The sequence below is a fragment of the Tenrec ecaudatus genome, chromosome 13 (assembly GCF_050624435.1).
Source record: "Tenrec ecaudatus isolate mTenEca1 chromosome 13, mTenEca1.hap1, whole genome shotgun sequence".
Taxonomy (NCBI): Eukaryota; Metazoa; Chordata; class Mammalia; order Afrosoricida; family Tenrecidae; genus Tenrec; species Tenrec ecaudatus.
In genome coordinates, this window is record NC_134542.1 from 79,572,810 (window position 1) to 79,861,167 (window position 288,358).

General features: G+C 44.2%; 2 protein-coding genes and 1 pseudogene across 2 annotated transcripts in view; all 3 read left to right on the plus strand.

The window, feature by feature from the left end:
* The first annotated feature begins 27,501 nt into the window (after positions 1-27,501).
* On the plus strand, positions 27,502-32,659 carry LOC142424017 (CDK2-associated and cullin domain-containing protein 1 pseudogene; annotated as a pseudogene).
* PLA2R1 (phospholipase A2 receptor 1) lies at positions 32,612-150,060 on the plus strand. The gene is made up of 30 exons (XM_075529664.1): positions 32,612-32,788; positions 59,269-59,652; positions 61,084-61,257; positions 66,200-66,373; positions 72,901-73,014; positions 74,252-74,395; positions 79,831-80,028; positions 85,294-85,451; positions 92,927-93,025; positions 95,011-95,123; positions 100,414-100,583; positions 112,421-112,623; positions 114,191-114,336; positions 117,484-117,568; positions 119,767-119,899; positions 120,636-120,671; positions 121,544-121,701; positions 126,508-126,572; positions 126,848-126,951; positions 129,113-129,252; positions 136,531-136,648; positions 137,700-137,830; positions 138,158-138,305; positions 140,043-140,281; positions 142,123-142,291; positions 144,338-144,478; positions 144,982-145,098; positions 146,956-147,132; positions 149,151-149,183; positions 149,278-150,060. The coding sequence occupies exons 1-30, from the start codon at positions 32,662-32,664 to the stop codon at positions 149,493-149,495; spliced, it is 4,416 nt and encodes a 1,471-aa protein (XP_075385779.1). The 5' UTR covers positions 32,612-32,661; the 3' UTR covers positions 149,496-150,060.
* A 65,966-nt stretch (positions 150,061-216,026) lies between these two features.
* Positions 216,027-288,358, plus strand: part of LY75 (lymphocyte antigen 75) — a 114,848-nt gene continuing 42,516 nt past the window's right edge. The window contains exons 1-16 of the mRNA XM_075529667.1: positions 216,027-216,120; positions 221,167-221,538; positions 224,113-224,277; positions 228,457-228,621; positions 238,846-238,956; positions 241,276-241,416; positions 246,414-246,605; positions 247,985-248,142; positions 250,260-250,370; positions 250,902-250,990; positions 251,139-251,308; positions 257,954-258,153; positions 260,802-260,944; positions 276,452-276,533; positions 279,124-279,192; positions 282,363-282,477. Coding sequence (XP_075385782.1) covers positions 216,027-216,120; positions 221,167-221,538; positions 224,113-224,277; positions 228,457-228,621; positions 238,846-238,956; positions 241,276-241,416; positions 246,414-246,605; positions 247,985-248,142; positions 250,260-250,370; positions 250,902-250,990; positions 251,139-251,308; positions 257,954-258,153; positions 260,802-260,944; positions 276,452-276,533; positions 279,124-279,192; positions 282,363-282,477 — 2,377 coding nt within the window. The remainder of the gene's footprint in view (positions 216,121-221,166; positions 221,539-224,112; positions 224,278-228,456; positions 228,622-238,845; positions 238,957-241,275; positions 241,417-246,413; positions 246,606-247,984; positions 248,143-250,259; positions 250,371-250,901; positions 250,991-251,138; positions 251,309-257,953; positions 258,154-260,801; positions 260,945-276,451; positions 276,534-279,123; positions 279,193-282,362; positions 282,478-288,358) is intronic.

Consider the following 288,358-nt stretch of genomic DNA (forward strand, 5'->3'; position numbering starts at 1 on the left):
AAATGTTTTTAAAAATTTCAAAACAAAAAAACACTAGCAGTCTGCTTCTACAAAGGTATGAGGTCATGGAAGCCCTACGTTGCAGTTCCCTCTGTCTTGAAGGGTCACTCTGCATTGGACCCCACACAATGGCAGTGGGTTGGGTTGGGTTTTGTATGGGGAATGGGAGGCTGATAGTAAATATTCCAGTGTTTTGTTGGGCATAGTGTTTTTTATCGTATTTTATTGTGTTCTGAGTTAAAGTGACTAGAGCCGTTTGGGTTCCATTTGACAACTTGTTCAGTGTATTAGACAAGGTTCTCTACAGAAACAAAACCAGGACACTTATGCTTATAGATATAGAGATAGAAATAAATATATACAGCACAAAGGAATAGAATGCCTAATTAGTCCACACAGCATACAGAGGGCTCAGTTCAACTCACTTCCATGGAACAGTTAATATACTGGAAGCCCTTCAATTCTCAAGGGCTGCTGGGTCTAAGGTCAAGGAAGCAAACAGCTGAGTCTTCTGTAGGGAAATGCAGGCAGTCTATGCACAGGCAGCAAATAGCAGGATAGGTCACCAACAGTCAGCAGCTCAGGAGCTTAGCAAAGCAGGCCCAGATGGGATATCAAACTCAAGCAATGCAAGACAACAGGCTCTGCCATCCTCAAACTCAAGCCATGGATACACCAGCAGTGTGGGGAAGCAAGCCTTGAAGCAAAGGTCTAGCAACCAGTTCCACGGGTTGGCTGTCCCACAGATAGTGTAGTTCACCAGTTGAGGCAGAGAACTATCTAAGGCAGCTGCATGCTGGTCCAATCATCAGAGAGCAAGAGAGAGAGAGAGGCCTTGCCAAGCTATTTATCTCTTTGCCTTCCAATCAAACTGTGACTTTATTAATCCCACATGTTCCTATTGGCCAGGTTGGCATAATAAACCTACCTATCATAGCCCACCCCTTGCCAACTTGGCAACTGGAAACAATTCTTCAGCCATATATAATTTTAATGAAATCACACATACACCTAACATCATACATGAACAAAGGAAAGATATTCAATAAAATATATATAAAGAAGATAAACTAACCATCAAAAACCTCGATTTTGCAATTGATCACATGGTCATAGCTGATTAGTAGCACTACCTTCTTCTATTACCCAATTGTATTAATTACCTTTGCCCTCGGCCAGCACCTAGTGGTGTGAATCAGACCTTCATTCCTGAGGGTTCTGTGTTAGTCTGGGTAGACTAGAGAAACAAATTCATGGACACTTACATGTATATAGGAAAGAGCTTTATATACAAGAGCAGTTGAATATTGAGAAAACATCCTAGCCCAATACAGATCAAGTCCATAAGTCTGATATTAGCCCATATGTCTGGTACCAATTTATAAAGTCCTCTTTAGATTCATGAAACACATGCAATGGTGCCAAATACAGAATGATCACAAACCAGCGGAGGTAAAGTATTGTGAATCCAGTGGTGGTAGAAGCATCTCAGCACTGGCAGGTGTCTCCACATGGCTCCTCCTCTTCCCAGGGCACAGGGCCTATCAATATAGTGCCATGTGTCTTCTCAATAGAAGATCTCTCAGGGAGTGAGCAGAGAGAAGAAAGTGTCTCCCACCTCCAAGGAGGAAATTCAGGAATTCTCAGAATCCTCATGGGAAAACCAGGCAGAGACCACACAGAGGCCTCACTGGCTATGACCCAATTGACAGACTAGACTCCACCCCTTCACTCTTAATCCTCTCAAGTCCAAAATTGACACCAGATTACCTTCTTCTATTACTCATTCTTTATTAACTTTGCCCTCAGCTGGCTGTGGTTCTTTGCCTGGTGAGATGGCCCAGACCTTCAGGGCCATTCCTGAGAGGTCTGGGTCATTAGATGTCCTGTGAGGATTTGGGTGCTGTAGTTTACCATTTACTTTAATCACAAGTCATGGTAGTACTAAGAAACAGCCTAGGGCAGTGGTTCTCAGCCTTCCTAATGCCGGGACCCCTTAATACAGTTCCTCATATTGTGATGACCCCCCCCAACCATAAAATTATTTTCATTGCTGATTCATAACTGTAAGTTTGTTGCTGTTATGAATTGGGTGACCCCTGTGAAAGGGTTGTTCAGTCTCCAAAGGCGTTGCAACCCACAGGTTGAGAACCGCTGCCCTAGAGGATCTCCTGGATTCCAGATATATTCTTCTTTATCTCTACTATGCAGCACCAGTTCAATTTCTGCTTGTTAATCAGGATCAATCACACCACTCAGTACAGGGGCACCTTTCCCTTGATACAAAGACATGAGAAGCCCAAAGTGGCCAGGAGGCATTCTCAGCTGCCACTTCAGGGGACTCTGTGCTGTGTTTCCCAGTGGGAGAGTTCCTTCCTTCAGGACCAGGACCTCCAGGTCTGAAGTGCATAGGGTTGCAGGAACAGGAAGCAAAAATGCTGCAAGTGGATCACTAGGAGTAATAGTGAGTGGTGCCACTCCAGCTTCCGCCTCTTGGTTCCTGGACCCATGAATCCTGGCTATTGGAGACACAGCACCATATATTGGCTGCTGGTTTAGACCGTTTAGAATGCTCCTGGAGAACATTGCACCAGCCCCTCAAGTTGTTGCCACCGTAATTGTGTCTTTAGGAGCCCATTTCATCATTCTATCAGGCCAGCAGCTTCAGGATAATGAGGAACATGATATGACCAGAGGATTCCATGGGAATAGGCCCATTGCCACACTGCATTTGCTGTGAAGTGAGTTCCTTGATTTGAAGCAATGCTCTGTGGGATGCCATGCCGGTGGATGAGGCAGTCTGTAAGTCCACAAATGGTAGTTTTGGCAGAAGCATTGTGTTCAGGGAAGGCAAATCCATATCCAGAGCAAGTGTCTATTCCAGCAAGAACAAAACGCTGCCCCGTCCATGACGGAAGTGGTCCTATGTAATCACACTGCCACCAGGTCATATGCAAGGCTAAGTTGAATTGTACAGAAAAGAACTGAGCCAATGAGAAGGGAAGGAAACCAAGATGGGTGTACAGGCCTACTTGGGAGGCAAGCTGGGGGAGAAGAAGACAAGTCTTTGAGTAGCAGCAGTCTGTGGAAATATTGAGAACAAGACAGGTGAGGGAAGAAGTATCTGTTCATGGGAGAAATCTAATCTGATTCAGGTTTCCCATTTAAGACCCTGCATACCAGATACACCCGGGATCTGAAATCCTCCCATGAACTCAACAATAGTGAGTCTCGTCTTGGTTTTCTGAGTCCTCCCACCTTGTAAGTCCAATGACGCAGTAGACTGCAGCGATGCACATTCTGTAGGAAGCTTCTCCTCAACATCGCCAGTCCTGAGGGAAAAGTTTAGGTGTTTTTAAAGGTAGGGGTCTCAGCGTGTCAAGGAATCTATTCTCGGCAGCAAAGATTTTCACTGTCCCGCACTGGCATTTTCTGGAACTTCTCCTGGTTTGTGCTCAAACGGGTGGGATTGAGTGTCTAACAGAAGGATGTACCCTGCTAATTTTCCTTGCTGGGTCCACACTGCCGCCCTAGTGACTCCCGTTTCTTTCCTGGACTCTTAACTGTGGAAGGAGCACTTAAATACCTCTGGGCTTTCATCAAAGAGAAAGCTCCAAGGGGGGTCATGGTGGGGGGAGATGGACAATGTGAAATCCAAGAACACTCCCTTTGACTAGCTGTTGAATTAGAAAGGAGAGGCAGGGGGAGGGCAGAGATTGGAAGGATGGTGGCAACCACAAACAGGGAAAGATAAAGATGCCCTGGTCTTTACAATCCACTGTGGGTAATTCAGACACCCTGGTCTTTACAATCCACTGTGGGAAATTCAGACGCCCTGGTCTTTACAATCCTCTCTATCCCTCACCCCCCCTACCCCACTAAATAAGCCATTGGAGATAAAAGTTTTGATTAGTCTTTTTAAAATGGAAACTAATTCAACAAAGCCCACATGGAAGAAGCACACCAGCCTGTGTGATCATCAGGTGTTGATGGGATCAGGTGTCAGGCATCTAAGACCCAGAACAAAATCATACTCAATGTGAATGGGGTGGGGTGGGGGTGGGGTAGAGGGTGGAGAATGGAGTGGAAATGCAATGCCCATCTGTAGACAATTGGACATCCCCTCACAGAGGGGTCACAGGGAAGAGATGATACAGTCATGGTGCAGTATAACACCGGTGAAACACACAACTTTCCTCTAGTTCTTTGGTGCTTCCTTCCCCCCACTATCATGACCTCAATTCTACCTTACAAATCAGATTAGACCAGAACATGCACACTGCTACAGATAAGAGCCAGAAACACAGGGAATACAGGATAGCTAAACCCCTCAGAGCCAACAATGAGAGGAGCAATACCAGGAGGATTAGGGGAGGGTGGGGGAAGAAAGGGGGAATCGATCACAAGGATCAAGCTTAACCCTCTCCCAGGGGGACGAACAAGGGAAAAGTGGGTGAGAGGTGACAGAGGACAATGTAAAATATGAAAATAATAATCTATAACTTATCAAGGGTTCCTGAGGGAGGACTGGTGGGGGAAGGAGGGGGAAGAAATGGGGAGCTGACATCAGGGACTCAAGTGGAAAGAGAATGCTTTGAAAATGATGATGGCGGCATATGTGCAAATGTGCTTGACACATTGTAGGAATGTATGGATTGTGATAAGAGATGTAAGAGTGCCCCAAAAAAGTATTTAAAAAATGTTTTAATAAAATGGAAGCTAATTACCATTTCCTAGTTTCTTTGAAAAGTCCCTTGTAGGCTGTGTTATGTAAAGTGTCCTAAATGCCAGTTGTAATTGCCTTTATGCAATGTGTTACCCAAACACAATACAATGCCATGGATAAACATAGTGCTTTTTTCATAATTTTATATCTCTGATTAATAACTATTTGGCCTCATGCATTCTCTTATAAATAAAAAAGTACGTGTCCTTTGTTTATTCATTTCCCTCACAAATAAGTAACTGGATTCCAGAACTTTCTCTGCAGAATACAATCTGTTTTATAAACACTGCAGTGGGACAATGAAAACCTAAATTAAGTAGACTATTAAAAGTATTTTGCTTACTTTTTGAATATGCAAATTTCTCCTGAATTGATTTAAAGACGAGCGTCCTATTTTAGAACTTTTTTATTACAAAAATATAATGACACAGGGAAGATGTAAATTAAAGAAGATTAAAAACACAGCACAATAAAAGATAGGAATTTGTCATAAAAGCACAGAAAAAAGCACACACATTTTTTCTCTGAGGCTCTCTTGGTTTCAGCCACATCACGTTTAGTTGTTATTTGATTTAAATCAAATCTAATGCTCATGTCGAGATAACCAATTCATGCTTTAATAAACTTCTATGACTTACTCAAAACCCTGAAAATGACTTTCATTCCAAATCAACACAAGAAAGCACCTATTACATTTTTTTATGCTGTAGTCGCGAAACAACTGTCTCGGCTGCATGCTTGGCATTTAATATGCTAGGTTTAGCTATGGTCGGCAGCAAGGTGTGAATACTTCCTTGTGTCTTAACTTGGTGTCCTGGAGTACACACAGGGATGCCATTACCCTGCACCTGGTTCTGTGTTGCATCATACGGTTATACTTACTTCACGGGGTTCTTGTGAGAAGTCAATGAAATAATATATGAACTATCTGACATATTGCCTCAATAAGCATTCAATACAGATTACTGCTGCCATGAAGGACTTTGAGTCCACTAGACTCACAGTGGACAATAGCTCACCAACCTCGCAGTCAGAGCTGCTCCCAAATGACAAAGGAAAGGTGAGCTCTTTGGGTCAGAAGGCAGACCATGGTGGCATGTGGTGGGGTGTCAGCAGGGGAGAGCAGGTGACCGGCCACGCTGCAGGCTGGTTCAAAGCTTGGGGTGGGCCGCAGCAGGCCCCTGTGTGGTGGGTCTGAGTCAACAGCAACGAAGAACGGGGAATGCACTGGGGCAGGTGACCTAGGTGGTAAGATGGAAATAAACGCCCAGCAGGAGCTGAGCAGGGTGGATCAAGTGTGAACAGTATGGGTTTGGATGTGCCTCCACAGCGCCCTAAATGTGAACCAGCAAGTCGCCATGGGGACACACAAGGCACCTCCTCCTGAGGATCTCAGGCACTCCAGCTGAAGGGGAGCCTTGGACAGGGTCCTACTGGCCTTGCAGGCAACACGGAGATGACTCCAGCCAATGGACTGCAGGTCTAAACATTAGAAAGGCTTTACTCATACCCACTGGTACCGACATTTAGAAAGGGTTGGCACCCAACAGACAGACAAACGATTCAAAGCCATTATTTCTCAAATGAGCACTGCAGAGCTGTAAAGGCTATTGCTCAATTCTGAGAGTAATTTCCCAATAATGTATCTCACTCAGTCCTTTCCCTAGCCGGCCCTCCCGGAGAGGCAGTCTGTTAAGAAATCATAGGTTTTTCTAAGAAAAAATGGCAGTGGGAAAGTGGGGGTGGGGGGGCGGTGGAAAGGAGTGGACGAATCATGTAGGCTGTGAGGGCCTCCGGGCAAAATGACTCCCTACAATGGAAGTCACAACGTTATCACCACCTATCGTAAGTAACAAACACAAGGGACCCACCTCAGATTTCATTTTTGTTGGGTTGGGTTTGAGACTTGGGCCAACAAGTCAGGACCGGTTCGGGATTGGGTTTAGCCTTTCTTCAGAATACTTGCTCCTACTAACAAACAGCAATCTGCCTGACTAGAGCACACAAGTCACAACACAGAAAGCCTCAGTGAAAGAGGTGCAGGTTCACAAGGGCGAGTCACGGCGTTCCCTGGAGGGATGCATTTAATGGCAGAGGACCCGGTGGGGGGAGATGCAGAAAGCAGAGCGCATGGGCTGGTGCAGCAGGTGTCGCCCCGGGAGCAGTGGGCCGCTTTTAGCATGGCACCTCTGGCCAGTCCACCGAGGGGAAGTGTGCACAGCCTGAGAGGGGAAACTAGTGAAAATCAGAGCAGACGCAGGCCAGCAACCCCCATGGAAATAGCCCAAGAAACTGCGTGACTCCGCGATTCAGGGAGCTGTGGAAATTCACCCACAGAATTGCCCTGGCGGCTCCAACAGGCCTGCCCTGTGATTTATGGCGGAAAGCCGCAGGCCCCTTGCTGAGAGGCTCTCCTGTTGGGCCTGCAAAAGACAGAGCTGGTGGACGGCAAAGGGCCTGCAGGGACGCGCCCACCCTTTAGGACAGGCAAACAAGCCGGGGACAGAGTTTTCCCTGCACTGCTGTGCGTGAAAGGGCCGATCGCAGACCTCCAGGGCCCTGACCTCTACAGCCTCAGCCATAACTCGGCTGCCTCCCTCTAACGTCTGCTCTGTTACCACAAGGCCGTTTCCCCTGGGTTTTCGCCTTTCTCTTCTGTTTTTATACAGACATGAGTCATGTAGGATTGAGATCCCCTTTGTATCAGATCAGATCTCCTTGCATAGTGGTTATGCATGTAACCCCAAATCACCAACAGTTCAAATCAACCAGTGCCTCTCGGGAGAGAGACAGACCTTTCCCTACTCTGGTCAAGAGTTACAGTCTCAGAAACTCACTGGGGCAGTCCTACCCTGCCTGCTCTATAGCATCCCTGTGGCAGGGAATTTGGGTTTTTGTTATTTGATTACACTGGTATGCGCTTGTGTTAACTAATCACATGCAGAAAGACCATTTCCCAAAAAGCCACATTCAGAGGTACAGAGGGTAGGATTTCACCATACATTGAAAGAAGGTGGGCAATCCCACTCCTTATTCTCAGGTTTCTCAATAGGAATGCCGAGTGCAGCCCCCTGTCCTACAAATGTAATTTCTGTGGGATGTGTTTAGAAACGAGGTGCTAGTTATTTGTAGGCATCGACCTAAGTGTTGTCCTGTAAATAAGATGCAAACATATTAGCCCAATACTTTAGTACTATGATTCTGTGGTAGTTACATAATCTGTTGTCAATTTGAGATTTAGGAGTGAAGGGGTGGGGTTTAGACTGTCAATCAAGTCACAGCTTGACCTCATTTGGAGGTGCTAAGGAGATAAATAACTCCTTAAAAGCAGGACACAAGCTCACTCCCAGGGAGACATACCTGCAGACAAGACACATGGAGCTGCGTTACAGTCCTGGAGCCAGAGGTGCCACGTGGAGACCCCTGCCAGCACACTGAGATGCTGACACCGCCACTGGATTCGCAAGACCTCCCACCCACTGGCCTGTGATCTTCCTGCATTCAGTGTCATTGCATGTGTTTCATGAGTCTGAAGGGGACTTTATAGCTTGGTATCCGACAAATAGGTTACTATCAGACTTATGGACTTGATCTGGACTGGGCTGGGATGTTTTCTTAATGTACAATTGCTCTGTATATAAAGTTCTTTCTTATACACATGAGTGTCTATGAATTTGTTTCTCTAGTCTACTCAGACTAACACAGATTCTATGACTTTACATCTACTTTAGCTGTTCAAAGGCTTTGTGTTGTATTTTATTATATTTTCTACCTGTGGTTGTTGAAACACCTCCTAAAGAACATGCAACTCATTCATGTACTTAGCCACATATACCCGTGCACACACATAAACTCTCCTTGGGAGAAACCAGGGACAGCCATACACCATAGGGAGAAAAATGTTGTAGCACCCCTGCCAGGACAGTGAATTATTTCATTTGGCTCTTCTTGCCCAAGTCTCTAACTCCCACCAAATGACCTTATCTTGCTAGGTAAGAAGGTGGAGGAAGATCCTGATAGGCTTCACCTGTGAGTAACTGAATCAGATCCCTTGGCGTGCCATCCTGCTGTGTATAAAATGAGTCCTCTGAGAAGCAGGAGAGAGAGTCTCTTTACCAAGAAGAGCCAGGAGTAGAGCATGTCCTCTGGACACTGAAGGTCCTGCTCAGTGAGCCACCTGGATCCAGAAACACCTGCGCCATCCGAGGAGCCTCAGTAGAAGCAGGAAACTAAACATGAAACAGTGGTGGGCTTCTTCCCAGCCCACAAAACAAATAAAACTAAGTGTTTGGGGCCAGGAGGCTGGCTCGGGGAGTGTGGTGCCTCTGGGCACTTGATTGGCGAGCTGGGCTTACTGATGCATGATGTGCACCTGGGTGCCTTCAAGTTACGGCTGACTGAAGTGGAGGGACGCTGGGCACTTTATTCAGGCACCTGGGTCTGATGGCCCACAGAATTTGAGCTGAATGCTTTCGGGTTGAGGCTTACAGTGGAGTGGCATGCCCTAAAAGAACTTCGTCACATGTCCTGAAGAACAACTGTATCCTGAACACTTCTCCCTTGCCTTATAACCTGTTAGCCTCCTTAATAAACCCTTTAATCATGAATATTGTTTGTAGATTCTTTTTAGTCATTGCCTAGTTATAAAAATAAAGAATGCTGGCTAGACAACAGAACACCAGCTATTTGTGCATCCTCTTTTGCCTCATGTAAAGGAAATTGTAGATGTGAAGGGAAATAACATACTTTTTTAAAAAGACAAAACTTCTGTTTTTAAACGAGATGAACTACAAAATCATAGCAAAATATAAAATCACAACATTAAGAAGAACTACAAAAGACAAATAAGATGAATGAAACAATGGCTTTCAAGACACTGGGTATGAGACACTGAAGGTCGGAGATTCCTGTAAGACGGGCAGCGGAGGAGCTAAACCCGTGGTAGTTATGGTCACCTCACTGGCATTTAGGGGACCTGTCACTCAGCAACAGCAGATGACATGCTCTTTAAATCACATGGGATCCAGTCACCCAAACAGACCACACTGAGATGTGGAGCCGTCAGGCTGTGAGAGCTGTTGCCCCACAAATTGCCAGGGTTGGTTCAGTTGATTTCACCGGCTAGTTTCCTTTCTCCCTCACCAGTCCATGGGCATCCCTCCCAAAGTGGCATACTTGGTGGAAGGGAATGACCTTCTCCAATAGATGAGCACTGTCATTTGGTCAAGGACAGATAGGATATATTAGCTGCACATCCTGTTAGAACTTCCAAACAAGCTCTCGGTACTGACCTTACTCCATGGCATAAAAAAAAATTTTTTTTAAGCTCAAGGAATTTCAAAGGCCCTGTGTCATGCCAAATATATTCTTTGACTATAATAAAAATAAATCAATAAGCAACAGCAATCTAGCAGAGAGGAATTACTAAGGGATGGAAGGAGGGAAAGTGTGACGGAAGCATAGGAGGAAGGTGAAAGGAAACAGAGGGACGATCTAAGAAGCAAAGATATGGATGGAGGTAGAAGCATAATGTTTATACACTAATTCATAAAAATAGCAGTATTGGCCTATGTATATATATTTATATGGAAATACACTGAGGTTGTGGATGGACTTTGGGCCTCTGCTCATGCCCTTCCTCAATGCAAGAACACTTTGTTCTAACAACCTGGCATTCTGTGATGCTCACCCTCCTGGCACAATTGCTGAAGACCAAATGGGTGCATAAGCAAATATGGTGAAGAAAGCTGATGGTTCCCGGCTATCAAAAGATACAGTGTCTGGGGTCTTAAAGGCTTGAAGTTAAACTAGTGGACATCTAGCAGAGAAGCAGCAAGCCCACATGGAAGAAGCATACTAACAGGCATCAGAAGACCTCAAACAAACAAAAAACACACACAAAAAACCCATATTGTTGACAACGAGGGGGTCAGAGCACAGACCCAAATCCCATCTTTGGGACATCCCCTCACAGAGAGGTCACAAGAAAGGGATGAGTCAATCAGAGTGCAGTATAGCACCAATGAAACACACAATACCCTTCTAGTTCCTTGAGGCTTCCTCACCCCCCACTATCATGACCCCAGTGTTGCCTTTCACTGCAGGCTAGACTGAAGCATGTGCACAGGTACAGATAAGAGATAAAAGCTCACGACACATGGAATCCAGGAACAGGAATGGGAGTAGAAATACCAGGAGACCAGGGGCAAGGTGGGGAGCAGAGGAGAGGAATGGGGAACTGATCGAGATGATCAACTCATAACTGCACCAGTCCCCCCAGGGAGATGAACAACAGTAACCATGGGGTAAGGGAGACAGCAGTTGGTATAAGATATGCAAATAACAATCATTTATCAAGGGGCCACAAGTGGGGACGGGGAGAGGAGCTGACACCAAGGGCTCAATAGAAAATAAATGTCTACAAAATAAAGATGGCAACATATGTACAAATGTTCTTGATGCAATTGATGTATGGATTGTTACCAGAGCCATAAGAGCCCTCAATAAAATTTTGAAAATAATAATAATCAAACAACAGATACACAGACTAGGTTATTTAAGTCTTTGTGTCAACTTGACAGCCAGAATTCTCAGTGGTTTGGCTATATGAGTATATCAATCCCACATGATGATAGCAAACCTAATGTAATCCTGTGAGTGTGGCCTGCTTCCAATATAAATGGATGCTATCGAAAAGCTTGCTTGCTTTTTTGCTGTGTCTGGATTCTGTGATGTGTTCTTTGGATTTAGCCAATAGCTTTTGATCCTGCCTGCTGATCCCAAGATTCAGCCGTAGCCTGCCAACCTTGGAGCCACTTGCCTCTACAAGAAGCCTGCCCTCAGACATGCTGACCAGCCCCTGAAGTTATGTGAGTCAGAAGAAGCCTCCAGCCTGATAGCCGACTAATTGACTTAGTATTTGCCCATCTCTACAACAGTGTGGGCCATTTTCTTTATAGAAACCTCTTGGTATATACACCTTAATAAGCTTCACGGGTTTTTCCTCTCTGAAGAATTCAGTGGAAGACACAGAAAATCCTCCAAATTTTGGAAAATAAATGACACATTTTAAAATACATGCAATATGGTTAGGATGCTAATTCTCCTCAGATTGATTTATGGAGTTGATGAATTCTAAACAAAACTACAGAAGAATATATTTTTCTTGTAGAAAAACAAACTAGCTCTGGAATTCATATGGGTATAGAAAGGACCTAGGGGATCAAAGCAATTTTTAAAAAAAGAACAAAGATGAAGGGCTAACACTCCTGATTTCAAACAAATGTCAATCAAAACACTGTGGTAGTGCTGAACAGATAAATTGTTCAATAAAGCAGACAAGATAGTTTAGACATAGACATATGTAGACAACTCATATTTGATCAAGGTACACAAGAAGTTCAAGGATCAGAGGATAGTCTGTCCAACAAATGGTACTGGAAGAACTGGATATGCAAATGGAAAGCATGAACTGCCTATCACATAAAAGTTAGCTCAAAATGAACCAAAAACATAAAAATAAAATCAAAGATATAGGGCATTTTGAATAAAGTATATATAGGAGAATATCTCCTAATCTTGGGTTAGGAAAATATTTCCTCGATTTCAAAAGAATGCTTCATAAAAACATTTATACACTGGCAAATTCATCAAAAAATGAAAACTTCTGCTCTTCTAGAGACATAATTGATATAACAATAAAAAGACAAGCAACATCATTTACATCATACTTTAAAACTGAGCAAAGAGTTAGATAAACATTTCGCCAGAGAAGACACACAAATAGTCCAACAAACATATGAAAACATGCTCAATGTCTTCAGGGAAATGCAAACCAAACAACACTTGCATACCGACGCCTTTGCTCCACTAGAAAGACTTTTACTTTTTCAAAGGAAGACAAGTAACTCGTGGTGAGGACCCAGAGAAATTAGAACCTCCATTAATTGCTGGTCAGACTGTAAAATGATACAGTTTCTGTGGAAAACATTTTTGAAGTTCCTCAAGAAATTTAAACATAGAATCACCTATGTCACTCATAGGTATGTCCCCAATAGACTCAAAAGCAGGACTCAAGCAGAGACTTATACGTATACACCAATAATCACTGCAGCAGTATTCACCAGAGCCCAACGTTAAATCAACGCCGTACTGGTGTAAATAGTGGACATCAAGAGTGAGATGGGTGCATACATACAGCGGAATGTTACTTAGCCATGAAGAGAAATGAAGACCTGACAGCAGGTGTGTGGCATCTGCATATCACAGGTTGTTACTGGTGCTCATAGCACATTCTTCTTCATATAGTTAGTCCAGCTTCTCGGATGATTTTTCAACATACAGATTAAGTAAGTATGGTGAAGAGATACAACCCAGATGCACACCTTTCTTGCTTTTGAGCCACACATCATTCCCTTGTTCTGTTTGAATGACTGCCTCTTGGTCTATGTACAGACTCTGAACGAGCGCAAACAAGTATGCTCTGGTCTGGCCACATCACACTGGGGTGAGGCACTGAGGACACGCAGCTGAGCAGCAGGGGGAGCAGAGTGATGAACCCCCCTGGGAATACCAAAAATAGACTTGGGAGACAGAGTGTGGCACCCCATCGGACTTGGCTGGAAAACACTGGTAAAGGCCAACAAACAGACCTTGAACTATTTATAGGCTTTTCCATTTTTGTCAGTGGCTTTCTTTTTCTTACTGTTATTTTGTTCTTGCTTTCTGCTGTTGATGTTATTGTTTTGACTTCCTTTGTTGTTTTATTTGGTTTTGCCTGGTTTTTGCACTTATTAAATGTATCTGCATGTCTATCTAGATAAGATTGGTGGGATAAATAATTGAAAGATTACCTACCCAGGAACAAGGGAACAACAAATGAACTAAAATCAATGGAAGGAAGGTCTTAGGATTCCTAGATCAATCAAGGACAATGTAGCAGTGAGGAATTACTAAAACTTGAATGAAGGTCAAACATGATGGTGGGACAAGAGGGGAGTAAAAAGGAAATAGAGGAAAGAACCAGGAGACAAAGAACATTTATAGAGGCTTAAATACAAGCATGTATATATATATATATATATATATGTATATGTATATATATATATGTATGTATATATATATATATGTATATATATATATGAATAGAATTGTGTACTCATATCTTTATGATAAGAATCAAGGTTGTAAAGAAAAAAGAATTAAAAAAACGAATCAAGGTTGCAGATGGACATTGGGCCTCAACTCAAGTACTCCCTTAACACAAGAACACATTGTTCTAACATCAGGCATTCTGTGATGCTCACCTCCCTGATAGGATCACTGAAGACAAATGGGTGCATAAGCAAATGTGGTGAAGAAACCTAATGGTGCCCAGCTATAAGAAGACATAGTGTCTGGGATCTTAAAGGCTTGAAGATTAACAAGCGGCCATCCAGCTGAGAAGCAACAAAGACCACATGGAAGAAGCACACCAGCCTGTGTGATCATGAGGTGTTGATGGGATCAGGTGTCAGGCATATAAGGCCCAGAACAAAACCACACCCAATGTGAATGGGAGGTGGTGGTGGCCTGGAGTGGATACCCAATGCCCATCTGCAGAGAATTGGACATCCTCTCAGAGAGGAGTCGCAGGGAAGAGATGAGCCAGTCAGGGTGCAGTATAGCACCGATGATACACACAACTTTTCTCTAGTTCTTTGGTGCTTCCTTCCCCTCACTATCATGACCTCAATTCTACCTTACAAATTGGATTAGACCAGAGCATGCACACTGCTACAGATAAGAGCTGGAAACACAGGGAATCCAGGATAGATAACCCACTCAGGGTCAACAATAAGAGGAGTAATATCAGGAGGATTAGGGAAGGGTGGACAGAGAAAAGGGGAATCGACCACAAGGATCAACCTAGAACCCCCTGCCAGGGGGACGAACAACAGAAAAGTGGGTGAGGGGCGATGGAGGACAATGTAAGATATGGAAAAAATAATCTATAATTTATCAAGGGTTCATGAATGAGGACGGGTAGGGGAGGAAAGGGGAAGAAATAGGGAGCTGATATCTGGGGCTCAAGTGAGAAGAGAATGCTTTGAAAATGATGATGGCAGCATATGTGCAAATGTGCTTGACACATTGGAGGAATGTATGGATTGTGATAAGAGCTGTGAGAGCCCCCAATAAAAGTATTTAAAATAAATGAATAAATAAAAATAAGTGTGCCAAAATTCCCAGCCTTCACATGTTATCAATAGTTTTACCCACACCATCCACAGTCTTTGATAGTTAATAAAGCACAGGTAAACAGCGTCCTGGCATTTTTGGCTTTCAGTCAAGATCCAGCTAGCAGCGGCGACGTATTCCGGGTTGCATGTGCTCTTCTGAGCCTGGCTTGGGTTTTTGGAACCACCCCCTGTTGATGGACTGCACAATTGTGTTCTCATTATTTTCTGCAAAATCTTCCTTTTGTGTGAGATTGATTGTTTGATAACTTTTACATCCTGTTGGATCACCTTGCTTTGGAATGGGCGCAAATATTGATCCAGTTGGTTAGTCAACTGGTAGCTATCTTCCAAATTTCTTGACATAAACTAGTGTTGCTTACATCCTTGAATGCATGTATTGAAACATTTCAACTGGTATTCCATCAATCCCTAGAGCCAGATTGTTGCCAATGCCTTCAGTGCAGCTTCTTTATTTCATACCAAGAGTTCTTGCTATATGCTACTAAACGGCTGCGTGTTGATCAGTGCTTTCCAGTACAGTGGCTCCGTGCAGTCCTTCAATCTTGCGATGCTTCCTACATCCTTCAGCATGCTTGCCTATGGAATCCTTTAGTCTTGCAAATCAAGGCTCAAAGTTGTTTCTCAGTTCTTTCATCTTAACACATGTCGGAGGACATGTTCATGGAAGCTAAGCACATGGAATGGTTTTCAATATCATTAAGCACGTGCCAATTTAAACCACCATGAGATATATCACCATATAGCTATTGGAATGGCTAGACATGAAGAGGCACTAATAAGAATGTGGTGGAGTTGGAATTCTACATACGCCCCCACCAATGGGAAAGTAAAATGCTATGATCACTAGTTCTTGAAAAACTTACATGCTAAATAATGGAATTCTATATATGAGAATGTTTCTCAGCAAAAAACGAAGTGAACTATTGATACATGCAACGATATGGTTGTATCTCAAAATACTTATTCTGATTGAAAGAAGCAAAACCCCAAACTGTCCAAACATCATTGCATATGCATCAAGTTTTGGAAAATGTAGATTCATTTATGGTGACAGAAAACATCTCAGTAGTTGGGAGCTGAGGTAGACAACTGAGAGGGTTTAGCAAGGACTACAAGGAAATTCACAGGGATGACAGATGTTGGTAATGGTTTCAGGGGTAATAAGTATGTCCAAAAATTCTGAAATTGTGCGCCTTACACTTGTGCAGTTTATCCATTATATCTCACTAATGCCCCATGACAAAGGGTTTATGCAATTTAAAAATACATTGAAATTCATAATTTTGCTCGAGGAATTTATTTAAAATTATATTTAACCTCTCCTTCCTGGATTACGGGGCTGAGATTTCTAGTCCTACATTAAGAAATGGCTTTTCTCCAGTGACAAAATATAAACGAATCATTATAAGGTAGCAACATTATATCTTGATTAAAAAAGCAATGCAAGCAAAAAGTAAGCTCCCTCCATGGATTCCTGCTCAGTTAACCATCCACCCTTCCCTTTATACAAAAATCCATATATTTGACAGCACTGTGATTTCTGCTTCACTCCATATTAAAAAAAAGGTTAGGCTATGGAAAATCTAAGGCATATGCCTCAAACGATTCCTTGGAGAATAGCAATATCAAGCAGGCTTGCCTACGTCTCAGGCCTTTCACTATTCACTGAGCTTTGCAGGCCCTCCTTACAGAAAGCTATCCTGAACTTTAATATTTAACTAGTTTAACCCGAGAAGGATAGAGGCTGACCTTTGTCTACACGGTCCTTCGCACGGTCCTCTATCTCATCTCTAATCCCCATTATCTCCTCTACCCTGAGCTTTAGCATTTCGAATTGGTTTAGAAATAAAACTGGACAAAGTGTTTAACCCTTGGAGCCAGCAAGATAAGGCACACAGGAACACCGGACAGGTCCTTTGTCCCTGCTCCGTTAGCATTGCTCTCTGCCCCTCGGAATGGCTGTGGTTGGCACTGCCCGGGCGTCTCTGCTTATGCCTGGCGTTGTGCACACCTATTTCTCATCTTATGGTAGCCTTACCTGGCAGGTTTTTATTGTCCCTTACATAGAGGAGGAAACTCAACAAGATTAATCACTTTGACCAAGGTAACACAGCTAAGAAATCATGAAAGAAGGATTTTTAACCCACGAGTTCTACTGCAGGAGCCCTGGGGCACAGTAGCTATGTGCTGGGCGGGACCCTCAAGCGCAGCAGTTCAAGCACCACTCGCTCCTGGAAAGAAAGGAGACCGAGCAGTTCCAGGGTCAGGAACTCACAGCAGCCGGTCTACTGTCCTATAAGGTCACCATGTTTCGGCATCGGCTTGATGGCAGTGAATTTTTTGTTTTGTTTTGTGTTTTTAATTCCACTGTTCTCTCTGTTCAGGAAATTAGAACGTGTCTTCTTCCCTAAACCGTTCAAGATACAAACATATCCACAGACTCACCCTCAATTCACAGGCATACACTGAAATCAAAGTTGCCGGCCCCTTTAAATAATAAAATTAAATGGAAGAGAATTTGATAACCAAAAATCCAACACAGGATGTACTTTAAAAAAAAAGAGAGACATATTTTTCTAAAAGATGTGTTTAATAGAAAATCCTATAAAGGTAGTGTTTTAAATATCCTTATTAACTATAAGGAGAATGTAAAACCTTTCCAATTGTACTACATTGATTTGACCTCTCTTATTTACCTTACTCCTTCATAAATCAATTTAATGGGGTTTTTAAAATAATATTCATTTTGAGAACAGACTAGTGAGTTTAACTTTTTTATTGTCTCAGATTTGGAATAGCATAAATAATATTCTGCTGCTAATAAGATAACCCTATTAGGATGGCTTTTTATTATACTTTCTGTTTATTAGAAAGCACCGTAATCAACACGACTTATAACTTTTCTTATTTTGCTTCTTTCTTGTGAATTGGTTCATTATTTTTCAAAGAATAATATTTCAGTATAAGAGCTACCTGCATGAGTTCTTGATTGTATCATTTAAGATATCATTGGCCTTGTGTAACTAAATAAATGTACTTCTATTAGAAAAATGTCATATCATTTAGTCAAGAGGTATGCATAGAACAAGAAAAAAGAAGTCAAGATTTTTTTATTTTTGCATTTTAGCCAGAATTTAATATTTGTAGATTGTTTCCATGATCAATAAAGACATCTGATTTTTTTAATGACCACCGAGGGTATCTTTATTCATAGGAAATAATTTGTTCCGAGAAAGAAAAAGGTGCGAGTCCCTGTATTTTGTTAATGATTTTATAGGAGCATTGGGGATTATGAAAATGGTCACACACTTTTCTAAAAATTAAATGGAATACCATATCTAAAGTAAGAGAAAATAATTGTAATAGATGCTCAATACCAGCTAGTCTTCTTCCTAGCCTTTCCTCACTAAATTCTAGGCAAGTTACAGACCGGCGGGATGAGCACCGAGATCCGGAGCTGGAGAAGACCCCTCAGTAGTGCTGGTTCTCCCACGGGCGCAAGCAGCCTTCGTCCACCCCAGCCACACATCGGCCGTGACACACACACACACACACACACACACACACACACACACATACACACATACACACATACACACACACGGCCCTCCCATGCCATCCAGCCCTAACACGAGTTCTGAGAACAGACTCCGCAGTTCTCCACCTCGCTGTACTTGAGAACCACCTTGGGAGCTTTAGAAACATATCCACGCCCCGCTGGGACCCCAGACCAGCTGACTCAGAATCGCTGGGGATGGCAACCTGGGGACTGATCGATCCTTGTCACAAGCTCTCCAATGGACTTGAACCAAGCGAGGGCGGAACACTACGGAGCTGGCAATGCATTTCCAGAAATGTCCGCCACGGCAGACATTCTTTCCAGAGGGCTCACCTCCTTGTTTCATGAGTGCGTGCTCCTTTGCCTGCTTCGGCGCACCTCCTCAAAGAGGTGACACGTGCTGGAAACTGAGAGCAGAACGTGAAGGCGTGAGCAGGCAGCAGTGACGTGCGGCTGACTGACAGGGGCAGACTGAGAAGACGTCCTGGCCAGAGACAGTCAAGACAGGCTCCACGAAAGCCCCCAGGGTAACAGGGCTTGCTTTCTGGTTAGCGACCACGCATGGGGAAAGCCATTAGTTTAATTAAATCGATATAAATTACATCCTGGACGAAGGGGGAAACCTGGTTTCATTAGTTTGCTTCTGCTGCTGGCCCTTAATCCAATGAATTTTCGCTTCTTTTCACCCCATAGTCCTCCAGCCACTGCGGGTGCTATTAGTTAAAATATCATGATGCTGCTAGATCACAACATAAGACAATATTTTGAATACATCCAGAAGTGCTTAGCAAGTGGCTGGGGGAAAGCTGCTGATGATGCATGTTTCATAGGTTAGGAAATTCATGCTTGATATAAACCAGAATTCTCCGTTATCTGCGGTACTGTTCTCGCATAATGAGAAAGCTTATTACATGAAGTTAATGGGTAGTTCAGGACAGGCGTTTAGCAATAAGTCACTTAACCTCTCTCCGTGGCCTTATCAGTCTACAATGGCTATAATAATACCTAGCTCGTGGTGGTACACATTTTAGGGAGTAGCTAATAATTGTAGTTAGATTTCCTCTGCACTCCCAATATTCCAGTGATCGGTGCTTTCCACATACTGCGTCCCGGGAAGATCCTCTTATTGCCCCATTTCACAGAAAGGAAACTGAGGTTAGGCAAGAAATAATGACTAGGTAGGGGACAAAGAGCAGATTCCCACACATGCCATCTTACCTCTTTGCCAAGAGACTCTGAATGCTACACACACACACACACACACACACACACACACACACACCATTGTTCTTGTTGCTAAGTGCCATTGAGTTGGTTCTGACCCATAGTAACCTTATGCACAACTGCCCAGTCCTCACGATTGGTGTCATCCTCATGCTGGTTCTTATACAGCCACTGTGTCAATCCATCTCCTTGAAGACCTACCTCTCCTTCGCTGCCCTTCTTTGTTCACTGCAACTCTAAGATCGCCACACTGCATCATAGTAGATATTTACTGAGTAAGTGAAACCATCAGGAGAAAGAAAGCAATAAATCAAAATAAGGCAAAATTAGTCTAGTTCATGTATCCTGTGATGATTCAATGTTTCCTTATTCTAATAATGTACTAATGTCTTTGGAAATAGCTTTGTGTCCTCCAAATCACTTAAGCAGTGACCTACTTAAAGATAGATAAGTGAATAAAGGTTTTCTTACATCTCAGAAACCCTACGAAGCAGTTCTACTCTGTCCTATAAGGTTGCTATGTGTTGGCATCAACTAGGTATCAGTGAGTTCTATTTTTGGATGAGTTCAAGTCTTTTCAATGGCTTGAAAACGGTGTGCGCAGCAATATAAGGTGATTGTGATGGAGAATGTGTTGCAAGGAGGGGTTGGTTCAATCATTTTCAAATCCACATACCATTAAAGGACAAATAGGTGCTGTCTGTTAGTTGAAGCTTCATAACGTGGCAACTGTCTGAATGTCCGATTCCTTTGCTTTAGTCCTTGCCTGTAACAGCCCACACTTGGTGTTTGAAGTTGGGTTCTCTCGAGAAGCAAAACCAGTGACAATCAAGAAAATGGCTCATCCAGTTGCAGAAGTAGGTGAGCCAGTCCAGTTTCAAGGCAATGGGTTGTGATGTTAAGCTGGAGGCTTCTCTTAACTTAAGTAGCTCCAGGGGCTGATGGACCCCCAGATCAGCCAGAACACCACACACAGGCTGCAGACCAAGATCAGCTGATCAGATGGCTTGCCATTGATCATTCCTGGGGGCTGTCAGGCAATACGGTAGGTCACAGGCTCAAATCCAGGGCAGCAGAGATGTTGGATCTAGACCCAGCCCCAAACACACAAGCTTGCCCACAATGTCCTTATATAGGAAATCAACCACACCCCTGAGAAAACATTTTTTAAAAGTTTATCAAAAAGATGAATTTATTAAATATTGCATCAGGGCAGTGCCTTGAGTAGGAGGATTGAACTCCACCCTAATCTTCTCACAACTGCTTGACTGCTCACAGCAGATCTGATTATGGAGTTGATTGCATTGGGCAGTGGCCTGATTCATAACAGTAGCAAAATTACAGTTATGAAGTAGCAACGAAAATAATTTTATGGTTGGGAGTTCACCACAACATGAGGAGCTGTATTAAAGGGTCACAGCATTAGGACGTTTGAGAACCACTGTGTTAGGTCATAATGTGAGATTACTAGAGCTCAACTGCCAAGCCACTGAGAGTTCTGGCCCAGCCAAAAGCTAACATCACACTTGATATGGCTTATTTTTAAAATTTTATCTTTTCTTATATACACGGAGTGACATTCCCTTGTGGTTGAAATTTGCCTATCTTTAATGTTGAATGAGAGGTTCCTAGGTGGTGCAGTTTGTACTTGACTCTGAACCCAAAGGATGGCAGTCTGAATCTACTCAGCAACATCATGGCAGAATGGGCTGGCCGTCTGCTTCCATAAGGATTTCCACCAAGGAACCCCTGTGGAGCAGTTCTATGCTCTAACACAGGAGTTCACAAAGACTCAGAATAGATTTGAAATCATAGGTTTGGTTTTCATTTTAATGACTGATGGTGTTCCAAATCTTTTCATGAATGTATTTGTTATATGAATATCTTCTTGATAGGAGTCCTGGTGGTATCATAGTTAAATTGCTCAGTGACTAACTAAAAGGTTGGTGGTTTGACATCCAGCCCTCCGTGAGACAATGATTGTCTAGAAACTAGTTTCCATAGAGATTATAGCCTTAGAATAATTAAAGCTACAATCATGGGGCTCGTGGGGCAGATCTACTGTGTTTTATAGAGTTGTTAGGAGTTGACCTTGATTTAATGGTAATGGAATATGCCTTATCTTCTTTGGAGAAATGACTGTCAAGTTTTTAGCCCATTTTGAAATATTGAACTATTTGCTTCTTCATTACTGAGTTTGAGAGTTCTTCATCAGATACATGAACTGTAGTGAGGGTGGCCCAGTTGGTAGCTAGGTGGTTTCTATTTTTTATTGATAGCTTTAAAAGTCAGCTAAATGTTCAAGGTGGCCGTCTGAAGGTCCTTTTTTGAAAACCTTCTCTCAGCCTCAAGCCCTGCTAAGTAATCCTGGGACTTCACGTCTACCTCTATATCATAAAATGCCTTGCACCCCATTACTATCAAGTGTTTGTTTCCCCCACTACCCACTAGACTCTGATCACAGGCAAGTGTTCATTCTGCCTTGCTGTTTGTCCAACCCTCACCAGTACAAAGATTGCGATGAATGTCCAGGTCCACTCCCTACACATCTCCACCACACTCTGTGCTGGGAGAAGCTGGTTTCTGCAGACTCCCTTGCAGCGGCATTACTCGGCAGTGTGCTGGACATAGGTCAAACCAGGTGACACTGTCAGAGGTAGCGACACCCTAAAGGACTCTTGATGCAATTTCTGTGTAGTGTTTCAACAGAAATGAATCATCTTCCAATGAAAATATCCTTGCAGTTAGTGATAACAACAAAACTTTTTGATAAGCCCAGTTTATACATGTCAATATACCCACAAGGCTAAACCTTGATGTGAATTTACTCTTTGAAGTCTTCTAATGCACTCTGCTCAGACCTGCCATTATGACCCAGTAACAACGATGCTTCCAATCAAGTGTTCTCTTCTACAGGCACTGCCAGCATGTGCTATATCCATGGCTACATTTTTTTAGATCTCATTTTGTTTAGTCTTTTTTTTAAACATTTTATTGGGAGTTTTTACAAGTATTATTACAATCCATAGTTCCGTTAGACGCGGCATAATTGTACAATTGTTGGCATCATAATTTACAACCAATTTTATTTTTTCTTGAACTTCTTAATATCAGCTCCCCTTTATCCCTTCTCTCTCCCACCTAACCACCCCCCTGAACTCTTAATAAATTGTAAAATATTATTATTGCTATTGTGGGGTTTTTTGCCATAACTTACACCATCCAATGAATCCATTAATCTAAAATTCTGATGTCATTTCTCCTTGAGTGGGGTTATACAGTCATCGTTGCTATCAGTTCTCCCCCCACCAACCCCTTCTACAAGGAATCATTACTCCTATTACTGTTTCTGATGGGTTTGTCTATCTTGGATTTCAAGAATGGAAAGATCTTACTAGTATCAATGTACATATGCAGGTCTAGGAAGATTAGTGAGGTAAAACTACTCTCTGACACTCCCTGGGAGACATAGCATCTGACAAGACATGGACCCAACCTCATGCAGAGACCCCTGCCAGTGCTGAGATGTTTCCAGTGCAGAGACCCCTGCCAGCACTGAGATGTTTCCAACGTCACTGGAACCAAAGACTTTCTACCCACAGGCCTGTGATCTTCTACATTCGGCATCATTGCATGTGTTTCATGAGGCTGAAGAGGACTTTATATATTGGTATCAGACAAATGGGCTAATATCGGATTTATGGACTTGATCTGGACTGGGCTGGGATGTTTTCTCAACGTTCAATTGCTCTTGTCTATAAATCTCTTTCTTATGCACACGTGTGTGTTCATGGATTTGCTTCTCTAGTCCACCCAGACTAACACAAGGTCCTCGCGAGTGAGTGCTGCTATCACAGAAACAGTACAAGTGAATGGCTTTAACAAGCGGAGATTTACTTTCTCCCACTTTAGGAAGGGGAGCTAGAAGCCCTCACTCAGGGCGTAGCTCGAAGGGAAGCCACATGTTCTCCGTGCTGGCTCCGGAGGACAGTCTTGTCACCTAGTTTCTCTTGCTGGGACATCAGCTTCCAAGGATGCCCTCCATTTCCAGCACTTCTTTCTGGGTCATAGGAAGTTCCTCTCGCGGTGCTGCCTTCTCTTATCTTTTATGTCTTGTAAGATCGAAGGTTTTGCAGGTTACACCCCCATGGAAATGTCCCTCAATAGGCTCAGGGTGTGTGGCATCTTACCCTCCAGCACATGTCTGTTAGTTTGTTCTACTGCTGTGTTTGTTTGGTACTGTGATTCTGGAGGACATGCCATTAGTATTTCAAATATCAGTCAGGCCACCCAACGTGAATAGGTTTCATGAGAGCTAAGAACAAACTACAAAAAAGAATAGGCTTTATTCTTCGAAGTAATACTGAAGACCTTCTGAACGGCAGCAGAACATTTTCAGATACTGTAAATGTAAATGGAGTAAAGCATTAGGGACTTTCATTTGTTGATAGCTCATGACTCAAAATGAGAATAAACTACTGAAAATATTACTAATTGGAACTTTGAATGTACGAAATATGAATCTAGGAAAATTGGAAATAGTCAAAAATGAAATAGAACATATAAAGATTGATATCCTAGGAACTAGTGAGCTGAAATGGACCGGTATAGGCCACTTTGAATCAGACAACCATGCAGACAAATTCAAGAAGAACAGTATCACATTCATCATCAAAAAGGACATTCAAGATTTATCTAAGTACAATGCTCTCTATAATTAGATAATATCTATCCATATACTAGAAAATCTAGTCAGTAAAATTATTATTCAAATGTATGCACCAACTATTAAAACAAATAATGAAGATTTTTTTACATTTTATTAGGGGCTCATACAACTCTTATCACAAACCATACATATACATACATCAATTGTGTAAAGCACATCCATACATTCTTTGCCCTAATCATTTTCAAAGCATTTGCTCTCCACTTACGCCCTTTGCATCAGGTCCTCTTTTTTTCCCCCTTCCTCCCTCCCCGCTCCCCCCTCCCTCATGAGCCCTTGATAATTTATAGATTGTTATTTTGTCATATCTTGCCCTATCCGGAGTCTCTCTTCCCCCCCTTCTCTGCTGTCCATCTCCCAGGGAGGAGGTCACATGTGGATCCTTGTAATCGGCTCCCCCTTTCCAACCCACTCACCCTCTACTCTCCCAGTATCACCCCTCACACCCCTGGTCCTGAAGGTATCATCCACCCTGGATTCCCTGTGCCTCCAGCTCCCATATGCACCAGTGTACAACCTCTGCCCTATCCAGTCCTGCAAGGTAGAATTCGGATCATGGTAGTTGTGGGGAGGAAGCATCCAGGATCTGGGGGAAAGTGGAGTTCTTCATTGGTACTACATCGCACCCTGACTGACCCATCTCCTCTCCTAAACCACTCTGTGAGGGGATCTCCAGTGGCCAACAAATGGGCTTTGGGTCTCCACTCTGCACTTCCCCCTTCATTCACTATGGTATATATATTTGCATGATGCCTTACACCTGGTCTCTTTAGCACCTCGTGATCGCACAGGCTGGTGTGCTTCTTCCATGTTGGCTTTGTTGCTTCTGAGATAGATGGTCGCTTGTTCACCTTCAAGCCTTTAAGACCCCAGACACTATCTCTTTTGATAGCTGGGCACCATCAGCTTTTTTCGCCACATTACCAAGGTCTTCACTTGGAAACCGATCAAACATGCAACCAAGATACAGTAATCATAACTGGCATTTAGAATCAAAAGTTGGAAACAAAGAGGAAGGAACAATAGTTAGAAAATATGATCTGGTGATAGGAAAGACATAGGGGTTAGAATGATAGAACTTTGGAAGACCAACAATTTTATCATGAATACCTTTTATCAACAACAAAAAAGGCAACTGTATACCTGAACTTATCCAGAAGAGAATACACAAAAATCAAATTGACTACACTTGTGGAAAGAGATGATGGTAAGCTCAATATCAGTAGCTAAAACAAGGTGAGAACTTGTAAGCTAAAGAAATGTAAGCTAAAGAAAGTTTTAAAGTCCATGAGACTCAAAATACAACCTTGAGTATTTTGAATACCCACATCTGAATTTCAAGAACAGATTTGCTGCATTGGTTGAATATTAATGACAGAAGACCCGGTGAGCTGTAATGATCAATGCATAACACTCACACGCACACTCGCTGAGGGGAACAAACAACAAAAATGTGGGTGAAGGGAGACAGCAGATGGTGTAAGATATGAAAATAATAATAATTTATAACTTATCAAGGGGTCATGAGGGTGGGATGGTGGTAGTGGGGGGAGGGAGGGAAAAAAGAGGAACTGATACCAAAGGCTCAAGTAGAAAGAAATGTTTTGAAATTATGATGAGATCATACATACAAATATGATTGATACCATTGATGTATGGATTGTTATAAGAGCTTCAAGATCCCCCTATAAAATTATTTTTAAAGGATATCATACATGAGGAAAGCAAAAGATCACTAAAAAGACAGAAGAAAAAGAAAAGATTAAAATGAATGTCAAAAGGGACTCTGAAACTTGCTCTTAATCCTGAAGTAGCTAAGGCAAATGGAAGAAAGGATGGTCATTATTCATTTTAATCACAGACTGATAGGATAAATAGTTATAAAGTACTGAAATGCTATACGAGGGGTTACCCCCCCAAAACAGAATTTTTTTTCTCAAAGATATGCACTAAACATTTTTTACAAAGCAAACTTATCACTTTCAAAGCACTCTCCCTTACACTTACTACATTTGTCAAATCTGTGTTTCCATTCTTGGAAACATTTTTCAAACTCTTCTCTTTGGATGGCTGACAGCACCTCCCTCGTTTTTTTTCTTCACCTCTTCCATGTCATCAAAGTGCTGTCCTTTCATGTCCCTCTGCATTCTCAGAAACAAAAAGAAATCACAAGGAGTGAAATCAGGTGAGTAAAGTGTGTGGGGCAAGAGAGGCATGCTAAAAACTTGTGCACTGAGATGGCTGTGTGAGCAGGACATGGTGGTGGTGGAAAAACCAGTCCCGTCTGCCACAAATCAGACCTTCTTTGTCACACACTGTTGCGCAGTCTTTTCAGAGCCTCTAACTAGAAAGCTTGATTAAAAGTCTGACCTGATGGAATGAATTCCAAATGCACGACAGGTCAACATTATCTTCCTTTTGGGCAATTGACGGACGTCCATAATAAGATTTGTCATCAACCAACATTTCACCTTTTTTGAAATGAGAAAACCACTCATACACTTGAGTTGTTGGTTTTTTTTTTCCCCGTAGCACTGTCTTTGTAAGTTGTGTTCAACATCACAACAGTTTCTGCGGCATTTTTCCTGAGCAGGAACCAAAATTTCACAGTCACACGCTGTTCTCTTAAATGGGCCATCACAAAGAATACCAGTCAAGTGAAACAGCTTTTATAAAAAAAATTCACTGTGACCAGAGGGGACCTCCCACGCAATGCCACGGAGTGCACTAACTCAGAGTGAGTGTTGGATGCTTGCCTGGTGTGAAAAGTGCACTCTGCCCAGGGCAATTCCGTTTGCAGGGGTGGGGGGTACTCCTCGTACTTCTTAGATCAACTGAGTAATGACAAGAATGTTTTGTGGAGATTTTCTACAATAAGTAACATTATTGGTCATGCCACAGAGAGTGAGACCCTGCGCGCCCCTGCCCTTCCCCAGCCCCCAGCAATGTGGGCATGGGAGTCTGCAGTGGCCCCTGGCCCGGGGTTGAGCTGGGCAGCAAATGTCTGCGAGGGACAGGCAGGATGGAAGAGGAAGAGGGGGTCAGCTATTAAGTGATGATGGACAATCAGAACCACAACTGTGAGGCTTCCAGAGTCAAGCCCCACCCCCCACCGGCCATCCATCGCCGCCCCTCTGCAAGCCCCAGGGAGGGTAGCTGCTGGCGGTGCCCACTGTGTCCGTGGACAGAAAAGGTCGCAAGGAGAAACTGTCGATGGGGCCGCTGCCACTGCCAGAGTCGATCATGATGTTGAAGAGCTGCTACTGGCCTGCCACGGTGACCAAGGAGGCCCCGCCCCCACCCCCAGCTCCACCATCAACATCAACACCTCCCCCTCTAAGTTCTTAAGGAATGTTATAACTGTTGATGATTATAGGAGCACATACTGACCAAAATTGGGTGGTGCCATAAAACAACTCTATCCCCAACCTTATGAACAGATATCCGGTTGCACCGATAAGTATGCGTGCCCGCAGCTCTTAGAGCAGATGTACAGGGGTCTGATTAAAAAGGGAACCAATCATCTAGAGAGAGTCTCAAAGGAGCTGCAGGCCAGCCCTCCTGATCTCTACACTGAAAGACTGACTGCGCTCTCGGACAGTATAGGGGAACATATGCAGGGCACCGTGTCTCTTTTCCTATAGATGAATACATTTTACATAGACACTAAGCGGAACAGAGGCTTAAAGGACGGCCTTATGAAACTGTTTACAGAACGCGCTGCAGGGAAAGCGCATCTACAGCCTGATGCCTTTGACGTAGTCACCACCTTTCCAGGTCACTCCTTCAAAGATACGAATGTCGCAAAAGGCCTGCATACCCTGACACCAGAATGGGTTCAGATGGCTCCAACTCTGTTTTCTAGTCTATATTTTTCTAGAATTTATTCCAAACATTCTCCCTCTGGCGGTGGAATTGTGGCAGTGGAAGCAGAGCTTTCTAATATGCTGCTCAAGGTTAGAAACTTCGAAGAGAATTTACAAAAAATGTTTTGTTTTTGTTTTTTTGACAGGAGACCCATTACGGAAGAGAGCGGGGACTTACAGCAACCCCTTGGCACGCCCGAGGTCCAGAGGCTACAGACAGTGACTGCCATGGCTGCACTTGGGCTTCTGCAAAGAGGGTGAGATGGACTGCAGAGACTCCGCCCTGTCCCCCACCCCCAGAGCACATGGGGCATGGGGGGCAAGGGGGGACACTGGTGGGGTGAGGTGGGGCTCTCTCAAAGCACTGCTGTTGGGAGAAGATGTTGGGCTCTGACTTTGTTTTGTATTTTCTTTTTAATTAAAAATAACAACAACAAAACAAACAAACACCCTAACAAACCGAAAAGAAGGGAATGACCCTGGAGTCAGTTGCTGCTAGACTTTGGGGATGATTTGGAAATGGGACAATCTCTTACTGAGCTCATTCTTGGCTACCGCCAAGAACAAGCATCCTGAGAAGTGGCCTTTGCAAAGCGAAAACCAGCAGCTTCATCCAAAGCTGGAAGAGCAGCAGGACCCTGCCTCCTTAAAGCCCCCACTGTTCCTTTGAGACCTGGCCCCCTCGTGTTGGTCTCACATAGCAAGGTCCATGTGGCTCTGAAAACAGTACAGTATTGTTTGCCCACCACATAGATAGATAGATAGATAGATAGATAGATAGATAGATAGATAGATAGATAGATAGATAACTTTGGTAGTAACGGAGCCGGGCGCCTTATATATTTCTTCTCCTTCTTGGTGGCACTGTGGGTTAGGCACTGAGCTGCTAACCTCAAGGTCATTAGTTCAAACCCATCAGCCACTCCTGGGGAGAAAGATAAGGGTACCCGTTTTCATAACAAACTGACTGCCATCAAGTAGAAGTCAACTCATAGCAACTCTACAGGACGGGGTAGAACTGCCCCTGTGAGTTTCCAAGGATATAACTCTTTTTAAAAAAAATCATTTTATTGGGGGCTCATAAAACTCTTATCACAATCCATACATCCATCCATTGTGTCAAGCACATTTGTACATTTGTTGCCATCATCATTCTCAAAACATTTGCTTTTTACTTGAGCCCCTGGTATCAGTTCCTCATTCTAAAAACCTCCCACCATATGCTGGCAAATAGCTTCTAATGTTTGCCATGTTTTGGGGGGAGACAAAGCTGGGGAGGTCTCTTTATAATCCCACAGGTTGACATTTTCACTTTTAAATTTTATTTTATCGGGGTCTCTTACAGCTCTTATCACAATCCATCCATATATCCATTGTGTCAAACGTATGTTGTCATCACCTTTTTCAAAATATTTTCTTTCTACTTGAGTCCCTGGCATCAGCTCCTCATTTTTACCTCTCCCTCCCCCATATCCCCTTAATAATTTATAAATCATTCTTTTCTTTTTTTAATCATGTCTTACACCAATGGCTGTCTCATTTTACCCACTTTTCTGTTGTCTGTTATTATCTCCGGCTTTTAAAGAAGGAAACGGAGGCTAAGGAAAGCTAAGTGACCGCACTACCTCTTTTCACCATTGTATTACCCTTCTTCATGGTTCTGTGATGACACACATGGAGCTGCCACGAGCCAGAATCTATTCTTCCAGGGTAACGCTGGTTCTGACTGGACCTGGTCTCATAAGTCTGACATACAAGCAAGACCATGACATATATAGTGATCAGCTTCTCAATGGCTCCAAAGCTCTTTAGCACAGATTCCCACCTCAAAGCAGCAGAGCTCCAGGCAGCGAGTAAACACTGGCTCTTTCCTGAATCCTGTAATTGCCGAATAGAGAATGTGGTCTTCATTACACCGACTGCTCAGAAAATGAAATGGAACTTCTCCTGCCCCTCTTTGTTCTACTTAGAGTAATAGCTCTATGGCCACAGAATATTATTTACTATTCGTCAAGGAAGGCTTTACATTGATCACATTCATTATATACAGCAGGCTTTCCCGAAGGGGGTGCCATTGCCCCCTGAAGGGCCACTAGAATGACCCAGGGGAAGCGCTGCAAAAGCAGATACCTATCTTTCATCTTGGGTTATGGGCTATGGTACAACAATTTTTAATTGCCGCCGTTTGGGGGGAGGGGCGGTATTGCTGAGTAATTTGCTTTCTGAGAAGAGGGCGGTAGGGAACCTGGGAGATAGAGGATAAGATGGAGTCTGTAACAGGTGAATAGCTCACCGTGTTCTCCTGCTAGTGGGAGGTTGGCCTGTCTCCACTGACCTCATTTGCTGGATGCTATCCATTAGCTGCCTTTTGCTCCAGGCAGGCACCTCTCCTCTGTCTCCCACACAAGCATTGCACACTCCGCATATTATTTTCTTACAATGTCTTTCTATTCTAGGACTGTCCCCCCAGTTCCACTACCCTTTCTGAACACAGCCATGTTTCCCTGAGACTCCTCCTCTCTCCCCTTCGCACAGCACTGCACCTCGCTAGCAATTAACAACACGGTCACACTTTACAACCTAACTATGCTGCGTAGACTGTGCTTGCCTCCCGCAATAGACATCAACCCACTGAATCGTCTACTTTGGGGATATCCCCATAGCCCACACTTTAATTTTGAAGATGGAGGAAGGAAGTGATCAATACTTTGTGGTCGAAGTGTATGTGCTCTGAAGCACTTAAAAGCATCCTTTCCCTGCATCTTTTCAGAGAGGAATGCAGACAAATAGTGTAGTGTTACAGATTCACTTCATGCTCTGTCACCTTTGTGCACACTGCATTGTCTCTCTGCCGCACTCAAGTCACCTCTCTGGCAGCCAGCTCTGCCTGACAGGCTTCCCGGAATCCCTTCAGAGAAATCCCAAGGACTTCACCTCTGGCTGGAGAGGCCATGCCTTGCTGAAAGCTTACCACCGCATCAGATGCGGGCAGAGGTGTTAATAAACTTAGCATCACCTTTTCCAACAGGGAATGGAGCCTTTGGATACATGTTCTCCTCCTTTCCTCCCCGAGACACTTCGGAGGCCTTCGGAGGCTCCTGCCAGGACTGAACACCTGTTGGCACTACATTGACCAAAACCATGGAGTTTCCTCCTTCTCGCTTTCATTTCATTCTTGCTCCAGGCCTGAGATTACCTCTCAGGCTCTGCTTCAGGATGAGAACCCGTTTTAATTGTTCTGGAATCTAGAATTCTGGGTCCATGAGACTGTGTTAACCTATCCAGGTAATCATTGTCTTTACTTGTCCTTTTGAACTTGGAGCGTTGAGAAACTGGTTTCCGAATGTCACCTTTAACGATAAGTAGTTTGGTAAAATCATTTTGCCTTAGGCAATGTGCTTTTTGAAAGAATTCAGTCCGTTTCCGGAAACAGATATTTCAGGGTTGGACGGGAGACCAGGTTGTAGGGTCATTTGCTCTGTAAATGCTGCTCCAGGGACGTGGTGTGTGGCAAGGCTGATAAAATGGGATCTAGGAATTCTTTAACGTTTTCTCATCTGCAAAACATTCTGGCTTTGCTTAATCAAAATATTGCCCTGTTTTTGCAAATCGTATCTTCGGTAAACTTTAATCTATTTACATGGCCAGGCCTTCCGAGTTACTCCGGAGGAGAGAGGGTGGAGACCAGGGCGCTGTGCTCCGGGCTCCGGGGCTCCGGAGCGAGCATTCCAGGGGAGGGGAGGTCCCCAGGCAAGTAGAAGCTCCAAGGAGCTCGGTTAACTTTAAGCGACCTCCTGCCAAACCCGCAGTGTTTACCAGAATCCGGGTGATTTGCAAATCCAGATGTCAGACTTCCTGTCCAAGGGAGTCTCATTTCGCTCCCCCCCGCCCCCCAATTCCTCTTCAGCCTCCCCAAGGAAGAAAAGGGGCGGGACGGGAGGCGGAGGCGAGGCTCCCGCCAGCTCCCTCACTCCTTTCCCTCCTCCAGCTCGCAGGCAGGAATTTTTGGGATGGGCAGATGGTCTACCCCCTCCATCCCCTCATCCTCCTCCTTCCCCAAGTCCGGGGGCGCAGGGCGGGGAAAACTTCCCCGACTTTCCAGTTCCCCACCCCAGAGCCCCCGGAGTGTCCGGACACAGTGACGACCGAGGTGGGGGAGTGGGCGTCCGGGGCGCAGGGGTGGCCAAGACCCCGGACGGGGCGGAGCTTGGCGAGCTCTGCGGGCCCGCCCCCCGCAGCGCGGGCGGGGCGCTGGGGGCGCGAGGCTGGTCCTCGCGGGTGCGCTGCGGGGCGCGCTGCGAGTCCAGTGGTTAGCGATGCCGCGGCCGCAGCTGCTGCCGCTCCTGCCGCTCCTGCCGCTGCTGCTGCTGCTGCGGGCGCCCCCCGGCTGCGGCGAGGACACGGCGGCGGCGCTCACCCCTGAGCGCTTGCCCGAGTGGCAAGGTGAGTGTCCCCCGGGCGGGCGGCGGGCCCGCTCGGCACGTCCAGGCTGGGGGCAGGGAGCGTGTAAGGCTGGAGATGGGCGAGGGGCCAGACCGGCCGGGTTTGTGTCCAGGCCACGTTCCTGCAATCCCGGGGAAGGTTTGGGGGTGGGACAGTACTTTAGTGGAGGGGCCTCGCGTCCCCCTCTCTGGGCCTCATCCTTCCCTCCACTGCGAAAACCGAATGAATAATAATAACTTCCCCAAGGGCCGCGTGGGGCGCGGCTGGGGCTCGCACGCAGTTTCCACTGAGCTCTGGCCTCGGCTATGGAGACATATCTACACGCAAACGTCCCAAGTGCTGCTAACTTGGGCGGCCCATCTCTCCGATACATGATGTCAAAAAAGATGCCCCCGTTGTTTGCCCTTTCTAAACAAGCGCTCGAGTGTGCGCCACCACCTGTGGAGTGGCACCAACCCAGGCGCCTCCCTCCCCTTCACCTGCGTGACCGACCTGTGATCCTCAATCCCACTATTCGGAAAAATGGGGCCCACGAGGCCCATGGGAGCACAAAGACTCAAATGAGATGGTCTCTAAAGACACGTGACACACCCGATTCCTTCAGTTACCTCCTCCAACACACACACACACACACACACACACACACACACACCATCAGTTCAGCAAGCACTCATTGAACACCTACTACACATAACATGTAAGGAGAGAAGTGGAGAGGTTTCTGTCCTCCAAGGTCCACGTTGGTGAATAAGTGTATATGCCACCCCTCAGGAACCAGGTTTGGGTCCAAATTTGGAAGCCCCTCGGTAGAGGGAAGAGGAAGGTGCTGTTAGTCGCTAGGGGCAGCCTTTCCTACTCACCTCAACCCCCTGGAGGCGGGGCAGGGGAGGTAGTTGGAATGTACCCAGAGGTGCCTTGAAGACAAGCCTGGCAATATGACTTCTGAAGGGACACAACTTTGAAACTCCCATAGACCGGGCCAACTTTGCACACGTGGGGTATCTGTGAGGAGGACCCCAAATCAAAGCAAACCCATTGCCAGCCAGCTGATTCTCACTCCGAGTGCCATCTTCGGTGGGTGGGGGTGGGGGTGGGAGTGGCGGGGGTGGGGGTGGTGGGGGTGGTGGAGGTGGTGTGTGTGTTTTGGAGGTAACTTTAAAGGAATCTTCAAAATGGCTAACGCACCGGCCTGTCACATGCTTTTAGAGACATTCTCATTTAATTAGCCACTTTGCGTATTCAAGGTGGTAAATCATTTTTAATAGTAATTTATATCCTACAATGAAATAGTCTAGTCATATTAAGAAGGATTGTTCAGTCATCACCACAATCAGTGTTAGAACATTTTCTTTCTTGTTCCCATTGCTGATGACTCCCCATTTTCCCCTAACCCCCCTTCCATGACTTGAGGGCATTATCAATCCAGTTACTGTCTCTCCAGAATTCACCCATCCTGGATTCCCTATAAAGAAACACACACACACACACACACACACACAAAAGGGGTCTTGCCACAATCACCAAAGTTTCAGAACTCAATGGAAAAGAAAGCCAAAAATATTTAAAAGCTGGAAAAGAACGAATTGTTCTTGTATTAGGGCTCCGATCAAGTGAGAGCTCAAAATCCATTTGCTTTTCTTTGGTTTACATCCATCCTGGTTCATTTTAGAGACATAATTATTTTATTAGTGTAGATCATAAATTATCCCCATGGGGCCTAAAGTAATTCTATTGATAGCATGACTACTTTAGCCAATGAATTTAAAACACTGTTGAGAAAAGGAATTTATACATGTGTAGGCCATCTTGTTAGACCGTGATACATGAGTTGTTGACCTGTACAGATTTGAAACTTAGGTGACTGAACCCTAATCACACAAACCATGAAGGTTGCAGACGTGGCTACATTTTCAGTAACACTCATTTACAAAAGCAGAACCATGCCTGCTAGACTGATACATGTAATCAAAAAAATACCGAGAGAGCATGAAAGCAGCAAATATGTTCATTGGGCACCCTCAGCACAATAGATCCAACCCAAATAAAGCCCGACCGCCAAGTCTGTAACCTTGGCACGGTGATCATCTGCTTCTTCTCCCGCTAGGGCATTTCCGCTTTATTTCAGCTCCTTAGATGTGCTCCAAGTGAGCTTAAAGTACAGTCCAGTTCACTAGGCGGGGTTTTCAATGGGAGTCCTTCTGGTGTGGTCCGTGAGAGGTCTTGTGCACTTTGAAAGAACAGAGTCTAAAGTCCCAGTTGTCTATAGCACACTGTCTGGGTCACCAAGGACTGACTGAATAGAAACTAGGTCAAAAGTGCCCAATTAGGAATCTAAAATGGGGTATATTTCCCCTTGGGGGTCGTCATCAGTAATGTTTTACCCAATGGCAAGTTGCCCCACTTGGTTTGCCCACCATCAGAAGTGTAATCAACATCTTTTTATTGGGGCTCATAAGGCTCTTATCACAATCCACACATACATCAATTGAGCAAAGCACCCTTATACATTCGTTGCACTCGTCATTCTCATAATTCACCTTCCACTTGGGTTCCTGGAATCAGCTCGGTTTCCCATTTTTCCCCCATCCCCCTCCCTCCCCGATCCCACCCCTGGTCCCTTGATAGTTTATAAATAATTATTATATCTTATCTTACACTCCCCGGCGTCTCCCCTCACCCGCCTCCCCATTGCCCATCTCCCAGAGAGGAGGTTACACATAGATCTCTGAGATTGGTTCTCCCTTTCTACACCCCCTTCCCTCCTGGTGTCGCCACTCCCACTGCTGGTGTTGAGGGGTTCGTCTGTCCTAGATTCCCTGTGCCTCCAGATCCCCACTGCACCGCTGTACATCCTCTGGTATAACCAGGTCCGCAAGGCAAGGTAGAATTCGGGTCATGATGATTGGGAGGGGAGGAAGCGTTCAGGAACTAGAGGAAGGTTTTGAGTTTCATTGTTGCTACACTGAACCCTGAGTGGCCCATCTCCTCCACACTAGCCCTCTGGAAGGGATGTCCAGCTATCTACAGATGGGCATTGGGTCCCCATCACGCACTCCCCCTCTTTCACGGTGATGTGATTCTCACCACCACCCCACCTTTGTTGTTGGAGACCTGGTCTCCTCTGCCCTTCACGGTCACCTATGTTTGTGTGCTGCTTCCGTGTGGGCTTGGTTGGTTCTGGGCTAGATGGCCGCTTGTTTGCTTTCAAGCCTTTAAGTCCCCAGACGCTATATCTCTCAGTAGCCGGGCACCATCAGCCTTCTTCACCACACTTGCTTATGCACACTTTCGTCTTCAGTGATTATGTGAGGAAGGTGATCACACAATGATTGTTTTTGTTCCTTTGTGTCTGCTACATGGTCCATTCAACACCTTGTGTTCGCTTAGGCCGTGTGCTTCTTCTCTGTGGGCTTTGTTGCTTCTGAGCTAGATGGCCACTTATTTGCCTTCAATCCTTTAAGACCCCAGATGCTATATCTTTTTGATAGCCGGGCACCATCAGCTTTCTTCACCACGTTTGCTTACACACACGTCTGTCTTCAGTGATCATGTCGAGAAGATGGGTATCCTGCAATGGCTGCTTAGCAGGGCGAGGTGCTCCCTTCCCCAATTCTTGATCAGAGTTCTCAGTAAGGATCACCAATTCCTCTTGTAGGAGTGTTTGTTGATTTGGGATGACTGTAGAACAAACACTGCTATATGGAACAACTGATTGATCTCCCTTTCCCCGTAAAATCAGAGACTGACACATCTGGCGTGAGGCCACCTCTCTTGAAGTGGTTTTTAAGAAGTTCAAATCAGAGTTATATGGTTCATGGGCAGTAGGTGGGCACACTACCTCATTGCTGGAGGAAACAGATTAGAAGACTACATGATCTAAGAAGACTCTTGGTCTTGGTTTTTGTCTGTGTAGTAGTGAACTCATACAATATTTGTCGTTTTTTGTGTGTGATTAATTAATTTCACTCATCGTAATGGTTTCCAGGTTCATCAATATCATGCATGAGGTGATTCCTGGTTTCATGGTTTTCCGCCATACTATTCATTCCATGGTGTGTATGAACCAGTGTCTATCATTCTTCTATTGATGGGCATTTAGGTTGTTTCCAGCTACTTGCGATTGTGAATGGTGCTGCAATGAACATGGGAAAGCATGTATCTGTGCGTGTGCCATCTCTTACTTCTCTGGGGTACGTGCCCAACACAGGCATTGCTGGGTTGTATGGCATTCTTTGCCCAGTTGTTTTAAGAAGTGCCATATTGCTCTCCCCAATGGTTATACATGGTTCCACACAGGCGGTGAATCTTTACAAGCGCAGAGAGTCTCTTCTTTCCCACCACAGAGCCGCTGGTGGATTCCAACCGCTGACTGTGTGATCAGTAAGTGGATATTAAGCACACTGCACCCCAGGGTTCTTTCCAGGAGGGAGAAGGCAGAGGAAAGCCCTGGGAAGTTAAATAAACAGGAAGGAGGAGCCTTCAGCCAGTCTGCTCCCCACCATTGGGTGTTGCTTTGGAGAGTAGGGATTTGCCGGGGGGTCTGAGTATCTGAGTATAACTTTTCCTCCTCTGTAGGCCATTTAATACGTCTTTGAGGTAATACTTACTGGATGCTCACTAGATCCGATTCTCTAGTACTCCTAGGAGACCTTATCAGGGACAGGTTGAGCAACTAGGCTATTCTTATGCTAAGTGGCCAAAGGTCACAGGCTCCTGGTCCCCTGTCACTCAGGTAACTAAATAGCTCCTGTGGATGCACCTGATAAACCTGACACGGGGTGGTGGGGCCCTTTCCCAGGAGCAGTTTTACTACATGGTGGAGATTCTCCTACAGTCCACAATGTGCGTTTTGCCTAAGCTCTAGGTATCTAGGACAGAGGCTGGGACTGGGCCACTCACACAGTGATCTTCTGAGGCAGGCTTCACCCTGACCAGCTGATCCTGGTCTATAGAGAGCAGACCCAAAACCAAGCCGGGGTAATCAGTGCCTTTTCTGAGTGAGCCAGTAATGAAAGGAGAACATCTGCTACCTCCTGTCTCCTCCAGGTGACAGTTTACACATCTGAAGGGGTTTGACATCACCAAGGCTCCAGCCAATGTTCATATGCAATCACCTACTTTCTTCAAGCACCCCAGGTACTGGAAGAGCAGGGCTGAAGATGAAAGAGTTGGGGTATCTTGGTGAGAGGTGGGTGTAGTCTGTGTGGTGGATGCTAAAAGAAATGAAAGGACTTGCACATAGTATTGAGGATCAGAATTATAAGTGGCCCCATCCAACATGGTGGGAGCGTTTCCTCCTTGGGGTCAAAATTGGTGCTTTGAGTGCCCAGTGCCTAGGGGAAATGATGGTGAGGTCCGAGTGTTAACTATGGAGTCCAATCAGAAGAGAAGTGGATCCAGGAGCATTTTGGTCATCTGATGAGAAGATGAAGGGTGAGGAGAGGGACTAAGGGCTCTCTGTCTGTTGAGTACTGTCTGCTTTATCATCCTGTCTCGGTGTGTTCACCCCAAAGCAGTCCCAGAGACATGTAGTTGGATGCAAGTAGATTATATAAATCACTGTGGCATCTGGGGCTCAACTTCACAAGAGAGGCTCTGAGGAACTGTGTAGAACATACCTCACCAGGGTCAGACACTTGGGATCTCTGCCCACCTACCCTGCCCTGTGTGGATTGAGGCTTGCTCCGGGAGCACTCACCCTTGGTGCATGTACTCTTGGAACACTCAGGCAGGGGTATTTGAAGACAGGTGGAGTACCTGGGAACTGTCTGCAGGTGAGTGATCTCCAGGTGAGGGAAGGATACCGGTTGGAAACCAGCAGAATCTGCTACACCACCATCCTCATCACCACCACTGTGGCAGTTACATCATCTCCTGTCAACTTGAGGAAGGGGAGAAGTCTAGCTTGTCAATCATGTCACAGCTTGCTGTTCTCATTTGGAGACACAATGGAGATAAATAGCTCATTGGAGGCTACTCTCTGCTGTGATCTTCCTGATGACTCGACACATGGAGCGATGCTGATGGAGCCAGAACCTTGGACCTGGAGGAGCCATGTGGAGACCACAGTCAGCGCTGAGATGCTTCCACCACCACTGGATCCACAAGACTTTCCATCCACAGTCCTGTGATCTTCCTGCATTCAGCATCATTGCATGGCTGCGTGAATCTAAAGAGGAATTTATAGATGTATCAGACATATGGGTGAATATCGGACTTATGGACTTGATCTGGGCTAGGATATTTACTTAACATACAATTTCTCTTTGATATAAAGCTCTTTCTTATACACATATGAGTGTGTCTGGATTTGTTTCTCTGGTCAACCTGGACTGACACAACCACTGTAATGCAAATGGGAGATAAAAATGTTAATAAGAAGCTGAGAATCCAGTGAAATATAGAGAAGCATAAACAATTACAAAACAGTGTGGTAAGTGTTATGATAACAAGGAATGAGCCAAGAGCTACTGGGTTGCAGGGACTGGCCAGGGGAGTTGGAGACTCACAACAGTTCATTTGAGCTGTCCTCAAGGACTTTTGGATGGCGCAGGCAACTAAATATTCAACCACTAGTTGAAAGGTCGGCAGTTCAAAGCAACCCAGAGACACTTCGGAAGACCGACCTGGAGATGTGCTGCCAAAAGGTTAGTCTTGAAACTTCTCCAAAGCCATTCTCCTCTGCCACATGGGGTTGCCTTGAGACTTCGACTCAACTCAATGGCCGCTGACAACCAAGGATCAGCAGATATTTACCATATGGGAAAATGAGCTAGAACATTCCAAGGTTCTCTGGATTTCCTCCCCTTAGACTATGTGTTGTCAATCCTGACCTCCACACTGGTGGCTATAATCCCATTAGGGAATGGGTTGACTTTATGCAAATGAGCCGGGATTAGTGGAGGGTGAGTTTTAAAGTCCAGTTTACCAGGTTCTCATGGTGACCCAATGACAAGTTGTTTTGGAAACAACCTCATCAAGCCACTGAATCTGCCCGGCTGCTGAGAAGGACCTCATTGACCTTGATAGGGTCTCTAACACAGGGGAGCCAGCTCATACTTAGAAGTGCAGGGATACTTGCCTGGCTGTGGGAGGGGAAGGAGGCCATCTGCTAGTCTAAAGCAGTAGCCTAGGAAGAAAGATACTGGTGTACTGAAGACAGTCGGCCCCAGTATGAGCGGAAAGTTTAAGATACGGATTCCAATAGACGAAAACTAAAAGCAACAGGCTTCGTAGGAGTTAGAAGCTGGGAGAGATGGGGAGGTGGGAGGACTAGGGATTCTACAGTGGAAATGTCAAATTTGGGAGGTGGAGTCACTCTCAGTAATGACACAATCCAAGATGCTAGTGCAGGTGTGGTCACAGGTGTGGTTGTTAACTGAAAGAGCCGCTGGCCCTCAGAGGCCAAGGAAAGAGTGCAGAGCGCAGCGTGGGGGCTCAGGCCGTTGAGCTGGTTTACATCACAGTCCAGTATAAATAGGAACCCCCGTGGGCATCTCGATAACTGAGACACAAAGTGAAAAACCCTCACTTAGTAGAAGGCGCAGGGAGCCCTGGGAGCCCAGCGGATTGCGTTGGGAAGCAACCTCACGGACAGCAGTTAGCAAGCATGCAGAGAGGGCTGCCCTTCTCTGCCTCTGACAAGATTGACAGCCTGGCGGCCCACAGCTGCGGGGCTCCTCCGTCCTAGGAAGAGTCGCTAGGAGTTGGAGTCCACTCGGTTTCAGTGAGATTCTCGTGGAATAGTGTTTGCTATTTTCCATTGTGTGTGTGTGTGTGTGTGTGTGTCTCCGCATGACACAGCGAATTGATTTCATGACCCATTAGTGGTTGACAGGCTGCAGCCCAGGAGCCCTGGGGCAGAGTTGGGTCATCTGTGTGGGAGTTAAAGGTTTGGGGTTGGGATTACATCGGGGAGCCTGCTGGTATCACAGCTCCAGGACTCGGGGGAAGAGAGGTTTGTAGCAGGGAAGGAAGGGGGCCACGTGGGAGGGGGTTTCTGAAGGAGGGTGACAAGGTCCACCCCAAGTTCGCAGCATCGGGGAGGAACCTGAGATTTCCCCCTAAGCTTCCATTTTCGAATACGGGCAAAAACGTTCCCTCTGCTGCTCGTGATGGCATCTAATATTTATGCCGTGCTTGCCGGGTGCCCTGTCTCCTACCACCTTGCATCTATAGACATGGCGGTGGCGGCCATGGGCTCACACAGGGCTGCAGGAGTGAGCATGGCACAGTGAGCATGGCATGCTGTGAGCTGCAGCTGACTTGATGGCACCTAACAACAACCACACCACAACTGGCTGAGGTGGATGAAGTACATTCATATGTAAGTGTGTGTGTGTGTGTGTGTGTGTCCCTCTTTTACGGGAGAAGGATTAGGTAACCTGCACATCCAGGTCGAGTGGGTGAGGATTTAAGGCATGTGCTCAGACACTAGGGCAGGTGATCCGCCCATAGCCTCAGGATCCCATAGAACAGCTCATTCTGATCTGATTTCGTAATGGGCGACACAGGGGCCAGTCTCTTGCTCTCTGCCACTCTCCCTTTTCCAAACCCTCATACAGCCACATGTGGAAGTGAATGTTTTCACAGAGTAGAAATGGGCAAAGCTCGTATTGATTGATTGATTATTCTAAACAATTGCTACACCCTTGGGCGCCAAGCCATTCCCTTCATCTCAGAATTTGGAGTTTAAGTGAAAGTATGATCCCATACCGGTTCAGTGGTCCTTCCGGGCCATAAATCACTCCAGCCATCTGGACTCCATTTCTCTCCTTTCCACCCATCATCCCTTAGCGGCTCTTCCGCTTTGTACTCACTCTTCTCATTCCAGCGTCCCCGACTGGCTCCTTCCTTCCCCACAAGCCTTTGCAAGTCAATGTGGACTTCCAGGTTTTCTTGTGCACACGTGTGTGTGTGTGTATGTGTGTTCTCATTAAGCTTCTCAGCTCTTCTGTTGTTGGTTGTTTCAGTAACTGATGGTATAGAACACAAGTCCCAGACTGGTGACCAAAAAGGTTGAACCACACAGAGCTTGGCTGTCCCCTTGCTTGCCCCCCAGCCTGGCAATTTGCTTAATTAAACCAGGGTTTCTTCAAAACAATAACAACTTTGTTGTGCCTTTTCTGAACTCATTGTTATGCAACAAATTATCATTTCATCTATCAGAGTAATATGTTTGAGACATTCATAAACCCTTTCCTCTGTTTTCTTTCAAACATTATCCTTGAAAGTGTTTTAGGAGAGACTCCAGTACGTGATTAAAGAATACAAATTAATAGGTGGACTTGGCCAAAGTTCAAAGAAATGCTATAGTTCATAAAAGAAACAAGTAAAAGAGAACCTTATAACTTGATTAAGTTGTTTAAGGAAAATTATTTTATAAAGCCACTTTAGGAAAATTGAATATTATAAGGCTTTCTATACACTGGCTTCTGAGATAACAGAGCTGAACAGAACAGACCAGGGTTCCTGCTTTCCTACCTGACCACATACATTTTTAATTTAGAATGCTTCCCAAACGGCTGCAGTTCTTAAGAAACAGGCTAATACAAAGTTTTTGCTGTATCTGGCTTTGGGTGCTTGGCTCTTAGAGAAATTTGCTTTTTAATTATGAAACTCTAAAACATCTAAAGTGATGATTGAACTGTAAACATGGCTGTCTTTTTCTGCTACTATTTTGTGCCATCCCTATCAATGAGAAGACTGGCTTTTCCTCATTAACATTTATCAGGTGACCATACCATTAAAATATATTTTTTTAACCTGTGTCTGGTTCTCAGCTCAATGACCCCCTTGGCAGGTTCCTTCTTTATTAAAAAAAATCATTGTATCACAATCCATTGTGTCAAGCACATTTGTACATTTGTTGCCATCATCATTTCAAACCATTTTCTTTCTGCTTGAACCCTTGGTATCAGCTCCTCATTTTAACCCCTCACTCACCCACCCTCCCTTCCTCATGAACCCTTGATAATCTATCAATTTTTTTTCATGTCTTACGCCAACCGCTGTCTTCCTTCACCCACTCTTCTCTTGTCTGCCCCCTTGGGAGGGGGTCATATGTAGATCCTTGTGATTGGTTCCCCTTTCTCTCCCACCTTCCCCTTACCCTCCTGGTATCGCTACTCATTATTGGTCCTGAGGGGTTTATCTGTCCTGGATTCCCTGTGTTTCCAGCTCTTATCTGTACCAATGGATATGCTCTGGTCTAGCCAGATTTGTAAGGTAGAATTGAGGTCATGATAGATAGTAGGGGTTGGGGGAGGAAGCATTAAAGAACTAGAGGAAAGTTGTATGTTTCATTGGTGCTATACTGCACCCTGACTGGCTCATCTCTTCCTTGTGACCCTTCTGTGAGGGGATGTCCACTGTCTACAGATGGGTTTTGGGTCTCCACTCCACCCTCCCCCTCATTCACATTGATATGGTTTTTTTGTTCTTGGTCTTTGATGCCTGATCCCATCAGGACACCTCAAGATCATGCAGGCTGGTGTGCTTCCATGTGGGCTTTGTTGCTTCTGAGCTAGATGACCGCTTGTTTATCTTCAAGCCATTAAGACTCCAGACGCTATATCTTTTGATAGTGGGGCACCATCAACTTTCTTCACCATATTTGCTTATGCACCTGCTCTGTCTTCAGCGATTGTGTTGGGAAGGTGAGCATCATGTAATGACCAGTAAATAGAACAAAGTGTTCTTGCATTGAGGGAATACTTGAGTGGAGGCCCAGTGTCCATCTGCTACCTTAATACTAAGTATATATCCATAGATCTATTACCCCATCGTCAGATATAAATATATTTTACATGCCTGTATTTAGACCTCTATAAATGCCCTTTGCCTCCTAGTTCTTTCCTCTATTTCCTTTTACTTTCCTCTTGTCCCACTAACATGCTCAGCCTTCATTTGGGTTTCAGGAATTCCTCTTGGTTACATTGCCCTTGATCAAACCCTACCAGGCCTCCTACACCTTCCTCACCATTGATCTTGGATCACTGTTGTTCCCTTGTCCCTGGGTTTGTTAACAACCCCATACTCAAATGTGGAAACCAGTGCAGATATTCTTCTAGCTTCAGGCAGGTCTAAAGTCTCATTGGCAATCACCAAAGTCTTCTTTCCATAGTGTTGTCTATGGTTTTAGCCCGTTCAAATAGTGCAGGGTCAGATTCATGGGCATGTTAGCAGGGACCCATACTTAGAAGAGCTCCACGCCTGCAGCCTGTGGTCTTGGTGTTCTTAATAATTGGATCCTTGAATGTGTGCTTTCTTTGGGAAGTCCCGTGGGACAGTGAAGCTGGAGCCAGGGCCATGGAGCCTGAGCTTGAGCATGAGGCTCCCTATTGTCACCTCCCTCTCTCTTCCAGGACTATTAGCTGCTCTTCTGCACTCCTGTCTCACCATAGCTGTCGCTCCAATTGGGTTTGGGGATTAGAAACTCATGACTTCTCCAAGGGGGGGTCAGCACTGCAGCCATGCCCCACTGAGCTGGCAGCACCCCTACAACTTCCTTAAGGATTCAGCAGAGGACTGATCAACTAGCTCCAGTCCAGGTACCAACCACAGCCTAGTGTCTTGCAATCTCTTGGGAGGTCACTAGTCCACCATGGGCTAGGCAATGGGTCAGTGAGCAGGACAGCTTTGATTCCATCTGCATGGCCAGGGACACACATTTTCACTTTTTTCTGGGCCCCACAGCCCTAAAGAGGAACTAATCATATATCTACCCTTAAATTTATTTTTGACATTTGTATCTACACCTTAAATGCATTTTTTTAAAGGCATATTCTCAAAGCAGTTGAGACAAGTTGACCAGGGTAAACAATGTCACATCAGTACCAGAGCTGAACAATGTCACATCAGTACCAGAGCAGTTGTGGTTGTTGGTGAAGTTGTTTCCTGCCTCTGTTTCATCTGGTGACCTAACCTTTGAATCATTTCCCCTGGAGCTTTAGCATGCAAGGCGTGGTGAGGGAATATAACAATGTTATGAACCTGTCGATATGTCTTATTATCGCTTATTGTAACTTGCTCTTTGCATCAAGATTCCTCGGTGACTGAGATGGTATATTTTCAACAGCTTCTGTTCAATAACAGAGCTGCTGTGAGCAATGAGCATTATAGAAACAATGTTGGGCTCCTTCACGTTCAAGAAAGGCAAATTGTGCAAGCAGACTATAAGCTGACAAGAAGAAAAATGTTGTCGACTCGGTGTAAGGTCACCAGGGAAATGCAGAGGTACAGCAAAACGCCTAGAAGAGTTTCTTGCCCACCTCTAAGCATGTGATTTTGTACAGGGCTCCAGAGTCAAAAGCAAACCAGTTGCTTTCCTGGACACCTGAGATTGAAGTGAAGCACTGGCCTCCGTTGGCTGTAACCATCCTGGAGCAAATGGCCAGGTCTTTCTTCTGAGGCACTGCGTGGTAGGTTCAAACCATCAACTTCTCAGTTAGTAGCAGTTCACCATTTGCCACAACCAGGGAGTTCTTTGTAAGAGCCAAACACAACCTGCTGCCGTGAAGGCAATTCCAACACGGAGCGACCCCAGGGATGGAGTAGACTGCTGCCTTGGGTTTCCGGGGCTGCGGATCTTTGTGGGAGGAGATTGCCTCATCTTTCTCCCAAGGAGTGACTGGTGGGTTTGAACTGTCAACCTTGGTGGTTGGCCCAATGCCTAACCCACAGCCCCACCAGCCACTGCTCAATGAGAGCAGAGAACAAAGGGTAGAGGAAGGGGCAAGAATGGATCAAGAGTGGCAAATATCGCCCGCCAGGGTGAACTCCCTTTGGGCAGGGGTTGGTAACAGGCCATTTGAATTCTCACAAAAAGGGAGTCTGGTGGAGCTGAGTGAGCTGGGTTTCATTTTTCACACGTGAGAAAGAGTGTATTGTGTGCCTCTTGGAACTGGGAGCAGTGATTTGAGGAGATTAAAGAAAAGGGAGTCTAAACAAAGAGAAGAGAACATGTGAAAAGATTTAGCAAGAGGCCCGTGGAGGTGATGATTATCGAGGTTCGGAAGCTGCGGGAGAACAAAGGTGGTGCAGCGTGAAGGACAGGGAAGGAGGGCACGGGAAGGGGGGCCTTCGGAGACCGAAGACTTTCAAGATGTAGGTAACTCTTTTGTTGGCTAGAACACAACTGACAGGAAGCCACAGGCTTCGTTAGGTGTTGCTAGTCAGCATAGACTACCTATCAGATGTTGGGGGACAGAATGCCAGTGTCCACACAGAGAGGGTAGGAGGGCAGGCACGCCTTTCACTTTGTTCGGTGGATTTGTCCTCTCAAGTACTCCACACATGCTGCTTGCTGCAAGCTTGGGCGATGCCTTGCTTACTGCTTTGGAAAGTCATATTGAGCACCCAGATTTTCTGTGCTATTCTGCCATGAACAGAATTTGATTCAACAGCTTACAACATCCCTTCCTGCTGCTAAGGAATACAGCCAGCTCTAAATCCGTTATTCCCTGGACAGGAAAGACGAGACAAACCCAACTGCATGTAGCTGGAAAGGCTGATACATCTCAGGAGAGAAGTCCAATGAGAAGCCACACCCCATCGGACTTTGTTGCAGGGGAGAGATGGGGTGACCTCCCAAAACCCTTTCCTGCCACAGTGGAAATACTATCAGAATGACAAAGAAGAGGATGTAGGTTTAATGGCTAATGCAGAGCAAGAAGTGTGTGAACTTAGATCTGGCTGTGTGGGTGGGTGGAGTGAAGAGGCTTCCAACCCAGGGACTTCGGGAGGAGATTGAAACAGAATTGCATCTGACAAGCTGTGGCGTTCTGATAGCATGTCTGAAACCTTGCGTGAAGAGCTCGATTGAACATTTCTTTCCAGTTTCCTTAACTGCCCTGGGTGCTATCTTGAAAGACCTTTGCTCGCCTAAAATGTCATCCTAAGGGAAATAAATGGTCCATGTGGAGAGAGGGGGAGGGGAAGGAGGACAAAGGGAAAGGGAACAGGAGGGTGAGGACCAGAGAGGATGGGAAGCCCACCAGAGGCCAAGGGAGGGGAGTCCAAGAGAACTCTCTATTGCTAACCCAGACCTATATACCTCTGGGGGGCATGCAAGCCCCCCAACTACAGGTAAAGACAAACGTCACAGGAAGGGTTTTCACTCTAGGTAATACAGCAACGAGAGGGGGACAATCTAGGGATACACACACAATAGGAAGAGGAGAGATTGGGGGTCTACTTGTGACAAGATGGGCAGATCCTAGATTCAGGATGGCACCTTAACTTTGGCAGTCACTGAGCGGGTTTGACCTGTTCTCTGAATCTCCTGTGTTACACAGGGTTCTCTAGAGAGACAAAACCAGATTCCTGATAATTTTATATATATATTTATAAAGATAGATAGATAATACAAGAAATGAACAGTTAAATTATAAAGCAGTACAAATGGCTCGGTGCAACTCACTCCCGTGAGAGAGTTGTGAGACACTGGCAGTCCTTCAAGTCTTGAGGGCTTCCGGGTAGTCCTCTGCAGAGATCCAGGCTGTCCCAGCACTGGCAGCAAGCAACAAGGCAGGTCACCAACCATCAGCCAGGTCACCAACAGTCAGTCCCCTACTCCAAAGATGTGCATTCCAATTCTCTGGCGAGGCAGGTCTTAAAGGGGCTTCAAATTACAGCAACATAGTCCATAGGTTAGGTGTCCCACAGGTAGTTTAGCTTGCAAATTGAGGTGCAGAACAAGCAGGGCAGCCACACACTGGTGGGATGATCAAGGAGAGACAAGAAAGGCGAGGTTCACCAAGCCATTTATCTCTCCGCCCTTCAATTAATCCCACATGTGTTTATAGGCCAGGCTGGCACAATTAACTACCTCATCTCCATAGAAACTATTATCAGTAGGCTGTAAACTCTGCCTACAAGGACCAAGCTAATGGTCGCAAGCCTTCAGGGAGAAGTAGCCCATTGTCTAGAACAGCAGGGAGCGGCCCTACCTGTCAGGCAACTGACTACCTTCAGGGAGGATGTCTCTAAGCATCTGACCTCCCCCCATATGCTAGCTAAAAGCACCTAAAGTTTGGCATGTCTCTGGGGAAGACAGAGCTGGGGAAAAGTCTCTTTATAATCCTTAATATATATATTAAGGAGTGAACTTTTTTGTGTTGTTTTACCCACGATTAATTCTTTTACGCAAAAAGGGCACAAATGATGAGATACAGAGGGGGATGTCTGGGAGGCACCCAATACAAAGCTTCCACATCTCCAGAAATGGGCGCCCTACCCTCTCACATGCTCTGAACTCTTTCACCAGCCAGGAAGCCCATGGAACACCCATGTTCAGAGCCTTTGGTGGAATTTCATGATAGGAACATAGTGGCTTAAATCAGGTCCCCCTTCCTTGAAGTCAGCTGATAGCATTTGCAGGGGTCCTTTTGGCCTGGCCAGCCCCTGGCTAATAGGATAGTCTATAAGATAGGTGTGCCCTTATAAATCATAAAGATACAGGGCCTTCAAAAAATTCATGGAGCAATGGAATTAAAAGATAATGTAATGTTTCCACAATTTCTTTTGAAGACCTCGCATGTATTTCAGGCACCTGGCAAACAGTAAGATTTAGAATGTTCTCCCTCAGGAGCCAGGAACAGATACCAAATTCTTTCGATAAGGTTACCTGTCAAATCCACAGGCCCCCACCAGTCCTTGGTCATAGTTGTTTTTATTTGTCTGAAACAACAAAGGGATTTCCCCCTCTCATCTAGATCCAGTTGTTGGTCAAAAAGCAAACAAATAAACCCAAACCCGCTACAATTGAGTTGAGGCTGACTCAGGCTAGTCGTTCTACGTTCTGAGGATCAGTCATTGCCAGTGTCATCATCAATATTAATATTATAGTCCTGTCAATCACACCAGTGTTATACCACATCACAGATTGATAGACGTAACATGAAAAATAAAACAAGAATCCAGAGATCCTGGTCTATTACTGAAATCCAATCACTCATCGCCAGGAGTCCATCCCTTCTCTATAGCGTATGAGCATCTCCCAGGATGAGGCCGCTCTGGTATGCGCAGGTGCCCGTCCATCCAATCCACTTCCAAAAGCAGGAGTGCTTGCTCTTTGGAGCATGTAGCATAATTGACCTCATAAACAATTTCATCTCTTTTCCTTGTCTTTTCCCTTTCTGCTTTCCCCCAGGGATTTCAACAAGATCATCTCTTGCTCTTCTCGAGCCCTTAATGTCATTTTGCATTTTTCTCATTCCGAGCCCGTTTATTCCCACAGCAGGAATTGCTTTGTTATTTATTTCAAGTTGTTCTTTTCTGTTGGGTTGTGTTTTTAAGTGCAGAAACCACTTCAGGCCTATCTTACAGTAGTCCCTTCAGCCAGCTCACACTGCTTGTCCTTGGGCTGAGGGCATTTAGCTATATAACCCACTGCCATTGAGTCGATTCCGACTGTATTGTTTTGGTCAAGTACCACAGAGTTGATTCCCTCCTAGTGACCCACGTACAGCAGAACAAAATACTGCCCTGCACCGGCCGTACCATCGTTAGGTTTCAGCTTCTTGTTTCGGGTGACTTCTTTGAGGGTCTTCTTGGTGGCGGATCCTCTGTCAAGCATGCTGTCCTTCTCTAGGGACTGACCTCTCCAGATAACATGTCCAAAGTTTGTGAGAGGCCGTCTCACCATCCTGGCTTCCATAGTGCATCCGGGCTGCTCTTCTTTCAACACATACTTGGTTGTCGGGCTGGCAGGCCATGGTCTATTCCTTATGCGGTTGCTGTCAAGTGCCTTCGAGTCGACGTCCCCTGTGCACAACAGAATGAAACACGACAAGGGCCAGCAGAAATATGCCCAGAGGATGTCAGACAAAGTCTTACACCCCTTATTTCCTTATACCATGATCCAGATATTACCACTTCCACTCTGGTTTCCTTATTTGCATTCATTGTCCAGTTGTCATATGCGTAAGAGGTGACTGACAGTACCATGTTGTCAGGTGGAATGACTCGGTATTTTATCCACAGTCTTTGTAACTTCCATTAAATGACTACATGCCAATACCATTTAAAGGACTCTCAGGAGGGGATTGGTCAGTTTTGACAGTCCCCTGGGTATGAGAGCTACTTCAGAAGCAGGAAGAGGACTCCTACAACAAACGATGGAGGGAGGAGAGCTACTAGTGGGCTGTATTTGAAATCCCTGCCTGACCTGGCAGAGGCAACAGAGGCCACAGCATCAAGACGCTGAGTTGGAACCGTAGGTTTCCTGGCCCTGGGAATGAGTGGAGCTGAGTGCATTCCAGCAGGAGGCTGGCTCGCAGAGTGGGGTGCCCTTGGGCATTCATCAGTGCTAAAGGGACATGCTAATGCTTACCCGAGCATGGCAGGGCCACATGGAGGGAGACTCAAGACAATAGAGACGTGTCAGAGAAGAGGTGCTACAGACAAAAGGAAACTATCTCCTCCACATTTTGTAGTGTGCTAATTTCCCTAATAAACCCAATAATCTTGACTACTCCCTGTGAGTTCTGGGTGGCATTGCAACAAATTTTTGGAAACCAGCAGAGAAATAAAAGGCCAAGGGAGGCATGGTTGGTACCAGAATGGGATAAAGACAGACGATGACCCCTGGCCTCACAGAATCATCCTTGGAAAGATGTGGAGTTGGGGGCCCCTTCGCCCTTGCTTTGGTGGAGGTCAGATGTGTCCCCGCTGCTGTTTCCTCACATGGGTTGGGTCAGGCATGCCTGAGTCCCCAAAATGACCCTTTCACTCTTTAACACTTCAAGAGGACATGCAGCAGATGTGCCCAGTGCAATGTGTTGTTGATTCCTTGACTGCTGCTTCCATCAGTGTTGGCTGTGGATCCAAGTAAAATAAATTCCTTGACAATTCAGTCTTCTCTGTTTATCATGGTGTTGTCTGTTGGTCCATTTGTGAGGATTCTGCATTGAGTTTCGACCCATACTTAAGGCTCCAGTCTCTAATCTTCATCAGCAAGTGCTTCAAATCCCCCTTGCTTTCTGCCAGTAAGGCTGGGTCATCTGTAAATTGTAGGCTATTAATAATCCTTACTCCAGTCCTAATGTCATTCTGTGTGTTGTCCATCTTCTTGGACTGCATGGTGACTCAATGGCAGTGGAGTTGTTTGGGGTTATGTTAAGGAGGCCATAGCTGTGTAGGCTGTGAATTAAGACAATCATTTTGAGATAGAAAAGCAACAGATGCAACCAAGCTCAAGCAGAAGATGGAGCTCAAGCAGAGAGCTCCTAGGAATGCCAAGAAGAATGCCAGAGAAGCCAAGCTACGATGCTCAGCAGTGCAGAGCCAGTGTTGTGAATGTGGATTTCTTGACTCCTAAGGAGGAGCCCGGGTGGCGTGCCGGTTACAAGTTGGGCTGCTAGCTGAAAGATCAGCAGTTTGAAACCACCAGTCGCTCCTCAGGAGAAAGATGGGTCTTTCCACTGCCCCAAAGAGTTACAGTCTCTGTGCACACCCAATTGGTAGAAGCGTATATAGGGCAGTGGGAGCCCCAACCCCATCTGCAGAGTAACTGGATAGATTAAGCCGTTAGCAGACCCCACTAGCCACAGGCAACATAGGCTTACTATCAGAGATCAATGTAATCTTGATTATGCTGGATCAAACTTGATATTTGGTCAGTTGACCTCCCTACTGACCCAAGCTGAAGTTGTTCTAGGTGCAAGTATCTCTTGCATTTGCCATAACAAAAATATCTTCCCTGGATTTTTAAATATTGAGGGTGGTCTTTTCTTTCTTACTCATCATTTGTATTTTTATCTTTATATTATTTTTACTTTATCCTTAAAAAACAAAAGCATTACAGTCTTGAAACTCACAGGGGCAGTTCTACCATGGCTCATAGGGTCTTGAATCGGCATCAACCTGGCGTCAGCGAGAGACCCTTAAACTGAGAGTAAACAAGTTGCTGCTTGTTAAAGCCACTTATTCTTGGTATTTCTGTTTTAGTAGCATGAAAAACCCAAGACACATCTGAAGAATAAAATACACTTTAAATGAGATCCACGTATCTCTATAAAATGATCCCAAACCACCTCTTTCCAACTTCGTAGTATGCCATCCCAAAGTACTTATGTAGTTGAATTCTTGTGACCCAGAACATATTTTTATCCCTCTGAACTTGGTAACATTCTCTCGGTTGGGAATGCCACCTTGTCTGACACTTTGTCTCTCCTTCTGTGGATTGAGATGCCCTCCCCAGCATTTCTGACCCGCTGTCATGAGAACAATTATGTAGGCCAAATACCAGCTTCTTACCACGTGTTTGTTAAATGAGAGCGAGTGAGAGAATGCTTGAGAGCCTGGCTTCTCTGCTCTTTCTTTATAAGCCAAATGGATCTCTACCAGGCCATTGGGATGAGACCTTTTATGTCAAATATATTTGGGGCACTGCGCTATAGATATTTCCACGCATGTCAATGTCTCTAGGACTAGTCAGCTACTTGAGGGCGAGCGTTATGGCATGCATCTACTTGTATTCAGAGACTGTCTGACAGGTGTTAGAAATATTATTAAGTTCTGCAAGTTGACTCCAACATATAATGACTCCACATGGCAAAGAAGAGTTGCCTCCAGAGTGTGTTAGGCTGTAATCCTTATGGGACCAAGTCCTCAGGTGGTGGGTTCGAACTACTAACTTTTGGTTAGCATTCAAGACCTTCACCGTTGTGCTAGCAGGACTTGGGAGTAAACTTAGGCCCAAACCTAATATGGCCCTCGCTGAATCTATGGATATAAAGTTTGTATCCTAAGACAAAGTTTGTTTGGAAAAGAAGGCAACTGCTTGGTTCAATGGGACCATCTTTAGCGCTGCAGTTCATGGCTCGAATTTGTGGATTAAGTATAAATTCATCTTTCTCTCAAAGAGCAGTGTGGTTTTGAACTCTGGGTCTTGATGTTAGCAGCTAAACACTTACCTGACAGCATCACGGGCACTCCTTTAATTTCTTCTGCCTCCCCTGTATCTGTGTCCCATAGTGCCTGGGAAATGAGCAGAGAGGTCCATGAATACATGGACACCTACTCTTCTGAAAAGGTGCTCCCTGCCCTTCTGAAAGTTCGATGACGCTGAAGGGTCCTGTCCATCTCACACACAGCATCTATTGAGGATTCTGCCTGGTGTGTGTGTGTGTGTGTGTGTGTGTGTGTGTGTTTAATAGACTTATTTGAAGTGCAACTATAATATTTTCTTTGGAACAGATGGAGCTCTCTTACTTTGGTTAGCTAAGCAAATTCCCATGATTCAAGCTTTAAATGATCTAGTTTCAAGGGACAAATATTCAAGCAAATAATCCTTCTCTGTATCTAGCACCCTGCACTGTGCCTAGCACATAGCTGGCCCCCAACGGGCGATTGTTGAATGGATGGACAAAGAAAGTAGCATCCCATGTGCAATAATGAAAGGATAACTCTAAAAGGAAGATCAACAATTGATCAGGAACCATTTTCCTCCCACTCGCCAGAGAAGTCCATGTCACTCTCTGGGCCGGAGGGTGAATCCAAAGGACGTACTTCCTAGAAAGAACTCTGTGGAAAATATCATCACTATCTCCCATGGGATAAAAGATGGGGAAATAAAAAATGGAAATTAGTTTATAAGTTACTTCTTGTAAATCAATCCTTTTCCTCCTCCCAAATTTATTCTTATGAAGGGAATTATAATAACATTTCCTTGCAAAAGGATTGAGTAATCCTGGCAGTACTTCATTAATCACATAATCACTGTTCAAGCAGAACTGATGTCCTTGACATATATAATCAATCTTGATTTCTCCCACATTTGATTTTCACTCTTTTTCAAATCTGGTGACTGCAGACACTTAGGTTTGGTGGCTTTTTTTTAAGTATATTTTTGTTACAGACAATTCAGATATGCGCGTAATACCAATCAAAAGACCTATATGGATTTTTCTGGTAGTCTTTTTGAATGCAGTTGTTTTCTCTTTGGTAAATTTATGGTAATTAATGATGCCAGGACCAGATTCTATTATAAAGTAATGGAGAAAAAGGGCCGGGTCATTTTTTCAGCTTAATGTAATATAGTAGTTTGGGGGATGTGGAATGTTTGTTGTTGTTGGTAATCTGTAGCTACTTGATGATAATTTTTCCATTTTCCAAAACTGCATTCTGAAGTCAACTGTGATGGGAATGTAAGAGCAGCCCAGGGTTTAACAACATGAGACTAAGTTTAAGTTTAATATCTTCTCTTTTGGAAGGGAACTTTTATGATCCCTGGTTCAGCTGCAGAAGTTCTCATTCTATCTCTTTGATCACTTAATAAGTTGGACGTGTAAAAGTATTCATCTCCCCTGCTCAATTTTGGTGGTGTACAATTTCCATATCCACTTCTTCTCAGATCACTCACTCACCATTTACTGCTTTTCAATATTGTGTATTTTATCTTTACTAAATACAACAGCAGTATGGACTTTACAGGTCAATAATACAAGAAGATCAACAGATGAAGTCTCTCAATCGTAACTGCACATGTAATTAACAAATGAGACAATGATTTTGGTGGTATTTGGGGAGTATTTTTCCTCCAAGAAAGGTGGTAACATGCACTTTCAAGATGGTACACAACTAAGCGATCTGCACCCACTATGTGCTGTGGAAGCTAAAGTAAAGCTAAAGTAAAACAGGAAGCTTTTGCTAATGGTGGAAGAAGCGAAGTGTTTGGGAATGCTGATTTACACCCTGTAGGGATGCACCAGGTCTGCATCTGCAAATCACAAATCAAAGAGAATAGATACCAGCAACTCCTATTTCTGGTGGTCTTCCCATGCCAAGGAATCCCTCTGTGGTGCAATGGTAAGCTTGCTCAGCTGCGAATCAAAAGGTTGGAAGTGTACGTCCACTCAGAGACACCTCGGAACAAGTCCCGAGCAATCTCCTTCCAATAAAGCAGCCAGTGAAAACCCAAAGGAACACAGTTCTGCACTGACACCCATGGGACCCCCTAAATCAAAACTAACTTGATGGCAACTGGTTTTCCCGTGCTGAAGTTCTGGGCTAGGTTTGCATGGTTATTTAATTTCATGCCCAACATCCCTAGGACGTCACTGCCATGCACATCTTCCATTCCTACATGGAAGTGGAGGCACACAGACATCACGCAGTCGCTCAAAGCTACACAGTCAATCTCAGTGATTGGGAATTACATTCCAAAAAGGTATATGTTGGGCTGCTAACTGCACTGTCAGCAGTTCAAAACCAGCAACCACTCAGTGGGAGAAAGATGAGGCTTTCTTCTCCTATAGAGATGCACAGTACAGAAACGCTCAGGGGCAGTTCTGCTCTGTCTTACAGGGTGGCTATGAGTTGGGACTTACAGAAGGCCTAGCCAATTCCACAACTTGTCTGTCAGTGTGGAACACTGTGGTGGCGTGTGTGTGCTGTGATGCTGGAAGCTATGTCATTAGTATTTCAAATACCAGCAGGGTCACCCAAAGGGGACAGATGTCAGCAGAGTTTCCAGACTAGGAACAGACTACAAGAAAGAAGAGCCTGTCTACTTAGTAGTAATACCCACGGAAAACCTTAAGGATAGCATTGGAATGAAGCAGAACATTGTCAGAGATTGGGCCAGTAGTTGAGCACCTCAGGTCAGAAGCCACTGACAATATAATGGAAGAAGAGCTGCCTTCTCAGAGTAGAGTTGACCCTAATGAAGTGAAAGGAGTAAAGGCCATGGGAATAAAGCCTACAGGACCTTCCATTCCTGATAGGGCACAGCTCAAAATGGGAAGAAAGAGCTGCAAAAATCTAATCATCAGGATGTGAAATGTGCAAAGGGTGATTCGAAGAAAATTGGACGTCATCAACAATGAAATGGAATGCACAAAGATAGATATCCTAGACATCCGTGTGCTCACATAGACTGTTATTGGCTATTTTGAATCAGAAAATCATATGGGTAAAAAAGGGAAAAAAGAAAAAAAAAGAAAATCATATGGTTTACTATGCTGGGAATAACACAAGCAAGAGGGGTAGTCTTTCTTGAAAGTCAATGCTGTCTGTTAAATCCAGTCAATACAACTATTATTGAAATTTATGCACCAACCACTACAGCTAGTGATGAAGAAATTGAAGAATTCTACCAATGTCTTGCTTTGAAAATCATCACACATGCAGTCACGGAGCATTGATGCTTGTTGGCATGTGGAATGCAAAGGTTGAAAACAGTGAGGAAGGAGCAGTAGTTAGAAAATATGATCTCGGTGATAGACATGAAGCTGGAGGTTGCATGATAGAATTTTGCAAGCTCGACATCTTGTTCACAGCAAATGCCTTTTCTCAACAACACAAATGCCAGCTATTCACATGGATTCTCCAGATGGAATACACAGAAATCAACGTGACTGAATCTGTGAGAAAAAAACATTGGGGAAGTCCAACAGCAGCAGCTAAAATGAGGCCAGAGGCTGACCGTGGAACCGTCCGCAAATTGCTCCTATGTAAGTTCAGGTTGCAATGGAAGAAAATGAAGATAAGGCACGACAGGCCAACATGACTGAGTGAATCTCACGTGAATTTCGAGAACATCTCCAGTACGGACTTGGTACACAGAACACGAATGACAGAAAGGCTGACGGGCTATGGAAAGACATCGAGATCATCATTCATGAAGGAAGCAAAAGGTCATCAAAAAGACAGGAAAGAAAGGAAAAACCAAAATGGATGTCAGAAGAGACTCTGAAATTTGCTCCTAATTGTAGTGTCGCTAAAGCAAGTGGAAGACGGGATGAAACCTGAGAGCTGAACTGAAAATTTCAAAGGGCAGCTACAGAGCATAAAGTAAAATGTCCCTGGAAATGGACATCTTGCATGATCAAGTAGAGAGGCAGGGTAAAGAGGAAGGCCTTTACCGAGACTGAATGACATAGTAGCTGCCACATGGACTCACATGTCACAAGCACAGTGAGGAGGGCCAAGGACGGGGCAGAGTGCATCCTGTTGTACAGGGGGTCCTGTGAGACCAAATGTCACCTAACAGCCACCACCAGGCAATTCCAGACCTCGTAGCCACGAGGCACATCCCTGTCAACCTGCCTGCCTCACGGGCACAAGCCACGGCCCAGAGGTCTGAAGCATGTCAGAAAGTTGCAGGGCACCGTTGTATATCTGAACACACAGATTAGGTAGAAGCTGAGCTGCAGAACCATCATGTAAAATAATTACCCTTTAGTGAAAAATTAATGGAACGCTGGCTAGCTGGAAAGTAATTACCAGGTTACTCTAGGAATGAAGGTTAACATTCTACCCAGGCATGAAAAGGTGAAAAGGAGAGTTAGAGAGAAGCTTAATTAATCAGGGCCCACAATCGCAGCAGCAAGAGGTGAATTTGATTTTGAATATTACTAATAATCATATAGACACGGTCTTCATTAGGAAAGCAAATTTCCTGATCTCAGTGAAATCTCCCCCAAGCCATTTACTCTCTTCCTCCCACATTCTCTTAGCTTTTTGTCTGATACATGGCGATCAAAGCAGTTTTCTGACATCTAATTGAACTTTTCCAAATGCATAGCTTCTATATGTAAATGTTTCAGTTCTTCAGTGTGGTATACCTTTCTTTTCTTCAGCACAGGCATTGACAGTATTTTTTTTTAAGTCTTAAGCCATGGTGGTTGCTGTAAATCAGTTCCCCACCGACTGATTCACGTGGGAGAAGCGGAAAGAACTTTTACCCAAATGGGTTGTTCCCATGCACTGGTTGTGAGCCGTTCGGTTCTGCACTCTTTCAGTTCTCCTGGTCCCTGATTTCCAGCCACGCCTCTGTCTCATGAGCCCCCCTCAGCATCAGCCACTTTAAAGGAACCTGACAATTCCCCTTTGTTGTTAGGTACCATCAGGTTGCTTCAGATTCACAGCGACCTTACTTTAAAAAGGAAGGAAACACTGATAGGCCCTCCTCCATCGTCACCATCGTCACCATCGTTGTTAGGTTTGAGCCCATTGCTGCAGCCACTGGGTCAGTATTCCTCCAGATTTTCAAATCGGACGGGAAGAGCAGAGAAGAAATTAAATGTAAGAAGGGAGAGCCTGAAAGAGCAGTGAGAAATAAGGTCTCTAGAGCTGTCCAAAGAAACCCTGGCGGCATCATGGGTTATGCTTTGGGCTGATAATCACAAGATCAGCAGTTCAAAACCACCAGGAGAAAGATGAGGCTTTCTACTCCTGTTCCCTGGTGGTGGGGTGGTTACTTACATCTTAGCTGCAATCTACAGGGTCCGCAGTTTGAAACCACCAGCAGCTTCCTGGGAGAAAGACTGGACTTTCTTCTCCCGAGAACAGTTATAGTCTCGGGAATCCACAGGGGTCCCGAGGAGTCAGCATTGACTTGATTCAATGGCAGTGAGTTTGCTTTTCGGAAAGAGTTACAGTCTCAGAAACCCACAGGGGCAGTTTTCTTCTGCTCGCAGGGTCGCTATGAGTCCGAGTCGACCGTACGGCAGTGAGCTTGCCATACCTGCTCAGAGAGCCTGAGCTGACATAACTCGGCAACCAACAGTCTGTAGCAGTAGCTGCCAACAGGGAATTAAATCAACATGAAACATTTACGGCACCTCTCTGATGCTCACCTTTAAATAGACAAAAGGCACGAGACATACGTTCCACCTTAAAAAAAAAACTTAACAGGGAACATAGGTGTACAGTAGGTAACTTCTAACCCAACAACTTGAGGTAAGTCTAGAAGGGGACAGTTAGTTGTCACGTATTCCTTGCGTGGGACCACAGGAATCTCACTCAAATCCCTTCTGAGGCGCGGAGGTAGAGGAGCAGGAACATGTCAACAGGTGTCACTGGGGTGCCTGAGCTCTTCTCACAGATCCAGGTGCAAGGGCTGCCAGAGTTCGGGGCATTCACCTGCTGCTGCTGGCCCCGCCCACAAGGCTACTCCTGCCAGAGTCCACCCCCCTAGCATACGAACCGCCCATTCTGATGATGATCTAGCACAGAACAAGTATGCATGCCCACCCCCACAAGGATTACATCTCTATCAGTATTCAAAGAAGCGCTCTATTCTATCCTTTCAGTTCCTTTAAGAATATTAGTAACTGATGATTTCTCCCTTTTAATGGTTCTTGATTTCAGCCATCCTCTTCCTACGTCCCTGGCACTCGCCTGAAGCAAACCAGAGTGTCCACATACATCTGACACCCAGCGTGCATCCCTTCCTCCCTGAATAGTGTGATCAGCCACTCGTCTCTGGCCAGGGATGGGTTCTTCTCTGCCAGAACCCTCACTGAGCAAACTCCTTTCTTCCTACATGGTCCCGAGGCCCTGAGATTAGAGGTCTCCCTGGAGCGCCAACAAGTAAACTTCTTTCCCAAGAAATGGCTTGGTTTGTGCCAACAAAGCCATGTGGGGCCTGGTTTTTATTCCAGATCTTCTGCCATGGCTGGCGGCCGATGGCGGCACGACTTAGTTAGATCTAAAATGTTAACATCGTCTCTTTTCTTTTTCTCTTTTAGATCAAGGGATTTTCGTTATCCAAAGCGAGAGTCTTAAGACGTGTATTCGAGCAGGCAAATCTGGACTCACTCTAGAGAACTGCAAACAACCCAACAAGAACATGCTGTGGAAATGGGTTTCCAAGCAGCGCCTCTTTAACATAGGAGGCAGTGGCTGCCTAGGTCTTAACTTATCAAACCCGGAGCAGCCGTTGAACATATATGAATGCGATTCTACCCACGTTTCCCTGCAGTGGCACTGTAACAGGAAGATGATCATGGGTCCGCTCCGGTACATGGTGCAGGTGAAGCACAACCACTCCATCGTGGCCTCGTGGAAGTATCTTCATAAGTGGATCTCCTATATGTCAGGGGGTGGAGGCATTTGCGAATATCCACATAAAGGTAAATAGATAATTTACTTGAATGTACTCATGGGATGGTAAGATTTCCAGTTGTAAAGAGTCACTTCACGTGCAGAACAGTGCCAAGGGGGGAAGCAGGCAAAGAGGGAGTGACTAGCTGAGGTAGCAGTCCAGAGAAGCAGTGATGATGCAGAAGTGGACCCCCAGTGCTTTCTCCGTGTCTTGTAATGGTCGGTTACCTTTGGCCTGAAGCAGGAAACAAAAGATTTTCATGGCTCAATTGAACTTTTTATGGTGCGGGCAATCAGGACCACTCTCCATCAAACCATTAGGTCCTGCGATGAAAGGACCAGCTGTGGAGATTCCTACACTTTTCCACCTTGGACGAGAGTGCTGGTGGGATAGCCTTTAGCTGCTAACCACAAGATCAGCAGTTTGAAACCACCGCTGGCTCCGACATAGAAAGACAGGGCTTTCTACTCCCACAAAGAACTGCAGTCTTGAAAACCCTGTCCTTAAGGGTCAGTTCTACCCTGTCCTTAAGGGTTTCTACGAGTCAGCCTCAACTAGATGGCAGTGAGTTTGGTTTTTGTTGTGTTTTCCCCACATCGGTAGAGGCAATTTCCCCACAATTGCCATGTCACCAGCCCTCATGTTTAGGGAGGTACTTGCTGAGGAGCAGTAGATATTTCAGGGCACATCATAAAATGTTTCATATATATATATACACACACACACACACACACACACACACACACACACATGCACATATGACTGTAGCAGGTTAAAAAGATCTAAACTTTTAACCAACACCTCCTCTGAACCTAGCGCTCAGCCTAGAATTTTACATACAGTAGACAGTTAGTACCTAGAGGGTTGATCTTGGAGTAACAAGAATCTTGTTCACAGTAAGTAGCCTGGATGACATAGTGGTCCGATTGGCCTGTCAACTGCAAGGTCAGCAGTTGGAACCCAGCCACTGCTCCTCAGCAGAGAGTCTTTCCACTCCTGGAGAAAGTTCGTCTCAGAAACCCACACTGGGCCGTTCTACCCTGCCCTACAAGGTCGCTGTGAGTCGGAACTGACTTGATGCAGGGAGAGTGAGCCTTCCTCGTGGGGTTTGGTCCCCAAACCAGCATGAAATGTCTATCTGCCTTCAGCCTTGTTCTTCTTCAAAGCTTTATCTACGTGGAACCAAGTTGACAATGGCTCATCAAAAGGTTAAATGAGACGCTTAGGGGGCAGTGACTTTTCTTTAGTAGTGGTGGAACGATCTGGGAAAGGATGTAACGTGCAGAATGTAAGCAGTGCCACTGAACTGTGCATGTAGCATCTTTTCCAAACAGTGTAACCTTTGTTGTGCGTATTTTCACAAAAATAGACGTCTAAAAATAGCATTGAACTCTTGAACAGTTTTCAGAGATAAGGTTAGCATGACGCTTGCTCCCGGGTGTAATTTTCTTTCTCTTAGATTTGTACACGATTAAAGGGAACGCCCATGGGATGCCGTGCATGTTTCCATTCCTGTATCATCGGCGGTGGCATCATGAGTGCACGCGGGAAGGCCGGGATGATGATTTGCTGTGGTGTGCCACAACAAGCCACTACGAACGAGACGAGAAGTGGGGATTCTGCCCCGATCCCAGTAAGACTAAAATTAGACTTCTCTGCAGGTCATGAATGAGTCAAGGATGATGATAAGTTATCTGTGACTGAAGAAGAGCACCCAGATTGGTATATTAAAGTCCAAATAGGCACTCTGATTTCATTAATACAGATTTTGATTTTACGTGTCTGTGCCTTGAAAAGACAGTGCTGATGTATAGTTCTTTTTTCCTTAGGTTTTAAAGATGTTAATTAGCCATTCTTCATTAACCTCAGTACATAAGGATGCTTTAACGGGAATCAAGTGATAATACTCTGTGATCTCATTAATCCCTCTTTCCCAACAGAATACTTCAAAATAAACTTGAATGCAAATAAAACCCAGTTATCCTTTCAACTACTTGCTCTTATGAGCTGCCTTCTCCACACCCAGACTACTTCTCTTGCCCATTGACACAGTCAGGTACTGCCTGGGGTCTGGGCCCTTCATCATCTTTCCTAAATCATCGTTGATTTCATTATTTCAACACAGTGCCTCCATTATCTCGATTCCCATCCCTTAGCACTTGTTTTCTGCATATATCCTCAAAATATTTTTCTTCTCTTAATTTTCTAGGCAGAATCTGGGAGGGTTTTCCACATGATATCCCAACTCTACCTTTCCACATGCTTCAATGTCTTAAAACCAGGAAGCCCCTGGGGCATCCAGGACCAAAGCTTTCCCTGGGGACTCATGACTGAAGCATGATTGATGAGGTATCAGCTCACCTCCCTTGAGGTCGCCTCACATGATCTTTCTGACCCGGCCAATCCCTCACCTGATTCATCACATTACCATTAAAGTCTTCAAGCCTCTCTCTGGGCCTGTCTTTCCTACCTCCTTCTCGGGGTTCCTCCTTTGACCTAGGGAGGAGCTCCCCTTCTGGCGAGCCCATCCTCTCTGACCTTCTCTATGCTATATCTCAATTGTTCTTAAAGATATGTGTTCCCATCCAGCAGCATTTTGTGTTCCCTGTGAATCTGATAAGAATGCAAATTGTCACTTACACCTCAGACAACTACACTAGGAGGGTTTTTTGGGTTTTTTGTTGTTGTTGTTGTTTTTTAGGATGAGCTACTCAGGACCATCTTTGGATGTATCTGGAAATGTTCTTAACAGAGAGGTTCAGGTTAAGGGAAGCTGAGAAAACAGAAGGAAGTAGGATTCAGGTCCGAGATCAACAGACTGGCTTCCTAGAGTTGAAAAACAAGTTCTCTGTAAGAAAGAAGGAGAGCGCTGTCTTAATTATCCAGTGCGATATTACAGAAGTATTGCCATTTCCAATTGTTAAAGCCATCCAGGCTGTTACAAGTAGAGATGTAGTCTCTTGTGGTTCATGAAGACAGAAGTCCAAATCAGGGTGGCAGCTCTGGAGAAGACTTTTTCTTTTTGTTGGCTCTTGGGGCAGGTCCTTGATTCCCTTTCACCTCTGTGGGCCCAGCATCTCTTGGAGCTCCCTGCTTCTCATGGCACCAATCTTTCCTTCAGTCTAGGAGATCCTCAGCTCAGGACCTTGGGTCCAAAGGATATGCTTTCTTGGCGAGCAATGTGGGGATACTCTTCTTTCTTTGTGATAATCAAGACCCTCCCTATCTGCTCATTTTCTCTTCTTTTATCTCTTATAGAGGCTGATTCAGGCCATACTGCAGAAAATGCCTTACAGTGGCTTTGCTCAGAGTAGGTGTTACATCTCACCCTAATCCCCTTACAACTGCTAGTCTGATCATATCAGACCTCATTATGGGAAATGATTACAACTGCCAATTTACTCATTGCACAACTCCCGAACCACTGAGTCCCAGTCCAGAGTTTTGAGGGACAATATTCAGCCCAAGACAGGAGTGGATACTCCTCATACGAGAAGGTTAATGGAGTCAGGTGGCTGGGAAGACCTTATGGAGAGAGGGAAGGAGAACAGCAGAGGCATTAAGCAGGGGCCATAGGTACTGGGGAATCAAGTTTGCTAGAGATAACCAGTTGTCTTTCCTGGAATTTTTTGGGATGGTTGGGATGCTAGTTGGGATCCCAACTATGGATGGGTACAGACACACAGAAGGTAGGTGGTTGGGTTCCTCGGAGTTCCATAAATTTCTAGTGTACTAAATCTCTGCACACTGATGTCCTAAACATACTGGAAAGATTCGGCAATGTGCGGCACCACCAACTCTGTCTCCTTCCTTGGGCTTCTGTACACTATATCTTCTAATGATTCTCTTTCCTTGGTGGCAATCGTTTATCCACTTCTTTTGTTAGCTTACCCTGCTGTACACAGTAACCTGAAAATGCTCTGGGCAAGTCTGAGGAGTAGCAGTAAAGGAGATGAGCGCCATACCTCCTTCCTTGACACATTCTCAAGAGAAACAACCAACAATTACATACAGTTATGACCGAGGCTACCAAGGAGAGTGTAAGCACTAAGATTCTCTGTGCAGAGATCCTGCCTTGGTGTCACATCCCCTTTTACATGAGATTTGCTAGCACAGCGCTTTGCAGAGAACAAATATTCAGTGACTATTTACTGAGTATGTAAAAGAGAATAGAAAAATTTCAGCTTGCAGTTCAATATGAACTCAGTTAGTATAAGTGCATTAAAAAAAATTCAACCATTGGAAGAGGTGGTAAGAAACAGTATACTGAGACAACTACAAAGCTGTATCAAGAAAGAAAAACCACATTAATAGGGAAGGAGAATGGCTAGATCTGTCATAATTCCTCATCGAATCAGTGCTGCTGTGCTTATAGCTGTTAATCAAAGCAGATGCTGTCAGGGGGGGAGGGAACAATGCTTATTTATAGTAACATGCAAAAATAGGTAGCAAGTTATGAAAGATGAGCAGACTATCCAGATGGAATTGTTTTAACTCCTGTGTATTCCATCTGTGAAGGTTTACATGTCATCTCGTTATGCTGTTGAAGAGAAATTTTTGCAGTGAAATCCTTGGACTTGCAGAATTCTGTCATTTGGTCTCTAGCTCGGTTTCTGTCCCTAAGCTAAGATGTTCAACTGTATATATCCTCTTTGTTTAAGTTCTCACATTCCAATCACCAGTAATTGTCAACACTCTTTGTTTTCATATTTGATCAATGTCCATCTGAAGAAGTTGGTAGAACTCTTCAACTTCTTCCTCACTGGCGTTAGTGGCTGGTGCATAAATTTGAATAATAGTTGGGTTAACTGGGCTTGTGGGCCGATAGATATTATCCTCTCACAGACGGGCTAGTTCAAGATATATCTTGAAATGTCCTTTTTAACAGTGAATGAGATCCCATTCCTCTGGAGTCTGACAGTCTGGGCATGGTAAGTCATGATCATTAGTTTCACAATGGCTGATACAAGCCATTTCAGCTCACGACCCATTAGATACTGATCTTTATGCATTCAATTTTATTTTCGGTGACTCCTTATTTTCCTAGATCCTCACTTTGTACATTCTAATTCTAATCAGGGATGTTTGCAGGTGTTTCTTCTCTTTTTGAGTCTTGCCCCTTCAACAAGTTTTTCTTTCCTTCATATTTTTCTTGGTCTCATCTTCTGCCCTCCTTCAATTCAGAATCATTCCATAAATGCATGCGTCAGTCAGTAAGCTAGAGACAATCCTGCAATCGAACAAGTTTGGGTTAATTCATTCTGGAGAGCACACGTTATAACTAGACCTGAAAATAAACTGGGCACACTTGCTGTAGGAATGATGCAATATAGTACTGTGAGAAAAAGAAAACAAGAAAGATTTAACTATCAAATACATTTGAAATATACGGAATTAAAAGGAAGCATGTTTCCTTTAAACCACTGGCCTGATATATTCTTTCAACTGCAAACTAGTCCTCCCCTGAAGGTCTCTGCTAACCAAACTATAGCTTAACCAGGAGAAAGTGTCCACCTGCCCCTTCTGGTCCTTTAAGAGCAACCTGAAAGAACAAACAGGAACAGTGGGAGGCCATGGCTTGACGGAAGGGGCTGGACTGAGTTGGGAAAGAAGGATCAGAATGGGTGCATGACTAAGGGTGTGGGCCTTCCTTGGGGAAATCTGTTTGAGATTTTCACAGGTTGTCCAGCAGTTACACTCATACTACCATGTGATTTCTGTGTTCTGTGTCCTACAATTCTTTGGCTGACTTTGATTTCAGGTAGAGACTTTGGCTGCTTAGTTCACCTCGGGTTTCAATTTATAATTTTAGCAAAAGCACTCAACCTCAGTCTTCACTTCATTTCAATAAACTTCATCTTTCAAATGTACATTCCAGACTGTATCAAATTTACTTAAAAGCCTACCAAGCAATCCTTGGCTAACACCTTACAAGTGGGATTTGCTTCTCTTTCACTTGGCTGAAAGACTGTTCTTCATAAACTAACTGGGAATGTTCCTGTTCTTGGTGTTTATTTGAAAACTTGTGTTCATTGTAGATTCATATTTCTGTTTTATCCCTCTTGTTGCATCTAGAATTTGGCCATTGAAAAATAGCCTTTCTGGAAAAAAATAGCTTTTCTAAATTAGCATCTGCAGCTGGTCACAACTCAAAAAAGCATTTAAATTTCACAGAGTTTAATGTATAAATTTCTGTTTTTAAAAAACTTAGATGTAATTCTCATAAATGCTTCTAGTCCTTCGAGTAAAACATCAATTTCTATTAATTAACCATAGTAATTAGAGGTTCTTTGTGGGATTCTTTAGTAAGTCTTGTAAGGGTTTAACCATAGGTGTCAACAAGGAAACATCATAAAGACTTAAAAACATATATGAATTGTTCGACGAAGAACTGGTTTCCTCTGAACCTTTGCCCAATTCAAACTATAAAGTTTTTCAAAAACTCGAGAGTAGATCATGTGCTGAAGTGGTCGAGGCTGCAAGGTGGGATCACTGCATTCAAATGTGCCTTAGACACAATATTTTCTGGATAAAACCGGACGGCCGTGAAAATGTTCAATGCACTTTATTTCCAGCTTCTACAGAGGTAGGCTGCGATGCTGTCTGGGAGAAGGACTTCAATGCGCACATTTGCTACCAGTTCAACGTGCTTTCCTCGCTCTCTTGGAGGGAGGCACATGCTTCATGCCAGCTGCAAGGAGGTGCTCTGCTAAGCATTGAGGATGACACTGAAGAAAATTTTATAAGGAGTGAGTAGTTGAATGATGCACATTGTTTGTTTGTTTGCTTGTTTTCTTTTCCAAAACCACTTTACTGGCCGCTAATAGATAGCATATTGTTCCGCAGTTCAGTCACATCGAGCAGTGTTGTACAATGGCTACCAGAGTCAGTTTCAAAAATACCCTCTTCCTTCTTGAACTCCTTGACATCAGCTCCCTTTTGCCCTTCCCCCCACCTCACATCACACTTTACCTCCTAGAAGCCCCTTTTCTACTTGCTGTCCCAGTGGGTCCATCAATCCTGGGGTCCCGATACTGAAAAGCATGTATCAAAAATTCAAAAGGGTTACGTCCAATGACAAAATACATCTCAGGCAAACCCGAATGTGAACAACAAAATACAGAAAATGTTGAATGGCCTAACATGCGTCAGGGCGGGGATCGACTGGCCAAGTTTTAACCGTTCAAATCAGGTTTGTCATTTTGATCTCCTATAGTTATCTTCTCAATGTATTCTGTTTGGCCACCAGTTTCTTCCCATCCCCCAATTATGGATAGAGGGAGATCACTGGAGGTTTTTTTCCTGTGCAGATCTCACAAATATGTCTTGGGCTATCACTGTCATCTCAGCCTTCTGCAAACTGGATTCTCACAATTTAGCCTCTGATACTGTCCCCTCCTTGGGCTTCAGATTATATAATTTACAATCCTTTGGTCACTTATGGCAGTGTGTGTGGTAGATATATAATCATTTGTCAATTTGAGGATTAAGAATGTAGGGGTAGAGTCTAGCTTGTCAATCAGATCATAGCCAATGAAGCTTCTGTGTGGGCGTAGCCTTTCCCTAAGGATTCTGGGAATTCCTGTGTTTCCTCCTTGGAGGTGGGAGACTCTCTGCTCACACTCTGGGAGACATTGCACCTGACAAGACACATGGAGCCATCCTAGTGTCCTAAGTTGGAGAAGCCACATGGACCTACCCTGATGCAACCAGACCTTTGAAGCCCGAGAAGCCATGTAGAGACCCCTGCCAGTGCTGAGATGCTTACAATGCCACTGGATCCAAAGACTTTCTACCCACTGGCCTGTGATCATCCTGCATTTGGCAGAATTGTAACAAATGCATGAACAGCATGTATGTGCCCTTTCTCTAACACCATGAGAAAATGGGAAATTATCCTTGAGACTGATTGAAGTGAGTCATAGTATAGGAAAACCAATTTTGAAAATTACTATGAACCTTTAATGGCTTTTATATAAAATTTTGTATACAATCTATGAATTAAAATGATCTATGTTCACTGCCCCACCACTCATCTCTCAACTTGTCATACTCTGGTGGCTTTGCTTCTCTTGGGACGCTGAAAGCTATGCCACCTGTATTTCAAACAGGAGCGGTGTCATCCTGGGTGAGCAGCTTTCAGCAGAGCCTCCAGAATAAGGCCCGAGTCAGAGGAAGGAAGAGCCGGTCCACTTCTGAGGCATTCACCACTGAGAATCTAATGAATCGTAGAGGAACCCTGTCTGATATAATGCAGGAAGATCAGCTCCTCTGCTGGAAGGCACTCAAAAGACAGCTCTTCAAACTAGAGGGAAACGTAAGGATGGGAGTGGAACAAACCTGCAGAGCTACGCTTGTTGATGGGTCATGCCTCAAAATGAGTGAAAATGGCTGCAAACATCCATGAGTTATCAGAACCTAGCATGTGCGAAGTATGAATCTAGGAAACTGGAAATAGCCAAAAATGAAATGGAAAGATTCATAAAGATTGACATCCTTGGCACTAGTGAGCTGAACTTGACTGATATTGGCCATGTTGAATCAGACAATCTTATGGTTTACTATCCTGGGAATTTCAGATTCAAGAGGAATGGAATCACATTCATCGTCAAAAAGAACATTTCAAGATCTATCTGCAAATACCATGCTATCTGTGATTGGATAATATCTGTATGCCTACAAGGAAGACCAACTAATAACAACTTACTCAATGTAATACACGGACCATTAAAGCTAATGATAAAAATGAATAATTCTACCTATTTCTTTACTCTAAAATTGATCAAATGTACAATCAAGATGCATCATTACTGGTGATTGAAATGTAAATATTGGAAACAGAAAGGATCAGTAGTTGGGGTAAAATTGACTTTGGTGATAGAAACAAAACGGAAGATTGTATGATGGAATTTTTCAAGATCAATGATTTGTTTATTGCAAACACCCTTTTATAAATATATACATGGAACTCACCAAATGGGATACACAGGAATCAAATTGACTACATCCATAGGGGGAAACTATGGAGAACCTCAATATTATCAACCAAAACAAGACAAGGCTACAGCTGTGGAACAAACCATCATCAGTTTCTCCTATGCTTCAGGTTGAAGCTGAAGAAAAGTAAGTGAAGTTCAAGATCACCAAAATATGACTTCAGATAGATCCCATCTGAATTTAGAGACCATCTCAAGAACATACTTGATACATGCAACACTAATGACCAAGACCAGATGAGCTGTGGAATGACAGCAAGAATGCCACACAGGCAAATGCAAAAGGTTGTTTAAAAGATAGGAAAGAAAGAAAAGAGTACAGTAGATGTCAGAAGAAACTATGAAACTTTCTCTTGAATGTAGGGTATCTAAAAAAAAAATGAAAGCAATGAAGTGGGAGAACCGGAAAGGAAATTTTATAAATCAGCTCTGGGAGCAAAGTCAAGCTTCTTAATGAAATGTATGAAGACCTGGAGTTAGAAAACCAACAGGAAGAACATGTTCAATGTATGTCAGTGTGAAAGAACTGAAGAGAAAAATCATTCCTCGTGTTTCAGTTTGAGATATTTCATGGGCAAAATATCAAAAGATGTAGGAAACGCCAAAAGAAGATGGAAAGAATACACACAGTCCCTGTAGCAAAAAGGATTGGCCAACATTCTTCCATTGATCAAGAGCTGATGGTAGTGGAGGAAGAAGTCCTAGGTGCGAAGGCATTAGTGAAAAACAAGGTTCCAAGAATTGACACAATGCCAAGCAAAATGTCTCAACAAACTGATGGTGTAGTATTGGAAGCACTTACTAGTTTATATAAAAAATTTGGACGATAATACTTGGCCGACCACCAAGAAGAAATCCATATGTGTGTGCCCACACTAAAGAAATGTTCTGACACAAGAGAAGGCAAAAATTATCAAACAATATCACTAATATCAAATGCAAGCAAAATTTTGCTGAAGATAATTCCAAAATATATGTAGCAGTATATGAACAGAAGCTGTGAGCAATTCCAGCTGGGTTCAGAAAAGGATGTGAATGAGGAGTATCGTGTTGTTAATATCAGGTAGCTCTGAGCCAAAAGCAGAGAATATTAAAAAGACTTGTCTATTATCAACTATACAAAAGCAGTCTATGTGTGGATTATGACAAACTGCATATCATTGAGAAGATTGGGAATTTCAAAACACTGAATTGTGCTCATGTGCAACCTGCACACAGCTTAAGAGGCCGTCATTTGAAACGTTAAAATGCCTAGTTAAAATCAAGAAAGGTGTGCATCAGAGTTGCATCCTTTTACCATGCTTATTCAAACTGTGTGCTGAGAAAATAATCCAAGAAGTTGGACTAAATCAAGAACGCGACATCAAGAAAGGAGGAGGACTCGTTAACAATACACACATAGCACAGTTTTCCTTGCTGAAAGCAACAAAGACAGATGAAGAGCAAAGACTATAGCCTTCAGTATGGGTGTCATGCTTTGTCAAGAAAACAAAATTCCTCGCAGCTGCGCCAACAGACACCGTCATGATAAGCAGAGAAAAAATTGAAGTTGTCAAAGATTTCATTTTACTTGGATCCACAATCAATGCTCATGAAAGAAGCAGCCCAAAAACACAGGATGTCTTACGTTGGATAAATCGGCTGCACAAAACCTCCTGAAAATGTCAAAGAGCAAAGGTGTCGCTCCCAGGGTTAAAATGCACCGGGCCTGCTCAATGCTATTTTCAATCCCCTCGTACGCATGTGACCGCGAGACAAGGAATGAAGAAGAGTGGAAAAGAATGATTGTGGTTTGAATTCCGGTGGTGGTGAAAAAATGGAAAAGTACCACGGACTCCTACAAGAACAAACAAGCCTGTCTGGGAGGGGCTGCATCCAGAATCCTCCGTAGAAGCAAGGATGGCTCCACCTGGGACTTGTTATCAAGCGAGACCAGTCCCTGGAGAAGGACATCATGCTTGGCAGACAGTCACAAAAAAGTCAGGAAAGGAACACACTGGATGGATTGGACTGGCCCAGCGGCTGCCCCGCTGCGCTCCTGCAGCAGAACACGGGGGAGGACGCTGCAGGCCCGGCGGTGTTTTATTCTGCACAGGGCCCTGTGAGTCAGAGCCAACTCCCCGACACCCAAGAGCAGCCTCAACTGACAGGCTTTCTAAGAACAATTTGGACTTCTGTATCAAATTTACATAATCATTTTTAAATCTGAGACATGTCAGAGACTTTTTAAATACTTCAATTTTATAATTAGACTTTGGGGATTGCTTAGGAAAACAAGAATCTAGTCATCAAGAAGGGAGCCTGTCCTAAGGCAGATTTTTATTTTTAAATGAAGAAAATAGCTTAAGGTGTCTTGCTAATTGATTTTTCTACTGGTTTAAATTTTAAATTTTACCCTGATAGGAAGAAGACTGGGGAACATTAACTACGGCATAAGGAAATATGCCAAGCTGTCAGGAATGCTCACAAATAGTCAAAGGAACTTAGGTTGGAGCCTGTTAATGGCAATCACTAAGAATCGGCCCCCTGGAAGGCGCTTTGGTGACATGGTGGCTGCACGTGAGGCTGCGAACCGCACGAATCCATCGCCATGTCGGGCTGGCTGGACTGCTCTTGTCGCATGAGACACAGATAACAAACTCCACAGTGATACTATTTTCTGTGTGTCACTGAAGTAATAGCACAATGGCTATTCAAAATAAGTTCAGAATCACTCATATTCTAATTAGAGTCTAAGAAACTGTGCCTGGTCACTCATGCTGATAGTAGACATGTCCTCCTCATCACCCCTGACGCGTGATTTGATGAAGTGGTATATTTCTCAAGAAATACCAGAGACTTCCTTTTAATGCCATAAAAACTTCATAGGTAGGGCCCATGCCTATTTTTGCTGGGATGGGTGGCCATCAGCATCGCCCAGGGGTTCCTCTGGCAGAAGGGATTGATGGTCACCAATTGAAAACCCTCGTCGGGCAGGGTCTCCGTCTCAGAATGGCCCCCTCGGCATCTGGCTCAAACTAAATTGGGTTCCAAAGTAGATGAACTAGAGGAGGAAAATGTTCTCCTTGATAGCCTAAGAGGTTACGTGAAAACATCTGAAATGTCACAAAATTTGTCACTTTCATTAAAGTTTCCGATGCTGATTTTCCCTCTCAATTTTATTGTACAAGTAAATCAATAAGCCAGTGCCAAAAAGTCCATTTCAATTGCATGTGCATCAGAGCGGACTGTTCTCCATCAGGTTTTCAGCGGCTCATGTTTTTGGAAGCAGATTACCAGACTTCTCTTGCAACATGCCTCGAAGTGGACTAAATCCCCACCCCTGTGGTCAGCAACCCAGAGCGCTAACCAGGGGCACCACGCAGGAACTCAACTGCACAAGTAGTACCTTTAGTCCAGAGCAATTTTAAAAAATTCAAATACACAGAAAGAGAAACTAAAGGAAAATGGCCCAGAGTTCCACCCCTTTTGATAATTATATTTTTCTGCACCGGTGTATCAGTTCTTAGTATCTACATAGCAAATAAGTATTGAATTCAAACAGCAAGAGCTGTGGGGCAGTGCTAGGAACAGGGACCACAGGGCCAGCCTGCTGTAAAATCTTCTCCCAAGCAATAGTGAAGAAATGGCCCTGGATTCGCTTCCTATTAAACCCACTTCCTTAAAGTTATTTGTTTGACTACTTTTTCTTCTACACATTCTGGTCCCTGGAAGTATGCTCCTCTGAGCGATACAGCTTCCACTGGCCCTCACAGTACACACGCCTTTCTTGCTGTGCTGCGTAACTTCTTCGCCTCCTTCCACCCACACTTTCCCCTTTCTCTAAAGATTTCTAAAAAATAAGCACTTTCAATTTTTTTAACTGCAAAAAAAAAAAACCCTTCTGAAAACATGGAAAAGTGCACAAATGATACTGAAATATGTTCCCATTCTACAGCGGTAACAGCATTCCTGCTGTTCTCCTTACGCAGAGCCTGAGGCGGCCTGAGCACTGGAGACCAGATCGCGTAAACTGAGGCCCCAGGAAGGCGGTGCTTCCTGAGCACTTGGCCGGGAAAGAACCTCTCCATCAGGGAGACTTTGAGAAAAGCCTGTGCTACTCAAGACCACTGGAGCTGCTGCGGTTACTCTGAAACATGGGCTCCTAGTGGCAGCACCTCCACTTTCCCGTCACTGTCTGCGATTAATGTGACACCGTGTCCTAGGAACAGGAAACAACAGCAAAACCAAAAACACTCGTGGTGGTTTGCTTTCTTATCTCTGTGATTCTGTCATTTCAGAGCGCCTAAACAGTGAGGCCGTGGAAGTGTGGATGGGTCTGAATCAGCTGGATGAAAACGCTGGCTGGCAGTGGTCGGATGGGACGCCCCTCCGCTATCTGAACTGGAGTCCAGGTATCCTGAGCCATCTGTGTACCTGAGCAAGGTAGCAATGCCCTGCAGTCTGAAACAGGGACATTTTCCATGTCTATACAAACATGCGATTCTCTAAGTGGCTTATCAATGCTTCCTAAGCCCCACTAAGTAACTATAAGGCCAACTTTCCCAGACAGGACATTGCAAGCTAAGAGCTAGTTAGCCAGTGTTGTGGGATGATTTGAATGAGGCACGATTCTAGTCGACTGTGTAAATGAGATAGCAAGAACTTGAAAAGACCTTTCTACAAAATAAAACCGTCTCTTGGAGGTCTTTGAGGAAAGAGCTTAATTGTCATGCCAGGACTTTGACTCTGACTATATGAAGATGAGTCAAAAAAGATTGCTACAAAATCCTAAAAACCTTAATGAAACAAAAATCTCAAACCAGGAAGCTCTTGTTTATTGACATAGCCTCCGTCTCTAGGGCTGCTATTAGTCAGAATTGACTCCATGGCTGTGGCCTCGGTTTGCAAAGGACACAAATTGTGTTCCTTTCAAATGTACTTTGAGTTTGGGAAACAGAGAGAAGTCCGGAGGGGCGTGATCATAGCTAGGAGGGGGACGGGGTAAGGCTCCCCCAAGAAATTCATAAAGGGCAGTTCTGGCTTCCCTCAAGGAGGGACAGGTGCATCAGCACAGCTTTCTGGCATTTTTCTCACGAATGTGCCGCTTTCATTGTCTTAAAACTTCTTCCTAAGAAGCTTTCATGGTCATTGTCGGCCTTTTCAGAAAATTCGTTAATATTACCCCCTGGGAATCCTAAAAAAGAGTGGAAGCAACCTTCTGACCTGAGTTAACTGGTAGAATCTCCTGGGCTCAGCCTAGATCCTTAGAAGGCATCGTTTTGATTGGGCCTTGATATAAAGGCGCCCTAAGGAGACTCAGGAGCCCAGGAGCTTTTTGGGCACCCATGGGGCTATGGCAGCAGTTGCGTTTACTCTGTCCTGCAGGAGGGCTAGGAGTAGAAGCCACTCGATGGCAGTGAGCTTAGTTTGGTTGACAAAGCCTGATACTGAGTGCGTTGTCTGCTCTCATTCACTGGTCACAGAGACGTGTTCAAACACACGCAGGTGTAAACCGGAATTCTAGTAGCATTGTTTATTATTTACTCTTCTCGTGGAGCAGAGATGGATTCTTCTTCTGCTCCCCCGATGCTAAAGCTCTATCGCAAGATATATTAAACCAGTTGTATTGTCATCACATTGTATTTTCAGACATAAACTTTGAGCCATTTGTTGAATATCACTGCGGGACATTTAACTCATTCATGTCTAATGCCTGGAAGAGTCGGGACTGTGAGTCTGCCTTGCCTTATATCTGTAAAAAGTACTTAAATCATACTGGTCATGAAGTTTTGGGTAAGTGGTTTTATTTTAAGTTGTCTTATGCATTGCTTAATTGCCCTCTGCACATCTTCAAATGCCTTTATTTCTTTACATTTTTGCTAACAATCATTTCAACTTAGATACAGCTAGTTTTAAGGAACCCCGGTGGCTCTGTCTGCGAGGTGTTTCAGGGCTAACCTCCAGATCAGAGGTTCAAACCCACCACTCGCTCTTGTGTGGAAACAATGAGGCTTTCTGCTCTTGTGAAGATGTGCAGTCTTAGAAAGTCTGCGTAGGGCAGGGCCACTGTAAGTTGGAATCCCCTTGATGGTAAGAGGGTTGAGTCTCTTTATAAGCCTCGTTTATATTTCTATGAATGCAAATATTAGGTATTGAATAGACTAGGTATTGAATACACATACCTAATAACACCTGATATTCTAAAAGTACTGTTAGTTCCAAAACTACAATTAGATTTTTACCAAGAACTAATTTTTTTTCTAAAATCTTTAACCAATCGTGGAGATGGTGCAAGATGGAGCACATTGTCCTGATTCAGTGGCCATGAGCAGATAACAAGAAACCAAAATAACCTGACCATAGAAGACATTTTATTACTCTCTTTTAAAAAACATTCGCATTCTTAGTTATCTTGCAGAGAAAAACAGCACATGTGGCTTTTCCTATTCTGGTTGTGAGTTTGATTTCTGGTTCCCTTGGAAGGTAAATGAATCAGAAAATAATTTTATGAAGTTCTCTGCTTCCTTGAATTTAAACAATTCTCTACATATCTTATTAATTATACCCCCCATAATATACAAAATATTTAGGTATACTTAAGACTTAATCACAATCTAGTACCTGTAGTCCAATTATTTCTGCTTAGAAGGTCTATTGTTTCTTTCTAGTTTCTGTAGGAATTAATACCCTAACTCAGGAATTAGAGCTGAAAACTGAGCCATTTTCAAAGGAAGCATAATTTAGAATTTAAAGGGAGACATCAGTCACTGTAAGACATAAAATAATAATTTATCAATTATCAAGGGTACGTGATTGAGGGAGGGTGAGAAAAAATGAGGAGCTGATACCAAGGGCTCAAGTAGAAAGCAAATGTTTTCAAAATGATGATGGCAACATATGTACAAATGTGCTTGATACAATGGATGGATGGATGGATTGTGCTAAGAGTGGTTCGAGCCCCCAGTAAAATGATTTTTTTAAAGAAGAATTTAAAGGAAACCAGTTTAGAGTTAAAATAATAAGCCAAATTATTATTATTATGTTGTAATTGTTCCTATCAAAGAGCAAGATCAGGTTTCTAAAACTTTAAGCTAACAGATTTACTGAAAAATATTACAACTGAAGTTAGGTAGCAGTTTGCAAAATTGCAGAAGGTTCCAAAGTACAGAGAATATGAAGGGTTTTTGGATAATAGAAGTTTATGGAAATAGTAACTATTACATCAGATATCCTGCCCTGGAGCTAGCGTACACAAGCCTTTTGCAGAAGAAGAATATACCTATCTTTCAAGGGTAGGGACAGCTTGTACAAACACATCCATCCTGGGAGTAGCCATGGTGATCTTTCCTATACCCACCCCGTCAGGGTGGGTTACCCATTACTGCTGGCTTGGCTGGCGTTCCTCCTGTTTTTCAGGTCTGTTAGTAACATACAAAATGGAACTCAGTCTGTAGCCTGGGCAAAGGCCTCTGCTGTGCCAAGCACCTAGAGTTTGGTGGATCACATGAAATCCCTCCTTTTGATCAAGAATTTCTATGCAAATTCACTAAGAATGCTTTCTTCTGAATGGACTTATTTTCCTATGTCTTTGGATGACTGCCTATTTGGGAGAGAAACTTTTAAGACTCCAGACACTATGCATGAACGGTGGCTTGAAGCTTGGCTTTCACGTACCATAGCAGTAGTGATCTTTTAAAGCAAGGGTGTATCCGAGAAGGACCAAATTCATAGGACTACCTGGCAGGCAGGGCCATTAACCAAGGTGAGCAAGCAAACTATTTTCTAAGGAAAGCAGCTTCTTTGCAGTACATGATGTTTACCATAGCAAACAGCATTACATGGTGAACACAGCCCTGTCTGAGAAAACATTCCATTAACTCGGTGACAGTTACTGTCATGGTTACCAGAATCAAGGAATAGGCACATGTTATAGACATGGTGTCTACCATTTTTTGAGATATCGGGTACAAGGATTCCGTTTAAAACAGGAAGTGGTAAAGGGTCTGAATTTTCATGTCCAAGTGGAGAAAGAGGATGACATGTTTAACATTCAGTTCAATGATGTGCAGTCCCTCTTCACTGGACAAAGTTAGCAAATGTATTTCCCCTCTAAGCATTAGTAGGAATTATTTCAGAGAGCAGTATAAAACCTTAACAGTCTTATGCTGGAAGAAACTGTGAAGGAAGACGTCAACAATAACAAAGCGCGGTTAATAACACAGGATACAATAGCTGCAACTACAAAGCAAGTCCAAACTTGTGAGCAGCTGCATGGCGTTTAGGGCCAGCTGTCTGCGTCAGATGTCGTCTGCTTCTGACCATTAAAGTGTTTAAAGGTGTCTCTGTGTTTCTGCTGTCTTTCCAAGGTACTAGAGTGTAGAAATTTATATAAAAGAGATATCTAAGAGAACAATATGGCATCCAGAGTCCATATTGTTTGAATTCATTTCTCTAAAGTTGTACAATTAAAAATAGTACAGCTTATAATTTGTTTATTTTGGGCAGATAGAAAGGGACAATGCAGTGGAATGCTTTACACATAGGATCTCATTTCTCTGGCTGTTACGTTGCCTCTAGTAATTCCATTGCTCGGGCTTATTTTGAGTTGGATATCATGCATCAGAAGAAGCTGCTGTAACAAAGTGAATGTTACTGGCTTTGAAGTCAAATCTTAGACATTTCTTCCATCTTCTGTTGCATAATCTGAGATCTAATTTTGTATATTATTAAATTGTTTAGTCTTCAGTCATCCTTAGGTTTGTGGGCTACTCTGTTGTCCTCTGACTGACTTTAATATTTTCACAGCCCTATTCTTAATTCTTCGTTTTACGCTTTAGCTCTTTTATTTTAGTTGTATTTCGTTTTTATTTGCTTCCCCTTCCCCGTAACAGACATTCCTTTCTTCACTTACTCAGCGTTCTCTCTAGGCGTCTGGTCCTCAGCTGCTTCCAGAGTGCTTCCTTTTCTTTGTGCTTTGTGTTTCATTTATTCTATTAAGGTTTGATGTTCATTTTCCTTCAGCTCTCTATGACTTACTACATACCCTTAGGTTTTGTTTTTATCTGGCAGAAATAGACATTCTATTTTAAGATGAAACTACTTTTCCCCCAAAAAACGTATCTTGTTACCAGTCATTTTGTCTTTTCTCTTGCTTGTCAGGACATTGCTAAAACTTTCAACTGAGTACTTTAAAGTGCTTTCAATGGATAAAGTGGAACTTATCTATGAATGGTATTTAAAAATGTCTGTGGTTAACATATAATAATAATTCTTAAAGTGAAAGATTTGATGGGAGCTATACAATTAAATACAAAACTAAATAAATTCTGTTTTTAAAAACCCTTAGATAAAATATCTATAAGCATAATGATTAACATTATTTTCAAAAAGCTTTAGATATAGCAGTAATCTCGAGCTATAAAGAAAGTTAGCATGAACTCAGAGACAGAACAAATGGAGCCCTGGGGGTATAGTGGGATACACCCTGGACTGTGGCCTGCAAGGTCCCCAGTTTAAAACCACCAACTGCTCCGCAGGAGAAAGGAGAGGCTGCCCAGGCTGTGAAAGTGCACAGCCTGAGAAACCCAAAGAGGCAGTTCTACTCACTTTGATCAGATCACTGAATAACTGCAAGCTTGGTTTGGGTTTTGCAGATTACATAGACTAAACACTCAACTAAGGAAGCAAAACTATCGAGATTTAGCATGTTGGTACGATTTTAACAAGCTCTAGCTTTTCAGACTCTGGAATATGTTCTGTTGAACTCTTACCTTTGAAGGAGATGGCACAAAGAATCAAATTAACTCTGTCTTCGTAATTACAGAAAATTGTGTTTTCTGCATGTGACACCCAGTTACTTGTTTTTGATATTAAAGATCCCCCCACACCTCTATAAATTAACCATAAAGAATGTTAATACCAGGCTGGTGACAAGTTCCCACACAAGGAGAACCAAGAGTTGCCGTGCACACCATCCCCTCCCCTCCAGTGCCCGCAGCATCAGGGATTGTGTTCCTCGGTGGAGAGTGAGAGGCCCAAGCCCCCAAAGGATAGTCAAGATGAGGTCACTTCTAGAGGAAGTGACCGGCGCGCCCAGCGCTTTTCCGTTAAATACAAATACCTACAATTCTGTTTTAATGACTCCCTTCTACTGGCGGTGCAGAGGTTCAGACCGTGCCTCCTAACCCGAAAGCCATTGGTTGGAACGCCTTAGCCACTGGGCAGAAGAAAGACGTGGCCGCCTGCTTCCTAAAGATTGCAGTCTCCTCTGTCCGTTGGGTTGCTGTGATTGAAGCGGGCTCACACGCCATGGGTTGGGAAACTGTGGACTGGAGCAGCAGTAGCTAGCACAAGTGTGTGGTGGTGACAGGAATTTATTCCTCGCCATGCTGGAGGCTAAAAGTCCAAAACAGGGTTTCAGCTCTGTCGCTTCCTTCCCAGCCTCAGGCATTCTGTGACAACCGCCCCGGAAAAGCTGTCTTTCCCTGTGTGTACGTGTCTCGCCATCTAAGTTTTTCAGAAGAAATGTAGAACCCGACCCCATTACCAATGAATGACTGAAACAAAGAAACCCTCTTCGCATACAGGATCACATCCACAGGCATGGGGGTCAGGCTCCAGGATAAATGTCGGAGCGCACAATTTAATGGGCAGCACTCTCTACGGTCTGTATATAAAATCCTCGCAATTTTATTTTAATGTGGTCTCATAGAGTATGGAACACCTTAGAACTATCTGAGATGGAAAGGGCAGCATTGACCTCAGGACCACGTTTGGCACGGCTAGGAGAGACGGACGGGTGGGAAGGGGATCACCATGAGGATGCTACACTGTAGAGCAGGAGCGCAACCCACGAGATGCGCACAGTCTGTACCAGCTGTTGAGTAGACAACTGATCAGCCCTGTAAACCGGCACCCTTTCACAATAACAAGTTAAAAAGAAGAAAATTGGACAGCTCGCTCTAATTCTTCAAGTTCATATCTTGCCCTGACTACTTCGGTTGCATGATTTCTGGCAAGGGCCCTTTGATAAATGAAGCATTGAGATTATATTAAATTCTTTTCGAGTCTGCAGATGTAAAACGCTGTGATTTCTGCCTTCTGCATGTTTTGCTTTTCATCAGAACTGTGATTTTTAAAGTAATCATTCTGACAGCATTTCTTGTTTATGATGAATCACGAAGAAGGCTGAAAGGATTATGACAATGACCTTGTGCTCTTGGTTGAAGGAGAAGAGGAGGCTTGGAAATATTACGCTACACACTGTGAGCCCGGCTGGCATTCATATCATCGGAACTGCTACAAGCTTCAGAAAGCAGAGAAGACCTGGAACGAGGCTTTGCGTGCTTGTCAGTCAGAGAGCAGCACGTTAATAAGCATCGTTTCATTAGCAGAGCTGGAATATCTCGTAGCTTTCCTTAGCAATGGTAAGTGTCAGCTTCCTTGGAGTAAGTATTTTCATTAGGGACATTGAAAAGAAAGTTAAGCTATTTAAAAGTGATTATTTGTGGCATGTATACCCAAAGTTTCTAGATATTTTTCCAGGAGTGAAAAATACATTGAAATGTTTACAAAATACAGATTAGAAACCTCGTTCCATATTCTATGCAGTTTGTGGTCTTTCTCTTTCGGGGGGGTGGGGGGGTGCGCGGTCAGAGACATAATACAAAGCCTGGATCGAGTGTTGTGACCATTTGTTTACAGTAGTGTTGTCGTGTCATCAAAATAACGTGAATTTGAATATGTTTAAGCAGTGAAATGTGTTTGGTGCCCTTGTTTCAAGCTGTGTCTAGTGTTCAGGCATTCTCAGCTCCGGGGCGGGGCCCTTACCCAGTTTTAGTCCATGAGAATGCTTCTGCTCCTACCTGTTTACCTGCGCCCTATGGAATTCTGCTGGAAAGCAGAAAGCACTGGTGTCTCGGTCCTCCAGCGCTGCTCTGACAGAATCACAAAGGACGACTTTGACAAACAGACGCATGTTCCCTCGAGAAGTCTGAATCCAGAACCCTTAATCTGAGGGGCCGATTTCCTCTCTCACTCTGCCTGCTCAGGAAAGACGGCCTGGCAGAATCTGCTCCCTGGTTCCTTGGAGATCTCTCTGTGTGTCTTGACATCAGTGTTCTCTTTCTCTCTTTTCACTTGTTTATTCTCTTTTTATTTCTCAGAAGAGGTTGATTCTTGATACTAATCCTGCCTCACTAATAGAACAAAGACAACCCCTCCCCCAAATGGATTATAACCATATGTGTGTTATTTAGAGGTGACATCTAACCTGATCTGACTCAAAGAGCCCTCCCCCCCTCCCCGCCCTGTAGAATAGACTGCCTTGTCCTGCATCATCGGCACAGCTGTTCCTATGTTTGAGCCTATTGCTCCAGTTACTGTGTCCATTCATCCCGTTGGGTGTGTCATTCTGTTTCTCAATCACCCTCTTGTTTACCAAGTCTGATCCCTTCTTCAGGGACTGGTACATCTTGATAGCCTGTCCAGAGTACATGAGTCCGTGTCTTGCCATCCTTACTTCTAAGGATTCTGGTTGTACATTTACCAACACACATTTGTCTGTCCTGGCAGTCCACAGTTATTTCAATATTCTTCAGCGACACATAGAGGTTAAGATGTTCAACACGTTTTTTGAGGAACATGATCCAGTCCATAACATTCCTCCCTTTAAACACACTCACTGCTACCAAGTCAATTCTGACTCATAATGACCTTGTAGGATGGAGTACAACTTCCCGTTTGGGCTTCCAATGCTATAAATCTTTTTGGGAGCAGAAAGCCTCGTCTTTCTCCCGGGGAACAGATGGTGACTTTGAACTGCTGACCTTGAAGTTAGTTAGCTACTCATTGGATAATCCACTGTGGCATCAAAGCCCCTCCAAAATTCATGGCCCGACCACATGCTGTACACACTTATCCTAACACATCATCCCCAAGCTCTCAATCCGAAACTGAATATTCTGGATCATCTAGATCAAATATGGATGAAACATTAGGCATGTCCATCCTGTGGGGGAATTCCTCTTTAGCTACAAACCTGTGAAATCTAGTGCAAAGTAGCTATTTCCAAAGCATAATGGTGGAACAGGCACGAGACAGGTCTTTCCATTGCAAACAGCAACAAGGAATAGCAGGCACCTAGCAAGTCCAAAACCCAGATAAATAATTTGCCATATTTTCCACATATAACACACCCACTGAAATAACACACATTCACAGACTGTGTATAATGTGCACGAGAAACTTACATGAAAGGGGAGTGGTTGTTTGAAGGGAAAAAAAAAAGTAAAACCAAATATGGCACGTTCGCCCTCGGGCTTGAGAGTAACCTCCCTTCCCTGACACTGTCCAGGCAGTGACCCCCATCTCCAAACTCTGAGTGTTGACCACGTTGCCCGGATCCTGCGTGGCTCTGGGCTGTAATCCCCCCTTCTAAGACCACTGGGAACTAGTGGACGGTGGTTCTTCTCGCTCATCTTTAAATGGTCCTGCCTTCCCGCCTCTCTGAATGGTGAGCATGCCTGTTTTGTCTCAGCAGGCCCCATTCTTCTGTGCCTTGGGCATGACAGCCCCACCTTCTCCGCTTTAAGCCTTGCCCCCCCCCCAGGAGGCATGCCTTAGCCCTACACTGTGGAACCAAGTTGGTGCAGATCTCAGACTCCTCTGAGATCCAGGAGAGTACGTCCTCATCTTTTGAAACTGAGAAGGGCCTGCCTCCCCTGCTCATTCCAGACATTGTACTGGTCTCCAAGCTGCTCCAAAGTCGGTCTCTTTCCTTAGTGGCAGATAGTAGCTCCAACTCCATTGGCCTGTTTCCTACCTATAGAATTCCAAGAGACAGCATTTCTTTTCTTTTGCAGTTAGGTTTTCTGCTAGTCAATTAGATCCATCAGTCACACGCTTAATCTCTCTCTTTTTTACATTTAACTTTTTAAAAAAATTTTACAAAATTTATGTAAGTAAAAGGAACCCTGGAGGCAGAGTGGGTTACACTTTGCACTGCCAACCTCAAGGTCAACAATTCATCCCCAACAGTTGCTCGCTGGGACGAAGGTGAGACTGGTCCTGTAAAGACTGATGGCCCCAGAAATGTAGGGAGCTCTTTTACTTTGCCTTAGAGAGTCGCTGTAAATCAGAATCAACTGGGTGGCGGTGGATGTTCATTATACCATCGTTGCTTTGGTTGTGTGTGTTTTTGTGAGAGTGTGTGTGTTTTGTTTTGGTATACCATTCTTTTTTGTTTGTCTTTGATCTTGGTTTGAGTGAAAGATTATGTTTCCCATTCAACAGTTTATACACGTTTGACTTTGTACCGTTGATTATAATCCCACAGTGTAATAGCACTCCCCTCCCTGCCCCCCTCTGCTTACTATTTCCTTTCACCTGGCCCTTCCCTTCCTGCCTCTTGAGCTTTGTCCCTGTGATACGCCACCCTCTGATCTCCTAGGATTGATTATTTTCATGAGTAGATACCTTGCTGGGGTTGTTGTTCACCTTACAGGCCTGTCATTCGGCTAGGCTGCATCTCTTTAGATGTTTATGTCGTCACGTCCATGGTGAACATTCTAGGATGCAGAATTCAAATCTTTAATTGCGATTTTCATGTTGCTCAGTTCATTTTTAAGTCCATGTGTTTCCCCTTGCATTTTACGATTAGACACAAAACCACAGAGAACCTTTAAGATCATGCTTATCGTCTCCTCAGCCATGCTCATTGTTTGCAAATTCTATCCTCCACTAAACGTTTGGAAATAACTCAGACATGTTCTTCCCCACTGCATAAAAAGTATTGTCCTTCCTCCCAGTCCTAGTTTTCTTTTAAAATCTGTTCAATAGCACCTTAAAAGTCCAATTTCTAGCAGCATTTCTGTTGCTGGTGCCATATGTAGTCTCTCAGGACCCTTTCACAGGGTTGCCCAGTTCATAACAGTAGCAAAATGACAATTATGAAGTAACAATGGAGATAATTTTATGGTTGGGGGTCGCCACAACATGAGGAACTGTATGAAAGGGCCGCAGCATTAGGAAGGTTGAGAACCACTGCTCTAAGGCAATACAGACTTTCTCTAGATCCATATCTCACTTCCTTCTGAACTCTCACCTTAAATGCCTTTGACTTCCAGGATGGACTCTTATCAACAGTCTCATCAAGGCAATACAGGCTTATACTCCCAGGACTCTTCTGTACTGAGTCTGAGAGCCACTGTCCTTTCCTCATTTCTAGAACTGTTTCTACAGCTGTAAGTTTCTGTTGGAGCAGCATTCTGTCCCCAGGATCATTAGCAGAAATGCCCAGGGGGTGGCTTTGACACACACAGGTAGGGATGGGGATTCCGACAGAGGCTGCTGGAGAAGGCATGCTTTCTATCAGCTCAGCTCTTCAGCTTCCTAGTTCCTTGGAAATCTCCGCACAGTTGCCCGATGATGTGTGTTTATATCTCAGAGATTGATTCATAAAAAAGCACACATCCTGCCTCATTAACATACCAAAGGCAACCCATTCCCAAATAAAACTTAAGATTTACAGCACATCTGGGGTTTGGGGTGGGGGGACATAATTCATAACAACTGACTGAAAGCAAACTTTTTAAAATGAAAAAATAAAATCCCTAGTTTGTACTTCGATAATTTCTAACGTCAAGTTTTAGTTTGGAGTGGGGAACAAAATCCCTCTCTCTAATTTTCCCTCACCCTTTTCATTCTGATTTGAGCTTTTGAGGGTGTTTGCCGTGTTTGTTTGGCTTCATGGGCTGGGGTGGAGAGGGGGCTCATAGGCTTGCCTGTGCCATTGAGTTGATTTTGACAGGTCTTTCTCTCAAGGAACATGGGGACAGACTACTGCTGGCCTTTCAGTTAGCACCATGTGTTTCCCCAGGGCACTCCTCCCCTCTCCCTCAGTGGGGAGACTTTCATGTCTCTCAGCTTCCTAGACTAGTCTTTTCTCTGAATTGACTGGCAAGCTTGGTTTACTTTCCTCCCTATCCCCTTGCTCCTATTTCCATGAGACAGAATTGAGCTTAGTTTTTTGGTTTGAGGTGAGTTTAGTTCTTTGGTGTGAAGAGCTTTTGCTTCATTTTCCCATGGGGGTGGGAAGAGGAAAAACAAAGAAAGCATATATCTTAACACTAAGCTATCATTAAGAGCTTTGCTTTATTTTTTTTTAAGTACTTTTGCTAGTCCAGTGGGGTTAGTTTTCCTTCAGGCTATTCCAATATGCTTGACATACACAGCTGGTGTGGAGTTGTCTGGGAGCCATGTAGGACAGAGTAGAACTGCCCCATCGCATTTCTTTACAGAAGCAGACTGCCTCATCTTTCTCCCATGGAGGGGCTCATGGGCTCGAACTGCCAACTGTTCAGACAGCAGCCCAATGCTTAACCCACTGTGCCACCAGGGTTCTATTACATGCAGTGGTAGGAACTAATTAGAGTCCCAGGGATTTGACATCCTTAAGCTTTGTCCTTGCTTTGGCTCAGCGCCTAGCCTGCCTTACTTAGAAAGCCTATGTCACAGGGATGAGAAGATTATCAAAGGGGGCAAGATTTTAAACACGTAATTTCAACCAGGTCTTAGACAGGTTTCATCATAAGAAATTATACTCAAAATGGTTATATTGGTCATAGTCCCAGTGCGTATCCCCTTTTCAGACAATAGGATTCCTGAACATAATTTACATTTGTCTCCTACAGAAAGTGCATCAGAGACATGGATTGGTTTGAGCAGCAAAAGAATTCCAGTGTCTTTTGAATGGTCTAATGGCTCCTCAGTCACCTTCACTCATTGGCACACACTTGAGCCCCAGCTTTTACCAAATAGAAGCCAACTATGTGTCTCAGCAGAGCACTCTGTAAGTCCATGCATGCTTTTTAATGCTCGTTTTGCTGGGCTGGTACTGAGGAGGTGGGGCTTGGGTTGGGGTAGGGACCAAGACAGACATGACCATCCCTGCTCCTCACTGGGCTACATGCAAGCTAGTTCCAGTGATTAACAGAAAAGAGAAAAGAAAATGTAGTAAACAATAGTAGTTGTGATGGTTGGTCAAGGCAACATGGGACGTGAGGATGATGATGGGCAGCTACTTTAGACAGAAGAGTCATGGAAGTCTGTCCTTAGGGTTGAAATTTAAGGTAGGACATAAAAGAATGGGAATTCCCCAACCTCTGGATGAGCATTCGGGGGAGAAGAGTGCAGACAGGTGGGTAGAAAGTGCAAAGAACCGAAGTCCGGCTGTATCTGTCAACACAAAGGAGACCAAGATGGCCTGAGGGTGGGCATGATGAGGTAGGAGATGTGGCAGGAGGAATGCGAAGCCACCAGGCTTGCCAGCCTTGGCAGAGGATCCATGTATGAGTTTTATGAGATAATTGGTGGTGCCGTGGTAGAATTCTCACCTTCCATTCCAGTGGAGGCTTGTGGGGTGCTATGAGCCGGAACAGGTGACCCTTGCAGACCAGATAGAGTAGCAGGGCAAAGGCCTGGCAATCTACTTCTGAAAAGAATTGAGTGAAAACCCGATGCAGATCAATGTGTGCCAGCAGCCAGCATGAATCGGATGCTGACTCTGTGACAGCTACCAGCAAAGCAGATGGTTGGTATGACCTGGTTTCTGTTTTAGAGAATAACTGTGTGTGTGTGTGTGCGTGTGTGCGTATGTGTGTGTGTGTGTGTGTGTGTAAGAGACAGAGAGAGAGAGAGAGAGAGAGAGAGAGAGAAAGAGAGAGAGAAATGAACGTGACTGCTAATGAAGAATGGATTATTGACGATGGGTTAAATAGAAGCAGAGAGACCAATTGGGTGACTGTTCCACTGGTTGAAGTAAGGTCATGAAGATGGAGAAACATGGAGGACAGGACTTGCAGCTACATCCGATATGGGGATGAGAGAGGTAGCCTGCGTGCTGAGCATGTGCACGCATGGCGGTGCCATGAATAACCGAGGTGGAGACAGAAGGAAGAAGTGGGGCTTGGCAGAGTAGACTGGAGAGGGATGGTTTTTAAGTTCTCTTCCCTGATTTGCCTAAAAACATTTCAACAGTGTGCATAACCTCTTTGAAAATGGTGAATCAATGGGAAACTTTTATTCATTTCTTCACGTGGATGTGGCCTCTATGTCACCATTATCCCTTTGTCCTAGTCATTCATGTACCTAAAACATCGATAATAAAAACATACTTAAATCTTAACCTTATAAAGGGGCTACTGTATGTTTTATAACAGTTTCATTGATATGGGATGATATTCACATCCCATACCACTCGATGATTTACATATATTAAAAAGAATTGTGCAGCAGCACCTCCATCAGTATTAGAGCATTTTCTTCATTGCTACTAGCTCCTCTTCCACCGCCCCCACCCCAGCTATCCCTGGCAGAATTCCAAGAAGCTATTCATCTAGTTACCTTGTCTGTAGAGTTCCCTATCTTGGATTTTGTAGAAAGAAAATAACATAACACCAAAAACCGCCACCATCACAAACAATACAGAAAAATGCCAACCCCAAAGAAAACAGAAAATAATAAAGATGAGAATAAATTTAAAATTGGTCAAAAGGGAAGACCAATGATAAGGTATTAAATTTTAACCAAACTACATCTGCATTCGTCCACTTTACAATACACTCTGTCTGATAGCAAGTCTGTTCACATCCTTGGTCCGTGTTTAGAGGGGATTCATCTGATACTTAATCCACCTGGGAACTCCGTGCATTGATTTGGGGCTTTTAGTATCACCCATGGCCTTCAGCAAACTAGATGCTCAGAATCTAAGCTTTAATCGAATATTCTCCTCTGATCTTGGATTTTATTATTAAAAATCCTTGGATCAATGGACTCGGGCGCTTCTTTCCTGTGGACTTAGCCAACACCTCACTTAGATGGTGCTTGTTTTAAAACAAGGAGCTTGTTTTAAAGACCCAAGATGCTATTCTTTCTGATAGCCAGATACCAGCTGGCTGTCACCAGATTTCTTCAGTGTATTTTCCCACAGCACCCATTTCGTCAAAGATCTTCTCATGAAGGCACGTTTGGAGCAGGATCACGTCATAAGAACTAATTGTTCTTAAGTTAGGCCTTAGAGTTAAGTTTGAGTTCAAAATCCATTCATATCTCATATCCCTGTTGTATTTTCATGGGAGTATCTTCAGCTTTTTGAGAGATGATATAAGTCACCTCCATGGGGCCTTTTCTAACTCTAATAATAGTTTCATTAAACTAGCCAATGGTAGAAAATGTCTTACACTGCCTGATGTCTCCCGTCACACACTTTACTGTTGTCTATCCCCCAGGGAGGAGGTTATATGTAGATCCTTGTAATCTGTTCCCCCTTTCTACTTCACCTTCCCTCCACCCTCCCGGTAATCCCTCTCTCAGCACTGGTCCTGATGAAGGGATCTTCTGTCCTGGATTCCCTGTGTGCCAGTTCCTATCTGTACCAGTGTACATCATCTAGTCTAGCCAGATTTGTAAGGCAGAATTGGGATCATGATAGTGGGGAGGGAGGAAGAATTTAAGAGCTAGAGGAAAATGGTGTGTTTCATCAATGCTACACTGCACCCTAAGTGACTCGTCTCCTCCCTGCTACCATATTAAGCTAAGAAAATATCTCTTAAGAAGTCTCAGTCTCTTGGATCACAGAACGACTTCATTGTAAGGAACTTGCTGAGATTAGTAGGCATTCATAGGCTGCCTCTTGAGCCACCAGGCTACCGTAATGAGGCTTATTAAATGTTAGCTAAGTAGCTTGACCAAGTGTGTCCACGAATCGTTCAAGAGCCTCAAAGCACTCATTTTTTATAGCACATTTCATTGTTTTATGTTTTTGGCTGGTACATGGATATGTAACTTCAAAGCTGAAAATGAAGGCAGCGTGAGGGAGCCCTGGAGGCACAGTGGTTACAAGTTGGGTGCTAATTGCAAAGTCTGCAGTTCAAAACCATCAGCTGCTCCATGGGAGAAAGATGAGGCTTTGTACTTCCATCAAAGTTACAGTCTCAGAAATCCGCAGGGCCAATTCTACCCTCTCCTCCAGGATCACTGTGGATTGGAACTGACTCGAGGGCAGAGAATTGAGTCAGAAGCCAGAGTGTGTCAGTCATATTTGAGAAGGGAGAAATAGTGACTGCTCCAGATGTCTGAATTACATCAACTAATTGTCCTTGAGTCATTCTGACTCATGCGGCCCCATGTGTTCAGGGTAAAACTGTGCTCCAAAGAGTTGTCAATGTCTGTGACCTTATAGAAATCTATCACCAGGCTTGCCCGCCCCCGGAAAGCAACTCTGGATAAATGTGAACCATCAACCTTTTGGTTAGTAGGCAAGCACTTAACCATTTGTATGACCCTGAACTCCATCTTGGATCAAGAGCAGCTACAATACACAACAGTTTATTCTACAGTACTTTATGGAGCCCTAGGGGCACTGCCAGATAAGCACTGAACTGGTAACCCAAAGATCAATGGTTCAAATCTGTGAGCCACACCCTGGGAGAAAAATGAGGCTGTTTGTTCATCTGTATAAGTGAATATCCCATGTGTTTGAGTGTTTACCTTGACAGCCTCAGAAACCCTATCTAAGCATCGTTGTGAGTTGGAATTGACTGGATGACAATGGGAATGGCTTTTATTTGATGCCTTAATCTTCATTGGTCTTGATATCACTACGATTACCTGGATTTCCCAGGGCCATTCTGTTTTCATTTGACCACTTCAACCCAAGCTCACTGCCATTGAGTCGATGGCGCCAACTCGGAGCATCTCCATCCAGGGTTCCCTCGAGCTGGTGGGTTTGAATCGCCCACTTTGTGGTTAGCGGCCCGACACCTAACTCAGCGCCAGCAGGGCTCCTTTTACTACTTGACCCACAGGAGGGTTCATTCAGTACAGTCAGTTATTGGATAACTGAGAAGTACGTATTTTTAAAAGTGTTTTTATTGGCACTTAATCCACACATCAAGAAAGAGTTCTACAATCATCACCACAATCGGTGTTAGGACACACCCCTACCCCGCATTGTTAAATCATTTTTTAAATGACTTGTGTAATCACTATCAGTTCTAGAGAGTGCCCTCTCCCCACTCCCACATGAATTGTTTGCTCCCCAAGCCCCCTCATCCTCCCTCCCTCCCCCCCACCTCCCCATAAAGCCTTGCATCAGTTCTTATCTGCATATCTCTTCCCCTTCTGTGCTTTGCAAACTGGAAAACCCAACAATTTTACTGGGTGTGTCAGACGGCATTGTTTTTGGTGTGACGTGTTGTGGTGCTTTTGTTTATGGTTTTGGTTTTGGTAGCTCATAGCACCTTAAGTAGAAAATGCTTAACAATTCACATTTATTTCCATGAAGTAGAACTCAATAAGAATATAATAATTATAATTAGCAAATTCCCTAATCCTGTCTAATGAGGAAATTTCAATGTGAGAGCCTAGGAAACTGCATTTATTTATTCATCCAACCATCCATCCAGGTGTCTTATAAATTGCGTGGTTTTCTGGGAGACTCCATGGGGGAGGGATGCAGGACTCTGCTTACCCAGGAAAGCATCATCCCTGTATCACATGCTTCTAAGGCTGACGGACTCTGTAGTCCCCTAAAGCCTGGAATGCCTGAGATACCAACTCTGCTTTCCACTGTGTGCTTTCAGCCTAAGGTTCCGATTGTTTAAAATTAAAAATCCTCTAGGAGAATAACATTTTCATCTGCTCACCGTGGCTGTACCTCATTATTAATGAAGGCTTGGCAAGCCGCCATCAGCGGAACCAGATGACATTGAGGTGTCTGCCTGTCGTGGAAGGGGGAAATGAAGAGAGGGTGAAGAACTGGTGGTGAAGAAGGACGTCAGGGGTGAACATGAGTTGCAGCTGTGGGGATGCTATCTGGGGTGATTCATGGCAGCTCCAGGCATCCCCCTGCATCAAGTTTATAGAAATAAGTAGCAAACCATTCACTTCAGCACTTAGCAGAGGCTGAAGAGAGAGGCAGTATTCTCCCTGGTCAGGGGGATGTGGCTTCGTCCAACGTTCTGAGTGTAGCCGGCAGAGCAGCAATACGTGTGGCACCTCCACACTGGTTAGAAATGCAAATCCTTGGTTCCCACCAGACCTAGGAAAGGACAAACTCTGGTCCTGGGGTGTAGGCATCTGTGTTTCAGTAATCAGTCCAGCTGGCTTTGATACACACTCAAGACTGAGAATCACTGCTCTGTCCATCTGTGTGTGTGTGTGTGTGTGTGTGTGTGAGAGAGAGAGAGATACATATGAAAGGGTACCCCCCCCCCAACACAAGCTCTGCTGGGCAGAGCTTTTATAATATGCATTTTTTTTCCAGCTAGGAGCGCATCCAACAACTCGCTCTGAGTTAGTGCACCCAGTGGCATTGCCTGGGAAGGTTCTCTGCGGTCACAGTGAATTTTTTTGTGAAGAGAACAGTGTGCGGCTGTGACATTCTGTTTCCTGCTGGGGAACAATGCCTCAGAAACTGTTGTGATGTTCAACACAGCTTACAAAGACAGTGCTATGGGAAAAACTCACGTGGACAAATGGTTTTCTCATTTCAAAATGGGTGAAATGTTGATTGATGACAAGCCTTGTTCTGGACTTCCATCAACTTCCCAAAAGGATGAAAATGTCAATTTGTAGTACATTTGGAGTTTGTACCACCAGCTCAGACTGTTAATCACGCTTTCTAAATAGAGGCTCTGAAAAGATACAGTGTGTGACAAAAAAGGCCTAGTTTTTGGCAGATAGGGGAACTGGTTTTCCCACCATGACAATGCACCTACTCACACAGCCATCTCAGTGTGCCAGTTTTGGGCAAAAAACAGCATGCCTCTCTTGCCCCACACACCTTACTCATCTGACCTCATTCCGTGCCACTTTCTTTTGTTTCCTCAAATGAAGAGGAACATGAAATGACAGTGATTTGATGTAGTGGAGGTGAAGAAAAAAATGAGGGAGGTGCTGTCAGCCATCCAAACAGATGAGTTGAAAAATGTTTCCAAGAATAGAATCACAGATTTGCCAAGTATATTAAGTGTAATGGAGAGCATTTTGAAGGTGATAAGGTTGTTTTGTAAAAAAAAAAAAATTAAATACATAGCTTTGAAAGGAGTATATATATATGTATATATACTGGGCTTGGGGGTACCCCCTCATATATTGAGAGTAGCTTAATGTAAAGCTGACTTGGTATCATCCTAGCTCCAAATTTTCATGACACTATCGCCTGGTGCAAAGCATTAACCCTAACCGTTAAAATGAGAGTAATGAAGAGGTCTCTGGGTAGCATGAACACTTCAGCACTCAGCTACTAGCCAAAAAGTTGGCAGTTCAAACCCATCCTCAACCACCTTGGAAGAAAGGCCTGGTGATCTACTTTGAAGAAGCAGCTTCTTTCCATGGAGCAGTTCCACCCTGCAATCAACTGGAAGGCAACTGAGAACAACAACCCGGACCTCACAGGGACATTAAAAACAATATGTGAAAATCACCTGGCAGTAAACTGAGCATGTGGCAGACAAGCCAGCAGCACCAGTTGCCCCTCCCCTCTGGCCCATCTAACCCGATTTGGCGTACCTTGACATTACCTGTCCTCTGGCCCCGGCAAATGACCTCCCTCCCAAACAGAGTATCAGCCCTTCCCTTTGACATTGCAAGAGCCTCAAAGAGTACCCCTTTCAGAAGTTGGTTTTTGTTTACTTGCATTAAGGTGAAATTCACCAAACGGACAATAAACTGTTTTAAAGTTGGTCCATTCCAATGTGTGACCACCACTTCACTCTGGTTTCAAAACTGTGTTTTGCTCCCAGTAGAACACCTGGTACCCATGAAGTCGTCACTCCCCACCTCCAAGGGAGATCGTTCTGTCTGTACGGATTTGCCTATGAGGGATATTCCATCTGAAGGGAGCCGTGCAGTATACGGCCTTTCAATGATGTCTGGCTTCTTTCATCTTGCATACCGTGTCTCAGGGTCATCCAAGTGGTAGCGTGTGTCCATACTTCAGTCCTGGGGCATAGCTCGGGAACGAGCCCTGTGCGCATACACTGTCAGTTGTGCGTGTGTCCGTCCATCCTCTGTTGGGCATTGAGGTTCCTTTCGCCTTTGGGTTCTAAGTAATGCAGTTGTGAAAACAGTTTCTCTCTAGACATGCGTTTTGCTTCCTCTTTGGTGCATACCGAGGTGTATTGTTGGGTCACATGGCCATCAGATGTTTTTGTCTTTGGGGAAAGACTGACCGTTGGTCAGGGTCTTACTCAGAATAACTGGCACTGCCCAGGGTCTCTATCAAGGAGTGTGTTAATTCCTCTTGCAACCGTTCCCGTCTAGGAGGGCCACTGGCGAGTGAAAGATTGCGAAGAAAGGCTCGTTTACATCTGTAAAAAGCCGGGCCGCGTCCTTGCCGATGCCGAATCAGGCTGTCAGAAGGTAAGTACTTTCAACCTAGCAGTGTATTATCTTCAGGAATTTTTCATAACTAGAATCAGTTATCCACCATCAACTCCAAGAGCTCCTTCCTCCTCTTCTCTTCCCTCCTCTCCCACCCCTTCTTCCTCTCCTCCTTCTTTCTTCTCTCCCTCCTCCTCGCTTTCATCCCTGCTGCCTGCCTCGGTTGGTTTGTTTCTGCGTAAGTGAGGGCTATTTTTCACAAACCAGCCATCAGCAGCTAGAAGCATTTGGGCGATTTACAGCGCCGGGAAGTTACTTTTATGGATCATTTTCTTACAAGCTATTTCGACCTAAAACTACTTTTCTTTTGAAATTAAAAAAAATTAAATTATCCTGTTATACCATCTGTACAAACAATGACAGTCACATGATGTTGTGTCTCGCACCTGGTTTTCATCATTTTGAAGTGGGATGTCAGAGTGAAAAATCATGCATTCCTTTCAGTCAGCAAGTGAACTGCACCAAGTGCATATTTAAATAAGAGTCTACGTCACAATGCAGAGGAGTTCATGTTTTGCCATATATTTATTATCTGGGAAAGGGATAATAAAATATTATTTCTTTAAATTTTTAAGAACTTCACCTGGTTAAAACATGACTTCATATGTTACATTTAAACTTCAAAGGTAAAACATCTATTTTAAATTTCCTAAAATATGTCCAATATTCTGTAGTGAAGCAAAAAGTCTGGATGTCCTCAGCAACACACTTTCTCTCTCTCTCTCTCTCTCTCTCTCTCTCTCACACACACACACACAAATTTGGTAGTAAATATTAGGATTTTTTTTAATACTGTATGGATCTGAAAATCTTTTGAAACTTCATGTTTATGCAACTCTGTGTTCAATATTTTCCCTTGTAATTCAATTATTTCTGCTCCAAAATCTGTATTTTATTCCATTATCCATAACTCGACAATACACATTCCATGACTGATAAGCCATCAAATATCTAATGATTACAATTTTTGGATTGGTTATAGGTGATCCCTTATCTAATCTCTGTCTGGTTGCAGATTTCAATTGATTGTATGTATGTGTGTATTATGGTAGCTCTCAAAAAAATATAATGCGTTAGTTTTGTAAAAAGAGCAATTAACTTTTTACACAGCAGAAGCAGAACTGGTGGTCTGTTCAGAGGTAGGTCGCTCTTTCTGTAGGTCTCTGGTGGTGTGGTGGTTACACATTGGGCTGCTAACCTCAAGGTCAGCAGTTCGAAACTACTAGCCATTCTAAAGGGGAAAGATTAGGCTTTCCACTCCTGTAAAGAGTGACGGTCTGGGAAAAGCACCTAGGCAGCTGAACCCTGCCCTGCCAGGTCACTATGAGTTGGTGTTGGCTTGATGGCAGTGAGGTTGGGTTTCCAGTTTCCCTCTGGACAGCATTTAGAGAGTCTAAGGCCAGAGACGACTCTCTAGCTCTGTGTAAATAGCCATCAATTTCAGCAGATATCCATCTGTAAACACAGTTTGAACTTGTTCTGTCCTTTCAGCCATTTGCTTCCGTGTGATTTTCTAAACAGCGTGCACATGCAAAATCCGTGTATTATCATGATCATTTCAGAGGGAAAAGATACAAAAACACATTCCCCCCTCCCTCTGAGATGTTAGTTTTTGGACTGGGCAAGATGAGCAATTGTTCCGAATTCTCCTTACTATATTTCTCGTCATTTCATTTATTTTATATTTATTTTGTTTGAGGTGTTGGTTAGCTAACCACAAGGTCACCAGTTCAAACTCACCAGTTGCACCACGGAAGAAAGATGAGGCTTTCTGCTCCTATAGTCTCAGAAACCCACCGCCGGTGATAGGAGTCAGCACTGACTCTGCCGCCGGGAGAAGCGTGGTCCAAAGCTATCAAAGAGTCTGAGCACGGTGGAGAAGTTATGCAAATGATCAGTAAGTGTGTATACACAAAAAGGTGTTTGCTATTTCAAATTCTTAATTCGCTTTTCCCTTTTGTAAGGGATGGGAGCGGCACGGTGGATTCTGTTACAAAGCCGACACAGTCCTCAGAAGTTTTGAGCACGCTTCCAGTGGCTATTACTGCCCGCCTGCCCTCCTTACCATTGCCAACAGGTAAGATGGCCTGCCAACTGACCGTGACTGCGCTCCGACAGGGGCTCTGGGATTGATAAAAGCCAGCGACAGCCAATAACTTGCCAAAATCAAAAGCTTGTCTTACATGCGAGTGTTAAATTATTTATTGAGTTAAACCCAAATCCTACAAGGGCCTTCCTAAATTGATCTTTTTGTGGAACGAATAATGGAATTTCAGATTAGATTTACATTCCACAGAGATGTGGTCATTTTCTAGCACTGCTATGCATTCTCTTGTATTTAGATTTTTCTCTTACACCACTTTGCCAAGAAAATACATGCTTCAATGAACAATTAACTAGGTGTTTTTTAACGTGATGTGTACAAGGATTTTATTTGTTGGTGGGCTTTCTGGTCATTTGTTTTCTTTAAGAAGAAAGGGATGCGTAACTAAGATGTGGAGGGGGTGGTTCAGGTGCCTCGTCATTGCTTCTTCCAGGACATACACTACCTTTGCAGTATTTCAAAGACAATTTGGTGGGGACCTAGTAGGTTAAGCACTGGGTTGCTAACTATTAAGTCAGTGGTTCAAACCCACCAGCTGATCCATGGGAGAAAGATGAGGCTTTCTGCTCCCATAAAGATTTTTAGACTCAGACACCCCAAGGAGCAGGTTTCCTCAGTTCAATAAGGTTGCTAACAGTCAGAATCGACAAGAGTGATGAGTTTTTGCTCCTTTCAGCCTTGTTTTGAGTTCTGCTTGATTCATACTGGGCACAAGTATCAGACTGAAGTAAGCCTTTCTCTATTCTGCCTAGTAACTCACCCAAAAGGCTTCCAAGAGCACCCAGTTGTAAGTGGCCCAGTCAACCTTGGACTTTATTGAAAAGCCTGAGCAATGAAACTGTGTTTTATTGTTCACTGTAAATTAATTATGTTTTTTCCCTAAAGAACATAAGCCTAATTGTTTCACCTGTTTTTCATGCCCTATTATTTCTTGGGGGGGGGGTGGCGGTTAATATTATTTGAATGCCATTCACATACCCAATACCTACTCTTCCTATCTTCTCAGATGACACAAAAAGTAAGAGTCCAGAGTTTATTGGCAAATTGTCAAATGGCTGCTTTTATGAGAAGCACCTCCTAAATGTAGATATGATGTGCAAAAGGGAAAAAGAAGGCATGTTGGCATTGTTTAGTGCCATTTATCATTGAACAGTGGAGGAGAGTGAGCACACACCCAGGAAACACGGGGAGAAGGCTGACTGATGACGCAATGAATGGATAGACCCAGTGGAGCATTGGTGGCAGTCCATGGGGCAAAGTGACCCACAGTGAGGCAGCAACCTATTACATGCTTCACGCATCCTCTAAGACCTTTCATTGAGATCATACAAATGACAGAAAGTGTTTCCTGCCCCTCTCCCAAAATGAAACCACATTCTATTTTCTCCAAACTGTGTAGAAGAGCACCTTGTGACTACTTTAAATTTCTTTTTCGATCAACCGTATTCAATAGCGAAGAGCCCCTGGATGGCGTAGACGGCTCATGAGCTGCTTGCTAGTCGACTCCCCGGGCAGCAGCCCACGCGTGTTCTGTAGAGCTGTGCTCCTCCTCGTGGCGCTCAGAGGCTGCTGAGGCTTCAAGAGGACCTTGCCAGGCCTTGCTTCCACGATGCCTCTATAGACTCAGACTGCCAGCTAGCATCCAAGTGCGTGGCCCATGTTTGCCAGCCAGGGATACACACACACTCTCCTGCAAACATGTCTACACACTCTCCTGCAAGCATGCCCACGTCCACATCGGTGACTCTTCCACAGGGATTAGGAGTTGAGGGAAGAGGTAGGGTCCCCGGCTCCTGCTTCCTATTAATTCAGACTTCAGCAAGTGGGAAACCAGGGCCACCCTCCATGGCTCTTTGGCAGGAAACATGTAAGAGCAGACGGTCCAACGTTGTCCAGCAGCATCTTCTGTCTTAGAAGGTTGGGCAGTAGATAGAAAGTCTTCTCAGGCCCCAAGGGCCCACTAGCAATGTGGGCCATTGTTTTCTTCCGCAGCTGATGTCCTGCTTTGGCTCAAGCACTCTGCCCCTCACCAGTACCCAAGCTTAGTTGCTAATTGGTTTTCCACTCTTCGGCACAATTGAATGGCAGGTTTGAGGGGCACAATTAGGACCACCTGCTACAAATCACTTACCGTATTTCGCACGTCAAGTGTGCCCACAGAGACCACCTGTGTACACATGGAGGAAACCAAAGCATGAAGAGGGAGCCCACTTGCTGACGTGTTACCGTGCGTGCTGGATTTGTGTAACGGGGCAGGATTTCCTTGGCTATCCTGTGACCACTTCTTGGTCTAGAACTTTAACACCTTGTGGAATAAAAGGGAAGGAAAACCAGACCCATATTTCTGAATCACAGACGTCTACTTCCTTGCTCTCTCATATAATATTTTTTAGACCTGGTACCATTTTTTCCCAGACAAAACATGAATGCGCAATTTGAATCCCCAGGGTTCCATGGATAATAGTTCAAGTGCAGGTCTAGCAATATCTTGAATCAGTTGGTCATGGCATATTTGGGACAAATAACCCAGATGGCATTCAGTTGTTTGAATTTTGCCACCCTCGCCCCCAAAAGCAGAGGAATGCTACAATGTCTCATTTTCTCTTAGGTTTAAGTGCATTATTTTCCAGCAATTTTACAGCTCTGCCGCCTCTGAAACTACCATCTCCACCACAGATTTTCAGTTAACTGATTTTATAAAATCATATTTCAGTCATTCCTTTTAAAATCACACGCCATTTCCAGTGGCACAAAGTCCAGCAAGCGAGACGAATAGTGAAAATTCAAAGTGCCCACATCACCATTCCCTCCCGCCAGCCCCCCAAACTCTTCTCTCCTCACTAAAGGTACCCCCTGCTGACGGTTTTGAATTTGCTCTTCCGGGTTTATTTTTGTGTGTCTACGAAGAGGCTTCAAAAAGCTCGTGGAAAAATAGGATTTAAAATAATAGAGCTTTTCATGAACTTTTTGAAGCCGTGAATCTTCTCAGGGGAGAGGGGAGAATCGGTCCTCTGTTAAGATCTCAGGAGCCAGTGGAAGCAGAAGGAAACTTAACAAGGGCCACCAGGCAGTATTTAGTCGCACCTGCCTTCTTCCTGAAGTGGATTTACCTCAGGGGTTGCCACGGTGGGAGCACGTCTCCTCTCAACTGTGCGCTCCCTAAATGGCTGACAGCACGGCTCAGTGAGGAGGCAGGGCGGACATTCAGATGCTCTGCGGAGCTGAGCCTCAGGGTCAGATCACTGAATGCTGAGACCCACAGGCAGTTCAAACGCCCGCCTGCCCTTTGGTTCTTTTCCCTCTGGCCCCTACTCCCTCTAAAGCACCAGTCTTCTTAACTGATCCAGGGTTTTCTTTCCTTATTAAGTCTTCATGCTAATATGGCGGGGGAGGGGTGGAGCAACTTTGAATTTTAAAGTCTCACTGACTTTCTTTTCAGATTCTCTGGGCAATTTCTGCAGGCGTTTTTTCCCCTGTTGTCTCTGCAGCTCGGCCCAGAGTCATCATTGTTGGGAATTTATTTCTTCCAAACCTTAAAATTACAACAACAAAAAATAGTTTCAAATTGACTTTAAAACCTCATTACTAAAGGCGGTTGTTTTTATATGCCCTCTGGTCTCAAGACTGTGGCCACAGGGACATCAAGGTCACCAAGAATAATTTGGAGGTTTCCAAGGACTTGTTTAAAAGTGCTTGCAAGTCTGACCGAGAACTCTGACATTTAGAAATAATACAGAAATATGAGTGCTTAAAATCATGTTTTCTTTTCAGAAAACAAATAATCAAACCTCAATACTAGTTAGGAAGTCATAGATTCCTATTAAGCAGGCAAAAGGAACCAGACACACAAGTGTTCAAGCTCTTGCCTTTGATGTGTCCGCTGGGGCAGGGGCAGTGGCCCTGATTATTGAACACAGACTCCTTCGGCTGCTTGGGAAATGTATTCCAAGCATCCTTCCTCGGGTTCGTTGCTAAGAGTTTAAACTTATCTGCAGTCAAAAGGGACATTGAACCTCGTTTAAATAAGCCCAGAAGACCCTGTGTCTGGGAACACACGGCTGTGGGAGGCATTGCTTTCTCACGAGGCATGTGTGGAGAGTGAGCGAATGTCAGTGCTACGTTCAGAGTCAACACACACACACAACCCAAACTCACTGCCCGGCCCAGAGCAACCCTCCAGGACAGAGTGGACATGCCCATGGGGATCCCACGGCAGCAAATCTTTACTGGAGCAGAAAGCTTCATGTTTTTCCCAAGGAGCAGGGTTCAAACTTCTGACCTTGAGGATTGTAGCCCAACTCCTACGTAACCCACTATGTCACCAGGGGTCCATCTATATTCCACTCTACACCACCACCACCACCACCCCAAAACGAAAACGCTGGAGCCCCGGTGATGCAGTAGTTCCGTGTCGGGCTGCAATCTGCATGGTCGGTAGTTCGACGCCACCTGTAGTTCCTCCGGAGGAACCCTGTAAAACCCACAGGGCGTGGCGATGAGTCGGCATTGACCGGATGGATGGCGGCGAGTCTGGTTTGTTCCAGAGCAGAACTGCCGCTCCACAGGACTGCTTGACTCTAGCACCTTCACCAAAAAAAGCGCCAGGCCTACCCTGGGTGACACCGGCGAGCGTGTCTGAACTGTCCGCCTTTGGGTTCTGAGTCCCGCACAAACTGCTGGCGCGGCCCAGAAACTGCGGCTCTCTCTGCTCTTACTACAAACCTCACCTGGGGCTTCCTCCGCTGCTGGTGTCCCTGGGAGGCTTCATTTCACAGAAAGGTGTCAACCGCTCTCTACTCTGCCCCTAGACCCGGGACCAAAAAGCGGAGTGGCCTGCTGAAGCCACTGAGCTACTAAGGGTCAGAAATGCAGCCCCAGGCTCCTCAACTAATTTCCTTTTAAAGCAATAGCCTCCCTTCTTTCTCCCCCCTGCCGCCCCACACCCTCACCCTGTGGTGGTGCCTGTGGCCTGATTCCCAAACAGAGCACATGATCTTCAAGGGGGAAATTGCTGACTCTTCCTTGAAAGAATGCAGCCCCATCTGTCACGTCCCCCTCACGCGTGCGCGTCTGGGAATCCCGCGGATGGACTGTTAGCATCTATACGGAGCGCGCAAGGTCATCAAGCATTTTTCTGTTCGATGCTTCAAAGAATCAACAAGAAATGCGTATGGGGGTGCCATTCTGTGCACCTCATTCTGTTTTAATGACATGTTTCATTAGCCAGCAACTTAATAAACCATTTCCTGTTTCTCTTCTTAAGGTTTGAACAAGCTTTTATTACCAGTCTGATCAGCAGGGTGGTAAAAACGAAGGATAGTTACTTTTGGATCGCGCTTCAAGACCAAAACGACACGGGCGAATACACCTGGAAGGCCGCGGGGGAGACGCCTGAGCCAGTGCGGTACACGTACTGGAATGCCCATCAGCCACGTGAGTAAAGTGGATTGGACCATCGACTCTGTCGGTTCCGGCTGTCGCCTGGCCTCTCCTTTGGTGCTTCCTGAAGTGTTTCCTTCGTGTCTTGATGGCTTACAGACATCATCATCTCTTTGCAAGGAGTGCCATCTGTTTGGCCGTTTTTTAAAGGCATAACCGAGTGTAGCCAGTGGGCGTGTTCAGAGTATCAATCCATCGCCCTAAGAGCCATCCCTGCCTTCCTTAGCAGGAAGTCCTGTTTCTCCTTCCCAAGTCTGTTCTCACCGAGTCTCAGGTGCTTCCTCGGGGAGAGTGCCTGCGCACATGCTTGCTGCCTCTCTTAGCAATGGCGCTGGGTCAACACTGTCCCAGTAGACTAGCGTAGGGGGCCTCCCAAATCGATAGCAAGAAGACTGGGGGTCGGAGGGTCTCAGCACACTTTCTCCCACAAGGCTTTTGTCTGCTCCGTCCTCAAAACTTTCCGCACTGTGATAAAGATTGGGCTAAGACACGTTTTGTTCCAGTCTCCGATTTTCACTCTCTTTGTGTCCTGATACTTAAAGCCTCTCTTATAAACAGCATGTAGCTGAATTGTAGAAGCCCTATTCCTGCACGCTTTGCCTTGGGGCTATAGAATTTGGTGGGCTTACAGCCACTGTGCTGGCGGGTTAATTGGCTAGACTGCTGCCATGTTAGTATGCCCTCTGTTTCTCCTCTAGGATGTTGTTTCATCTTTCCCTCTTCGGGGTTGCTGCTTGCTGGTTTCTTCGTTCATTCTTTTCCCTCATTACTCAATTGGAAGTTTTATTTTCCAAGTCCCTTAGAGGAGTGGCCACACTAGCAACTTTAACGTGCATTCTTCTCTTCAAATCAAGTATTCATCCATCTCTTTTATGCTCATCTTTACAAGTATCCCGCCTTATATTTTACTATTGTCGTGGTATTTTCAATGGCCTCACCTGCACGTGAGAGTTGCATATTGAAGACAGAAGAATAGTGGACGCTTCTGAGTGGTGATGCTGGCGAAGAATACTGAAAGCACCGCGGACTACTCACGGAACACACACATCTGTCTGGGAAGAGATACAGCCAGAGGTGCTCCTCAGAGACAAGGATGGCGAGACTTCATCTGACATGCTTTGGACAGGTTGCCAGGAGGAAGGCTCGTGCCTGGAGAAGGACATCGTGCTTGGTGTACAGTGAGGGGCAGTGAACAAGGGGAAGGCCCTCAGTGAGATGGACTGGCACAGTGGCCGCAACAAGGGACACGAGCATAGGCACAATTGTGAGGATGGCAAAGGACCGAGCAGGATTTCGTTCTGTTGTGCACAGGGTGACTATGGGTCAGGACACCTTACAACAATGGCAGCATTGCTCTGTACTGTTTCAACCTCTTTCATTTCTATTAGACGTTGCTGTCATTGTTTATACAGTAAATGTTTGTTGAGATAGATTCGCATACTTTGCAGTGAGGATTCCGTCCCGTGAACTCTAATGAACGGAGCCAACAGAACTCTGAACAGCTTGGAGGAGCTGTAGGAGTTCTGTGCAACTGGAGCATAGGGTCTGTGGCGGGTGCTGCTGCCTTGGCTGCCTGCAGTTCAGCTCACAACTCCGGGCAGCCTTGGGCACAACACAACAAAATGCTGCCTGGTTCACTGCGAGCCCTGGATGAGACCACTGTGATCCATCGAGTTTTCAGTGCTGGGATCGCAGTAGATCGCGGGACCTTTGTTGCCCTGGCCTGTCTTAGTCTGGAGGCTTCATGGAAGCCTGCACGACAGCAGAACAAGCAAGCCTCCCCTGGCACGTGGGTGGTGGCTGTGCTGGAGGTGCATTGGCCGAGACCTAAACCCAGTTCTCCTGCATGCATCCCCCCCAACCAAACCTGCTGCGTCAAGTCTGTTTCAACGCATCGCTCCCCGACAGAGGGTGTCTGCGACTGGAAATCATTTTTGGAGCAGTCAGCCTCAACTTTCTCCCATGGAGTGACTCCTGGGTTTGAACTGCTTATCCAACAGCCTTTGGGGCTCCTTGGTCTCCTACATCAAAAGGGGGAAAAAGGAATCCACTGCCATCAAGTGGATTCCAACTCACCACGACCCTACAGGACAGAGCAGGACCTCCCCCGTCGTTTTGCAAGGCTGTACTCTTTACAGGAGTAAAGAGCCCGTCTTTCTCCTGTAAAGTGGCAAGTGGTTTTGATCGACTGACCCTGAAACCTAAGTCCAATGTGTGACCTTCTATGCCACAGGGCTCGTTGGTCTCCTACACGGAGGACAAAATAATCCACCACTGAGCCACCGAAGTTCCCGTATGAATAATAGACTAAAAAAAAAAAACCCCACTCCCATGGAGTTGATTCCGATGCACAGTGAGTGACCCTATCTATTGAGGGCCCCTGAAGCTGTAATCTTCATAGGGCCCGGCAGCTCTGTTTCTCTCTTGCAGAGCAACTGGTGTAGTAGAACTGGGGGCCTCGCAGCATGACCCACTGTGTCCCGAGGGGTCCGTATATGGAGAGTAGAGGATATGAATGCCAAGGCTAGAGTGGCTATGCTGAAACTGTATCTTAATATTACAAACTAAAGCGTTTTCAACTACGCTCTGGACATTAGGAAAGGATTCAAGGCTTGGAATCCGGAAAACACTCAGATCCGAGCTGTGCTTCCCTGAGGGTGGGAAGTGGGCTGAGTCACCAGTGAGGGTGCACAGCGACAGCACAGCCGTAGACACCAGGTGGGCACAGATCTCCCACCACCAATTCAGACTCCTCTAGCTGTGCAATATTAGGAAAATCACTTTACCCCTCCCCGTCTCTTTTCCTCATCTTTCTACCTCAAAAAGAAATATTGTGGGGATTAAATTAATTATTATGCATTTCCTGCTATGCTGTGAATGTTCAATAAATCCTTGTTCTTCTTACTAAAGAGCATGAATTTGCGGGATTTTGCCTAAATCAACAGAGCACCACTGTTTGTTTATCTTATATACCCAAGTATAAGCTGAATTTTTCAGCACATTTTTAATGGTAAATTAGGTGCCTCAGCCAATATTGGGGTTGGCTTATACTCTAGTATATATGGGTATTTGGATTCCTCCTCAGTACGTTCTGAAGTTTGAACTCACTGTTCAGTGGTGGAATTCTTGCCCTCCATGCAAAAGACCCAAGTTGGCTACCTGTCCGATGTTCCTCAGCATCGCCCTTACTCTTCTGTCCCAGGGGACTTGTATTGACTGTGAAGCCTGAGAGCAGATTCTTCCAGACAAGGCCCTGCTAGCTGCTTCGCTGTCGCCTCAGACTGGAGTGGGTGAAATTTTTCCTTTAGGGAGAACTGGTAGTATAATGGGTACACATTGGGCTGCTAACTGAAAGGTGGACTGTTCAAAACCACCAGCTGCTCTAAGGGAGAAAGATGAGGCTTTCTATTCTTGTCAAGAGGTACAATCTCAGAAACTCACAGGGGCAGGGCTACCCTCTCCTGTAAGGTCACTATGAGTCCGCGTTGAATTGATGGCAGTGAGTTTGGTAGTGTTTGTAGGTTGGCTTGTTTGGTTTGGTTGTGTGTACCTTAGTGGTAGACCACATGGCTTGCATGGATAAGGCCCCAGGTTCCATCACTGGCACCAGCCACTCCTCAGGACAAAGATGAGGCTTTCTACTCCCATAAAGAGTTCCAGTCTCAGAAACCCATAGGGGGCAGTTCTACCCTGTCCTACAGGGTCATCATGAGTCGGAATGGACTGGAGGGCAGTGAGTTTTGTTTTGGGTTTAGTGTGTGAGTGGCCAGCCATCAACGTGAGCGTCTCAGAAAATGAGAGAGTTCTCAAGAATGGTCTGATTGGGACCCCTCGATTGTAACCCTTAGAAGCCAGCCATAAATGTGAAGGACAGAGAGAGAGAGAAGAGCTAAGCATCCTCTCAGTTGAATGTTGTTGGTATTGTGAAGTTGGCCTTCCAGTCCTGGTACCCTGCTGTGCTGCAAAGCAGCAAACTGCCCACGGGGTTGCCTTGGCTGTAATTTGCTGGTGGTTCCACTCTGTAGGATGAGAGTCACTATGAAACAGAATTAAGCTGACGGCACCCAACAACCATATTTACAGGAGCCGATCACCAGGTCTTTTCTCTTGCAGAGCTGCCGGATGGCTTTGAATACTGACCTTAGGGTCATCAGTCACACATTCCACCATGGTGCTGCCACGGGCTCCTTTCTGAATGGAATGTGGTCGAAAATGTATACTTTTAAAAAATAATAATTTTTTGGAGGCTCATACAACTCATTACAAACCATACATTCATCAATTGTGTAAAGCACATTTGTACATTCGTTACCCTCATCATTCTCAAAACATTTGCTCTCCACTTAAGCCCCTGGCATCAGCTCCTCATTTTTATCCCTTCCCTCCCCGGTCCCTCCTCCCTCATGAAACCTTGATAATTTATAAATTGTTATTTTGTCCTATCTTACACTGTCTGACATATCTCTCCACCCACTTTTCTGTTGTCCTTCCCCCATAGAGGAGGTTATATGCAGGTCCCTGTAATCGGTCCTCCTTTCTACCCCAAATGGGTACATAAGCAAATGTGGTGAAGTAAGCTGATGGTGCCTGGCTATCAAAAGATATAGTGTCTGGGGTCTTAAAGGCTTGAAGATAAATAAACAGCCATCTAGATCAGAAGCAACAAAGCCCACATGGAAGAAACACTCCAGCCTGTGTGACCACAAGGTGTTGAAGGGATGAGGTATCAGGCATCAAAGAACAAAAAAATCATATCATTGTGAATGAGGGGTGTGCGGAGTGGGGACCCAAAGCCCATCTGTAGGCAACTGGACATCCCCTTACAGAAGGGTCACATGGAGGAGACGAACCAGGCAGGGTGCAGTGTAGCAAGGATGAAACAAACAACTTTCTTCTAGTTCCTAAATGCTTCCTCCCCACTCCATTGTCATGATCCCAATCCTACCTTACAAATCTGGCTAGACCAGAGGATGTACACTGGTACAGATAGCAACTGGAAACACAGGGAATCCAGGACGAATGATTCCTTCAGGACCAGTGGTGAGCATGGCAATACCAAGAGGGCGGAGGGAGGGTGGGGTAGAAAGGTAGGTGTATGCTCTTTTAAAGGTTGTTGCTGGGCGAAATTAAAATGCATTAGACTGAAGCAGTCTGAGGACCTTGTGTAGAAAGTGGTACTGGCATAGCGTTCAACAACCACCATCCCCGTCCACTCGGTAGAAGAACCCTATGACTATTGGGAAAGTGCAGAGTAGCGAATTTCCATGTCACACTCTGGCTTTCAAAACTGAAAGCTCAGGAATCCTTTTGAATCTACTTTTGAATTTTGTGAGGAATGTCTCTACCTGTCGAAATAAATTAATACATTTTGAGTAGACAAACTCCTTAGTTTTTCATGTTGCCATCCCGGGGCATGTTTGGATGTATAAATGTAGCAGTGGAGCAGAGCGCCTTGCGGTTCAGAAGTTGGGGCTGTCACTTATTTGAGTGGCACTATGCTTTTTCTCTTCTCCCTGAAGCAAAACAACAGCAAAAATGATGATATTTACTTGGGCTCCTCCTGCTGATTGACACCGAGTAAATTGTCTCTGAATGAGATGAAAATGTAAATCTTTTTTGAAGAAAATAGCAATATAAAAACCCCAGTGTTTCCTTTTTTCACGTAAATTGCAGCTTGCAGAAACACCACCCTAAATCACGTTTTCTTCCCCACCTGTCACAAAAGAAGCCATTAGCTTGGACCTCATGTCAGAATCTTAATCCAGCCCAGACTGGCTAAATAAATTGACCAGTGAACGGGAAGCCTGTAGCTTTTTATAATCCCCACCAAGGCTCTATCCTTAAAGTCTTACCTGCCCTATATTCAATCTGAGAAGAAATCATGGTGTGTCATTTTTTCAACTTAATATGATGCTGACAGGATCGTATCATGAACCACCGGGAACTCACCTCCCAGCCTCATCAATTATGAACTTGTGAACAATCTTGTTCCATATATTCCCCCATCTATTTGGCCCAATTTCCATATTTCTTTCAATAGCAAATCCCAGACACCGTACTGTGTCATCCATAAATACTTCAGCATGGATCTCTAAAGGTAAGCACACTCCTTTTTCAAAAAGCAAAACTATAGTACAGTTATCACACGTAATATAATTTAATTAAAATTCTGTGTCACCAAATCATCAGTGAATGCTCAGATTTCTAAAGGGCTCATAAATAATACTGGTGTTTTTATAGTCTGTGTGAATCAGGATACAAATAAGGATGTACAGGCTTGCCGCTAGGTCTCAGAACGTCAGTGTTAAGGTCTAGGGCATCTCCTCACCCCTCGGGCCCCAGCTCCTCTACTTTCTCTCAGAATGCACTTATTGATGTCAATGAAGAGTGTCCTGTGGTGTCTCCTACCGTCTGGGCCTTATTGATTGTATCCTCTTCACATTGTTCAATATGTTACTCCATATAGTCGACATTTTAATTATTTTAAGGTTAGAACTAGACGTCTGATATCATTCGGATTTAATTGTTTTGTTCTTTGGAAACGTAGTTCATAGATAGGGCTGGTTTTAGCCTGTAGGCACATAGAATCCGGTCTCCTCTCTTTTTGTCCTGTTAGCAGCCATCGATGATGAATGCTTGGACTCATCGATTCAGTAGGGACTTTGTCCTGTGTAAATTGGCATATTTCTGTAGACAGAGAGTCTCCCTCCATCAAGTGTTTGGGGTGCCCTATGGGACAGTTTTTATAGGGATAGCCCAATGGTTATGCATCCTTGCTTCTAGGCGTCCTGTGCTTCCTTCAAGAAAGATAGACTGGGTACTTTCAGTAGTCTTCACCAACATTATAACATTCACATGTATCGATTTTTCTGAAGTCTTCCTTATCCGCCGCCCCATTTTCACATGTATGTGAAGCAATTGAAAATACCGTGGCTGGGTCGGGTGCGCTGTAGTCTTCAAAGTAACATCTGTGCTTTTGTGCTTCCAAGTGGTCTTGTACAGCAGATCCTCCCAAAGTCAGGCATCACTTGATTCTCTTGACTGCTTCTTCCATGAGTGCTGCTTATGAGCCAGATGAAATGAACTTCTTGACAACGTCAGTCTCTTCTCTGTTTGTCTTGGCTGTTTTTCCAGTGTGAGGGCTTTAGTTTGCTTTACACTGCATGACAATCCACCCGGAGGGCTGCAGGCTTTGCACCAGGAAGTGCTTCAAGTTCTGCTTGATTTCTAGCAAGCAAAGTTGCCCCATCCGCATGTGTTGTTAATAAGCCTTCCTCCAATCCTGATGCTGCGTGCTTCCCACATTGTTATTAGTCTAGTGTCTCACGTTATTGGCTCAGCATACAGATCGAACAAATATAATAAAATGTTACAGCCCTGACATACATCTTTATATTTTAAACCAGACAATAGCCCCTTGGTCAGCTTTCAAATGACTGCTTCATGGTCTATGTGCGATACCATGAGCACAATGAAGTCTTCCTGAATTCCCATCCCTCACACTGCTATCCATCACTGGGGATGACCCACACTGGCAAATGCCTTGCAGAGTCTGGTCAGTGTCCTTCTAGTAGTCTCTGCTTTCCGCCAAGATTCATCTGATATCGGCAGTGATATTGTTTCACATCCTCTTCTGAATCCAGCTTGAATTCCTGGCAATTCTTTGTCCCTGGACTGCAGCAACCAATGTTTAATTGCTTTCAGCAAAATTTTCCTGTGTGATGTTAATGATATTATTGGATAATTTCTGCATTCCTTTGGGTCACATTTCTTTGCAATAAACACAGATAGATATGCATCCCTCCCAGTCAATAGGCCATGGACCGGTCTTCTAAATTTCTTGGCCTCAACAAGTGAGAACCTTCAGCATTGCATCCATTGGTTGAAACATCTCCATCGGTGTCCTGTCCATTCTAGAGCCTTCTATTTCACCAGTGCCGTCAAGGGCAGCTTGGACTTCTTTCAGTACCATTGGTCCTTAATCACATGCAGTCCCTTGAAATGACTGAGTGTCGGCCAGTTCTATTTGATGCATTGACTCTGTGTATTCCCCCCTTTCTTTTGATGCTTCTATGTTGTGTGCTCAACATTTTCCCTAGAATCCTTGAATTGTGTCAACGGAGAGCTGAATTATCCCTTCGGCTCTTTCAGCTTGAGAAGTGCTGAGTATGTTCTTCCCTTTAGCTTTTTTAACTCCATGCCTTCGCGTATTTCTTTGTAACACTTGGTCTTCTCTTGGCGCCTTTTGAACTGTGTTATGTTTAGCTCTTTTACTGCATCCCCTGTTTGCTTTGACTAGTCTATGTTCCATTGCAAGTTTCCGTCTCTTTGGGCATCTATTGGGTCCTTTCTCTCTTTATTGTCTTTTTAATGAAATTTTGCTTTTTCGTGTGCATGATGAGATGGTGTCATTCACAGCTCATCAAACATGCTCTTGAAATGGTCTCTGAATTCAGATAGATTATTATTCTGAAGGTCACATTTCCATCTTGTTGGCCTATTTCAAGCTCTTCAGTTTTAACTTAAACTTGCATATGAGCAATTGCTGGTCTGGTCTGCATTCAGCCGCTGACCTTACTCTGACTAATTAATGACATTGAGCTTGCCCATCAGCTCTTTTCACCAGCATAGTCAGTCAGTTTTTCCCCTAGGAACTTCATTCAGTAAAGTCCTTGTTTAGAGTTACCAGTTGTATTGTTTAAAAGGGTATTTACATTGACTAATCGTTGGTCTTTCCAAATTCTGTCATTCGATCTACTGTTTTGTTTCTGTTGCCAAGGCCATCTTCCTTCTTCTTTGTTTCCTGTTGTGTAATTATCAGTGCATCCTTTTGCATGTTTGATCAATGGTTAAGTAGCTTTATTGAAAGGAAGAGAGAGAATCATGAATTTAAATGTGTTCGTTGACTGAAAGTTTCCCCGTTGGTTAGAAAAATCAGTATGAACGTGAGAGTCACCAGTAAGAAATACAAGGACAGTGGTTCTTCTCCACTGGGAAAGCAGTTACCAAATAGGAGAAGAATTTTTCTGGGAGTTGAAAAAAAAGAAGGCTTTACTCTTGTCCTACCCTTCTTCTTCGGTTTTGCAAATATCCCCATGATCTAGGAAGATTTTCAATTCCGTTTCTGTGGCCCAGAAGCCAGCCTCCTGTTATTGCACCACTTTACCGCTTCTCTGGGGCCGAGCGTCTGAAATGTGGGTCGAACGTCCATTAGGTTCACCACGCTAGCATTCCATTAACGCTCGCAGCACTTTGCATCTTCATGGCAGTTTATAAACATCCTCCTGCACTAATGAAGATGAGTCGAATATCTGTAGTGTCTCAAACCAACGCTATTTAATCACTGTCTGTTGTGAGAAAGTGAGACAAAATGCAAGACCAACAAAAAAGAGTATATTACATTTTAAAATTGCTGATTTGAACTTTTAAAAAAAGTTCTTTGACCAGGCAGGCAGAACGCGTGCCACATAATTTCACCTTCTCTAATGAAAATACAAACATTCATTCTTTGAGTCCAGTAGTCTCTCTCCTCTTTCTTTGAACTTTCTCTGTTCCTTCAGGGGAAGCTCTTTGTCTTCTGCCTTCTTGGTTCTGGCTCCCACTCTTCGCTTCCTCCCTCCGTAAATGCCCGTGACCATGAAACAGGCAAAGTATGATAGATCAGAATGATGCTAGTTGCCCTGAATCTTGAAAAGCCATTGGTTCTGAAGAGAAATTAAACATGATAAGTATCTAGTACCAAGTGTCTACATTTTTCAAAGTGCCTTCAGGCCCAGAATTACTGCGAATCTTCAGATGTCTCATCTATAAGCATTTGCTTTTTACAAACACATTTCTCGTTTGCACCCTTCAAAACTTACCTCAAACATCACCTGCTGCAAACCTTTCAACATCCCCAGGCAGACGTCATCACCCTGCTGAAGGCTCCCCACACAACTCTGAATACACCTGCACTGCAGCACTGAAACCCCCAAACCAAACTCAGTGCCATCGAGTCAATGCTGATGCATAGTGACCCCGTGGGTTTCCGAGACTGTAACTGTTTACAGCAGGACACTCTGTTAACAGAGTCCAGCCTCTTTCCTAGAGCTGCTGGGGGTTTCAAGCTGCCAACCATTCAGGCCGACCCTGACCCACTACATCGGCAGGACTCATCTGCTTATTGCCAAGCACTATGTCCGCGACTCCTGAAGCAGGAGCTGTTTTTGTTTGATTTGTGAGCTTTATTTGTCCTTCTGCCTCTCGCAGCGAACACACAGCCTCACCTGGCACATGGTAGATGCACGATTTTGTGGTTGTTCAATGTTGATGATTCCGTTTATTGAGTGGTCATGATAAAGCCAAGGAAAAAAGCAAAATTCTTTATTCAATTTTGTTTTCCTAGTAGCATAGCGGTTATGTGTTGGGTGGCTAACTGCAAGGACAACCGTTCAGAACCACCAACAGCACCTAGGGAGAAAGACAGGACTTTCTACTCCGGTAAACAGTTACCTTCTTGGAAACCCACTGGACAGTTCTGCCCTGTCCTGTAGAGTCATTTTGAGTAGGCATCGACTTGGTGGCAATGAGATTTTGTTTTGTTTTTTTCCACTTTTTTCATTGAAATTGTGTCTTTCTAAAATGTTTTATGAGTTTTATAGATTTTGCTGGCAACCTTTAAGATCTAAATTCAACTGAGAATTGTTTCTATGGGAAAATATGTTTTATGTTCCAAAATGTTGTTCAAATATAAAATAATGTGAAGTGATAAGGTGCGTCCCCCCCCCTTTCTAGACAGTCTATCCCTTGTCGCAATCTTTCCCACAAACTGTGAAGGTGAGGAGAAACATCTCTGTATTTCTGCTCTTCCTGTAATGGCCTCTTCCACTCACTCTCTCTCTCTCCCCTGATTTCTGCCCCTCGCCTTATCCCCGCCTTACCCACCGCCATTAGAAGAGCTTACATCTCCATTTCCTGATGCGTGCCCGGCAGTCTCTCTGGACTCCATTATTTACATCAGTGATTCCCCCGTTGAATTTGGTTCTCAAAGAGTAACCTCTCTGCTTTCTTCATTATTGCTTCCCACAATGGGTTTGAAAGCCCAGCTTACATAGTGAAACCGAACCAAACCAAACCCACTGTCATAAGTCAATTCTGGCCCATAGTGACCCCACGGAACAGAGTAGAATGCCCTTCTGTGTTTTCTAGGCTCTAATGAGCAGACAGCCTCGTCTTTCTCCCTTGGAATGGCTGGTGGATTATAAGGCCCACTACGCCTCCCAAGCTCCCTTGCATACAGAATAGGTGCTCAGTAAACAGTGAGTCAAGTTCTTTAAACACTTACAAAGTGCAATGACTCGGAGTAGAAGAAAGTTGACCTTTGATGAGATTTAGAGTGTATTTCTGTTCCAAGTGGGAACAATTTCGAGTCCCCTGTGACTGTTAACTGAGCGCAGAGCAGGAGCGCCGGTGGCATAGTGGGATACACAGGGAGCTGCGAGATCATCCGGAAGATGAGGGCGCCAGCTCACGTCAAGATGTGAAGCCTTGGGAACCCAAAGGGTTGGTTCTGCTGTGTTCTGCAGGTTGGCCGTGAGTTAGAATGACTGGTTGGCAGGGAGTAGGCAGGGGTTGATTTGAACTCAAAGCAGACAGACAATGCCCACATTTCAGGTTGGATAAAATCCAGTCATGGCAGTCAGGTGTTTCCGTATAAAGCATGCTTTTCATCTTTATGGTTCTTGTCTGGGTGCCTCATTATGCTTCAGTTATCCAACACTCGAAAGCGTTGTCTTCCGGGCGTGAAACGGTTGAGTCACCTGGTACTAAAAGTGCTTCTTTTCTCCTTTCAGGCTACAGTGGTGGCTGTGTTGTCGTGCGAGGCCGGAGTCCGCCTGGTCGCTGGGAAGTGAGGGACTGCAAGCACTTTAAGGCAATGTCCCTGTGCAAGCAGCCAGTTGAACTTCGGGACAAAAACGACCATGAAGAGAGTTGGCCCTTTCACCCCTGCTCTCTGAGCTGGGAGTCCGAGCCTGGGCTGGCCAGTTGCTTCAAGGTGATGCCAAGATTGCATGGCCACTCTCAGCCGAAACGGCGTTCTTTACATGGGATCTGGGTGTCCCAAACCCCTTTGCTCCAGCACATAAAACAATGCCTGGCCCACAGCAGGTGTTTAATCCATATTGGTTAGTTGACGCTGTTCTTTCAGGTATTCTCACAAATAATTTTTACTCCAAAAAGTGACCTGTCCCCCACGTTATTGAAGGCCTGCTCACAAGAACCGATTGCTAGGCCAAGTCAGCATGTCCTCGTTGCCAAACATACACCAAAACGCGTGAGGCGGGCACTCATGGGGTGCTAAAATGGTGTCTCCATATTGTTTGTAAATAAATCCATAAGGTCCTTGTTATAGAGCAATGCCATTCTGTGGCTAAAAGCAGACTGTAAGTGTTGTCTAACATTTGAAGGTCAAACAAGTCCATGCAAACAGTTTATTTACACACACGCACGGAGGACTGGTGGTGCAATGGTTAGTACTCAGCTGCTAGCCAGAAGGCTGCTGGTTCAAATGCACTCCACAACTCTCAGGGAAAACTCTGGCTTTCATGAAGATTGTAGATTAGAAAGCCCTGTGGCGCAGTCCTCTGCTGTCTCCAGCCATCACTATCAGTTGGAATCCACTTGATGGACACATCTGAATTTTCTACGAAGAAATGTTTATTTGCAGATTATCCTCAGAATCCGAGTTGTAAATCGATTCCTATAATCTTGCCAGAGTCCATTGTTCCGGAAATATAATAGTTTCCTTTTGGGGGCTTTGCCTTAGTCCCTTTTGTAACTAGAGCGTCCCCAACACCTGGGAGAAATTCCTTTGTGGGGTGGGGGTGGGGGGCAGCACTTCTCCCCATCTCTGGTGTTGCAGGAGCCGCCTCGCAGAGGGCCACCTCAGGAAGCGCGTGGCAGACACGCAATCTAAGTGTGCATAGGCGTATCTGACACCAAGTCCACAGAAAATTGGCCCCAGCAGTGACCTCCCAGAGCAATAACTTAAGCCTCCGGCATGAGTAAACTGAGGCCAGTGAAAATGAGGTGGTTTACCGAAGATCACGTCTGTGGGACAAACTGGAAAGAAATCTCTGGTCTTGGGAGACCCACTCCAGTGCTTTCCCTCCCACATCGGCCGGGCATGTCAACAAAGGGATGGCGCATTTGATGGGCATGGGTAGTGGGGTTTATGAATTTAGAGCGACTTGAGAAGAGACTCCCAGAGGAGGTGAGTTCTGACACATAATTTAGAAGATGAAAAGGCTCTGCTGTGGTCCACAGGGTTCAGGAAGCTGTTCATTCTGCTCTCAGCCAATCAGAGCCCAGGAAGCCTGGCCGCAGAATACCTGTGTGGCACCTGAGGCTGGGGCCCGCTGTCCAGCAGTTAAAAATGAGGGTGCGCAGGCTCTTCAGGCCCTCGGGCCTGTTTTTCATAAAGCCCCAGACACTACATTCAACTGACTTCATGCTACGGGAGGGACAGCTGAGAAGCAGAAGAGAGGACTGAGGTTCAGGTGAGCCGGTGGTGTCTGCCAGTTCTCCTGTGGCAGTGTGAACTCTTGTCCGTTTCTCTGTAGGTATTTCATAGTGAAAAAATCCTGGTGAAAAGAACGTGGAGAGAAGCAGAAACGTTTTGTGAAGCATTCGGAGCTCACCTTGCAAGCTTTGGCCACATCGAGGAAGAGAATTTTGTGAACGAGCTCTTACATTCAAAATTCAATAGGTAACCAACCTTCTTACTAGTGAATGAAGGTAGTCAAAGTTCCAGTCTCTTGGCTCTGAATGACTTCCTAGGAGTGGGTATGCCAAATACTGATTGAAAATCCTAAGTATCTGTTCGCAGCTGAAAACCAGCTAGCCACTAATTCTGAAAGGAAAAAAATATGTACAAATAGTTATAAGTTCTCATTGTTTTTAAATGACAAAGAACACAGTGGCAGTTGTTTTTGATATTTCAGACCTTTTCTGTGTGCCTTAAAGCATATTTGCAGAAGTTCTCTGCCAACCTTAGCAATTATCCAGCGCGGTGGTTTCTAGCGTGCCTACTGAGGTCCCCTTGAATCGCAAGAGCAGGAGGAGTCCGCTGGGCTCCAAGCCAGCCAGGTCACCTTCTAGTTAATCTCCAGATAATGGGTTTCCAGGGCAGATTTTGCTTGACAGAAAGTCCTACAGAGGATATTTTCAGAAATCCAGCCCAAGCCCTGAGTTTTATCCTTGAGGGGATAGGAGTGCTCTTCTCTGGCTCCGTCTTGCAAGTTTATAGAATCTTTTGTGCCATGGGGTTTCAAAAGCAAATCAATTTAAATTGGAAGGAAACAAAATGGTGTTGTGCAGCCTCCCACCCAGTGCTGGGAGGAATGCCTGTCACCAAATTCCCAGGGTCACCTGCTGGCTACATGTTCCTTCAGCATTCAGAGCCCTCCTGACTTGGGAGAAGGCTCATTCCGTTGTTGGGAGGATTGACTTTCTATTACGCCAGAAGTCTGCTTCTCTCGCTTTGGAGCCAGAACGAGGCAGGTCAGCTGTACTCGATTATCATACGCTCAAAGACAACCATCTATCATGTCTCTACATAGTGAATTCCTTCCCCTTGGCCTCTTACTGCAGGATATTCTTTCTATCAGCACACATATTGGGAATATCCTCTCTGGAAAGGCCACAAGTAGACGGAGATTTCAAAAGACCTAACGAGCCAAATTCTGCTCCCGGGCAAGTGGTAATCTAAGAAAGGCCTCCCTCTATAATGCCACCTTTTCTTTCTTTCTTTTTTTTTAACATAAAAGCAATAGAAATATCATCATGTATTCACCTCCAAATTATGGAAATCTGGAGTCCTGATGAAGCACTTGCCTAAATCCTGGGACAAAACTGTTTCTGGAGGAAAATGCAGGCCTGCCCCCTAGGTTTCATTGCAGGATACCTCATACGCAGGTTAACCATCTGTTGTTGATGCCCAGCCGGTATGAGCTTTTGACAGGCCCACGTATATGAGGAAGCCATCCTGGTGGGGAGTAGTTCAGTGCTGGGTCACCCCCTGGAAGGTAGCGGTGTGAGCTTATCAGCCACTCCACAAAGCCTTCGAAGCCTGTTTGAACAGTTCAACTCTGACCACTAGACTGGTCTCTGTTGGAGTCAAACCAACAGCAGGGCCTGTGTGGTTGGTTGTTCTTAGTGTAGCTGTAGCTATGAACAGCATCAGAAGGTCATGGGAAATTCTATTCTTTCTGAATTCCAACTTGCCACAAATTTTTGAAGAGCCCTTCAGAAATACGATGTCTAGATTTAGGCATATACGCACGCAAACGTACGTGTGTGTTGAGTTCCTTTAAAATTTATATCTCATTGCTCTCGAGTCGTTGCTGACTCAGAGTGAGTCTCAGGACAGGGTAGATCTGCCGCTGTGGGTTTCCAAGACTGTGACTCTCTCTGAAAGTAGAAAGCTCCATCCTGCTCCCCCAGAACAGCTAGTGTTTTTGAACTATTGACCATGCATAATCCCAATACAGCCCAATGCATAATCCCTTGCCACCAGGTGCCTAAAACTTATTTTAGGTGATAGGTGAGGGAAGAAGGGGAAAAAAGCCAATCCATGCGGGTATGCAGAAGAGAAGAAAAAAAATGCAGAACTCAAAATCAGTGAGGAAGGAATAGAAAGGACTTGGCAGCAGATTCAGAATGACCTGGGTTTCCAACCTGTACCATTGATGCTACTAATGTGCCGTGTGGCAAGCTTGTGAGGTGTGGGGTGCTGTCCCCGCAGGGATGCCCGTGCACCAGTGACATCTCTGGTTTCCTGAGTTGCGTTTTACTTTCATTTTGACCTTTCAGGCAGAGCACCTCCAGTCTCTGAGAACGGTACTTCAGAATGGGCTTGCTCTGTCGGGCTGCAGAGAATAACATGTCTGTCATGATTCCGGAAGCTTTTAAATCTTAAATTCTTCAAAAGTATTCTCAGAAAGTTATCTAGGTGAGATGGTTCATCGTATGGTTAGGCTTTGTTGCGTGATTTATTGAGTACCGTGTAGCTTGACGTATTTGAATTCTGACTTATAGAAAGGAAGGTGATTCTCCACACTGCGTCTTGCCAAGTCCAAGGCAGCAGCCTCTGCTGACGTTAATCTCCCATGGTTCCCGGCTGACTCACTGAGGAATTGTTTGTTAGGAGAACCAATTTTACTTTGTTAGGAATTTTAACTTTTTAACTTTTAGGAAGCATGTCTGGCAATTCGCTTCTGGTGAAGGCCTGAACATTTGACAAAATAGCATGGAATCAGAGCTAGATCAAGTAGTTAATTTTTTTTCCCTAAGAAAGAAGCATTCTTTTTTTTCAAGACAAAATTTCCTTTATTTTTTATTAGAAATAAATATTTCACAATACATAATTATATATTATTTTTGTGATGAATCACTGTGCTTTAATGATCAATTTGTGACAATGAAAATACATCCTGCCTATCAGATATTTACATGACAATTCATAACAGTCGCAAAATTATAGTTATGAAGTTTCAAGGAAAATAATTTTGTGGTTGGGAGATCACCATCTTGCTCTCCCATTCTCTTGTCCTGATTAAGAAGGGACTGCCACCCCTAATGAGAGACCAATTGGTTGCCTCTATGGGCTGGTTTCCCCATAAGTACATGACACAAACTAAGAGAAATAGGCCGTGAGGCCCACATCACCCACCAGTTTATTTCACATTACCAGGTGTTGCACGCAGGAAATGTGGAACAGATGTTGACTGGGGCGCTCACACCTTTACCATCCGCAGTTCCCTCTGTACATCGACTTTTTCAAGTGCTTTGAGTCTTTTGCCCAGTGTTGTGGAGTCAGTGGGGGAAACAAAGCTTTTGTTTCTTCCCTCTGCAGGACAGAAGAAAGACAGTTCTGGATTGGATTGAACAAAAGAAACACACTGAATGCTGACTCCTGGGAGTGGTCTGACGGAACTCCGGTAAGTCCTTCCAAACTAGAGACTAGCAGCCGACCCTGAAGCCACTTGGAGATGCCCCTCCCCCAGTGGAGTACTGTGGATGAACACCCAGAAAACCCAGAGCTACGGAGTCGGCTCCGACTCCTGGCCGCCCCTGGGGGTCGGTGGAGAACAGCACCCCATGGAGGTTTTCAGTGACAGCTTTGGTTAGAAGTAGATGCTCAGGGCCTTCTTGAAACCAGGAGTTAAATCAGCCTTTACCTGCCAGACAGCTCTGAGGTCAGTGATTGATTATCGACCCCAAAACAAATCCGAATCACTGTAAAGCCCCCAAACCAGGCAGAGCAGGGAGGAGTCTTTAAAATCATCCTGGTGGCTTCCTTTGTTTGCCTGGCCTCAAAGGAAACCTGGTGCCGCCCTTAGAAGCACAGGCTCCTGTTCAGCACAGAAAGTCCACAAGGGAAAAAGGCTGGCTTTTCATCTGGGCCTCATACATACCAAACCTCTCTGCAAAGGGGAGAGAGAACTTTTTATTTTTAATTTGCCATGAGGCCGTCTCACATTTTCCTCAAGATTGCCGGGGAAAGCAGAAACGGTGTCTGTCCTACAGCACATGCGACATCAGGCTATTCTGTCTCAGCTGGGAAGCAGGGGGATGTGCCAGCTGTCAGCTGCAGGACCCTCTGGGTTCCCAGTGCGGCCCACGGGCTCCTCTGCATCGGCTCCGCTCGCTCGTGGGGTAGTAAGAGGATGATAAATGGCTTGCTGAAAATAGTCTGCGCGAGAGACGGGATTTGCCTGGTTCTAAGACCACAATGGTGTAGCGTCTCCCGGTGGGCGAAATAGCAGCAACAGCCAAGGTTTGAAATAGATGAAGATCAGTCGAAAGAAGGGATCTTTAGACCAGCTGCATGCTCAAGTTTGTGGTGAAGAAGGGTGATTTTTTTAGGGGGGTGGGGGGGTAGGAGGGAGGCTCTCTGCCTATAAGGGGAGTGAAAACAATGATAATGGGATGCTAATCTCAAAAATTATAGGGTCCCCCAATTAAAAGATTTATTAAAATATTAAATTAAAAATTATTATTTTAAATAATTTTTTAAAAAACAACTATAGGCTCACCAGGAGTCGGGATCCACTCCCTGGCAGTGAGTGAGAATTTAAAAGAGGTTTGTTTTGGTTTGGTTTGGTTTGTAACTTAGGTGTCAAGCCCATTCCTGCTTCTTTGTAAAGGGGATCAGAAATCTCAGGGTGATGAGGCACCTTGGAGATCACGCAGGCCCCGAGCCTATGTTACTAATAGGGAAACTGAGGCCCAGAGTGCTGACGCGGCGCAGCAGGTTGGCCTGCCGCTGCAGGGCACAGTGGAGGTGACATCGTATGACACTTGAGGAATGACATGTGACAGGAGACGTTGCTAACACCTCTGTTGGTGTTAGTTAGATGTACTGATAGGAGAACAGTAGGCAAATGGTTCACAATCATTAAAATCAAACCAGGAGCAGAATTCCTCACCACTTCCAGCAAAACAAAATGGATTTGGAACTCATGGCGTTCTCTGAATCAGAGGTCACCTGTTTCATGTAGGTGAACTGTCAACTGATTGTATCCATGCCCGAGATGCATAAATAGTTTTGAAATATCCTGTGTTTTACAAATGTTTACCCTCATGCTAGCTGTTGACAGTCAGGCAGATGCTATGTGGTCACTGATGTCCAGTGGTGATGCCTTCCATCTTAAAGCTAGCTGTAGGGTGAACTTTTACATTAGAGACTGAAAAGTTAATGCTGATGCAAAGACTCTGCTTCCCAGTTGGCGCCTGCCAAGTCTGACACATCGCTGAGCCTCCGAGACATTTTTCCAGCACCCAGGTCTAGACTAATCCTGCCACTTAGAAACTAGTACAAGACTGAAGTGATGTTCCTTTAACCGACTCCTTCAACAGAATTGAGCAGAGGGTCTATTGTTAAGAAAAAAGAACATCAAAGGTGGATTCGCACGTCCTCCATAGAAGTGGAAGAATGTTGACATTGACTCGTCTGTAGGCACTTCTGATGTCCCCTCCCGGAACTGTAGAAATGTGGTGGGTGATGCACTGGACTGCCAACTGCAAGGCCAGCAGCCCTCTCCTGATGAGTTATATAAAACTAAACTTTATGGATCTTTTGAAACTTTTTGTGGGGGAATCATCATTAAGGAATAATGAACTTCATCTGCTGCAGGTTGTTTCTTCATTTTTAGACAATACTTATTTTGGAGAAGATGCAAGAAACTGCGCCGTGTACAAGGCAAACAAAACGTTGCTGCCCTTGTATTGTGCATCCAAACGGGAATGGATATGCAAAATTCCAAGAGGTGAGAGGTCTTCCCCACGTGTGCGCTTTCTAATGCTCTGTGGCACTGTCTCCAGCAAAGATCTGCAGAGGTCTAAAGCTTGTGCACGCTGACCCAGAGGAGCCGCGTCTGCATGTGCGGTGGGGCGCGGGGGGGGGGGGTGATAAATAGACAAGTATATGTAACAAAGCATCTGCCACTTCAATGTTCTTCACAGAGACACTCTGGTCCCAATAATTATGTGCACCATGTGGTTCATCCGTCGCCCTGATCTGTTCCCAATTTTTTCATCATCCTTAATGGAAGCTCACTGTCTCTACACATCAAGTCTTCTCTCTCCCGTCCACCACTTTGTCCGCTGACTCTTTTCTAACAGAATGTATCTAGGGGAATGAATTAAAGAAACACCAACGTAGAGTGCTCACGTGTTTACCTAGAATGCGGGTGTTCTGTTAATGTCGCAGAATCTCTCCTTCTGAAAGAAGTGCCAGCTTGATGTTAAAAGCAGACAGAATGACTTCTAAAAATAATGAGCAGATGCAAAAGCCTAGCACCATGTCGGACACACAGTAGGCCCTCAAAAATGTATTCGTTTTCTTCCTTCTCTTGATGTTTCCCAAAGTATCAAACTGACCCAGGTAGCCCAGGCATCGCCAGGTTTCTGTTTTTCAAACTCTTTTTTAAAAGTGAAGTACAAAAGGTTGTGTTATTCCATCAGAGATCGTGTCTCAAGCAGGGGCTTGCTTTCTCTTTGCAGATGTGAAACCCAAGGTTCCGCAGTGGTACAGGCACGGTAAGAAAGACTCCTGGGCCACTCCTAACTGTCTGTATGTATTATTTACATAACAGTACTGTATTATTAAATTCCTCCAGCTGAGCCTGTCTTATGTGACTCTAGAGCTAATTGATTCAAATTAATAATACATAAGTCAACTAATAGAATTAAATCTGATTAAGGAAAGCTTAACTCCATTATCATGAAGCGTGTTTGTAAAGTATGGATCTACTCTTGACCTTTGAGCACTAGAGAAGCTTTGATGTATGCGATAGACCAACCCACACACAAATATACACGCGGAGACCTCAAAAAGGTCCTGGAAAAAGTTCCATTCTCTTTTCATTGCACTTCTTATCAAACTTTTAGAAGCATGTGTGTGTGTGTATCCATGGCAGTGCATTGGTTAAAGTACTTGCCAGCTAAGCAAAAGATTGACAGTTCAAACCCGTCATCCATTCTGTAGCAGAAAGATGTAGCAGTCTGTTTCCATAAAGATTTGCATTCTTGGAAACCCTGTGGAGCCATTCTATTCAGTCCTAGAGGATTGCTTTGAATCAGGATACAATCAGCAACAGTGGGATTATCTGAGGGGGCTTCAAAACACTGGAATTAAAAGATAGTGATGTTTCCAATCCCCCTCCTATGTGGGTGTATGTGTATCTATCTATAATAAATGTCTGTGTGGCTAGTGAGCCCACATTTACAATTGTATCACTCAGCATTTTAAAAATATGTATGTGTATGCACGAACCAAAACACACATGCACGTATTTTTCATGTTGAGTGTTCCGATTACAAATAACAGGCCAATGGTAGCATGGTTCTCTCAATGCCACTGCCTTTCTCAGTGGGTTTTGCCTCATCGACAGTGCTTTCTCTCCTTGCAGATGAACCTTGGCTGTTTCACCAGGACACAGAGTACCTCTTCCACCCCTACGCCTCAGAGTGGGCCTCCTTTGAGTTCGTCTGTAGCTGGCTGCGTGGTGACGTTCTCACCATTCACTCTGCACAGGAGCAAGCATTTATCCACAGCAGAATTAAAGCGGTACCTGCACCCCGCAAATGTAGAGCTTAGCTCTGACTTCCGGCCTGTGTGGGCCGAGTTTTACCATCTGACTGGAGACCTTTATTTAAGTTTCATTTAAAATCCGAGCTTGTTGAGATATGTTTTTCTTCCGATACCAGAGAGATTAGGAAAGAATCGCGGAAGCCCTTCTCCCTTAGTCTCTGTAATAGGAAGGTTTGTGGTGTGCGTCTGGCATTTCGCGTCTCTTCGTTCTGTGTTAGCAGCAGTGGTAAGTAGTCTTATTGGTTTCGCAAGGTGTGTTTCACCGCTCATCAGACCTATTTCTTCAGAGCCTTCTCTTTGAGGCACAGGGACGCCATCGGCGAATAAAACAGATCAAAATTCCTACCCTCGTGGAGCTCATTTAGAGTCTAAGGTAGAGTCGGGGGAAGGAATGATAATCAATATAAGTAAATAGAATAGCCTGGCTGTTTTAGAAGTGAATAATGGGTAAATTCCAGAGGCAGAAATATGGTGAAGGGCCAGGAGTGCCTGGGGAGCTGCATAAAAGCTTTAAAGTTCCACTTTTTATTTACAAAAGCACAATATTTTTAAGTTTGTAAAGATTCGATATCCAGGAAATTGGTACGGGTTTATTCGCTCTCTTTCCAGGAAAGATTTTAAAAGTTAATTAAGGAACTAGGCTAATTAGAAAATAGAAGGCAGGGGCAGCACTGGGATGTTTCCTTGATGTGCACTTACCCTTTATATAAAACTCTCTCATAAATTAAAAAAAAAAGAAAGAAAGTAAATAGAAGGCACGACCTGCCAAACAATGAACTTGATGGCTGACAGAGTCCAGCTCCGGGAGGGCTGAACGGGGTGCCTAAATGAGGTGTGGAGTCGGCGAACACAGACGAGACAGACACGAGAGATGTGCTGGTGGAAGCAATCTCTGCTGAGTTCTTCTAAACAACTTTATGTATCCCATAAAGTTCTGCAGACCACTACATCACAACAGTGCTTTATGATTAACTCCAAAATCACCCTTATTGTTTCCACTAAAACCTGATAAAAGACCAATATAAGGTCTCTACCTTTTTCTATCACTTTCTGTCTTCTCCCTGGTTCTTTCCCCCTCTACCGTTTGCCCTATACGTCACATACTATTCTTGATTGAGGTGTTCAGAAAATTTGGTTAGACTCATATCCTACTCACTGCCCTATTTTTGCTCACAATGTTTCTTTCCTGGTTTACTAACTTAACATAATGAAACTACCTCATGTGCTACTTCAAAGCCTAATATCGACGAGCAGAGTTAAATGCTTCTCAGAGTTAAATATTTTCCTTTACAAACTCTCCCATGGTAACGGTTCCATTGTCTACCTATGTCTCTTTTAGCTTTTATACTCCTGAGGCACCATGGGGAGCCAAACCATCTGATTCTTTGCCAAAGACTTAATGTTTCCCCTTTTACGAGTTTTCTATTAATGTTAACCATTCTCTCTCCTTCTATGTAAGGCCCTGCCCAAGGTAAAGGGGCGTCAGTTGGAGGAGGCAGTCTATAAGGTCCTCTCTATTGGGGAGGCCAAAAGAGTCCCCTACTACCTAATCTGAATGGAATCCAGGGTTTTTCGGTGGGTTTCATTTTCTCCTCCGTCCTCAACTTCGGGATTTCTTCCTTACTCAATTACCACATATCCTTCTCAGAATTCTCAAAGATGTCTCTCTGTCTAAGCCTCTCCAATGCCTTTCCTTAAGGAAAGCCCCGTCATATTGAAGCAAGTTTTAGATCTGGTTCCATTCGTGCTTCTCAAGACTGCCCTCACATCCGCTCCAGGTGCGGTGAACATGACAATGCACGAAATTCTCAAGAATGGATTTGACAACAGCAAAGATTTGAGGGATGTTGGAAACCCTCTCTGGGAAGCTCTGCTCTGCAGAAGCTCCTTCCACCAGGCTGGAGCTTTGCTAGACGGCATGGCTGGGATGGCTCCCAACAGATGGCCAAGGAATAGTGCTCATAGGCGTTTTTGGAGTCTTGGGTATGCGCCAGGCACTATGATATTTGTTCAGGACACAGATGTGCATGTGATGCAGTCTCTTTTCCCAAAGCTCAGAACAGAGTTGGGGACAATGCCATCAGCAGAAGGGGGAAAGTGTGGACAAGGTGCCCGACAGGAGTTCACGGAAGTAACACCTCACGCTCAGCTTTCTCTGGGAAACATGAAAGATTTTTCCTTTTTCTGTAATTTGACCATATTTCATGATATCCGGGAGTTCTTTCCAGCTCCATCATCTTTTCATATTTTTGCATGTTGACTGTGAACATGAAGCTCTGTATGAAGCACACTAGACTTGTAAGGTCTTCCCTCACCGCCCTTGGGGCGTTGCCAGGCTGCAGTTCTGTTCAGTACACGCACACCTGAGAGGCTCAGGCAGATCAGGACCACTGCTTACTATGATAGACAAGTGGAGAAGCAGAAGTGGGCAGTGACAACCCCAGTCCCAGAGAGACTGGGCAGTCTGCCAACCATTAGTACCTAGATTGCCCCTCCCCTCTCCTGCAAACAGAACACTGGACCTAACAGTAACACTAAATAGCAACAAATGGCCTATTATGATGTCAGGAAATGTTTGTTTCTTCACTTTGACACTGAACTTGTAGCCCCACAAGAGATCAGGTGGGGATGGTGGTATTTATGGTGACCAATGACCTGTCCTCTGTAAGAAGTCCTTCATGTGAGAAAACCATATTGATATGGTTCCACACAGGAGATGATATATAATTTTAGCATGCAGAACTAAATACACAGAGGTCTAGAGTCAGAGAAAAATAGAAATGAGATTTAGAGAAGCTATTTTTGAGCCATCCTGATAATTGGATTGGGGCCTAAAATGTAACAGGCCCCACATTCCTTAGGAGCGGTGTGACATGAATGGCTGGCTAACTATCACTAGTCATTTGACTAATATTTTTAGACTGTTCAGTGTTCTTATTTGGAAATCATGATTTGCTATGACTTTACAGTTTTTATTTCTCTGTAGTTCAAATCAAAATCTATTCAACTTCCTCCAGGCCTTCATGTTTTAAACCCTTCCAATAAGCTGCTATTTTTGATGGGAAGATTTTAAAATCGGACAGATTGTTTTTCTTTTTATTGTTTAATAGATTAGTCTGCTGGCTGTTACTTACTGGGTTGCATTGCTCTTCAGCAGTTGTGTTTCCCATCAGCCGCCGGCGTTCTGTGCTGTTTGCATGTAACATAAGATAGTGGCTCTTCTTAAGATCCACACCCGCATCACGCTTCTCCAGAGCGAGGCCTACCACAAAGCCTCTCTCGCTGTGGGTTTATAGCTGAACAGAAACGTAAAGCATCATCCGTTTTGCCCAGGGGCTTTTTCTGCTGTGTTATCTTTGACGTTGTCAGGCAGTGTTCTTCTCCATCCCACAACAGGTTGTGGTACGCCACACGGAAGATGACCGTCTTATAATTGAGGTGGTAATAAATGTGCCACTTAAGATGCAGAAGTTACAATTCTCTTCAGAGGCCCTTAATTGGGGCAGCGAACAATCGGGCCATGCTTCCCACTGTCGTCGCACACGAGACCTCGTTAGATTGAATGACATCGTGGCGACTCCCCCACTGCGCACACCTCCATCTCAATAGACCGATTCCAAAGTCTGACAATGGGACCCTAAATTCAGCTTGTCAGAACACGCCCATGAAACAGCACCTCAGGGATCCGGACGTGCAGTGGCTCCATCTTGCATTATTCTAAAATCGCTGACATCGCAGGCGGCCTCACTGGTTAAGGAGCACAAAACACCTGTTTCTAAATTAGAATGTTAGAGAGCTGCTGGGTTCTGGGATGACCTGAAATTCAGGTCAAAAAATTTTATCTCCACATATCGCCCCCCTCCCACCAAGTCTTTGCAAAACAAATGAGAGGGCAAAGTTAAATATATTATGGATACAAATTAATATGTTTTAGGCATCTTAAGCTTAATTTACATCTCAACACACATATACCCTCTCGCACCCCCAGCTCTCACCAAAAGTGTACTGAGCTAGGAGGTTTAGAGAAGTCCTGACTGTCTCTTCCTTTTTTGTAATTAAAAAGGGAATTTCAATTTCCTGCATCATAAACCCAGCATTATAAATATTCTATTGTGTGTGTTTGTTGTTTCAGTTTTATACAGTATTCACATATGTCCATGTGCTTAATCAGAGTGTCAATTTAATATGTATAAATAATATTCTACCAGCTGTCTAACACTGAAAATTAGTAATATTCATTTGTTCTATATTAATTTTAGTGAGGATGGGCATATAAGTTAGTTTAAAATTTTAGCACTCAGAGTAATGCCGAGAGTTCAGAATCTTAATTCTACTGATATCTTGTTGCCTTGAGTTATTTTTCAAATAGATATGATAGATTCATTAGACTTCTAGGCAAACCACTGTTTTTTTAGTGAAGAAGAAGGAATCCATTTTCTTTTACTTTCCCTTCACAATATTTCCTTTTAAGTTCCTAGTGGAGAGTTAGAAATTTTACTTTCAAATACATATGGAAAGTTGTGAGAAGACATTGCATGTGGGATGAAACCAAGACTATGTTCTATGGTGATCCCGATTTTCCTTCCTAATAAGAAGGGATATCGTAGAATAATGAAATTTCAGGTTTGCTCAAGATGCTTGGCTTTCTCATACTCCCTTAGATAACTGGGTAAAACACTGAAGAATAGAAAGCTATTAACAGCAACCCCATTAATCTTAATACTGAAAGGGAGAAGCAAGTAGCCCAAGTGCTGAGGTTTCTTTGTTGCTGTTTTTAACTAGCTATCAAAGCACGGTGTAAGCTGGTGGATTGGACTTCAAGAAGAAGGAGCCAGTGGTGAATTTCGGTATGAACTCCAATTAATTTGCATTTAATTTTGTTTGACAGGTTTTATTTTCAGAATGATTGGACTAAATCTTAGTGATCAATTGATGAACTAGCCTTCAAACATTATCTTACTGCATAATTTTTCACTTCCTTCACAAAGACACAAGTATCTTTTTTAAAAGCGAGTATATTTTAAAATTGGAGAAAAGATTCTACTACTGCTTCACAGCCCAGAATGGTGTTGGAAGTTGAACCTCAGAATGGGAGACTGTACAGTGTTTCCTTTCCCTACAGCTGGAGAGATGGATCCCCGTTAATATACCAGAATTGGGACAAAGAAAGAGAGAGAGACGTGAATAATCAGAGTCGGAGATGTGGCTTCATTTCATCCATAACAGGTCATTTTATTTCTCTTTGGGACTTTTAATAAAACGGATTGTTTTCGGGAGTTGTAAAGACCCCTTTGAATTAATTCAGCAAGAAAAGCTTGGTTTGGTTTCCTTGTCAGCTGACAATGTTCGTCTTCCTCCGTGCTGGGCTTCACTGCCACCGATCTTTGTATTTCATCAACCAGCACCAAAACTAAGCCATTGAAGCGCTTTAAAAACTATTATTGAAAAGCCTTATACTCTACATAGTTTCAACATGCCCCCCTTTCTGTTTATCTGTTGATAGTGTCTAGATTATAATTGGACAGAACCTTAACATCGGTGAGATTTACTTCCGTGTTTGCATTTAATAAAAATTTGTATTTAACTCAACATTAAAAATTTGTATTTAACTCAACATTATTTTTTAATTTGTTCCAAATAAAGCAAAAAGAAGAACAAAACTTCCCTTCCGTCGAGTCCTTTTGGGCTCAGAGCAGCCCTGTGGGCAGGGCAAAACTGCCTCTTGGGTTTCTGAGGCTTTAAGTAGTTAAGGAAGCAGAAAGACTCATCTTTCCCTTGGAGTGGCTGGTGGGTTTGAACTATCAACCTCGTGGTTAGCAGCCCAATATGTAGCCCACTTGTGTTAAATGCGCTTTGCCTTAGAAGAGCCACTGTGTCTCCAAGTTGGATATAGAAGTGCATTTGTGTTGAGGACATTATTTTTTAATTCTGTTTGTCTGGGCACTATTGTCCATCCTTCAATTTCTAACTAATCAAAGGTCGTGGACATGCACCTGCAGTCTAGGGACCGTGCTGTGAAGGCCTCCGCAGAGAAGGCGGGGAAGGGGAAGGCGCTCACTTTAGCCAGCAGGTGTCACAACAGCCTGCAGAAAGGCTGCTTGGTGCGTTGGCGAGAACACTCGTCTGCACTGGAAATGGCCTTCAGCCACCATTTCGGCTGTCTTCCCCAAACTGAGAAACCCAAGCCCACCCTTTTAGTTTGCACGCGTCCTTGCCCATTTTTGGACTGTGTAACCTGAGTGCGAATGAGAAATGCATTTCATAGGACTTAGTCTGAAAATAAAGCTGTTCTAAGAAATGTTTTTAATGTATTTTTTTCTGGGAGTGTGGATTTCAGGGTAGATTTTACTGTGCGTGCGTTTTATTGAAGCGTCAGTGTTGAGGAATACTCATAAGGAGTCCTTAAACAGGCATTTCTAAGTTACATTTTTGGAAGAAGTGTAAAGTGAAAAGTATCTTCTTTTGAATCTTCTCTTTACAGTGATGACGGATATTTTAAAACAGAGTATTTCTTTTGCTGAGTCAACTGTTCTTAAAACTCTCATCAATTGAATGACTTTTCATGGCAGTATTTACTTAGACTTTTTTTATGTGTGAAATTTCTACGTTCTTTGTATTAGAATTATTGATTGAGCACATTGCCCGGTTTAAATGTTACACTAAGGAATTCTGTGATCTGCGATTGAATCTAGTTCCATCGTTGTTGCTATTATTTGCCATCAAGCTGATTGTAACACACAGTGACCCTCTGTGACAGAGTGGAGCTGCTCCAGAGAGTTTGCCAGGCTGTGATCGGCACAGGAAATCACCAGGCCTTTCTTCCTGTGGAGCCGCTATGTGGTTTCATCTGCCAACGTTCCAGTTAGCAACAAAGTGCTGAGCGATTTGCCCCACGGAGGACCCCGCAGTTCCATTTCTAGAGCTTCCAAACATGAGACCAAATGCAGAATTCAGTGCACTTGACAAGGGTACTGCCAGAGAATATGGACAGTCCCAGGGACTGCCTAAAGAACAAACCGATCGGCCTGGGAAGAGCTACAGCCAGAGTGCTCCTTAGAGGCAAGGATGGCAAGACTTGGTCTTCCGCACTTAGACACGTTATCAGTAGAGAACGGTCCCTGGAGGACCTCACGCTTGGTGAAGCAGCAGTAGCCGGGGAGCAAAACACAGGAAGGGCCGCCAGGAGAGGGAGCAACCGCAGGCTCACGCCTGAGAACAAGTGAGAGGATGGTGCCCGGTGCAGTGTTCTCAGTGTGTGGCACCCAGCCTCGCTGAGTCAACAGCACCCAGTAACAACATTGGAATTACAAAGCCAGTGATCAATAGAGGATGGCTACAATGTGTCACTGTTGTTGCCACGCTTTCTCAACTGTATTTTCTCCTGCAGGACTCTGGAGTAGTGAAGAATGCTCCGCTTTTAAGCCAAGTATTTGTAAGCGAAAGACGTTTGGGGTCATAGAGAAAGAGAAAGATACACCAAAACAACGTGGAGGGTGTCCTAAGGGCTGGCTCTATTTTAACTACAAGGTAAATTTGTTTGCAAGAAGTTGCTTTTATTCATCTGTGAAGTGAGGAGAGTGGAGGCCAAGGATGGAACCAGCATGTGGCTCTTAGGAGGGTTATTCATTCAACAAGCATTTTCTGAGCACGGACTCTTTGCCACTTGGTATTCTGTGTTCTGATGTGGCAAGAGGTAGACAATCAGCAAATAACAAGAAAAAATGTATTTTTAAAAATTGCCTTTGTGCTTTGTGCATGCTAATTTGGAAAGAGTTTTTATAAAAGCGGAAGTACCGTTCTAGAACAATGAGTGGTCTAAAGGACCAGGAATAATAGTTATGATTATTATTAGTGTGGTCATAGCTCACAAGAGATTTGAGGAGTTTTTGATTTAGGAACAAACTTCTTAAGATAAAAGGTTTTGGCAGAAAGAGACTCAACACTATTCCTCGGCCTTTGTGTAATGTTTTCTTTCTTAGTACAAGCATTCATTCATTCCATTTCATGACATTGTTATTGTATTAGGTGGTGTGTGTGTGTGTGTGTGTGTGTGTGTGTGTGTGTGTGTGTGTGTGTGTGTGTCTCAGACCTGTTCCAAATAAGCTGGAACCTTCATGGATCCCAGACTCGGGCATCTTCTCTTTTGTATCTTCCTTGCCTGGAGCTGCTGAAGAAAGAGTTCAGCCCTCAGTGGGAATTGACCCCATCAATACCGTGACTCGGTGTCACCTTTGTTCCGTTCATCTCCTTCCTTTCATGACTTCTCTTTTCTCCTTTAAAAGCTGTTCATGGTGATTGAGGGAGGTTTCCTGAGAACATTGGCCATCCACTCAACTTTCCTACATGTTTGCTTCCTGATGTGGTTTGTGGTATCCTCCAAGACACAACACTCTTGCCATCTTCATTCCTCCTCGTTCCTTCTCCATGCCCACCTCCTGAGGTTTATACCAGGACAGATGCTGCCCTGTGGGCTTCCTGTGGTTCCCTATTCCAAGGCTCTATTACTTCCCTGGTGTTACCGTTTGCTTTGGAGGCCTGTCTGTTGTTGGGCCATAAGTTGAGCCAGGGGGTGAATTCCGTTCCAGGCCTGAAGAGAGACAAATGGCCATAGTCTCCAGGGACACACTCCAGTCTCCAGGGAATCACTCCAGTCTCAGATCAATCAGCCTAATTGCTATTTTTCCCCCCTGATTTTGAGTTTCTTTCCACATGTTTCTTCTCCTCAATCCAGGATCCTCCATGTGATCCCTTCAGAGCAGCCTACGGTGGCAGCTGAGCACCATCTAGTTCTGGTCTCAGGGTGGTGGCACTGAGGTTTGCGTGATTCGCTAGCCCTCTGAACCAATTGTTTCCACGTATCTTTAATTTTCCTCACTCTTCTTTGCTCCAGAGAGAGAACAACAGTAACATGTTAGATGGCTAACTTTTAAGACCCCCATCACTATTCACCAAGACAGAATGTGGAGCACTGTCTTTGTGAGCCATGTTATGTCTCTTGACCTATGTGCCTCAAACGACAGCCCCAAATCTCCAAACCCTCATTCCCTCCAGGTATTTGCCCATGGTTACAAATTTCACATACCTTTGTACCTTGTTTGCCCTTTTGTATGTGTACAGCACATACAAATATATTTATAGAAATAGTGTCTCCCAAACCCACGTATGTTCTTGAGTACAGTCCTGTTGCCGACTCATCCCTGTTCCCCTTGCCTGCTGGCCTCCATGTCCACTTCTAGTCTGTTGTTTCTGATAATGCAGCATTGGGTGTGTGATAGTATTTCTCTGCATAGCTTACAACTCTGGTGCCCCTCTCTAAGGCCTCCTTTCCATTAGTGATACTGTATTGGTCTCAGATGATGTCATCTTGTGCCTCATAAACCTGCTCCTTCCATGTAGAATTGAATATTAAAAAAAATTGCCAGTGGGGATATTGTAAACCAGATTTATTATTTCAGATACTGCCTTCAATTAAAGGCGAGACTTTCTCTCCCTTTCCTGTGTTTTTTAATACAATAACTTTATAGACCTTCGGAGGAGTCAATTGGAATGCATCCCTATTAAAACTGTTTGACTCTTTATCCCTTTGATAATTTTAAAAAATACAAAATGTGTCATAATTTGGCATGTTAATATGAACTTCTAGTGGACAACCAATTTTCCAAGCTCCATGTTTGGTTATGTGGGGAGGAAACCCTCTCGCTTTTTTTTTTTTTTTTTTGCTATCATGAGTAAAATACTAATCTTTATTATTTTCTTTTACTCAGTTGTTACCACTTTGGGATTTTTTATTAAACACTTTTATTGGGGGCTCTTACATGCTCCATCACAATCCATACATTCATCCAGTGTGTCAAGCACATTTACACATATGCTGCCATCATTATTTCGAAGCATTTTCTTTCTACTTGAGCCCTTGATATCAGCTCCTTATTTTTTCCTCCTCCTTTCCCCCACCCTCCCTCACGAACCCTTGATAAGTTATATATTATTATTTTCATATCTTACATCATCCTCTTTCACCCACTTTTATGTTGTTCATCCCCTGGGAGGGGGTTATATGCTGATCCTTGTGATCAATTCTCCCTTTCTCCCCCTGACCCTCCCCTAATCCTCCTGGTATCTGTATTCTCATTGTTGGCCCTGAGGAGTTTATCTGTGTTGCAGGCTCTTATCTGTAGCAGTGTGCATGTTCTGGTCTAATCCGATGTGTAAGGTAGAATTGAGGTCATGATAGTGGGGGGAAGGAAGCATTAAAGAACTAGAGGAAAATTGTGTGTTTTACTGGTGCTATACTGCACTCTGACTGACTCATCTCTTCCTTGTGACCCTTCTGTGAGGGGATGTCCAATTGTCTACAGATGGGGCTTTGGGTCTCCACTCCATGCCCCCTCCCCCACTTCACATTGGGTATGATTTTGTTCTGGGTCTTAGATGCCTGATACCTGATCCCATCGACACCTCATGATCTCACAGGCTGGTGTGCTTCTTCCATGTGGGCTTTGTTGCTTCTCAGCTAGATGGCCACTTGTTTATCTTGATGCCTCTATGACCCCAGATGCTGTATCTTCTAATAGCCGGGCACCATCAGCTTTCTTCACCACATTTGCTTATGCACCCATTTTGTCTTCAGCAATTGTGTCGAGAAGGTGAGCATCACAGAATGCCAGATAGTTAGAACAAAGTGTTCTTGTGTTGAGGGAGTACTTGAGTAGAGGCCCAATGTCCATCTGCAACTTTAATTCTTAACATATAGATCTAAGTATATAGATCTATTCCCCTCTTGTTATATATAAATATATTTACATATGTACATGCCTCTATTTAGACCTCTATAAATATTCTTTGCCTCCTGGTTCTTTCCTCTATTTCTTCTGTGCCACCATCATGTTCGGCCTCCATTCGGGTTTAGTAATTCCTTGCTGCTACATTGTCCTTGATGAAGCCCCACTAGGCATGCTATGCCTCATTCTCTGCATTGATTTTAGTTCACTTGTAGGCTCTTTGTCCATGGTTTGGTCCCGCTGCCCTTCCTTTCTCCCACCTCCCCTTCTACCATATCCCCCCTGGAACCGCCAGTCCGTTCTTTTTCATCTCCAAATTGTTTATCCCGCCTATCTTATCTAGATAGACATGCAAAGACATTAATAAGTGCAAAAAACAGGCAAAGTCAAACAAAGCAACGAAAGAAGTCAAAACCAACAAAACAATAACAACAAAAAGAAAGTCACTGACAAAAATTGAAAAGCCTATAAATAGTTCAAAGTCTGTTTGTTGGCCTTTACGAGTGTTTTCCAGTTGTGTTTGATGGGGTGCCACTCTGTCTCCAAAGCCTATTTTGGTATCCCCGGCGATTTCATCACTTTGCTCTCTTTGCTGCTCCGTTGCACGCCCTTAGTGTTTTACCCCAGTGTGATGGGCTCAGATTGGGCACAGTTCCCACACTGTGTCTCCAGTGTTGTCCCCCATAGTGCTATGGTTCAGTGAGGGATGTCATGTCTCATGGTGGGGCCAGCCCTATAGTCCTCTGTGCACTGTCTGCTCTGAGCAGAAATATCGTCCTCAGGGCTTGGTGGGCCAGGATGTGTTCCCCTCCCTCTCCATCCCTCTTCATTTCTCCTGTGTGCTCCTCACCCCAGGAATGTATGTATACAGTAGCTTTTCCCATATGCCCCATGTTTTAAGCTTACCTCAGTGGACTCATGTTGTAGTTGTCCTTTTATGCTAACTTTACTTTGCTTAGCATGATTTTCTCCATTTCTTCCAATGCGGCGATGTGCTTCATGTGTTCATCGGTGCTTTTTAGGGGTTCGTACATATGCCACAGTTTTTTGATCCATTCATTCATTGATGGAAATTTGGGTTGCTTCCAGCTCCTTGCAATTGTGAACTGTGCTGCAATGAACATTGGAGCGCAGATGTCTGGCCATGGTTTGTTTCTTGCCTCTTCTGGGTATATGGCCAGTAGGGGATTGCTGGGTCGTGTGGTAGCTCCATTTCCATCTGTTTTAGAAATCGCCAAACCATTTTCCATAGTGGCCGTACATCCTTACAGGCCCACCAGCAGTGGATGAGAGTTCCTTCTCACCACGGCCCCCCAGCACTTGTTACTTGTACTCTTGTATCAATTTTTGCCACAATTAAAATAATAATCACATAAATAACGACACGTACAAAGAAGGAAGTGTTCTGGACTTGATTGTGGCAATGATTGTACAACTCTTCTTGATATTATTGAATTGTATGGCGTGTAGACGAAGTGTCAATAAAACTGTTAAAGAAAAAGCAAAAAGAATTGTAGGTTCAGAAACCCACACGGGCGGTTCTGTCATGCCCGGCAGGGTCGCTATGAGCTGGCATCCACTCTGGCAGTGAGTGAGTTTCACTGAGGTAGGGGAGCGGCATGTGCCGAGGTCCATCCGCGAAAGAGGCTGGAGCGCCTCTAGGAGACAAAAGGAAGCACGGAGAGCTAAAATGTTGAAACGAGATAAGCAAGGACCACGTCATGTTCGCGTTGGGGGTTTTAACCTAAGAGCTGCGGCAGACCCCTGAAGGATCGGAACCAGAGCAGCATTGTCAGGGCTGGGTTTTGGCAAGGCCCACTCAGAGTGCAGCCGCAAGAGTACCCAGGAGAGGGCCGGCTAAGAAGAGCCGGGGAAGCTACTGGAATCGTCCCGGCAGGGCCTGTACCTGAAGCCACATGGGTGGTGGCCCCGGGACAGCGGCAGGGGCGGGGGAGGAGGGGCGGAGATTTGAGAAATGAAGTGTTCCACTGATAGAGCGACCGCAGTGATAGAAGGGGAGGGTGATGTTGACCCTCCAAGTTTCTCACTCTATGAACACTGGTGACAGTGCCATGGCTTGTCAGGTGATGGGTGAGGGCAGGAGGGAAGCGCGAGTCCCATCTGCTAAAGTTGAACTGGAAATGACTCTGAGATCAGGAAGAATCTTAGTCTCTTACCTTCAAAAGCCATTTGAGATATCACGGAAATCAGAGGAAATCTCTTCCTACTTTGCAAATTAGTAAGTAAATAAACAGTTTAAAATTGAGGGTGCTCTATTTCATCTTGCTTTGCTTTAATTATTAATGACATCATTTGGGAGAGTGGGAGTAAATATGTTGTGTATTTTTTATATGTTGTGTTTTAAGGAATAATGAAGTCTGGCTAATGGAAGGCCACACTCCCATGGTCAAGTTAGCAAATTTAGGCCGAGGTGAACGTGTGTGTGTGTGTGTGTGTGTGTGTGTAGGGGCAAGAGGCTGTTTTCCTGGAGAGCTTTACAGAGCTGCCTGAACCAAGGAAGGCCCTCGGTGTTTTTGAATGATTCATTAGTGGGACTATCTGAACACAGGGTGAATTCGCATTAAATGATAAGACCTCCTAATAATTAGTATGTGCCACTCGTTGGAATTTGTAATTAGAAGACAGAGGCAAAAAGAAAAGAAATAGATAAAGGGGGAAATTATTAAAAAGTCACATTCCTTTAAACTCAATTCCATTTCTCTCGGAAGCATCCGAGGTAAGGGAACCAAAGAATGCATTTGCTCCGCGTGGGAAACGCAACTTCAGGGCAGGTCAGGGAACTGCCGAGGGGCTTTAAGGTGAAGAGCGGCGTCACCAGGCTGAGGAGCACCCCTGGGTGCTGTTGGCAAGTTGGGCCACGTGATGCGTTGTGGTGAGAGCTGCCCTGCACTTTGTGGGATGCTCAGTAACACCCCTCGCTTTGACCTGCTGGGTGCCAACAGCTGCCCACTCCCCTGTTTGAACCAGCAGAACGTGTCTAGATGGTGTCAAATTCCATCGTACTTTACTGATCCCTGGAGCCTTGCCTGATCCAGGCTCTTCCTCTCGTCTCGGGCTCTCCTGCCAACGAGTTCACAGGTCACTGATCCTTTAAGCTACTTGTCATTGGACACACACCCCATGTGGGTCCCAGTAGAACTGTGTCCCATAGGGTTTTCTGTTGCTAATTTTCTGGAAGTAAATCACCAGGCCTTTCTTCCGAGACATCTCTGGGTGGAGCCAAGTCTCCGGTCTTTCAGCTAGCCCTGAGTACGCTGTTTGCACCCCAGGGGCTCCTCATTGAACATGAACGGGTGAAGTCATCATTCCATTTCTCAGTCTGTGCCAAGAAACCCTTGCCAGGCAGCTAACCACCCACTGCCCGGTCTCCCGGCCTGTTCGGGTCTTTCTTCCTTGAGGTTGTTGGCGGACACCTCCCTCCCCTTGTTTCTTCTTCCGGGCTCCCTGGTCTTGCCCTGGCCTGATTTTCCTCCCACCTGCCTTATCCTTTCCTTTCCCGGCTCTTGCTGATTGGGTTACTGACTGTTCGATTCCAAGTACTGGATGAATGTAAACACCTGGATGTAGTTTCATTCTTCAGCATCCATCTTTCCTTCAAAGTGAGGTCATGTGTTTGTAAATCTAATGGAAATAAACTGCTCATTTTCACCCCCAGAACATGTTTTTTAGATGATCTTGGCCTTTTCAATCAGACTGGCTTCATTTGGGGTGAGAATTCTAGACTTAGTTAAGCAGAATCCGTGATTCTAAAATCCTGTCCACACACACGTCTTGTATCTCTTCCTGCCACCGGCAAACGCAGCCGTCACTGACTCACCTGGAAAGGGGTTGCTCTGTGCTTTGGTACAGGTGAAGGGCGCAGGGTGGGCGGGTTGGTTGTTATTTCTGTCCAAGAAAATTTCGGAGAATTTTCAAGGGTCATCCTCAGAGTGTCTTGGGGACATTTGGATTCTCTTTAGAAAAAATGTAAAACTGAAGTCTTGGTTTTGGCATGTTTTGATAGTGCCTTTTGTTGAAGACCCCCAAAGACCCAAGTCACCAGAAGAACTGGACAATGGCTCAGAAGTTCTGTGTTGAAGAGGGGGGCACGCTGGCCTCCATCGAAAGTGAGGTGGAGCAAGGTAGAGTACTCATTCATTGTTCAACCAGGCCAAATACCAAAAGGACCTTTTCTAGTCAAGCAGTATAGATAGAGATATGCACATATTCCAAAAAATCTTCACATTTCCAAAGCAACACTTAAAGTGTCTTATTGCTGAGGTATAGAATTTTTACATTTACTCAAAAAGTTATTTGTTTGTTTGTTTTTTAATGACATCTATAAAAACTAGGATCCTGCATTGCTGCATTGCTAATAAGCTGCTGGCTTCCGGAGTCTTTTGTCTCACCAGTAATAATGGAGCAAATAGAGATGGCCATTATCTGTATGTTTAAATGACTCAAATAATCGAAGCTAGAGTCATTTCTAATTGTATAGTGTAAATGCTTACATTTTTTTTAATTTACCAGTAGGCTTTAATTTATATTTAAATTAAATCCCAGCTTCCAGACACCCACTCCTCACTTATCGACATAGTTCGTTGCTTACAGTGACCAGGTCACTATATGAAAGTTGGCATTATGCAAAAATGGAAGATTTTCATGTCAAAGGACAAAACAGAAGATGAATACATTATTACGCTGAGAATCGTGGCCCAGCCAAGTTGGCACGTGACGGTAGCTGTCACAGCCAGCATGCCTCGCACCCAGACCGTGGGGTCTGTGGCCCCAGATGGACATTGTCAGTGCACAAAGTAGTCAAAGAATATGACTCTTGTCATCAGTGTGAAATGTCGGATCGTGAGATACCCAATAATGAGACGCTCAATAAGTGAAAAGCAGGTGTACAGTGTGTAAATCATTTCATGTAGAAAAGTGATGAATGAACACTGGAAATTGTTTTGTTAATGATATAATGAAATCCCAGGCTTAGTGAGCTAGTTCCTGTCAATTTAAGTGAAGTGAAAGTGAAAGAGACAGTATTACCTTAACAGAACAAAATAACAGATTGCTACAATTGATTTGTAATTAATGTTTGCTGTCAGTTAAATATAATCATAGTTATAAACGGAGTTCCGTGCCTCCCCAAAGGTATATGGTATTAAACATGGTAATGTGTTCCTGTTTTTTCAGCTTTCATTACTATGAATCTTTTGGGCGAGACCACTAACTTGTGGATTGGGCTACAGAACGATGATCATGGAACATGGCGAAGTGGAAAGCCTGTAGCATTCACTAACTGGTCGCCATTTGTGGTAACAAATGTAAGTCGCAAGGTTTACTTTCTACAAGATGGCTTTGGCATGAGAGTCTATTCAAAACGTGTTTACTAATGTTTTCATAAATGTGTACAGCTGTTAATGTATGTATTCATTTTAATGTTTTTATTTCATATAATTCTCCCATGTTCCAGAAATGTAATTCCTTTACCCATCACAATAATTACTTGCTTTGTAAGTTATGAAATGAATTGTGAACAGGCTTATTTAATGCTAAATAAATGAATAGTAATTGGCCTTTAATCAGAAAATTACATTCTGAATAAAGATTTCAAAGACCTATTTTGGGGAATGGTTGTCTTCTTTTTCAAGACTCCACATCGTGACACCTCCGGAGTTCCAGTCAACCGTCCTCTCTGTGCCTTGCTGTCGAGTAATCCTAATTTTCATTTCACTGGAAAATGGTATTTTGAAGACTGTGGAAAAGAAGGTTATGGGTTCGTTTGTGAAAAAATTCAGGGTAAGAAATATTTATTTTTTTACTACTTTTTATGTCCATGGTTCATTTGTCTCTTCCATGTCTGTTTTACACGGCTCTATAGCACACTTTCAGATCTAAGAGTACGGGGCACTTATCTATGTATTTACTTATTTATTTATTTGGCTTTACAAATATTCAGTCATTTAATCCTCCACTATCCCGTGACCGTGCCCTAGAGTGGGACTTGGGCCGCTGGGATGGTGAGCAAGGTTGTACATTCATATTAGTCATTCTAAAGGCTGTGTTGCATTTAATTAGCCTCAGAGTAGGTGTCTGATCCGGTAATTTTTTTTTAATTGAAAAAACTATTGAAGAGAGTCAGAGAAATCAACTAATTCATGCTACTTCTTTCTTGCAACCTTATCAATGGTTTCCGTAGCTAAACGTGGCATGCGGCCATGTTTCCAGATCCGATGGCTTAACCTACAAGGACATCTGGTGTGAAATGCCACCAACATCATACTGCTGTAAACCCCAAAGCCGACCCACAGCCCTCTACTCCTTCCCACCCAGAGCGACCCGAGGGTTTCCAAGACTGCCGAGCAGAGCAGGAAGCCTCCTCTTTCTCTCAGGGAGCAGTTTGTGAGTTTGAGCCCACCTTGTAGAGCCTGGGTGGTGTAGTGGTTAGCCCTTAGATCGCTAACCCCAGGCCAGCGGTTTATGGGAGGCTCTTTGCTCCCATAAAGAGGTACAGTCTCAGGAATTCCCAAGACAGTTCTACCCATAAGGTGGCTAGGAGTCTGAACTGACCACGGGCAGTGAGTCCGGTTTTTAGAGTGCTGTGGTTAGCAGTTCAATGCCAACTCCACAAGACTACTGGGGCTACTATGACAAAGTGTAACCATGGCGGAGGAAAATAAAAACAATAGGTAGTATCTGTTTCACTCGTATTGGGTGCTAGGCTACCTAAATCATGTTACCTGCAGGGTCACAGCTTGTGGCTGGAGCTTTGTGGAACTTTGAGCGGCCTAACATATCAGGGAATCTTCCCAAAGTCTGTGGGGAAATGGAACGAAAGGATAGTGGGATTTTCCCTTGAACTCTTAGAAGTTCCCCTCACACATATGCTGACTTGGAATATGAGTTGAATTTCTTAGTGTCACATGCAAGTGAAATCTTTAAGACACTCAGCACCAACCCACAACCCTAGGGAAGAATTGACACGGGCAAAACTTTGGGTCTGGTAGTGACTGTCAGACGGACTCAGAAGTTTCCTGAAGTCCCATATCTGAGAACGTCCGCTCGCAAAATAGTGGTTGCAATGCAGTCTGCTCCCCCATAAGCCTTGAGAGTTTTTTATGAGCAAGCTCTAAGTTCTGCTCACACAGACTGGTGGAGCGAACCCTGCCTGAGGGATCTCTAACAGCTACACCAAAAAGTGGCCTCTTGGCCAGGAATCCTCAAAAACGGGAAAGCTTCCGGAAGTGCATTGGTATGCAGGTGTCGTTTGGAAGAACCCCGTCACTCCATTCCCCAAGTGTTCCAATTCTTGAACACTACGTACAATTTCAGGTCATGTCCACATTTTGAAATAGGGCATTCTTGGCAGAGAAATTCCCTGGCATTAACAACCAGGTGCTGTTGAGCCAATGGCCCCACTAGAAGAGCCCCAGGTGTGTGAGCCTGGATCAGGGTGGACAGAGGTGGTAAGGTTGACCTCCCCGGTCTCCTTGAGATGCTACAAATGGTCTTTGTCCTTGTTCTACTGTGTTCCAGATCCCTCTGGGCACGGTGAAAATAGGTCTGCTGTGTACCCCATTCCCAATACGTTAGACTATGGAAACCGGACATATAAAATAATTCATGCAAATATGACCTGGCACACAGCGATGAAAACCTGCCTGCTGCACGGGGCGGAACTGGTCAGCATTACTGACCAGTATCATCAGTCCTTCCTCACTGTTATCCTCAACCGGCTGGCTCGTGCCCACTGGATCGGCCTGTACACCGCAGATGTAAGTGACCAAAGTCCCTTGGAAGATCCTTGCAAAACTAAGTTTCACATTTACCCCTAAATGATCAGAACATTGTGTTTAGCACAGTAAAAGATGCTCCCGGGAATAACAGTAAATGGGGTGTTAATCATTAGTTTTCTGAGTAACTATTTGTCAACCTTATGAGCAGCCTATGACTATAAAATAAAGGGGTACTCTTTTTTTTTAGGGTAAACACCAACTTGACTCACTTCTAATCATATCCCTCCAGGGTTCTCTGAGAAGCTTTGAACTTCTCAGAGGACACTGACTAATGGGAGCACATCTTAAACTGAAGCATCTCTACTTTGGTCACTTGTCATATTTGAAGCATCCCCAAAGAAAAATGAATCACACGTCCTACCAAGGAAGTTGGTTACTAATTGACTCCATAGTCCTTGAAATTAACCTACTGTATATACACGAGTAGAAGCCGACCCGAATATCCTACGAGGCACCTAATTTTACCACAAAAACTGCATTAAAATGTACTGAAAAACTCGGCTTATACACAAGTTTATACGGAAGGTTGTTTGGGATCCCTCCCCCAGCCCTTCACCCAGCCACTCCCGGGGATGTGCTTGGAAAAGTAAGATTTCTTTTTCAGTGAAATAAAATAAATTCTAAGCTGATACCTCATTTTATTTCACAAAGTCAACTACTGGTATGCCTTCGTGTGGTCATCTAGAACGTTTTCCCCATGTCTACATGTAAGGTGTGTCTGCATACATCATTTCTAAACACAAATGAGATCACTCGACATTTCCAAGTGTCTTGAAACTTGATTTTTTTTTTCATTTAAAATACCAATTACAGCTTTCCATATCAGCACATAAAACTGTAACTCATTCCTGGTAGCAGGGGCCTATAAAGATATACCACAATTTGTGAAACCATTCCCCTACGAAAGGTAATTTGATTCTCCTCAGTTTCCACAATTACGAATAACAAAGAACAACAAAATATCTTTGTGCAATTACGATAAAGTCCCAGAAGTGAAATTGCTGAGCATGCTTTAAATGTTAACAAGCAGTGCCAAATTGCCCGCCAAAAATGTGCACCAGTTTATATGCCAATAACAGTGTGGTGTCCCTGCATCTTTGCCTGTCTTATCAAAACGTTAATCCCTGCCAATGAAATAGCCAAAGTATCAATGTCTCCTGGTTGTTTTAGCATGATTCTTTCATTACAGGGGTGATTGGAGGGCCTTTACGTGCTCTTGAACTTTGTCTTTATTTTTTACTGTGACCTTGCATTTTTTGTCAATGATCTGTGTGTGTGTGTGTGTGTGTGTGTGTGTGTGTGTGTGTGTTCTATTGATCTGTGAGAGTTCTTTAAGTAACTCGAAGTAAATTACTAAAAACAAGAGCTATTTTCCCAGGTCGGATTTTCTTGATTTATTGTATTCTTGTGCCAAAGAATATTTTAACTTTAAATAGCCAGTTTTGCTTTATGGCCTTGGGTTTTATAGCAGAGCTGGAAAGATTTTCCTGATACCAAGAGAGAGTATTAAAAACTGTAGTCAAGTTGTCTCTGCAACTTCTATGTTTTCCCTTTAAATCTCAGCACGAGCTGAAATGTAGTTTGGTGGAAGGAGCAAGGTGATGTGTGCACTTCAATCATCTTGCTGGCGGGGAAAGGATGGCAGCGGAAGATCAAGGCTTCCACCGAACTTTGAACACTTTGATTTGTGGTGGGTCGTTCGCTTTGTTAGGAGGCGTGGAAATACAAATCTGTGTCTGTAGTCTGGGACACACAGAGAGCCTTAGGTGATGTCACCCGCGGAGTTGACAACGAAATGACAGCTCAGTTTCCCTCCACAGAACGGTCTCCATTTTGACTGGTCTGATGGCACCAAGTCCTCTTTCACGCACTGGAAAGACGAGGAGGCGGCCTTCCTTGGCGACTGTGTTTTTGCCGACACCACTGGACGCTGGAGCAGCGCCGCCTGCGGGTCACTTCTGCAAGGGGCCATTTGCCACGTGCCCACGGGTGGGTTCATGACTATTCACCTGAGAAACCCTGTCGGCTCACTCAAGCACAGCACTGAACAGGTGACAGGAAGATGTGTAGGAAGGGCTGCCTCTGACTCTCTCAGTGATGTTAAAACAAAGAAGTAAAAGGAGTAGCAATCCAGGGAGAGCGGCCCACTGTTAGGAGAGGTAGCAAGGGCTATGGAGGTTCAAGGGGGTGGGGAACCCATCCCGGCGACTTGGAGAGCATAGAAAGACTTTCTGAAGCACCTGGTGGTGGAGAAAGGGCGTGGGAAACTGCGTGGGATGCCCACCAGCAGTCCTGGGCAGTCAGAGGCACCCTGCGCAGATCAATGCGGGCAAAGACGTGGCAGGAAAAGCAAGCTGGGCCGGGGACGAAAGCCAGCGCTGGAACTTGGCTGCATTACTGGGAAGAGAGCGGGGGTGGGGAATGAGCCCAGAACATGTATTTGAAGGTCTTAGAGAGCAAGTTTAGAATGATATGCAACGCTGAACTGGGCTCTAGAGACTAACAATCACAATGGCGATAGCTGATGGTGTTCGGCTGTTTGCCAGGTGATGGCCCTTCACTGTGCATAGTGTATTTGCAGTTAAAGTGCACCTGGTCAACCCCTTCATTTTAAACATGAAACTTAACTTCAAAACCTTATCAAGCTTCCCCAGGCTCTCACGGCTGTCCGTCGGCGGTGCCCCCTCTCCCCATCGCCGACGCACCTGTTGATCCCATGACACCGGCTGGCCTCTCCCGTGATTAATACTGCGATGCCCTCAGATTCCGGGAACACTGTGCGGCCTACTGCATTTTGTTCACCTGCAAGTAGGGAGTCCTGGCTGCAAGGCTCAGACCGGCCCCTCGCCCTGCAGGAGAAAAGGGAGACTGGATGCTCCCGTAAAGATGTCCAGTCTGGGGAACCTCACGGGCAGTTCTCCTCCTCCAGCGTCGCCGGGAGTCAAAATCGAGTCAACGGGACCTGAAGGGTCCTTCGTATAAGTTGATCTTCTTTTTGAAGTCTCTCATTTAGTAATTTTGAGGCATATATTTATATTCTGGAGTTTATAAACCCAATGGCATACATAGGCAAATTTTGATCAAAGCAACCCACGTCAAAACTCTTAAGTGGTGGCCTTCTAGCTTGGCAAAGCATGAGTCCGCTTCAGAAACACTGGGAAGTGGGCCTTCTCTTTTTAATAATAATGTAGTTAATTAGTACTTCATGAGTGTCAGGCGGCAACTCGTTTAAGCTTTTTAACAACTCGTAAGAAAACTGTGGCTGTAAGCTCCCATTCTGAGTTGATGTTGTGCGCAGTCAAGTTGATTCTCGCTCATAAAGACCCTAGGCTGGCCTCTTGTACAAGAGGAGACCACCAGGTCTTGTCTCCTGAGGCACAGTCAGCAGGCTTGAACCACCCGCCTTTCGGTTAGCAGCCAGCTGCTTGCAGAGAGACCAGAGCAGCCAAAGTGTTAGCAAACAGCAGAGGCAGGATCTTGACATGGCTGAGTCTGACTTCATGGGCTTTCTGAAATAGAACACTCCCCCCACAAAAGTCTCCCTGATCTTATGCTATAATACCTGGGCCTCATGCAGTCTGGACCTCTCATGGGTTGATTACCAGGTAAGGATTTCTAAACCCTCTGATTCTCAGCGCGACATGAAACGCCTCTGGTTCGACTGGAAGTCTCTTTTGTCAGCATCATTCAGCCGCCACTGTTTCTGTGAATCACATCGCCCCAGTCGTTCCAACTTCTAGGACACTAATTGGAAACTTAAAAGACAGCCGCGGTCACCCCAGCAGCAGCCAAACTAAGCCTATGAGGGTGTGCATGAAGGTGCCCCGTTATGTATAGGTACAGATTATTCCTACCAGACATGCTGTCAACCAGGCTTGGTTTTGTAATCATTTGCATTAAACGTAATCTTTCTGAGGATTACTGCGAAAATCTCATTATATATATTTGTCTTGGTCTTTCCTATGATATTACGCAATGACTATCTCAACAAATGAACTCAGCCAGCACCCTGAAATCATCCTGTTTTGTTCATAGAGGCAAGACCATCTGAACACCCAGCGCTGTGCTCAGAAACATCTATTCCCTGGACAAAATTTAAAAGCAATTGCTACAGTTTTTCCACCGTTCTGGACAGTACGAGTTTTGAGGCGGCTCGTGAATTTTGCAGAAAGGAAGGTAATTCTTTTGTGATGGTAAACTTCTCTCCATGTGCTCTTTCTTGACATTTCAGCAAAGACGTCAGTTTTCTTCATTTGTCTGATTTTTTTTTTTTAGTCCCTTTAGGAACAACAAAAAGTATTGCCAAAAATAAACCCTATTGCATTTGCTTGTTTGGGGCCAATGAATGTATGAGACCTGCGGTTCAAAATAGCATTTGAAAACCCAATCTCAGAAACCTGCATTTCCCCAAGACTGTGCTCCTCTTAAAGACATTTGCATTAGGAATGTCTAATGTTCCCTTAAAATTCATCATCTATTTTTTTAACTTCTTAAGTACAGACTTGTGTCTTTCAATAAATATGGCCTTTCTGAAAATTTTTAAAGGAAAAAAATTATTATTGGAAGTTTCCATTTTCAAAGGCTGGGCTTTCTAGATTACGGAATGAGGGGGCATGTTTTGAGCCGTGCTTCGGCCTAACCGTGATTCCTCGTTCCTTTGCTGTGTGTCTCTCCCACAGGGGCCAATCTCTTAACCATCAAGGATGAGGCTGAAAACGCATTTCTCCTAGAAGAGCTCTTTGCTTTGGGCTCTTCTGTGCAGATGGTCTGGCTGAATGCTCAGTTCGATGCTAACAGTAAGTGGCGTGGGTAGGAAGGAGGATGGGGCAGAAGTAATGCACAGTTGTTCAGGTTGCTGCTGCAGATGAGTCTGAACCAGGGAGCTCTGCCTACATCAATATTTGCTGTGAAAGAGCAGTACTAGCATCACCAGCTCTTTCCTTCCTTCCTTCCTTCCTTCCTTCCTTCCTTCCTTCCTTCCTTCCTTCCTTCCTTTCTTTTTGCTTAAAACAAGTTTGTGTTTCAAAAGAAAGGGAAGGAATGAGGAGCTGATAGCACTGATGACTGCTCCCCCCCCACCCCACCCCCACCTCAAGGGAAGCAAACAATAGAATTGTAAGTGAATGGATTAGATAGTGTAAGATACAGCAGTTTTATATAGATAGATAGATACATAGATAGATACATAGATAGATAGTCTAGAAAGAAGGGATAAAGTAAAGGGAGCAGATATCAAGGAGGTCAAGAAGAAGGAGAATGTTTGAAACTGATTGTGGTATCAAGTGCACAATACTACTCGATGTGACCAAACTATGGGATGTTAGGATATCTGTAAGGGCTCCCAATAAAAGGATAATAAAAAATAATCATTTAAGTCAGTTTCCATTTTCTTTTACCTCCTTTGGAACCACTCAGACCAATGTTTAGGTCTGAAGAATCTGGAGTCTGGAAGGTTTTGAAAACCGTGTATGATTATTATTCTCTCTCTTTCTCTCTCTGTCTTATGCTAACCCTTCTCTGTGTCCTCTGGCCCTCACCATATCTCCCAAATAAAAAACAGACAAAATAGCAGCATTAGGTTTCTTTTCTGTTTCCTTTCCCTTTCTTTCTGTGGCAATGGTGCATGACCTGGGGACTTGCATTCAGAAATCTTCTGATTGCCTGAAAGTCAAAAAAAAAAAAAAAGCATATTTCTTGAAAATACACCAAGTTCCTAAAGGCACGATAGGACTAAAATAAATGTTTCAGGGATAAAATGCAGTATTCAACATATTATTTACTGGTCCTATATACCAGAATTGGTAACAAATTGAGAACATGGTGTTCTTTTCTTTGTTTAATTGATGGTTATTAAAAAGAACTTGCAAAGAAAATTGTGGTAATTGGCGTGGAGCGCTCAGTAAGTGAAGTTCCGAGATGGGAGGAATGGCTGTCCCCCAGTTTAGAAGTGGGGAAGGAAAGGAGGTGTTGTTGTTAAGTATGATCGAGTCAGTTCCAACTCATAGAATGTTGCGACAGCTGTAAGAGCTCCCAAGTAAAGGATTTAAAAAAAAAAAGATTTTAAGTCAGTTTCAATTTTACTTTCCATCCTTTGTAACCACCCTGTATGCCAATCCATCTCATCAAGGACCGTCCTTTCTTTGGGGTTGCCCCTCCTCTTTACCACGCACATCCTTTCCCAGGGACTGATCTAGCCCGGTAATATGTCCAAAGCATGTGAGATGAAGTCTCATCATAGCCTTCCCCTGAGGAGCACTCTGGCTGGGCTTCTTCCAAGACAGATGTGTTTGTCCATTGGCCAGTCGGTGGGACTTCACCGGTCTTCCCAACACCTGCACTCCAAGGCCTCCACCCCGGATGGCAGGCTATCGCAGACAAGGCTGCCTGAGTTATTTCACCAAGGACATTTGCAAATAGATGCTCATTAGGGTTTCCGAGGTCAACTCTTCTGGGAGCAGACAGCCTCATCTCCCTCCCTCGGAGCGGCTGATGGGTTTGAACTGGCATCCTTCTGTACCCCACTCCCTAGCCCCCAGCACCACCACACTCCTTTTATGGATAGCTATTCACGGTTCAATATGGAGAGCGTCTCCCGAAACGCTCCTTGTACGGCTCAGCACTCTAAGCATGCTAAGTACGCGCTTTTCCCACAGATGAAACCACGAAGTGGTTTGATGGGACTCCCACAGACCAGTCCAACTGGGGAGAGTGGGAGCCAGAGACAGACCTCGTCCACCCCCACCTGTGTGTTGCCCTGAAGATCCCAGAAGGACTGTGGCAGTGGTCCCCCTGTCAAGAAAAAAAAGGCTTTATATGCAAAATGGAGGCAGGTAAGTCGAGGCAGGGCCAAGTGTTCATTCTGATTCTATCCCGACCCCTACTGTCCCTCCTCTTGAGCAGTGAAAGGTTTTCAAATACAAGTACTCAGGGAATGTTCAGACAGGTTCTGAGGTTCGGGTCTTGTTCCGCAGCGAACCATTCAGAGATCACTGCCGTGCCTCCTCTCTCTGGGAAATCATTGTAAAGCCACTCAAGGGCTGTATGGCTCCTGTGTGTCCCCGCCGCTGCTTACCTGATGCGCACAAGCAGTTTACCTCCAGCAAAGAAAGCTAGGAACACAAATCACCATGATTTGCCTGATGACTAGTACTGGGAATTTTTAAGGTTCCTCTTTGGTTCTAAGAAATATTAAAAAACAAAAACCCTCACACTCAAGCTCCATGCCATCCAGTCAGTGCTGACGCAGAGCAACCCCCTGGGGATCTCTGAGACTGTAGCCGTTTGCAGGAGTGGGAGCTGCTGGTGGCTTCGAACTGCCAACCCTGCAGGTCGCGTAGCCACTGCACCTCTAAGGTACCTTGGCCAGGAAATACAAGGGACGTTCAAAAAGCTTGTGGAGAAATTGAATGAAAGGACCCTAGGAGTTACCCACAAACCTTTTGGAACCTCCTCTGACCTGCATCTCTTTGTTGGAAAGGAAAAAAAAAAAGCCCGCTGGCATCGAGTGGATCAACTGCTCTGCTGTAGACAGTCGTCCCGATGGAAAGAGAGATGGTGGTCACTCGAGTGCTAGAACCCAGGGAGGTGGGTAGGGGGGTGGGGGGAAGGCTGGGAGGAATGGGAGCAACGTTCTGAAAAGACAGCAAGAAGCTTTGACGGCTGGTTAGATGGTGTTTGATGGAGGAGGGAACCACAGTCGATGGGAGCCCCACGTTTGAAAGCTCAGTATGGCAAATCTCGGCTCTGTGGAGAACATGCCTCGGCCCAACACATCGCCTGTCCAGAATGGTATTTAGGCACCCGGAGCAAATCAGGAATCCCTCGTGCTAGCACAGTTCCCCAGATTATTTTTAGTTGTGAAAATAAACTCTTTAAAGCAATGTGGTGATGCTATTTCCATTCCTTTTCGGCTTATGAAAGGGGGAAAGGGCACACGTTGTGTGCCCAGAGGTGCATTCATTGATCCACGAGATCACTCCACATCTCCATCCAAGAATCTTCACCTTGGTCAAGACAATGGAAGAAGTCACGTTACCGTAACGTCCACTCCAACTCTCAGTGACCTGTGTGTGTCAGGGCCCGGTGTTCAGCGACTGTAATCTGAGGAATACCGGGCCTTTCTTTCCAGGCACCTTGGAGTGGACTTGAACTCCCCACCTTTCCATGAGTAGCCAGATGACAGACCATTTTACACCACCCAGGCACCTTAGCCCAAACCAACCTCCCGCCTTCAATCCAATCCCATCACAGGGACCTGGGTGTCCCCAGATGTAGAAGTAGATTCTACAAGAAAGGGACACAGGTCTGCAGTAGAAACCGCCTCAAGCAGGAGCCCTCTTTTTGGACAGAGGAGCTGATCCTTGAGCTGACAGAGTGAGAAGATGCTCATAGAACAGCCCCTGCAGGGGAGCAGGGCGACATCATGGCTGGGCAGGCTCCCTTGAGATCCCAGCAGAACTGTGGCCTCCTCGTGTTGCCCATCAACATCCTCAGCACAGTGCTGACCCTGGACAGGAGCTCTTTGACTTGGAAAAAAAGCAGTGTGGTTTTTATGTTTGTGGGTGCTAATGACGGTCCTTGTCAGTCGGGTCGCAAGCTTTCCTTATTAAGGGCTCAATAGGAAGTGGATTAGGTGTGGGGGTTGGGGGGCAGATGGTCTCTGTCACAACTCTTCCTCAGTGCCCTCAGAACGCAGCAGCAGCAGCAGCAGCAGTGTAGACCGTTCGTCGAAGTGAGTGGTACAAGTAAAGACAGGCAGCCAAGGCTGACCCCGCCTGCAAATAATGACGTCCTTTTACCACAGGATCATCCTCAACATACTGTTTGTGTGTGTGTGTTTTTATTTTAGATGCCCACGTTCTAACAGAGCATCCGAAAGAAGGTAAGTTTGGGGCAGGAGATGGGAAAATAAGGGGTACCCTGGGGCCGCCTCGCTGCCCTGTCATGACGTTTTCCTCTCTCTCGTCTCCCTCCAGGACCAAGTCACAGCATCGTGCCTCTCGCGGTCACGCTCACCCTGCTAGCCAGTCTGGTCGCTTCCACCGTTGCCTTCTACGTCTACAAGCAGAACAACGGTTTCTTCGGGAGACTCACAGCATTGAGGAACCCTTACTATCCGACAAGCAACTTCAGTACGGTGCACTTAGAAGAGAATATTCTCATCTCTGATCTTGACAAGAATGATCAGCTTTAATGAAAGGGACCTCTGGGGAACCTTCTCTACGTTTCTCTCCGCGGGCCCAGTGCTGTTGCCATGCAAATTGTGTCACTATTTTCAATGACTCCGGGCGTGATGTACTGACTGGTTTTGAACTGTGACCGCGTTAGCTGGGGTTTGCCGTGCTCGTTTTGCCAAGCTGCAAAGGGAGCGAGCCCCGTGGTGATTCAGGAAGACGAGCCCTAAGAAGCAGCGCCCTATGCCAGAACTCGCAAACCACGGTGAATAATAGTTTGGGCGGTCGTACGTTGCGAGAATTTTAAAACCGATCTTGTCCTTTTGAGACACTTCCTTACACTCATGCCCTCAAAAGTGAAAGAGGAAGCTAACTAATCTTACAGACCCACACTTGGACATGAGAGGAAAAACCGGCCACAGACAGGTTTCTGGTTTTGTTTTTGCTTCACTTTTCTCACCATTAATAGGTCGGGGAAATACTGATTCCTAAGTTCAAGAGTCATAGGTTGTGGGCTGTAAAGTACTATTTAGGGTGACATCAAGTCAATTAAGCCTGATTTCTAGCGAAGCAAGCAAAGTGGGGGTGGGGGTGGGGGGCGGGGGGGGGTGGGGGCGGGGGCTGGGAATCAACTTTCTTTCCATCGTGAAGTTAGCAAGCCACTCTCATCAGCAGTACTTGGAACGAATTAAAATGTGGCCTAAAACCTTCATACTTGTCTTTCTCTCGTGAAGCTTTTAAATAAGATTAAGTCCTTTGAAAGGTAAGCAGCTTAGGCAAGATTACATCATAAAATGGACTGTGTGGGCACAGAGCTGGCTTTTCAATGGCACGAAGAAGCACCGTTCCCATTGCTGGCTGCCACCACGTGGAGTCCCACTCGCAGGGCCTCCCGATGGTGTTTCTGAGGCTGTCGATCCTGATGGGAACCCACAGTCTCGCATTTGCTCTCCAACAGGGACTGGTGGGTGTGAACCACCAACCTTGCCGTTAGGACGCCAACTCTTAACCAGCGACACCACTGGCCCCTTTGCTATATGTACCTGTATGAATGTTTGATAATGTGATGGATGAAACTTTGAATCCATTCTACTCAACAAGTCTAAAGGATTGCTGAATATTGTAATGACTAAGTATTGACTCCGTTTGAGATTTTTCTTACAGATAACACTGAAAGGACGTTATTGAGATTTTAAAACTGTTGGCTTTAATAGCCGAAAAAAGAACCATAAGCTTTATTACCAACTAAAAGGAATAAAATAACATTAAGACTGCTAACAGCTAAAGGATATAAAACATAAAGCTTCAATTCAAAGGGGAACTATCTGAATTATGGCTTCACTAGAGCAGGAGGAGTAGAGTGGCTTCATCGAGATTTCTTTTGCTATCAAAATGAGTTATATGTGGTGTTCTATGTCATAAACTACAAGGAGCCCTGGTGGTGTAGTGGTTATACATTGGGCTGCTAACTGCAAGGTTGGCAGTTCGAAACCACCAGCCACTCTTCGGGAGAAAGATGAGGCTTTCTACTTCCACAGAGGGTTACAATCCCAGAAACCCACAGGAGCAGTTTCAACTTGCCTTCTAGGATTGCTGTGAGTCAGAATCAACCCAGTGGCAGTTAAAATGAGAGAGAGATGGATTTCGCTAAGTCCCTAGATGGCACAAAAAGTGCTGCGGAAAAAAGGCCTGGTGATCTGCTTTCATGAAAACAACAGCCTAGGAAACCCTGTGAGCTCCAGTTCTTCTCTGTAACACATGCTGGAATGACTCTCTGCATTGGGGTGTTAGGTCTTATGTAGCCAACGTTGGTTTCTTGAAGCCAGCTCCTTTTGTTTGGCACCAGTTGACCAGTGAGTGGCAACTAGTAGAGCCTGGTTAAAAGCATAGGCCTCTGTGTAAGGAGTCCCTAACCCCCTGGGTGATTCAAAATATTAATGCGCTCAACTGCTAACCAGCCAAAGGCTAGAGGTTCCAATCCAGCCAGTGGTGCCTGGCAGTCTTCCGCTGAAAACACAGTGAACCCTATGACACACAAGTCTACCGTCACAAACATGGGAACCCACTCAACAAGAGGCTTTTTTGAATCCTGTGTAAATTTAAAAGCACACATTTCATCTTTATTCATCGAGTCCTTATAAAGAAAATGGGTTCACAATCAATACTCAAGACTTTATTCATTACATAAATGTTGAGTGTCTGTTACTAACTCCCTCACTGCCATTGAGACCTGTCTCTGAGCGACCCTCTAGGACAAGAGAACTATCCCTGTGGGTTTCTGAGGCTGCACATCTTTATGGGAGCAGAAGTGTCCCCCTTCCCCCTGCCCCAGGAGAACCTGGAGGGTTTGAACTGGTGACCTTACGATTAGCAGCCCAATGTTTAACCCTGGGCTCCTTAAGATCCAGGAGCAAGCAATTCTAAGAACTGGGTTCCCTGTTCTCCTGACACTTATATCCTAGTGAGGAAAAACTGATAGTGCACCAGCAGAGACGTGCAGAAGAAGAAAAAACAGCAAGTGGTGGTGAAAGTCCAGTGATGGGGAGAAACTGGGGTGGGGTGGGGTGTTCTCTCAGAATCTCCCTGAGGGTAATTTTAATTATTACAACAAACAGCCTCAGACTGGAGGCCACAAGGGGGAAAGTATGAGTCAATGGGAAGAGGCCCATCAATAGAAATACCCTTTGAAGAGGAGGCCCATGGAATAGAAAGGGTTAAAACAGCTTCCAAACGTAGCTCACTACCGCTGCTGCAGTTTCCAGAGTGGGGTGATTTACTTCCATAAATGTTTTTCCTGCCTGCAGAGCTCATTTTTTAAAGATCCTATAGTAGTTGGCAATTGTGTATTTATCACTCCAAAGAATAATTGGCTTAAACTAACCAGGTGATATAAAAGCCCCATTTAACAACCTGTCAAGTGAAATTAGGCTTCTGTACTTTGGGATGGACTGGTTAGAAATGAGTAGCCTATTAGTCTCCAGTAGACTTGACAATCTGACAACGCGTGACTTCAGGGAAGTGGCTCTGCGGGAAGAAACTGCATGGCATGTCCTGCCTCCCTTTGACATTCACACCGGAGCCATAGCTCCTGGGACTCTGTCCTCCTGGGTAGGCTGTGTGGGAGGTCTCTTTCCTGTTCCTAAAGGTTGAGGAATAAAAACGACAGATGTCACAAGTCCAGTTCCAGACAATCTCAATACAGTGACTATCACAATAGAGTGGGTCTCACCAACTCTCTGGTTTCCAGGTGCAAGTAAGATTTACGTGTGCACTGCACTGGTGCCCAACGCACAATCATATTGTGAAGAGTTGTGAAATATTGTGAGAATTCTCCAGAATGTGACACAGAGATGAGAAGTAAGCACATGCTGTTTAAAAAGAAGGGGGAAAAAAAAACCTCCCACCATCGATAGACTTGGTGGACGCAGGATCATCCCAAGGCTCCAATTGTAAAAAGTTCAATCTCTGAGAAGTGCAGTAAAATGAAGGCCAAGAAAACGGGTATGCTCATATGGAGATAGTCTACTTTAGATGTGCGAGTCAAAGGGTTTTCCACACTAGGCTCCCTTGTCTAGAGAAACAAAACCAGTGACACTTATGTATGTATAAGAAGGAACTTTTTATCAAAAAGAAAGTTAATATCAAGAAAGCATCCCAGCCTAGTCCAAGACAAGTCCATGGGTCCGATGTTGGCCAGAGCCCTCATCAGACTCTGGAACCCAAAGCCTATGGCCCAGAAAGTTGAAGCAGAATGCAGGGAGATGACAGGCCGGTGGATGCAGAATCACGTGGGTCTGAGGTCCGTGAAAACAGGAAACATGGCAGGGCACCTACAGCTCTCAAGGTCGGATGAGGGGGAGGGGGGGTGCGATGGCGGGGCACAGAGTCTCAGCAAGCAGACAGGGAGGGAAAGTCCCCAAAGTCTCTCTTATAAAAGCCCCCAAACCAGGTGACACTTCTTCAGTATATTCTAAGAAATGGAGAAATGAAAGCACTATAATTGACTGAATAACAAATCCTTTTGCAAGTCAAGGCTGTCCAGGTCTTTGCTTTGAACGAACTTGAAGGATCACATAGCAGAGTTCCTGAGACCACAATCAACATGGCCCTCGCCGCACAGATGTCATCAACCAGAACATTCATGTCAACTGCAGTGATCGTTACTGTTAGTGGTTGAAATCGGTAGTCTCTCTTCCAGCAGCCCTGAAAGCCACGATTTGAGCCAGAAAGATGTGCACCTCACTCCTCTTGTTTGGAGAAAAAGACCTCCGTGGGAAGTGCACATCTTTTGACATATCTTGGCAAGCACTCTCATATACCCAGGCGGCACTTAGCTAAAGTGTCCCAGTAAGCAACTGGGGGCATGACATGCTGAGGGAGAGCCTGCTGTGAGCCAGCAAATGTCTTAGACTCGGGATGGAAAGAATAGAACCCCACCTCTGCTCACACAAACTCCAGCTCCCCGGGAGACAGATACGGAAGTAATATGTGCAGTTCATTGTGATGCAAGTTGTAATGGGAAATTGTAAGGGGGTGAGCAGGGGGGGCCACTGGCATCAATCAAGTCATTGCAACTCATAGCAACCCTGTATAAATCAGAATAAAACTGCCCCTGAGGATTTCTGAGGCTGTAAACTCTCTGGGACTAATTCTCCTTTGGAGCAGCTAGAGGGTTTGAACTGCCATTCTGAAGGTTAGCAGCCCAATGCTTAACCCACGGCTCCACTAGGCTTTATTACTGGAGCAATAGAAGTGGGGGGGGGGCGCATAGTTAGTGATTAGAGGTGGAGAAATAAGCTTCACAGGTTAAGGGAGAGTTGTTTAATAACAAACATGTTAGTAAACAGCTGTTTTTGGTGTCTTTCTGAGTTAGAAAGTGAGTTCATCTTGGGCCCAGTGGAGACAGAAAGATGGACCAAATGTATGCACAGCTTTTTGCTTTTTTCACTCCAGACACAGGAACGACACCTCTGAGTTATTCTCTTTATACGTTAGAAAATCCCTTTAAAGACAATCCGTGCACAGTGATGTCCAGTTCTTGTGAAGGTCTTTAGAAGAGCCAAGCAACTGGATTGTTGGTGCGTTCCTAGCATTCACATATTAAATTTTGCATTCAAAATCTACCTGCAGTTTGTGTGCTCTCCTGTGGTTTGTGTGAGTCTGGGTACTTTAGAAAAACAAATCCACAGAAACTCATGTATAAGAGAGTTTGATATAAAGGGTAAGTTTGCATCAAGAAAACATCCCAACTCAGTGCTGCCCAAGCCCACAAGTCCAACATTAGCCCATATGTCCAACACCAATCCACAAAGTCCTCCTCCATCCCACAAAACAGATGCAATGATGGCAACTGCAGGAGGAAAGCTGGGTCAGTGAATATGTAAGCATTTCAGCACTGGTAGGGGTCTCCACACGGCTCCTCCAGCACCCAGGGCTGCATCAGGGTAGGTCCATGTGGCTTCTCCTCAGGGATGTCTTGCAGGAAGTCAGCCTTGCCAGCGGAAGCAGGGAACTGCTAAGGCAGCTGCACCCTGGTGCAACCATCACAAAGCAAGAGACCCAAAAGGTGAGGCTCACGCAGCCCTTTATCCCTCTGCCCTCCAATTAACCCCACATGTGTTTATCGGCCAGGTTGGCCCAATAAACTAACTACCTCATGGTTCTTAGGTATAGAAAGGGTGGCTTGAATTTAAAAACAAAGTTTTATTATTGAACATTAAAACTAAATACTCCATGGGTTTTTATAAGAGCTGTAAGAGCCCCCAATAAAATGATTTATTAAAATAAAAAAATTAATATTCCAGAGTTTTTCCTATTTTCAAAAGGAGCTCAAGAGGCCAGGGGGTCAAAGCCCTCCTCTGTAAATGGGGGGATCGGTGATGTGGCCACCAGCACTCGGTTAGGGACAGCTCTGGCAGTAAGATGGACGGCATCTTTGGCACCATCGTGGGGCAGGTCTACCCTTCCCCCAGGCTCAGCCGCAATAAGCCAGCACTGACTGCAGGGCACAGCAACATGCGCACACCCAGCTTGGAAACAACAGCTCCATCGGTATAGTTATCTGTGCTGGACCAAAGGAGCCCTGGTGGCGAGAATGGTTACATGCTCGGCCGAGCTACCCAGAGGTCGCAGGATTGAACCCACCCAGTAGCTCCGAGGGAGGAAAGCCTGGTGACCTGCATCGGTGAAGAGTCCAGCCAACAACCTGCCATGGGGCAGTCCAGCTCGATCGCAGGGTGTCACGGGAAGCGGAATCAACCCCAGGCCCCCTACGAACTAGAGCCCACGAGCCACTCTGTATCGCGACGTATCCCAAGAACATGGTGCATTTAGATTTCATCTTCACGGTTTGGGGTAGCCTATGTTGTTCTGGGTGAAAGCTGACACCGCCAATCAGGTTTCTAATCAAGCCATTTTATATCAATCTTTCCACAACAGGGGTTACAATCCCCTTTAGTTCCATTCTGTTTCCACTGATACAGCTGCTCATCCGCTCCCTGCCTGCGCTTTCGCACCTTTGCTTTGGGGCAAATGGTGACCCTTTGGTCTCACAAGTTGAACCCTGGTGGCATAATGGTTCTGAGCTGAGCTGTGACCACCCGTGGGGGTCTCTCCTCCCGTGGGGTTACAGTCTCGGCAGCTCCCAGGGGCCGTGTCACCTGTTCCATTGGGTTGCCATGAGTTGTCATTGACTGGATGGCGGTGAGTGGAGTGAGTTTGGGTCTCCTACGTGGAGTGTTTGAAGGAGCCCATTTCTCTCTGGTTTCTAAGCCTGTCTATGATTTGATGGAAAGTTCACCTCCAGGGTAGCTGCAGTTCCAAGTTCAAGGGTGCTTTAAGGCAACAGGCTCAGGGTTTCTTTGGCCTTTCTAGGTCCATTAGTCTGGCTATTTTTAGGGATCGGCTTCCCTCCAATGCTTATAATTCTGCATAAAATAGCTGAAAGGCCAGGGCTGTGAAAGTACAATGATTCCTTACGGATTTTTAAATTTCAGCTATAATATTTGTAGATAATATTTCTACTTTAGGCTTATCTATAAATGTGTCACACCATATATTGCTTTTAAAAACAGTTCCATTGGCATACAATTCACATATTCAATAGTTCAATCACATCGAGAAGAGTTGTGTAATCATCGCCATAATCAATTTTCAGCAATATCCTCCTTTTTGTTAGTCAATGTCATTAAAAAAATTTTTTTGTTAGAAAATGATCAACAATTGTGCCTAAAGCTGAATTGGTGGGTTACAAAGGGGGGTGGGGGAATAAAGTCTGCATGTTCTTACAGTGCCTGATGAAGAAACCTAATTGCAGAAGAAAATCTATAACTAAACCCCAAAATGGGCCCTAAGGAGACCAGTACCCCTTTCACTCCGAGTTCATTAAGACAAGCGTTTGCTCCTTGCGGAGCACTTTGCTGTAATGTGGGACACATTCTGGAGAAAAACCACTCAAGTGCTGTTTTCCTCACGCCATGAAGTGAGTACGATGGACCAAAGTTCATGCATTTAAAATGTTACCATCCATTTCTTATAATTATGAGCACCTCATCTTTGTGTTGTTGTTGGCACTTAAGAAAAGGCTCTCTCCCAATCTATGCTATTTCCAATTTGTCTCCTGTGTTCTTCTTTAATCATGAAAACTATCTTTGAAAACAACATACAATTCCTTTTCTGTCTCTACAGTGGGGTCAAGCACTGGATATTTTCCAATAAATACAAAAGTATGACTGCGATCGGACTTGAGTTCATACGTGCACAGACTTATAGCAAACGAAGTGCGTTTATGCGTGCCTCTGTGATCTCTGCATAGCTGAAGACAAGTCCTCATAGTGATGCACGTGTCTTCCGCTCCTTAGCGGGGGGGGGGGGGGGGAGAGAAAGGGAAGGAGAGAGAGAGAGAAAGGGTTCGATCAGAACTGCTTTCTGAGGGGATCCCTGGGCCAGCCCCCCAGCTTACAGTGATTGTTTTTCAGGACTGCAAAGGGGGTAACTTTGGTAGATTTTCTGGACTTTACAGGACGATCACAGGGGTGTATTCTGACATTTTAAGAAAATGAAAAACTGCGTTGATGAGAGAACAAGAAACAAAAACAGAAAAGCTTCCCCAAGAACTATTTTTCCATCAGAACAATGGCCTGCTCCTCCTTCCTGGGTAGCAAGATATGGGATACAATAATTTCTTTGGAAAATCATCCCTCCATCCGCTACAGCCTGATCTTGCCCCTTTGAGCATTTCATTCCCAAAGCTTAAAGCACATTTAAAAGGCACACAGTTTGAGTCCCTCAGGGATTCCAAAGCCATCATTTACTGTCATTGATTTGTCCAAGTTGAAGAGTACACATTTCTTTGGAGGATTATAGAAATGGAAATATCACCTGCAGGGATGGATGGACATAAATAGAAGATATGCCTAAAAACAATAGCTTCCCATTTTGATGTTTTTGTTTAATAAAGCAATCTGCGGTTTTGTCGCGATACTTTTTAACCATCCCTGTACCTTTTGGGTTGCACATGAAAAGTTATTAAAGGACCTTTGTTGTGGACCTGACTCGCCTGGGAATTCTAAAATTGTGACTTTCTTATTGTTGTCACTCTGGAGGTTGTGACTTCACTGGGCTCCTAAAGCCCCGACCTAGGTGGTAAAATCCACATCCCTTCTTAGAAGTTTGAACTTGATAGGATCTTGAAACACCAACGTATAGATGTGGCATCAACCGGGCTCTGGGCGCCTTTAGATTCTGACTGGGGTAGAGGGGAGATGGAGAACCAGAAGGCAGAGCAAGGAAAGATTCACTGAGAGGTGTGGGAAAGGGCTAGGGCTGAACCCGAAGTTATGTTCATTACCTCTATGTGGCTGTCCACGGAGCTTTGGATATGAGTGGTTTCTGTTTCTTTCATGTTTCTGGAGACCGATACATTCTTGTTAAAAGGCATTGCGTTGTGTTGCAACCTGATTAAAGATATGAAACAAAGTCACATCACCTTCAGTGGGAGAAAAGAACGTTTACAGTGCCTTTTTGATTGGCAATCCTTTGTTGTTGTTGTCGTTGTTGTTGTTGTTAGGTGCCATTGAGTCAGTTCTGACTCCCAGTGATCCTACCGCTGCAACAAAACCCTTCATGGCCCTGAGCTGTCTGAGCCCATTACTGCAGCGTAGTGTGTAGATGTGCACATTTTTAGTCTGTCCATCTAACCTAGGGGAATTGGGAGACCATGGGTGCCAGATTCTGACTGGTCATGCATATGTCATATACAAATGCAAAGTCATTTACCTCCAGTGTTACATATCATGCTTCTCTCCCAGCCCCTGTGCATGATGGGTATTTCTCCAACTCCACCTTCCACCCTCCCTCTCCCATGCTCTGTGTCACATGCTCAGTCCACTTGGACTTCATGACCTTCTAAGCTTCAGTTGGCTCCAACCCAATAGTGTCAAAAGGAGACCTGAAGGTAGGAAAAGAAAGGTGAAGTGTTTGATTCCCCTACTTGCCTTACTGAAGCCTCAACCCAAAGCTGGGGCCAGCAAGCTGATTCCAACTCATGGCAACCCCTTGTGTGTCAGGATTGACCAGCGCTAGGTAGTTTTCCATAGCTAATTTTTTGGGGGAGGGAGAGGAGTAAACCACCAGGCCTTTCTTCCAAATCACCTCTGAATGGATTCAAATGACCAACATTTTACTTAGTAGCTGAGTGCTTAACCCTTTGTGCTGTAGAGGGATGGCCTCTTGCTGCAGCATGACCAGGGCCAAACTCCTCTTGGAACCTGTTGGCTGTGCCCTCGCCCATGTTCTCCAGACCCAGGATCAGTTCCCTCTCTTGACCGTCAGTCCTCTGCTGCTAAAGGTGTCATAGTGCACGCAGGTCCCGGGGCTTCCCTGCCCCTTGTGACGGCCTTACCTTTCTCCCCCTTCACGCTTGCTGTCTTCTAGGACCATGCCTCATGAGCCACCATTCGGCAAGTTTACAAACAAGGGCCAAGTGCTTGGTCCTGGAGTGACGCCCATTTAGCCATCTTGACTCCCCAGCTCTCAATTTCATTTTGGGGTGGAGCTTTTCCAAGACAAAAACATGCAATTCCAATTAAACCCAGGGCAAGCCCCACTAAACTCTAAAAACAAGCAGAATAAATCAACTCCAAGCAAGTCATTCGTGAGCTAAAATAGGAGTGAACGCTGTTGAGGGAAACGAGTAAGGAGGGGAAAGAAAGGCTATTACAAGCCCCCAAACTGTTAAATTAAACTTTCATGACTGAACACAAGTGTGATCCATATTATTATTTTAAATTACACTATAAAAAGCAGTCATTTGTTGCCTTTCCAAAACAGAGTGATAATATATTACCAAATTATCAAGGGTCCTTTATTAAAGCTCTTGAATTTGATTTACAATGCACAATGTAGCTTATCCTTGAACAAGGTCTACTAGCAGGTATACTTAGTCTTCAAGCTAGTGAAATAAAATCTCCCTCTAATCAGCCACCGGGAAGCTTCCGCTTCAATGCTTTGTTGATACTGGTGTCAGCAGGACATTAAAAAGCTTGAAGCTTTTTATGTTTGGTCCAATACCAGCACTGTGCTGAAGCAGAACTATTCATTCCTAGAATGAAGCTTCCAGAACAACCGCAGTTTTCTTTTATTCCTCCTCCTTACACACACACACACACACACACACACACACACACACACACACACACACACAAGCAAAGCATCAGCCTGGGGACGCAGAAGAAAAAAAGAGACCTTTTGTGAACGCTTGTTGTACACAAAACCACTCTAGCACCCCCAGGGACAGACAAGCACGGAAATACCCTTTTCTGAATCTGCCAATCACACCTGGGAGGTGGCGAATAGCCAGGGCTGAGGAATAAGACGCTGACACGGTTATTATTCTCATCTCACGATGACAAGCAGAGCGCCAGAAAGGGTCAGAAGTTTGCCCCAACTTTCAGATGAGGTTTAGGGAAGCTGGGATCATTGTCAATCAGATCATAATAATGCAGCCATTCCTGGAATAAAATCTCTCAAAATATAGAAGCCTCCAAGGTTTAAAAAAAAATCTTTTCCCCCCTGAAAATCATTCTTTCTTTTTTCCATGGCTTTAATTCTGGGCCTTCTAAATGAAAGTTTTTATTACACTGTCAGATGTGTGCACTGACACACAAAACACTCCCTGGAGCAGATTGGACTTTAAGTGTGCCTTCGAAACCTGCTGGAAACTGGCAACAATCAAAACAATGTTCTGAGAAGATGATTTATACAGCAGAGCCCCCAGTGTATCTACACTAGCATCTATGCAAAGACTATCAGTGATCATTTCAATAGTCTTTCATATCATTCTCTCACCCCAAAATGTGGGACATTATTCCTGTCCAGCAACCAACCTTCACGGTAACGCTGTGAAGGTGTGTCAGAGTTGGACAGGTCGTTGGACGTTGTTTTCCAAAGACTGGTTGGGAAGCTAAGAGCTGGCACCATGATTTCCAGCAGGTCTCCAGGGCAGAGAAGGTAGGAAGTTGCTGACCTCGAGGAGCACAGGAAGGACCATTTGGGTTTGTTTGTAAATCACAGATACGGGAGCTAACAAAACAGAAGTTGTCCACTTCTTCTAGCTCAAGTCATTATTGCTAGGCACTCACTCACTGCCACTGACTCCATAGGGAGAGAACTGTGAGTTTCTGAAGCTGTAACTGTGTGTAGGAATAGAACGCCTCTCTTTGCTAAGCATGACAGGAGGAATACATACCAGACCCAGCAGGAAATGGAATGTATTTCAACCTTATAGTCAAATGACATTCTTAAAGCAACAGAAGATCTACTCAAGTGGGCCATATTAGGATTATGAAACCCTGGTGGCAAGGTGATTTGTGTGTTGGCCTGCTAACCATAAGGTCAGTAGTTCAAACCCACCAGCTGCTCCATGGGGAAAAGTTGAGGTTTTCTGTTCCTTTAAAGATTTACAGCTTCAGAAACCCACAAGTATTGACTCCATGGCAGTGAGTTTTGTTTTGTTTTCTTTTTAGGATTAGTGATCCAAAATAACACAGCCCAAATCCATCCCTTTTTTGGTTTTGTTTTGTTTTGGGGGGGAGGTATTGGTTGGTTATTCCTTTAAGTGAAAGGACATAGTTTTCTAGTTTGATGGTTTTCCCTTGTCAATACATGCAGAGTTCTAAGTTTCGTCTCCAAACCATTCAGCAATGGGTACCTTACCTCAGTATAAATATTCTGACTGGTTGTGTTAGGCTTGGGGGTCTAGAAAAACAAAACCCATGACCCTCATATATGTATCAGAAAGAACTTTATATCAAAAAAGCAGCCCAGCCCAGTCCAACTCAAGTCCATGGGTCCAGTGCTGGCCGGAAGCCTCTTCAAACTAACGTCGCTGTAGACTGATGGTGCAGAAAGGGGAAGCAGATGCAGGGAGATGCCAGGCAGATGGGTTGAGAACCTGATGGATCCAAGACCAGTGGAAACATGGCAGGGCTCTGAGAGCTCCCAGGTTGATTCCCAGCATCAGCGGCCCACATGAGGCCACCCCTGGAGGCAGACAGGAAGCGCTAGCAAGCCTGGAGAGTGATGGGGCAAAGAGAGGCAGGAGTTCCTCACTTCCTGTCTGTTAGAAAAGGTCACACCCCCAAGGAGGCATCACCAGACTGTAACCTGATTGATAGTGTGAACTCCACCCCATCCTTCACACAGCTTCAAGTTGACCTCCACGCTAATTGCCACAACAGTATGGGAGGCCAACTCCAAAAGTGTTAGGACAACATCGTAGAGGCTTTTATGAAACAAAAGTATCAAAACGGGAAGCTATTATTTCTCAACACATCCTCCAGTGAGGCCTCTGTACTGCTGAAGGCAGTATTTCCATCTCTTCTTGGAACCCTTCTCTGAAGAATCCTGCACTCTGTGATTGACATCATGTCTAAATGGCAGTGTTGGCTCCCTCAAGGGACTCAAATGGTCCCTAGTGTGGCACTTACACCATCTCCTGTCAACTTGTGAAGGGGGTATAGTCTAGCCTGTCAATCAGGTCGCAGCTTGATGGCCTCCTTTGGAGGCGTGATGGATATAAATAGCTCACAGGAGGCTAGCTACACATTCTGCATGGTCTTCCTGCTGACGAGACATATGGAGCTGCACTGATGCAGCCAGAGCCCAGGCGCTGGAGGAGCCGCATGGAGACCCACGCCAGCACTGAGATGCTTCCACGTTCACTGGATCCACAAGACTTTCTACTCTCTGGCCTCTGATCTTCCTGCATTCGGCGTCATTGCATATGTTGTGTGAGTCGGAAGAGGAATTCACAGACTGGTATAAGACATATGAGTTAATATCAGACTTCGGACTTGGTCTGGACTGGGCTGGGATGTTTTCTTAATACACAATTACTCTTGGATATAAATATCTTTCTTGTACACATGAATTTGTGTCTATGAATTTGTTTCTCTAGTCAACCCAGATTAACACACCTTGTCAATGTTCCTGGGGTTTGAAGAAGAAAAAAAATCTAAAAGGACAAGATCAGGGCTTTGGAATGGACCAAGGTTTATTCCTGGTCATCAGGTCCCCAGCCTTTTGTCAACAGTTTAATTTTCTTAAGATTTCTTCATAAGAAGCCCTTGTTAGGTTTCTGTGTCCATCGAGGCAATCTATCAAAATTACCCCTTTGCAGTAAACAATTTGCCATAATCTTCAGAGCTGACCCCTCTTCTTAGGGTTTAACTGGCCCGATAGATCCCCTCAGAACCCACTGTTTTGATTGGACCTATCGTTGAAGGCACCGTAATGAGACTGAGACAAGTGTACCACTGAAAGAGCATGTGTCCACTCCTCCACTGATCACAGAGACATGTTAAAACATGCTGTGTTTGGAATAAATTCATGCATGCATGACTAGAACTCTAGTAGCAATACTTTTGTTACTTACTGTTGCACCACGAAGATGTTTGTATCGATGAAGCGTTTGAGACCACCATAGTGGACATGTGTTTGAGGCTGTCTCTGAAGCCCCTTCCTGCAAGAGAGCTCACGTCCCAGCCTCCCTTGCAACACGTTAGCAGGAAGGTGAGCCGAGCTTAACCAACAAGACCTCCCAGAGTGAGACGAAATTTCAGCAGCAACTAACACTGGAAGGCTGGAAAACATCCCCTGACATATCAGATCAAATTCCCGATGACCTACGAATGTTACCTTGCACAGTAAAGTCTTCCAAGATGCAATTCAGGTCTGAGTTTTAGCAAAGAGCTATCCTGGATTATCCGGGTGGGCCCCGGATGCAATCGTTTGTGTCTTTATAAGAGGGGGGCAGAGGCAGACTTGACCTGTGCACAAGGCGACTGCAGAGGAAAGACAAGAAGAGCACTTGGAAGGCGCTGCCCTTGAAGACGGGCGAAATGTGGCCATGAACCAAGGGCTGCTTTCAGTCAGTCTCAGTGCTACCGGAAAAGGCCAGGAACCGACAGTTCCCTATTATTCCTTATAATCCCCCATGATACACAGAGGGTGGGTGGTTTGCTGGCACTGCCTTTCAGACCAGTGATACTGATTTCAGAGAGAATAGCTTCTTTGGTTGTAAGCCAGCAAGTCCATGGTAATTTCTTGCAGCCGCCACAGGAAAATAATACCAACATGAAGACGCAGGCCCCGTATACTGACTGTGTTCTGGGAAGGGCGGTGGTAGACGCATAGAGTTCTGGGAGGCAACTGTGAAGTTCCAACACTAGCTTCTGGGAGCAATGCCTTTGGCCAAGGAGTGTGCCTGTGGAGTCCTCTTGTACAGTTTACTGTGTCATCTCCAGCACCAGTTCTCTATTTCCACAGCACCCTGAGCAACCCAGCATACTTGTCCTAAGTTGTTTTTCTCTCTCTGAGTTTAAAAAGGCTCGTGCAGATGGTACGCACCTATCCAACAGAGTAGTGTCTATGCGTGCTCCTAACGACGTAACTTACAACAAGCATCCAGTGTAGTGAGGCATCAACAGGATCACCCAGAAGAAGCACGCCAGCCTGTGTGAACCAAGGATTGTAAATTATACAAATACAATTGGAAGGAGGAAATAGTATCAGAGCTGAAATTGTGAGCGTCTGCTTGGCGGCAGGCTATGGATCGCGGTGGAAGCCCAGGATCCCTTGGCAGGATCCCCCACGTGGATTAAGCCTCCAGCGAATCCCCTCTGACCACAGTTCAGGGATGTGCAGAGCCGTGCTCTCAGACCAAGAGAGTTGTGAAGTCCACTATGACAGATGTCGTTAGGTTGGAATGTAACACCTTATCATTTGATCTCCTGTTTGACCCATTTAAAGTTGTTTCCATGTTTAATGCTTTCTTTTCAATTAGGTTTTTCACTGTTTGTTTTGTCATTGTTGGTGGGATCTTTTTATTTGTTTGTTGTTATGCTTCCTGTTTGTGTTCTGTATATGAAATCCAGGATCACTAACCTATAGAGACAGGCACTGGACTGATAATTACCTACAAGCATGGCAACAGAGGCTAGAGGGAAACGGGGAGCTAGCCACGACGAGGACAAGAAGAAAGTGTTCTGAAATCCATTGTGGTGGTGATCACACAACTCTTCCTAAAATGATAGGATGACTACATTTTACAGTGTGTGACGCTTATGCCAATACACTTTTTAAAAATGGGTTTGTTCAATGATAAGAAACACTTAGACATGTTTAGGTACTTACTAGTCTTTATCTATGGCTAACATTGTGAAACATCCCAGAGCTCTTGCTCATGTGAAATCTGTGCGCAGATTACGAGGTGGTTGCTAAAATAGAACAAGGGGGCATTGAATGGCTTAAAATCAGGAAAACTGTGCATCAGGGTTGGGCGCTTTCACCACACGTATTCCGTCTGCACACTGAGCAGCTATTCTGAGAAACTGGACTGCACAAAGCAGAGCTCGCCATCCGCTTTGGAGGAAGTCTGAACAACCTTTGATAGGCACACGCCACAACCTTGCGTGCTGAAAGGATTTGAAGCGCTTACTGATAAAGAGCAAGGACTAACCGTCTTCATATAAATTTCAACTCTCTGTAAAGAAAACAAAAACAACCTGACCAATAGAGAACATGATGATAAGAGGGGAGAAGGTTGAAGGTGTCCAGGACTTCATTTTCCACAATCATCAGTCAAGGAATGAAATAACATTGGGAAAATATGCTGCACAAAACCTCTTGAAAGTGTAAAAAGAAACCGTGTCACCCTGAGAACTAAGCGCCCCCTGCTCCCTGTCCTGGTGTTTTCAGTAGCTGTGCATGCACGTGAAAGGGGGACACTGAATAAAGAAAACCGGAGAAGAAGTCATGAGCTTCAATGGTGGTGTCGGGGAAGAACATTAAAAGTACCTGCGATTGTCAGAAAGCAAACAAATATATCTTAAAGGAAGTACAGCCAGATGGTCCGTACAAGCAAATAGCCAGACTTTGTGTGGTAGCTTCATAATTTCGTGTCAACTTGAAGTGTAGGGGTGGAGTCTAGCCTGTCAATCATGTCATGGCCTGATGGCGCTTCCTTGTGGGCATGGCCTCCTCAGAGCATCCTGAGAACCTCACCCCCCTCTCTCTGTTGGTGAGCCATGCTGCTGAGACCTACCAGAGCCTGTGATGCTTCCGCTGCAATTGGATCCACGTGACTCTGCACCCACCGTTCTGTGCTCTTCCTGCTTCATCATTGCATGTAACTGCATGTGTCTGAAGAGGGATTTATGGACTAGTGTCAGACTTATGGAGTAGTGTCGAACTTATGGACTTGATTGGACTGGGCTGGGATGTTTCCTTGACATCCAATGACTCCTTGATATAAAGCTCTTTCTAACACACACACGTGCACGCATACACACAAATGTGTTTTGTATTTTGCAACTAAGAACACTAACTCTAAACTCACTGCCACTGAGCTAATTTCGACTCATTTTGAGGCCCTGTTGGACAGGGTAGAGTTGCTCCTGTGGGTTTCTGAGACTACATCTTTTTATGGGAAAAGATAGCCCTGTGTTTTACCTGCAGAGCAGCTGGTAAGTTCTTAACTGGCCTTGTGGATTGAATGCTAATGTGTAATGCCACCAACTCTAAGAGCAGTTACATTAGCATTGATCTGAAATATTCATGCATGGGGCACCCCCCCCACGACCACATACTGCCCTAGCAAAATCCGCTTGAACTGAAAGATAAAGGTAACCAGGGAGTAGGAATGGAAAGAAAGTGTTGTCTATACTGTTTTAATTCAATTAAAATAAATTGATCAAGTCACTAGATTGGACCAGAATATTGATGGCGTAAGCCCAATCCCTATGGTGAATGTTTTAAAGATCGTAGGATGTTGGAACTGAGCAACACGCATCCCCTGCCCTGGTGCCCTGCCCTTACATGCTAGTGAGCAAGCATGTTTCCCTCTAGAGCCTTGCTGTCAAAGTGTGGTCCACGCATCAGCATGTAGCCAGGGAGCTTGTTAGAACTGCAGAATCTCTAACCTTTACCCAGCCCTGTAGAATCAAACCTCCATGTTAACAAGATGCACATTGAAGGTGGAGAACTACCATTGGTTGGGCTTGGGGGTGGGGGAATAAAATCCAGAAGGGTCCGTGGGGGAGAAGGCTTGGTCTTGAGTAATCACTTGAGTTGAATTACAGAGAAGGACATGTCATGAAGGGGGGAAACTACGGGACACATTCAAGGGCCATACGGTTAAAAAAAAAAAAAGAAAGAAAGAAAAGCAGTAAAGTCCACATGGAGGACATAGTGAGGTAGGTTAGGATCCGAGTCCTTGGGTGGTACAAACAGTTAAAAGGTTCAGCTGCTAACTGAAAGGTGACCAGTTCAAGTCCACCCACACATGACTCAGAAGGAAGGCCTGGTGATCAGCTTCCATGGGAAATCCTATGGTGCACACTTGTATGCTGACACACATGGGATCGGCCAAGAGTTGAAATCAATTGCAAGACAACTATGACCTGGTAGGTTAAGACTCGATGGTGTCCAGGTAGCTGCATAGTTTCCTCTTTGACCGAGATGATTGGGACTTTGTGAGAGGGAAGGAGGGAGGGTGAAGAAGCAGACCTGAGGTATAGGAGGTGGACTCTCACCTCATGGTGTCCTGTTAATTCAGGAGGATGGCTTGAGGAGGAGCTCACGGAGCAACATATGAAAATGGTTTAAACCAAACAGTGACAGCTCAGTTTGTAGGAAAGGAAGGATGCGAGAGGTACCGGGTGGAAAAACTTATCAACAGAACTCAGTACTCTTTAGTTGGAGATGTAAGGGACTATCAGACTGTCAGCCAGGGAGAGAAATTAGGAGGAGGAGTCAGTTTATTAGGAAGATGAAAGTTGATGACTCAGCCTGGGACCCAAGGTTCGTTAGCATAACGTAGTTCTCCAAGTCAATATTCTACTTCCTACTTGGAGGAGTGAATGAGAGGCCCTTAAAAAATGAGGACAGTCATCAAAGGTGCCACTGTTAGTCTATCCCCATCTGGAGGGAAGAAGAGTGATGAAAGCCAAAAGAAATATGGGAATAATTAGTTAATAGACTAGTGAGCCATACACCTCAGTCTCCACAACCCCGAGGCCAGAAGAACGAGATAGTGCCTAGCTGCCTCTACTGATTTCTCTGAAAAGGACTGCTGGCGCACTGCAGGGCTGTAATGGTTGGAAACAAGATGTGTAGGCGCCGTAAAATGTCAGACTGATGATCTATTGTCCAGCACTTCTTGATGTGGTTGAACTGCTGAATCATATGCTAGGTGAATTATATGCCAATGAGACTGTTGAACACAAAACTGATATCCTGCTTTGTAGCCTTGACCTACTGCATCATGAAAGGTTAAAGGAAAGAAGCAAAATCGGTTAGTCTGAGTCTGACTGATGTCTATGTGTCATGGACATTTCAAAAGGCGGGATTATTCCAGATCTCAGGAGGGACCTGGAACCTGGGAAATGTTCTAAGAGGAATCGGCCCAAAGGTGATCCCTGATACCCAGTGTTATGGGATGAATTTTCCCCTCCCACTCCCCCACATATGATATATTGAGCACCTATATATCTCCTGTAAGTGTGGCCCTGTTTGGGGAAATAGGGATTTCCTTTGCAGACATAATCAGTTAAATTCAATGAGGTCACATAAAACCTAATGTTAGGAGAGCATTTTAAGTCTCACATAGGACAAAGACAAGGCAAAGATCAAGATCCAAGTGAGGATATTTGATATATAAGATATATGCTTCAAATGAGGAAGACGTTTGCATGAAGTCATAACAGTGTCCAAGGATTTAAAATCATATGGTTGCTTGAGGCATGGAACACAAAGGAGACTGTCAGAAGTTCATGATTACCAGTACATCGGCACATCACAGAGCAGGTGGGAATACAGAAGCAAGTATGGGACCACGGTGGGGACACATGCATTATGTTAGAGAGTTTACAAGATTAGTCCAGGGCCTTCCAACCAAGGCAGTCAGGATGTGACTCATGAGTAAGGCAATCTCCACCCAGGACACACTCAGGCAAGCTCCTAAGGAAGACTGCCCCACCCTTGACTCCCACATTTGTACCCACTCCAAAGAAAGGCAGTATTCTCAAATTACAGAGCAATACCACTGATACCATATGCAAGTAAAGTTTTGCTAAAGATCATCCAACAAGAATTGTAGCAGGGAGCTGCCAGAGGTTCAGGCTGGATTCAGAAGAGGATGCGGAAGAAGAGGTATCATTGCTGGTGTCAGATGGATCTTGGCTGAAATAAAAGACTACAAAAAAAGATTTACTGGTGTTTTAATGACTAGGCAGGGATATTAGATTGTGTAAATCATAATAAATTATGGATAGCCTTGAGAAGACCTGAAATTATATAACACTTCACTGTGCTCCTGCAGAGCCCATACATGGATCCCAAAGCAGTTGTCCAAACAGAACAAGGGCCTAATGCATGGTTGAAAATCGAGAAAGTTGTGCATCAGGGCTGTATCTTCTCACCATGTTTATTGAATGTGTATCTGAGCAAATCATCAGAGAAACAGATGCTCTGAAGAAGAATGCAGCATCAGGATTGGAGGGAGGCTTATTAACAACCTGTGATGTACAGATGACAACCTTGCTTGCTGAAAGGGAGGAGGACTTGAAGAACTTGCTGATGAAGATCAAGATTGCACTCTTCAGTACAGCTTGCACCTCAGTGTACACAAGGCCAAACTCCTCACAAGTGGAGAAAAGGTTGCCGTGGTCAAGGATTCTGTCGTGCTTGGATCCACAATCAGTGCTCATGGAAGCAACAGTCAAGAGATCAAAAGTCACATTGCACTAGGTAAATCTCCTGCACAAGACCTCTTTAGAGTATGGAGGAGCAAGGATGATATGTTGAGGACTAAGATGTGCCTGATCCAATCCATTACATTTTTGATTGCCTCAGATGCATGTGAAAGTTGGACCTTGAACATGGAAGACCGAAGAAGAATTGATGCATTTGAACTGTGGTGCTGGAGAAGAGTAGTGAAAGTACCATGGACTGCTAAAAGGACAAACCAATTCATCTTGGAAGAAGCATAGCCAGAGTGCTCCTTAGAGGCAACGGTGGTGAGACTTCATCTTGCTTACTTTGAACAGGTTTTCAGGAGAGACCTGCCCTTGGAGAAGGCCATCAGTCTCGGTAAAGCAGAGGAGCAGGCCCTCCGTGAGATGGATTGAAAAAGAGGAAAGCTCTCAAGGAGCTGGATCGGCACAATGTGCACAGCAGAGGCACAGGACTGGCAGTGTTGTGTTCTGTTGTGCATTGGGTTGCTATTAGTGAGAACACACTCTAACAACAGCAAGAACAACAATGCACAACAATGCCTGGTGTCCAGACAGTTCGCATCCTGGCCAGTGGTCAGTGTAGGGTTAATCCTCATCGGGAACGCTACCGATGGATTTTGGACTTTCGCTGTGATCCATGGCCTTCTGCAAATGGGGTGCTCAGATTTTAAACACTAATAAAACAGGCAGGGAAACAGAGTCACACACAGAGAAAGACAGCATGTGAGGACCTGTCTACGAGCCAGGAGCTACAAGAGACCAAAGGGATCTTCTCAGATCCTCCGACAGAGAGAGAGAGGATGGCCCGGCCAGTTTCCGGAGTTTGGCCTCCCAGCCTCCAGAACTGCCGCTACAATGGCCTGCTGGTGGCATTGATGCTGGCAGCTCCGGAAACGAAGAGACCCAGGAGACAAGTGAACTTCTACAGCAAAGTGTGAATGGAGGGAAAACAGCGTGTAACTAGCCAGGAGGAATTCCTTCACTTTGGGAGAAGGAGGATGGGAAGAAAATGAACTAGCCAGAGATCTTGAGAGCACACTGCAGGGACCGGAGGAGCAGACCCAGCTCTGGCTCACCGAAGCAAAAAAGGAATGCGTTCGTAGAATATTGGCTTGCTCACAGAAAGCAAGGGCTGGGGAACCAGACTCAGAAGACAGGAAGAAACCGATTCAGGCAGGCAGGCAGCTGCACACGTCGCAGGCAAGCTCACTCACGCCTCGGGAGTGCCTTGGGTGGGAATCCCACCGCGGTGCTGCCTACACGGGACGCTTACCTAATTGACATTGCTCCACGGCCCTGGGGAGGAGACTTTCTTGCTGTTTCCACCTCCCCAAAGAATTCCTGCCTGGGCTCGAGCAGGAGTCTTCCCTGACTCAGTGACACCGAGGTCAGTTTACCTACACGTTAGCAGAGGGAAGGAGAGTCAGAACTCCTACCAGGTGTTAAAACTAATCAAAATGCAAAGAAACAGAAACATCCTTCTGAGCAGTTATTCTACTTGCATATCGGGAGACTATTTTGATTCCAAAGACAAAAGCAAATGGCCCTGTGTAGGCTAGTGACAATGGAGCGGAGGAGAAAGAGGTGGAGGCAAACAGAGCAGGAGAAGGAGAAATCAACCACTGGTGAATCTTAACATAACTGACTGAGCTCTGCCCTCCTCTTACTGAGGTCAAAGGATATCAGGTCACAAGGTGACCCCTGGCCCTCCACACACCTGAAGCCATACTCCAAAAACTAAACTCACGCTGCCATCAAGTCGCTTCTGACTCATAGTGACCCTGAAGGTCAGGGTAGAACTGGCTCTGTGAGTTCTCAAGATCGGGACTCTATGACAGTACAAAGCCCCATCTCTCCCAGAGCGGCTGGTGGTTTCGAACTGCTGACCTTGCTTGTGGTTAGCAGTCCAAAACCTAAGCACAATGCCACCAGGTCTCCTCACCTGAAGCCACAATACCTTTTACATTTTAGATAGAGTAAGTGTGGCTTCCAAAAGGAAAGAAAAAAAATTAATACGTTTGGGTGAATTTGTTTAATAAGTAATATTTGGCTTTATGGGTTAAACCCCCACACATTGAAATCTAAGTAAAATGTTTGAGCTTTCTACTCCCATAAAGATTTACACTCTCTGAAACCTACCCAAGTGCATATCCTCTGCCCTATCTGGTCGCCATGCATCAGAATCAGTGAGTTTGCTTTGGACAGATGCTTGTTATTAATTTTTCTCTTTGACATAAGGCTTCCCAGCCTACCCTTTAATGTTTCCCATTCCGAAAAAGGTCTGGGTGCTGGGCAGCCCCAAAGTGAAAAGGTGCTGCGGAAGTAGAGGCAGCGGAGAATGCAGCACGATAGGACAGAGAAGTGTGCCACGGTCACGTGGTCAACACAACAGGCCACCGGAGAGGATGGGATTAGGGGTTGATGTCACAGAGCCTTTAAGAGGAAAGAAAGGCCATCAAGTGGTAGGAAGGTAAAAGCTAGACTTCAAGAAAGAATAGAGACTAGAGACAGAAGCAAGTAACAATCTAGACATTGTGGAGAGCTTCTTGTGTTTCCAAATGTGGAGGTGGAAGGAAAGGTCAGAGAAGGAAGGCTGTTTCAGGCCCGGGGGCAATGGAGCATATTTCTCGGTCAGTGGGCAGGAATCTGAACCAGAGTGACTGAATATTCCCGAAAAAGAAGTGACGTAAGATCCCAGAAGATGTGCGCAGGGTTGGGATGGAGGAAGGGCTCGAGTAGTGGTGGAAGGAGGTGGTTGGGGAAAGCACAGAGGTGAGAAGGAGCTGTCCCCACACCCCCTTTAAGGCAAGCACTGTAGTGAATACCCACCCATGGAGTCTTTACCACAGACAGCCATGGTGATCCTAGGAATTGTGGGGTATGCAAATACGGGTAGATTAGATGACCTAGAGGTTACAAGTTACTCTGCTAACCACAAGGACAGCAGGTCGAAACCACCAGGGAAGAAAGATGAGGCTTTCCAGGGAAGAAAGATGAGGCTTTCCAGGGAAGAAAGATGAGGCTTTCTACTCCTTCAAAGAGTCAGTCTCAGAAACCCACAGGGACAGTTCTTCCCTGTCTTATAGACTCACCGTGAGTCAGTATCCACTCGATGGCAGTGAGCTTGGTTTGGTTTGGGTTCAAGTTCATCCTCCGAGGAGCTCTGGTGGCCCAGTGGTCACACAGTCCACTCCTGATTGAAAAGGCTGTCATTTGAACCGCAGCTGCTCCATAAGAGAATGACGAATGAGTCTGCTTCTATAAAAATGTACACTCGTACGAGCTGTCGAAGGGATCAGGTATCAAGCATCAAGGAACAAAAAGCCATATCATTGAAAATGTGGGTGAGTACAGAGTGGAGACTCAAAGCCCAATGGTAGCCAACCGGACACCCCTTGCTGAGGGGTTGTGGGGAGGAGATGAACCAGGCAGGGTGCAGGGTAGCAACGATGAAACATATAACTTTCCTCCAGTTCTTAAATACTTCCTCCCTGCCCCCACTATCATGATCCCAATTCTACCTTGCAAATCTGGCTAGACCAGAGGATGTACATTGGTACAGATAGCAACTGGAAACACAGGGAATCAAGGACAGATGACTCCTCCAGAACCAGTGATGAGTGTGGCGATGCCTGGAGGGTGGAGAGAATGTAGGGTAGAAAGGGGGAACTGATTACAGGAATCTACGTATAGCCTCCTTCCTGGGGGAGGGACAGCAGAGAAGAGGGCAGGGGGAGACGTCAGACAGTGCAATATATGACAAAATAATAATATATGAATGATGAAGGGTTCATGAGGTAGGGGGAGTGGGGAGGGAAGGGAAAATGAGCAGCAGATATTAAGGGCTCAAGTAGAAGGCAAACGTTTTGAGAATGGTGATGGCAACAAATGTACAAATGTTCTTGACACAATGGATGTAGGTATGGATTGTGATAAGAATTGAACGAGCCCCAATAAAATGATTTTAAAATGTGCACTCATGGAAGTTCTACGAGGCCATTACACCTTGTCTCCTGCAGTCTACATAAGCGATAATGGACTTAGCAGCCCACAACAAGTTTGATACTTAAGTGTCTACCTCAGTAAGACAATTACAATTTAACACTCTCAAAATAAGATACAGGAACCCCTGGGTGGTGGCAATGGTTAAACATTCTACTACTACCTGGAAAGCTGGTGAGTCAAGTCCACCGCAGGTGCCTCAGACGAAAGGTGTAGAAAGGTCACAACCTTTCTACCCGGATAAGAGTAGCGTTCCCCTCAGAGACACATGGGGTCACCATAAGTCAGAAGTCACTCGATGGTGACCAGCTGTTTCTGCTTTGTTTCATTTGTTTTGTTTTCACGATATACAAAATGGCTCTGGGAGTTTAAGACAGGAAGCAGACACTCCCAACAGAGAGGAAACTGGGTCTGAAAGGTTAAGAAAACCTAGTGGGTTTGGTGAGCGTGTTAGGCCAAGTTGACTAGAGACACTCATATGTGTGTAGAGAGAGCTTTATATCGATGAGTAATTATATAATAAGAAAACATCGCAGCTTAGTCCAGATCAAGTCCCTAAGTCTGATATTAGGCCATAAGTCCAATACTAGTCCACAAATTTCTCTTCAGACTCGCGCAGCTATATGCAATGATGCAGAATACAGGACGATCACAGGCCAGTGGGTGCAAAGTCTTGTGGATCCAATGGCGGTAGAAGCATCTCAGCACTGGCCAGGTCTCCACCGTGGCTCCTCCAGCTCTCTGAGGGTGGCTCTTCAAGAGGAAGTGAAGCAGAGAGAGGAACTCCTCGCCTGGCTTGCCAACAGGAAGACAAGGCAGAGAGGGAGGAAATTCCCAGAATCCTCATATGAAGGCCACACCCACAAGGAGGCACCATCAGGCTGTGGCCTGATTGACAGGCTAGACTCCACCGCTACACTTATTTATCAAGTTGACATGAAGGTATGTAACTACCACAGTGAGCATTTGAACCGCTTGCCCGATGAAAACAAAAGGATATAAACTAATAGCACGCACAACATTTGGATGTTCCAGCAGGCATTTATTTGACTCTGTTTCTTCATCTTCGAAGACAGGACCGCTACTGTACAGGCTGTCAAGTCCAGATGCTCGCTTTTCCATCCGCCACTGTGGCCAGAAGCGGGGACCTAGCTTAGACTCAGCAGGAACAGGTGCCCCTGAGTTCAGCAGTGGCAGCGACTGCACTGGCTCTGTGGCAGGATTTTGCCTCTGCCTCATCTGCTGCTGTATTCATGTCCAAGGGCAACCATAACAAGTCACCATAAACTGCGTGCCTTGACGCAATGGAAATGCTTCTTCCAGAGTTAGGAACGCTGGAGTTCGAAAGCAAGGTGTGGACCTATTGTCTCCTAAGACTGTAGAGAAGGATCTTTGCTTGCCTCTTCCAGCTTCTGGTGCTTCCTAGCATACCTTTGTATTCCTTGGCTTATAAATGCATCACTCAATACTGCCTTCATGGAGTCTCCATTTGTGTCTCTTCTTATTTGTCCTTATTTGTACTGTCTGTTCAAAGCATGCCCTCGAGTTTGGTCCAACTCAGCAACCTGATATACGACAGAGAAAAACACTGTCGGGTCCTGTGCCATACTCACAATTCTTGTTATGGCTGAGCCCACTGCTGCAGCCACTGTGTCCATCTATGTCCTGAATGCTCTTCCTCTTCTCCTTGATCTTCCCTGATCAGTCCCTGACTTTACCAAGCAGGGACTGGTTTCTCTTGACATGTCCAAAGTACATCAGATGACGTCTTCCCATCCTCGCTTCCAAGGAACATTGTTGCTGTATTTTTTCCAAGAAAGATGTGTTGGTTCTTGGTTCTGGAAGTCCCTGGCACTTTCAGTAGTCTTCAACAGCACCACCCTTCAAAGGCATCAGTTCTTCAGTCATCCTTATTCCTTGCCCAACTTTCACATGCATATGAGACTATTGAAAAGACCATGATTTGGGACAGTAGGCCCCTACTCAAGTACTCCCTCAACACAAGAACATTTTGTTCTAATTCTGCAGTCTGAGATGGTCACCTTCCTGGCACGATTGCTGAAGACAACAGGTGCACAAGCAAATGTGGTGAAAAAAGTTCATGGTGCCTGACTATGAAAAGATATAGTGTCTGGGGTCCTGTAGGCTTGAAGACAAACAAGGGGCCATCTAACTGAGAAACAACAAAGCCCACATGGAAGAAGCACACCAGTCCATGAAGCATCGAAGGGATCAGGTATCAGGCATCAAAGACCAAAAAAATCATAGCTTTGTGAATGAGGGGGAGTACAGAGTGGGGACCCAGGGCCCATCTATGACCAATTGGACATCCCTTTACAGAAGGGCCTCGGGAAGGAGACAAACCAGTCAGGGTGCAATGTAGCAATGATGAAACATACAACTTTCCTCTAGTTCTTGAGTGCTTCCTCCCCTTCCCCCCCCCCAGTATCATGATCCCAATTCTACCTGACAAATCCGGCTGAACCTGAGGATGTACACTGGTACAGATAGGAACTGGAAACACAGGGAATCCAGGACAGATGAACCCCTCATGACCAGTGGTGAGAGTGGCGATACCAGGAGGGTGAAGGGAAGGTGAGGGAGAAAGGGGGAACTGATTACAAGGATCTAAATATAGCCTCCTGGGTGAAGGGAGACGTTGGACAGTGTAAGATATGACAAAATAATAATAATTTATAAATTATCAAGGGCTCATGGGAGAGGGGAAGCGGGGAGAGGGGAAAATGAGGAGCTGATACGAAGGGCTCAAGTAGAAAGCAAAAGTTTTGAGAATGATGAGGGGAAAATGTACAAAAGTGCTTTACACAATGGATGCATGTATGAATTGTGATAAGAATTGTATGAGCCCCCAATAAAATGATTTTTTTAAAAAGAAAAAAGAAAAGACCTTGCTTTGGGTCAGGCACACTTCAGCCTTCTAAGTGACAGCCTTGCTCTTCTGCAGAGGTCGTGTGCAGCAGATCCCCCATGCAAGGCGTCCTTCACCTTCTTGACTGCTGCTTCCGTGAGCACAGACTGTGCACCTACGCCTGTCTGGTTTGTGCAGACCATGTGTGCAAAGCACGCGAGACAAAGTCTCGCCGTTCTTGCTTCTAAGGAGCATCCTGGCTGAACTTCTTCCAAGACAGATTTTTGTTCTTCCCCCTCTGAGACCTTAAAATAACTGCCTCTCAGGCTCTTCTTTTCTCCACTTTCTTCTACTCGGCTTGGACTTCTACTCTGCTTGGACTTCTACTCTGCTTGTGCTTCTACTCTGCTTGTACTTCTACTTCTGCTTGTACTTCTACTCTGCTTGTGCTTCTACTCTGCTTGGACTTCTACTCTGCTTGTACTTCTACTCTGCTTGGACTTCTACTCTGCTTGGACTTCTACTCTGCTTGGACTTCTACTCGGCTTGGACTTCTACTCGGCTTGGACTTCTACTCTGCTTGGACTTCTACTCTGCTTGGACTTCTACTCTGCTTGGACTTCTACTCTGCTTGGACTTCTACTCTGCTTGGACTTCTACTCAACTTGGACTTCGACTCTGCTTGTACTTCTACTCTGCTTGTGCTTCTACTCTGCTTGTACTTCTACTCTGCTTGTGCTTCTACTCTGCTTGTGCTTCTACTCTGCTTGTACTTCTACTCGGCTTGTACTTCTACTCGGCTTGTACTTCTACTCTGCTTGGACTTCTACTCTGCTTGTGCTTCTACTCAACTTGGACTTCTACTCTGCTTGTACTTCTACTCTGCTTGTGCTTCTACTCTGCTTGTACTTCTACTCTGCTTGTGCTTCTACTCTGCTTGTACTTCTACTCTGCTTTTACTTCTACTCTGCTTGTGCTTCTACTCTGCTTGTACTTCTACTCGGCTTGTACTTCTACTCTGCTTGTACTTCTACTCTGCTTGTACTTCTACTCTGCTTGTGCTTCTACTCTGCTTGGACTTCTACTCTGCTTGGAATTCTACTCTGCTTGTACTTCTACTCTGCTTGTACTTCTACTCTGCTTGTGCTTCTACTCTGCTTGGACTTCTACTCTGCTTGGACTTCTACTCTGCTTGGACTTCTACTCAACTTGGACTTCGACTCTGCTTGTACTTCTACTCTGCTTGTGCTTCTACTCTGCTTGTACTTCTACTCTGCTTGTGCTTCTACTCTGCTTGTGCTTCTACTCTGCTTGTACTTCTACTCGGCTTGTACTTCTACTCGGCTTGTACTTCTACTCTGCTTGGACTTCTACTCTGCTTGTGCTTCTACTCAACTTGGACTTCTACTCTGCTTGTACTTCTACTCTGCTTGTGCTTCTACTCTGCTTGTACTTCTACTCTGCTTGTGCTTCTACTCTGCTTGTACTTCTACTCTGCTTTTACTTCTACTCTGCTTGTGCTTCTACTCTGCTTGTAATTCTACTCTGCTTGTACTTCTACTCGGCTTGTACTTCTACTCTGCTTGTACTTCTACTCTGCTTGTACTTCTACTCTGCTTGTGCTTCTACTCTGCTTGGACTTCTACTCTGCTTGGAATTCTACTCGGCTTGTACTTCTACTCTGCTTGTACTTCTACTCTGCTTGTGCTTCTACTCTGCTTGGACTTCTACTCTGCTTGTGCTTCTACTCTGATTGTACTTCTACTCTGCTTGGACTTCTACTCTGCTTGGACTTCTACTCAACTTGGACTTCTACTCTGCTTGGACTTCTACTCTGCTTGGACTTCTACTCTGCTTGGACTTCTACTCTGCTTGGACTTCTACTCAACTTGGACTTCTACTCAACTTGGACTTCTACTCTGCTTGTACTTCTACTCTGCTTGTGCTTCTACTCTGCTTGTACTTCTACTCTGCTTGTGCTTCTACTCTGCTTGTACTTCTACTCTGCTTGTACTTCTACTCGGCTTGGACTTCTACTCTGCTTGGACTTCTACTCTGCTTGTACTTCTACTCTGCTTGGACTTCTACTCTGCTTGTACTTCTACTCGGCTTGGACTTCTCTGCTTGGACTTCTACTCTGCTTGTACTTCTACTCTGCTTGTACTTCTACTCTGCTTGTACTTCTGCTCTGCTTGGACTTCTGCTCTGCTTGGACTTCTACTCTGCTTGGACTTCTACTCTGCTTGGACTTCTACTCTGCTTGGACTTCTACTCTGCTTGGACTTCTACTCTGCTTGGACTTCTACTCAACTTGGACTTCTACTCTGCTTGGACTTCTACTCTGCTTGTGCTTCTACTCTGCTTGTACTTCTACTCTGCTTGTGCTTCTACTCTGCTTGTGCTTCTACTCTGCTTGTACTTCTACTCGGCTTGTACTTCTACTCGGCTGGTACTTCTACTCTGCTTGGACTTCTACTCTGCTTGTGCTTCTACTCAACTTGGACTTCTACTCTGCTTGTACTTCTACTCTGCTTGTGCTTCTACTCTGCTTGTACTTCTACTCTGCTTGTGCTTCTACTCTGCTTGGACTTCTACTCTGCTTTTACTTCTACTCTGCTTGTGCTTCTACTCTGCTTGTAATTCTACTCTGCTTGTACTTCTACTCGGCTTGTACTTCTACTCTGCTTGTACTTCTACTCTGCTTGTACTTCTACTCTGCTTGTGCTTCTACTCTGCTTGGACTTCTACTCTGCTTGGACTTCTACTCGGCTTGTACTTCTACTCTGCTTGTACTTCTACTCTGCTTGTGCTTCTACTCTGCTTGGACTTCTACTCTGCTTGGACTTCTACTCTGCTTGGACTTCTACTCTGCTTGGACTTCTACTCTGCTTGGACTTCTACTCTGCTTGTGCTTCTACTCTGATTGTACTTCTACTCTGCTTGGACTTCTACTCTGCTTGGACTTCTACTCAACTTGGACTTCTACTCTGCTTGGACTTCTACTCTGCTTGGACTTCTACTCTGCTTGGACTTCTACTCAACTTGGACTTCTACTCAACTTGGACTTCTACTCTGCTTGTACTTCTACTCTGCTTGTACTTCTACTCTGCTTGTACTTCTACTCTGCTTGTGCTTCTACTCTGCTTTTACTTCTACTCTGCTTGTACTTCTACTCGGCTTGTACTTCTACTCGGCTTGGACTTCTACTCTGCTTGGACTTCTACTCTGCTTGTGCTTCTACTCTGATTGTACTTCTACTCTGCTTGGACTTCTACTCTGCTTGGACTTCTACTCAACTTGGACTTCTACTCTGCTTGGACTTCTACTCTGCTTGGACTTCTACTCTGCTTGGACTTCTACTCTGCTTGGACTTCTACTCAACTTGGACTTCTACTCAACTTGGACTTCTACTCTGCTTGTACTTCTACTCTGCTTGTGCTTCTACTCTGCTTGTACTTCTACTCTGCTTGTGCTTCTACTCTGCTTGTACTTCTACTCTGCTTGTACTTCTACTCGGCTTGGACTTCTACTCTGCTTGGACTTCTACTCTGCTTGTACTTCTACTCTGCTTGGACTTCTACTCTGCTTGTACTTCTACTCGGCTTGGACTTCTCTGCTTGGACTTCTACTCTGCTTGTACTTCTACTCTGCTTGTACTTCTACTCTGCTTGTACTTCTGCTCTGCTTGGACTTCTGCTCTGCTTGGACTTCTACTCTGCTTGGACTTCTACTCTGCTTGGACTTCTACTCTGCTTGGACTTCTACTCTGCTTGGACTTCTACTCTGCTTGGACTTCTACTCAACTTGGACTTCTACTCTGCTTGGACTTCTACTCTGCTTGTGCTTCTACTCTGCTTGTACTTCTACTCTGCTTGTGCTTCTACTCTGCTTGTGCTTCTACTCTGCTTGTACTTCTACTCGGCTTGTACTTCTACTCGGCTGGTACTTCTACTCTGCTTGGACTTCTACTCTGCTTGTGCTTCTACTCAACTTGGACTTCTACTCTGCTTGTACTTCTACTCTGCTTGTGCTTCTACTCTGCTTGTACTTCTACTCTGCTTGTGCTTCTACTCTGCTTGGACTTCTACTCTGCTTTTACTTCTACTCTGCTTGTGCTTCTACTCTGCTTGTAATTCTACTCTGCTTGTACTTCTACTCGGCTTGTACTTCTACTCTGCTTGTACTTCTACTCTGCTTGTACTTCTACTCTGCTTGTGCTTCTACTCTGCTTGGACTTCTACTCTGCTTGGACTTCTACTCGGCTTGTACTTCTACTCTGCTTGTACTTCTACTCTGCTTGTGCTTCTACTCTGCTTGGACTTCTACTCTGCTTGGACTTCTACTCTGCTTGGACTTCTACTCTGCTTGGACTTCTACTCTGCTTGGACTTCTACTCTGCTTGTGCTTCTACTCTGATTGTACTTCTACTCTGCTTGGACTTCTACTCTGCTTGGACTTCTACTCAACTTGGACTTCTACTCTGCTTGGACTTCTACTCTGCTTGGACTTCTACTCTGCTTGGACTTCTACTCAACTTGGACTTCTACTCAACTTGGACTTCTACTCTGCTTGTACTTCTACTCTGCTTGTACTTCTACTCTGCTTGTACTTCTACTCTGCTTGTGCTTCTACTCTGCTTTTACTTCTACTCTGCTTGTACTTCTACTCGGCTTGTACTTCTACTCGGCTTGGACTTCTACTCTGCTTGTACTTCTACTCTGCTTGTACTTCTACTCTGCTTGTGCTTCTACTCTGCTTGGACTTCTACTCTGCTTGTACTTCTACTCTGCTTGGACTTCTACTCTGCTTGGACTTCTACTCTGCTTGTACTTCTACTCTGCTTGGACTTCTACTCTGCTTGGACTTCTACTCTGCTTGGACTTCTACTCTGCTTGTACTTCTACTCTGCTTGTACCACCCACCTGGCTCGGGCTTGAACTGGGGCACATCTAGTAGTGTTTATGACTGGCTGAGGCTCCCCTGGTTCTCCGCAGCAGCCTCCTGTAGGGACCCTCCAGGCACGGAGAGGGACACACCTGTCCCTATCCTGCTACCTAACAGTACCAATCCAACTGCTCAGTTCCCAGGTCCTGACTGCGAGTCATCAATGTTAGTTGGTGTCACTAGTCGTTTATAAGCCCCAAGGAATCCCAAGTGAGCTCCTGCTTCCATGCTTACAGCTACTGTTTGGTTAAAGCTTAATAACACTCAGATTATGCCTGCCTACTCCAATTCCTCCCCACCCCATCAAAACGCAAGCAATGGCTTGGTCTCCTTTTCCACAGAGAACACACATGCCAATCACTTGATGTTTCCCAAGTTTTCCATTTCCTCTCCCAACATAAACCCCACATTCTGGCCTACGTCCTTTTCCAGTCTTACCCCTCCCTTACGTGGCTGCTTCCTCCAGTGCCAGGCTGAATTTTCTGCCTGTGCTCTAGTCCCTTGGGGATTTTGTTAGCTGTTATCAACTCTTTTGCCTAAGCCAACAAAAGCTCTTGCATCATTCTCATCATCGTGTAAAAATGCTCAACTTTCACCCACTTTTTAAAAACATTTTTTAAAAGTAGAAGCTCTTCTTTAACCCTAGACTCGGTCCTGCCCCTTTCGGTGTGCCCTTGGCCATAAAGAAGCTACTTACATTACCTGAAAGGTAGTCACTATCGCTACCAATTAACTTCACGGTGGGAGACGTTGGAACACACTGCACCTTTTGAGACAGTCTCCCTGAGTCGTCCATCTTTCAGGGTCTATCCTAATCCAGTACGACTTCATCTTAACTTGATTACATCTGCCAAGTAATCATGTCCCATCCACAGGGATCAAGGGTGGGATTTCAGCATATCTCTTTGGAAGCCACAATTTGACCTACAGCAGCAACCTAGATTGGTGTTCATAGTCTAGTTCTCCAGATTCCCCATGCCCCATCGCACTCCCCCCACCCCACTGAGCTGTGTGACCTAGTCCAAGTTATTCAGACCTGCGAGTCTCTGATGGTTAAGGATAACAATCACAACTTCTCAGGTTTGCACGGGAAGTACTGAGTGCAGTGTCCAGCATGTAGAAGTGCTCATTAAAGGTGATTTGCAATTATTCAGGAGCCCTGGAAACCCTATGGAATAAGCATTGGGTTGTTAACTGCAAGGTTGGCAGTTGAAACCAACCAGCCATTCCTCAGGAGAAAGCCGAGGCTGTGGGAAGTGGGACTACTGCCATAAAAAGTTACCGTCTTGACAACCAAAAGAAGCAGCTCTGTTTGGTCCTGCAGGGCCTCCATGGGACAGAATCACTATGTGTCACATGGCAGTGAGTGGGTATTTGCTATAATTTACTTCTTGAATCTCTAGCATCTAGCTCTCTCCTTTTCCACTCCTGATATTGCACTTGTCCTGCCCCACCCCCCGCCTCCTCCCCCCGCCGCAAGGGAGACAAAAGGGACCTCAGATCCCAAATAAAATATAGAGAGAACATTTAGTAAGTCTCAAACCAAATGAAGGCACAGCACTTCATCCAGATGAGACACAGGGACAAGACCATCATGACATCCGAGCATTTACAGAAAAACGACAGCCTAAAGAGAGCATGGGAAGGAAAAGGTTACTGTGACAAACGCGTGGTGGTGGCAGATCCGTGCATCACAGTCGTAGGGGGGACCAGAGAGCTGAGAGGGGAACCAGGCTGGAACCCCTACAGTATGTGAGGCAGATAAACTTACAAACTTGGTTCAGGACCCTCTGACCACAGCAATTAGGGGATGCATCATGACCATCCAGCCTCCGTCCCTCAAAGTTCCGCCAAAGACATGCCCAGGCAAGGTTAGGTCATGCCTCTCTGGACTGGCTAGGGGAGTGGCCTAGCAATCCACTTTCTGATGCACTCTGCTAGAAGGCAAGGCTCATCACCCTGTAAATGGTCAGAAGGAAATTCAGTGGTGATTCAAAATGGACTGGGGACTTTCTCTGTAACTGTAACCTTCCGCAAACCTTGCTCACTGCCATGGACTCAATTTTGACTCTTAGCAACCCTACAGGACAGGGTAGAACTGCCTCTATTGGTTTCTGAGACTTTAACTCTTTACAGGAGTCAAAAGCCTCGTTTGGTTTCAAACCGCTGACCTTGCAGACAGCCATCCAATGAGTAACCCACTACGCCAGCTCTACTACACCTCTTAGTTGCTTAAGCTGATGAACAGTTTTCCATTTTTAAGAAATTTCATTTAATTTCTTCATGGTGTTTGATACTGTAGATATCTCCAAGGTGGAACACATAAAATGGTTTGCCTGAGCATGAGGGGGGCGTGGGGGGAAGCATTGACTTCTACTGATTGTAAAATACACTGTTATATTATTATCACTACAAAGGAAAAACACTGCCATTTTTAACTAGACCACACCTTTCGTATTTATAAGTTTAGTTAATCCTACAAGAACTCTTGATTTATTTAAATTCATAAATGATGGCCATATGACTAAGTTTATGCATGTGTGGGTACAAAGCACTTTATTACAGATTCCTCATGGACATAAAAGTGAGGCAAAAACGAGGAGGTACCCCCCCCACCCCGAAAAATGGAAAAATGCTCTTCTAAATGGAGCTTTCATATTTGCTTACAGTTTTCCCTTGAGGCGAGCATCAAGCAACTCACTGTGAGGTAGTGCACCCAATGGTGTCACTTGGAAAAGTTCTCTCTGGTCACAGTGAATTAGTTCATAAAAGCAGTTTCTCTCAAACCTCATTTTTTGTGATGGCCAATTTAAGAGAACAGCATGAGGCTGTGAAATGTTGTTGCCTTCTTGGGGGAAATGTTGCAGAAGCTGTTGTGATGTTGAACTCAGCTCACATGGGCAGCGCTATGGGAAAACACAAGTGTGTGAGTGACTTCCTCATTTCATAAAGGTCATTTGTTGATTGATCACAAACCTTGTTGTGAACATCTATCAAATTCCCAAACGGACAAAAATGTCAACTTGTAGTGCACTTGGAGTTTGTTCCACCAGGTCAGACTGTTAACCAAGCTCTCTAGTTAGGGGTTCTGCAAAGATAACAATTTTCGACCAAAAAGGCCTGATTTGTGGCACATGGGGATTGGTTTTGCCATCACGACATGCACCTATTCACACAGCCATCTCAGGGCCAGGTGTGGCAAAGAAAACTGCATGCCTCTCTTGCCCCACGCACCTTACTCAGCCGACCTCACTCAGTGCGACTTATTTTTGTTTCTTTGAATGAAGAAAGACACGAAAGACAATGATGTGATGACAGGAGAGGTGAAGAAAAACGAGGGAGGTACTGTCTGCCATCCAAACAGATGAGTTTGAAAGTGTTTTTAAGAATGGAATTTCAGATTTGACACATGTATTAAGTGTAATGGAGAGTACTTTGAAAGTGATACATTTGTTTTGTAAAAATATTTAAATACATAGCTTTGAAAAAATCTGGGTTTTGAGGGGTATAGTATGCAAGGGTTAGCTGTTGCTACTCTATGGATTGAAAGGTTATATGCATATAATTCACTAGAACATATAAGTATATTGGGATTTTTCCATAATTTTTATTTGATACATAATAAATATGTATCCAAAATGTTTGGAGACCATAGATTTGCACTATCTCCCAGTGAGTGTCTCCTGGGTCTCCCCTACTGTAACCTTTTTCTTCTTGACTATCTTCTCTCTTTCTTCTAAAATTTTTCATTATTTAGGAACTCCTACAACTTTATCTTTACTTGAGGTCAGCTGTTTCTAGGCAATCTCTCCTGAGTGCCACACTGAGTGTTGGCAACGAGTGAATTTCTAAACATTTACGCCCCAGATACCTCAACTTCAGCCAACCTGGAGCAGAATGCCTCTTCCCCTCCTCCTGGGTTCCCCTTCACATCAAAGCACACTGTGATTTGCCAGTCGGCTGCTTTGGCCTCCTGGAATGGATCCTTCAGCTTCCACTTCTAGACGGCATACTTTCCAAATGGTTCTAGGATATGTCACCTGCTCCCCTTCACCACTGTGACTGTTCCAGTTTAGGGCCCAGCTAAAACAGAAAATCTGTTGTATTAAAGGTCAATCACTCCATCTACAATTTAAAATTAAAATGAAAAAATAATTTGCATCATTAGTTTATCATGCTACAGTTACCAAGATCATCAAAATGGCCCCGAACAAAGACAGCTGCTGCTGAGGGTAGGTGCCAGGACCCAATACAATATTGTTTTAAGCAGATAATGACCTGGGATGCTGAATTAATTGTTTTTTATTCCATAATTTGGTGTCTAATGATTTAAGTATCTGGCTGTTAAAGAAAATCCCATTACTATTTGGCAAACAATTTCAGACTGAATTGATTAACCATGAAATGAATGCAAGTGATGTGCACAGTTTAAATCTGCACTTGATGGTTTAAATATGCGATGACATTGATGACTTTCCATGAAGTGCTGCTATTCTAATAGAAAAATTCACTGTTTTGTCTCAGAAGAATCCTTACATAGTGCCATTCCCATAACTTTTTTTCCCTTCATAACTCCATAACTTTATATTTTTACCTTGATTCTCTTCATAAATTATTTATATTGGCACATTTTCATAGACCATTGACTACTGCAAATACAAGTGTTTGAAAATAATCAAAACTCATTGACTCATTGAAATTTGAACAGCAGGCTGATTATGAGCAGCTTCTTATATGCAGAAGCCATTTTGATCCCAGAGAAAAACCACAAATGGCTTGATGAAGGCAGAAGAGGGAAAGCCATGCCAAGTAGGTAGACAAGTATTAACTTGGGTGAGGGGGGAGACAATATCAATACCAGGGAGCTAAGCCAAAAAAATGATGAAAACTGGCAAGACTTTGGGAGGTTTGAGAAGTTACTCAATACAAAAATGATGAGCTGCTGCTCTGTGAACCTTCACCTGACCTCAAGGGAAAGAGAGGAAAGAGCTAGGAGGCAAAGGGTATTTATAGAGGTCTAGACAAAGACATGCAAATATATATAAGAGGATGGGTAAATAGATCTATGTGCCTATATTTATAAATTTAGTATTAAGGTGGCAGAAGGACCTTGGGCCTCTACTCAAACACTCCCTCAATGCATGAATACTTTCTTCTATTAAATTGGCATTCTATGATGCTCACCCTCCCGACACAACCGCTGAAGCCAAAGCGGGTGAACAAGCAAATGTGGTGAAGAAAGCTGATGGTGCCCGGCTATCAAAAGAGATAGCGTCTGGGGTCTTAAAGGCTTGAAGATAAACAAGCAGCCATCTAGCTCAGAAGCAACAAAGCCCACATGGAAGAACACATCAGTCTGTGTGATCACGTGGTTCCGAAGGGATCAGTTATCAGGCATCAAAGAACCAAAAATCATATCATTGGGTGAACACCTCCATGATACGATTGCTGAGGACAAACGGGTGCATAAGCAAATGTGGCGAAGAAAGCTGATGGTACCCGGCTATCAAAAGAGATAGTGGCTGGGGTCTTAAAGGCTTGAAGGTGAACAAGCGGCCATCTAGCTCAAAAGCAACAAATACCACATGGAAGAACCACATCAGCCTGTGCGATCACTAGGTGTCAAACGGATCAGGTATAAGGCATCATCATCAAAAAAAAAAATCTTACCATAGGGAACGAAGGGGGAAGTGCAGAGTGGAGACCCAAAGCCCATTTGTCGGCCAATGGAGATCCACTCCCAGAGGGATCTAGAGGAGGAGATGAGCCAGTCAGGGTGTGACGTAGCACCGATGAAGAATACAGCTTTCCCCCAGATCCTAAATGTTTCCTCCCCGCCTGCCCCCACCTCCCCCCGCCCCACTACCTTGCAATTCTGAATAGAGCAGAGGTTGTACACTGGTGCAGATAGGAGCTGGAGGCACAGGGAATCCAAGGTGGATGATACCTTCAGGACCAGGTGTGTGAGGGGTGATACTGGGAGGATAGAGGGTAAGTGGGTTGGAAAGGGGGAACCTATTACAAGGATCTACATGTGACCTCCTCCCTGGGGGATGGACAACAGAAAAGGGGGTGAAGGGAGATGCCAGATGGGGCAAGATATGACAAAATAATAATCCATAAATTATCAAGGGCTCATGAGGGAAGGGGGAGCGGGGAGGGAGTGGAAAAAAGAGGACTTGATGCAAAGGGTTTAAGTGGAGAGCAAATGCTTTGAAAATGATTGGGGCAAAGAATGTACAGATGTGCTTTATACAATTGATGTATGTATATGTATGGATTGTGATAAGAGTTGTATGAGTCCCTAATAAAATGTTAAAAAAAAAAAAGAAATACAATTTAAAACAAAAAACCTTCACCCGACCACAAAATAAAAAGAGTTTTTTTTGTTTTGTTTTGTTTTGTTTTAAGCAAACAGCTTTAAAAAGGCAGATACAATGGGACCTGTAAAAAGAGAAGAGAGAAATGCAGAAGATAAACCACTGTCCAATGTCGGCATGATGGACGGAACCCTGCCTTCCCACTCTAGTGAGACCAAATGACCCCAGTTTCATTCTGGCTTGTTGCTGCTGTTACTGGCTTGTTGCTGCTGTTACTGGCCATCCAATCAGTTCCAAACGTAGCGCCCCGAGGCACAGCAGAAGGAAACACTGCCCAGTCATGCACATCCTCACAATTGTTCGGTTTGAGCCCATTGTTGCAGCCACTGTGTCAATCCATCTGGTCAAACGTTCCTCTTTTGCACTACCAAGCATGATGCCTTTCTCCATGGACTGGTCTCTCCTGATAACATGTCCAACGTATGTGAGATGAAGTCCCCATCCTTGCTTCTAAAGAACATTCTGACCATACAACTTCCAAGACAGATTTATTGGTTCTTTTGACAGTTCCTGGTATTTTCAATATTCTTCACCAGCACCATAATTCAAATGCATCGATTTTTCAGTCTTCCACATTCAATGTCTAATTTTCATTTGCATGTGAGACTACTAAAGTACCATGGCTTGGGTCAGGTACATCTTAGTTCTCAAAGCAACATCCTTGTTTTTCAACATTTTAAAGGATAGCAAATTTACCCAATGAAGTGTATCACTTGATCTCTTTGTAAGGTAGTGGAGAGGCGCCAGAGACCAAATCAGTCGAATTAGAGTAAACAGGCTTTATTGGGGAGAAAAACCCAACCTGGGCAAAGTCTCAGGGTCCACAGTATCGGGGCTGAGGGAGTCGCACTCCAGGCTACAGAAGTGCTGTTTATATGGCCGGGGAACATGTGACTGGGCTGTCTTCAGTCCATATAAGGTAAAGTAGTCAGGGACTGGGAGATACAGGTATGTCCGGGTTTCTGGAATGTAAGGTGTCTTCCTGGTTCTGGGTGTATTCGTGCCAGGTGCAGAGCGGTGGGCAGAGAACAAAGTGGGCACTGAGCCAAATGGGCCGTGAGCAAAACGGGCCATGAGTAAAAGAAAGGAAAAAACGTGCAAAGCTGCTTTACATTAGCCAGCTCTGGTCAGCTCCGCAGGTGTGTGTGGGAGATTCAAGGTCACTCGCTGCTAGTTGTTTCAGCCAGCTCCGGTCAGCTCCGCACGGGTGGGGGAGATTCAAGGTCACTTGATGCTAGAAGCCAGCCTGGTATTGATTCGGCCATACACTCTTGACTACTGCTTCCATGGGCATTTATTATAGATCTAAGCAAGATGAAATCCTTGACAACTCTAACCCTTTCTTCCTTTATCATTATGCGACCTTTTGGGTCATTTGTGAGAATTTTGGACCGTGTGGTAATCCATACTGAAGGCTGCAATCCTTGATGTTCATCAGTAATTGCATCAAGTCTTCCTCACGTTCAGCAAGCAAGGCTGTATCATCTGAATATCTCAGGTTGTTAATAAGCCTTCCTCCAATCCAGAGGCCATATCCTTCTTCATATAATCTAGTTTCACTGGTACTTGGCTCCACATACAGATTGAATAAGTATGGTGAGAGGATACAACCCAGTTTCACACCTTTCCTGATTTCAAATCCTGCAGTATGCCCCTGTCCTGTTTGTACAACTGCCTCTTGATCCATGTGAAAGTTCGGTACATGCACAAGGAAGTGTTGAAGAATTCCCCTTCTTCTCGAGGCTATCCGTAGTCTGTTCTGATCCTCATAGCTGGATGCCTTTGCATAAGCAGTAAACACAATTAAATACCTTTCTGGTACTCTGTGCTTTCAATCAAAATCCATCTGACATCAATGGTGCTATCCCTTGTTCACATCCTCTTCGGAATCCAGCCTAAACTTCTGGCAGCACCCTGTCAATGGACTCCTGTAACCGTTTTTTGGATGATCATCAGAAAAATTTTACTTACATATGTTATCAATGATATTGTCCTATAATTTTCACATTCTGTTGGATCACTTTTCTTGGGAATTGGTACAAATATGAATCTCTTCCATTTGGCCAACCTGCTGTCTTCCTGCATGGTTCCACCCACCTGCAACCAAGAGACTTTTTGAGAGTATCCCGGTTTTGTAGATAAGAAAAGCAAGGCATAGCCTAGGCTCTGAATAAATATTAATTAATATGTATTATTGCTTCTTCCAGAATTTTAATATAGTCATGTCTTCATGACTCCTTAAGCCTGTAATACACTATTCAAGCTGGAAGCTTCATGTCTTAGTCCGGAAGGGTGTATGTGACAGCTTGAGTGCAGCTATTTGACCCAGTGGGACATCATTATCAGCCATTCTAAAGCTACACATACACTGGACTTCAAAATTAACTGCTTTGTTTTTGTTTTTCACATGCTATAATGCTTAATAAGCCAATTTCCATTCTCTGATCTCATTAGTACCTAATCATTACTTACATGAATGGTTGGTACTAATATTACTAAAGAAAAAGAAACCAAACTCACTGCCACCGAGTCAGTGCTGACTCACAGTAACTATAGGACAGAGTAGACTGCCTGTGTGTGTTTTGGAGACTGTCAGTCTTTACTAGAGTAGAAATCATCTTTCTCCTGCAGAGTGGCTGGTGGTTTAGAACTGCTGACCTTGCTGTTAGTAACCCAACTAATAACCACTATGCCACTAGGGCTACTAATACTACCAGTACATTTCTTTAAAATATGAGCTACAGAGGTAACGTTGCCAGGTCTCAGGAGGAAAAAAAACAAACAACCCTACCACTCAGTATCACTAACCGAGCCATTCTTTTGTTAACTTAAGTTTATCTGATTAAATATCATGATTCTCAACTTTTCTTCCCAGAATTCCTCACAGCTGACACAGGAGGTTTGAGAGTTGTCCTCGATTGTAAGAAGTCATTGTTTTGCGAAACTACCGTTTCCTAATTCTTTAAGAACATCACAACACATGAGTGAGTAAGGAGGAATGGCTATCCATTCCTGATGCCCGCTGCATTTCAACAACTCCGATGGACTTAGTACAAGAAAATGACACACGTGGGGACTGGGAGAAAGATGGACTGCTCAGGTGTCTGTGACCCCAAAATTGGCACCAGATCACTCAGTGTAAGCAATTGCCTCTGCCCACTCTGAAACTAGCATGCCCAGTGAGGTACAGAGGCACTGCTAAAATTGTCACTTAGGGTCACCCATGATCTATCATGAAAATCACAGATGGATGAGGTCATTGATAAAAAAAATTCCGTCCTCTCACCTGGCATATCCAGGTGACTAAATTTGATTATCTAGTTCCCTTGCAGGGAACCATACCCATTGTTGTGACTTTATGTTTAAGGAATTCAGTCATTACTATGATGGTACAGTTGTTAAAGTGCTCATCTGCTGACCAAAATGTCAGTGATTCAAATCTACTCGTGTCTCCGTGGGAGAAAGCTGTGGCAGTCTGCTTTTGTAAAGATTGACAGTCTTGGCAACCCGAAGAGGCAGTTCTGCTCTGTCCCATGGGGTCAGTATGAGTCACAACTCAACGCAAAGTAATGAGTTTGCTTTTTTGGCTTGTCAGAAAAGGCAATGCTAGATGGGACAAATATGGAAACAGGGCTAGGCAACAGGGCATTTGATGAGTTGCTGAACGGAATACTGACAATCTGCTCTGTAAACCTTCACCTAATTTATAGTAAAAAAAGTTAAAGATAAAAAGTATTGTAGAAACAAACAAACAAAAATTACTATACAGTCATAGGAATCAAAACAGCCTAGTGCTGTTCAATGGGCAACACGTAGATGAATGGAAAAGAACTGAGGACTCAGAAGTAAGTCCATCTGTCTGCATCAGCTGATCCTCTTCTCAAAGCGTCAGAGTCTGTGCCGTCTCTCTAACAAATGGTGCGGGCAAAGCCAGATATTTAAATAGAGAAAAACATAATGGGATCTATACTTCACACCAGGCACAGAAATTAACTCAAAATGGGTCAAATACCTAAATCTTAAAGTTAAAACTAGTGTTCTGTGTTAGTCCGGGCTGACTATAGAAACAAATTCATAGACACTCACATGTGTATAAGAAAGAGTTTTATATACAAAAGCAATTGTATATTAAGAAAACATCCCCCCCCCCAAAAAAAGAAAACATCCCAGCCCAATCCAGATCAAGTCCATAAGTCTGATATTAGCCCATATGTCCGATACCAATCCATAAATTCCTCTTCAGACTCACGCAACACTTGCAATGACACTGAATACAGGAAGATCACATGCCAATGGGTGGGAAGTCTTGTGGATCCAGTGGCAGTGGAAGCATCTCAGTCTTGACAAGGGTCTTCCCATGGCTCCTCCAGCTCCAGATCTCTGGCTGCATCAGTGCAGCTCTATCAGGCTCACCGTCAGTAATGTCTCGGCAGGGAGTGAGCGTATGTCCCTCCTTAGTACCTCCAAATGAGGTCATCAAGCTGCAGCCTAATTGACAGGCCAAACTCCACCCTTCACTCTTATGTCTCAAATGGACAACAGATTATGTAACTGCCCCATGTTCCTAGAAGGTAAATATAGTGAAGTTAAATTGCTTAAATGGGGCTTTCTATCCGAGTCTTTGTACCTCCCACAAATGATCAGGTGGGACCATTCAAATAGGGTGAGTGAAACACTGATAGAGAGGAATTGTCAGTTTTGCCATTTTTCTGGGTGTAAAAAAAACATCTCAGAAGCAGAAAAATGGAATAGCAGGAACCTAAGGAACGAAGAGTCACCAGTGGAGAACGTGAGACGCCTACCTGAAGCGGCACTAGCATCGCAGGCCACTGAGAATGAGACAAAGCCGCGGAGCCGCACTGAGACCATGGGGCAGAGCGGAAGAGCAGTGCCCCATCAAATGGAGAGTTAGAGCAATGGGCTTGAAGAGAGAGGCCAGAGGACCACCTGGGTGAGAGGTGGGACAGAGACATGGTTGCTGACTGAAAGAAGCACCGCGGTGGACAAAAGACGGTGTGTTTTTTTATTCTGACTCGTAACTTGCTAAAAATTGAAGGGAAAAAAGGTCAGAGTTACCAAAAACCACTTCCCAAGGAGAAGGAGACTGTGCAGCTGACTGAGATGGCAAAGAAGATGGGGAGGTGGCCTCTCAGCTTCTTCCGAGCTTTCTCTGAGGAGGGTCATCCCTCCAATAAGAAACAGAATTTGGCCGGCTTGGATTTTGCTGGGCTCGGAGGAGGAAATGAATAGCAACTGAGCAGGAGAGATGATGGGAATATACGTCATTCAGTAGAATCAGGTCATAGTGTCATGGTGGGAGAACTACCCAATGCTCCCAAAGATGACCTCGATCTAGCATGTGGGCATCACCTATGGCTGTAACAGGGGATCCTGGGATTAGATTAAACATTATTCATTGAACAAGTATCATTTCACACATAGACCAGAAAAACCTGCCTTTTTCTAGGTCTGCGAGAGAAGGTGGCACCTGGCCCCAAGATTACATGGACACCGAGTCAGGGCCCAATGTAAGCTTCGAAAGGTAGATGGAGAAGTTGAAGTTCACCCAAAGCAAATGAAATGGATGCGCGAGAACAAGATCGGCATCACAGGAAAGCTCAGATGTTGAGAATGTTTCTGGAGAAAGAAGCCGTCTCCACAAATTGAAGGATTTGAAAGCAGGACAGGAATGGTCTGAGTCAATCCTAAAACCACCCCTCCTAGAGAATCCCAGGAATCCAGACCCCAAGTGCATCACAGGTAATAGAGGCCTGCGGCAGGGGCAAGGCAAGCATGTGACATGGTCAGCATGAGACCTGGTGAAACTGTAAGTTAGAACCAGGCTGGAAATGGGTCCCGTCTCTCTTGCCTTCCTGGAGGTTTTGTTGCCTCTCTTGGTCCCTGAGCTCCCATCGACGACAGCTCCAATTCTGATGCTAGCTTCTGGCATTTGGACTGACCCACGTCTATAAATTTCATTCCCACTCCTATCAACACCGCAAATCCACTGCCACTGAGTTTATTCCAACTCTTTGCAGCCCTACAGAGAGTTGGGAGGCTGTAGATGTCTGCAGAGGCAGATAACGTCATCTTTCTCTCAAGGAGCAGTTCATGAGCTTGAACTTCCCACCTTGATATTGGCAACCCAAAGCTTCCCCCACAAGGCCGCCACAGTTCCATCCAAACTCACTGCCATGGAGTCAATGCTGACTCTCAGCGAGCCTGCAGGCAGGGTAGAACTGCCCCCATGAGACTCCAAGAACATAACTCTTCACGAGGGTAGAAAGCCCTGCTGACCTTGCAGTTAGCAGCCCAACTCAATACCACTACCCAACCAGGGCTCCCCAAAGTTCAAGGGAGAAATGAGACTGCTCCACCGGGATGGGAAGGCTATAAATCTCTCTGGGAGCTGACTGTCTCGTCTTGCTCCAGCTGTGGGCTCTCGAGATGCCGCCTAACGTATAACCCATTGAGACTCAGGGATCCTACAGAAAGACCACCAAACCACCGTGCCACAGAGCCCATTACAGCTCTTGACAGCTGTTGTTTATTCAGTCACAGCACCTCTTCAGCCCTCTCGAGCCTGTTCTGTGCCTGACTCAGACCACACCAAGCGGGCTCCCCTTCCCTCCAGCTTTCTGCTGTGTTTAGCATCAGATGGATGGAGAAGAGGAGGCCAGTATTCACTACGACCACTCCCCCCTGCAAAGGTGCTGGGTTGCACTTGGTTTTGTTAGGTCACTCGAGGCAGAATTAAGGGCTGTCCCACTATGTGCCAAAGCCTCCCTCCCCCATTACAGGAAGGAAGTCGGAAGCTGCTTACGGCTGGACCACATGCACCCATTCGTGTCTTTGAGACAGGACACAGGTACACCTGGGCGGCCAGGTGGGCTTAATTCAGCCCATCCAGACCAGGTGGGCTTAATTCAGCCCATCCAGACCAGGTGGGCTTAATTCAGCCCATCCAGACCAGGTGGGCTTAATTCAGTCAATGGGGTTAAGCAGTACCCTCGACCGCGCCTCCCAACAGGTCCCGTGAAATAGCCAGAAGTTCTTTCTCTGGCTCTCTCTCTCTCCCAGCGGCTGCACACAGTTTGGCAAGGCCATGGTCTCCTCTTTCCCAGGGGCTCCCCAGGGGCCTGAGGGTTTCTCCAGCCTCAGGTTTCCACGTGTGGGTGTGGAGTGCCCTGAGGGTGCCCGTGTAAACCTGAAACTCCTATCTTCCATAAAACTCACTTGGATCAAGATCCAGTCTTCGGAGTGAATTCGTTCTCGTGTGAAGCCAAGGTCTGAGGTCTGTCTCCCACGAGAGAGAGCTCCCAGTGTCTCTGCTGAAGAGCACAGCTCTTGTCAGGGGCCCCTCTCCACACAGCAACTCTTTCCAGTCAACACTCGCTCCCCTCCCCCTGCAGGGTCATAGCCATGGTCTGATGCTTCAACTGTGAGGAGCCCAAACCTTTGCAAAAAGTTTATTAAACTCCCCCTCAAATGAGTCTGTCTGACTGTGTTTAAGGTCTTCTCTCTTAATACCTGGTACTTGACTCTGGCTCCATCCCTCGGCCTTATTTTACCTCTTGTACCACATAGCTCTGTGCTTGTAGCTGCACCGGGCTTCTAAGCCTGGGTCGGCAGTTTCTCAGCAATTTCTCTGAAATAAACTGCAACTTTCCCTCAAGTCCATTTCAAGCCATGGCCCAGAGCCCATATTCTACGCTCTGTTTTCTTGTTTTGATCTTATTTACTTATGTTCTTTTTAAGAATGTTTTTCTCTTTTAAAAGTCTGATTTTTGTCTCCCTGGGAATAAAAGGAGATTTTTTTGTGTGTGGTAGTTACATGATCTGGTGTCAGCTTGAGACTATTAAGAGTGAAGGGGTGGGGGTTAGCCTGTCAATCAGGCCCCAGCTTGATGATCTCATTTGGAAGCGCTATGGAGATAAATAGCTCACTGGAGGCCACATACACTCTCTCTGTACGATATTCCTGTGGACAAGTCACGTGGAGCTACACTGATGGAACCAGAGCCCTGGAGCTGGAGAAGCCACATGGAGATACATGCCAGTGCTGAGATGCTTCCACCACCACTGGATCCAGAGGCTTTCCACCCACTGGCCTATGATCTTCCTGCATTCGGCATCATTGCATGTGTTGGGTGAGTCTGAAGAGAAATTTATAGACTGGTTTTGGGTATATGGGCTAATATCCAACTTACGGACTTGATGTGAAGTAGGCTGGGATGTTTTCTTAATAAACAATTACTCTTTGATATAAAGCTCTCCTTATACACATATGAGTGTCCATGAATTTGTTTCTCTAATCTACTAAGACTAACACATTTTTATACCTTATGTAAGTTGAGGTTGAAGCTGAAGAAAATGAAAACAAGTCCACAAGATCCACAAATAAGATCTGAGTATACCTCACCTGGATTCTGAGAACATCTCAAGAACAGAGTCAATTAATGAGAGAAGACCTGATGAACTGTGAGGTGATATCAAGAATATCACCCACGAAGAAAGCAAAGGGTCCTTTGAAAGACAGAAAAGAAATCAAAGTGGATGCCAGAAGAACTCTGAAACTTGTTCATAATCCTAGAGTAGCTAAGCAAATGGAAGAAATGATGAAGTCAAAGAGCTGAACAGAAACCTTCAAGGAGCAGCTTGAGGAAGCCAAGTGGAATCTTATCATGAAACGTGCAAAGACCTGGAGTTAGAAAACCACGAAGGAAGAACACACTGAGTATACATTAAACTAAAAGAACGCAAGAAACAATTCAAACTTTAAGTTGCTATGTTGAAAGATTCGGTGGGCAAAGTAATGAATAATGCAGGAGAGCTCAAAAGAAGATGGAAATAATATAGTCACTGTACCAACAGAAGAACGAATTGATGTTCTAGCATTTCAAGAAGTAGAATATAAGTAGAATCAAATGGTCCTAAAGAAGGAAGTCCAAGCTGCACTGACAACATTAGCCATAAACAGAGTCCAGGAATTGACAGTATACTGGTTTAAATGTTTCAACAAGCTGATGAAGCACTGAAAGCGTTCACCCACTTATGCCCAGAAATTTGGAAGACAGTTACCTGGCCAACTGACTAGAAAAGATCCAAATTTGGACCCTCCAAAGAAAGGTGACCCAGCAGAACGTGAAAGCTGTTTTGTTTGTTTTTTATCGTGAATATCGCATGCAAGTAAAATGCTTCTGAAGACCATCCAACAACAGCTGCAGCCATAGATTGACAGGGGGCTGCCAGATTGAGAAGAACGGGGACCTCATTGCTGACGTCAGATGAATCTGAGCTCAAGGCAGAGACACCTGACAGATGTTTTTTGTGTTTTATTGTCTATGCCAACGCATTTGACTGTGTGAATCTTGCTTTATACAATTGATGTACGTATATGTATGGATTGTGGTAAGAGTTGTTGGAGTCCCTAATAAAATGTAAAAGAAGAAAAAAAAAAAAAAAGAAAAGAAAAGAAAAAAAAAAGAAAAATAAAAAATAAAATATCCTTTTAAATTGTTGAACCTGATAGAGGGACAAAAAAAAAAAAAAAAAACCTATGGATCCCGTTGAGAAGAATGGGATTCCAGAACATTTCATTATGCTTATGTGGAACTTGTATGTGGATGCATCCAGGCCAAGGGATGCTGCATGGTCCAAGATCAGGAAAGGTGTGCATCAGGGTTACATCCTCTCACCATACTTATTCAATCTGTGTGCTGAGCAAATAATAGAGAAGCAGAACTATATGAAGAGAATGCAGAATCAGAATTCAAGGAAGACTTATTAACAACCTGAGAGGTGGAGCTGATATAACCCTGTTTGCTGAAAGTGAGGAGGACTTGAAGCACTTGCTGATGAAGAGCAAGGATTGCAGCCTCCAGTATGGATTATGACTCAATGTGAAGAAGAAGGAAAAAAAAAACCTCACAACTGAACCAATCAATAACTTCATAATAAACGGGAGGAAAAAAATGGAAGCCGTCAAAGATTTAGTCTTGCTTCTATCTGCAGCCAATGCTCATGGAAACAGTAGTCAAAAGGTCAAAGATGCGTGGCCTTAGGTAAATATGTTGCACAAAACCTCTTAAAGTGTTTCCCAAAAAAGCTATTACTTTGAGCCCTAAGATATGTCTGACCCACTGGTATTTTTCAATTGTCTCATATGCATGTGAGTTATGCTATTGGCAAAGAATGTGTGAAGTACTGTGGACTGTGCGCTTCCAAGAGAACAGTCTGTCTTGTAGGAAGTACAACAAGAATGCTCCGTCCCTTGTGAGGTAGGGTGAGACTTGGTGCCATGTGCATTGGACATGTTCCTGGGAGATACCAGTCCCTGGAGAAGGACCTCATGCTTGGTAAAGCAGAGGGGCAGCAAGAAAGAGGACTGCCCTCCACAAGACAAGTGCCCGGGTCAGTGACTGGCATGATGGGCACAAACATAACCATTGTGAGGGTCACACGGGACTGGGCAGTTCCATTGCTGTTGTGCACGGGGTCATGATTTAGAGCTGACTTGACGGCACCTGGCAACAACAACAGTTAGGAGATATAGAGAAAGCGTCGTGATCACAGTGACCAGGGTTGGTCCTGGAAATAGTACTAACGTGAATGTTCAGCATGGACTCCAGTGTAGCTAAGTAAAAAGTTTAATAGAAAAAGTTATTAAATATTCCTGTAGTCATCCCATAGTTACTGGGTATCAAGGAAAACTCATTCAGTCACCCAGTAAGTATTTATTGATAGCCTAATACATATTTTCCAGCCATTGATGGGGTCAAACCTTATAGGTTTAATGGTGAACAGCATAAATATATATTTGCCTCACAGAAGTTGTTGAATTGGGAGGTACCATCAAACCCACCATTATAATATAGTATGTTAAGTGCACTCGTGCGGGAAGTATAAGAACCCATAGTATTAAGACCAAGAAAACTGTTTGTGAGGAAGTGAAATGGAATCCCAGACAGGAAGAAGAGCATTTCAAACAGGAAAAAAAATGTGGAGAAAAGCACAGTATAACAGACAAGTGAGCGAGAGTCGGTGTGGCTGGATTTGCGTGTGCGGTGGCTTAGCGGGGTTAAGCATGGGGCAATCAGGTCAGTGATTCAAACCCTCAAGCCACTCTGAGGGAGGCTGTAAATCTTCACAGGATCAGACACCCTACCTGATGACAGTGACTTTGTGGTTGGCTGGCTAGTATGTGTGTGTGCACATATGCATGTTGGTTGTGAAGATGTTGATTGATTAGAGAAGTTGAACTCCCTGCCACGTTCAGGTGCAGTCTTGGAAACACAGAAGAGCAGTTCTACTTTGTTGTATAGGATCGCCGTGAGTTCCAAGGGGGAGGGGTTTTCTGGGAGGATAGGGTATTTTTTGGTGTGGGGGGGGTGTAGATGGAATTTTTCAATACCTTCCCAAGTTCTATTTCTTGCTGACAGAAAATGAAGATCCTTTGGTTGATCACTCCTATGTACACATGGTTAGACTTGATGTCAACTTGATGGTGTTTAGTACAGGTGGAATCCACCCTATCGGTAGGATGATGCCTTGTTGGGCATGTGGCTTTTTGATAAGAGAGGCACTGAGAACTTCTCTCTTGCTTGAAGGCCTTCCTGCTTGCCTGGATTGTATGTCTGCCTCTGGGATGGGCGACCCATGCAGCCTGCCAACCCTAGAAGCCATGGCGCTCTGTCATTTCCTGCAGACCTTGGATTCATGTGACTCTGGACCCAACAGCCTTTGATCTCTCACCTCCCTGCTTTGCGTTCCTGCTTCATCCACTGGCAGCTTCATGAGTCTAAAGAGGGTCCCAGCCAGCATTGGACCAATGGACTTGATTTGGACTGGGCTCGGCCACCTTCTTGATATAAAGTCCTTTTTATCACATATGTCACTCCGGTTTTGTTTCTCTAGAAAATACAATCTAACATATATCCCAGGGAATTAAAAGCAGAGACTTAAACAGATATTTGTGCACTAGCCAAGTGACAAACATTTAAAGTATCCATCAACACACTACTGGTAAAAAACATGTGGCATTTAGCTCCAATGGCCCTATGATGCAGGCATCAAACAAAATGAAATTCTCCTACATACTACACATGGATAAACCTGGAAGGCATTATGTAACATAAAATGAGCCAAACTCAGAGAGACAACTATTGTCTGATTCCATATATATGAAGTATCAAGGATAGGCAAGTTTATAGATAGAGAAAGCAGACTAGAGGTATCATAGGCTAGAAGGAAGGCATAATGGGAAGTGACTGTTTAATGGGGAAAGAAACTCTGTTTGGGATCATGAAAAAAATCAAGAAATGGAAAGTCACGATTGTTATGCAACATGTCTGAATGGTATATTTTAAAGTGGTTAACATGATAAATTTTGTGGATGTTCTATTATAATATATGATTTCAGAGAAAACTGCTAAAATAACTATATTTAATTTACAAATAAAGCATTAGTTCAAAAGTAAAGTGCAAAAAACAAACTCAAAAATATAATCGTTTCTAGGATAAGCAACTATGCATTTTTCTAAAACAAGACCATGATAATATGGGTGATAGTTTTCTCCAAGACTCTGGGACAATAAATCTTATCCAAAACCATATCTATGCTGCCTGGTCTAAGTAGGACACTGGTAGACTCAAACTAAAGGACTGAAGGATTATGTACAAGTTAAGGCAAAAACATATGCACGTCAAGAGTCCCTGACAGCAAGACAGCAGAGTGTTTACTCTGGATTTGATTTACAGACTCCTTGTACCAGGACACATCGCCAACACAATGAATATGACTATTATGCCCTTTGCTTCTATTCTCTCCAACTCAGTTTCTCTTCTGCTTCTTGTTCTTGAATACTGCTGTCTCATGACTTCTGGAAAACTCTCTGACTTTCTCATACCCAGAATCCCAAAGAGAGGGGACCTGATTGGTTGAATGGCTCACAAAGGTGCCTGCTGAGCTACCTCGCCTACTAAGCCTGTAGAACCTAATGAGAATGCTGCACATAGATCCCATCTGATCGCTGAGGGTTGGCATTCATTCTGGTGCCCGTGCCAGTATTTCTGTTGGAGAATTGTCCTCAGGCTGCACAAGGCCAGAGAGCAGACCTGGGAAACCAAACTTGCTGCCTAAAAGTTGATTCTGACTTAGTAATCCTATAGGATGTAGTAGCTTCCAGGACTGTAGTATTTGTCCTGGAATGATTAAAGTACTCAGTTGTGCATGGATAGAGAAACCTACTGCCACGAAAATATTGATGCTCCCCAAGGAAATCTACAGAAATCATGCAGTCTTAATCCAGATTCCAATATCACCTTTTAAAGAGATGGGAAAATTATTCGCCAATGTTACACTGAAAGGAAAGAGACCCTAGATAAGCAAAATATGGCTAAATAAGTAGGAGGCCTCTCACTTTCCAATCTCAGAGCCCACTACAGAGCCACAGTGTTGGTGAAACAGACACATACATTAGTGTAAAGAATTGAGAGCCCAGAAATAAATCCACACAGACACCATGTCTTTGACAAAGGACAAAAATGCATTAAATAACAAAGAAAGTCTCTTTAACAAATGGAGCTGGAAAAACTGGATAACCATTTATAGAAAAATGAAACAGGACCCGTATCTCCCACCATACACTAAAAACAAACTCAAGAGGACTCAAAACATAGATGTAAGACCTAAACCTATGGAGATTATCAATGAAAAAATTGGGGCAAATTTAGGAGCCATATAGCAAGGCATAAAAGCATTCCCCAACATCACTTAAAACCCACAAGCAGCAGAAGGCAGAGCAGATGATTGGGACCCTCTAAAAATGAGACTTTTCTGTACATCAGAAGATTTTACCAAAATAGTAAAAAGAGAATGAATCCACAGACTGGGAAAGTTTTATGCCAAAGATATACTGTAGAGGGATTAAGTAAAACATTTACAGAAAATTTCAATACCTCAACAATAAAGACGAAAATTATATATTTTTTAAAATGGAGAGAGTACATAAACAGACAATTCACTGAAGAAGACAGGTGTCAAGCAAACATATGAAGAAATGCTCCCCAAGTATTGGCCATTAGAGAGATGTAAATCAAAACAGCAATGAGAAACCATCTCACCTCAACATTAATATCAAAGGGCAAAACCACAGGAAACAGCAAATACTAGAGTATGGCAAGACTGGAACCTTCATACATCATTGGTGAGATTATAAAATGGTGCAAACTCTCTGGAAAGCAGTTTAGAGCTTCCTGTAAAAGTTGGAAATGGAAATAGCATATGGCACCAAACCAAAACCACACCAAATTCACCGCCCCAGAGTCCATCCCAACTCATAACCACCCTATAGGGCCAGGCAGAAGTGTTCCTGTGGGTTTCCGAGGCTGTAAATCCTCATGAGAGCAGAAAGCCTCACTCGCTCCCTCAGAGCAGCTGAGGGGGTTGAGTGGCTGTGCTAGGCATGGTTGACTAGAGAAATAAATCCAGAGACATTAATTCGTGCATAAGAGCGAGCTTTATATCAAAGAGCAGTTATATATTGAGAAAACATCTCAGCCCAGTCCAGATCAAGTCTGTAAATCCAATATTAACCCATATGTCTGATATTAGTCTATAAATTCCTCTTTAGACTCACGCAACACATGCCATGATGCCAAATGCAGGAAGATCACAGGCTGGTGGGTAAAGAGTCTTGTGAATCCAGCGGTGGTGGAAGCATCTCAGCCCTAGTACGGGTCTCCACTTAGCTCCTCCAGCTTTCTGAGTCTCAAAAGCAGGAAAGTGAAGTAGGGCCCAGCAAGTCTCCCATGGCTTGTCAATAGGAAGACCAAGGCAGAGCAAGTGTGACTCGCCTCTTCTGACAGCAGAATCAAGAGAGAGGAAGTTCCCAGAATCTTCATGGAAAGGCCACACCCACAAGAAGACATCATCAGGCTGTGACCTGATTGACAGGCTAGACTCCACCCCTATACTTATTTATCAAGTTGACATGAAATTATGTAACTACCGCAGTGGCTGACCCTGGGGTTAGCAGTCCAATTTGTAACCCACTACACTACTATAGCTCCTTACCTTATGCTTCAGCAATCTCAATAGTTGATGTATATAGATCTTAGAGAAATGAGTCCTAAGATTCTCAAAATAAGACCCAAAGAGATATATACACACCCATACCCATCACAACACTATTCACAACAGCAAAAAGATGGAAACAACCTTAAAAAGATAAGTAAACAATGATAGAGGCACATAATAGAATACTAGCCAAAGTTAAAGAATAATGATGAGTCTTCAAAATACCTCATAGCATAATGAGCAAGAAGTGCATTACACTGAGTAAAATTAATCACAAAAACTTTTTATCACAAATATTTGTATGAGATCATGACTGTAAAAATACAAGATAAGGTCTTTACACTAAAAGAAATATTCTTTCATGGTTACAAAGAATGGGAGGGAAATGGAAGATAAATTACTGGCTAGAGGCTAACCACATATTAACTTGAGAGATGAGTAAGGTGATAAAAAATAAGAGAGGGATTTAGATAGATAGATAGATGAATGCATTAATAATTGAGGTGATATGAAACACTGGGAAGAGGAAAAATGTTAAAAGCAGCAGAGGGAGGTAAATACTGTTAAAATCACAATCCTGCAGTAAATGGTGATCTGCAAATAGATGCATGGAAAGCCGTACAGGTTACATGGCTGTAGGAGGGAGCGAGAGAATACACCCACAAATTTATAAAGGTTTGATAGAGGACGTTTGTACATGGTATTTACCTTTGCTGCAAATATACCCATAAATGGGGTGGAGATCCATGAGTCCAATGATGAAGACTTTTTAGACAGAACCAAACACTCGGAGGAAATGAATTCCTCAGTGCCACAGCTCATGGGACTCCACCAGGGCCAATTGGCATAGCACAGGACACAAGGCTGAGTCAGCATCAATTCTACAGCAATGAGTGAGAGCATCCACAAAGATAATGTTCTAGATCCTACTTCAGTGGACAGCAACCAGAGTCTTAAAAGCTAGTGAGCAACAACTGATCCTTCCCTACCTGGAGAAAAGAGTGATGGAAATCAAAGAGAGGTGGAAGCAATTGCTTCCATGAATTAATGAATCCCCAAAACATCCATCTCCACCACCCTGAAAACAGAATTAGAGGGTGCCCGGCTACCACTACCAACTGCTCTAAAAGGATCGCTTTAGAAAGCCATGGATTATGGGAGAAAAAAGTGAAAGAAAACTCAAAATCATAAAAAAGAACCAGGCTCACTGGTCAGTTAGAAGCCGGTGGGATCCCAGACACTAGTAACCCTTAGTCACTCTTCAAGTCTAGAAATGAACTCACCACCATGGCTCAATTTGCAGGCACACAACAGAGAGGTGTGTAAGGGGAACAATAGTGAGCTAGAATAATTAAACATTGGACATCAAAGGGCAGCATTTTCTCAAGGACAGAAAGGTGAGGAATGAAGGAAGCAGGAAACACAGGGAGGGAGGGAGATAGTGTAGCCACATTGTAGCGATTGAAATCAATGAGATGAAACAGCATGTGTGTGGATTGTTGAATGCCAAGTAGATTTTTTTCTGTAAACTGTCATCTAATTCACAATTTTAAAAAGTTTATGTGAGATATAGTCAATTACTATGGCCATTCTAGCCATAATTCCTTAGGTGATGTATTATCATTCCAGACCCTGTGCCTGTCTATAATCCTATCTTGGAGGGGAATCTCTGCTGTATTCATGGACAGGATTGAGGTGGGGTTAAGTCTTGGCCTTATGAACCAAGGGATAGCCTTTGTTCTCTTGTGGGTATCTTTAGACTCCACTAGAGAGTGTACGTTTCCTTGGGAAGGATGGTTTGCTAGGAGATAAAATCCACACCTCCATCAAAGTCATTCCTCTGTGTATGAGAGTCAGCTGACAGCGATAAAAACCTAAAGCGTGGTCCAGAACGCTGTCTGAAGTGGGAGTGGCCAAGACCAGAGGCACCAGAGACTCTGGGGCCCCTTGCAATGAATTCTTGGACGAAGCATATAAAGGGAGCGTCATAAGAGAAACTCTCGGTTTCAGGATCGGAAAAGAAAGATAGCAAGAGGGGTATGTCTCACCCTTGTACCATGCAATAGGGAAGCGAGAGGAGGTCAGATATGGCCCGTGCCATTTATTGCAAAAAGAAATAAAGAAGATGAACAAACAGACAACATCAAAGAATAACAATGATAAAGCACTAAAAATGTTAAACTCAGAAACCATTATTTTAACTCACTCACAGATGTTATAATATGTTCTTGTTGGGACAGGGTACCCCAATCAATTCTGACTCCTCCGGGTAACAGAAGCAATGAATGAAATCACAAAATATAAAAGGGGCTTGAAATCATTTCGTGAAAAAGAAAGGTCCTTAAAGAGACTGCCTCAAGTTTGTTTGTGGTGATCTTACACAGCACAATGGTCGCATCCTACCCACCATCGGGACACAATGGAACGACAGTAATCAAAACCCCCTATTCCTTATGCGATAAATAAGATTTACATTTGCATCCTTGAATGACCACTTACTTGACAGTATTATTTTTCTTGTATCAAAAAAAGGAAATAAAAAATTAATACAGAATGATGAGTATGTACATAGTTATATCAAGCGTATCTTGGAAAACACTCTAATTTTAGCTGATAGAGTTAGGGGGGCTTCACAGAAAAGGTTTATTTGCACTAGACGTCAGGGAAGGAGAAGATGCTCAAAGGAAGAGGCAGGAAACAGGGTGTTTCAAGGATGCAGTCCCGTGATTATCATTTGTCATCACTAGGTTGTCGTTAGGTAACTCCTGACTCTGTTTGCGATGGTTAGGAGCCATAAAGTCCGTGTCAGCTCCTGATGACCCATGTACGACACAACAAAGCACGGTTTGGCCTCTGCCATTCCTGCAACTGCTGCTGGGTTTGAACCCATTGCTGCAGCCACTGTGGCAATCCATCTCTTGGAGGGTCTTTCTCATTTCGGTTGCCCTTCCACTTCACCCAGCATGGTGTCCTTGTCCAGAGCTGGTCTCTCCTGATAAATGTCCAAGGTGTATGAGACGAACACTCGATATGCTTGCTCTTCAGAAGCATTCTAGCTGTACTTTTTCCAAGACAGATTTGCTTGTTCTTTTGGTGGTCTGTGGTACTTTCAAGATTCTCCACCTGCGCCATAATTCCAAGGCATCTTGATCTTCCTTATTCGATGTCCAACTTCACATGTATATTGGATCATTGAAAATACCGTGGCTGAGGTCAAGTGCACATTAGTACTCAAAGTGATATCTTCACTCCTTAAACCTTTAAAGAGGTCTTGTATAGCAGACTTACCCAATGCAGTACATAGTTTGAGCTCTTGACTGCTGCTTCCATGAGCATTGATTGTGAATCTAAAGATGAAATCCTAGACCATTTTCATGTTTTCCATTTTTCATTATATTACTTATTAGTCCAGTTGTCAAGATTCTGCTTTTCTTTACATGGAGTTAGCATCATACTGAAGGCTGAAATCCTTGATCTTCATCAGCAAGTGCTTCAAGTCCTACCCTTTTAGCAAGCAAGGTTGTGTCACCTGCATAATGCAGGTTGATTATAAGCCTTCCTCCAATCCTGATGTCGCCTTCCTCCTCATGTAGTCCAACTTCTCAGATTATTTGCTCAGCACACAGATTGAGCAAGTATGATGAGTGGATACAACCTTCATATAACACTTTGCTGATTTTAAATCATGCTGTGTTTCCTCTTTCTGTCCATACAACTGTCCATACAACTGATCCATGTGCAAGTCCCACATGAGCATAATGACATGTTCCATAAGTCCTACTCTTCACAATGTTATCTAAGTTTGTTAAGGTGCAGACAGCTTAATGCCTTTGCATAGATCGTACAACACAAGTAAACACTTTTTTCTGGTATTCTCTACTTTGAGCTAAGGTTCATCTGATGTCAGCAATGTTGTCCCTGGTTTCAGGTCCTTTTCTGAATCCAATTTTAATCTCCGGCAGCTCCCTGTCAATGTACCGCTGCAGTTATTGCTGGATGACCTTCAGCAAAATTGTACTTGCATGTGCTACTAATGATATTGTTCTATAATTTTTGCATTCTCTTGGGTCGTCACCTTTCCCTGAAATGGGCACAAGTATGGCTCTCTTCCAGTGAGTGGACCAGGTAGCTATTTTCTAAATTTCTTTGCATAGATGAGTGAGTGCTTCCAGAACTGCATGAGTTTTCTGAAATATTTAATTCTGTCGACTCCTGGAGGCTTTTTCTCTAATGCTTTGGTCCACCTTGGACGCCGTTGTTCAATGCTGTCTATTCTTGATCATCCGCTACCTCGCGAAAGGCAGCGCACCGAGCGATTATTTTTGGTAAGGTGATTCTGTTCCTTCCATCTTCTTTTGGCGCTTTCTGCATCGTCCAATATTTTGTCCACACAATACTTCAGCATTTCAACTCACAAGTTTAATTTTTTTCTTCATTTCCTTCAACTTGTGATATGCTGGGTGTGTTCCTCCCTTTTGGCTTTCTGGCACCGAATCTTGGCAGATTTCATTCGAATATTTTACTTTGTCTCCTCAAGCTGACCCTTGAAGTTTCCTGTTCAGCTCTTTGTCTTCGTCATTCCTTCCATTTGCCTTAGCTACTCTATGATTATGAATTTTTATTTAAGCTGTTATAAAAAGTTAAAAACAAAAGCAAACATTTAAAAACATTCTGGTGTCTTTCCCTTGGATTCTTGAAGAGACCAAGCATTCTAGAGAGGTGAGGAATGTATTGGGGAGCTGAAAAGGAGGTAGGTTTAAAAACAAAGTAAAACCGGGGGTGGGGGGGAGGACTGGATTGTAATTCCAAGATTGGAGAGAAAAAAAAAAGTAGAGAGATGGTGAATTCACATTAACAACCTCAACCTGTGAGCAAAGAAAGAGACACGTTCCTCTCCCTGAAGTGTAAACCCATTGGGGAGATATGACCAAGTCCTCAAGAGGAAACGGCTGAGACCATCTGCCTCAGGGAGCTCCTAGTCTAGCTGATACAAAATGAAGAAAATGAGAAAGCTGGCAAAGGGGTTACATGATAATGGCATACCTTCTTAGCACTAAAATTTCCTAGCACAACTCTCACTATTGCACTTCATAAATATTCCTCAAATTCAATATGTCAACATTGGTAACCTTACCCTTATTCAACAGGTTAGGTGGTCTTGAGTCATGGCCTTGAGTTACAAGTCATCTTGGATGTGATGGCTGCATCTTCTACTTTGCAGAGCTAGAAAACCTGATTTTCTCTATCTTCTGCTACGGTGCTCTGAAGTTTCTTCCTAATCAGTTTTCCTGAGGGGCAAAGGCTCCTGAGCTTTGGTTATTTATCATTATAGAGGTTGTTTTCTTGAAACAGACTTAGCCAATAGATTTCGTTAACCTTGAGGAAAGAACCTACTAATTACACACGTTAGGGTGAACACATCACCCCAGTTTATCGCTCTGTCAAAAGAGAGAGGATATGTATCTCTATGTACGTCCCAAATCATTTCCTTAAAATATCTATTTGCTGAAAATTGTCCCCATAGTCTTTCCACTCTGATAGAAGTGTGTGCAAGGATCCGTAGTGTGTTTCTGTTAGGAGCACGTTATGGAGGAGATAAAAGTACTGCTGACAGAAATGCATTACGGATCCTTGCACACACTTCTATCAACACCAGCAGTCCTCTTCATCTGCAATCCCCCTTGCACCACTTATGCCTAAATTTCACTTCCACTTCCTACCAGAGGGATATAATTAGCCCTAAGATGCTCTCCTCTCTACCCTTTGCTTTCTTCCATTCAGTCTCGGTGATTTACCATCACACGTGCTGAATGCTTCTCATATCCAGTGACCTCTGGTCCCTCCGAACCTGTCTCCTCACCTAGAAAGTGAGAGACAGAGAAAAACTACCAGATCTCTAGAAGTCTGAACATGAAGTGATAATATGAATAAATCAACCATGTGCGCTCTTGGTTCTGTCTCTTGTATTAATGTCCTGTAGACATCCCTGGAGAAGGACATCATGTTTGGTAAAGTAGAAGGGCAGAGAAAAACGAAGGTCTCAAGGAGATGGAGTGACACCGTGGCTGTGACAATGGACTGAAGCAGAGGAACAATCGTGAGGATGGTGCAGGACCTGGAGGTGTCTCATTCTGTTGTGAACAGGGCCACTGTAGGTCAGAACAGAACTCATGGCACCTAACTACAACAACAACAACAACAGAGACATCCTGAATAGAATATTTCCTCATCTGAGAAATCTATAGTTTAAATCCTGTAGACTTGGAGAAAGCTCAGTTCATTCTAACCAAATGAGTTGTTCAGTTTTGAGTTTTTTTTTCATTTTTGTTTTTCAGCTCACTGAATTACAGCACCCTCTTATTCTTTTGGGTGCGTATTCATGATTATAGTTCTCATGAGTTTACTTATGATCAGGAATAAATGCAGATCTTTATTATCACTGTGTACTGGGAATTATTTAAAATATATTCTTAGACCAAGTCCTTCCTTGGGTCTCCTGGGTCCTCCTGACTACACCTGAGATCATCTGCGGGCATCACCATAACTGCAGTTTAAGTGCACCTCTTACTTGGTCCCTTTGCACTGCACTTACTAATGCAGTCTAATAGACTCCACTTGTCCTTTTTTCTTGCTCACATCTTACTCAACTTAAAACTGATTAATAATACAATACAGTTCCATTCACTTTGGAACAAACTCCAAGCTAAATAATCTAAAAGAAGAAGTCTAATGTAGGGAATTAAACTAGTTGCACAGATGTTGGAAGATTGGGCGGGGGGATGTTTAACAAGAGCAGATGAGACTATCCAGAGAGTAACTAAAAGAAGTTAACACCACCCGTGGGATCAGAAGGGCAGGAAAGGGATAGTCCGGAAAAAGGAGCTGAAGGTACGTCAGGGGTTGCCTGGTAGGAAATGGACCAAGCTGTATGGTCTTCCAGGCAGAAGATGGCATCACAGAAGGGACACAGCTCATGCTAAAAACATCCACATGCAGAGAGAAAACAAGAGAGATGCCCTGAGTCCTTCCACACCTCCATCTGCCATGGACTTCTGTTGACTGGACCTAACCAGAGTAGGACAGGGTATAGGAGAGCCTGTGAAAACGCAATTTTGTAGGGTTCCCCAAGATCCAAAGCAGAATAGATCAAGGAATGGATCTTAAGAGATAACAGGCAAATCACCTGCTCATTAATTGGGAAAGGAAGTAGACATGATGACTAAATAAAGAAAAAATGTGTTCAACTTCATTAGCCAATCAGGGAACAACAATTTTTAACACAATGAGAGACAGTCTCATTCCCTATCAGAATTTTAAAAGCCCAAAGTTCCAAGTTTGTGTGAACAGGAAGGAACAGCAATATTGTCTAGCTGACACTGACTGCTGCCTTACTTGCTGCTACCCAGTAGATTCTGACACTTCACTAAGAGTCAGGACAGGATGCTGTAGGACAGGGTAGAACTGCCCCCGTGAGTTTCCAAAATGGTAACCTTGTACAGAAATATAAAACCCTATCTTTCTCCCCAGGACCTGCCTGGTACCTTCAAACTGCTGACCTTGAAGATTCCAGTCCAACTCATACCCATTGCGTCAGGAATTCCACCCTCTAGAAACACTAGCCCTGTGTAACTGGAGACATGTACAGGCGTGTTAATAGAAGTACTGTTAAAGGTCACCAAAAAGTAAATAAACTCTATGATTTTCTACTGCAGAGTCTTTGAGTTGGCAGCTGAGATCTTCACGCTTGTGCCATCTGGCTCCTTTATGATGAAATATGACATGAAAATGAACAAGCAACAACGGCACACCATCAACCCAGATTGATTTCACATATGTATTTTTGGACAAAGAAAAGTTGGAAAGGGAATCTTGAAATGATTCCATTTATATGAAATTCAACAACATAAGGGGAAAAATGGCAGTAATAATTCAGAGATGTGAAGATAATCAGAAAGGACACAAAAGAAAATACGGCGACTCTTTTTAGGTGTGACAGATTTCAAAATTAAAATCGGCACTGTAAAGATCCTAAAAGTTCATGCTCTTCCCGCCCTGCCGGAATAACTATGGTGCTAGTCTGGGTGGACTAGAGAAACAAATTCATAGACACTTATGTGTACAAGAAAGAACTTTACATAAAAGAGCAATTTTTTTATTTAATAAATCTTTTTACTGGGACTCATACAACTCTTATCACACTCCATACATACATCAATTGAGCAAAGCACCCTTATACATTCATTGCACTCGTCATTCTCGAAATTCGCTTTCCACTTGGGTTCCTGGAATCAGCTCAGTTTCCTTTTTTTCCCTTCCCCCTGCTCCCTTAATAGTTTATAAATAATTATTTTATCTTATCTTACACTGCCCGGCGTCTCCCCTCACCCATTTTCCCATTGCCCATGTCCCAGAGAGGTTACACATAGATCTCCAAGATTGGTTCTCCCTTTCTACACCCCCTTCCCTCCCGGTGTCGCCACTCCCACCGCTGGTGTAGATGGGTTCATCTGTCCTAGATTCCCTGTGTTTCCAGATCCCTGCTGCACCACTGTGCATCCTCTGGTCTAACCAGGTCCGCAAGGCAGAATTGGGGTCATGATAACTGGGAGGGGAGGAAGCATTCAAGAACTAGAGGCAGGTTTTGAGTTTCATTGTTCCTACACTGAACCCTGAGTGACTCATCTCATCCCCACTACCCCTCTGCAAGGGATGTCCAGCTGTCTACAGATGGGCATTGGGTCCCTATCACGCACTCCCCCTCATTCACGGTGATTCCCACCCCACCCCCGAAAAGAGCAATTTTATATTGAGAAAACATCCCACTCCAATCCAGATCAAGTCCATAAGTCTGATATTAGTCCATATGTCCAATACAGTCTAAACATTCCTCTTCAGACTCACACAATACATGCAACAACGCGAAATGCAAGATCACAGGCCAGTGGGTGGAAAATCTTGTGGATACAGTGGTGGTGGAAGCATCTTAGCACTGGCATGGGTCTCCACCTGGCTCCACCAGCTCCAGGGCTCTGGCTCCATCAGCATAGTTCCATGTAGCTTGACAGCAGGAAAACCTAACAGAGAGAAAGTATCTCACGCCTCCAGAGAGGAAGACAGGAGGTCCCAGAATCCTCAGGAGAAGGCCATGCCCACACAGAGGCCTCATTGGCTATGACCTGATTGACAGGCTAGACTCCACCCCTTCATCAAGTTGACAGTAGATTATGTGACTGCCACAACTATAATTACACATAAAATAATATTAACACTCAGACACTCACTCAAGTTCTCAATAGATTCTAAAGATCTGATTATCTTCACATATCAGCGATGGACCCTTTTCAAGTTACTACTCTCTTTCTCAGTTTCCACATGTATAAACTGAAGGTAACAGAAGTACCTACTTCACTGGAGAAATACTAGATAGAGTACATAGGGAGTTCATACACAATGGTCTGTCACCCAATGGCAGAAGTCTGTGATTTTGCTAACACCATTGTCTCAGCTTAGAGCAGCCACCCCACTGCCCACCTCTACTGAAAGCTATTTCTCCAAGGAGATTCAGCTCAATGCCTGAGCTCCCTCCTTTCCATCCCAACCAATTTCTCCTTAGGACTCCCCTTGCCAGTGCTTATAAGGTACATAGATTTGCTTACTCATTTGTGCAACAAGTCACATACTAAGTACTAGAAACCTGTTGCCATTGTTGTTAGCTGTTGATTCCTAATAATCCCACTCGTAATGGAATGAGACCCTGTCTGGACCTCAACTATTCCCACAACTGATTATAGATCAGGCCTCTGTGACCCATAATCACATAGGATTTTCACTGGTTAACATACACGATTAGATCACCAGGCCTTTCTTCCTGGCCTGTCTTAGTCTGGAAACTTCATCAAAGCCTGCTCAGGATCTTAACAACAGTTAAGCTCCATGGACAGCCAAGTGATGGTGTCCAAGAAAGGTGTTGGCTAAGAATTAGACCCAGGTCTTTCACATGGGAGGTGAGAACTGTCCCACTGAACCACCAGAGCCTCCACTGGGTATACAGAAGGGACTAAAGCAGACTTAGCTACTGAGTTTACGGCGCCTGCAACAGAGTGAAGGTCAAAGACAGTAGACAGAAGAGCACATACATAATGACTTAGTCCAGTTGGGCTAACCATCATCAAAAGATGTGCCTTGAGAACCAGTGACAGTGGAAGTTCACTTAGACTACAGGGCCAAGAAAGATATCTCTGAGGACGTTACATTCAAGCTCAGACCTGAGGCATATTCTGCTCTCTGTTGTCACCCACAATAAATATTTATGGAGGATCTGGGGGGGTGTGTAAGTGCACAGGCATCTACAGGAAAAAAATAGCAGCAGGGGGTGGCACAAATCCACTGCCAAGTGAACAGAACATGCACTACTGTACTGCTCTTTGGAGAAGGGACATGCCCAAGGACCAGGGGTCATGGTAGCAACATTTGACATAACATTTGAGATTTGGGCAGACAGTTAACAGAAAGGTAGACGTGAGACAAGGAAGGAGAATGGGGCAGTTTGGAAGGGAGAAACACAAGTGTACGTGGACAAAGATAGAAAAGGGTAAGGCAGCTTCGGAAGGTTGCGTGAAGCAAGGAGTGGTGTAGGAAGGGAGGGGTCGTTAAGGACAAGAGGTCAGAACATAAAGGGACTTGCTTTATCAGGAACCCTTCCTTCTGTACACTGCAAATTTCTGAGATTCTCATGAAAGACTTGAAACCTGACCCCAAACTGTGCATTCATAAGGTTGCATGCGATATCAGGGGTTCCCAACACCCCCTACTGAACTCTTACTTAAGAAGACCTACTATGCATAAAGAAGGGGAAAGGGGGCGGGGTAGTGTTGGAAGGGGAAAAGGGAAAGGCGTGGAGGGGAGCAGGGCACTAATCCACCCTTGGGTTGGGTGTTGTTTATGTGTCCAGAGGAGAAGGAGTGAGAGTGCAGACAGCATCGCGGTGTGCCAAGCCTCCAGGGTAACACTACGGCAGGACAGCCCATTCACAGAGAGGGCTACGGGTCAGCCCCAATCCCAGCTCTGCTGTCCCTCCCTAGAAGAATTAGTTACACAGGTCATCACTGCAGTTCCAGCCCATCCTCCCACGTGAGAGCAAACTGAGAAAGAAAGAGAGTGAGTAAGGGACTGGACCCCACTCTCGCACACCAAGTCGTGAGGATGAAATCCCTGCTCGGAGCAGCTTAGGTACAGAGAGGACTGTAGGACCCATGACAGCTCAAGACATGGTGTCACCACAGTGCAGCATAGCGCTACAGAGGGCAATATTGGGGACACAGCACAGGGAGTGAACATGATCTATCCCTCCCCCACCACTACCCCCCCTACTCCAACCCCCACTCTCACCCCATCCCCACAGCCCACCACACCCCACCCCTCTGCAGTGGGGTGGAACGAGAATAGAACACAATAGATTAACAATGGCAGCTAGGTCACAAAGCCCAGAGGACTCCCCAAAGTAGACTTTGAGAGGTAGTGCCCAGAGCCCCCCTGCACCGGTGGGGAGATAGTCAAAAGGGTCAGCAGACTGACTGGGAACTATGTATAGGTTTTTATTTTATTTATTTTTTTCTTTCTCTCTTTGTTGTTGTTCGTTTGTGGCTGGGTTGGCTGGTGTTTAGTCTTCATAGGTTCTGTTTTGTCTGTCTATATAAGATAGGCATGAGAAGCAAGTCCAGGGGTGGGGGGTGGAGGAAGGTAAAAGGGAATCAAGGAAAGAACTAGAAAGTAAGACTCTTTATAGAGGTATAAGCACAGAGGTGTACATATATGTAAATATGCTAATGTTACCCTATGTAGGTGCACTGCATGCAGAAGAACAGAGCAGGTTTGGAGGAAGACTTATTCACCACCTGTACTTTGCAAGTGACACGACCTTGCGAGCTGAAAATGAACAGAGCCTGAAGCTCTTACTGATGCAAAGACTTCAGCCTTCAGAACGATTCCACCTCAACATAAAGAAAACAATCACATCATGATAAAGTCCATAAGCACTCAAATTGTCAAGGATCTCACTTAACTGGTTGGACTGAAAATAAGATCGGCCGAAGTGGAATTGATGCAGTAAACAATAAATAGTGTTGGAAAATAATACTGAATACACCATAGACTACCAGGAAAAAGGAACAAATCTGTCTTGGGAGAAGTGCAACCAAAATGGTCCTTAGAAGAGAGGATGGTGAGACTTGACGCATGGACTTTTGGAAATGTCATCCAGAGGGCCCAGTTCCTGGAGAAGGAGGTAAGTAGAGGGTGAGCAAAACAGAAATGCCCATGAATAAAGAGGAAGACTCTCAGGGAGATGGATTGACACAGCGGCTGCAACAATGGGCTCAAATTTAGCAATTTGGGGACTAGCAGTGTTGGAGTGCTTCCTTGTTGCACATAGGGAGATCTGAGTCTGAACTGACGTCCCGGACACTTACCCACTGATACAGGAAGGTGTGCATTTCCTCCCTCCAGAACCATCCTGACTGCGGTGCACTTAGTGGGCTTTCAAGATCGTACACGGACTGAACTCATCTCCAGGGTGATGCCAAGTCCCACCTCGTGTCACGTGTCACCTCTCCTGAACTTTGTTGATGACAAGCGAGGCGGGGGGCGGCGGAGAGTGGGGGGAAGAGGTGTCAAGACACCTAAACCTGGGACCTAGCTCAGGGCCCTGAGCGCACTCTCAGGTTGCTACCTGCGTTCTGTAAGTGCTCGGAATCCCGGCACGGAGGGAGGGGGGCCTTTCCTCACCCTACCCCGGAGCTCCCCGCTGGCAGCGTGCCTGTCCCAAGGAGACGCAGATCTGATTGGCTCCTGGAAGTGAGGGCGGGGTCGGGACGCCCCAAGAGACCCGAGGTCGCCGCACCCGCCGGCCGGTTGTTTGGACTCACCGCGGGCAGTGGGTGCAGCAAGCGCCCGAGGACCAGTCGGACCCCTCGGGCCAGTCCAGGATGAGGATGCGCGGGTCGGGTCCCAGCTGCTCGGCGGGCTTCCTGGTGCTGCTCCTCCCCTGCTTGGGGCGCGCCCAGCGCTCGGGCGCCACAGGTAACTGCGGGCGCGCCCGCCCGGCCCGCCTACTCTCAGGGATGGCTCTCCAGCGAACCATCACCGCCGGCTCTCCTCCAGGAGCCCCCGCGTCGTCGCAAAGTCAGGCCCGAGGGGACACCCGGCCGAGGTGGCGCCCCATCGCCCTCGGAGGTCGATAGAAGGGCGCGGTGGGGGGTGAGTGGGCAGGGCCTTCGTGAGACTTTAGGGACCAGAGTCCACCCTCCACCCTCGGCGTCGTCTCCCCTCAGGTTGTTGCTTCCGTGGGGCGTGGGGTTCCCATTATTCCCTGCGCCCTGCTCAGAGTCTCCATTAGTCCCTCCCTCGCCCCCGTGTCAGAAGTACTGCCTCCCCCCTCCCCCTAGCACCCAGGGTAAATAATGATTCTGAGCTCCCTGCACCCCACTTCCGGCGCCTTAGAAGCGAGGCCACGCCGCGCTGACCCTGCTAGGATGTCCTCGCCCACCACCTGGAGCAGTTGACGCTGCCTGTTCACTGGTTTGTGAGTTTCAATGGACAGCCTCCACCTTGTCCGGGGTCTCCCTGTGTGTCACTGAAGAAATAGGACCGGGAACAGAAACCCTCTGCGGATGCTCCCAACAGCGCCAGCCGCACCCTGGCCCTCCCCAGCAACTGGTTTTTGAGTTTGCTTTTGCTTTCTTTTTGTGTCTTTGCCAAAGGTGTGCTCGGGACTTTGGTTCTCGGTCAGGCTGCATGATGAGTCAGGTAATGGGTCTTCCCTACCAGCGACTCCTGTTCTGTCTCAGCAAGAGGAAGTCAGATGTAGACAAGGGAGTTTTTGAAAGAAAGAAAGGGGGGCTGGGGGAATGTTGCTAAATGGCTTTTGGTTCTTGTTTTCATTGCAGCTAATCTAAGTTCTGGCTTGATGGAGATCTTTTGTGAGAGGGTGGCGGATAGAGGTTTGTCACAGGGTGCATGGCTGTCTTAGGAACCGTTTTCAGCGGTTCTCAGCCTGTGGGTCGCGACCCCTTTGGATGTCGAATGACCATTCCACAGGGGTCGCCCGATTCATAACAGTAGCGAAATGACATTGATGAAGTAGCAACGAAAATCATTTTATGGTTGGGGCATAACCACGTGAGGAACTGTGTGAAAGGGTCGCGGCATTAACCACTGGTTTAATAGATTCCACTCTGAGCCATGCTTCCCGGTTCTTCTTGGGCACTCTGGTGGGAGCCACCCCCAATACACTAGTAATTCAGGCTGTTAGTGTCTTAAGAATTCTCTGCCCCACCCCTACAGCGCCCCGCCCCAAGGAAAAGTTCACTGCAGCCGCTCAGTAAAATAAAACACCCCAGCCAGTCACTTTTACCTCTGCAATCTCTATAAACCTTTGGCTTTCCACCCGCCCAAAGCCAAGAGCACTCGCCCCAACTCCATTCTCCCTCCACCAGGTTCCTGCAGGTGTTTGTTTGCTCCAACCCTCCGCACTCGGATCATGTGCAGGCCGGCTGCTTTCTTCCACCGAGTCCGGACGTGTTGCTTTCTTAGGGGGAAGACCGAGGACTTTGACACCCCAACCATGTTGGCCAGTGGTTTGGCAGGGTGTCAGCTGCCCCAAAGCTGGAGACAGCTTGTAAGCTTGGGCCAACGGACTCTACTGCCTGGTTGCTGTGTCCTTGGGGAGATGCCAATTGCTTGGTTCACTTTTTCTACCTCTTTCTGGAGAGCTTACAGCTTGAAGCGAGCCAGTCCTTCGGGGACCCGTTTGCAGCTCACTATTCTCTGACTCCTAGTCGACTGTCATGAACCCAAATGGCACTGGAGCACCTGCTTTTCAGCTCTCGCAGCCTACCCTCGGCTTCCCTGGCACCTTCCCCACCCCCTCTGCCCATACACTAGCCTGCGGGGAAGGAAGCACAGAGGAAACTCCCTTGAAATGGTCAAAGCTGCGCTCTTGCCTCCCTTGCCTCCCCAAGCCATGCCGCTGTCTTATGTCTCTGTGACTTATAAAACGTTGGTATCCGCCCCTCTTGGGCTCCACACTTGCCAGAAAGGAGTCATTCCATGACCAGGCACTAAGAGAGTGAATGCTCAGAGGGAGGATCTCCTCCAATGGACGTGGAAAGACTAAAAATTTCACCATCTAGCTGTTTCCTCTCAAACACCATCAACGTGTGTCTATAAAATGAGGCACAGAAAAGGTGCAAGAGGGTGACGAGGCTTCTTCTCATCTCGTGGGTCTTCCCACTCGTGGGCCTTCCCACTCTTCCGTCTCTCTCCCCCCGGAGATCACAAGACCAGAGTGAACAGCGCCTGCGCAAAGTGAAGGAGCCCACAGGAAAACATTGTGTTGTGAGAGGAGCACTCTCGCTAGCTGGTGCGCTATGTGTGCATGCTTGCACATTATAAATTGCATATACATTATCTATACATAATAAACTTGGCTGATCACAACTTAGAGAGTCCATTAAAGAATGAATACTCATGCCAAGTGGCCTTTACAGGTGTCCTACATTAATTTTGGACACTTGCTTCAAATACAGGTTTAGACCAAGGGCAAGTTTCTCCACTCAGAGATTTTACTGCATGTTTTGCTACGTGGTGTTTTCCCACACTTTTTCTGAGTTCATCAAAGATTGTTAAGTACACGGTCATGCCAGAAGTCAAATGTGTAGTAAATAGGGAAAGGTCATTCCCTCCACCTCGCCGCCGCACCCCCAAGCTTCTCACGAGTATTTATAAAGCAATGCTGTCACCTGTGTGCATGTTCAATTTCATAAGATTCGTGTGACGTGGATGCCAGCAGCAGGGCATGATAAGGTTGGGGACAACCTTGCAAGAACAGTGTGCAGCCAACTCAGCAAACACCAGTAAAGCGTTGAAGGCTAGGAGAGCTGTCATGGGAGCACCTGATGTGAGCTCTCCACGTGGCCCAGATTTGCTCTTGTTGCTTGCATTTGGAGAAATAGAGGTCCTGGGGGAGGTTAGGGCCTTTCCAAGGTATCCCAGCTGACTAGTAGCTGAAGTTGGGTTTCACTCTGGGACCCCTAGCTCCTTATCCCTGCTGTCCCTTTTACTCATGCAGCTGCTCCCCTGGATTCTGCAAAGGCAACATAAATGCTCTATGACTCCAGCCTCAGCTTGCCCAGTGCACCTGCGTGGGGTCAAGGGGCACAGAGCAGAGTTCCCAGAGAGACATCAGTGAGATGACAGGGCAGGTGAGGGGAAGGTTCCTACAAAGGGAAGGGTCACCCATTCTCCTATGGGAACATCTCCCCCTGACCCCCACCATTTTGATCCTTGAAACTTTGGAACAAAAAAATTATTTTGGAGAAATGGGAGAAAATAATTTAGGAAAGAGGTAACTGAAAGACCTGCATGGTGGTTGAAAATGCACGAAGGAAAGTGAGCGGTGCTCTGGTAAGACTGCCAGCCTTCTTTCTGCTGACGAGCTTCCCATCTTGTGTTCTTCATTGCACAGCTCACTGCTATCGAGTTGACGCCAACTCATAGCGACCCTCCAGGACAGGGTAGAACTGCCCTGTAGTTTTCAAGACGGTAGCTCTCTACAAGAGTAGAACACCTTGTCTTTCTCCTCCGGAGCAAGCAGCTCGTGGTTTCAAACTGCTGACCTTGTGGTTAGCAGACCTGAAACCGCTGTGCCAGCAGGCCTCCTAAGTCATCGTATAAGGAATGGCATAAAAGAGACCAGAGGATAGAATGAGGGGAGGGTGCTACGATGGCAAACTAGCTGCAACCCCGTGCAGTATTTTATAAGACATCGTTAAAAGCAGCCATACTTGAAGCTTTACAAGGGCTTCCCCTTAATTGTCTGTGTTGTGATTTCAAAGAAATTGGATGCAAAGTCCAAGCTGCTGTTAGATGTAATTCTGTCCTCAGTATTTACATACTAAATCCCCCCTCCAAGTCAGCAGTCCCTGGGATGAGAATTCAAAACTGAAAGCACATAACCTGGGGCTTGAACGGCATCTGGTGTTGGTAAACCCAGTGGTTGTGAAGGAGGCATCAAAATGCAAGCGAGGATGGAAGGGTACAGCTCAGTCTGCGTAACGCTTTGGGTCATTGACAATGGTTGTTCGCGCTTGTCTAAAATAGCCTAGCCTCGCTCTCATCGACATGATGTTCTGTGCTATAAATATTTTTCTTAAGAACAGATTTTGTTAGGTAAAAGAACTGGCCAAATAGTCTGTTGTAAGGAGTCCCAGAGTGGTGCGAACTGGTAAGCCCTCGGCTGCTAGCCAAAGGGTTGGTGGTTTGAAACCCCCAGAGGCCCTTCGCAAGACAGGACTGAGGATCTTCTCTGAAAGGTCCCACGCAGCCTTGAAAACCCCACAGGCAGTTGAACCCTGCACACCTGCGTTTGCCTGAGAGCGGGCGTGGATGGCAATGAACTGCAGTCCGTGGTAGCAGCTGTGAATCTGACCCTACCCGTTCAGGTGTGGCAGAAACACAATGCCGGACTTTATTCTTGGAAGCCAGACTGAAATTGAGTCTGACTTCCCAGTCCACCAAGTTCCCAGAACTCCACTTTCTCTCGGCACAGGGATTTCCCCAGCTCGCGGAAAGATGCTGGCTCGGTAGTGATACGTTCAGGGTGGGTAAGATAGCCCAGGTGTGAGCAATCCGAATGGTGGTCACTCTTAGGTTGAGAATATTTTTCACTGACTGTAGACCACCTGTCTACAGACCGAAAACTAAGGTCCTACTCTCATGAAATTGTAATAACAAATATGCATACTAAGTGCTTTCTATGCATTAGTTCACTGGATCTTTACAGCCAGTCCGTATTGTTATTTTCCCTATATTACAAACGAAGAAACCGAAGCACAGAGCACATAGGTAGCTCAGCCAGGCCACCTGGTGAAGAAGTGGCAAAGGCAGAAGCTGAACCTGGCAGTCCAGTTCTGGAATCTCTGTTCTCAGGTCACCTCGGTCCCCCTACCTCTGTGTCCCACGTGGCGGTTTATAGGGTACAGGGGGTGGGACCAGGCCAGCCATGTTTGGAGTCTCTTCAAAACGCAGCCGAGTCCTGAGATATCTTCCTTGATTGTCTTCACCCAGGCAACACCCCGTTCACCATCGTCAATGCCAACACAGGCATGTGCCTGCAGCCCCTGAATGGCTGGATAGTAGCAAAGAAGTGTCAGCAAACGGAGGACATGTTGTGGAAATGGGTGTCCCAGCATCGGCTCTTTCACCTGCAGACCCAGAAGTGCCTTGGTCTGGATCTCAGCAAACCCGTGGATTCCTTGAGAATGTTCAGCTGTGACTCCAGTGCCAAGCTGTGGTGGAAGTGCGAGCACCGCTCTCTGTACGGAGCTGCGCGGTACAGGCTGTCCCTGCAGGCTGGACATGCAGTGGCCAGAACGAACTCATCTGATGTCTGGCTCAGAGGAGGCACAGAGGAGAGCCTCTGTGAGCAGCCTCACCACGGTGAGTATTCCAGAGGAAACGGCTCGTTGGCTGTTGGGCTTGTTCCATCTGGCATTGGGAAAGCACAGCTGAGAAAAGGAAGTGACTGGCATCCATCCCAGTTGCTGTGCAGTTGCTGTAAGCTTCACTCTTACCGTATCCCTGCCGTGCCGCTGGTAATTACACTTATGACGGAAAACCAAACCTAATTGCCATTGAGTTGATTCTGACTCAGACAGACCCTATAGAACAGGGGAGAGCCTTCCCACTGGGTTTCTGAGACTGCCCCTTTTTACGGGAGAATTGTGAACCTCATCCTTCTCCTGAAGAGTGGTTCGTGGGTTCCAACTGCTGACCTTTTGCTTGGCAGCCTAGCGTGTAACCCAGACCATGCCACCAGGGCTTAAGGGCCTTGACATGTGGTGGTACGTTCTGGATCTGAAATCCGTGTGCTGCTGGAGCCCGTGTGCTGCCTACGAGTTTCATGCTGAGCTCTAGAGGAAAAGGAAACATCAAAGCACAACCCCCTGTTGAGCAGGGAAAGTCACATGCTCTCTTAAAGTGGAGCCTACCTGAAGCTTCAAAAGTAAAAGGTAGAAGAAAAAAGGTGTGTTTCCTTGGCTGCGCATCAAATATTTGAACAAATCATTTGTTCTTGTCACCATTTCGCGTGGACAGTTCAGTGACGTTAACTGCAGTCACCTGTTGCGAAACCACTCTCCATTTCCAAGTCTCCCATCACCCCAAACGGAAGCTGAGTACCCCCTAAGCAATACTCCCCACCCTGGCTCCCTCCAGGCTGACAGCCACAGGGCCCGTCGGTCTCTATTCCCTGTCGGCGTGTTCTTTCGTTTCCGACCTACTTCACCCGGCCTAGTGTTTTCAAGGCTGACCTGTATCAGCGTATGTATCAAAACGTCATTGCTTTCTCTTTTTTTAATTAATCATTTTACTGGGGGGGGGGCGTCTAGCCCCCAATAAAATGATAAAAAAATTAAAAAAGCAAAACACCTTTCCTAGTGCCCACCTAAGGGTTGAGTACTTCTGGAAGCATTTCCCGGCATATATGAAGTCAGGATGTTTGTTTGTTTGTTTTTCATCTGTAGTATCAGGTGAAATTAGTCAAAGGAATGGCTGGAGCTGGCTCTTTAATAAGCTGTCGTTCCATCTCCTTTCTCCCATCCACTTCCCAGCTCCTAAAGGAAAGTGGTGGTGCCAGGACTTAAGCATTGGCCTGCTAACCGCATGGCCTGTGGTTCAGGAGAAGATTTACAATCTTGTAGATCCTGAGGTTGCTGCGAGTCAGAATTGACTTGATGGCAGCAGGCTTTCCCTCCCAAGAACGCTTGCAAAGGTCCAGAAGCTCTTTTGCTCCCGTTGTCAAAACCCACAGTCCTTATTCTACTGCGGCCGCTGGCCAATGAAGCTGTATCCATCTCTCTAACTCCACAACTGTTCCCAAGTCTGTATAACTGTCAGAGGTTCCAAGTCTTCCTCTTATATTAAGGAGCCCTGATAACGTAGTGGGTTACACATCAGGTCATGAAACACAAGGTCAGAAGTTTGAACCCACCAGCCATTTCTCAAGAGATGGATGAGGCTGGCTGCTCCTGTACCGATTTACACTCTCGGAAACCCTCACCACTTAGAATTCTCACCTTCCCTATAGAAGTGGAAGCTGCCTATCAGTGGAGGTGTGTGTGTTGCTATAATGATGAGCAGGTTTCAGTGGAGTCTCAACTTCCAAATCAAGACAGACTAGGGAGAAATGCCTAGCTAACTCAGTGTTTTACAAAACTCTCACACTCACTGCCATCAAGTTGCTTCCGACTCATAGTGACCCTATAGGACAGCATACAACTGCCCTTCTGGGTTCCCAACGCTCGAAGTCTATACAAGAGCAAAAGGCCTCTTCTTTTCCCATGGACCGCCTGGTGGCTTCAAACTGCTGGCCAGGGTGTGATGGATGGTTAGCAGCCCCAGGTGTGACCTACTACGCCATCACAGCTCCTTTCCTGGCAAATTCTTGCCCCCAAACCAGCCAGTGAAACCCCATGAGCCACAACAATCGAATCCTGTTATGCATGCGGCTGCCAAGAGGGGGAGGCTGACTCAGTGGCCGCCAACACCAACTCTTACTAAAGGAGGTGGATTGTGGACGTGACCTTATGCAGGGCACTGTTAGAGTCCTAAGCTCCTCACGTGACTAAGCCAGGGTCTCTTATCCCCGAAATCACGCCAAATAAAGGAAGCTTTATGAGGGTTATCTCTTTGAATCTTCATGAACAGCCCTGTGGTGTAGATATTATATCACTCTCAGTTTTTAAAGGCAGACATGACGGGAAATAGAGGTTACAGAGCTTTCCTCAACCACACAGTTGGTCAGTGGAGGGATGTGAGATTCAAGTCCAGGTCCAAGCAGTCCGCTTCCATGCGCCTAATTTCCTCATTATACAAACTACCCAGCTATTGTCATTTCCGAAATGAAAGAAACAAAACCTTCCTTCCAAAACTATACTGGAAACTGGCTAACCGAAGGGGATTATCCAGTGAGTAACTCCTCTTTTCTCTACTTCCTCCTCAACTCCCCCACAGAGATGTATACCAGAGATGGAAACTCTTATGGGAGACCTTGCGAATTTCCATTCTTACTTAACGGCACTTGGCACCATGAATGCATCGTTGATCATCGCGGCCCATGGTGTGCAACCACCTTAAATTATGAATATGATCAAAAGTGGGGCATCTGCTTAAAACCAGGTATGTGGACCAGTTCACTTTACAAAGGGAGTGAGGCAGCTACCATTGATAGGATCCAGAAAGTAGAAGAAGAGATCACTCAAGAATGCCCATGAGGAGTATTTACACTGGGGGAAGCTTTGAGTTTGCTCTTCAAAAGGAAGTGGGGGTTGGGGAGAGGAGGGTGGAGATCAAGATGGGATGATGTCATGGGAACTGAAGGAGGCAGGAGTGTTCTGTCACAGGAATAACTCACAAATGGGAGGGGAAATGAAAGAGGCATTGCTGCCGACCTTGAATAGTTAATAGAGCATTTTCAGAAGACTAGCAGCAGTGGGAGAGTAAGCCGCTTAGGTTCATGCAAGTAGTAAAGGAGAGCGCAAAGCACTTTTAAGATGGGAAGACCCGCGTGTGTTCGTGGGCAAAAGGAAAAGAACAGGATGGAGAAGAGACAGGCAACCCTGGCCCTCTCTAAATTGAGGACATCATTGACTCGGCCATTCCTACTGGTTGGCCTGAAAGAACACTCTTTCTAGTTGCTCCTTGTTTGAAGCAAACTATTCACAGGGTGCTGAAGGATTCCATGTTCTTTCTTTAGAAAGAGGAAAGAAGCCCTGGTGGTATAGTGGATTTTGAGTTCAGCTGCTACTTGCAAGATCAGGAGTTCAAAACTACCAGCCACTCCTCAGGAGAAAGATGAGGCTTTCTGCTCCCATAAAGATTTACAGCCTCCAAAACCCAAAGGGGGAAGTTCTATCTTGTCCCATGGAGTTGCTCTGAATCAGAATGACTCAAGGGCAGTGGGTTTATAAAGATGAGAGATTGTCATCATGTAGCATGCAACTAAGCTAGGTGTGTTAGTCTGGGTAGACTAGAGAAACAAATCCACAGAAACTCATATGTGAATAAGAGAGAGAGTTTTATATAAAGGGTAAGTGCGCATTAAGAAAGCAATCCAACGCAGTGCTGTCCAAGACCACAAGTCCAACATCAATCTACAAAATCAGTGAGCATGTAAGCATCTAAGTGCTGGCAGGGGTCTTCATGTGGCTTCTCCAGCACCCAGGACTATATCAGGGTAGGTCCATGGGGCTTCTCCTCAGGAATATCTCACAGGAAGTTAGCCTTGCCAGCTGAAGCAGGGAACTGGCTAATGCAGCTGCACCCTGGTCCAACCATCAGAGCAAGAGACTCAAGAACCAGAAAGGTGAGGCTTACCAAGCCATTTATCTCTCTGTCCTTCAATTAACCCCACTTGGGTTTATCGGCCAGGTTGGCACAATAAACTTGAACTGTCTCACTAGGCAAGTTACAGGGCACTGTACCTGCCTGATATGTGCTAGAGAAGTGTTCAAGAAATCCTTTAAAAGGGAAACGAATTGGGAGAATCTATTAAAAAGAAGCAAAGGAAAGGAGTCAGAACTAAGTCAGGCTCATTACAACTTAAGGATCCTAACATGTCTTGGGCTCTGTTCTAAGAACTCAACATATGTTAACTCCATCCTCATCAGCTCTATAATGTAGCTACCATTATTTATCCCCATTCTACAGAGGAAGGAAGTGAGGAATTGAAAGGTTAATCACTTGTCTAAGGCCGGACAGCCAGTAGATGGCAGAACCATCATTCAAACGAAGGCCTTAAACCAGTCCTACCCTTTGTTGAACAGTGTATTTCCAGCCCAGACACACTGAATCAAAACCTACAATAACGTGTGTATGTGTGTATATATATATATATATGTATATATATATATATATACATATATATATATGTACACCGGGAGGCCCCTTGTTAAAACCTCCATTCTGAATGGTATACGTGGAATGCAAATTCTCAGGGAGAGGGGTGGCAAGCCAGAACAAACTAGCTTGAAGTTCTGATTCAAATCCAGAAGATGAGGCGTTGAAGCAGCTCCAAGCAGCTGTACTGCAGGCCCTCAAGTAGCCAATTCCAGGTTCTTCGCAACACTAACTTCCTGTCCAGGAAGGCCAAGCTCCAAAATACGGCCTTCTGGGAAACTCAACTGATTATATTGAGCCAATGGCTCTCGAATGTCCTGTGTGACTGAGTCCCTTGGACCTCCCTCCTAGGGATTCTGAGTCTGAGAAGTTCCAGGTGTCCATAATGCTGCTCCTCAGGGGACCGCCTAGGGAAAGGCTTTTCAACACCAGAACCTATATTTCAACTGCAATTGATAACCAAGAGACTTTAATGGACCAATTCAAGTTTCCCAAACTTAGTTTGCCTGCTGTCCCCTTTTCAGAAAAAAAGTGTACTGGTTATGCATTGGTCTTGGATCCTCATGGTCAGCAGTTCAAAACCCCCAGAAACTCCTTTGGAGAAAGAGGCTTTCTCCTGGGCTTTCTGCTCCCATTAACAATTGGTCTGGGAAACCCACCAGGGGTCATTATGCATCAGCATTGACACAATGCAATGAGGTTAGAGCTTGTCCAGGGCAACCTCTCCTTTCTCAGGTCATAGACAACGGGCCCAGCAGTTGATAAAATAGCCTGCTTGAGGCCCAAACACCTTCCTTTGGAGCCTCCTGCCCTGATGGATGCGGGGTTCAGAAAGGGGGAACGCGGAATTAAAAGATTGTGGAATTTTCCCATGAACTTTCTGAAGCTCCATGTCTTCACCTTGCTGCCTCGACTGGGATGTGTCTTGGTGCTCCACCTTCCACTGGGAAGATTACACAGGCACAATACGCCTCCCAGGGCCACTTTGTGTGGAAAAGCAAGAAGGTGAGTTTCTCAAACCCCAAGCTTAGAGGCTGTGCTCTATGGCAAATACTCATTCATCCAACTGGAAGATTCCAGATTTACAAACATAGGAACTTAAACATCCGAATGAAATGTTAGGCAGTGTTCTTGCACATCTGCATTATTTGTTTCCGCCAAAAGGCCATTGAAAATCGATGGCAGACACCCCATTCAGAAGATTAAGACAGGGCTCTGAGACCAGTGCTTGGATTATAACTGGGGTAAACGCCTCCAGATCTTGGTTTCCATGTGGGAAGTGAGAGCAGAATGACCCAGAGTCCCTACAGTCTGAAGGCCTACGAATCTAATATGTCATTTGTGACTGGGTTGCAGGAAGGCTTTTAGAAACAAATAAATCATCTAGGGGCACCAGGGACATGCCTGACATAGCTTGCATTGGGTTTGTCCTCAGCAGAAGCATGTGGGAGGTTCTAAGTATGTTTTTGTTTTGTTTTGAGCTTTTAATACTTTTTATTAGGGGCTTTTACAGCTCATAACATTCCATGCATCAATTGTATCAAGCATATTCTGAGTGTATTTTGAATCAGTCATATCAAGATCTATTTCCTTGTTCCAAGAAATAGCTTAAAGGCTCTTCTTTTAAAATGCGACATGCATTATTCTTAAAGAAACATTTCTTTCCTTATATGTGCATTTAATTGTGTAAATAATATGAACTCAGCAACATTATGTAATTTATATAAATATGGAAAAACAAAAACAAACGCACTGCTATCATGTTGGTTCCAATTCATAGCTCTCCTGTAGGACACGATCGAACTGCCCCCGTGAGTTTCAGAGGCTGTAACTCTTTCTTTATGGGAGTAGAAAGCCCCATCTTTCTCCTGAGGAGCAGCTGGTGGTTTTGAACTACTAACATCACAGTTAGCAGCTCAACGGGTACCCACTACACCACCAGGGCTCCTTTATCTATTAAATACTAAGAAGACAAGACGCTTGGACTCTGTCTCCCAAATAAGATAGTCAGTGGAACTCAGCCACTTAGGCAGCAGGCCTCTGAACACCCACATGCACAGACCATGGTTTGCTGACAACTCTGAGCACCTTCGTTGCAGTCTCTGCAAACTGAGGGTGTGACACTGTGGGGGCCGCTGAAGACTCCTGCTGTCCGGCAGAGGACAGGCAGGGACACGCAGGTAAAGCAAGCAGTGCCGTTCATAAAGAATGCAGGGAGAGAAACTGGAAGCCGCCAGAACGTTTTCACCAAAAGTGTAAGCCGATGTGTAGACTAGGAGTAAGCTATGGCTCCCTTTCCTCCACGACTTCACTCTTAACCAAAGTGCAGTGTGATCAAGTGGGTCAGCCCCAATCTGGGTAATTGCACACAAAGTGAATTGTGATATCTGTAAGCATGCTCAGCCATCAGAGACACAATGTGGTTCTCCTATGTGCACCAACGCGCGTCTCTATCAACAGAAAATGGCTGTGGAAAGGATTGGGAAAAGGATGAACAGATTGGAAGTTGCTACCAATTTAACACGCAGGCAACTCTTCCTTGGAAAGAAGCGTATGTCTCATGTCACAATCAAGGCGCTGACTTACTGAGCATCAACAGTGCGGTTGAGTTAGCGTACCTTAAAGGTAGGTTTAGATTCCATCAGGTAAGACCAGTTGGTGGATTTGCCCAGGTGCTGCCTTTCTTCTGGTGTCATATCTAGGTGGGTTGTTTTGTGTATGTGTTTTTGTGACCTTCTCTTCTGAAGTAAATCTTCACCCTGGACCCCCACAAGCAAGAGCCAAACAAAACAGAGAAAGAGCATATTCTGCTCATGGGAAAATGCCTCTTGTGATGGAGAGTAAAGAGAGGCTGGCGTTCAGAAAACAGAACATTGCAGCCCCCTGAAAGGATTCAAGAGTCAACGCGGAGCTCTCCGAACGCTGAAAAGTGGAGGAACTTTCTTTTCTTTTCAATCATTTCGTTGGAGGCTCTTACAGCTCTTACCACAATCTATCCCCCGATCCATTGTGCTAAGCACATTTGTATATCTATTGCCATCATCATTTTCAGAATATTTTCTTTCTACTTGAACCTTTGGGATCAGCTCCTCATGAACCCTTGATAAATTGTAAATTATTATTATTTTTGTATCTTACATTGTCTGCTGTCTCCCTTCACCCACTTTTCTGTTGTTTGTCCCCCTGGGGTGGGGGGAATATGTCAATCATTGTGATCTGTTCCCCTTTTCTCCCCCCACTTTTTCCCTACCCTCCTGGTAGCGCTGCTCACATGGTTGGTCCTGAGGGGTTTATCTGTCCTGGATTTCCTGTGTTTCAAGCTCTGATCTGTATCAGTGTACATGCTCTGGTCTAGCCGAATTTGTAAGGTAGAATTGGGGTCATGATAGTGGGGGGGGGCATTAAAGAACTAGAGAAAAGTTATGTTTCATCAGTGCTACACTGCACCCTGACTGGCTCATCCCTTCCTTGTGACCCGTCTGTGATGGGTTGTCCAATTGTCTACAGATGGGTTTTGGGTCTCCACTCCGCCCATCCCCTCGTTTGCATCAATATGATTATTTATTCTGGGTCTTTGATCTTTGACCTGGGTCTTTGATCACATTGACACGTCATGATTACACAATCTGGTGTGTTTCTTCCATGTGGGCTTTGTTGTTTCTCAGCTAGATGGCCGCTTACTTATCTTCAAACCTTTAAGACCTCAAACCCTATATATTTTGATAGCCAGGCACCGTCAGCTTTCTTCACCACATTTGCTTATGCACCCACTTTGTCTTCAGTGATTGTGTTGGGAAGGTGAGCATCACAGAATGCTGGCTTATTAGAACAAAAGGTTCTTGTGTTGAGGGAATATTTGCGTAGAGGCTCAATATCCATCTGCTACCTTAACACTTAACATACGAATATATGTACATAGATCTATTTTCCTATCATTCTATATAAATATATTTGCATTTAGACTTCTATAAATGTATTTAGACTTTTATAAATGTCCTTTGCCTCCTAGTTCTTTCTTCTATTTCCTTTCACCTTTAGAGGAACTTTCTGGTCAGAGTGCAAGGATGGTAAAGAATAGGACCAGCCAAGTTAAACTGGAAGTCTTCAGTAAAGAGGCCTCACCATTTTCATGAAGGAGTGTGCTCCTGGGAGGCACACAGAGTTTTAAAAATTCTTAAGCATCTTTAAGATGAGGCTTTCTACTCTCATAAGGAGTTACAGCCTATAGGGTTGCTATGAGTCTGAAGTGACTTGATGGCAGTGAGTGAGTGAGTGAGTGAGTGAGTGAGTGAGTGAGTGATTGAGTGAGTGAGTACCTGGATTTAAGAACTTGGACATATTAAGTGAGTAGCATTTTCTTTATTTTGTCTATTTTGATGTGTTATTAATTGGCCACTGTGATGAATGTGAAATGGTGTTCCATGGTCCTTTTGCATTTCTTGGTAATGAATGTGGTTTCAAATCTTTTCTAGTGCTTATTAGGAATTCAGGCTTTTCCTCTTTTATTTTTTTCTGCTTATGCCCTTTACCCATTTTTCAACTGAGTTATTTGCCTTTTTCCTTATGGATCTGCTGTAGATTTTAAAATCCATTCAGGGTACTGACACTAAATGCCCCTTTACTGAAAACTACTCTGTGGGTAACACAGCATTAGGAATGGTGAGGCTGACAAAAAATGAAATTAGACAGATGTTTTTGTCATCAAAGTTCTGGATCTTGTCTGGGAAATAAAAGTGGGATGTATGCAGAGCATGACGGAGAATGTTAACCTCAAATATACTGTAAATACACCCCTAGGTTATAGTAGCTACTCTTTGGAATCTTTTGTTCTCCTTTTTCACTTCCTCATTTATGCTTTTTTTTTTTTTTTAGCTACTCTGTGTTTAAAAGTAAATTTCAGAGTTTCTTTTAACATCCATTTGGTCTTTTCTTTTTCTCTCTTTTTAATGATCATCTTGACCTTATTTAATGACCATATGATTATCATTATTGGATTCTCTCTCTTCCTCTCTTTTGCTTTGTGTATGAGGGGCATCCACACGTGTATGGGGGGGAAATCCTATTAAGTTTAATCCCACTTTCCCAGGAAATTTTTGAAGTCCCTTTATGTGATGTCTGTGATGTTACCACACACCTCATCTGATCTTTGGTTATTTGTGCTCCGTACATCAAATCTATTCTTGATATGGTCTAGAAAGCCCAGGGGAGGGGGGGATACTCATGGTCATACTTTGGTTCTCCTGCACTTATTTTCATTGTCTCCAGCTTTAACTTGAAATTGCCTGTGAGCAATTGATGATCTGTTCCAGTAGACTCTGGCCTTGTTCTGACTGATGGCACCGAGTGCCTCCATCATGCCTTTCTACCGATGTAGTTAACTGGATGCCAGTGAATCCATCCAGGGAGATTCCTGTGTATTCCTGTTATTAAAAAAATGATGTCTGCATTGAATAAGTCATTGGCCTTGCAAAATTTTATTAAGCAATCTCTGGCATTGATTCCATCATCGAGACCACAGTTTCAGTTATGTATCCTTCTTTGTTTTCCACTTTGGCATTCGAATCCATTTTTATCAATGCACCTTGGTTGCATGTCCTATCAATTTGAGGCTGCAAAAGTTACTTAAAATCTTCCATTTCTTCATCTATGGCATTAGTACCTGGTGGATAAATTTTAATAATAATAAAATTAATTTGTATTCCTTGTAGGCATATGAATATTACCTACTCGCTGACAGCATTGTACTTCAAAATAGATCTTGAAATGTTCTTTTTGATGATTAATGTAAAGCCATTATTCTTGAATTGCTATTATTCCTGGCTTAGTAAACCTTATGATTGTCTGATTCAAAAAGGCCAATACCACTTCATTTGCTATCACTAATGCCTACGATAAGATCCCTCATGGCACCTTGGGCTGGGCTGTTACCCACCACAACCCACCAGCTGCTCTTCAGAGAAACACAAGGCTGCCAACTTCAGTAAAGACTTATAGTTTGGGAAATCCTATGTAAGGTCGCAGTGAGTCAGAATTTCAGACTGACGACATTGGTGTCATGTTGTTAGGTGCATTGAGTCAGCCCCAACCCGTAGGGACCCCATGCAAGACAAAATGAAACACTTCATAGTCCCGTGCCATCCTATCAAATTTTCCTCTGCCTGAGCCCATTGTTGTAGCCACTGTGTCAATCCTCTCATTGAGGACCTTTCCCTCCACCACTGCCCCTCCATCCTTCCAAGCATGATGTCCTTCTCCAGGGACTGGTCCCCGCTGACAACATGCTCAAAGTATGGGAGACAAAGGCTTGCCATCCTTGCCGCTAAGGAGCATTCTGGCCTTGCATCTCCCAAGACAGATTCGTTTGTCCTTTCAGCAGTCCAGGTACTTTTGGAATTCTTCTCCTGCACCACCATTCATGTGTATCCATTCTTCTCAAGTCTTCCTTATCCATGTGCAGCTTTCACGCGCATAGGAAGCAACGGAGGGTACGATGACTTGGATCAGGCTCACCTTAGTCCTCAAAGTAACTTCCTTGCTCTTCAGTATTTGAAAGCGATCTCGTGCATCAGATTTACGCAGTGCAATACAGCTTTTGATCTCTGGACTGTTGCTTCTGTGAGCCGTATCCTTGACAACGGCAAGGTTTTCTCCATTGACCATGATGTTACCTATTGGTCCAGTTGGGAGGATTTGGGTCTTCCTTACATTGAGTTGTGTTCCATACTAAAGGCTCCAATCCTTGTCTTCATCAGCAGGGCCTTCAATTCCTCCTCACTTCCTGCAAGCAAGGTTGTGTCATCTGCATATCATGGGTTGGTAACAGTCTACCTCCAATCCTGATGCCACACTCTTCTTCATATTAACCAGCTTCTCTAATGAGTTACTCAGCATAGAGACCGAATAAGTATGGTGAGAGGATAAAACCCTGACACACCTTTCTGGATTTTAAGCCATGCCATAAGCCATTGTTCTGTTTGCACAACTGTATCTTGATCCATGTACAAGTTCCACATGAGCATAATGAAGTGTTTTGGAATTCTTATTCTTCTCAAGGCTAGCTACAGTTTATTTTGGGCCACACAGCTGACTGTGTATTCATAGTCTATGACACACAAGGAAAGATCTTTCTGGTATTCTCTGCTTTGAGCCAAGATCCATCTGGCATCAGCAATGATATCCTTTGTTCCACACCCTCTTCTGAATCTGACCTGACCTTCTGGTAGCTCCCTGTCAATGTAGTGCTGCAACCTTTGTTGGATGATCTTCAGCAAAATATTACTTGCATGTAATATCAATGATATTGCTCTGTAGTTTGAGCATTCTGTTGGGGCACCTTTCTTTGGAATGGGTAAAAATATAGATTTTTTTTCCCCAGTCAGCTGGCCAAGTAGCTGTTTTCCAAATTTCTGGGCACCGATGAGTGAGTACTTCCGATGCTTCTTCAGCTTGCTGAAACATTTCAAGTCCCGGAGCATTGTTTTTGGCCAATGCATTGAGTGCAGCTTTCACTTCATCTTTCAGCACCATCTGGTTCTTATTCATATGCTACCTCCTGAAATGGTAGAATGTTGACGAGTTGGGGCTTTTTTTGGTACAGTAAGTGGATATTTTTCCATCTTCTCTTGATGCTTCCTGAATCATTCAATTGCCTATAGAGAACTCATTGGTAGAATTCTTCAATTTCTTCATCGCTAGATTTTGTTGGTGTGCATAATTTGAAAAATAGCTGTATTCCCTTGAAGGAGGATAGAGATAGTCCTATCACAGGCAACATTCTACTCCAGCATAGATCTCGACATGTCCTTTCTGACAGTGGATACAGTGCCATTCCTCTTGTCTGTGTTATTCCCAGCATAGCAAACCATATGATTTTCGGATTCAATATGGCCCATAATAGCCCATTTCAACTCACGAATGCCTAAGATATCAATCTTTATGCATCCCATTTGATTTTGATAACCCCCAACTTTCCTAGATTCATACTTCGCACATTCCATGTTCAGATTATTAGATTTTTGCAGCTGTTTCTTCTTATCTTGAATCGTGCCCCACCAGCAAATGAAGTTCCAGAATGCTCCACTCCCGTAGCTTTTATTCCATTCATGCAGAGCACCTCCTCATCCATCATATTTCACATGCCTTCCAAACCAAGGAGCCCTCCTCTAGCTCAATCGCTGACGATGTTCTGCTTCCATTCCTGAGGCCTTCAGGATCTGACAATACTTCAAAGCTGTGCTTCAGGTTTGCAGCAGCTCAACATCAGCAGCTAAAACCAGGCCGTAGGATGATTGTGCAACCGACCATCAATGGCTCATGTGTAAGTTCAGGTTGAAGCTAAAAGAAATTCATGAGAGCCAAAGTACCACCTCAATCTATCCCAATGGGTTGTTGAGACCATCTCAAGAACAGATTTGATGAATTGAACACTAATGACAGAAGACCTGATGAGCTGTGGGAGGACATCAAGAGCATCATTTATGAGGAAAGTTAGAGGTCATTTAAAAGACAGGAAAGAATGATAAGACCAAAGCGCATGCCATGCGAGTCTCTTAAATTATAGAGGAGTTAAGGCAAATAGAAAAGATGATGATGTCACAAAGCTGAATTAAAAGTTTAAAAGGGCAGCTTGAGAAGAACAAAAATCAAATATTTTAATGAAATGTGTGAAGACCTGCAGTTAGAAAAACAAAAGGGAAGAACACGTTCAGCATATCTTAAACTAAAAGAACTGAAGAAAACTATTCAAACCTTGAGTTGTAGTGTTGAACAATTTCATGTGAAAGATACTGAATGATGCAGGAAACAGCAAAAGAAGATGGAAAGAATACACAGAGACACTGTCCCAAAAAGAACTGGTCAGCGCTCCACCATTCCAGGAGGTAGCACGTGATCAAGAACCAATGGTGCTGAACAAAGAAGTCCTGTTAGCCAAAAACAAGACTGCAGGCATTGATGGAAAACCAATTTAAATGTTTCACCAGGCTAATGTACTAGAAGCACTCACTTGTCTATGCCAGGAAGCTTGGGAGACAGCTACGTGGCAAACTGACTGGAAAAGATCTATATTTGTACTAATTTCAAAGAAAGATGACCCAACAGAATTCCCAAACTATAGAAAAACAACATGGATATCACAGGCAAGTAAAATTTTGCTGAAGATCATCCAAAAAAGGTTGCAACACTAAATTGATAGGGAGATTTAAGAGAGGCTGGCTTCAAAAGAGGATGTGGAATAAGGGAGATCATTGCTGATGCCAGATGTTTCTTGATTCAAAACAGAGAATACCAAAAAGATGTTTACTTGTGTTTATTGACTATGCCAAGCCATTCCACTATGTGAATCATAACAAACCATATAGATAGCCTCGCGAAAAATAAGAATTCCAGAGCCCTTCACGTGGAACTTGTACATGGGCCAAGAACAATTGTGCGAACAGAACAAGGGTACACTGCATGGTTAAAGTCAGCAGGGTTTTATCCTCTCACCATACTTACTCAGTCTCTATGCTGAGTAACTCATCGGAGAAGCTCGGTTATATGAAGAAGAATGCGACACAAGGACTGGAGGTAGGCTTATTAACAAGCTGTGATATGCAGATGACACAACCTTGCTTGCAGGAAGTGAGGAGGACTTGAGGCCCTTGCTGACGAAGACCAAGGATTAGAGCCTTCAGTAGGGATTACAACTCAATGTAAGGAAGACCAAGATCCTCGTACCTGGACCAATAGGTAGCATCATTATAAATGAAGAAAAGGTTGAAGTTATCGATGATTTTGTCTCATTTGGACCCACTATCAATGCTCACAGATGCAACAGTCCAGAGATCAAAAGCTGTACTGCGCTGGGTAAATCTGCTGCACGAGACCTCTTTGGAGGGTGCTATTTTGAGGGCAAAGGTGCATTTGACCCTCGTTGTGGTGTTTTCAATTGCCTCATATGAATATAAAGCTTGGACATTTTTTAAAGAAGACCAATAAAGAATTGATAGATTAGAATTGTGCTGCTGGTGAAGAATATTGAAAATACCATGGCCTGCTAAAAGGAACAACAAATCTGCTTTGGAAGAAGTATAACTAGAATGCTCTTTAGTAGCAAGGATGCCGAGATTTCTTCTCATGTATTTTGGACATGCTGTCAGGAGAGACCCATCCTTGGGGAAAGACGTCATGCTTGGTAAAGTACAGTGGCAGCAAAAGAGAGGAAGCCCCTCGTGGAGATGGGTTGACACACGACTACAACGATGAACTCAAGCACAGGGACAATTGTGAGGATGGCACAGCGCCTTGCAGTGCTTTGTTCTGTCGTGCACAGCATCACTGTGAATAGGACCTGACCTGATGGCACCTAACTACACCAACATGAGTCAAAAGTAAACAAAGACAGTGGGGAATGGTAATGTCTGGGATATTGATCTTTAGGCATTCCGATTCATTTTTGATGACTTACAGTTTTCCTCTATTTATATTTCATGCATCCACCTCCCAATTATTAATGGACATTTCATGCTGTTTCACCTTATTTTGAGTCGGGCCACATCAGTGAATAAATGTCCTGAAAGCTTTATCCATCCACGTCCTTAAAAGTCATTTTTTGATGAGTGATCAGCTCTTCCCCGGTTGCATGTTGAATGGTTTTCAACTTGAGGGGCTAGTCTTCCAGCCCGATATCAAAAAGTGCTCGTTTGCTGTTCATCAGATTTTCAATGGCCACTTTTTTCAGATATCAATTTCCAGGTCCTTCTTCTAGTCTGTCTTAGTCTGGAAGCTTTGCTAAAAGCTGTCCATTCTTGGTGATCCTATTCATGTCTGAAATACCAGTGGTATACTTTCCAACACTGCAATAACATCCATGCCACAGTCAAGCACACTGACAGGGAGCGGCCGACATTCAATTCTGACAGACCTGGCTTATGCTATCATGGGGCGGGGAGTAATTTACAGTTCCCTGCAGCATTATGCTTAAGCTACCTCTCCCTTTTCCTCCCTCAAGAGACTATCATTTTCTTTCTTTCTCTTGTAGAAAATTAAGGCAAATTCTTAGTTTATCGCCCCCTTTAATTCCAAATTATCTGTACTGTTATCCCCATAGCTTATTCAAGGCTAACTCTTTTTCTCAAATTCTACATCTACATCACAGTTTCCTCCATTTCATGTCTTCAGCCACTCTCTAGCCACTGATCTGTCCCTAACTTACAAATTTGTTTAAATGTCTACTAAGAAAACTACTATTTTTTCAAATATATTTTCAGGATTCTGTTTACCATTAACTCCAACCCTGCTTCTTTCCTTTGCAGCCGAACTTCCAGAAAGAACCTTGTGTCTTTGAAGTCCCCTCTAAACTCCCGTTGCATCTCACAGGACTAATAATTAAGCCTGTATCCCCACTGATGTCTTTGAGACTCTTTCCTGCCCCTAGAATGTTGCTGTTTGGCTTGTTGAACTTGACCCCTTTCCTCTTTGCTGCTGCTACCTCTCCTCTACTCTGGGAAGTGATTCCACTCCCTGGGTTTCAGTTCCAGAAAAGCTACATCTCTCTGGTTCTAAGGTCACCAGTAAGACAAACACCATGTGTAGTCAGAATCACTCTTGAAAGACCTTGAAAGCGTGAATATAAGTTGTTATGTGTAAACTCCATCACAACAAAGATACACGTATATATTATGCACATATGTGAATGTGGGTACGTGTGTGCATAATAATACGCACTACGTGATTTCCTAGCAGGAATGCAGAAATCAATGTCAAGTGCTTCACTGCTAGGAATATAGCAAGAAATGTTACAGTCCCAGCCTACTAGTCCTCCCTGTTGGTCAGCCTTATCTTTTCTTTCACAGACCAAGTGATCCGTTGCACTAACCCTTCAACTTCTGGCCCTCCAGCAAGTCTTCACATTCTTCTTGATGCTGATAAAGCCTTGCCAAGTTCCTGAATCCTGCTATTGAGTTCCTGGGCAGTGATGGCAAAATCCTTACAATCGTTCCTACAGTCTTTCCATTTTTCCAATATGCACAGACTCATACCCGTCCAAACATGATTGCATTCATTGCTTCAGGGCATATGCACATCAATGAGAATATTGGTCATTGCCCTTGCTATTTAATTTATTTCCACCTCTCTGCTTTTCCCTCTCTTTTGCTGAAGGCATCTGGTTGTAAAAGGGTACATTTGAATGATGCCTCTCCATTGTAACACCTGTGTGTGTGTGTGTGTGTGTGTGTGTGTGTGTGTGTGTGTGTGTGTGTACCTGAATCCTGTTCTATAGCCCCAGCCTAAATGCCTTAGCACTCTAGGCCCACATATTCCTTTAAAACAACTCCTGGATATATTTTTAACCGGACACCTGCAATGCTTTATCATTTGGGAGACGCCTATCTCTTCCCTTCTACTAGTTTGAACTTCCCATGAGCACCAGGACTTTGTCTTTTGGGTTTATATGACCTGAACACCTGGAAAATGATATGTGCTCAATGAATTTAAATGGTCAGTCTGGAACACAACCTGATCTTCAAAATCTAGCTGTAACTGAAGTTGCTTTTGATAAATCTGTATCAGTATAGGTATATTGAAAGTAGATAGTACTACTCTGAGTAAATCCAGTTCTTAGAAGAAAGAGACTTAGACAAGCGAATGGAAAACTTGGGGCACCATCGGAGGACTCAGAAAGCAGAATTAAATTCCTTTATCAACTTTGGAGTTTCTCAGTAGTCTGAAGACTTGTTGTCTATTAATATCTATGGGACTGCCTGCCCTAGATATTCCTGACTTAAAGTGAAGGCTTTACGATTATTTTTACTGTTTGGCTTAGACCATAATTGAGATAATTTTCACTGAAAAACTTTTGTTTTACAGAAAAAGAAGGCATTGCTAGAGTTTTCTGGATTGGCCTGAATCAACTGTACTCAGATAGAGGCTGGGAATGGTCAGACCACAGACCACTGAACTTCCTCAACTGGAGTCCAGGTAACTTCTTCTTCCCCTGCCCACCTTTCAAAGAGGAAAACTCAAAAGGAATGAACATGAAATAAAGAAAGAAAGAACATTCTACTCGTTGAGAGCTTAGGAAAAGTTTGAATTTTGACAATTCTTCTTAGGGTTACCGCTCCAAAGAGTTTTCTCCTAACCCTTTCTTTATTGAATTGCTGTTATCACCATACTGCACATGCCACAGTAACTGAGCATTTATGCAGCCTCATCTCTAGACAACCTGTATCTTTAGATCAAAGCAAAATGAGAGCCACCACATGACCTGCAAGCCATTCTTTGTCCCTATGGGAACTTGCCATATTTATAACTGGTCCATGTTGTGTTCCATCTGTTATTTGACTTTAACATGAAAATATTCCTGCCTGTTCAGACTCTTATTATTTCCCCACCATAGTACCTAACTACTAACAATATAATGTTACATCTGTTACATGTAAATACCTCGCAGAAGAGTTTGTGGTGAATAAGTAAAACCAAAAGAAAAAAGCATACTTGGCATTTCTCAAGCTGAAAGAATGGAAGAAAAAGTTCAAGCCTTGAATTGTAATACTAAAGGATCCTGCAGAAGGGAGAAAGAAAAAGAACATAGAAAAGATACACAGACACTATACCCCCGCCCCCCCCCCCCAAAAAAAAACCCACACTGAATTCAGGAAGTAGTATATTGTCAAGAACGATTGGTAATAAAAAAAATTTTTAAGAACCATTAATAAAGGAAGAAGTCCAAGCTGTACTGAAAGCACTGGCAAAAGCCAAGGGTCTAGGGATTGATGGCATCCCAGTTGAAATGTTTCAGCAGACTGAAGCAGCATTGGAGGGGCTCACTGGCTTATGCCAAGTAATTGAATGACAATTACCTGGCCAAGCAAGTAGAAGAGACTCATAATTTTGTACATTCAAAAAAAAAGTAGTCCAACCAAATGAGGGAATTAAATAACAATGACATTAATATTACACACAAGTAACATTTTCCTGGAGGTAATTTTAAAAAACAGTTAGAGTATTATATTGACAAAGAACTGCTAGAAATTCTAACCAGATTCAGAAGAGGATGTGGAATGAGGGGTAGCTTTGCTTACATCAGATGCAGCGCATCTGTAAGCAGAGAATGGCAGAACTACATTTATCCGTCGTTCATTGATTATGCAAAGGTATTTGGGTGCACCGTAACAAATGTGGCTAATGTGAAAAACAGAACTCTCAGAACCTTTCACTGGGCTCATTCAGAATCAGTACATGGACCAAGAGACATTCGTTTCAACAGAACAAGGAGATGTTTGGTATAAAGTTACAAAAGCTATACACACATCTGACTAGTGCCCTTTCACTATACTTATTTCACCTGTACACTGAGCAAATCATCCTGTAAGCTGGACACTGTGAAGCAGAACATGACATCGGGATTGGAGGAAGGTTCATTAACAACTGTGATCTGCAGATGGCACAATTTTGCTTGCTGAAAATGGGGAGGATGTGAAGCACTTGCGATTAGATATCAAAGCCTGCAGCTTTCAGTATGGGTTGTAACTCAAGGTATAGAAGGGCAAAAAACACAAACCAAGAAACTTTACAACGGAACCAGTAAGCAACAACATGATATATAGAGAAAGGTTGTCAAAGATTCCATTTGACTTGGATCTACTCTCAATACTCATGGAGGCAGCAGTCAAGAAATTAAGTCTGGTACCAAAAACCTCTCTGAAGTGTTAAAGAGAAAAGATGTCTCTCTGCGAACTAAGGCACACCAGACCCAAGTGATAGCATCTTTAATCACATCATACACATAGGGATTCTGGACAATAAATAAGGAATACCGAAGAACTGATGTATTTGACTTGCGGTGTTGCCCACAAGCATTGGACTACCAGAACACACAGACCACCTGAAAGAGGAACAATTCTCTCTTGGAAGAAGTACAGTCAGAATGCTCCATAGCAGCGAGGGGGAGGAGACGTTCCACGTGTTATTGAGAGGGGCCAGTTCCTGGAGAAGGGCACAGTCAGGTGAGGCTCAGTCGAAATAGAGGGATAAAGACAGACACAGTGACGGCAATAATCGGCTCAGCCACGTAGGGATGGCGGTGAGGACGGTGTAAGCATGGGCAGGGTCCGCTCTGTTCTGCATGGGCAGGGTCCGCTCTGTTCCACGTGGGATCCCTGTGAGATGGGGCAGACCCTATTGCACCCAGCATCATGGGTTCCCAAAACACAGATTAGGAATAAACATTATTTATTCTGACTGAATTCAAAATGTACCCCCCGATCCCATTTCTAACTGAATATCCTGTCATTCAAGATACGCCAAGTGCACCTACTATCGGCAGGTCCAGCTGTGCCCGAATGGAGGCTGAGTCTGGTCTGTGGCAGAGCTTTTCCTGTGAGGCTCAGCTGCCCTACGTCTGCAAGAAACCATTGAATACGACCGTGGAGCCAGCAGGTATCCTTTTCAGGAACAATCTTAAGATCAGCTTTGTAAAGTCATTCCAGATACCTATTGCTGCCTGTGCAGAAAAGCATTCATTTTGGACCGCGTGTGTTTAGCTGCCACCTGCTGTAGATGAAGAAGGGAGGATTGAGACCAAGGAGAGTATTAAGTAGAAACATGCTTTCCATTAAGTTTCTATTAAGTAGAAACATGCTTATGCGTAAGAAAGCAGAGATAATCTAGATTTAAAAATACATTTCTGTGTATGGGTGTCTTTTAAAGGCAAGGCTTTCAACTCCCACCATGAGCTACCCTGCCTTATAAGGTCGCTCTGAGGCAGAATCGCTTCGATGGCTGTGAGTTACGGAGCACAGTGATTTTTACAATGTGGCGGCCCGGCCTGGAGCCTCAGCACCTCAGAAGCTATTAGACATGTAAAGTCTCAGGATCAGGACCCAACCCAGCGTGGTTGTTGGTGTGTGTAACCTGTGGGTGCACAATAGAACTGCTCCCTCCAGTCTGCTAGGCATTCTCCTTCCAGACACAAATCTCCAGGCCTGTCTTCTGGCGAGTTCAAACCACCAACCTGCCAACTCACCTTCAGACCCTTAACCATGTGTGCCACCAGAGACTACATGAAAACCCAAACTCACGAAAACCAAAGCTCACTAGTACCGAGGCAAATCCGACTCGTGGAAACCCTAGGGAAGAGGTTTCCGAGACTGTAACTCTTTTGAAACTCTTCAGAAAGCCTGGCTTTTCTCCCTCAGAGCTGTTGGTGGTTGGGAACTGTTGACCTTTCAGATTGCAACCCAACACCTACTGAGTCAGAAATGGGTGGGGTGGTGAGATAGTTAGTTTATTGTGCCAGCCTGGCCAATAAACGCAACTGGGATTAATTGAAGGGCAGAGAGATAAATGGCTCCGTGAGCCTTGCCTTTCTTGTCTCTTGCTCTTTGGTCATTGGACCAGTGTGCAGCTGCCTTGCTTGTTCTGTGCCTCAGTTTACAGGCTACACTACCTGTGGGATTAGCCTGTGGACTGTGTTGCTGTAAGTTGAGGTTCCTTTAAGACCACACGATTGTAATTTACATCTCTTGAGCTGGAGACTGACAGTTGGTGACCTGGTTCACAGTTGGTGAACTGTCTTGCTGTTTGCTGCCTATGCTGGGATAGCCTAGCTCTCTCTACAGAGGACCACCTGGTGGCCCTCAAGACTTGAAGGACTGCCAGTGTCTCACAACTCTCTCATGGGAGTGAGTTGCACTGAGCCATTTGTACTACTTTATAATTTAACTGTTCATTTCTTGTATTATATATCTATCTATCTGTATATAATTTACCAGTTCATTTCTTGTGTTATATATCTAACTATCTCTATAAATATGTTTATATAATTATCAGCAATCTGGTTTTGTCTCTCTAGAGCACCCTGTCTAATACAGGTGGGGTGTGGTAGAAGTGAGAGCCAGCAATCTGTTTTAAGAAGCCTTCCAGATTATTCTAGTGCACACTCAAGGGTGAGAATCACTGCCCTAAGAGAAGGTCTGATATGAGGTGGGGGGGGGGGGGGTCCTTCAAAAAGCCAATGAGAAAACTCTGTTTTTCCACAAACCTTTTTGAAGTCCCCTCGTATATTCCCTGTGCCTCTTTGAGAAGTCGCAAATCAGTGGCTCCGGAGTGTTTCCAGGCTGTCCTCCCTGGACCCATGGCACCCGCCTCTCCTCCGTCATCCTTTGATAGGCGGATTCCCTAGGACTTTGTGTTGAAAAGGCAGATAAAAAACAGGCAGGTGTTGATGGGATCAGGTATCAGGCATCAAAGATCCAGAACAAAGAATCATGTCATTGTGAATGAGGGTGAGTGCAGAGTGCAAACCCAAAGCCCAGCTGTAGGTTATTGGACATCCCCTTACAGAAGGGTCGTGGGGAGGACCAGTCAGGGTGCAGTATAGCACTGATGAAACATGCAACTTTCCTCTAGTTCTTTAATGCTTCCCCCACCCCACTATCATGACCCCAATTCTACCTTACAAGTTTGGCTAGACCAGAGCATGTACACTGATACAGGTAAGAGCTGGAAACACAGGGAATCCAGGACAGATAAACCCCTCAGGACCAATATTGGGAGTAGCCATACCAGAAGGGGAAGGGGAAGATTCGGGGGGAAAGGAGGAACCGAGGATCTATCTATAACCCCCTCCCAGGGGGATGGACAACAGAAAAGTGGGTAAAGGGAGATATTGCTCAGTGTAGGACATGGAAAAAATACATCACTTCTCGGCCTTTTGGCTAAGATCAAGTACAGACATGAAAAAAATAATAATTTATAAATTATCAAGGGTTCATGAGAGAGGGAGGGTGGGGGAGGGAGGGGAAAATGAGCTGATATCAAGGGCTCAAGTAGAAAGGAAATGTTTGAAAACGATGACGGCAACAAATGTATCAATGTGCTTGGCACAATGGATGGATGAATTGTGATCAGGGTTGGAGGAGCCCCCAATAAAATGATTTATTAAAATAAAAAAACAGGTAGGTGCTTACGAACAAAATGTCCACAAGGAGGTGGGTTTCCCAAGGTGTTTGGGAAAGAGGGAGGGAGACGAACAGCAGACGTGTGTGAGGAATGGGGGAGCAGGGAGGGTCTGCAAGAGCAGAGAGGGCCTACCTGGCAGTCAGCACAGGGCCCAGCGTCTGGCCGGTATTTGGTGAATGGGGGAGCAGGGAGGGTCTGCAAGAGCAGAGAGGGCCTACCTGTCAGTCAGCACAGGGCCCAGCGTCTGGCCGGTATTTGGTGAATGGGGGAGCAGGGAGGGTCTGCAAGAGCAGAGAGGGCCTACCTGGCAGTCAGCACAGGGCCCAGCGTCTGGCCGGTATTTGGTGAATGGGGGAGCAGGGAGGGTCTGCAAGAGCAGAGAAGGCCTACCTGGCAGTCAGCACAGGGCCCAGCGTCTGGCCGGTATTTGGTGAATGGGGGAGCAGGGAGGGTCTGCAAGAGCAGAGAGGGCCTACCTGGCAGTCAGCACAGGGCCCAGCGTCTGGCCGGTATTTGGTGAATGGGGGAGTAGGGAGGGTCTGCAAGAGCAGAGAGGGCCTACCTGGACGTCAGCACAGGGCCCAGCGTCTGGCCGGTATTTGGTGAATGGGGGAGTAGGGAGGGTCTGCAAGAGCAGAGAGGGCCTACCTGGCAGTCAGCACAGGGCCCAGCGTCTGGCCGGTATTTGGTGAATGGGGGAGCAGGGAGGGTCTGCAAGAGCAGAGAGGGCCTACCTGGCAGTCAGCACAGGGCCCAGCGTCTGGCCGGTATTTGGTGAAGTCCCACGGGATGAGAAAACCTGTGACTCAAAACTGAGAGGGGAAAAGGGGGCCTTAAACCCTCTTGCTTTAAGGAATTGGGGAGAAGGGAATAAAGCATTGCGTGTCTTTTCATCCAAAAGGACCATCAGTAGCTGTTTTAATGGAGGAGGAGAGACCTATAAATTGAAATATAAAGAATATCAGGACATTTGTTAAGATAATTAGGGGAAATGAATATTTATCTTCCATGTTGATTCAAACCAAATTTAGTTCATGCCAAAAAAAGACATAATAGAAAAAGGCAGGACAAATAAACATAGAGTGACTGATGACAGGTTAGGTGAATACCTCACAGTACCAATTATTAAGTAACTCATGATGTTTCCGCTTGATTGGATAATATGCAGCTATTAAAATAACGGTGCCAGCAGGAAACTATGGTCTTAAGTACAAAGAGCAGAACAAAATGATATGCCTGCTCATCATTTTGATCTTGCAGAAATATGTGTTCTTAGATACAAAGACTGGAATAGGAAAATGATTGTTTTAAGGCCGATTAAGGGTGATTGTCCCCTTCTGTTCCTTGAACCTAATTGTGAAAAATAAGTGCAATTTCAAAACCTTGGAGTTAACTGAGTTATCTTGCCAGTGTGTGAGGCTGGCTCAACCTATGTGGTTTTTTCCCTTGAATAAAAAATAAGAAGTGTTTTCATTTTTAATGGCCTTTTCTCACAGCAAACATTCTGTGTAGTTTGGAACTGATGATGCCCGGGTGACAGGACCACTTGCTGTTGTTTAAAGAGCCTTGGGAGTATTTTGTTTCCTTTCAATCCTTACTTGTTTTCTGGAATGTTCCTCGACCTTCACTTGGGTGAGGTTTCTTGTGATCTAAGCCAGAAGTCACTAATTCCATGAGAACTCCGCCAGAGGAGAGGAAGGAAGAAATGCCCTTCTCCCAGTTGCCGCTATGCATAGATGTCTTAGGCTGCTTCTCTGCCTGTCTCTCATTCCACAGTAGGTGTTCATGCCCAACCCCTTGCTAAATTGACCATATCTCCAAGGAGGCCCAACTGCATATCACCTTCTGATGAGCAGAGGACAGAGAGGGACCTAACAAAGCCTGCACCCAGAACAAGATTTTCCTGCAGCTAGCTCTCCTGTACCTTAGTTCAGTCTGCTAGGGTGAAGGAAAGGGAGTCTCTCCTTACAGAGTCTAGGTCCTTGAACCCATCTTTGTCCAGCCAGCCCTACAAGACATTTTCTTGGTATCCTGTTAGTTACGTCCCATCATTCTTCCGCTCTCCGCCTGGATTCTTACCATGCCATAGACACATGACCCCCAAACCAAGCCCGCGGCCGTGGAGTTGATTCTGATTCAGAGCAACCCAATAGGGCAGAGTAGAGCTGCTCCCTAAGATTCCCAAGACTATAAATCTTTCTGAGAACAGACAGCCTCCTCTTCCTCCCTCCAAGAGGCTATTGGGTTTGAACCACCAACATCACAGTTCACAGCCCCATGATGCTTAGCCAGGTGTCGTCAGGGCTCTTTAAACGCACAGTAAGCAGCACACGCATTCTTGTCACTACAGCTTCTCCCATCACATCACTCGGTTTTCCAGAAACTGTACAATGAAAGAAACAAGACCCTGTGATACTGTTGATTCAAATCAGATGTATCTTTGTTGGAATATAAACAGCTGCTTTCACCCCCAGATGTGTGGACATATTCTGAGACCCGCTGTGATGCAGGCTGGCTGCCAAGTAATGGATTTTGCTTTCTGCTGGTGAATGAGAGTGATTCCTGGGATGGGGCGCACACGAAATGCAAGGCCCTCCGCAGCGACCTCATCAGCATTCATTCTCTGGCCGATGTGGAGGTGATTGTTACACAGCTCCATGGTGGGGGTAAGTTTAAACATCCCTCGGACTCGAGAGGGTTGAAACATCGGAATGTCCCCTTTGTTTCAGACTCAGTACGAATCAGAGCTTATCATTCGATCCTCTAGATTAGTATTGTCCAGCAGAGCTTTCTGCAATGATGGAAATGCGTGAATACACTAGTAACGTGGCTTAGAGCACTTGAAATGTAGCGCATGCAAGTAGGAATGTAATGTCTACTTATTTCATTCACCCTTCAAGTTAATAAGTGCTTTAGCATTAAGTTGATTCCAGACTCCCAGGGACCCTCTATAGCAGTGGTTCTCCACCTGCCTATTGCCGCGACCCTTTCATACAGTTCCTCATGTGGTGGTGACCCCCCAACCATAAAATTATTTTCGTTGCTACTTCATCACTGTCATTTTGCTACTGTTATGAATCATCATGTTAATATCTGATAGGCAGGATGTATTTTCATTGTTACAAATTAACATAATTAAGGCATAGTGATTAATCACAAAAACAACATGTAATTATATATTGTAAAGTATTTATTTCTAATGACAAATAAATGAAATTTCGTCTAGAAGCATGGGTAAGTCTTCACGCCGGGTACTCATATGTGGACATATCTGCATGTGGACAGACCCGCCTGGAGATGGAGAGAGGCGTTGTCTCGGTTCCTAAGACCATCAGAAATATGTGTTTTCCGATGGTCTTAGGTGACCCCTGTGAAGGGTCGTTTAACCCCCAAACGGGTCACGACCCACAGGTTAAGAACCGCTGCTCTATAGGGTTTCTGAGACTAAATCTCTATAGGAGCAGACAGCCTCCTCCCATGGAACAGTGATGGGTTGGAACTGTTAATCTGTGGTTGGCAGCTGAACATGGTAACCAGGGGCAACCAAGACTTCTATGATAGCAGGTTATAACCGTTGAGTGAGTCCTTGTTATTCTCTGCCAAGGACTGTGGACGAGGGGACTTCAAAAAGTTCATGGAAAGATGAACTGAAAAGGTAAAGGAATTTTCCATGGACTTTTTGAAGCCCTCTCATAATTGCTTATTTGGGAAGGCAGTATTCTTAATCTAGTTGCAATGTAGATGGCATGTGTTAAATTTCATGAAATTTTCATAAAGCAAAGTTTATTTAAGTGAGATGTCAGTCACCTATAGTTGATATCCCTGTCTACCTTACCTGTATCAGGGACCTGTGAACCCCTCCATGCCCAGCCTGCCAGCCTCCTCAACATCTTACCCAGAGTTCAGTCTGCTGTCAAGATCTTTCAAACCTCCTATCAGAAAGGCCCCTATCAGAAAATCCCCTATCAGACTGTAAAAAGTCGTAATTATGTACATTTTGAAGTATGTAATTGAGTAAAACCAAACAAATAATTTCTTTTTTAAGATGCCAAAGAAGAAATATGGACAGGTCTTAAGAACATAAACATACCAACTTTATTTCAGTGGTCAGATGGTACTGAAGTTACTCTAACATATTGGGATGAGAATGAGCCAAATGTTCCCTACAATAAGACTCCCAATTGTGTTTGCTATTTAGGAAAGGTAAGCAACTGTCTGTAGTTTATTTCTATCTTTATTGCCACACTTATATGCAGAATACTACTGAGAATACTTTGATTGGGGTATTGATATATAAGCTAGGAAATATAGTAATAAGTGACAGATTGTCTTTCTTAGAGCTACCGGAAAACCAAGCAATTATAACATAACCAATTCACCTCCTGTGTGGGAACATCTGCTTTGGCCTTAATAAAAGAGCCCCCCAATCCCTTTATAACGCATATTCCACTCATAGAACCACCATCACCCTGACTGATCTGATCATCTGCTTTCTCCCACACCCAGTTCCTCTACACACCCTTCTGCCATCAGTAGGTTATTTATCCTACAGCCACAGTTTAAACTGAAAAAAATCCTTTCTTCTGAGTTCATGTTCTTATAAAATTCTATATCTATTTTGCTTTAAGATATTAAAAAGTTACATTAAAATTAAGTCTAACATTGTCACAGTTCAGCTTAGCCTTGTAGAATGCCTAAACATTTATGGCCTATATTATAATTAAGGGCATTTGAACAGAAAGGACATATGCTCCTCATAGTTTTATTTGTGTCACATGCCTGTGGACCCCTAATTGTTTCGGAGGTTGCCCGTGTCCTGCAAACTTCTAGAAAGACTTACAGCGGGAGCAGTAAATGATATGCCTATGTAGACCTGTCTCAGTATTGAAGATGCTTTTAGAAGGATGTCACTCTATTTTAAAAGATTCCCAAGATGCTTTTAGATGAGTACCAAAGAGGAAATTGAGATCTTGTGGGTATGCGAGGAATGTATGACTTCCTACAAAGCAGACAGAGACTAAAGCAGCCTTCCGTTTGGATTATGCCTCCGTATGCAGCCACGTGTCCTCACAGCCGCAGCAATAAGCGGTATTATGGTAAATGGAGAAAAGATTGAAATTGCAAGAATTCCATTTTTCCTGGATCCACAATCAATGCCCATATAAGCAGTCAAAAAAAATCGGATGACATATTGCAAATCCACTGCAAAAAATCTCTTTCAAGTGCTAACTAGCCAAGATATCACTTTGAAGATGAAGGTTCGCCTGACTGGGGCTGTGGGATTTTCACTTGTTCACATGCATGCAAAAACTGGCAATTAATAGGGAAAACCAACAAAGAATGGACACATTTGAATTATGGTGTTGGCAAAGAAGATGGAAGGCACCATGGACTGCCAGAAGGGACAAATCTGTCTTGGAAGAAGGACAGTCAGCGTGCTTCGTGGAAGCAAAGATGGCGAGACTTTGTCGTATCTACTTTGGACATGTTAGTAGGAGGGCAGTCTCTGAAGAAGGGCACCATGCTTGGTAGAGTGAGGGTCAGTGTCAAAGAAGAGCTTCAATCAAATGGGTTGACGCAGTGGCTGCTGCACTGGCCTCAGGCTCAGCAAGGATTGCGAGGGTGGGGCCCGGCTGGACGGTGTTTTGTACTCTTGTTGCTAACGGTTAGAAAACACCCAGCAGCACCTAATAACAGACAGCAGGCACTGATCTTGATCACATTTGACGTAATACAAATTTAATTGAAAAAACCAGAGTGACTTAGTTAAGTAAAAGTACTGTTGAGTGGTATACTTGAGAGGATTTTAAGTTCAAACTGGGGTAGAGTTGGAAAACCCTTTGATTCTAGAATGCTTAGGAGCTATTCTAACTGACATCACTACATGAAAAAAAAACTGAGAGAAGGAGATTGGGTACCACATCCGATATTTGAGCCTGTGGAAAAGCTCTGAGCAAGTCACGTAGATAAACTCAAGGATGCTGGCCACTGTGGGTGGATTACATTCCCCTCTCTTCAGCTTCTGCACTATCATTTGATAGTCTTGCTATAATTCTTATAAGAAAATGAGACTCTTTCCCACTAGGACCTTGAAGCAATGCTGAGGTAACTCCATGAGACTGACTGTGACCGGCCTATTGGGTACCATTTTTTAGGCATATGTTCTCAGATTTACTCATTCGCTTATAATCATTCTTTCACAAATCAGTGTTTTGGGAAAAGAAGCTGCCTTGATTTAAAATATCTCACAGTTCACTTCTCAATATATATGAAATAGCTTATTTTGTAAGCAAACTTTCCCCCACCCCTGTTTTTCAAAGCTAGGTCAGTGGAAAGTCCAATCATGCGACAAGAAACTGAAATATGTATGTAAAAAAGAGGGAGAAAAAGTCAGTGATCCAGGCTCTGATACGATGTGTCCTCCAAATGAGGTATGTTAACGGCTCTGTGTAAATTTTCCCAAACATTATTGCGCTTTCTCATTTAGGGGTGAGAGTTGAAACTTAAGAAATTGAGACTCAAAAGATCAAAGGAATTAACAGCTTCTGTTCATTTACATTAGAGCAAATGAAGGATCAGTGAATCACAGCATCCAGTAGTTCTTGTGTGAGAACAAAAGGAATGCTAAGAAAAAGAGCTATTTGTATATTTCTATAAAAATGTGTAGGATTACTATCCAAAATACTGATATATTTATTTTCTCCACTTAATTTTAGCATTCCTGCTCAAAAAGAATTCAACTGTTATTATGGTCTCAAGATGAGTCAAGTGAATTGAGCTGCAATTTCTGACAGGCAGAGTCTCATAGTGTAGTAGAGGTTGTTTATGAAATTGTACCCCACCCTCCTTACATATGCAAATGCCCCAGCCAGGTGTCCAGCCTCCTCAAGTTGTAAGATGTGATCAGTGTCGCAGAACCATGGTTTGGAAAGCAATGTGACCCTATTTCTCTCCTGGCTTAGGGCTGGAAGAGGCACGGACAGACCTGCTACAAGATTTACAAGGAGAAAGTCCCTTTCGGAACCAACTGCAATCTGACTATCACTAGCAGGTGTGCCCATCAGCAAACTGTTGTGGTGAACTTTGAACTCTGTCTACCTTTGAAAAACAGCCTTCTTCCTAAGGAAAATGTACACCTTCAACTTATACATGAATTTCATCGCAGTAAAGCAATTGCTAATTTAACTCTCCTTTTGCAGATTTGAGCAAGAATACCTGAATGACATGATTAAAAAGTCGGATAAGTTTCTGAACCAGTACTTCTGGACTGGCCTGAGAGATGTGGATTCGAGTGGAGAGTACAGTTGGGCAAGTGTAGGCGGAATGAAGCGAGCTGTAACTTTTTCCAACTGGAATTTTCTTGAGCCAGGTAAGATAAATACCTCCGTGTTTAAAATTGTAAAATATGGAGATGGGCGAAATGCAACACCTTTCTCAATTATATGCTCCAGTTAAGTTTGAAATATGAGGAAACTTATGATCTTCAGAGCCAGAGTCTAACTATGGAACCATCAATCGAAGCAGTGGCTTCCCTGTCAAACCCCTGGGGCTGGCCCAGTAAAAGCAGTTAGACAGTTCAGTTCTCAGAAACACCAGCTAAAGCGTCATTCGAGGTTTCTTATGTTCGCTTGTTTGTTTGCTTTTCTGTGTAAATATAAAACAGAATGTAGAAGTCTCATGGTTTAGCTGTTAGTATTTTTATCTCTCTGCTTTTAACTTCTTTCTCCAAATAGAATGTGTTTATTTCCATTATTTTCCCTGGCTAAGAAGTAAGCAGGGAGTACATCCTAGTATTACTGGTCCCCGGTTAGGAAGAGATCGTTCTCAAGTGTGTCTTTCAGTCGAATTTGTAGGGAAGTTGCAATAAATTCACAGAGTTTTTATTTAACCTGACTTGCGTACAAGAGAGAGTCCTGGTGGGGTAGTGGTTACACATTGACTTGCTACCTGCAAGGCCGGCAGTTGGAAGCCCCAGGCCCTCCAAGGAAGAAAGATGGGGCTTTCTACTCCTGTGAAAAGTTACAGTCTCAGAAACCCACAGGGGCAGTTCTGCCCTGCCCTTTAAGGTCATCATAAATAGGAATAAACTAGATGGCAGTGAGTTTTTGTGTTTTCTGAGTGCAAGAAAAGTCTTCAAATCTTTACAGGGAGTTAGAAGCTACACACATGGGCTGCAAGTGAAGGTGGCAGAGATGAAAATTATGTTGTGAATACACACTGGTTCCATTGTTTAAAAGTGAGGGCAAATTTAAATAACATTAAAGGGTAATTATGAGTTGGGTGGTGCTTTAGGATAAACTTTGGACTGCTAGCAGCAAGGTTAAAAGGTCAAACCCACCATGGGAGAAAGACAAGATTTATGTCCTCCAAGAGGAAAGTGAAAGGAAATAGAGGAAAGAACTAGGAGGCAAAGGATATTTGTAGAGGTCTAAATACAGGCATATACATCTGAAAGTATATTTATAAATAATGATAGGGAAATAAATCTATGTACATACATTTATATGTTAAGTATTAAGGTAGCAGATGGATGTTGGGCCTCTACTACTCAAATATTCCCTCAATGCAAGAACACTTTGTCCTAATAGCCCAACATTCTGTGATATTCACCTTCCCAACAATCACTGAAGACAAAGTGGGTGCATAAGCAAATGTGAAGAAAGCTGATGGTGCCCGGCTATCAAAAGATATAGTATCTGGGGTCTTAAGGGCCTGAAGATAAACAAGTGGCGATCTAGCTCAGAAGCAACAAAGCCCACAGGGAAGAAGGACACTAGTCTGTGTGATCATGAGATTTCGATAGGCTTCAAAGACCCAGAACAAATAAAGCATATCAATGTGAAGGAAGGGAGTGCAGAGTGTAGACCCAAAGCCCATCTGTAGGCAACTGGACATCCCCTTACAGAAGAATCACAAGGAAGAGATGAGCCAGTCAGGATGCACTATAACACCGATGAAATATTCAACTTTTCTCTAGTTCTTTAATACTTTCTCCCGCCCATCAGGACCCAGTTCTACCTTAGAAATCTGGCTAGTCCAGAACATGTACACTGGTAGAGATAAGCCAGGAACTGTTTGAATTCATTCTGAAAATTGGCTAATCTTTTTTCCAACCAACAGAAAGTATTGACTATAATTAACTGTAGATTCTTAGAACACATGAGATTTACTTGACAAAGGTCACTTAGTCACTGAATTAATAGATTCTAGCTCTCCTAACTTCAAATACAGTGCTTTTAAAAAGATCTGACTTTTTATAAGACAGTCGTTAGAAAGCATCCCACGTTCCTCACCTTTTTTCCAGCTTTTGTAAAGTGATCCTGAAGACAACTACTTTCCTAACACAGACATTGTATTTAATCAAGCACAATATTTGAAATAGGGACTTCCCCACATATTAGTGACCTGTGGCCACCACGGTAAATGTGAGTGTGTTGACAATACAACAGATGTGGCCATCTCTGGACCACCTGTATTGTTGTTATTAGTATTATTATTGTGAGACTTTAACTCTATGTTTCCTTGTTTAAACAATTTTTCCACAGGGGGAAAAAAACCACTTTTATTTTTATATTAGTTCAATCCCTGCAAAACAATTACTAATTATACTCTTCTGTATATATGCACAAAAAGACATGAACACCATCCATCTTCTTATTTATAGAAGAGGTTGGAGAATACAGACATTGATCCTTGTTAAATCACTGTAAATTAGAAATATTCTATGTAAAATAGAGAAGGTTTGAAAAATAGACACCCCAGTATTTTACTCAGAATAAATGTCACATTCTCCTGAGCCTCAGTGGTGAAGATCTGCTCAGAAAGTGGCTGCAGTGGTGATTCCCTCCATTCCATAGCAAGGAAGTCCGTGATCAAGCTCTCTTTACCATTTTGTCTTCTAGCTTCCTCCAGCTTAATCTACCATGGTTAAGCCATGGGAAGGAGACAGAACAGGGAAACAATAGCACTCCCGGTCAGGTGGTACAGCGCCATCTTTCCAGTTCCTTGGTCTTTCTAGCCTCAGACGAGAGCCACGAGATCACATGGCGCCTCTGTCTAGTGAGGTAGCATTTGTCTATGATATTTTCAATGTAAATGACTCTTCTTGTCTTCTACTCATGTCAGGCAGTGTGGTGTAATGGAAACGGAGCATAGCTTTTTCCTTTGTGTGTTTGCTGTTGTTGTTTTTAGCCTTCCCCTTCGCCCAAGTTAATACATGTCCCTGATGGATATGCTTCAGGCTGCTCGCTGAAAGCCTGGTGATTTAAATCCACCAGTCCCTCTACTGTCTGCTCCCCTTAAGACTTACAAAGCCTTGGGAACTCTACGTAGGTCCCTGTGAGTCAGAACCAACTCAGTGACAGTGAGTTTGGTTTTTTGGTACCTCTAGGTAGTAATTTCCCCTCCTTTCCCCTTCCGTCATGAATACTTTTATTAGTGTGAAAACCTTCTGAGGTAGTTTATTGTGCCAGCCTGGCCGATAAACACAAGTGGTATTAATTGAAGGGCGGAGAGATAAATGGCTCGGTGAGCCTCACCTTTCTTGTCTCTCACTCTTTGATCATCGAACCAGTGTGGGGCTCCCTTTAAGGCCACACGATTGGAATGTACATCTCTGTTGCTGGGGACTGATGGTTGGTGACCTGGCTGATGGTTGGTGACCTGCCTTGCTGCTTGCTTCCTGTGCTGATATAGCCTAGCTCTCTCTACAGAGGACTGCTGGCAACCCTCAAGACTTAAAGGACTGCCAGTGTCTCACAACTCTCTCACAGGAGTGAGTTGCACTGAGCCATTTGTACTGCTTTATAATTTAACAGTTCATTTCTTGTACTATCTATCTATCTTGTATTATCTATCAGTCTGGTTTTGTCTCTCTAGAGAACCTTGTCTAACACACCTTCCTTAGCTTTATATAATCATGGTCTCAACTCATATTTGTCTGTTTGTGATTGACTTACCTTTCTTGGCACAATGTCCTCATGTTCATGCCTGTTGTGTTTTGAAGTTTCATCATTATTCATTCGTGTAGGGTAGAATTCCGTGGTGTTTACTTACCATATAGCTTGTTTAATCACTCTTCTACTGATGCAATGAACATGGGTGTACAGCTATCTGTTCATGTATTGGTTCTCATTGCTCTCAGATATATACCAAGTATTGGGATTATTTGATCATATAGTACTTCTATTTTCAACTTTTTAATAAAGCACCCTACTGTTACTCACCGTGATTGCGCCATTTCACAGCCCCACCAGAAAGATAGGATTGTAGTTTCTCCATAACCTTCCCAGCATTTGTTGTTTTCAGTTTTAAAATACATTAATTAAAATATTTTCTATTAATCCCGATGTGGGATATTATCTCATTGTTGTTTATATGTGTATCTCTCTAATGGCTACAGTGCCCCGTTACACTGTCTGGTAAGTGATGGATGGACTACTAACCATAAGGTTGGTGATTCAAACTCACCAGCAGCTCCAAAGGAGAAAGATGAGGCGGTCTGTTCCTGTTAGAGTTGCAGCCTCAGAGACTCCTCAAGGGTTGCTGTGAAGCAGAAAGGGCGTGCTGAGAAGTGGTGGGGATGACTAAGGAAATGGTTGTGTCAGGATTGTGTCCTTTCCCCGTATTTATCCAATCCAAGAAGCTGGACTAGATGTATTTGGAGGGAACAAAGACGCATTTAAAACCTGCAATGTTCGGATGACACAGTGTTGCTTGCTAAAAGCAAGAAGAAGACTGAGGCACGGCACTTGCTAATAGATTACACTTCAATGTAAACAAAAGAATTATCCTCACAGTTGTCCAATAAATAACGACATGAAACATGGAGACAATACTGAAATTGTCTCCGACTTCCTTTTATTTGAATCCACAATCAATGCTCGTGTAAGCAGTAGTCAAGAAATTAAAGGACCTACTGCATTACGCAAATCTGCTGCATACGACCTCTTTAAAATATAAAAGAGAGAGGGCAGACAGCGCATGGAGGACTGAGCGCTACTCGATGAAAGCCATGGTGTTTTCCACCGCCTCCCATACCTTCGAAAGCTGGACAGTGAGTCAGACACTGGAAAATAACTGCTGTGTTGGAATTATGGTATTGGAAAAGAATGCTGAATGTACCAAGGCCTGCCAGTAGAACAAACAACTCCTTTGCTGGAGAAACTACAGCCAGAATGTTCCTTTGAATAAACATGGTGAGACTTTGTCTAGCCTGCTTTGGACGTGTTGTCAGAAAGGAGCAGTTTCTGGAAAAGGACACCGCGCATGGTAAGCCAGAGGGTCAGCACGGTAGACCTTCAGTGAGATGGAGTGACAGCGTGGCTGCCCCACTGGGCTCAGACCACGATTGTGAGGTCGCCCGAGACCTGCGGTGCTTCCTTCCGTTGTTCTCAGGGTCGCTGGGATTCCAGACCAGCTCAATGGCCCCGACCAGCAACGACTCCTGATTGTGAACATTTCTCCCTCCCTCTGCTGGCGGCCTGCATGTCTGCCTGGGTTCATGCCCAATGCCATTTCTAAAATTGGATGATTTGTCTTTTTCTTGGAGAGCATTGAAATTTTCTGTAGACTTTTAGATGAGTCCCTTGTCTGATATGTCACTGCCCCAAAGTTCTCCCAATCTATGTGTTCTCTTTTTACACTTTTCTCAGAATCTGCAGATGCACGTAAGTGTCTAATTTCTGGCAAGTCCCAGTCATCTCGCCGGGCTTCTGCTGTTGGTGTGGTCTCAGTGCTGTTTGATAGTGTGCTTATGCCGTGTGTTGGGACCGTACATGCGTTCCAATTGTTCCAATTGATAATTTTTATACTTCTAGGTTTTACATTTAGGCTCTTAATCCACCTTGAGTTTGTTTTATATCCTGGTGTGAGATTTGGGTCCCGTTTCCTTTTCCTGCAAATGACTATCCAGTTTTTCCAGCACCATCTAATGATTTCTGGCACTTTGTAAAGAGTCAGCCAGCCATCAGTGAATGGATTTACTTCTCGATTCTGAATTTTGTTCTTTTGGTCTGTGTCTGTCGGTCATTGTACCGGGCCTGGGCTGTTTTGTTTGCCTTGGCACCTTATTAGCTTTTGAGATCAGGGCATGGGGGGCCTCCTGCTTTGTTTTTTCCTTTAGTAGTCTTGCTGGAGGGCAGCCTTTGGCCAGCCTATCTGGATCAAATCTTGACTCCACCCAACTTTCCCTTGGGGACAAGTCATTTAATCGTCCTAAGGAAAATGGGGCTGATAACATACTGCCTTTCAAAGTGATAGTAAATAATGAGGTTATGCTTTGGCATACAAGAAACAAATGTAGGTTACTATGTAGTATCTTCTACCTCTATTGAACCAGAGCTTACTTTGAATTTGAATCTGGGCAAGTTGTATTTTGAGATTTACAATTTGAGATACCTAGACCCTCCTGAGCAGCGTAGAGATTTAAGGTGCAGCTCTGGAAGCAAACCCCAAACCTAAGCTGCTGCTGTGAAGCCTATTCCAAATCCTAGCAGCCCTAATGGGGAGGGCAACACTGTCCACCAGAGGGCTGCCAAGGCTGCAGCGTTCACTGGAGCAGACCGCCACATCTTTCTTCCATGGAAGCTGCCACCAGACTTTAAATCCTGGCTGAACCATTTATTAGCAGGCTAACCATGTGCTTTTTACTGTGCCTCGGTTAATGACCGTGGAATCTACTTGATAGGTTTGTTGTGAGGATTGATCAATTTAATCTTCTTGCAGTAGTAACTGGCAAGTAGTAAGCTCTTACTTTAATACTGTATACACTCGAGTATAAGACGACCCGAATATCAGCCGAAGCACTAATTTTGCCACAAAAACTGCATAAAATATGTGTTGAAAAACTCGCCTTAAGCACAAGTATATATGGTATATTGAATTGCACATTTCTTTCCACCAGTTTCTTTTCTATTCTCTCTCCCCACTGTGACTCAGAGTGGAGCCACTGGGTAATATTTAGCCTTGCATAGATAGCTGTCATTTTAAGTGAAATTCTCCACTGCCGTTTCAGCTTCTCTAGGTGGGTGCGCGGCTATGTCAACAGGAAAGTCACTTGGAAAGTGGGAGGTGAAAGACTGCAGGAACTTCCGAGCACTTTCCATTTGCAAGAAAGTAAACGGACCCCCGGAGCAGAAGGAAGACACCCCTAAGCCTACTGACGCCTGTCCGGATGGATGGCATAGTTTCCCCTCTGGTCTTTCTTGCTATAAGGTAAAATATCATTCTTGTTCAGTCCTTGCATGACGTTGTCTTGCCACAACCCTAGTCTGTGTCCTTCTACGGATTGATGCTCTTCCCCATAGAAGCATGCAACCAGACAAAGGCATCCTGGGAGCACAGAGCACCTGCAGGCATCGTGCCTTGCTGCATAAGGAGCCTCTGGTGTCAGCCTGCTCGTCACCGTATGCTCTGTGTGTTCCACGGGCTTCATTAGGCTGCCATGGTTAAGGAAGCAGTCATGTCTTTCTTCCACAGAGCCACTGAGAAGGTCTGAATTTTTGGTTAGGGTCAAGTACTTCACACGGCACTAGCAAGACTCCTTAGTTGACTTAGACAATATTGTTTATCCTGGGAGGTTGGGCAGCTTGCATGATATGCGGGCACTAGATAGATGATTCTCTTTTTCCTCTAATTCTTCTTCTCTGATTCTCTAATTGTCATCACCTTTGACAGTGTAAAAGGAAAAGAAAAACAAAAACTCCTTTATTATCTGAAAAGAAAAACAAATACTCCTTTATTATCTAAGTGGACCAAGGAGTCTTGCTAGTGCCAGTGGTGAAGTACTTGACTGCTAACCTGTGGGGGGAGGTCAGATGGCTACAGGCATCCTCCCTGAAGGCAATCGCTGGCTGACTGCTGTCTCACCCCACCACAGGGGTGGGCCTGCTCCCTGCTGCTAGGGACAATGGACTATTTCCTCCCTGAAGCTTGCAACCATTAGCTTGGTTCCTGTAGGTGGGGTTTACACCCTACTGCTAATTGTTCCTATGGTGATCCAGAGAATAGATCAAACCAGCTCAGTGACATCCAAAGCTAAACTGCCATCCTAAATCTAGGATCTGCCCATCTTGTCACATGTATACCCCCAATCCCTCCTCTTCCTATTGCGTGTATGTCCCTAGACCACCCCCTCTCATTACTGTATTACCTATAGCACAGACCCTTCCTGTGACTTAAGTCTTTACCTGTAATTAGTGGGCATGCATGCCCCCAAGGTATATATAGCCTGGGTTAGCAGTAGAGATCTCTCTAACTTGCTCTCCCTGGCCTCCCCTGTTTCCCTTTCCCCTTGTCCTCCTTCCCTTCCCCCCCTCTCCACTGGACCACCAAGCGGGACTGAGATGAGCATGCTACCATGAAATGTATCTGACTCCACTGTTTGATTCTCTCTTCTTCTGTCACTCATGCTCTCAATGACTTTTATACCATATATATATATGGGAAGATGTGACTTTTTGGTTAGTGTGGTATGAGTTGGGGAGAGCCAGCCCCCTACCACTAATGACAGGTTCAATAAGCACAATTGTATGATAAATATATTGAACCCGTAATTAGAAAGACCTGACTGCTCCCTTAACTATGACAGCCTTGAAAAACATGGTGGGGGAGGGAGGGGGTGCAATTATACTCTGGGGCCTGGCGTTGTGGGTGGAGTCGGAAACAACGGCCATCTGTTCTACAAGCAAACAGTAACATCCCAAAGCTCACACTCACTGCCATCGAGTTCATTCTGACGCTTAGTGACACTGTCAGACAGGATAGAACTGCCCCCGTGGGTTTCTGAAACTGCAACTCTTGACAGGAGCAGAAAGCCTCATATTTGTCCCACAGAGTGGCTGGTGGTTTCAAACTGCTGACCTTTCAGTTAACAACCCAACATATAACCACTATGACACCAAAACAGCAACTCTATAATACTTATGCTCACATTTCTAATTCTTGGGGTCATCTAGGGAGTGACTGCTCTAGCTCAGCTTCTGTGGGACTAGCCTCAGGTTCTGTGGGACTAGCAGGCTGGGCGCCAGGCTGCAGGCTGGGGCCTGACGCCCTTCATCTGGGGCAAGATGAAAGTCTTCTTGTAGTGAGCCACAGCCTCAGAAGAGATGCTCAACCACATTAGCGGGTTCCAGCGATCGATCTGCTCCTCTCTTCCCATCTCTTAATACCACAGTGATCATAGTAAGTCCCCTGGACAGTCCCCGAGTCCGAGTCCAGCCCAACAAGAGGCCAGGGCAAGAACATATGATTACCTTTCAGGGAAGGGGAGAATCTCGACCGATAGTTCAATCTACTTTGTGTCGTCTTCTCCTCCTCCTTCTAAGTGTCCTCTTCTTCCTTTATAACATGGAGATATGATTCTTTTTCCAAAACTAGTCATCATCACAAACTCAAGAAACAGTCTTTCATGGCCAACTGTACCTTGCCATCGGCATTTGTGTGCCAATGTAGACTATCCGTTGGCTCCTCAGAAGATAGCCTTGCATTTATGCAGGTCTTCCTCTTTTATATTATACTGTTTTAAATTATACCGTTGGCATGTTCTTTGTAGAAATCTGCTACCAGAGCATCTAGCTAGCCCCTTCATTGCCCTACCCACTGGCTCACTTCATTGATCCAGAGCCTAGGAATTCAGGGGCTCTGTGGTGTCTGTGGGAACAGGTTACTACTCTGAGTGAGAGAATACCTCAATTCTTGGCCCTGATGCTAGCTGCTAGTCCACACAGCACTGTATCACAGTAAATGTGTGTTATCCTTCCCTTGCGTTAGACTGATGAGGATCCATTTGAGTATACTTGACATCGAAACTGTAAATTGTTTGTGAGTAGACCAGAAACATATTAACACTGTGTCTTGTGAAGTTGTTTCACATAGAAAGAATTGTGAGAAAAAGGACATGGGAAGAAGCTGAAAGATTCTGCCAAGCGCTTGGAGCACATCTTCCTAGCTTCGGTCACACAAATGACATCAAGGAATTCCTTCACATTCTAACGGACCAGATCAGGTAATGATTGTAGAAGGAGAACTTCTGTGCTGAAGCCCAGGTCCTCAAAGTGTTTTAGAAGACCTAGCAGCTCTTCAATGTGGAACACCCTTGATGTACAAGACGCGATGAGGGAGGAAAAGGAGTATGACTGGTCCCCACCCTTTGAGAAATAAACCCCAATTAGACAATCAGAAAAGTCTGACAATGTTCTAGAATTCCAAAATGAGATCCCATATGAAATTAGGATGTACTGGTGTGTTTATCCCAAACACGGCCCTTTCCTGCTTCTGTGGCCCCACCTGTGACAGTGATGAATTGATTTGCCACCAGTAAGGATTTTGTGAGAACTTTCCTTTGTTTTCTCTGTTCTGTAATTAGCAGCATGGCCATGAATCCTTTGGATATCATATGGCCTCGTGCGGATTTTCTCCCTCATCTAGATGTCTTTGTCCTTATGAAGACTTAATACAGGGATCTCTCTCTCTCTCTCTCTCTCTCTCTCTCTCTCTCTCTCTCTCTCTCTTTCTTTCTCTCTCTATCTGAATTGGGACATCCTTGTATGCCAGAGAAAAGAGTTCAGTTGATTTTGAATCAATAAGAAAAATTTCATATATATAATTTTGTGAGAATTATGATTTAGATATGTAATTTAGCAAACAAAAAGTAGAATAGATTGAGAACCATAGGTAGATGCGATGGGAAAATTAGCACAACTCCTCTGATGGAAAGTGACATAGGGAATGTAGCAGTACGGATGGGAACATACAGAAATGTAAGAGATGTTCCAGAAACAGCCTGAATGTGCCACTGTGATTTGAATAGCAGAGTGACAGTATTCCTGGTGGTTTTCCTTGTGTCCTTCTCTGAGGATGGTGTGCAGAGATATGGACCAGGCAAAGGAGAAACTTCCTTCAGATCTTGGGGGATAATCATGGGTATGAGGTGCTTCCACTTCATGGGTTCATTTTTATTTATTTGTACTGCTCTTAACTGAAAAAAGAACTAAATTTAGAGGTAAAAAATTTAGAGGCTACCCAGGAAAATTGAGGAAAATAAACCAACAGTTGGCTACAGTCTGCTAGATTCTTCTACAACATTCAACTCAACCCAAAGCTTCAAAGAAAAACAGTAACGAATAGTAACAAATAGACAAAATAGGTTACCAAACAACAAAAAAAGACAAATCCTGCTCGACATCTTCTCCAGGACATTCAATGTAAGAAGGCATTTAAGAACTGACATCTAAAAACTTTTAGGTAAAAAAAAAACTGCCAACAATGTAGTAATTTTATTTCCCAGTTACATTTCTTTTCATTTAGGATGGTAGCAGTTGATGTATGATCCCTTCTTAAAGAAAATATTTTCAAAGGTATATTCCAGCTGAGAAATAAAAAGAATCACAAAAGAATTAGAAGGAAGGACATCTAATACAAAAATATGGATCCCAGGATAAGTAATTATAATAGATATTATAAAAATAGAATGTAGCTATCTTATCTTGAAGGAGAAGCATAATTTAATCTTTCAATAAAATAGGTGTTTAACTATTTATAAGCAAAATCATTACTTTATAAATAAATGAAATCAGATATAATGATTCTGATAAGTGAGAGTATAATAAATTCCTCCTTTTATATGAGAATCACATTTAGAAACAATTTACATACATTTGAAGAGAATGCACCATAGAATTCAAGAGTGCCACTTACTGAATATGTAATGCATTTTTAAAAAGCATCCAACATAGAAAACATAACAAATATATTTGACACAATGAATGGATATATGGATTGTGATAAGAGGTGTATTAACCTCCAATAAAATGGTTTTAAAAACAAATAAAAACACAACAAAATTAAAGTAGCAAAGGAAGGAATCAAGCATAAAGAAAAAGGAAGAAATAACAAATTTCTCTATTATCAGTTACATTAAGTCTAATACTTTAAATTTGATTTAATAATAAAATCCAACCTATTTGGTAAATATGTAGTTTATTGAGTATGATGTTGTTTTCTGAGTAGAAAGGGCCACAGAATGTTTCAAAATCGAGAAACTTCCCCCAAATCCATACCTTAGCATCTCTTTAACAAGACACCACTGGCAGCATTTCCACACAGCAGTGATAAAGTAGTGCAAGCAGCGATGACTTATCGCTCCTCATGTGGGAGAGTCCCTGGTCAGTCCCTCCTTGACCTACGTTACTTGTTCTGGCTACGTGCTTGTTCATGTAACATTTTCATTAATAATCATTAACATAAAACAGCAACTAGCGTGGTTAAAACTACAAGATGGGTAAAAATCCATTGTGTAAGTATGAGCCACAATCAAAAATAAGATGACCTAGCTCCCACCACAGCGTCCATAACAAAGTATCATTGAAGTAAAAATGTATAAAACGGAAGAGAAATCTATTTGTTATTGATTAAAAGTACATCCTACAATGTACCATGACAGTTAAGAACTTAAACTCAAGAATCAAAATATATAAAGGAAAAACACAAATTATATTCTATTAAGTAAAAATACTGAGATTTTTATAGGCCTGTGTTGATCACTGACTAATGAAACTAACTAAAAAGCTAGAAAATTTGTAACAAAGCTTGATTTTTTTTTTAAAGGTTGATTTGTTTTCCAGTTATTTTATTGGGGCCTCGTACTGCTCTTATCACAATCCATACACACATCCATTGTGTCAAGCACATTTGTACATTTGTTGCCATCATCGTTTTCAAAGCATTTTCTTTGTACTTGAGCTCTTGGTATTAGCTCCACATTTTTCCCCTCCCTCCCCCATGAACCCTTGACAATTTATAAATTATTATTATTATTTCATGTCTTGCACTCTCTGGTGTCTCCCTTTACCTCTTGTCTGTTGTCCATTCCTCTGGGAAGGGATTATAGTAGGTCATTGTGATTGGTTCCTGCTTTCTCCCTGCACCTTCCCCTTCCCCTTCCCCTTCCCCTTCCCCTTCCCCTCCTGGTCAACAGAGGTAGATTTAAGAGCTAATCTGTCTATTGATTACAACAGTGATAGATTCCTTCTTTTCATGCTCCTCGTCTGGACCACTTAGTGATATTAATTTGATTTGGCCAAAAAGAAAAGTTCAGATGCCCCCAAACAGAAATTACATTGGTCATATAAGAAGTGAAATAGAATCCTATCCACCTGTAAGTGAAATACTATTTTGACAATTAAATCAAAGCCCTGGGAGATAGTAACAGCATTCTCTCTGAAGTATATAAAACATACCCAAAGTTATACTTGGAGGTACAGTAATAGCTTACAGGGATTCAACCATAAAAACACAGAAGTCCTTGCCAGCCTGGTCCTGCAAAGAAAGGTGACGAGAAGAAGGGCCATTCTGCTGGCCAGAGAGCACACCATCATCATCATCCACATGTGCTTCCCTGGCATGGACTTCAGGAAGCGTGTCCTCGGGCTCTCAAGGAGATTTAAAAGTATACCACAAAGGAGATGGGGATACCAGATGTTCGAATCAACCCCAGGGTCGGCAAAGCCATTTGGGACGAAGAATCAGAAAGATCCCATACTGTGCCCATTTGCAGTTGTCCAGGAAATGTAACGAGGATGAAGATTCACCAAACTAGCTCTATACATTGGTTACCTACATTCCTGTCACCACTTTCAAAAGCCTGATTATCTAATCAGGTTATAAATATGTCAAGATATAAAATAAGCCTTCAAGTGAAAGTGAGGATAAATATCAAAATGATACCAAGGTGACAATAAGAGATAATTGAGATAAAAGTGAAAAATAATGAATTTGTAAGTAAAAAAAGGTAAAATTGACATAAATACAAGAGCTAGATCTCTGCACATAAAACAATGAATCAGAAAATCAGCATCATGAAGAAAATAAAAGAGATGCTTAAAAGGAAGTTGGATAAGTGATTATGAAACCAATCTGATAGAAAAAAATCTAATTGGTGAAAGTACTATGTGCATTTATTTGCTGATATGCATTTAATTATTTAAATACATAACTTCTAGCGATATATAAATTCATGTATAATTGATTGTATAAGTAGAAATCCAATAATCCAGTAACCTTGAAAGATTTTGTACAGTTTGACAAAGAATATCTTCCAAGAAAGAGATGAAGCTAGAGGCATCTGTATTCGATTGTCTTCATTTTTTTTTACATTTTGTCTTCAAATTTTTAAGACGATATTATTATCATATATTTCAGTAGTCTCATTACATGAAAACAGATAGCTATAAGCTTTTCAGAGAAGGAAGCAAAAAGCAGGATTACAGGCCAACTCCAAGACCAGAAATGAAAAAGTAAATATTAGTAAACAATATACTTACAAATACCAACATAGTGCTTATTAAGTACCTGGTAATGTCCCAAGGAGCCCTGAGGTATCTTGTCAGAGCAGTTGACCAGTCTGATTGAAGAAAGACCAACTCCTGGCAACCGTGCTAACCTCTAGCCCACGCCCAAGCAGAACCTGCCTGGCCACAGTAAATGTGCATCGTGCTGTACTTTCATTGCAGTGGTAAGAATCGTGCCAAGGCCCACAGATTTGATTCCAGCTGACTTCAAAACTGTGATTTGTTTAGGATTACAGCAGCAATAAGTACTCAATTTTGTTAAGGGGTCTCACATACAAAGAATTATGAGAAAGAGAAACTGGCTTTCTTGACACGGAGTTCCACGCTTTGATGTCAGCGATACGTATTTCAGGTTCTCGCTTTCAGCAAGAAAGAGTGTGTGTCATCTGCATAGCACAGGTTAATGAACTTCCAACACCCACAGTGCAGCTCGGGCTTCTTCCTGCGATACAACTGATTCTTGATCACATGTTACTTCTTGAAATGGTTGAATCTCAACTTAATTGGTACTGAAATGTATCTTATCAAATTCAACATTCATTCCCAACTTACCATATAAATATGTATTTAATTAATATATAAATTCTTAGTAAATGAAGAAGAAAAGAGAGTTCAAACCAATAGCCAAAATCTACCTTTATGAAGCATCAAATGAACCTCCTTGAGATCAAGAAAAGATAAAGATGTTTATTTTCAAAAACTCTGCCATTGAGTCAATTCTGACTAATAATGAACTTACAGGTAGGTATAACTGCCCCTTTGAGTTTCCAAGACTTTAAATCTTTTTTAAAAAAATTTTATTAAAATTTTATTTTTTTTAATTTTATTTAATTGCCCAATTATGTTTGATCTAACCAGCTCTGCTTTATTGCCTCTCCCCCCCACCCTACCCCCTAGGAACCCTTTATATCTTACACCATCCAATGTCTCCATTACCTACAATTCTGTTGTTCATTTTCCTCAAGTGGAGCTATATATATAATATATATGAATTATATAATATATATGATTAGTTATACATATATAATATATCTAATTAGTCAACATTGCTATCAGTTCCTCTTCCCCAACCACCACCACCACCACTCTTCCCATACCCTCAGGGAATCACTACTCCTATCACTATTTCTGCAAGTTTTATCTATCTTGGATTTCATACATCAAATGACCTTAATTATACAAATGAGCATACACAGGTCCCACAAGATTAATGAGGTGACCATTAATAACTAAGACCATAATAGTAAGGGGAGGAAATATTAAAGAACAAGACGATATTGATGTGTTTCATCAGTGCTATACTGCACCCTGGATATGTCATCCCTTCCATGTGACCCTTCTGTGAGGGACTGTCCAATTGTCTTATAGGTGGGTTTTGGGTCTCCACTTTGTCTACACTCCGTGTCAATCTGATTGCTTGTTTTTGAACTTCTGATATCCATTCCCTTCGAGACCTCATGATCACACAGGCTGGTGTACTTCTTCCATGGGAGCTTTGTTGCATCCTTGCTAGATGGCTGCTTGTTTAACTCCAAGTCTTTAAGACCATAATGCTATGTCTTTGAGTATCCAGGCACCATCAGCTTTCTTCAGCACATTTGCTTATGCACCCATTTGGTCTTCAGAGATAGTGTCTGGAAGGTGAGTCTCATACAATGTCACATTATTAAAACAAAACACTCTTGTACCTACTTAAGACTTAAGTCCACCTGCTTCCTTGTTGTTTTCACACACACATATATATATACATATATAAATGAATACACCTATATATTTACATATCTATATATACTTCTATTTTTTCCTTCTTTCCTCTTTTTTTCTTTCTTTCCTCCTGCCCCACTATCATGTTTACCCACAGTTCACCTTTCAGTAATTCCTCTCAGATGCAATTCGACTAAAACAATGAGAAAGCTACACCCTCCTCACCATCAATTTTAGAACCCTTACTATTCCCCTGTCCCCATCAGTATTGGCTCACTGCTCACTCCCCCCATCTCCTTCCCTCCTGTGCCCCCTCAGAACCGTTGGTTCCATCACTGTCTCCTTGTGATTGCCTATCCTGACTGTAGATAAACACACACACACACACACACACACACACACACACAGGAAAGACCATATAAATCGTCCCAAGTCTGGCAATGATCCTGACCCAGTAGATAAATATCTCTCTATTAAATAGCAAGGACATGTTATAATCCATCAATACAGTCCCTTTTTCTTTCAGGGTTCCATTATCTTGGGACCTACTTACCTAACAACACAAACCCTTTTAATCTCCAGCATTCGTGTCCAAAAGGTATGCATCTTAAAAGTCCCCATTGCTATTCCTGCAGTTAGGAATGGAGTGGTCTAGAGTAACCACCCCTGGCCCCATTACACCTTTAGACTTTCAGTGTGGCCCCAACCAGTTCAGATGAGGTGCCAAGTGCTGGCCCCCTCCCCCACCGAGTCAGAAGTTAAAATCGGGATTCCTCGGGACTGGGAGGCTTCCCTCCCATTACTGGTCTGTTGCACTCCCCCTCTTGGTTTGCCTCCATGTGGGTGGGTCACACTGGCCGCTCTCCCCAAACTCTTCCTGGCTGTCCTCTGTAGTGCTGTCATCTAGGGAGAGGACGTCAAGTCTTGAGGTGAAGCTGGCCCTGCAGTCCTCTCTGGGAATGAACTGCTCTGAGCAGGAACATCACCCTCAAGGATTGGCACTCTGGAATGAGGTCTACTCTTGCTCTCCCTTTCCTGTGAAGACATAAACAACACCCTCTCCTTGGGTAGATTAGTGCCCTGGTGCCCCATTGCTGTCATTTTTCTTCCCCGACCCCTCAGTTGGCCTGTTTGTTTGTTTGTTTGTTTGTTTGTTTTGGCATGATGTTTAAGTCATTGGGGTTTGGTCTGGCTCCTGCCAGAGTTTATGGTCCTCAACCCAGGAAGTGTGTGTTGTGTACATTTTCTCTTATGTCCTTTGAAATGATCTTAGTGGACTCATTGTACTTCACTTTCGTGCTTGACTAACCACTCAGCAAAATATCCTCCAACTCTTTCCATGAGATGAGGTGTTTCATCATTTCATTGCTTTTTCTTAGGGATGCATCATATTCTATTATGTGTATATACCAGAGTTTTTTAATCCATTGGTCTATTGATCGAAATTTAGGCTGTTTCCAATTCTTTGCAATTGTGAACTGCACAGTGATGAACATTGGAGAGCAGATGTCTGGTCGTGGTCTGTCTTATTTCTTCTGGGCATATGCCCAGTAGTGGAATTGCTGGGTTGTAAGGTAACTCGATTTCCATCTGCTTTAGGTATTGCCAAATCACTTTCCCCAGTGACTGTACACATCTACAAGATCACCAGCAGTGAATAAGAATTCCTAACTCACTACCATCACCCCCCGCCAACATTGTTGCTTTTTTTTTTTAATTGGGCTATCTTTGTGGGTGTTAGGTGGTACCTCATAGTTGTTTTAATTTGCAGTTCCTGGCTAATGATAGAGAACATTTTCTCATATGTTATTGGCCATTCGGGCTTTCTCCTTTGTGAATCTTCTGTTCAAGTCTTTTGCCCACCTCCTGAGTGGGCTATTCATTTTTTCCTTGTAAGTTTGCAAGAGTCTGTAGATTTTAGTAATAAGTCCTTTGTCTGATATGTCATTGCTAAATATCTTTTCCCAGTCTGTGGGCTCTCTTATTACTGTCTTGATAATGTCTTTCAATGTTCACAAGTGTTTTATCTTTAGTATGTCCCACTTTAGTATCATTGGGTAGGAGCCCCTGTGGTGTAGTGAGTGCACATTGGGCTGTAATCTGCAGGGTCAGCAGTTCAAACCCACCAGCAGCTCTGCAGGAGAAACACCGGTCTTTCTACCTCTGTAAACAGTCGCAGTCTTAGAAATGCTACAGGGTTGCTATGAGTCAGCATTGAGTTTGCATTACAGAGAGTTTGGTTTTGGTTATTATTGTTGGAGCCCTGCTTGTGTTTTTGGATAAGTGTTCAACTGTTAACCACAAGGTCATTGGTTCAACCTACCAACTGTTTGACATGAGAAATATTTGGGCTGTCTGCGCCTATAAAAATTTTTAAACTCAAAAACTTATATAGATAGTGTTGCTATAAGTTGAAATAAAACAGATGACTGACTGTTTTAGGTTACTATTGATCTTTGTTTAAAATCTATCCCTTGATCATTAAGATTTGTTTTAAGAGATATGATAATGTGTGAATGTTTATAATGTTTAGATGAGGAAAAGGTAGGTTACCAAAAAAAAGTAAAAATACATTTAAATATTAAATAACCTACAAAACTACATGTGAAACAAGTCATATTGGTTATCACAAAGAGGTAAGATTTTGAGTGATTTTTAAAATGATTTTCTTGAAAACTACATTTTCAAGATTCACTTTAATATATCTACTGTTTCATTATATACCTAAATTCATCATATACCTAAAGTTTCATTATAGCGTATTGACAGCCTGATGTGAACTATAATGTGTGGTCTGTAAATAATCATTTATTAAGCACCTATTTCCCAAAGGTAGCTATTTAGGAAAGGTTTCGTTGCAGGCTGCCCTAAACCAGGTTGGACACACTAAATCTTAGGTCTTTTTTTGAGAGGCATGTGTGTTAGCTACTCCCATACAACCTTGGTTATAAGGACTTCAGAACTCGGACCAGCCCTCCCATATAGATACACATTTATTGACCAAGTGTTCTTCCAGGCAGGCACACAGCCTTTCCTCCGACTTGTTTTTAAGGTTGACAATGTCCCATCAGTCTTTGCTTCTAGATGTTCTTTAAAAATTTTTAAAAATCATTTTATTGGGGCTCATACAACTCTTATCATAATCCATATATATATCCATTGTGTCAAGCACATTTGTACATTTGTTGCCATCATCATTTTCAAAACATTTTCTTTCTACTTGAACCCTTGGGATCAGCTCCTCATTTTTCCCCTCCCTCCCTCCCTCATGAACCCTTGATAATTTATAAATTATTGTTATTATTTCATGTCTTACACTGACCGGTCTCCCTTCACCCACTTTTCTGTTGTCCATTCTCCTGGGAGGGGGTTACATGTAGATCATTGTGATCTGTTCCCTTCTAGAGTTCTAGCCACTATCTTACATGAAATATTCTCTTCCATGCTGATGTGACACCTGGCAGCACTGTTTTCCCATTACACTGGGCATCAGGCAGTCACAGTCACTTGACTTGATGACCTAGGGCGTTTAGGGATCAAGCCCTGCACCAGATACACCAGGATACATACTACTGGCCTCACAATATTCGAATACCTTTCGTCAAGGATGAAAGTATTTCTAATCACCACAGCTGGCATAATTTAAATGTCATCAGTTACAGCCCATTTCTAACATCATGCTGTCAAGCTTCTAATCTTCCTGAAACAAACTCATTTCTGACATTCATGCTGATAAGAGTCAAACCCGAAGGAGTGGCTGGGTAGCTGCATCTTTTGGATATACTGCTGATCTTCCTTGAAGTGAATTTCAAGCAGGGCAACTTACTGTTTCCTGGCTCTCAATCTGTACACACACAAAATCATACTGTCTAGGCTAAAATACCATTACATAAAATACTGAGATAGCAAACTCTAAATTCTGAGTAACACTGAACCAACACTTGGTATTCTTGGCACTAGTGGTCCAACGCGTGACCACTAGTACCACGAGCACTTCTCAATCGATGTAGGGAGCTGTCTTAAGGACTTAGCGATGAAATTGAAGATATTTGTAGGACTCAACTAATGGAAAATGTTGAAATATAAAGGGTGATAGAGAATGTTATTAAGAGAAACTACATGCCCCCCCCCTCGCCCCCAACTACCATGATCCGAATTCTACCTTGCAAGTCTGCATAGGGCAGAGGTTGTACACTGGTGCATATAGGAGCTGGAGGCACAGGGAATCCAGGGTGGGTGATACCTTCAGGATCAAGGGTGTGAGGGGCGATGCTGGGAGAGTAGAGGGTGAGTGGGTTGGAAAGGGGGAACCGATTACAAGGATCTACATGTTACCTCCTCCCTGGGGGATGGACAACAGAAAAGGGGGTGAAGGGAGACGCCAGAAAGGGCAAGATATGACAAAATAATAATCTATAAATTATCAAGGACTCGTAAGGGAGGGTGGAGCAGGTAGGGAGGGGAAAAAAGAGGACCTGATGCAGAGGGCTTAAGTGGAGAGCAAATGCTTTGAGAGTGATTAGGGCAAAGAATGTACAGATGTGCTTTATACAATTGATGTATGTATATGTATGGATTGTGATAAGAGTTGTATGAGCCCCTAATAAAATGTTTTTTTTTAAATGAGCAACTACATGCAAAATGAATTACAGTGGGGCGGGGGGGGGGGGGGACCAGAAGTCTGAGGTAATGAAGAAACTCTTCTTTTATTGCTGTTTGTTTGTTCCACTCATCCCCACCCCAAAGCCAGCAATTAAGATGTCAGTAAGAAAATATGAGAAAGCCTAATGAATAAAATAAAAACCATGTCAAATCCTGTTTCCCAGCTATAAATATAGCAACATTTAGTATAAATCCTTTATATCTCCTTCCCTTCCTAAGGGCAAAAGTAATGCATACTGAATTTAGAAAACAAAGAGAAACAAATCTTCATAATCCCTTCTCTCAGAGGGATCGTATTATATTTGTACTTGTATCCCAGCAGCTAACACAGCGCCCTGGCTTGTGGTGTCTGCTTAATCAGTGTTTGCACCATTAATAAAGAGATCATTTTCCTGTGTCGCACTTAGGGAACTTAGTCTAAGGCCAAATTGTAATCATGGCTTGAAGGGAAGGAGGGAAGCTAGCCCATTTAGGTTGAAAAAATAAAATAAAAATAAAATGATTGCAAACCTTAATCTTTGAAAGCTTTAACATTTGATTGTGGGAATTGACCTTTCTCAGCAAGATGTCCATTCTCCAAATTGCGTATTGCCTGCCAAGGAGTTAAGTCAGATTCCTGCTATATTCTCACGATCTACGTTGCAAATCTCTGTTTGTATTTCAATGAAAGGGTTCTTGCAGCTAAGATCTTTGCAACGCATAATGGCAGCCCAACAGGAAAAGCCATTGTAGAACAAACCTATTCCTTGGATTAGCAAAGAAAGCCTTGTTTGCAATGCCATTGCAGGTGCACACTCCCTCCTGTGGTGCGCCATAAATGGATTTAGATATAAATCTCAGGCTTTGCAGACTAAGCACCCTCATCAAAAAGTAGTTATTGGGGTGATAGCTGAGATACTGTTTTCCTTCTAAACCAGATATAGCAGGAAATTTGATTGAGTTAAGAATTTTAACACAAATACACATATTAACCTTTTGTGCAATGCTTTCTTAAACCAACAACCTTAAAACGATGTGCTTAGTACATGAATTGAAGAAGTGTACAAAAGGCAATTCAGCTTGATTTGATTGCTCAGTTTTGATCGGGAACTTATTTTCCCTCAATTTCCTGAAGTCCACGGTGGAATTGTGCCATGATTAATATGGTTTCCAATTTCTTCTTCTAATTATCCGGTCACCATAAAATCAGGTCAAACTAGGAACAAGTTATGGTTCAGGGACTGTTTTTCACCTCTTACGGTTGAGAAGGCAGTAAAATACAAATTGTTTTCTTTGGGAGGCAGGCATGGCAGTGAATCTCTTAAAACGGAAGCTGAAAAATATAAATGGTTGAACTTAGGTTGAGTCTCAGAAAGAAATGAAGATTCAAAACTCTGGACAATTGGGCAGATTCCTTGGGACATTGATCTCTGTCAGAAATGGGCATGTAAGCAGAGCGCTGGGAGAAGGTGGAGGGAGATGTTGGCTGTGAAGGGCCTGGGTGGAAGTCTCAGGAGAAAGGAAAGGTTTCGGACAGACCTCTGAAGAGAGGCCCAGATTCAATGCAGGACACACGTAATCTTTGATCATCTTCCTGGCTGTACTGTTGATTATATAGAAAAATAAAATGTCTCATGATTACTCTGGGAAAACACAAAATTCGGCACAAATTCCTCAGGCCCAAGTACATAATATGTGAAGATTTGAGAGAAATGAAGTAATATCGTTAAGGAAACTTAACCTCTTTTTTCCCCACCCATCTGGCTTTAATTATATTGTATGTGACAGTTATGCGGACCATATGCCTTAGAAATTCAACAATTGGACTGTCTGATAAATCTGGAAGCCAGTAAGAAAGCTTTATTAGTTGACCACCCAAACTGCAAATCCTCTTATAGATGCTGAGTTCAAGCTGGACTTAATTGTCTCCATTGGATTTATCATAAGTCCAAAAATGAGTGATCTTTCTCTACGGAGCGATAAAAAAACAAGAGGACTGGCCTCATATTCCATTACAATAACTGAAAAGCCTGCGGTTCAAAAGACCGAAAAGTATTTATTGTTATTGAAATATGAAGAAATGTTGAACAAAAGGAAGATAAAGAAAAGCAATTACTTCGGGAAAAGTGGAGAAATTAACTTAAGGTGGTGCTGGCCTTTGATTCCGAGTAAATTTTGAAAAAATGCAGGCTTATTATGGTTTCCAGCACATCGTTCATTCTTTATCTGCCACGTATGCTAAAAATGCAGTGTGTGTCCATTTATATATCTGTAAGGAAACACTGGGGGACCATGTAATTCAATGCCCAGCTGCTAACCAACAAGTCAGAGGTTCGAATTCACCCAGTGCTCTGCCAGGGAAAAGGCCTGGTGAGCGTCTCCCATACGTATTTCAGCCTAGGACTCCCCCCTATGAGGACACTCTGCCCTGTCCTGCAGGATCGCCGTGCAGGAGAATCAAGATGCTGGCACACTGCAACATATCTACGTACATATCTGTTGTTATAGGTACATAATCAGGTACCTATATACATGTGGAAGATGTAAACACACAAGAGAGTATGTCAAAATTATTGCTCCTCGGGTCTCTGTTCAGACATTTATAGATTTCCTTTCTCTGAACTTCCATAGCACTTAACCTTTAGATAGCCTGTTGGATAGATTTCCATATTTTTCGTGGTGCATCCTTTTTCTTGACTTCCTGAATAAGTTTTATTCCATGAGGGTAGAGGTAAGATCTTGTACTTCTCTGTATTGCCCATCGCATGCAGCCTACTGCCGGGAACATCACTATAATTCCTATCAGTACAACTAAGACGAGCCCTGCTGGCATAGTGGTTTCACGCTGGGGAGTCAGTGTTTTCTGCCCGGTCCCATCAGGTATGACTTGATGACAGTGAGATAGGTTATTAGTGCTTACCATGCACTGGTATTATGTAAGTGATTGCTTAGCATTTGGCACTTAGAAAATACTCGTTTGTTTACTGCAAGCTTACTAGGCAGTGAGAATGAAACTATTTAATTTTTTTTAATGTTTAATAAAAATTTATCCAAATAGTCTGTTCTACATTTTTTAATAAGAAAAATTTGGTGGTAGTCTAGACAAATGCTTTGAGGAAACACTATTATTGTGTTTGTATCAAAACTATTTGTACTTTGTGTCTAAAAACAGTGTCTAAGTTGGAGTATTATGATAAAAGTTTGGAATAACAAATGTTGAGGCTATTTTTATTAGTTTGTTTTAGTTTAAAACAAAATCGTTTTTGCCTCTTATATGAAGCTTAAACTTAAGCTTTAAAAAGTGTGGTAATTTTCTGATAGCCCAAAATCACTAACCATTCCACCCCAACTATTCCACGAATGACAAGGAGGTTTTCTACCCCCGTAAAGAGTTATAGTTTCAGAAACCCACAGCGGGAGTTCTACTCTGCCCTAAAGGATCACTGTAAGTCAACATCGAGTCAGTGGCAATGAGATCCTTCTGGCACAGTGCCTTCTGGCGCAGTGGCTGAGCATTAGGCTCCTCTGAAGGTTGGTGGTTCAAACCCCTAGTCATTCTGAGGGTGACCCATATGACCAGCTGTTGTTGTTATTAGTTACTGTTGTCGGTTCCGGCCCATAGTGGTCTTATGCATAATAAAAGGAAACACTGATTGTTCCTGTGCTTGAGCCTGTTGTTGCAGTCAGTGTCGACCCATTTCCTTGAAGGGCTTCCTCTCCTGTGCTGCTCCTCTACTTTAACTAACATGATGTCCTTCTCCAGGGACTGGTCTCTCCTGACAACACATCTGAAATAGCTAAGATGAAGTCTCCGTATCCTTGCCTCTAAGGAGCACTCGGGCCGGCCTTCTTCCAAGGCACATGTGTTTGCCCTTTCAGTAGTCCATGGTACTTTCAATATTCTTTTCCTGCACCACAATCGAAATGCATTGATTCGCCTTCTGTAATCTTTATGCAATGTCCACCATTCACGTGCATATGATGCAATTAAAAATTGACTTGGGTCATGGCTTGGGTCAGGCACACCTTAGTTCTCAAAATAGCATCCTTGCTCTTCAATAGTCTAAAGAGGTCTCGTGAAGCAGATTTACCTACTGCACCTCATCTTTTGATCTCTTGGCTGCTGCATCCATGGGCATCCAGGCAAGACAACCTCAGCCTTTTCTCGGTTTATCTTGATGTTACCTCTTAATCCAGTTGTGAGGATTTGGGACAGTTTACATTGAGTTGCAATTCATACTGAAGACTGACATCTTGATCTTCATCAGCAAGTGCTTCAATTCCTCCTCACTCTCAACAAGCAAGGTTGTGTCAGCTGCGTATTGCAGGTTGTTAATAAGCCTTTCCACTAAGGCCACATTCTTCTTCAGAGAAGTCAACTTCTCTGACTATTAGCTCTGCATACAGATTGAGTAAGTATGGTGACAGGCTGCAACCCTATTGCACATCTTTCCTGATTTCAAACCATGCAATAGCCCCTTGTTCCGCTCACACAACCGCCCCTTGATCCAGGTACAAGTGCCACATGATTCCACAAGAGTGTAGCCTTTGAAATCCTATGGGGTCGCACTTCCCCTGAGGGTTGGCATCGAGCCAACAGCAAAGGGTTAGTTCCGCTGCCTTACCCTATATTAATCATTCGACTTTCTCTCAGAAGACTTGTACTTTTTGCTGAAAGCTGTGATTGTCAGTTAATGAAAGAATATTCTGAGTAAACATGTCTTAAGTATTTTATACACATGAATACTAACATTTTTTGTCAAGTGCTTATGCTCATAGTTGTTAAACGACATGCTAAAATCTAATTTCTTTTCACATAGTGGACAGCGTTGGTTGTGGATAGGTCTGACTAAAAGGAGCCCAGACTTACAAGGATCTTGGCAGTGGAGTGACCGTACACCCGTAAGTTAAAACCCCTCTTGCTTTGAAAGGTCCTTTGATAATTCGAAGGCGTGTTTACTCTGAAACAAGTACATTGGTTGTGAAATCATACATCCATGTGTGAGGCGGCTTTGAAAAGCCCACAGACGCTTCCCAGTTTCTTTCCATTTCATTTTTCAATAAATTTTTTGAAGCCTCCTCTTAGCAAATTGTCACTGAAAATACATGGCTGTATCTGTATTAATATGGAAATAGATTACAAATTACTAATTTCAATTTTATTTAGAAATACAGGATCTACACAACGGCACTTCAGAAAGTTGATGGGAAACTTTCATCATCTTTTAATCCCATCTTCTATGAACTTTTCTTTTTTAACATTTTTAGTGGAATACAATTTACATATCACATGATTGAATAATTCAATCGTTCAATCATATCAAGGGGAATTGTTCAATCAGTACCACATCAATCTGAGAGCATCCTCCCACCCCCAAATGGTTAAATCACCTTTAAAATGAGTTGTGGAAAAAGCATAATCAGTTCCAGTGCTCCCTCCCCCTCCCACCTTCATTATATACTCCCTAAATCCCCTTTCCCTCCCTATCGCACCCCTGTATTCCCTATAACACCTTGTACCTTGTATAACCTTATATAACCTTGTACAACAATGTATAACACCTTGTACATTCCCTATAGCACCTTGTACCCATTATTATCGTCCACTCCTCCTGTGCTTCACAGCTGGGAAAGCCCACAGGAAACAATGTAAAATAAATCACACTAAGGTGGTAAGGATAAGATCATATTAGTATAAAGCCAAAACACAAAAATGCCCAAAAAGGAGGAGGCCCCCGTCAATATTCAAGAAGCCAGGGAAGAAATTTCTGTCATGGGACAGCTAAAAGACACTTGCAACCAGAACAAATTCAGATCATGTCTATAGTGAGGTCAACTGACCTCTGTGAATTTTTGGAAACGCCCTCCTATCTAACTCCAAAATAGACAAATGTAGCTGCATGGATATAATGTTCATCTTTGAGAAGGATTGAAGATGACATTTGATTTTTCTGTTTCTTTCTCCTTATAGAAAATTGCTTTAATTAAGAACTTACAGGCATAAAGGGCTCTATATAGAAGTTATTTTATTCTATATTTCAACTATCCCTGCATTCCCAGTTTCAAAACTTTTCACCATGAAAGATAATTTTAAATTATCTCACCGTCTTTCAAGTTGTCCCTGAATTATTAACATAATTACAACCAACTAGTTTCTGGAATGAGAAGGAACAATAGGGCCATAGAATTGTTAAAACTTTCATAGGCTCAAAAGGTCATTTTAACCCCAAAAAAAGAAACCCTACATAATAATGGAGGGAAGTTCATAACTGATTTATATTGATTCATTGGTTGCTCCTGTGTCTCAAAAATGCTTTTATAGAATGTTCGCTGTTACTTAACTGAAACAGGAAGGGGGAAATGGACCGATATTGCCTTCTAGACTTGTCCTTTCTCTCTGTGGGGTTTTCAGTAGGAAGCACATTAATACAAGTCTATTTCCTAAACGACAGAAAGGCTGGCATGTTAGAAGCTTAAGAGGAAGCCAGGGTCCTCGGGCAGCCCATCAGTGTGTAGTTCCAATTACTCTTCAGGGCCACCTGTCTGAAGATTGTCAGATGCAGCATGAAAGGATTGGGCTTAATGGCTGAAACCTAACGTGCAAGGAGTCCCGTTACGTAAAAGTTTCACAATCAGTTACACTGCACAAATTGTCACATTCATTTGATTTTTAGATACCTGCAATGTTTAAAGACTTCAATACCAATTAACACCAAAGTTACTAACAAGGCTTTTCTGGAAAGCATATAGAATTAAAATTCCCCCTTAAGAAATACATCAATTATCAGGAGTGCTCCCAACATGAAATAATTCATCTTAACACAGTGCAAATATTTTTTAAATATTTTAAGATGAAAAAACACCAATTTTTCAATGTTTCTGTTTCTTTTTGCTGTCCCCCCCCCACACACACACCTTTTAAGGTTTTTTACAATGAGAAACTTGCATTTTAATGATCTGAAAACATAAGAGTTATGTAAAAAAGGAAAGGTTATTAGTAGGAATCATTTGTTTAAGGCAACTTTCAATTTTTAAAGATAGCATTTTAAATTTTTGCAGAAGTTTAAGTAATATTTAAAGAACAAAATTATCCTCACATATTAAATTGCTCCACATTTTCATGCTAGCAAGTCATTGCTTAGTCTTCCCTAGCTGTAAAACTCCTTGACTTGTATTTTCAAATGGGAGCTTGACTGACATTAGTTAAACACATAACTGACATTTCAACACATAGGGGCGGGGGAATGTTTTGTAAACTCGTGTTTCAATGTGACCCCACAGAAAGGAAATTCTGGCTTCCTTTGCTGGGAAACTTTTGACATTTTCTGAGTCTCCTCATGATTTAGCATTCCCATTAAAAAAAAAAAAGACATGAAAAAGTTTCCTTTCTGTTGCCTATGAATGCTCGAGTTATTAAAACTATCTAAATTACATCTAAATTGCAAATTGTGTACACCAGCTTTAAATCCTCAAGCCTCTCTTGCCTTCTCAGGTGTCTACTATTTTCATGGAAAATGAATTTCAGCAGGATTATGACATCAGAGACTGTGCTGCTGTCAAGGTTAGTACAGGCTGGGAAATTTGCATATTAAAAAAGACAAACCTATATTGTGTTCAATCAAGCAACAGCCCCAGAGAGGGTTTTTTGTGTGGAGCATGGAGCATGATGTTAGGTACCATGGGAACCAGGAGGAAGTACACCCAATTGCAGAAGATAAAATTCACCCACAAGACAGTCTACTAGTACTGAACTCAAGTGGGTAGAGAGAGGAGAACACCAGAAAAGGAAGTGAGCACTGTAACCTACTCTCAGACAAAGGTGGGACTTGAGTTGCACCTAAAAGATAGGTAAGGTTTCTACAGGCGGGATGAGGTAAGGCTTTCTTCTTAAGAGATGGTGTGAAGAGGTGATATAAAATCAGGTGGAAAGGGGGGGAGAGGAAAAGGCAGTGAGAACAGAAGACAAAAGTCAGATCAGGAAGTTTTCATTGGTGCTGTGCTGGAAAATTTAGGAAATTAGATTGGAGCAGGTTAATGAGTTTGTTTTTAATGGGCCACAGTGTTGCCTATTTCAAGTTTTCGAATAAGAAAGGTGTGAGGAAGCTTGATCTTGGGACAGATTTTAGTGTACACTGCATAGGATCAGATGACGTAAAAGGCCAGTTAAGCATCTTCTTTGGCAGAATTCATTCATTTATTCTTCCCATGAGCAGTACCTGTCCAAGCAGTTTGGTAGGCACTGAGAAATTGTATTAAATCATGTCCCCTGTAAAATATGCCTTGTAAATCATAAGCCCTATATGCATGGTTATGATCCCATTTGGGAGTGAGTCTTCTTTATTATGTGAGTGAAACAGGATTAGCGTAGTATATCTTTAGACAGTCTCTTTGGAAATATAAAGGAGGCGATTACACAAAGCAGCAGGGGTGGGAGAAGATAGATGCTCCGCTACATGAAGATCACTGAGGAGCCAAGGAAAGAAGGCAAATATGCCCCCAAAATCAATGAATTAATTCATTAAGAAATAAAAGACAGATACTTTCCCTTAGAGCCCACCCACTTCCAGTTTTTCTGTTACAGCGGCACTGTATCCCTGAGACAGGAAGACCATAATGAGCAAGTTTACATCATAGGTCTTGTGTTCACAGAACGTGCAGTCTAAGTAAAGAGACAAAGACTAGTACACATGTAAGTGCATTACCATTGCTGCATGAGGTAAGGGCTGTGGAGAAGAAGCGGAGTAGGAGTTTTATGGGAAATGAGGATGTTACAGGCCAGTGATGACCAGGAGGAGGAGGACAACCAGAATAACAATGATGGTGATGACTGGAGAAGCCGCTAACATGCATGGGCCAGGTGGAGTGCTAGTGAAATCACCTGATTACTTTACTTACTATTTAACCAATCTCGTGATTTTGTCTGGAGCTCTGGGGGTGCAGTGGGCTTACCAATTGGGCTGCTAACCACAAGGTCAGTGGTCAAAACCCACAGCTGCCTCTAGCGGCCCCACTGAGGCAGTTCTCCTCTGTCCTGGAGCGTCACTAGAAGCAGACTCAACCAGAGAGCAGTGAGTTGGGTTAGAGTTTGGGATCTCTGGGTCCATCTAAAGACTATGCTGGATGACAGGAGAGGTAGAGAAACCGTCAAGAGTGGGTAGTAGCTTACGAAGAAAACAAGGTTGGCAGTTCAAACCAATGGTCACTCTATGGGAGAAATATAGACTGTTCCTGTAAAGATTTACAATCCTGGAAAACCTATAGAGATTGACAGTGGATTTGGTTTTAGGTATATTTTAGTGTGGATATTTGAAATCTCAGCTAGTGGTGAGAAATAATCTAAATTAAATTAAACTGAAGAGACTAGAGTTGAAGGGGAAGGTGTACATTTAAAAAAAATCAGATTTAAGACATGTACTTAGCACAATTGACACACATAAAGAGTGAGAAGGGAAGAATTTAGGTAACATCCTGGCTAAATCCTAAAAAGACACATAAGAAGAAAGTGATTGAACAAAAATAGTACAGAAAGATGAGCACAAACAAGGACTGAGAAAGAGCAGCAAGTTCAAAGCAACAGGTGTCATAATAAACTCTAGCATCACCCCATCTTTATAGCACCCCCACTTTAACACAGAAGAAAGGAAGCCCTTAAGGAGTTTTCCAGGAGTGTCCAGAACCCTGCAGGAATACATTCTGTCTTCTGTCAACAGAATCACAGAATAGCTGAAGGGATTTGAAATTCTACCAAAGAGCTCAATAAAAGAAACCCGCAAGGGCAGGTCTCCTCCATCCTACGATAATATTCCCACTATCGACCCATTTGAAAGCAGGGGAATCTAGCACACCAACTGATGGCAATGTGTTTGGTTTAGAGGCAGCCTCCATAACGAACAAACCTAGCCAGGCAAGTGTGCCATAAAGAGAATTTTATTTCACCTGCCACTGTACCCACCAGAATCCTGGCAGTGAAAGCAGTCCAAAAAGTGGTGAGTGGCCATTCTAAAGCCGGGCTCACCACCCACCCCACCCTCAACCCCTGTCTACAGGCTGGATTTGAAGTGAGCCATCGTGAACTGTGTAGACCAGTGGTTCTCAACCTTCCTAATGCCACGACAACAGTTCCTCATGTTGTGGTGACCCCCCCCCCAACCATAACAGTATTTTCATTGCTACTTCATCACTGTCATTTTTCTACTGTTATGAATCAGGCGACCCCTGTGAAAGGGTCATTCGACCCCCAAAGGGGTCACAACCCACAGGTTGAGGAACGCTGATGTAGAGGAAGGTGATGTAATAGGTAAGGCAGAACCGATCCAGAGAGGCTGCCTGGGTCCCAGATGACGGACTTGTATGCCACTTTCTTCCACATCGTTGATCACAATAGCCTAGTGTTTGGAAACCAATGAACAACAAAAAAAATATTTCGTAGCTTGGTCTTTCCTGTATTTAACGATGCAAGATTCTATCGTTTCATACCAAAAAAAAAAAAAAAGATAATGATTTACATGTTGAACACACACGGTCTTTCTTAAGGTGTATTCCCACGACCAACCCCTTTGAAGGCTCTTTCTGAGGTTGCTAATGTTTAAACACTCCATGTGTGCATGCATTCCTTCACTAAACAAATACCTTAGTTCTTAGAGCTAAAAAGAGATAAAGCGTAGGGCTTAAAACCTAAAATTTCCTAAGAACTGCAAAACTTCAAGACTCTACAATCCTTTCTTCCTTTAGGTCACTCATAGGCCCTGGCGCAGGAGCTGGCATTTCTATGACAACACTGAATTTCTTTATTTAAGGCCATATGCTTGCGATGCAAAGCTTGAATGGGTGTGCCAGATTCCAAAAGGTAAGTGTCAACAATCATTCCTCCTTTTCACGCCTTCTCTTATGAGCTTTGTGGACGCGGAGCTGAAATGAAGAAAGCATTTTCATCTCTAGTTAGAGTTACAGAAATTGTGGAACGATGCAAGAAATATATGGGACTCTGTATTACAGCTACCGGCCTCTGATCCGCCTGGAAGGATAGCATGTTTGAAAGTAGATGGTAACCTTCACTTTGTCCAATGAGGAATCTGTGTACAGGATATAATTGTAGGCTCATTTTGTTTTCACTGCCACCACAACATTTCTGATTTCTAGTGACAGAGTAGAGCTTCCGTGGGGGTTCAGAGCCTGGAAGTCTTCTCAGTAGAGATGCCTCATCTTTCTCCTCTGGGGTAGCTGGTAGGTGGATTCAAACCGCCAACCTCTCAGTTTAACAACACAATGCTATTTCTTTTTTTTTTTCATTTTATTAGGGCCTCATACATCTCTTATCACAATCCATACATACATCAGTTGTGTAAAGCACATTTGTACATTCGTTGCCCTCATCATTCTCAAAACATCTGCTCTCCACCTAAGCCCCTGGCATCAGGTCCTCAATTTCTCCCTCCCTCTCCACTCCCCCCTCTGTCATGAACCTCTGATAATTTATAAATTATTATTTTGTCATATCATGCTCTGTCCCATTTCTCCCTTCACCCACTTTTCTGTTGTCTTTCCCCCAGAGAGGAGGTCACATGTAGAGCCTTGAAATCAGTTCCCCCTTTACAACCCACCCTCCCTATGTCCTCCCAGTATTGTCACTCACACCATTGGTCCTGAGGGGATCATCCGCCCTGGATTCCCTGAGTTTCCAGTTCCCATCTGTACCAGTGTATATCCTCTAGTCTAGCCAGACTAGCAAGGTAGGATTTGGATCATGACAGTCGGGGGGGACGGGGAGGAAGCATTTAAGAACTAGAGGAAAGTTGTATTTTTCAATGTTGCTACATCGCACCCTGACCGGCTCTTCTCCTCCCCAAGACCCTTCTGTAAGGGGATGTCCAGTGGCTTACAAATGGGCTTTGGGTCTCCACTCCGCACTGCCCCCCTCATTAACTATAGTAAAAATTTTTTGTTCTGATGATGGCTGATACCTGATCCCTTTAACACCTTGTGATTGTACAGGCTGGTGTGCTTCTTCCATGTGGGCTTTGTTGCTTCTGAGCTAGATGACAGCTTGGTTACCTTCAAGCCTTTAAGACCCCAGACTATATCTTTTGATAGCTGGCCACCATCAGCTTTCTTCACCACGTTTGCTATGCACCCATTTGTCTTCAGCGGTCGTATCAGGGAGGTGAGCATCCAATGTTAAGACTTTTTGGTCTTTGATGCCTGATAACTGATCCCTTCAGCACCTCGTGATCACACAGGCTGGTGTGCTTCCTCCATGTGGGCTTTTTCTTCTGAGCCAGTTGGCCGCTTGTTTACCTTCAAGCCTTTAAGATCCCAGACTCTATATTTTTTGATAGCCGGGCACCATCAGCTTTCTTCACCACATTTGCTTATTCACCCTCTTTGTCTACAGCTGTTGTGTCGGGAAGGTGAGCATGATAGAATGCCAATTTAATAGAAGAAAGTATTCTTGCATTGAGGGAGTACTTGAGTGGAGACCCATCATCCTCCTTCTACCTTAATACTAAACCTATAAATATATGCACATAGGCCTATTTCCCCATCCTCATATATAAATATATTTACATATATATGCCTTTATTTAGACCTCTATAAATCCCCTTTGCCTCCTAGCTCTTTCCTGTTTCCTTTCACTTCCCTCCTGTCCCACTATCATACTCAGTTCCCACAAGAGTTTCAGCAATTCCTCTTAGTTACATTACCCTTGATCATGCCCAACCAGGCCTCCCACACCCTCCTCTCCACCGATTTGGATCACTTGTTGTTCCCTTGTCCCTGGGTTTATTAACACCGCTACCTTCCCACCTCCCCCTCTCTCATGTCCCCACAGAACTGTCAGCCCCGTTGTTTTCTCCTCCAGTTGTTGATCCAGGCTATCTTACTTAAACAGACCTGTGGAGATAATAACATGCACAAAAACAAGACAGAGCACAACCAAGCAACAATATACAACAAACCAATGACCAAAAAAAAAAACCAAAAACACAACACAACAAGAAAGAAAAGCTTGTAGTTAGTTCAAGGATTGTTTGTCGGCCTTTAGGTGTGTTTTCCAGTCCAGGCACCATGCCCTGGCCCCAAAGTCCACCTTCAGCATTCCCTGGAGACCTCGCTGCTCCATTCTCTTGCTGTTCTGTTGCACCCAATGTTTTGCCTCGGTGTGGTGGGATCCAATCGGGTGCACTTCCCACATTGTATCTCCGGTGTTGCCGCCTGTAGGGCTATGGGTTAGTGAGGAACGTCATGTCTCATAGTGGGGCCGACCATGCGGTCCTCTCTATCAACTGACTGTTCTAATTAGGAACATTGACTTCACAGCCTGGTGGACCATGTTGTGCTCCACTCTCTCCTCCTCCCCCTTCATCTGTTCCCATGTGTTCTAATCATATATGTCCCTCTTCTGGAGCTGTAGATCCAGTGCCGTCCTTTGAAATAAATTCTTCTGAGGGGAGGGGCAGGTGTCCACTTAGTAGTTTGGGTTGGGGCCGGCCCCCAGACCTCTCCACTGGTTCCCTACTCCACGCCAGTATGTTACATTCATATCTTGGAGCACTAGGTTGAAGTCTGGTCCCTCTTTCCCTGTGGAGATATAAACAATACCCTCCCCTTGGGTGGGTTAGTGCCCTGTGCCCCCGCTACCCTTTTCTTTTTTATTATTGTTATTTTTTTCCTTTCTCCGCCTCCTTTTTAGTTGTCTACCATGTGTATCCCTGTATTTGGTCTGGTCCCTGCCGTATCACCTGGTCCTCACCCCAGGAATGTTTGTATACAGTAGTTTTTTCCCTATGCCCCCTTTGCCTTTTTTTCTTAAGCTTACCTCAGCAGCCTTTGAATTCTTTCCATCTTTAAGTCAATGCTACCTTGAAGTCTGTTTTCTTTTTTTTTTTGCCCTCTGGGTGAGGTTGTTCTATGTGGCGGTCGCTTATTTATGCTTGGTGAGTGTTGTTCTTCTGCCCATACTGGGTCGGCAAGGATCTTTTGTAGGGTTGGGTTTCTTCTAATGTATTCTTTGAGTTTTTCCTTGTCTGGGAAGACTTACTTTTCCATCTATCTTGATCGATAATTTAGCTGGGTAGAGTATTCTTGGGTTTGCATTGTTTTCCTTCAATTTTTTAAATATGTTACTTAACTCTCTCCTCTGCTCCATAGTTTCTGCTGATATATCTGAGCATATTCTTATTTGGAAACCTTTATATGTGATTGCTTGTTTTTCCCTAGCTGCTCTCATGATTTTCTCCTTTCCTCAAAGTTGGATAATTTAACTATTATGGGCCTTGGTGACTTCTTCTTGGGATGCAATCTAGCTGATGTTCTTTCAGCCTCCTGAATGGTTGCCTATTTTTCATTCATTAAGCTGGGGAAGTTTTCCTCCAAGATGACTTCTTTGTTGTGTCTTCCTCCAGTAAGCCAATAATTCTAATGTTGTTCTGCTTCATAGCAACAGAAATAGTTTTTAAGTTTTCTTCAGCTTCTCTGATGATCTTATTAGATTTTTGTTCGCGTTTGTTAAAGTCTGCTTGGCTGTCCTCCAAGTCACTGATGCAGTTCTTTGATTCCTCCAGTCGATTCTCGAGGTTTGTGAGTCTGCTGCTAGTTTTTGTTAACTCCTCCTTAAGCTCCTGTATTTTCCTTTGGTTTATGGCTTTTATCTCTTCTATCATTTCATCCTTTTTCTGTATTGTTTCCCTCATATCCTGTATGACTCCAAGTTGCATTCTGAAAATTTCTTTCTGTGGCAGCTCAATATCTGCTTCTTCTATGCATGTCATTATGTTCAGGACATCTTCTGCCATTGCCTTTTGTTTCTCACATTTTTTCGTTGAGGTCATTGGGCTGTTTGCGTTGTGTTGTTTTAGAGGATCCAGGTGTCATTTTCCAGGGAGTCAAAGAGCACTGGTTCTCTCTGGGAGACTTGTAGGAATGCTTCTTTGAACTGCCTACAGCTTTTTTCACTATGGAATTAACCTACCACTTTATCCTCCTGTGGCTTCCCTCTCAGGGGAGTGACCCAGAAGGCTGGTAGGTTGCCTGCTTTGGTGTTGCGGAGGTTGGTCAGAGGTTCCTGCAGCAGCTTGGAACGTTGAGGAGTGTTGACCGAGCTACCTTAGGATCCCAGGCACACAAGCAGGAATTCCCCTGTAAGATGTTGAGCAGAGTATTCCCTGGTGCAAATCAGCAGGGCCTTCCCCAGCCTCCAGCTAGCTATAGGGTGGAGCTCACCTCGCTGGGTATGGCACAGGAGTAAATGCCCTAGGCTAAGGGGAGTGGTCTGGAGTTTAGCAGTAGTGTGTGAGAGACCAAGAAAGAGACAAAGAGGAGGAAAAAAAATAAAAAGTAAGCCCACTGAGCCTGGGGGGGGGGGTGTGCAGGGGAGGGAGGGATATACTGAAGGATGGAAACAAATGCAAAAATTTAGCTGAGTCCTGATCCCAGCCAGTGGAGCTGCAAGGGTTTAGTCCCTGCTCCCAGGCGGCAGCAGCAAGCTGTGGCTGTGTTGAGAAAAGACCCCTGGGAAGCCTTCCAAGACTGAGAGGGGGACAGAGAGGAGATGGAAACAAGAGCGACAATGTAACTGAACTCAGATCCCTGCCCGTGGAGCTGCAGGGTTCCAGTACCTGCCCTGAGGTGGGTGGTGGCAAACTGTGCCTGTGTAGAGACCAAGCCACCCTACAGACTCCAAGTGGTCCCAGCTCCAGCAGAGACAGTGGCAGGGCCAAGTTCAAGCCCCAACCAGCCTCCACTGAGGAAAGCCAAAAGCCCCAGCCCCTCAAAATCCCATGGGTCTGTGCCTACTTATCTTTATGATGCTCCTCCTGCGGTCCAGCAGTGTTAAATTTCCCTCTAAGCAACTCTCCTGGGCTGGATTCTGAAGAGTCCCTCTGGTATGTGTTACTCCATCGCCATCTTCCCGGAAGTCCCACAATGCTATTTCTGTGTCACCAGAGCTCCTTCAAGATTTGTGTAGGCAGGTTATATTTTGGGTGGAAAACTATTTTAAGAAAGAGCAGTGGGAACATTTTTCATTTTTATTGTTATGAGAAATGACGGGTAAGATGAAGATAAGCTTGGGAAGACTGAAGCAGAGACCAAGAAATACAACCTTGGCAAAGCCCTGCAAACTTGACAAGCAATTTTCAAGGGACTCAAAAATTGATGATAGTTTGCGTGACTCCAGTTCATATGTGTTAGTCTGAGTACATTAGAAAAACAAATCCACAAAAACCCCTATGTATAAAAGAGAGTTTTATATAAAGGGTAAATGCACATCAAGAAAACATCCCCACCCAGCGCTGCCCAAGCCCACAAGTCCAACATTAGTCCATATGTCTGACACCAATCCACAAAGTCCTTCTCCATCTCATAAAACACATGCAATGATGCCAACTGCAGGAGGAACGCTGAATAAGTGAACATGTAAGCTTCTCATCACTGGCAGGGGTCTCCACAAGGCTCCTCCAGTGCCCAGGGCTGCATCAGGGTAGGTTCATGTGGCTTCTCCTCAGGGATGTCTTGCAGGAAGTGAGCCTTGCCAGCTGAAGCAGTGAACTAACTAAGGCAGCTGCACCCTAGTCTGACCATCACAGTGCAAAAGACCCGAGAACTTGAAAGGCAAGGTTCACCGAGCCATTTCTTTCTCTGCCTTTCAATTAACCCCACATGTGTTTATCAGTCAGGTTGGCACAATAAACTTTACCTATCTCATCATAGAACCAGTTAGATTGAGAGTG

Bases quoted from the DNA above. Each gene is read 5' to 3' on its own strand.
- PLA2R1 (XM_075529664.1), top strand. From the start codon at position 32,662: ATGCCGCGGCCGCAGCTGCTGCCGCTCCTGCCGCTCCTGCCGCTGCTG. The intron at 66,374-72,900 runs GTGAGTAGTTGA...CTGTCATTTCAG, and splicing joins TGAAGAAAATTTTATAAGGA to AGCGCCTAAACAGTGAGGCC. The intron at 137,831-138,157 runs GTAAGTCGCAAG...TTCTTTTTCAAG, and splicing joins CGCCATTTGTGGTAACAAAT to ACTCCACATCGTGACACCTC.